The 219,522-nt window shown below is 33.0% G+C and overlaps 1 protein-coding gene across 4 annotated transcripts; it reads left to right on the forward strand.

Annotated features, from left to right (window-relative positions):
* Positions 1-17,939: 17,939 nt before the first annotated feature.
* On the forward strand, positions 17,940-180,867 carry LOC143223151 (potassium voltage-gated channel protein Shaw-like). Of its 4 annotated transcripts, none has more exons than XR_013012686.1 (5): positions 17,940-18,340; positions 96,524-97,119; positions 162,444-163,359; positions 177,239-177,956; positions 179,020-180,867. XR_013012686.1 is itself a non-coding variant. In XM_076450705.1 (4 exons), exons 2-4 carry the CDS (start codon positions 96,580-96,582, stop codon positions 177,550-177,552), a joined length of 1,770 nt encoding a protein of 589 aa, XP_076306820.1. In that variant the 5' UTR covers positions 90,684-90,855; positions 96,524-96,579; the 3' UTR covers positions 177,553-178,870. The 4 variants fall into 4 exon arrangements, 1 of the variants encoding a protein (XP_076306820.1); XR_013012687.1 differs by lacking the exon at positions 17,940-18,340 and adding an exon at positions 73,615-73,721; XR_013012685.1 differs by lacking the exon at positions 17,940-18,340 and adding an exon at positions 90,684-90,855.
* Positions 180,868-219,522: the final 38,655 nt, after the last annotated feature.

The raw sequence follows: 219,522 nt of genomic DNA on the forward strand, positions 1-219,522 counted from the left end.
CATTATTTATCTTTTTCAAGTCATATTACATAGATAATTTTTAACCTTATAATAACTGATTAGGTATGTGGACCTCATTGACGTTTTAACCACATTTTCTTCGAAACTATTTATTGAACAAACGTAACCCAAATGTATCAATACTGCAATTAATATTAACGAATTTGCGGCATTTCTGGGAATTTCAAATGTGTCAGGTGTTGATCAAATATATACAATAAGGAAAAGTGTGATATAAATTCACAAAGGCATAAAACATCATTATACAACAATGATTGACCAATAAAAGAAATATGTTTAGAAACGTTTTGTTTATGTTATCTACAAATGGTACTACTGAGGTCATAAGAAAATGTTACAAAACCTCATTAAAGATACTAGAAATTAGATCATCCACACACTGGCACCACTACAGCTGCCAGAAAACTACGGAAAATGTTTACATTATCTATCACAAAGTTGCCAAGAAAGGAATAAGTTGGAACTTTGATGTAGTATTCACATTAAAAGTGTGTGTAAGGATATAAATAAGAAGGTTGCCGATTTACTAGTGGTTTTGGTTCTAGTTTTAAAGGTTACGAAGCGATCAAAGAAAAACAACTAATTAAGTATCAGATACATTTGTAGGTAGTTGTGTGCACTATTTAGAAGATCATGAGAATACCAACACTAATTTGTACAAAAATCCATGTTTGAAGCTAGAAAGGTAGTTGAAAAATTAGTCAAGAGGAGACAATAGTCACGAGTCAAGAAGAGTCAAGTAGCAGTTGAGTGCCAGCAACAGAAAAAACCCCGAAGCCTATAGAAAAAGTAGAAGAAACTAAGATTACCGTTATGATGGGCTTGCCCAACGTTTCTTGCTTAAGCCATCTGTAAGTAACTTACTGCCATCTTTCCCAGCATCAAATAACATGCAAATAAATCCATTGATTTAGTGATGTTATTGGAAGCATAATTAAAGAACATTTTGTCAGTTATACTAGAGGAGTTTGTTAAATTATTTCAAGATATTTGACAAGTTGATTGTAATAAAATATTTTGACAAGGTATATTAAAAGTGTTTGAGTGTTTTAATCTTAGTCTCAGAGTTAAATTCTTTACTATAAGTGTAAACTTTCTCGAGTTTATGCTTGTGTACTCCATTTGTTACTGCATTACTCAACTAAATGTAAATAAATTGTGGACTAGTAGTAGTAGTCGAAGCTCCAATAGCTAGCCTAACTACCTGCCCGTCACAACTGTACAACTTACTGTTACAGCTTTCTTATGCTTTTTTATTCAAAACCAAAAACATAAAACATAAAATTACTAAATATGATGTAATATGTGAAGTTCATATAGTTTATAGTATATAAATTAATTAGTAATTTGAGATTAATAGGTAAACTTTGCAAGTTAAACAAGAATATTGTGTATGTATGTACATGTGTTTACAAACTTAACATATTCGTCTACCTTGGATTGTAGTGTTTACAAGCTGGAAACTAGACTAGCAAAAGGAATAGAGAACTCCACGTTTCCTTTAGACACATGTTTAATAATTTCCTAAGTTTGGTTTTTGATCACTTTTCTTTGATAAACTCGTTTCTCAGATGCTGGACTTCCTGTTTCTCTGGAGATATTGATCTGTCGATCTTCGTTTTGGAATAGGGCCCAGCTCCTATTCACTTGGCAACTAGAGATTACCACAGCATTCTATGTGACTCCAAATTACAACCAGGTATTTAATAATTCTGGTTTATATTGTAAAGGTTGAAACTGATACTGCCATTTCGCTTGTACAGACTTTGTATCCCCATCACTAGTGGCTCAGCAGCAAGTCTAAAAGCTTATGAGACTGAGACTTAGGTTTCGATACCTGATTTTGGCACGGCACAGATAGTCAGTTGTGTAGCTTTGTGCTTATAAACATACAAATAAACAAAGCATAAATATTAGTTTGATGGTTATTTTCTTTTGGCTAAGATGGCTTGTGTATTTTAACGATTCAACTTTGCAAACATTTTATGCAACCTCAAGTTGTTTTAATCGTCCTTTCAAAATCTCTACATGATATTCATTGTCTCATTAAAAAAAGCCCATGGATATTATCCCACCTTTTTGTTTATATTTCCTTCCTCGTTGAAATAAAAGATACCATAATGGAAGACGAAGCTAATATTTTATCAGTAGTGAGACGACTATAGCCTTGTCAAGCTCAAAATATATTGCTAGAATACTCAAACACTAGACATTTGACAGAAACATTTTGATTGAAAATAACATGTCTTTGAAAAATGGAAATTCATTTGTCAATGTAGTGTTAACTGTTAGGTTCTAAGTGATCACAATCAAATTCTTTTCTTGAAAAGTATTTCAAAATAAGAAAAGAAACAGGTACCATTTGTTTTATATGTATGTATATTAAAATAAATTCCTCATTAGCACGTTTGAATGTTCTAGATTAACTCAATCTTTTGAAAGAAGCAATATCTTTTGTACACTTTCAGGTCATTGCCTAAAATGAAAACTAAGCATAAGAGCATGTGTACCATATAATATGGATGTGAGATTTTCAACTATCACGGGGTTGCCATGACAGAGCTACAACATCATTGGGAAATGAAATGTATGAAGCTTATAGATATGATTCATTAACTGGTAAGTGAAACGCATTTAATAGCTTTAAAAGCACCTGCCACTGGCCTTGACTCTAGGAAATAAATACCACAATATCGATATCTAACACTGATTAAACCTTATCACAAACTTAGCATGACATGAAATAAACTATATAACACTATCCATGGCTTTGTTACGTGTTTCAGTAAATACCTAAAAATAAATGTCAATACTAATATCTAGACAAATTACGACTTTTACAGAAAATGAATACTGATAAAATATTATGTGAAATTTTGAAGGCTTGTCATCGTTTAAGCTTTAATAAGAATCAAACATGCTTCAACAGATATCCACTTACAAGTCTACCAGTGGAACAGCGGTATATCTGGGGTCTATTCCCCACGGTATACACAGCAAACTGCCCAATGCGGTTTTGCTCTAAAACGAGCAAATATAAACAATTAGAATAATGGTTTATCCATAATTTCCTGTAGTACGATATGTTTGTTTTCTTTCCGTTCGGGTTAATGTCACAAAACAATGAACATTTCAGTTATTACAATCAAGTACTTCTTTACCACCATTAGTGAAAATGTTCGATACATCAACTTTGTTTTCTCGGTGTGGTGTACATCAAACAATAATTCTTATCCTAGTTAGTGTAAATCCACATGGTTTTGAATATTACATTACTAAAACACGTATTCTTTATCATCATTAATAATCGATAGTTACATCCATATTTGCTTCTGTGACACATAGAGTATTGAATATAATTATGGAAATGGTAAGATAAAAGTACATAAAAGACAAATGGGATTGCCTCTCCTTTATCATGAATCTTAAAATAGGCTGCACAAGAGAACTGTTTCTGGATAATTTACAGTTTAATTTGTTGTCATTAAATGAATAAAAAAGTGCTAACCACTATATAGCTAATAGTAACAATACATTGTTTTGTTTGTTTTATGAATTTCGCACAAAGCTACACGAGGGCTATCTGCGTTAGCCGTCCCTAATTTAGCAGTGTAAGACTAGAGGAAAGGCAGCTAGTCATCATCACCCACCGCCAACTCTTGGGCTACTCTTTTACCAACGAATAGTGGGACTGACCGTCACATTATACGCCCCCATGGCTAAAAGGGCGAACATGTTTGGTGCGACGGAGATTCGAACACGCGACCCTCAGATTACGAGTCGAACGCCTTAACCCACCTGACCATGTCGGGCCTAGTTACAATACAATTACCCTTTGTCTTGTCTCCCAGGACCGAAGTGCTACTTTAAAAACCGGTAGAAACCAAAAATTTTGGCGAGCAACAATACTCCAGAATAATACTATCTTTATTAGAAGTTGTGTGGGTGACTCTGAAGAGGATGAGTGAAATAGACACTTTTTGTATTAGAGGCATTTAGCAATAGTTTGTTTATTTGTTTTGAATTTCGCGCAAAGCTACTCGAGGGCTATCTGCGCTAGCTCTCCCTAATTTAGCAGTGTAAGACTAGAGGGAAGGCAGCTAATCATCACCACCTACTGCCAACTATTTGAATATTCTTTTACCAACGAATAGTGGGATTTTTTTCTCTTTATAACACTCCACAAGTGAAAGGGCGTGTATGTTTGGTGTGACGGGGATTCGAATCCGGGACCCTCAGATTAAGAATCGAGTGTCTTAACCACCTGGCCATGTCTTTTAGCAATAGAAGCTGTCGAGGTGAACATGACAGACGATGGTCGAGCACAGATTTTGCAGAAGAATATCCAGAAACACAAGTTTGAATGCCGGCTCGAAAACAGTACGATGCACAATACAATGAAATGGTCTCAAAAGACACGTAGTTATTAAAAACGTCTGGGGAAAAGAAGTGATGAAACCTAAAATTGAAAAAAAATTGGTACCAGACAACAAATTGTGGAATGGTAAAGGCTGACCCTGTCCTCGATGGAGGTCCTGCAATAGGCAGTATATTGCTGTTTTAGTTTTTCAATTATTCACTTGTTTTAGTTTGTTGAGACACTGGTAGTACAAAGTTGGAAAACCGAATGGTACTTTTATATAAAATCGATGGCACCCTGAATGCTTATAAGTATATGCACAGTTTGATCCGCCATGTTATTTCTTCAAATATTAGCTCACCAGATTGGAATTCTTCTGCTACCATAATGAAAAAGGCTGATGGAACACTCACGAACATGAATTAACATACACAGTTTACTGTTGTAAACTTTCTGGCTTATGTAAAACCTGATTAGTAAAGCAATTTAACGACTAAATTTTGCATATTCTACAGCTGTTCATTCACAAATTACATGGCAATACCATGAAATAATTGTGTAACACTCTGTATACATGAAAACTATAATATAAAAAAACACTAGTTCATTTTAAATTTATTCACTTTTCTTGTACATCATCTTGTACAGCATTAGTAAATTCTCCATTGTCCTTGTTAGTGACTCCAATATGTGTGTCATTTGTACGTTTCCATAATTATTTCCATTATTGTATATCTAAATCCACTTGTGAAATTCCTTTACTACTTGGTGATTGTGCCCTCTGTATATATATACGTATATTTATGTAGGTGATAAAACATTATGAGTTAATTCATATGCATTATAACAACGCATTATTTTGCCACACATACATTCGTATATATACATATCAATACGTTATATTAATGTTTATTCCTGCAGTACACAATGGGATAACAATGACAAATGTGTGGTAAGTCACGGTAATAAGATTCACTATTATGGTTGACTACAAACACGTCTACCTGCACACAAACTTCGACTATCGTTACATAAGAATAAAATAATCATGTACATAAACCTACAGGAAGGAAGCCTTTCGACTATAATTCATACAACATGATTACTGTTTGTCCTATAATCGGCAATATATAATGTATTCTAATAATCATTTAAAGAAACGGAAATCAAGTACGATAAAAAATATTAAATTCCAACAATGGTTGGAAATATAATTGTCTTTCAGATGTATTACATGTAAATTCTGGTTTAAGTTTCTCGATGTTTCTGCTCGTTGTTGGAACTATATTATTTCAAAGCTGTTTTCATCTACAATTCTTGATCTATTTGTTTGTAAATATTCCAATAATTACCAGGACTATGCTTCCGATCCTCTTCCATGTGCTGCTCAAAACGATGTATGGTTGATCCCTGATAATTTCGTTCACGTCGAAAACAAACTCATCGATAAGCAACATAGGAACGTTGAAATTTATTTCCTGACCTTCGTCTTGAAAAGAGAAATGTATTTTAAATTTACACATTCACACACTCAATGAGTTTTAAGCGTTTGATTTCAAGGTATTTTTAATTTTACTGCTTAAAACATAAAAAAAATTAACCCATAAACGGAAGACTGGCATAGAATTACAGTTTTGAAACATCGTAGCTAACCTTAAAACGACTGTACATCCCATTTAAATGATATTTATATAACATTGTTAAATAGTGATAGATGAAAAACATTTGAAATAACACATTTTGTCACACAACAAAAATGATAATGGTTACTAACAATGTGATAAGCTCTAAAAATGTTTATGAAATTAACCTTGTACTTTACAGACATAAACTGTTACTATTATTGTACAATCCTTTATACATTACTTTATAATAAGTTTCTATTTCTAACTAATCACCAAGATTGTTGATATCAAAGTATACAAAAAGATAAATTTCATTAATTTTATTCTTCATTTATAAACTTGATACATGGATGTTGTTTGTTTAAGTATTCCAAGAAGTCCACACTTATTTTTTCTTCTTAAAAATAACAGAAGTAGCATCAACATACCTAATGTATCTAATAGGTTTGAAATTCTTTGGGCAGTTATTTAGCCATTATTTTTCATGATAACATAAAAAAAATTCCAGAGTAGGTACTGATTTTAAGACAATAGAAATAACACCAGTTCGTTCATAAATATTCCAGTCAAAACATAAATTACATTTTCGTAGTAGCAAAACTTACTAACCTCTTTTAATTTTCAGAATCAATATTGGTATTCAAAGACTCGATGTCAAAAGCTACACAATACTTTTCTTCAAACCATGTATCTTCGGGTTATCACAGACCTTAAAGACATCCCTAATCATATATTCATTCTTTCAAAATATTTTAAAAAAGTGTTCAAAAACCTACAAATTGCATGTGAATATAATCGATTATTTTGGCCAAATGAGACAGTTATTTTTTATGAATTTTTAGTAAACCATATAAAATACAACACTAAAAACATAGCGATGTAATATACTTGTACTTTTTACCGTTAAAATATTATCGTTTCTAACAGCCCCCGAGTGGCTCAACGGTATGTTTGTGGACTTACAACGCTAAAAACCGGGTTTCGATACCCGTGGTGGGCAGAGCACAAATAGCCCATCGTGTAGCTTTGTGCTTAATTCAAAACAACAAGAATGTTTTTAATAGAGACAATTATGTTTTCATCTGACCGTTCTGTTGGTTTATGGTATTAAACTTCAGTTTAGTTTAATGGAACATTCCTATAATTATGTTATTTACATACCCTTCTTAATGTAAGATAATCATGTTCTTCTCTTTATCTGACTTAGATAAGGTTAATTCATTGTTTTGACTTAAATGATAAATCGCTTCAGTTTTTTTCCTTTATTAAATCCAGAAAAACAAATAAGACCACACCTGATACTTTTATTACAATACTACCAATATTTCTTTTATTTTTCCACAAGCAGTATTATCCTTTACTTTTTCTCATAAGCTCATTAAAATATTAAAAAATAAGTATACCTGTTTCTATATTGAAAACTTTTATCAGCTAGATAATACCTTCTTTTCTTTTTCAGTAATTTTCTACTAAGTAAAAATATGTATAACTTCATCATAAATAAATTTTGTTTGTTGTAACAAATTGCTTGAAACTTAGGATAAAATCAGTAAATTATCCAGCTTCAGTTTGAAATATATAATTTTACTTTTTTTTTAGAACGCTAAAATCAGGGGTTCGATTCCCCTCGGTGGGCTCAGCAGATAGCCCGATGTGGCTTTGCTATAAGAAAACACACACAATTAAACACACACGATCAAAACTAGTACATATTCCCTTTCGTCTTGGAAATTTTAAATTTTATTTATTGCTGTTAGGAAAGTTTAAATATATTGTCAATTTCTACTTGAAAACTTAATTTTACAAATTGTAAAAGTCACAACTTCCAACGGTAAATGGTAAATGAAACACTGCATAAATTTACAAATATTTTTTTATGTTGCACCATGAACTTTTTAAATAGTATTATATCATGTTAGACAAATATATTTTCTATTAATAAATATTCTTTAGTCTCAATAAATTATATTTTATACTATTATGTGTTTTGTTTTAATATGATAAACTTAACAGCCATATTAAAAAAATAAGGGTAATGTTCTGCCTGTGCTGCTGTACTCTTTAAACTTAATTAAGCTTATCTGATGCTGTGACTTTCCAATAAATAACATTTAATACGAAAACATTTACGGGAATTAATAGAAAGTCCAAGAAAGCTGTAAAATAGTTTCCCAGATCTGTAGTTTGTTTCTAAATTTTCTAAACTTCCAACTACATTCTATTGTTCTTACATGAAGGGGTTTCATCTAATCACTTTCTCAGGAAACCATACATAAGTTCTCATGCCACATTATTCACTTTACATTAGTATTTAAACTTTTATTACTTTGCAGAATGTGATATGAATTGAGACTTGTAATAATAAATCTTCAGACAAAAAGATAAAAACACCAAAGGAACGATAGACTTGGTTAATTGCATTTTCAAGGAAGGATAGAGCCTTAGCAAATAAAAATCCTATGTTTTGGAATGAGCAGCAAAAATAAAAACAAATCAATGATGTGTTCTTTACAGATAGTTTTCTCTGAGGTGTGCAGAATGTAAACTTGAAATTGTTTTACACTTGTCTTTGCGAATTACGCTAAAATGTTACGAAATGATCAAATGTCCCATTTAAAATATATTAGGTTAATAAATTATTGAAACAGAGTTAGAGTTAATATGTTTTTGAAATTTTTATACAATAGTTTACGAGACACTTGACGTGTGCTCAGGAGTTTAGATAAATCACTTTTGTGTACCATGTGATCACTACGACGCATAGTTTAATGGATATAACTGTCAAAGATTGAGAGAAAGTCTTGCAAGACTAAATAAAATAGCCTCTATGCTAATGGTACAAATCTAAATCCATACCAAGTTTCCGTTTGAGATTTAAATTAACTTACTTAACTTCATATCATAACATCTTTTCATGATGTATGGCCACTTTATCCACCTGTTATCCAGAGATTATCTTGCATCAACTATCCCACATATTCCTGTTGAGGCTATTTCACATCAGTATCGGGTGTGGGCTATATATTACACTCACTGTAAGTTATAATTGTTGGGCTAAAAGCAACTGATTGCTGTTCTGTTGCTTATACACCATCATAAGAGTGGTCATTCTCATCAGTTGAGTTAGAAATCACAAAATTTGTAAGCGTACATTTACAATTTTATAATCTATTTATCTAAACCGTTGAACTAAAAATGAGATGGTGTGGTATGTGCCTTTACCACAACTAGCATTCGGCAAAACTTCTCGAACATCTGACTATTTACGTTAATTTCTTCGTCTGTGTGGATTTCTCCAGGACCTTTGAACCATGTCATAAGATGCCAACCGCTCATCAAAATATCAGCAACGGGCAGTGTCTAAATATAAATCAACAAATAAACTCGGATCCATCTGCTTAAGTAAATAATAATGATTGACGATTAGAGATTAACTTGATCAGTCTTCATAAGAGGACAAACGATGTTTAAAGCTATGCTCTCCAATAGAGAACCTACTACTATTTAACGAAGTTTTATTTTAGTGAGCAGAATTCTTCTAAATATCACAAAGTACGATGATTGTATCACCCTTCGAGGTTACAATACAACTATAGTCAGAAGACCTGCATCCGTATGTTGTTGTAGCGTATGACACTCGATGTTGATCCCAGCTTTTGTATCATATATAGTATCTTCTGTTCAAAGACCCTAAAACCATTAGCTATTTCAAAGCTTGGACACCATACTTATGTGCTTCATAGCAGTAGTAGAGCACAATAATCCGCATTTGCAACTTATACACCATGAGAAGGTTGTACTCCACCTAGCTGCCCGACAGGTAACTATAAAATTTAAATTTAATCTTTTCCAATAACCTGAGAGACGAACCACTCTGAATTTTTAGTATTTCCTCAGATACATAAAGAGAAACTGGAATAAAAAGACAAAAGTCATGTATTATTTAGATTGTTGTATCAATTAGTTCGATAAGAAAAGTATTATTTAATTTGAACTCTTTATTAGAGAAACATTCACGTATATAGAGTCAGAAAGCTGGAGATATACACTAATTTATTTATAACAATAATTAAAAAATAGAGAAAAAACACTTAGTACCATATATCATATAATTATTGCAAGAACTTTTTTATATTGAAATATGTCTCGCGAAAAAATAAAAAACAAAACATCTTTTTATCTGAATTAGTAAAATTAATGTTCGGTAAAAGTAGGTTTTGATTTTGATTTAATTTATTAAATAAATCATTGATAAAACTCTTCGAACAAAATATTCCGAGTGTTTTTGAGAACTACTACGATATCATAAAGAAACCAGCACCTAAACAGAAAAAATTAAAAACTAGTCATTATTGACTTGTCTTTTTGGTGCTCATACTAACAATCAATAAGATATGTGGAAGAAATTAAATGATGTGGTGCGAAATATCTAAGCATACAAACAAATGTACCCAATCAAATTATTGTAAATCAGTTATGACTGCAGATTTTCTAATTGCATTCTTATTAATTAGTTTACAAGAGATTTTAGCTGGAAAGTGTACAAAAGTGAGTGGTTTAATATCCATCTTTTGTTCTACCAGAGTATTTTATTTCAGAAAGCCCTTTCTTCTATTCCATAATTTTTAGTTAAAATGTATCTACGGTAGTCCAACTGTCTGTTTGGAATGCTATTTGTATGTGGTACAGAAACTCAATACTGTGCTATAAAACATTTAAGCTGGCGGAAAAAGGGTGCTTATTAAATTTAAAAGTAAAATAAACCTGACGAAAACCTCGTCTGCAGATGCTTTTGTTGCATTTCTCTAAATTATTCCCTTCTAGATCTCAAAAGAAAGATCTCTGGCTTGTTTGTTTGACTTCACACAAAGTTACGCGATGAGTATTTGAACTAGCAATGCCTACTTTTGAAATGATAGACGAGAGGGAAAGACATCGTTCACCGTTAACTTTTGTGCTACTCTTTTCAAATCGAATATTTAAATTTAAACCTCACTATTATATCGCACCTGGCCCGGCATGGCCAAGTGTGTTAAGGCGTTCAACTCGTAATCCGAGGGTCGCGGGTTCGAATTCCGGTCGCACCATACATGATCGCCCTTTCAGCCGTGGGGCGTTACAATGTGACGGTCAATCCCACTATTCGTTGGTAAAAGAGTAGCCCAAGAGTTGGCGGTGGGTAGTAATGACTAGCTGCCTTCCCTCTGGTCTTACACTGCTAAATTAGGGACGGCCAGCGCAGATAGCCCTCGTGTATCTTTGCGCGAAATTTAAAATCAAAAGAAAAACAAAAACAATAAAACTGTATATTCTTGTGGCTTGTGCAGGCTTTGGTTACTCACACATCTTTCTTACCATCCAAAAAAAGTAGGTGTAGCACCTAGTTTTTTTTCATTTTCAAGAATAGAAAGGTGTTTGAACAATTGGTATTTAATTTGAATGCTTTCTCCTAGCTAGCATCACTAATCATCAGATAGCTGGTTTGATGAGAGCTAATGTACTTCACAACTACAGGTTACAACCAACATGGCATGCAATTAGTCAAATATGTACAACATCTGATAATATTTTGCAAGCTAAAATCCAATATTTTATTATATTTAAATGCACATTTGTGTAGCTTACATTATTATCATAAAATGTTTTCCTCCTGAGTGAAAATTACGTAGTGACAATGCGATTCATTAAAATTCAGAGTTGAAATTATAATTGTTTGACTTTTTGGTTTTATTTCTCGAATTTCACTGTTTTCACAGAGTACTATCTGTGAATTTTCATCATTATTGCATTTAATCAAATAACTTGTATTTTTTCAACCTTTAAATAATACCTTTAGTTTGTGCGTGATATAATGAAGTATCTTACGAGTTGATTGTGGTCGCTACAGTATGTAATTGTTTCACTGTCTTTATAGTACAAATGCTATTCATATGCATAAATACATGTTTTATGCATATAATACTGAAAAAAATAATTTCTTCACAAAGTGCAAACTTACATGATAGAATAACGGTACGGAAACAGTACCTGCTTATTATATGTAAAAATACCATACATTATGGAACAGTCCTTTAATTCGTTGCTCCTAAGTATGACCATGGAACTCGTTATAACAGTTATGAGAGTTAAAACCAAGAACAAGAATAGTTCAGTGTAACATTGGTCTGCTGTCATCAATCTTGCAGAAAAAGTTTTCTTAAGAGGTTTCAAGTATCTAAATAACTGAGATCATTTATACATAGGGTGCGTGCATGTATACATTCTCTGAGAGGCCTTGCTCGTGAAATAGTAACAGTAACAAAATTCCGCACTTTGTCTTGATAGTATTACACAAGAGAGATGTGTACGTATTTTGATTTAATCGCTAACTGAAAATCATGCACTGTTACTAATATTAAATCATATAATACTAACATTGAATGTTGTAGGTATATATGAAATAGAGAGTTAAATCATCGTATTACCACTTAAAACTTTAACACTAACTGTTAATATTGTAATATGAAGCTATAGTCTGATCGTCGGCAATATGGGAATATTGTAATATGAAGCTATAGTCTGATCGTCGGCAATATGGGAATATTGTAATATGAAGCTATAGTCTGATCGTCGGCAATATGGGAATATTGTAATATGAAGCTATAGACTGATCGTCGGCAATATGGGAATATTGTAATATGAAGCTATAGACTGATCGTCGGCAATATGGGAATATTCTGGAAAGATATACTGATTGTCATAGCTTCTTTTCGAAACAAGGGATATCTTTGTTCGATTATTCTTGCCGAAATCAGTGTCATATTGAATATAATGTATTCATAAATACGTTCGTTAAGTCTACATATAAAGACATGTTATTTAAACCATTGTATTTTGAAGCTTCTTAATTATATATATATATATATCTCACGCGCATAAACTCAAGCATAGATCATATACTATGATCGTGTGAATTTTAGAGGTTTTCATGGTTTTGAGACATTGCTGTATAATGACCAGTTAACAAAATTGTGTTTCCAACTTGATGTTTATGTGAGAAAGTCTAGTGAACAGAGCACATTTTACAAGTGAGATATTAATAATAAAGGAACTGTCATGAGCTTTGAATTACGAAGACTATCCACATATTGAGTGTACTAAGACATATGTTTGTCCTTTCTTCATCTAATTATCTTACAAACTTCAATCATTAGAGGCAAAAAGAAACTGCTTGCGCAAAAGAGAATGGAAGAAGAAAGCCCATTTCCTACTCACTTCGGCTAAACAACATTCACACTAGTAAGTTGTTAACACGTACTTTTCTTACTGTAATATATGATCTAAACATCATAAGCAATACGATCTCTACAGGACAAAATCATGACTGATGATTATTTATCAGTACAATGCACTTCTTTTACATGTCTGCAATTTGTCATAGAGACAGTAACACACGTAACACAGCTTATCATTGTATATTTCTGTTATATTTTATTTAATGCTGAACGTAGTGCTATATATAGTGCCTTGTCCTTCCGTCTGTTGGAAATAGTGTTACAAGTCGTGCTAACCTATAGTTCTATTCGAAGCAAAAGCTCACGTTATCCATATCTTTAATATGTTTCAGTGTCTATTGAATGTACTAATTAATGTGTATTAATACTCTCATATTTTTGTACAATTTAACAATTTATTTCACATCTGGTAAAAGTAGTGTTACGTATCTAGTATTCAATTGATCCTTAAATGAATCTGTGAACATATGTAATAATACTCAATGCATTATAGTAACACACCAATTCGTAATGAATACAGAGTTACACGTATCGCATTTAAAGCTGGACGTTTATCTTATATTGTGCAATCATCTCGTCCACCGCTGGTGCAGCAGTAAATCTACACATTTACAATGTTAAAATGAGGGGTTCAATTCTCCTCGGTGGACTCGACAGATAGCCCGAAGTGGCTTTGCTATAAGAAAAACACACACCCAATCATTTTAAGATCATATAGTGGATAAATAATGTTTATATTACAACTGATGTGAGAGTTTCCAATTTACAGCTCCTAAGGTCTTAGTAAAATCTTACTTTAGTGTTTTGATTTTTATGAAATCTGAAACGTGTTAGTGTGTGTATACAACCGGCCTATTATTTGTTAGTCCTTTAAATTTTAAAACATGTGATGCTACTATACCTTAAGTTAAGACTACACTAAACTAAGGCAAATAGGAGTAAAAAAATTTTGCTTGGTTTAGTTTTGAAGTAGATTCCAATTTATCGACTAGCAACCTTTAAAAAACGTGGTTCTTTCTTTAAAAATATTTCTTCCTTCAAACACGCGTATACTCAATTATTAGTTTTTTGTTTTAAGTACAGACCAAGTCTTGTTTTTTTTTTACTTTTTTGAGGCTTGTTATCTCAGTTATTAAATATCTGTTGTTTTTTTTAATATTCTCGAAAAGTTCGTTAGCTTTACCGAATTAAAGGGGAAAAAGAATGAAAATGTCTGGGTTCTAGTATAGTATTCCTACACAAGTGGCTTCGTATCCTTATAAAGATGTTTTATGTACGAAACTTTTTGATATTTTTTTATTTAAAAAAGGCCTATCATACGTAAAAATAATAGTTTAAAGGCCATTATTATTTCTATAGTTTTAATACAGAGAAAACAAAATGTTTATTTGAGCTTTTCTGCAAAATGCATAATAAATATTACAACACTTATGAATTAATCTTTCAATTTAAATTAAAAAAAAATAAAACTATAATTTAAGGGCGTGTATGAGAAAAAATTCACCAAAAATTTAAGATTGCAAAGAAAAAATATTTTTTTTTGTGTGAAAGCAATGAGAGTCTTTATTGGACATGATTTGATTTTACATTTAATTTTTGTACTAAAATCGTACCGTCCGCCTGTGATTCAGCGGTAAGTTTGCGGACATTCAACGCTAGAGTTATGGTTTCGATTCCTCGAGGTGGACGGAGCGCACGTTTCACATTATGTAACTATGTGCTAAAAATGTATATAAAGAAGAAGAAGAAAATGCACCATTGCTAGGAATTCTGGTCAGCTGAACCTTGACAACTGAAACACTATTTCTGTTCATGCTACCATTGGTTACAGCTTGGCTGAACCGTACTCTAGCGTTGTTAGAAATCTGAAACTAAATTTATCAACTGACACTTGTTAAAATTAAGTCAGTTAACTGAAATGTCAAATTAATTTCTAAAGCCCAATTTCAGATATCCTTTTACGAGTGTATATATGGTAAGATATGTTTTATAATCTTGCTAGTCTTAAGCATTCTTCATGAATTCGAATAAATCGATTCTTCATATACTTATGTCAAATAAAATGTTGGCAATTGAAAAAGTTCAGGGAATGACTTAATGTTTACCCCAAAATTTTCACGGTTCACCATCTGAATTTAAATAATGATTTTATTAATGCTGTTTGGTAACTTTTACACATAGCTACCCTAAAGTTATATGTGCTAGCTGTCCTTTTTTATGAAGTGATAGAATAAAGGAAAACGGCCCGGAATGGCCAGGTATTTAAGGCGCTCAGCTCGTAATCTGAAAGTCGCGGGTTCGAATCACCGTCACACAAAACTTGTTTGCCCTTTCAGCCGTGGGCATGTTATAATGTGATGGTCAATTCCATTATTCGTTGCTAAAAGAGTTTCCCAAGAGTTGTCGGCGGGTAATGAGGACTTGTTACCTTCTCTCTAGTCTTACACGGTTATCGCAGATAACCCTCTTGTAGCTTTGCGTGAAATTCAATACAAACAAATTAGAGGAACAAAGGGTTAGACAATAATATTCTCTACCACTTCTTTGAATACTCTTTATCACAGAAGAATGTGCTTTTCTTCACATTGTTACATATCCACGGATCAAGAAGAGAAATGCTCGGCGACGGGTTTTGATCCTGAAGCACACAGATTGCGAATCTAGCGTCCTGATTACCAGGCCGTTTCCAGTTTTATTTATATAACTTTTTAGCAGAAACTTTATTGAGTCAGCTTAGAATACAGAAAATATTACCCGTAGCTTTTTGCAATATATTAATAAACTCGTGCAAACAAAATATGAGAATGTGCTCATGACTAATTAAAACGTGTTGTACTTTTAATAAAAGGTTTAGTTATGTTTAGCTCCAGAGACCATAATGGCTGAATGGTAAGCTTGAAGGCTTATAATAATTTAAAAACTGCTCAAATTGGCCATTGTATAGTCTTGCACTTAAAACTAAATAACTAGATTTACTTCTAACATATAAAATATCAAGTAACATTAAATAAAATCAATATTTTGTTGTTATAATGTCGTTTATTTCTAGTATTAATATACCTTCTATACACCAACATGTATCACAGAAATTAAACAAGTAGAATGTATCCATATCCACTGAATGACATTGCACAATGTTTGAAAACAATGAATTACTAATATTTACTATCAAGGCAAGGAGTTCCTTAATAACAACAATTTTATAACGAATGCAAGATGTTACTGAATTTTCTTTTTGTTTTGTTTCAAGTTAAGCACAAAGCTACACAAATTGCCAAATGTGCTCTGCCCACCACGGGTATCGAAACCCGATTTCTAGGGTTGTAAGTCCCCAGACATGCCGTTATGTCAATATTTTACCATCAAGAACTGATATTTAGGAATAACAAAGATTTAACCACAAAGGACTGATGTTTAGAAATAACAAAGATTTTACCATCAAGGATTGATGATTAGGAATGAGGAAAAATGGGATTTATCAGCGAATGATTGATATTCAGATGTAAGGAAAACTAAACATCTAGGCGTTTTATGAATCACTAACAAACGAAAAGAGTGATTGAAAATACTTTAACGACTTTTATCCTAGTAGACGATAACGGAACAAATATTTGTTTCAAACACAAATGATTTGCACAAACAAAATGTTCATAATGGGAATTACTTCTTTGAATTAGACGTCAGTTTGGATATTAGTACTAAATAGACTTATTGAGCATGGCGAATAAGTTAATTAATAATAGAATTACAATTAAAACAATTTGAAAACAAAATATTTTTTCATGGAAAACCCAAAACAAACAGTCCCATTCTGGTACAGCTGTTATTCTGGGGACTTACAACGCTAAAATCAGGGATTCGATTCCCTTCGGTAGACTCAGCAGATAGCCCGATGTGGCGCTGCTATAAGAAAAATACAAACACACACACAAAACAGACAGTAAAAATATAAAATTTATAAAGGATAAAAATTAATGTTTTCAGAGCAACCATAAGATTCATGATGAAATTAAAATTCCAAGTTACGTTAGAAATTAAGGTTAGTAGAAATGAAGTGAAATTTGTTGCCCTGCAACAAAGACAATATAAGAAATAAATTTGTTTGTTGAATATCGCACAAAGCTATATTAGGGCTATCTGCACTAGCCGTCCTTAATTTACCAGTGTAAGGCTAGAGGGAAGGCAGTTCGTCATCAACACCTACCGCCAACTCTTGGACTACTCTTTTACCAACGATTAGTGGGATTGACTATTACATTATAACGTCCGCATGGCTGAAAGGTTAAGCGCCTAACCAACTGGCCATGCCAAATATAATCGTTATTGGATATAAAAATAGGGTTGTTGAACAATTAGACTATACAATTAATTTTATAAAGATGTGTGATAAATTATCAATAACAAAAATCATTGACGGATACTAATAAAAATTTTCAATACTTTTTTACCCTTAGTGAGTAATTTCAACTGCCCTCTTGATGATAAATAAAACGCCAATATGTCACCCGAGATTTCAGCTGGTAAAGGCATGGACTTTCTCGTTTTAAAACCAGTAATATTACTGGCAACAAATGCCGAAAGAGGGCGCCAAGATAATGCTCCATTTTCGGGAAAGAAAAAAGGTGCTTTTAAACTGGGAAACGGTTGGTACGAGGAGTTTAGTGTATTAAGAGTAATTGGAAATGGTGAATGCTTGCATGTAGTAGAGATGCAAATAATATGATGTTGTAAAAATCCACGTTACAATTGACAAATATGCTTGTTGATTCAACAAAAACTGTTGCATGCCACTGCAGTAGACAGCGAATGAAACGAAAATTAACTTTTTGTTTTATTTGAAATAGTGTTACAAGTGATATGAAAACTATAATAAGTGAGTAACAATTCTAAAGAAGCGTAAGGGAAAGAAAAACAGTAAGCGAGTGACATCTCGTCAGTTCCATATAAATAAATAATAATTTTAAGTTAAGGTAAAAGCCTTATAATACCATTTTTTTCCTACTCTCAATATCTATATGAATTACACCAAGATCACAGTCTAGCTCTCCAGTACTGGCAAGGTGAGTAGATGTTGGTTTGAAAGAATTAATTAGTTGTAAAAAACTGCAATATTTCTATATATTGTAATACTGTAAAATATTCTTGTTTTATTATATTCGAAGTGATCTACGTACATCATTTATAATTCATATGTATTTTTAAAAGTTCATGAAGCTGATAGATTCTGAGTGATTCTTGTCAGATTTGAATATATGCAAGTATTCTTGAAAGAGGCAGATTTATCAGAGTTAAGCTCTCCAGAGAAGTAAAAGTTTAAACGAAATGTATCGCTTCTGAGAGTGAAATTCGAGAAGCACCAGAAAGTACAGAAACAAAATAATAGTTATAAAAAACTTAAGTACTGAACTACTTCTTTTCAAGTCTTAAGAAAATACTTTTAATCTTTTGTTTTACTCCGGGAGCAAACTGCAAGATAAAAATAATGTGAGTCTTCTGTGTAGCAATATGAGTTTTGGAATAAGCGTGTGTATTTTTTATAACAAAGCCACATCGGACTATTTGCTGAGTCCACCGAGAGGAATCGAACCCGTGATTTTAGCGTTGTAAATCCGTGGATTTACTGCTGTACCAGCAGGGGACAAGTGTTGGAATAGATATATATTGAGAAAATGTTCAAAGTTGTAGGTTTGCGAGAAGTTAAAGGAACATGTAACGCATGATTGTTATTTTTTGTAAGATGAAATGGATACGAACATGCCTCGTTTCCAAAGAAGTATAAAGCTATTTGGAGCTGCTCAATTAGAGCTTGAAAATGTGGATTATTGAAGTTATTAGACAAAGATTTTTAAAGCAGTTTTACACATTTGTTTAAAATTAAGCACAAAGCTACACAATAGACTATTTGTGCTTTGCCAAGCACGGGTATCGAAACCCGGATTTTAGCGGTGTGAGTCTGCAGAGATATCGTTGTGCCTCTGGGGTGCATTTGTACGGATAATTTACTTCGTTAAGACCTGACAGTAAATTACTAACCGTTTCTAAACTTGTTTATCATAGTAATTCCTATTACTTGTATTAACTGTAGCAAAGGTGTGCTGTTTAACATGTAAAGGATAGTGTTACTCATTTTATTGAAATCTGCACATTCTACTACACTTTTCTTACATTTATTTACTTATCCATACCTAAAGAAAAAACAATGTTTTGAAGTTTTAAATATTCATAGAAAATGTTTGAAGAAGGAAAAACTCCCCGTGAAATCACAAATTGAAATTACTTGTTTTAAAAATTTCTTATATTTCCCTCTAGCTTCGTGACTGCAACAACAATGGGCTCTATATTTACTCACAGTGTGCGTGTTTGTTTTAGAATAAAGCCCCTTTGGGCTATCATGAATCCACTGCGAGGAATCGAGCACCGTGTTTTAGATTGCAAGTCTATAAGCTTACCGTTGTACCACTGTGGGCTTCTCCTTACAGACTCATGTTTTTAACTCCGAAATTAACCGCACTGTTGTAATTTGATTTGACTTTATGACAGAAATGCTGGTCAGCAGGAAGACAGAGAAGTAGGCTGATAAATTTCAATGTACACGTGTTCAATGGAGTAACTAAGAACAGAGTAAAAAAAGTCAAACAGTATTAAATCTATATTATTCACATTATGTAAAAAATCCCTATCAATCCAGTTGTTACATAAAGTGAGTCAGTTCAAAGGTTATGCCTTTCTTTAAAAAAAAGAAGTCTTAAAAGTGAGAAAAATACAAGCGATAATCAATAATTTGTTTTATCATGCATGTTTTAGGTGTACCTGCATCAGCTAAAAATAAACTTTAAAATATCATAAAAACTTTAAATTATCAACGTTTTCTATAAATAATTTGAAAAATAACCCCAGGCAATCAGATATGTGAGATCGTTTACTGTAACTTGCTATTTTACTGGGAGTGAGGGAAGAGAAATACTCTGAAATAATACAACTCGAAGCCGAGAATATGGCGTGTTGCAGTAGTGGAACATGCGAGTATCCATGGTTACATTTTCACGAAAAACAGTAATAAACAGTTTCTAGATGTCTTGGTCTGCTTTTGTCGCCAGTTAGACCCTGAAATCAACATACAACAGATGCATGTAGAGGGTCTCTAGAACCAGTCCATTTAGTCAGCGCCTGAAAGTGTTGACAAAATTATGGAAATTGTCTGTCAAAAAAGCTAAACGTTGACAGCGTGGTCTTGTATACACAATGTTGCTATGGCAACGACTGTCTTGGTAGGAACTGTATTGAGTAGTAAACCCGGTTAGAACATATTTCTTGTATTAAGTTCCTTTTTTTTTCCTTCTCGGTGTTTATTGTGTCCTTTTTCTCCAAGCTGTATTCCATGTTGAGTAACTAGTCAGATTTAGTTTTGTGTCTACCAGTCACGATCGCACATAAACGTAAGCATTTTAAGGGCGACACAGGGTCAACTAACAACACAATGTATGAGAATTTTCAGCATGTTTTTTTAAAGGGAATTAACAAATATAAATTTTAGCCTCATTAATTACGTAGTTTTCTTCCGATTGGAAAGTTTCAACTTTAAACTATGAAACAAGTAAGTTGCTGCGAAACGTTGTGCTAACGTTATTATAAGTTGCTTACAAGCTACGATTGTTTTGTTATATCAGCTATGGTTTCTTCCACGTGAGAGCCGACAGCAAGAGGGTTCGCTTATTTCTTTCGTATTTCGAATTTTTGCTCAAAGTTACATAAGGACTATCTTTGCACAACCACATATATCTTAAAATAAAGGACTGAAAGAACGGAAGTTGGTCAACAACATCCACATCACCGCCTCCTCTTGGGATGAACTTCTCTTACGTGATTGAGTAATGATATTTGGCCGTCATTCATTCAGCATAGCCATTGCTCCAAAGTAAGGAGTGATTTTTTGTGACAAGGAGACCCGACCTGTATACACTGTTATTAGGATACTCTTGGCCCATTAAGAATTAAAAAATATATTAATTATTCAGAGTGTTGTTATGTAGTTTTAGCAATTGTTTTAGTTTAAAAACTATGACATGTGTAGAACTTTTTCAAATAACCTTTTCACTACAAGTAGCTAACATTTCAGTTATATGTTTATATGCCGAAAACTTATAGCTTTCTAAATGTTCTATACTAATATTTCTTCAGCTATCTATAGTTACTAATCCGATCACTACAAAATAGTGTTCATGTACTATAAGACATTTCTCTCATTCACAAACACAGTTACTTTGTTAATATTAATTTTTCCTGGTTCTATATAACTCAGTTAAATTCCCAGCAAAATGTCTAAATGCAATTTTACGAAGGGTTGATATTTTTCGCGTTCTGTATAGATCTAGCTAGTTCGAACATACCCTGAAAATGGATTATGTTACGGCTGTAACTTAACACTTTAGGTCTTCAACATTATACATAACTTCAGACACACTTATACAACGTTACTTTTATAACGGTTGGTTTTCATCAAGTTCTACGTTTTCAGTGTAGTTTTCAAATACATTCTCTCATTAAACGGATTTATTAAATTATTAAATGAGAGTCAAAGACCCATGTAAAAGAAACAAAATGTCAAAGTAGTTTAAGAAGCTAAATTTTGGCAAGAGACCTTTAACAGTTTCTCAAATAAACAACTCGTCATTCTCGTGTAAATAAACGAAATTACTTTCTGTTCGCTTCAGAGCTAAGTTTAGTTCGATGCATAAAAAATATTAATAAAAGACAAAAATATTTATGGAAGTGAATTCTATATTCACAGATATGTTTGAACTTCAAGCGTTTTCAGACCACGAGAGTATATTTGAGTTTACCATAATGTAGACCTGGTATTTATTTCTAGTTCTTGGATAGTTGTGTCTTAAGTCACAAGGTTAGGTTGCATGTAATATTTGTTTGCTTCAGAAGAACATCCAATCGATGATATTTTAAGGTAGGAAGTGTCATGTACTGATATCAAATTCATATGGAGTAAGACAGAGTGTTGGAATTGATGATTTTGTGTGAGTGATGAGACTATGATGTAACTACTAAGCAGCGTATGAAACTAGAAACATATAGATGAATGGTAATGTATTGAATATCTTTAATTTATTAAATACATAAGAATATCGAAATAAATTTATTGGAGACTGAACTAAAACCGCATGTTTTAATTCTAATCTCTTTATTCAACAACTTCTTTCAACATAGCATCATATTTTGCAGTAACGTTATGTAACTGTGCTAAACGAAGTTCTTTCAATAGCATGACATCAAGAAATTCATGACTTGACATTTTTAATTTCATGAGTATCTTCTTTCTCCTCTTCACTGATCGATCAGCTAATCAACAGCACCCACAGCCAACATTTAGGTATATTCTTGAAAAAACAAACAAACAATAGAATACTTGTATAACACACGCATGACCTCAATGTACAGAACGATACTGGGTTGATGCTAACGTGTTGTAAGCTGCGAAACTTCGGAACCACAGTCCGGCACGCTAACTACTGGGTTAACCTCGCCTCGTAACGTTCCAAGTGTGAGACTTATTTATAACCAAAAGAAATGTGAAACGTTTATTTAGCACATATCAGAGACTACTAGAAATATGAAACGTAGACGTATGTAAAATATAGCAGTCATCGTTAACAGCATGTGTTAAAAACCAACATTGTTTAATACAACATACCAATAACATTTTAACTATATTATGTGCAGTATATTAAACAAGAACATTAGAACGATGTACAGTAGACGCGTTATTTACTTGGTTGGATTTTGCATTCCCTCAGAATAAACTTAATACATCAAAATTGTATTATTTATATAGTCGTACAACTACTGCCAAACTGGGCTGAATTTACAGACGAACTTAATATCGTAATTATTTTGTTTCCTGTACTACGTATTTCTACACAATAAAAAAATCACTCAGTTGGTGAAGATCCATAGAGGTAAAAAGAAATTGGTGAGTAACTCAAACTGAATATCACAGTGTCAACATAATTTCTTTGAAGAAAGTTTTTCCGAAAGATTTTGGTTTGGTTTGTTTTGAATTTTGCGCAAAGCTACACAAAGGCTATCTTCTCTAGCCGTCCCTAATTTAACAGTGTAAGACTAGAGGGAAGGCAGCTAGTCATTACCACCAACATCCAACTCTTGGGCTACTCTTTTACCAACAAATAGTGGGACTGACCGTCACATTATAACGCTTTCACTGCTGAAGGGGCGAGCATGTTTGGTTGACGGGGATTCGAACCCGCAACCCTCAGAATACGAGTTGAGTGCCTTAATCACCTGGACATACCGGGCCATTTTCCAAAAGAGATACTAGGCTTTTCGACTGTTGGTTTTGAATTTCGCGCACAGCTAAACCAGGACTGTCTGCAATAGCCTTCTCTAATTTAACAGTGTAAGACTAGAGAGAAATCAACTAGTCAGCACCACCCACCGCCAACATTTGAGCTTATCTTTTACCAACGAAAAGTGGAATTGAGCGTCACATTATAACGAAAATATTTTGTATTACAGGGATTTGAACCCACGAAACTCAGATGATGAGTCGACACTCTAACCACCTGCCTCAGCCTTTTCGATCTTTTAAAGTGGAATGAGTTACACTTTTTGTTTTGTAATAATATAGTCAAGAGAAAAGAAACAGGTATTTAAAGGTTTTTAGGAAACTGTTTTTGCCCACATCATCACTTTACATGAGGCTTTATTTGTCTGACACAGGTATGTTCCCATGATAGACTGCATTTAAAATTATATGTTTGCATATCTAGAAACTTTCATGTAGCAGGCTTACCTTGATTAGTCGTTATTACTCCTAAGCGTTTGCAAAATATAATAGTAATGCCAAGATATTTCTAATTTTAAGCATTTAAAAATCGGATAATAGAGCCGATAGTTTTCTAAGCTTACTTACAAAGCGCTCGTAAAACAAGATAACTGTGCTCAGAGTTTGGTTTTTCTGAAAACTTGTAGTATAAAATAATTGTGATATGTTTAAATTTTTAATGGCTTAAAACACTATAATTGCACAGAGATCGCTATAGATTTTCTACACATCTATAAATATAAGGTAACAGTGGTGAAAGGTTTATAATTCTAAACCTCAGAAAATAGTGTTCAACATTTGATATTTTTAACACAAAAATTGCTGAGGTACTTATATTCATATTTGCTTGAAGCTAACATCGGTAACACTTATTAATAAACGCTTACAAAACGAGACAACATAATACTGAGAGTGTTTTATTTACAACTGTGTACTAAATAAGAAAATAACGCAGAGTGTTGTAGGTTTTTAATGCTTACAAATATAATAGCTACGTTGAAGGTTTTTCATTTTTAAACACTTTGAGAACAGAGAAACGATTCTGAGAGCTTTCTTTGTTTAAACACTTATAAATCAGGATAATAGCATGATATAATTTTTGTTCCTAAAAGGATAAAAGTACTGCTAAATTTATCTCTAAATAATTACAAAACAGGATAATGCTGCTTATATTTCTAAATTTATTTTCTAAACACTTAAGACAGATGATAAACGTACTCCGAGTTTGATTTTCTGAGTACTTAAGAAATGGATAATACTGTTGAATACTTCCTATCCAGTAATTCAACGCTAATTCTAATGTTTTGCACCCATATAAACCGAGTTTCGATATGTGTGATGGGTGTAGCTTGTAACATAAAATATTTATGTTGAGAGTTTATATTTCGGAACAGTACCGAAGCAATATAACTGTGTTGACTTTCATTTATTGAACATTTGCAAAATAAAATAATTGCCTTGTTTCAGGTATCTGACAGAACGAATTAGGATAGAACTGACAGGAGTTTCCGTGGCTGAATGACACACATAGAAATATCTTCTCAAACTATGTAATGACGTGAGAAAGAAAATATTTCCTTTGCTCTCCTTAATTTGTTGTGTCATAAGCAATACGGATTTTGACGTCTGTTTGATTAGTTTGTAGGAGTGTTTTGGAAGAAATTTCTCTCTACTTAAACCGAACAATTCCCGACAAATTGTACTGGCATTCTCAACTTTAACTAGTTTAAACAAAAAGCTATGAAGAACATACCTTAGGTTTTATAGTAAAGCCTATCTTTTTCATAAACGTTGTCTGTCTTTTACTTGTCTTTATAATGGTTTTACTTGCAGAACGTTTCATTTTAATGCTACGCTGATAAACTTTATATAAAAGTGAGAAAATATTTCAGAAAAGTATAAAGAAAGCCATACAAATAGTGTGACCAGTAATATTACTTTGGGGCAAGATTATGATTTCATTATATTAACAAAGGGCTTAAACAAGTTACCCTTAATTTAAAATATCAGTGGTGAGAAGAATTGACGAGATAATTGTTGGAAGTTAAAATTAATAATCAAACGAACTAGAGTGATTGTAAGTAGTAAGAGTTATTGTAAACGTTAGTGAATAGGTACAGTTTCACAAAACTCAGCAACACCTTTACTTAAAGAACTACATGGGATGTGTTGGAATGTACGTTGGCAACCAAATGATTTAATCCATTCATGGTGAACTTAATTAACTGTATATTTTACTCTTAAAACCACATAGAAACAGCATGTGTGATTGTTTGGGTCTTTTTATAGCAAAGCCACATCGCGCTATCTGCTTAGCCCATGGATGGGAATCGAACCTCTGATTTTAGTGTTGTAAATCCACAGACTTACCGCTGTATTAGCAAGGAGCGAAAGAGCAAGTAATTAAACGTATACTAGTAGCCCCATGGCGTTTCTGAGGACTGATTATGCTCTAAATCAGATCTTTTGTAGCCTTGGTAGAGAGAGCAGCATATATAACTCACTATTTGTAAACGAACAAATAGTTTAACACACCTTTACCAGTGACATATGAGTATTATGACACTGATTTTGTTTTTAAGTCTCTAGAGCTTTGTTTAAACATCACATATTTCGTTCATAAAAATATTTTAAAAGTAGGTTTTGGTGAAGCAATGAGACTATCAATACGTTTAGTCAAAGACATGATAAACGTCCAGGCTAGTTTAAGACATGGTGGTGTCTTAGAAAGTTACTATTAGAGTCATATATTACACGATACGAGTCATTTTAAGCTGTGTTTTTAAACACCTATCTATTTGAGAGACCCTAAGTTAGTTTATACTGCGTTACAGTGTATTTCTACAGAAAAAGACGTTTCACAGGTGTATATTAATTTTAACTTTTATATGTATTAATCACTGTATAAATGTTTTAGTCAAGTTGATCTTTCAGATGATTCAGTACATGTTACATTGGTTTATATAAAATAGTAAGTTCTAAAGCTATCATTTAATTAAGCTATTTTCATTCTTGTCTAATATGGTCTTCAATTACATATCTTCCTTACTATGAAACTGTAGAACTGAATATTTTATTAAGCATTAGTAAAGTACATTATATTCAGTGCTATTCTTTATACTTTGGTGAAATATTATCTATTGATTGTTGTTTTTAAACAATTTTTGTTAAAGACGCATTTCTTTTAGGGTAAAATATGGGCTTATTATATCCATGTAAGCTATTTTAATTCAAAGTATTAACTTCAGTTATGTGAAATAAACTAAACATCATTGACAATTAAACTGGACTGTACGCGGTCAAAACTCGATAGTTTAACCTGAAAAAAAAAATATAATATCTGCCTTTAAACTTTCAGAATATTAAACAATAGAATGAAATATGAAGTATAGCAACAACTATTATAAGGAAATGCAACATTTTTTTTGAAATTTTCTGCTAAAGTAAATATACATACCATCAATGCAATTAGTTCTCTAATTAAAATATTTTTAATTATTAAGAAATTAGCAAAATAGTCCTAAATGTCGGAAGGTTTGTGATAATATTGTTCAAAGACATTTTATTCATTATTTTTAATACTTTAACAATATTTTTCACTCGTCAAAATTGTGTGTAATTATGTGTAAATTATGATTCTCCTTCAAACATACTTTAACTCGTATTGTGTCATCAGGACAGTAAAATAATATTATTTTCTGACTTCACTTGATAATCAAGTGATAATTACACTTGCTCAAGTAAATAAAGATGTTAACACTATAATAACATATTCGGAGAATAAGAATTAAAACAGAAAACTAATGTTTCTAAGTAGCACAAATTTTGTTTATAGTGAAAACAGACTTTCATTCAAGACTGAATTTATATACTTGGAATACTGTAATAATTTTATATATGATTGAATTAAAACATACAATCTTTGGTGTCTTCCGATGACTCGGAGTGACTTGCGGCATATTCTTATCTACATGATGTAACCCCCTTGCCAAGGAAAGCTAAAAAGTGCTTAGGTCACCAGGCATATTGAGGACCTAGGTCTAAGAATAGGTTTAAAGATCGTTGAGCCCAAATCTTGCATCGACTTTTGTTGAAATACTTGTTTTGAAACTGTATTCATACCTCCACTTACAAACTAATAGGACCAAACACGGCATACGTGTTCAGGTACTAAGGACGACTGTCTCCCTGTTTTTTTTTATTTTTGGTACGAACTTCTTTGGAGTAGTTTTAGAAGAATCTGTGGATAATAGAGGAGTTGATCGGAATGTTTATTGAGCATAAGCAGAGGGGCTTAGATATTCGCAGAAGAAGCGCGGACAATTTATGGAATATATTTATGTCTTAAGCTATAACAGAAAATCTAATATTTTCAACTAAATCTTCATAGCAGACTTCTGCTTTAAAATGGAGGATAAAATTCCTATTTGGCCAGTCTCATGATTGTATCTTGGAATTGAAGTATAACACTAATCATCTCACATACTAATAACAATATGAATTTTCAAATGACGCCACGTAGGTAATACAACGTCGAAACAAACGTAATTAAGGATCCGATATATTTAAGGTATTCAAGAGGCGTTGAAGATAATTTAGTTCACTTAAAGGTAGGAGTGTTTATTAAACTGGGTTTGAACTGTTAGATATTTTTTTAGATTAACCTTAAAGATCATACTCGAGTTCATCTAAAAAATCTAGTGAATTCTATAAAATCCCATACGAACATTATTCAACTGTTTTTTTTTCTAGGTTTATTGTGCAGGTTCGTAAAAAAAGTGTTTTTTGTTCAACCAAACGTGGTTTTGATAATATTTACAATAATGCAAATAATGAACCTAGTACATGAAAATAGATGAATTGTTGAAAATTATTGTTTCTTTGGAATTTCACTCAAAGCTATCGAAGGTTATCTTCACTAGCAACTTCTTTGGTGTAAACAAGTAGAAATAGATTAATCATAGAATATTGTCTAGCAAAAAATACCAGAAATAAAACTATTTGTTACTCAGTGGAGTACTTTTTTATACAATATTTTACTTTGGAATGCATATTTTGTAATAATTTTGGAATTTCGTAACACAAAACGTCATTTATAAAATAACAATTCACAAAACATAGAATTAAATGCTTAAGTAAAATTTGCAATTAATTATCTTTTTTACGCATGTATGTTTGCACCAGATTTCGTGATCTAAGCATTTTATCTCTATCCTATTAATATTTTTCTATACTGTACTTACTCGTTAAAACTTATTTCTCTCTAATTTTTCAGACCACATTTAGATCATTTTTATTCATTAAAACAACATTAAATCAAATGGATAGCACTTCAATCACCAATATTTCGCACAAACAATTTTTCAGTTGTGATGCTATTTATAATAATATAAATTTTATCATTCTAATTAATACACCATTTAGTCAGGTTTTTGTATTATTCTACTATTCTCTATCACGTGAATGCTATATACTATCTCTTATTTATTTGTGTTTAATTCTTCATTCATTTTTTTCTTACTTAATGTTTAACTTAAAAATTTCAACACTGACACTTTATTTCTTTTTTATTATACAACCGAACATGTGTGTGAAGTAATTTAAGCACTGTTTAAGTTTTTATTTAATAATTAAACTGCAGTAGAACAAATCTATTAGTTTATGGATTTCATACACGAATTATCAATGCTGTAAGGTTTCTGAATGTATTAGAATGTGATAGCCAGAGTGTTCGACTGCAGAAACCCTTTATCGATTTCTGAAATAGGTTTGCTTAACTGTTGATCCATTGTGTTCGCTTCCCGGTATAGTTTTACAAACAGTGGTTCCAAGGTTTGTTTGAGTTCTAATTATACTGACTAATCACCATGGTTTCCATGACGTGTTAGCGGCTTGCAACGATCTGGTGAACTATAAATGGAAGTGCCTTACTATACAAGAGAGAAAGAAACGGAATTTCAACAGGAAAGAAAGGAAAGCAAAAGCTGAATGTTCAAGAGAGAAAGAAAACAAAAAGTAAGTCAGAAGGAAGTTAAAGAAAGTAGAGAAAATAATACAGACGATACGAGTAAAATTTCAAAATAAAATGTGACCACATATTAAAGTAAGAGACTGTGAATACTTCTTAAGAAATATGAACAATAAAAAAAACATTTATAAAAGTCAAACTGCTAACTAAACATTTAGTGATGCAGATATTAGAAGGAAAAAGAAAATGTTAGTAATAGTTATAAGTCATTCAACCTAACATAGTTTATACAGTAGACGTTTATTTATAATTAATATTATTCTCTGAACGACACTATATACGAAGATGGACTAAATCATAGGAAAATAATCTAGTTAGCATTATCAACTGCCACAAAGGATTTTTCCGGCTTTGAACTCAACAACTCTATTGATTATCTGCTCTATAAGCGACGAACTTTGAATATTCAGATCTGTAGCCTGAAGCATTAACCACTTTGCCACACCCTCCAATAATGAAATACTGAAAGAAAGCAGAGTAAAACCCTTTTTGTGGGAAAAAAGCAGAGCAATGACATTGCAGTTCAACAACACGTTTACGATAGAAAAGCATGTAGACAGCAGAACGCTATATCTCTGGTACAGCTTTGTATCCATCATTAAACAGTGTATTTACAGTGGAGCAATGAGTCCGTGGTCGAACGACACATATATGGTTTCAATGCAAGAGCATTGTCCCCTCCAGAGAAACTGTTACTACTGTAAAATACTGTAAATGCGACAAAACAATTAATCTATGGTAACAACGATGCATTAACAGTAGAATATAATATATACAATATAATATTTTACATACAGCGAAATAATCTTATAGAATAGAACATTTTATGCATATTATTCTTAACAGAGAATTGTATCTAAGATGGATAATTGTAGCTACTTAGAACACTTTATTAACAATAGAGCACTGAATGTAAAACATGTATTTACTTGCTATAGTAATGTGTCTACAACAGAATACCATGTACACGTTAAAACACATCTATGTAAATGTATGTAATTTAAATTGTTATCAACTTTAATGTAATGCTATGTCACTCGACAATAACTACATTAGAACACCAAAGTAAAACACCATATTGACGTTTAACACGACATCTACTTTAACACTGTGAATTCACGATATAAGAGGCATCTAAGTAAAATTGCACGTTGCTGTACAAATGGAACGTTTAAAATCTAATAAAATACTGTAACAAAAGCAAATCATATAAGTTAGCATGCGAAGCAGTTGTAAAATAATCATAAAGCATGGCATGCTTCGATCATTCTGTTTCCAAAAATCGTTGTTTTATCATACTCTTACACACCTTTAAAAGCTCGCAACATTTAATATCTTGATTAAAGAGCTTATGTCTTTCCAGTGAGGTCATATTGTTGTTAATGTGTATCATATAAGACCCCAAGATGCTTAAGGATATAATTTGTTGGAATATTTTGGCACGCCCTAAAAACTGAACAAATAACGATTGGACATAATTATACTAGGAAATAATATACTTATTTAATAATATATTTATAAAACAAGCGGAATATACTTTATCAAAATGCATAAAATTAAACATTGGTTACCATAGTAACATATTGAGCCGAAAATATATTAAGGACTGTGAAATCCAATACAGTTATATTATAGACCGAACGTATTATTTTTTTTTTGTAAGTTATAAAGTGTAGAAGTGTTATCACATTTAATTACGTCAATACAAGATCCAATTAAGATAACGAGTTTTGGTTTAATAACGCCTATATGCGTGAGATTTAAATCTACTTTATTTGGTACCTGATGCAATATTCATTTGTAGTTTCTTGAAAGCTGACTATACCCAAAATCTCCAACGAAACGAGAGAGTACAAAATGTAGGTATATCTGAAAACTACACCAAGAGATACTCCGTTCTTGAAGCGTATAAAGTTTAATTGAATAACAATAACATTGATCTAGACGAGCTGGCGAAAGATCACATTACTTGAAACTGTGATTATCAGTTGTTCATGATATAAGAGCTCATATGTTTTAATCTTATATCTATTACTGTATTTTAATGTCTTTTTTTCCCTAATTTATTTGGTATCAACATAATTAGTCTACTGTGGCCAGTTCGTTGTACATAATTTCAATGTTATTCAGCACGTATCAAAACATGGTTTTTAGTGTGAAAAATTCCGCCGTTGAGTTACTGGGAGTGACTGGGTGCCTCCAGAAATATATGTTTCCTCGTAGAGATTTTAAGATGAAAATACAAGTTTATATGTTGAGATATAAAACATCTCAATCATGGAACTTTCGGACAAACTTATGTTTATATAATATTATCTTTAACACAGATCATCAACTCGTATATTTTCAATTTTTTTCACAGCTGAAGGAGCTTATTGAAGTGTTTTACGTATCAATAAGATAGTCTGTTTCTTGTAGGTATGAAGTTGCTATGGAAACATAAAAGTGCTTTCCTTTAAATCTTTTCAATAACATTTTCTTCCATGGACCGGGAAAAATCACGTCAACGCGGGCAATTTGTGTTTGAAAAAAAAATCTAATTCTGTTTGTATATGAGTGTGTGTTTTAGTAATCTGTCAATTTATAACTGCACACAAGTTGCTGTCTTACATATTTACAGGTTATGGTTACTAAGGGAACGGTGCTTTTTATGTTACGTTCTTGGTCAGTGTGTTGTTGATATATTTGGGAGAATTTAATTGATATAGACACAATTGACACTTTTCTTGTATGTCAGAATGCTGATCTTTAACAAATGTTATAATTCGAAACTTTTGATAAAATTATTAAATCGTGTTTCTTAATCAGAGAAAAACAAATTGTTGACAATTCCAGAACGAAGTGTTTTAACAATAATGAAAATAAGCAAAATATTCTTGTAATAGCATAAAAATTCAAGAAATGAAACAAATTAACTTTTTTTCATACTAAATTCATTGTGTGCAAGGTAAGAAACAAATCACCAAGAAAGACCCACGATATATTATATAAATATTTAGCTCGTGATTGTTTTGTACCAAAACAGAAAAATAATTAAATTACATTTTCTTCTTGGAACTTCAAATGTTTATTTTTTGTTTTCAACTTATTAACAGCAAAGTTTTAGCAGAGGCTTTTCCTCAATATATATTTCCTGCACCTAGTCGTAAACTGACAACGAAACCGTATAAAACACCGTCTTGACGTACTGATGGCACTTTTCTTGTATTTCTGGTGCCTGGTTGAAGAAAATGAAGTTTCTTCGTTGTTGAAGCATACATAAAATATGCTTAGACCTATGAGCCAACAAACGGTAATGAAAAACGTAAATTTTAAGAAATAAATGAAAGGTATATATATGTATGTATGTGTTTGTGGTTAAAACATATCACATGGCTATAAAATCAGAATGCCTTTGCTCACTTATAGACTATTTGTACGGCCGCTAACAAGTATTAATTTATAGTTTATTATTTTCAGATTATTCTTCACATGAATTAAGTTACACGTAGTCTAAATCATATCCATTTTCAAAACTTGAGAGAAAACAACAAGGAAAATATTATTTTCACACTAGAATAAACAAACTGTATTTATATTCAAGCTGCTTATAAACAGAATAAAACATTTATATTCACACAGTACTTAAAAAAAATAAGTTGTAAGTGCTCACTCAGAGAACAAATAGAATATATTACATCATTCTTCACACATACTTCGGTGGAAACAACAAATAGCCAAGTGTGAATTTGCTGTAAGAAAACACAGAGTTCCTACTAGAAAATTGTGTAGACAATGCATGTGCTCACTTTCTGAACGTGAGGAATAAATATATTTTTGTAACTTCTCAGATAAGCATATTAAACTATATTTATATTTGTGTATCGAACAAACATTATAAGCCTTGTTGGTGCTCATTAATCTAATAAAGAGGAAATAAAATAGTTGTAATTATTTTTCAAACATATAGAATAAATAAATTTCTGATGGTTCTCCAAACATAGTTAGTACAAGAATAATTCATATATTTACCTGATAAATAAATACACTAGGTCATATTTATGATCACTACGAAAAAACACAGAATAGTCATTAGCTGCGTTCATGTAAAACACAATAAACCATGTCTATGTCCATACTTCTGATAAAGGAATAAACCACATCTGTATTCATACTCCTGATAAAAGGTTTGTTTTTGAATTTTGCGCAAAGCTACTCGAGTCTATCTGCGCTAGCCCTCCCTAATTTAGGACTGTAAGACTAAAGAGAAGGCAGCTAGTCACCACCACCCGCCGCCAACTCTTGGGCCAGTTTTTACCAACAAATAGTGGGATTGACTGTCATTTTATAACGCCCCCACGACTGGGAAGGCAAGTATGTTTGGTACGAGTGGGATTCGAACCCGCGACCCTCGAATTACGACTCGAACGCCTTAACACGCTTGGCCATGCCGGGCCCCTGATGAAAGAAATAAACCACCTTTATAGTGACATCTCGAACATAGAAAATAAATTAGTTTTGGTCTCTCTCCATATACACAAAACGTACCTATTCATATTTCAAATCAAAGAACCCAACTGCTAATGTTCCATCTCTTAACAAAGTATGCCGATAAAAAAATATATTAATTTGTAGCTTTATTTTGAACTACAAATAAACATACTAATTCGCCTGTATTGACGACAATAAGAAGTTTGGTAATGTTACGTGATTGAAACACTTTTACGTTTATTTTTCCCGTGTATAAACATAATATCTGTGTAACGGCAATAGTTGTTAATAGTAGTATACAACTTTAGGTTCTCGAAAGAATAAACAAAGGAAAATAAAGGAAACGACTGATTTTAAAGCTGTCGGTATCGCTAACGTCCGGTAGTTTGGTATAAAACAGAAAACTACATAACGGGCTATCTGTGCTCTGCCCATTATAAGCCCTCAAACGTTGTGACGAATTATTGGACCAATTGATAAAGTGTTTGATGAAATTAAAACTCGAAAACTTCGAAACGCAGTAATTGTTAATACGTCAGTGTCAAAGTATAGTATACGTTCTTATAGTGTATTCTGTAAAATAAACTGTATCCTGTTTATTAAGATGTTACGTTTGTTGTTTATTCATACGCACAATATAATGTAGTTCTAACGTAAAGTAGTATTCTGTTTAATGTAATTACAGTATGTTACATATATAGAAATGGAAGTGTATTATTTGTATTATTCACTATACAATCTACGTACATAGGGGACGACGTTTCGAAAGTTGCCCTTCTCTTATGTTTAGGTCTTCCTTTAGTCTTCAGCACTGTAAATGGATTGTATATATTTTTACAAGTGTTCCTCTAATACACAGCTGTTGCCTACTTCACAGCTAATGTAATATTAATACCATGACTAAACTGTCTGTCAAAGGACTATATTCTTGTTAATTTATACTAGCGTTTCTCTTCTATAGGTTCGTGTTTTTGTTGTTGTTTTCACTGCACACTTTGAACAACAAAATTTAACCAGCTCCCCTATCGACGTTAGCATTCCACAACAAATTGAAATTGGTTGAAACAATATAGTTGTTTAGCTACTGTAATTTTAAGACCACATTTGTTTCAATTATATCTGTCTTATTATAAACTGTCTTAAAATTGTGATTGTATGGCATTAGAAATCTAGAAATATGATTTCTAAATAGAATTCATTTAATGAAAACTAGCATGTAAAGATATATAAAAGTGAACACAAATCAGAATTATTTTACCTCACGAACATCACGCCTGAAAACGAAAGCTACAAGAGACCTCGAACCATTTACTCAGAATGTCAACAGGGGATTACAGCAAGTGTTCTGCTAAATTACTGGCTACCCAAAAGACGAGAAACAGAAGGCCATCTGTCATGTAGGCGGAAGCCTTGAACTTACTCCTATCCCAAGAGGTTTGACATAAAACGATATACAGGGTATGACACATCTTTGTATACTGTTTTAACTATGTTTTCTAAATGCAATTACTTTAAGATAATATTACAAGGTTAACTGCCTTGTAATATGCATAAACAGATAAGAATACTTTACATTTCAAAATGCAGTTTCTAAAATCTTCACAAGAGTTTATATTCAAAATCTTTTTTTTAAGTTTTCTTAAGTGTTCTAATAATTATGCTTCAAGTAATGATATGGTTGCTTTTCTGATATCCAAAAGAAAAATTAATTGGTTTATTTATCAGGTAAAATATGACTCAATCATTATTCTAAACTTTTCCCAAAATGAGCTCAAAGTTATGATACCAACACCTGTCGGTCCTCTTTCAAGATTCTTCGAGAAGCATATTCTCTGAAAACACAATGTTTTCAGCGGTTTCATTACGGTATTTAGATTTGTTGGTTTTAATATGATCCTTATAATAAGCTCCACCAATTTCTTATACGTTTTCCAGATTGCTTCCAGGAATTGTTTGATATTTTCTAATACTTTTGACAATCGTTTACTGCCTTCTTTTTGTCCAACATATCTGAAGTTTAACTGATATTTGTATATGTTTTTCATCATCATGGATGTTAAATATTTTTCTCGGGAAGAGATGTTTATTTCTATCAAACTACATTTCTTTATGAAGAACAAGAGATAATTTCCTATAATTTCAGCTATGTAATAAAATAAAATACGGTTCATTTCTTTTTTTTTTCTACCATAACGCTCTGTACAAAGCAGCTATCCTTTAAAGAATTTTCCAATAGAAAAATAAAAACAGACGAATAAAGATCATTAATAATGGTAAAAAAATAAACAACTATTTTACTGCTTAATAATAAGTCCCTGTATTACTACAGCAGTTCTACGGCTTGAAGACATATATCATAATGAAGGAGCTAGAAGAAAGGTTCATCAACCAATTCAAGTATATTTCGAAAATAGAAAATAAGAAGAGGTGAATATTCGAAAGCTCTCTAGCTACGGGTTTTTTGGAACCAACTTTAAACTACTGTGTAATATAGTAGCATGTTACTAATGACAACACTAAAATATGGGTACAATACTACTGAATTTTTAACTGAAAGGGAATTATTTGGGTTGATTCATTAGTACTAATGTGAGATAATACGGTTTGGTATATCACTGATAGATTTTTAACGTAAGTAGTATTAGGTGTGTCGAAAGACCTTGGCCAATTTGTGTGAACGTGAAGAAATGGTGAAGTATAAAATTAGGTTTCATTTTAATTTCGTGCTAAGCAAATTAACTGTTATCTGCGCTATCTGACCCTAATTTAACGGTAATTATCTATAGGGAAGGCAACTTGTCAGTACAGTCCCCTGCCAACTCTGGGGCCACTTCTTTACCAACAAATAGTAGGATTGGTGAGCACAATATAACGCCACCACGGCTGAAAGATGGAGAATTTTTGTTGTGATGGAGATTTAAACCTGCGATCAATAGATTGTGAGTAGAACTTCCTAGCTACCAGACTAGTTAGATTTATAATTTAATAAACAACGGTTTAATCCTCTGTATTATACTTAGCATAGTTTTTATAGGACAAAACTGAAGAAAATGAAATTCTGCAGTTAGGTGACTTCACAGATATGTCGGATAAGGGAGTAGCATGAACACTGGTTTCATTTTCCTTTGTTAATGAGACATGTGACGTTGACATAGGGTGTAAATTAGGCTTTTATTCTTACAGCCATTGCTTCTAATATCCTAATTATGTAATTCGATTATTTGATTTACGTAACTGGTGTAAATACATTTTCTTGTTAAGAATTAGGGGTCACCTATGTTTTGTGAAGTTTAAATTTACCATTGCGAAAAAAAACTAAGGCAACCCTATTGTCCTTTGAAATCTTCTTTATATTATTTGTCCCATCTTGAGAAATTTTTATCACCTCGTTTTCACTAGAAAGTCGGTCAGTTCTTGTCTTAGTTCTCTACGTACACTCTGTCCTCTTCCGCTGACTCTGTAAACTTCTATCTCTAATGCGCAAGGTTAAGTTTTGTACATCTTTCTACAGTATAATTTCATCTACCAATGTGTTTTGAGAGAATTTTGTCTACTCGTTGTCTACGCTTTATTGCAAGAGTAATATGTTTGAGTTATCTCATAACTGATTGGAATGTGTGCAACGTTTCTGTAATTACTATTTGTACACGTGTGGAGTGAGGAAATGACCCTGGACAACCAATGTGTTAATTTGAAATAAGTGATGTCTATTGACATATAATGGGATGGTGTTTTGTGGTTCTTCGTCCTCATATCGGTGTACTGATCATCTCTTGTCGATGCTGATCCCCATGTTTGCTTTGAACCAAACAGATATCGATATCCAAAGATACTCATCAAATTGCCGCAGCATGACATGTGTGGCGATATGATAACAACATTCACGTTTGCAATTATTTTTTTTATAAAGAGCATACGATTATATTCCCTCAACTGAATGTATATTTAAAGATTCCTCTTGCCCGAGACATAGAGACATGTATCTTTCTTAATAAAAACTGATATAATCGTTAACAAGAAAATGCACTTTTTGTTTAACATATTTTTGCCATCTTAATATCCTTCACTAGTAATTATAAAAATCATACCACATACTTTTCCTTTACAAATAATAGGTCTCTCCAACCATCATTAATGTTACAGGCAGCACCAAATATTGTTTTCGAAATATTTGGTTTTGTATTGTCCATCTTTCGGGCCGACAAAAATAAATAAATAGTAAGCCCAGTATTTAAAAAGCAACATCACGCTCAATATGCAAATGGCGCCTAAAAGTCTGCAGTTTATTACATTTCGTAGAATAAAACCTGTCTTGCAGCTGCAACACCAAGTATAATACTTGTAAATGTAATCAGCACAGCCTCCATGAAAGATGTGTTGAAATGTTAACTCTAATTACAAGTTTTGTATTCTTCGCCAGTATACTTCCTATACATTTTATTTAGTTTTTTTTTTCATGTTGTGTGCAAAAAATACTCCAGTGAATTGTAAGCTAGAACATTTTGCAGCAGGTGACGCAATTAGCGCTTAAATAAAACATTATATGACATTTGAATAGGTCTTTAAATGTATCGATTGTTATATTGCATTTAGGGTTCACTGAGAAATTAAAGTTCATATAAGAATTTCATGCGGTATTCAAAGAATGTTGTTCCTCAACCAGCCTTGTGAGACTTTTATTACTTATGAACACAAACATTTATAATTTAGTTCAAGCTTCGAAGAAACAGTTATTTGTTTTTTGTTTTTTTTGGAATTTCGCACAAAGCTACTCGAAGGCTATCTGTACTAGCCGTCCCTAATTTAGCAGTGTAAGGCTAAAGGGAAGGCAGCTAGTCATCACCACCCACCGCCAACTCTTGGGCTACTCTTTTACCAGCGAATAGTAAAACTGAGTAAATAGTAACTGAAGTTACTAACTTACCAAGCGTGTTAAGGCGTTCGACTCGTAATCCGAGGGTCGCGGGTTCGAATACCGGTCGTACCAAACATGCCCGCCCTTTCAGCCGTGGGGGCGTCATAATATGACGGTCAATCCCATTAGTCGTTGGTAAAAGAGTAGCCGAAGAGTTGGCGGTTGGTGGTGATCACTAGCTGCCTTCCCTCTAGTCTTACACTGCTAAATTAGGGGCGGCTAGCGCCGATAGCCCTCGAATAGCTTTGCGCAAATTCAAAAAACAAACAAACAAACAAAACAAACATTAGTACATCGAGACCTCATAATTATTCATTTTTATGTTTAGTCTTACCGACGGAAATTTCAAAATTTTAAATTAGAAATACAACAGATATGAAAACCTTTAGTGTATGTGAACAAAGATAAAGTTTTAAGTTTATGATATCCGCTTTACTAACATGTTTGCTAATTATTACTTGTTTCTGTAATATAGCATTGCACTTACATTTTTATTTATCCACCATATTAATATTTAGTAGCCTTTATTATAAGAAACAGTTATCCCTAGTCTTTATATATACATGTACGTTTCTTTCGGCAAGCTGGTAATTGTATCTCCTGAAGACTTCGCTCACAGTTTAGGATAATTTTCATCTTTCATATGTAATAACCTTTAAGGTTTAATAGGAAATTACGCCATATTTCTATATTTATTTGATCTTTAATTCAATTGTAGTATTCGACACATGCATACCTCTCGTTAGCACAAGCGTTTTTATGTGTGCTTCTGAAAAACTTGGAATTATTACAGCCTGCTCCGCAAAGTTGTTGTTACTTACTTTGAGTTATGTAGGCGCCTGTGTCGTCTTCTACCAACACTAACTACATTTGTAAAACTTTTTTCACACCCGCGTATTAAATCATGTGAGAATAATGTTGTTACTTGCACTCTTTGTTGGTTTTTGTTGAGAACCCGAGAAGCATCATATGCCCAGGTTCTCTTCTTTTTGTTTTCAGCATAACTACTAGTAGACTTAGTCAGCAGGTGCTTGTTTAAAAAAACGAAAGCATACATAAGATTGGAACTTCACTAAGACTTCTTGTTAACAAATGAAGACAGTGACAATCATACTAACGATTTGCTTTTCAGTCTTTGAAAGTAAAGACTTTTTACAAACAAACAAACTTATAAGCTTATATCACGCTTTCACCATATTTTAGAAACCAGTTTTTAAAAACAAGAAAAAGAAATTTTACTGTTCTGTAATCATACCTATATTATGAGACAAGAAAGGCTTGCTTCCCTGCCTAGACTTATGCGAGCAATGCGTAGATCCCACTTATGTACGCTCTCAGCTCACTGCACTTATGGATAAGTCTATCACGTCATTCCGTCTTTTAGCACTCAGTTTCACAATGCTCAGCTCTACTTATCTTAGAGCTTCAAAATGTCAAACGTGAGAAAGTACTACAACAGTGAGATTATAATTATTTTAAAGAACATTACCGTATACTTTAATTAACTAAACAGCATAAGATAGTATGCATACGTGTATCTATTTTCTCTTTCTATAAAGAAATAATTCAATATTCTTCCCAGTTTGTTCTCTATGTGCTATCTCTTTTCTTTGTTTTATATACAATTATTCGGAATAAGTTGAACCGGAACAGATCCTTTTAAAAGTTCATCAACATTTCATTAACATAGACATCTAGACTATTTCACTCTTTGACTTATTCGAATTTTCAGTGTTTGGTTGGAAAACGAACTTGCAGGCAGATAAACCATGGTAATTAAACTCTTTTCAGCGAGTTGTTATTTTGTGAAATCAATCACCAGCAGCAGTAAGGTTAAATAACACGCTCATTGATTTTTTCGTTTCGAGCCTATGTTTGAACGTTCTGCTATTGCCGTATGTGTTTTTACGCAGACATAACATATAGATGCAACTAAGTAACTCGCTCATTTACAGGGTCTAGGTTCCTATAGACGTCGAAAAACCCGTAGCTGTTTGATGGAAATTATCCAGACCTAGACTAATCTTGATTTAATCGTGTCACCTAAAGTGTTTTTTTATAATTGCTACAAAATACAGAATCCACGCTGAGAGTGGTTAAATGTTCTATTTTTTACAACTCTACACAAGCTTAGATATATGTCTTATAATGTTTAATGAAACTAAATCAAGTGATTGTTATTATTTTAGGGGAAACCAAGCTACAAAATTAAAAAAATATTTTTGCTACATATTTTAGCATGCAGAATTAATTTTAAGAACACAAAAAAATTAACATTCTGTATGTGTGATAAAGTACTTCATAAAAAAATTGTCCATTTTTGATTTGTTATGATTCGCGTACCAGCACGTTAAGATTCAAGATTTACGATTCGTCGCCATAATAGTGCTGTTTGTACTTTGGGATCACGAGTGCGCTATGAGAGTAACAGTCAAATTCTGTTATTTCATTCCACAAGAGGCCTGGCATGGCCTAGCGCGTTAAGGCGTGCGCTTCGTAATCTGAGGGTCGCGGGTTCGCGCCCGAGTCGCGCCAAACATGCTCGCCCTCCCAGCCGTTGGGGCGTTATAATGTGACGGTCAATCCCACTTTTCGTTGGTAAAAGAGTAGCCGAAGAGTTGGCGGTGGGTGGTGATGACTAGCTGCCTTCCCTCTAGTCTTACACTGATAAATTAGGGACGGCTAGCACAGATAGCCCTCCAGCAGCTTTGTGCGAAATTCCAAAAACAAAAACAAGAATCATTACACAAGATTAACTAATAAACTGCGTTTGGTGCCCCTGATTATCTGCTTTCCTTCTAGTTTTTTATTTGAGAATCATTGACGCGCATGAGCATATAGCTCATGCGTAATTTTGTAACAGTTTCTAAAATAAACGAAACGATATTGTTTTTAGTGTGGAGTTTTGACAACTTTCATGTATATACAACAAAAAAATTGTTTTTGTAAATAAACCTTACAAAAATATCCTCACCTATAAGCCTATTTACGTGCTCAAAGTAATCTGCCCTGAAGAAACATCTTTATTTTTATTGCTAAACTGGAAACTACGTACTTAAAGGTATTTTATATGAAGTTATAAGTTACTTTCCATGGCAAAAACGATGTGTCATGCAAAAGTGTGTTGTTATTGATGTTATTAGGTTCTGAATTATTTACCTACAGATATATTCCATGCTGTTGTAAATGTGCCAACATGCCCAGAGTCATGTATTCTGCAGAAGTATCCTTTTATTTCTCTTCCTCAACTCTGAGCTATGTGCTAATGGAAATATGCTGAACTTCTGTAAATGTGTCAAAATTTTCAGTGCAATAAACACTGCAGAAAATTCTTTATTTTTGTTTTAAAGCTTAAAAACATGTTTCTTTCAGAAATATCTTTTCCTCTTCTAAATATCTTCTTTACCCCAAACAATGTATCGAATAAATGCATATATATTTTTTCCATTGAATTCCATAAGCTAAGAACATTGTGTTTTGTAAAAAAATGTTGTTTTTTTTATTTTTTTTGTCGGGGATCAGCATAACCAAGTGGTTAAGGCACTCGACTCGCAATCTGAGAATCGCAGGTTCAAATTCCCATTACACGAAACATGCTCGCTCTTTCACCCGTGAGATCGTTGTTCTCACTGTTCGTTGATAAAAGAGTAGCCCAAGAGTTGGCGGTGGGTGGTGATGACTAGCTGCCTTCTCTCTAATTTTACACTGCCAAATTAGTGGTGTTTCTTTTAATATTCTTGCTCTATATTTGTTATAAGTCACATTCGTGTGGTTTGTAGACAACCTCTATCTGTAAACTTAGTGTCGAGCCTGATCTAGTGGTCATCGTTACCGAGTTGTGAATCAGAAATTCGCGTTGCCTTACCGCAAAAGCACGCACCGCACCCTCCTTGAGATCATGGATGCATCATCAGAGGGCTAGTTAAATCTCACTATTCTGTGAGTCAAAAGTAGCCCAAGAGTTGACGATGAGAAAGAAGATGACTAGTTGTTTCTCTCTGGGTTTTCAATTTGAGATTATCAATGGTTAAAAAATTCTATATAATTAAACAATTTTCTGCGCTTTTTGAGTCCTGAGGCCATTATTATCGTTTTTGCACCTTAAATGTTCGTCGTCAGGGATTCTGAGGCAACTTTAACTTCAATCATCTTTATAAAACTTTTCAACGTAAAACAATAGATTAAATAAACAATAACATAGGGAAAACAATAAAACTTTCTTTAAAATTTTAATACCTTGGAAATGAACATCTTGTTGAAGTTTATTGCAATATGTTGAAGCCGCAATGGCGAAACGCTGGCTCAAAAAATGTTCTATTATCATCTAGAGAGTTTGAATCCCAGCAGTATTTACTACAAATTATTAATGTACCAATTTAATGGTAACTATTTAATTTAATTTTACCATCTACATGTAAAAAGACATCATAGAAAACATCCCATACCTTAAATTGACATCTAATTACGTTTAGGCATTTCAGTGCAAATAAGATATAACAAAATAGAATTAATTCTCCTTTCCTTTTTAGGTACTTTTCAGGCTCTTCTTATTAACGGTTTTAATCATGGGAGCCACTCTCTTGTAATTAGAAATCATTCATTCCAAATCATGAAGCTTCTACGCTGTAGTACTTTCAGAAATAGCTGCGAACTTAATCGTCCAAACAATGGTGGGATTCTGCTCACTTTATGCTCTTGTAAGGTGTACAATCTTTCATGCAATAAAAAATGAAAACAAATTAGATACGAGCTGTTAATGAAAGAAGTTATTTATTTCCTTGAGCTAGAGCCAGTTTATTGTGAAATATTTATCAATCTACTTATCTTGCAGATTAATCGAGTTAGTGAGCAAATTATTCCAGACCATGCACCCCTGTGGTTGTTGTGTTATTAGTAAAGAGTTAGTTATACAATGAGCTATCTGCACTCTGTCTACCTTAGGGAATCGATGTCGCTTTGGTAAATAATACTTAAGTTTCCTTTCGTCAAATAAAACGAGTAAATATTTATTTCTGTATTTATTGTTTTTTTTTTCACATAAATCATAATGTTTAGAAGAAGCAAGAATGGTGTGTACTCACAAAAGATCATCTTGTCGCTAGGAGGTGTGTAACAGATAATGTTTTGTAATTAGATATTTAGGTTGGTAACCAGATAGTGTGCATTAGATAAATGTGCAGTAGTGGTTTTAGTAGTCAGATAGAATTTAGTCAGAGACTGCTTATTAAATAAGAATGTTCTTGTATTTAGATGACGTATACCAGGCGATATTAATGTAGAGGCCTTTTATCCTTGTAGTTAGAATGTGTGTTTTAGTTTTATAGACAGTCAAGCTATAAGAGAAGGTTTAGTTGTGAAATTTTAGCCAGTTAACATTTCCTGATATTTTTACAAAATAGAAAGTACTCTATGATAGGCAGCAACAGGTCTCTAGTCAAACAGTTGTTAGTACTGTTTCTTCTGACAGGATCGCTTGTAACAAAGTTCACTAATTACCTTGGAGCCGTACTTCATTTACCAAATAGTAGTAAGTGCTAGATATGTAGCCACAAAATGTGCACTGATGTTCAATACTGGTCTTCTAGCCAAGTAGCGAGTGCCCAATAATATTCATTTCATTTGAAGCTTGAGTGGTGTATAGTAATATCCATTACAGATCAGCTTGTTAACAGTAACATATAGTATATTGTCTGTTATTAAACAATTTGTATAAATGTCTTTAGTATGTTTTAATATATAAATAGAGTTAAGTAAAAGTCTTTAATATACTCTTCAAAACAAGAAACGCAAAAGGGATATTTTTTTATTTAAAAGAGAAATATATATAATAACGTTACAAGCTCAGAGTATGTGATGTTACACGTGTCAAGGCACTGATTGTCAGACCAAAATGACAATAAAAGTTGTGCACTTTAAAAACGGAGAAAAACATCAGATTTTTCGCCAAAACACATGCGTGTCCAATAAATTTGTTTGAGAGATCTGCATGTTCTGCAAGTGCAACATGTACAAAATCTCTATAAAAGTGACGGGTTCTCGGTTTCCATGGCTCAGTATTAAGCCACCGACACGCAATACAGTTTCGCCAAGACTGACTGAAGTACAACGCAACAACGCCATTGGCCGCTTAGAAGCAGGCGAATCTCGATCAGATGTTGCCAGAGCTGTAAATGTCCACCCAAGCAACATCACAAGGCTATGGAATCGTCACCAACAACATGGATTAACTCGTCTGGCAGACCTCGTGTGACCAAGCCCGCACAAGATCGCAACATCCGGTTACGTCACCTTCGGGATAGGACCACCACTGCGACGTCTACTGCCTCAACCATACCAGGGCTGCGTAGGAGTTCCGATCAGACCGTACGCAACCGTCTACGAGATTCTTAGGCCCCATGTACAACCCATCATGGTGAACGTCAACGATGTTTTTCAACATGACAACGCCCGTCCTCACACAGCCCGACTCACCACTGTCTTCTTGAGACACCACAACATCAACGTTATTCCCTGGCCCTCCAGATCACCAGATTTAAACCCCATTGAACATCTTTGGGGCAAGTTGGACCGACGTCTGCGACGGAGAACAACCTCAACCGCAGACTCTACCTTAGCTTGCAGCAGCTTTGCAGGCTGAGTGGACAGCCATTCCACAGGATGTGATTCGTCATCTCATCGCTTCCATGGGCAGGAGATGCCAAGCAGTTATTGATGCTCACGGGGGGCATACTCGTTATTGACGTTGAGTGACTTTAAACTTCACCTAGTGAGCGTGGACTTCGCCTTTGCAGATTTTGGATGTTCAGCAGTGAATGTGCAAAGTTTCACACATGTCATACAGAACTACCCGGAATAAACTTGTTAACAATTTGTCTCAAATTTTGCCTTTTGCGTTTCTTTTTTTGAAGAGTATATATCAATACGGTCTATATTATACTGTTTCATATTAACAGAGTTTTGTATAAACGTCTTTTTGTATCTTGATACGTGTAACTAGTGTTACAGTCTTTAGAATTTCTTTATGTACAACAAAGTTTTGTATAGCAGCTATACAGAGTAACTATGACTCTCTTAAGGTAGCCAAATGCCTCGTCATCTAATTAGTGACGCGCATGAATGGATTAACGAGATTTCCACTGTCCCTATCTACTATCTAGCGAAACCACATCCAAGCGAACAGGCTTTTTGCACAACATTCGTTAATGCATTGTTATGTATTAATATAATATTAGTAGTATTTGATACATATTAATAGAAACCATTAAATAAGAGTCTTTAATACGTTATGTATTAATAAGGAGTTTTGTATACGTTCTCATCACGTCGTTATGTATAAATAGATAGTTTTGTAAAATATCTCCTTATACATTGCAATCTGCTGATACGGATTTTTTTATTACAGTCTTTAGTATATTCTTACGCGTAAGTATAGTTTTGTGTAACAGGTTTTGATACATTGTTTTGTTTAAGAGTTTTCGGTATATTGTCATGTCTTGTGTATAATCACATCTTTAATTAAAATTCAGCTAAACGCTTTTTATAAAAGTATTCATTACTTATATAATATAATGCATTGCTGGAACTGTCCATGTTTAAACGTGAACATTATTATACATTATATTTGGAGTTCTGACTCATTTGCTTCTAAAGTCATTCTTATAAACACCATGTGGCCAAAAGTATGTGGATACCTGACCATCGCAACCCCCACGTACTTGTTGAACATTTCATTTCAAAACCATGGAGTTGATCACCCATTTACTGCTATAACAGCCTACACTCTTTTGGGAAGGCTTTCCACTAGATTGAGGAACATGGCCATGGGGATTCGCTCCTATTCTACCACAAAAGCATTAGTGAGGTCGAACACTGATGGCGGGCGAGAAGGCCTGGCTCACAGTCGGCGTTCCAGTTCATCCCAAAGGTGTTCGATGGGGTTCAAGTCAGGGATCTGTGCAGGCCATTTAAGTTCTTCCACACATACCTCGGCAAACCATATCTTTATGGATCTCACTCTGTGCACGGGGGCAGTTATGCTGAAACAAAAAAGACCCCTTCCCAAACTGTTTCCACAAAGTTGGAAGCACACAATTCTCTAGATGTCATTGTAGGCTGTAGCATTAAGATTTCTTTTCACTGAAACTAAAGAGTTTAGCCCAAACCATGAAAAAATAGCCCCATACCATTATTCCACCTCCACAAAACTTTACAGTTGGCGTTGAGCATTCAGGCAAGTAGCGTTCTCCTGGCATTCACCAAACTCAGATTCGACCGTCCGACTGCCAGATAGTGAAGCGTGATTCATTACTCCAGATAACGCGTTTCCACTGTTCCATAGTCCAATGGTAGAGTGCTTTACACTATTCCAGCTGACGATTGGCATTGTGCATGGTGATCTTAGGCTTGAGTGCGGCTGCTCGGCCATGGAAACCCATTTCATGAAGTTCTCGACGAACAGTTCTTGTGCTGACGTTGCTTTCAGAGACAGTTTGAAACTCAGTAATGAGTGTTGCGACTGTGGACAGACGCTTCAACACTTGGCGGTCCCGTTCTGTGACCTTGTGTGGCCTATCGTTTTGTAGATGAGCTGTTATTGCTCCTAGACATTTCCACTTCACAATAACAACACTTATAGTTGATAATGGCAGCTCTAGCAGAGCATAAATTGACGAAACGACTTGTTGGAAAGGTGACATTCTGTGACACTATGACATTGAAAGCTGCTGAGCTCTTCAGTACGACCCATTCTACTGCCAGTGTTTGTCTATGGAGATTGCATGGCAATTTGCTTGATTTTATGCACCTGTTAGCAATGGGTGTGGCTGAAATAGCCAAACCCACTAATTAGATGGGTTGTTCACATACTTTTGGCCATGTAGTGTATCTTTGATTGGAAAAAAAAAAAGTAACTTTATTTTATTTTGTGCTATTCTAATCATTTAGTAAGATATATATAGCTCCATATTGTTTATATTCAAAATTTAAGAACTTTGAATTTAATTACATTTGGAAAAATTATTAATCAATGCTAGTTTTAACTTTCTAGATGTCTAATTTCCTGAAACGTCAGTGTTCCCTATCGGGTTTACTGTTAGGCATTTTTTAGCTTATTTTGAGTCATTTAACACTGTTGGTGTTTGGATCATGTTAAGCACAAAGCTTCATAATGAGCTACCTTTACTGTGTCCACCAAGGGTATCAAAACTTGATTTTAACATTATAATTCTATAACTACTAGAGTACCATATGACAAGATTTTCACAGCTTACTTATGCAAAGACGAGCGGAACATTGTTACGTAGTGTTATCTCAAAATTCAAGCTATCTGTGTCGTAACCAGTTTCTTCTACTGTTAGGAGGATATGCCTAATATATTCACATTTATTCCTTTCTATTTACTTTAATAAAACTTATTTCATATATTTTTCATAAATCATTAGTTTAACTGGCTTTATGGAACTTAATTTATCGAAAGTTTTTAATATTTTTCAAGTAACGAAGCCTTTATGTTTTCAAGGATATTAATTAAATTTTAGACTTTATAGAACTAAACAAGTTTGCCCAACTTTAGGATATTCCCGTATTTGTAATTAGTTGTTTCGTTGTAGCAAAGAAGTACTGAAAAAAAAAACAATGTCAGATGAATACATGAACAACTAACATTCTTTAAAACAACTGAAAAACAACTGAAGTGTTTAAACTATAAGATGTTGCATGAAAAGATAGACACCATCTGTTTATCAACAAGGGGAATAGGAAATTGCTAACTTCGTACCCTCTTTGGTTCTATATAGAAAAATGACTAAATATATTTTCAATACAGAAAGAAAGCTTGCTTGTTCTTGCCTTTCTTGTTAGCGTTAAATACGTTTATCTTATATAAGCAGACTGTGTATGACCTAATTTTAAGTGTTCCAGGTTGTGGATCAGAAGGTCCAAGGTTCGATCCAACGATAGCCGCTGAACACATTGTGCATCTTTTAATTGTGAATATGTTATAAAAGTGATAGTCAATTTCGCTATTCGCTTGTAAGTTGACATCTAGACAGCGGATGTTGCTGACCGATTACTCTCCCTATGATAAGTAGCTCAAAATTCGGGGCAGCGACTCTTGAAAATTGGGATTTCTGACACGGGCGTGTAGTCCATGTGAAACACAGGGATAAAAATTCCAGATGTTAATTACAGTAGACGAGACAGGCAGCTGGACAAAAAGAGGTTAGGTTTAGGTGATTTATGGACTATTCGTGTTGCATTACTAAATAACATATTATGTGATCAAGTTCTGATATATAAATTGTTAACTAATAGAACAAATTTATCGTGAACGTCAAGAAATGGCTCCTAATTGGTGCACAGATGAGCAACGACTCGTAAACGAATTACATTTCTCAACATGCAAATTCCCCATAAACAGAAACAGATGTATTATAATTTTCATTTTCCCAGTTGGAAAAATAATCTACTTGCCGTATTAAGTAAGTCCGAGACATAATTCGTTTATCTTATATTTCATCTTCCTGCGCGTCTGAACAGATTCTAATGAAACTAATAAGAATTTTAGATATATCTTCAAAAGTTTATATGAATACGAGTTGCATAACGTTAATGTAGTAATTACGAGAATAATTCTTATTATAAAAAAAAAAAACAACATCTTCCTAACATTTCCATTGTTATACGTACATTCTGTCCAGGCAACGTATGTGTGTGTGTGTGTGTTTAGAATTAAACACAAAGTTACACGATGGGCTATTTGTGATCTACCCACTACGAGTAACAAAACCCGTTTTCAGCGGTGTGAGTCAACAGACATGCTGCTGTGCTATCGGGGAGCATCCAGGCAGCATTGTCTATGCTCACTACTCACAATACATGATTAAGGACAATATGAATCCTGGATTAGTATTTTATTCCGTTGTGATATGTATATATTTGTTACGTATGACGATTTATTTCGGACGGGTTTCCGATTTATTGTATTACGTACGTTATGTATTAGTATTTCAAATAACCGTAAATTTGAATTTTAATTTAGAACTTTATTAAATGTTAACATGTATCAAGTTTATACTTGCCAACAAGGTTGATACACACAATTTTCTTTCTTAACGCAAATATACTTTAATATACAAACAAAAACAATACCATTTATAGTAACGGGTATTACTGATAGTTATTGTAAATGATGGTTTATATACAACAGTTTTACAAACTTACAGACAACACTAATTCTTACATCTGGTCTAGAACTAAATATTTTATTGATGATCTAGGTCCACGAAGAACAAATTAATTCTGAGGTTATATTGTCACACCTCGCTTAAGCTAACGCCGTCTTTTCTTGGCTGTCCTCACATGCTTACAAGCACATTTCTTACCGAAGAAGAAATTTTTAATGTCCTAGTAGCAAGAATAACGTCCGAAGTTAATTCACTGAATCTGAATGGTTTTTAATGTTCAAAATATATATAAATGCTCCTGTTCAAATTTTATCGTTTTCCTATTAATAGGCATTGTTCACAGTTATTGCTTCAGACGCCTATAGCACACTGACTGTAGCTGACCAATAATATCCTTCTTTTGTTTCTCGGCTGGCTGATTTTATATGAATCACGCGATTTTTTCGAAGTTTCAACAATGTTCTAGATAGTCAATACTATATGCCACATGCCAGAAAGAAAATTACACTGAAATAAACATGGGCACTAAAATAAATGTATGACAGTAAACCTGTTACAATACAAAACTGGGTTGTTAACTTCAATTGGTGAGTAGCTAATAAAATAGTCAGATTCCTAAAAGACATGAAATATACTGAATGCCAGAACGGTTATAAATAACGATTATTTTAAATTGATATGTGTACCACTTTCTTTAATGAACAAAAAAAAATATTTACCTTGGTTAAAGCCGCTAACAATTAGAATTATAAAAATACATACCATCTCATGAAAATAATAAACATTACAAAAAATCTACGAAAATAAACAAACAAATCAAATGTACACATATAACTTTGTTGTATATTCAGAATAGTAGATCATATAAATCGTTGTATTCAAAGTCATGTCCTTACGTATTCCTGATTTTTCGAAATGAAGATATATTATAACGTACCAGAATATTTTTATTTTATATAGTTCCATAAAATGGGTTTGATTTACAGGGAAAAGAAAGAAGAAAACTAAAAAATATACTGTTTTGATTGTTATCTCAGCTGTTAGAGTACAGTAGAAGAGCACAAGTCAGTTCTACACAAAGTTGTCACTTCAGATTGAGTGTAGTTTGTTACTTCTTATTACATCTATTCCAAGCTTTTCTAGTTGGACAAAGTTTGTTTGTTTTCAGTTTTCTACAAACTTACACGAGGGATATCTGCGCTAACCGTCCCTAATTTAGCAGTGAAAGACAAGAGGGAAAGAGTTAGTGATCACCACCCATCGCCAAGAGTTGGCGATAATTGCTAAGAAAGAAATTTTCTGAGCAGCCCCGGTTATCTCTGTTTTTAAGCACCGAGGACAGAGATATTTAAACCGAAATACCTGTGAAGTTTTCCTCCCTTCTTGTTACAAGACTCCACTGACAATGATTGGGGTATGACATCACGGGTCTCTTTATGTATATTCCTAGTGTCCCAGTTTAATCCATATTTATTTATTTTCTTGTACCATCAAGTAAAATATATATTTTCTTTTTTGTATAAATACGTAATTCCTGATGTGAAACATTTTAATAATCTGAATGTATTAACATTTATTTCTTAAAAGAGCTACTACATAACCTCACTCCAAGTGATCAGTTTCCAGAGGTATCACACTATCTACAAAATAAAAAGAAATTTAAAATTCTGTTTTAATACGTGCCATTTCGCCACAATTTTATCAGCTATAGTGGTAACGTTAGTTGCTGATTTACACATTCAAAATTATTCTAATACCGTGTATTCAACTCTTTGTATTTAAATGCAGTATTAAACGTTAGTTGATACGTTTTTATATCCTGAGCGTATAAAGCAAGAAACGTCTTTAATATATTAAATTGCTAAATTGCGAGAATTCGTTTATCAGAATCTCCTCATTCTGAAAACAGATGTCTTAAAAAACAACATTTTATGTACATATTTTACTTGCCTTTGTTGTTTCTGCACTTCTAATGTCTAAAATGGTCTGATTATAAGAGTTATAACATAAAACACCTGCATTGTTTTTTATTTCTTTCGCTTATACATAAGTCTGATATGCTGCAGTATGGTCACACTAACAACATTTTATTGAGTTATATAAGAACTAGTAGCGCATTTTTGTATTATTTCACTGCAAGGAACCTGTAGAAAATAATACAAAACAAAATTACATTCAATTTCCATTTACTTGCGTCAGATGCATTTTTACGCAAACCCAAGAAATAACAAAAGACGCCATGTGATATATTTTTGTTTCAGGAATGCATTCTTCAAGCAACTGAGAATGGGTAAATAAAAAAGGTGTTACAAGTGTTTACATAAGATAATATTTAGGTAATAAAATTTGGTGTATATTTGCACTGACGCTATTCGCACACACTTATGACTGGTGTAGCACAGATTTTTTTATCAATATGTCTGTAAAGAGAATGATCACATAGTCCTGAATTTCAGCCTCTGAGCTATGTTTCAATGGATACAATTTAATGAACAGGTATAACTTTCTTGCCACTGACAGAACCTGTTATTATCTTGTTGATCTATAAGTATTAACTCGTTTGGACTTTCTAACGTATCAACGTAAACACGTTTATCCATTGAATTTATCTCAAAACTAGTCACTTCTCATTATCGTCTATTGGTGACTTCATTCAATTGATAAATTTCTTTGCATAAATAGTTATATAGAGAAAATTCAAACCACCCAGTGAATATAACGTTCTTAGGGTACAAACTTTGCAAATAACTTAGTGTATTTCACACTGTTTGTTTCCTGACTTTCTCGTTAGCCAACTGTAATTTAGTAATGCAAGACTAGAGAGAAGGCAGCCAGTCACTACCACCCACCACTAACTGTTGGGCTACTCTTTTACCAAATAATAGTGGGATTGACCGTCATATTATATCGTCACCACGGCTGAAAGGACAGCCGTTTGGTGTGACAGAGATTCGAACCCGCCATCCTCATATTACAAGTCAAGCCATGCCAGGCTCTCTTTCAAACTTTAATTTTAACTCTACAACAATGTAAAGGAAGTGGCAGTAGTGACTGAATGATTCATTGAAAGTGAAATTTTCTATTTAGTTCACGAAGAAGAAGCTGTTTTAAAAATATTTTTTCTTCAATGTTGAAGTACACAAACATTTTACATATCCTAAAATGTCACAACGTAAAATAAAAGTTACGATCTCGTGTCTTAATTAGATCCAAGAAACTGATTTCAAACAAGTTTATAATCTACGAAAAGTTTTGATGTTCTAATAATATGTATTTTTGTTAAATGCAATCGTGCTAAATTTGAGTACCTAACTGTACATGCTGGAGAAACATGGCCTCAAGAGTGAAAGAAATAGCTAGAATATAATGTTTATGATTACTGTTTACTTTTTAATTATGGTAATCTTAACTATCCTTTAATAGAAAAAATATATACATATACATATATTAATAAACAGATAGATAGATACTTTTAATATTAAAAATATGTTTCCTTTGGATCCATCTCCTTTAGATTTACCTCATAGTCACTTTAAAATATATATAGTCGTGTACGTTGTTCTGTATGTTGGGGTATGCATCTTGAAAATCACTCACTCTGGATTTAGCAAACGTTTACGTTCCCAATAACAACATTATCAAATCTGTAAAAGTACATGTTGCGTTTGTTTTTACGGACAAATAGGTAACTAATTTAGTTACCACATATCGATTGGCTAATACTTAGTTTTAAAACACACACACAAGAATAGAAATGTCAAACTTGTACAAGGTCATCAACTTATTTTATGAACAGTAAGTACAGAGAACAACGGCAGGGACAATTATTTCAGTATAACACGCTGAAAAAATACTTTTCAGGCCACGTTTCAGACCTCTATGTAAGCTACGTCCTATCTAGTTTTGTTTAATTTATACTTGTATTATATTATAACACATGAATGTTTACTAAGTTGTCGGTCTTTTATCCGTTGTACTCTGATAACTGAAGATCACGTGTAGTAACAGCTTAATAGCAGTCGTTTTTCATACATATATCACTGTTATCGTCACGAGAAAACTGTTTACTTGAAGCACTTTTAAACAGCAACATGTAGAAAGACACGCGACCGCTCACAAAAGGTTATCTTTCTTCGTTCGTACATTATCCTATCAGTAACTAAGGAAAGCTACGAATAAAAGCAATCAGAATGCAACTTAGAAAACGTGTGCGTCTTTTTGGAAAGAATTGTTTGTTTGTTTGTTTGTTTTTTAATTTTGCGCAAAGCTACACGAGATTTATATCCACTAACCACCCCTATTTTAGCAGTGAAAAACTAAAGAGAAGGCTCTTAGTCTTCGCCACTCACCGCCGACTTTTACCAACGAAGAGTGGGATTGACCGTCACTTTATAACGTCCCCACGGATGAAAGGGAGATCATGTTTGGTGTAAATGGAATTCGAACCTGCGACTCTCGGATTACGAGTCGAACACCTTAACCACCTGGAGATACCGAGCCCTTTTTGGAATGAGAACTGAAACACCCAATATTGATTTCTTTAAACATAAAAAATGTTCTTCTTGTTGTGCATTGATCATACCTGATACGGAAAATCTTATAATCGATAATGAAAAACTATATTAAAGCTTCATTTTATTAGTGGTAAGTCAATAAAATCCGAAACCTTTAACCAGAAGGATACAGAAACAATAGTACTTATTTAATCTTATTTGTGATCGTCTTTTTGTTAAAGAGTATATTTGAAGTCAAATCGATTGTGATAATAAGTTATACCCTATTGTTTCCTTAATGCTGGAAATACCATTATTAACAATCTTGCAATAAATAGGAACAAAATGAGACGATCGCTTCTGATAGAATGTATCGCAAAAACTGTGATCCCTTTATTAGCAACCTAGATACGAATAAAGAATAGATTGGAGCATCAGCGTTATCAAGTAGAAGAGCACTAAATCATTACATATCAATAGAAAACTCTTTTCCTCATCTTACTAGCATTACACTTGATGACGGCCCTTCTTAACCTCAATTTCAGACAATGTGCAGGTACCAGATGATATCACAGATTATTATAGAACTATTTCATGGTTAAGTGATCTTTCATATTATCGAGTACGGGGTAAATACGGAACATGTTAGAACCGAAATTACGGCTAATGCCTGTTTCAAATGAAAAAGTTCCAACAGATTGTATCACCAGTAGCTTAGAAAGTCACAAAAACTGCATTTCTTACTCATTCGGTATACTTCGTACACTGAATTTTACGACTCATTTAAATTTATTCTTTGAACGCTAGAAACGGTATACTATCCTACAGAACATGTATGTACGACTGCTTAAAAATAACCATTTATTAGTATGCTGCTACTGGAGTTTTTTTGTACATTTATAAGTGAATCTAGAAATTTGAAAATGAACATTAAAAGCGTAGCAACTCACCCATAGTCCGATGCTTTTCACTTGTGGTGTTAAGGCTATAGCAGCCATTCTGAACCTTGTATTCCGAAAGTAAATATTTTAAACTGGACTTTTATATCTACTGTAGAATTTTAATGTTTTAGCATCAATCTTTAACTTGTTATTTAGAAACCGAACAGTATTAACTTTTACTTTCTATTCTAATTACATTTTGAATGTAATTTCTTTGAACTTTAGTTCTTGAGCCACAGCCTGATGGTATTTTGATGTATTTCGAATCAAATGTTTCATTAGATATTGGGTACTTCAGTTAATTACAACACATTTACTCAGCTACTTTCTGCCAGGTGTTTTATCCTGAGGTGCTCAGTCACCAGAATCACTTTAACGATAATTTTTGAGTCTCTTTTGTGCCTAAAAAGTTGTTATTAAATCATTTTGATGTAATTTCTAATAATTTCGAAAGATCGATAAGCAAAGAGAATATACTTATCAAGACCGTGTATTTTCGTCAGAGGGACAGCTGTTTGCCAGTTGTGCTCATTTCATTCCCACCCACGCGTAGAGAGATACTATTCTATTGCATTTTTACTGGTTAATTGGCTAAACTAAATCACAATATGCGCAAAACAAAAAACTTTATAATTTATCGACTAGTTTTGTTTGCTTCAGATATATTGTCATACTGATGGAAATAAACAAAGTCACCGTACTTCTGGCCCGGCATGGCCAGGTGGGTTAAGGACTCTCGACTCGTAATGTGAGGATCGCGGCTTCGAGTCCCCGTCTCACCAAACATACTCGTCCTCTTAGTCGTGGGAGCATTACAATGGATGCAGTCAATCTTACTATTCGTTGGTAAAAGAGTAGCCTAAAAGTTGTTGCTGGGCGGTGATGTCTAGCTGCCTTCCCTTTAGTCTTACATTGATAAATTAGAGACTGCTAACGTAGATAGCCCCTGTGTAGCTTTGCGCGAAATTCAAAACAAATAGACAATCAAACATTGTACTTCTACAAAAGGTGTTAAACGTATTTCTGGTACAATTAAAGTTAAATAAATGATTTGTAAATATGTACTAGGCGAGAAATGTCGGAAATTATGTTTCTTATACCCTTGATTTTAAAATTTTTCGGGATAGAATATCTCCCGACGCTTAGAAGGACTCTGCCATCAACCCGAGCTTCGCTTTACACCTACAGAGGTAACTGCCCACTACAGTGATTGAACCAAATGGCACTTCGGGCTGAAGCTGTCGGTCCTCTGTGAAGACTATTTAAACTGTTAATATTTGATTGTGGCTGTTTATTGAATTTATTTGAGGTGTTTCTTTCTTGAAAGAGAGCTTAAATACTTGAATGAAAATCTGGAATAAGGATAGCTGGAAAGGACAACGTTTCTCGTTTTCTGAATAATCCAAAGTAACAGTGTTGTGATAACAATTAAACCACATCATACAATACTAATTGCTTATGCTGTATCTAGTTAATGTTAAATAGTATACTCTCTATTATATCTTCTGTTGTCATTGTCCATAATTACAATAGCAGCAACGCACAATCACATATGCAGCTTACAATAGTTACAGTTATGTGCATTCTATCTGTAGTCTTCAGTTATGTGCATTCTATCTGTAGTCTTCAGTTATGTGTATTCTATCTGTAGTCTTCTTTTCGTCTTCCTCTAATTTTACGAATTTTTGATTTTCTTTTATTGAGCATCATTTTAGTAGAACGAGTTAAAAACACAAATAAATTTTCAGACATTAGAAAAAAAAATTAAGGCCAGTGAAATAAGAAGTTTGATCTAAGTAACATCTGCGAACTAATCGTTATTTCAGAGACACTGAGTTGATTGTAAAAAATATCTAACAGGTTTTCCGTATCTGCTTCTACGATGGGATTAGTTGGTCATTGAGCCATTCCTAAATGTACGACAAATTGTCAAATGTATCGAAGGAAAGACGTCGATTTTTACCCGTTGTATGCTCGCTTCACACTTTTAGAATTCGATAAACGTAACCATGCGACCTACTTTGTTGAGAAGAGTCCAATTAAGTATTAGGGAAGCAACTGTTTATGTCCCAAGATAACCTTTTGTTAATCGTGAATTTAGATAATTACCGCTCAGGGACGGAAGCTTCAGCTTATACATATAGTATTAGAGTTTATTGTCTGTTGTATGTTCATGTAACTATTTCGCAGGACCTTGACAGATCTTCACCAAAATTGATACGGACGTTCATTAGTTCAAGGGTACACGGATTTTATGAACGTTTTTGCATTATTACCCATTTCTTCGCCCTTAGTTAATTGATCCTTACCAAATTTGACATGAAGGTTCGTTAGGTCCATGAGGAGAAACATAGAAATTGTCACTTCAAAATTTCGTGATTTGCAGTTTTCATGAGCGCTTTTTCTTTACAATTTCATATTAGGGAAGCAACGTTTCATGTCTTAAGATAACCTTTCATTTATTAAGAATTTACATAACTTCGCAAGTTAGAGCAATTATTAGATTCATGATTAATTTCACAAGTCAATTTGTATAACGTAAAGACTACAATTATGGCTACGTTGACGAGTTTGTTATTTTGTAACTAAAGTATGTTCGTACAACAAAAACCACATTTCAAATTTTATTGTATTGCATGTAGTTGCGTAACTACAAGAGACGTATCCACATGCCCTCTGCTAGTACAGCGGTATGTATACAGATTTACAACGCTAAAATCAGGGTCTCGATTCCCTTCGGGGTCTCAGCAGATAGCACGATGTGGGGCCACCCCAATGGCTCAGCAGTATATCTGTGGACATACAACGCTAAAATCCGAGTTTCGATACCTGTGGTGAGCAGAGCACAGATAGCCCATTGTGTAGCTTTGTGCTTAATGCAAAACAACAACAACGTATCCACATAAAGAGTAATTGGGTCCCTTACATTTATTTCTCAATAATTGTAGTTACGATTCAGGCTCTTTGTGACTCACCACTTATCTCGCAATTATGAGGGCTATGAAAATATACTTACGCCACTGCTTGCATGGTAGTGAAATGGATATGGTAAATGGGTTTCATGCTAGTTTGGCTGATAATAAACAGTTTCAAAATGAGCGGTTGAATTTAGACTAAAGATAACTTGGTTTTCCATCTTGTCACTTAACGTTAAATATTTTTAAAGACAAGTTTCTGAACGATGAAAACAATATTGCAACTTAATTAAATATGAGAAGTCAACTTCTAAAGCTCAGAAATATAAATTAAAAATAAAAGTTATTGAAATTATTAAGCAGTGTTTAAAACCTTGTAGATTTCAGTTCAATATCAAACATCATATTGTAAACAACAATGAGTATCCTAAGAAGTATTTCTCAAGTGAGGTAACATGACTGTTTGGATGTTAATTAATTAATTTCTAATGGTTTTGAAAACTTTTTCTGTCAACTTCTTTTATGTTTTCATCACTGTTTATTCTTTTTTTCTGTTATACGGTTTTATTTATAGGACATTCTATCGCCAGATTATCTAATGCGTCATTACATTATATTTTACAGCATGTTCGAATGCTACTGTGTTAATATAGTGATCTGATAATGTTTTGTTGTTCTTTTGTGTTATGGTATTTTAGTGCAATATTAACTCGCTGTTTTTCGATGGCGGATTCTTGCTTTGTTGCAGTACAGTTTATAAAATGACATATTAAAAATGAAACAGATTCTAAGTCATATATTATTCAAACTTACTGCAGAAGGAAACAGGTATTTCTTATTATCTACTCTATTAACGTAAAAAATACCATTGGTTTTTAAAAATATATACTCTTCAAAAAAAGAAACGCAAAAGGCAAAATATGAGACAAATTGTTAACAAGTTTATTCCGGGTAGTTCTGTATGACATGTGTGAAACTTTGCACATTTACTGCTGAACATCCAAAGTCTGCAAAGGCGAAGTCCACGCTCACTAGGTGAAGTTTAACGTCACTCAACATCAATAACGAGTATGCCCCCCGTGAGCATCAATAACTGCTTGGCATCTCCTGCCCATGGAAGCGGTGAGATGACGAATCACATCATGTGGAATGGCTGTCCACTCAGCCTGCAAAGCTGCTGCAAGCTGAGGTAGAGTCTGCGGTTGAGGTTGTTCTCCGTCGCAGACGTCGGTCCAACTTGCCCCAAAGATGTTCAATGGGGTTTAAATCTGGTGATCTGGAGGGCCAGGGAAGAACGTTGATGTTGTGCTGTCTCAAGAAGACAGTGGTGAGTCGGGCTGTGTGAGGACGGGCGTTGTCATGTTGAAAAAACATCGTTGACGTTCACCATGATGGGTTGTACATGGGGCCTAAGAATCTCGTAGACGGTTGCGTACGGTCTGATCGGAACTCCTACGCAGCCCTGGTATGGTTGAGGCAGTAGACGTCGCAGTGGTGGTCCTATCCCGAAGGTGACGTAACCGGATGTTGCGATCTTGTGCGGGCTTGGTCACACGAGGTCTGCCAGACGAGTTGATCCATGTTGTTGGTGACGATTCCATAGCCTTGTGATGTTGCTTGGGTGGACATTTACAGCTCAGGCAACATCTGATCGAGATTCGCCTGCTTCCAAGCGGCCAATGGCATTGTTGCGTTGTGCTTCAGTCAGTCTTGGCGAAACTGTATTGCGTGTCGGTGGCTTAACACTGAGCTATGGAAACCGAGAACCCGTCACTTTTATAGAGATTTTGCACATGTTGCACTTGCAGAACATGCAGATCTCTGAAACAAATTTATTGGACACGCATGCGTTTTGGCGAAAAATCCGATGATTTCCTCCGTTTTCAAAGTGCACAACTTTTATTATCATTTTGGTCTGATAATCAGTGCCTTAACACGTGTAACATCACATACTCTGAGCTTGTAACGTTATTACATATATTTCTCTTTAAAACAACAAAAATATCCCTTTTGCGTTTCTTGTTTTGAAGAGTATATATGCCTATATTTTAGTTTTATGTCAGATCTTTCGACTTAAAGAGGGATTATGTTTCTTTTATCTGCATCATTTATCAAAGCTCAAAAATTGATAGCAAATTGTATAAAAAAGAATTTTGACATAAAACAGTGTCTGTGCTGTTCTTTTTGAAAAACAGAGAAATATTTCGGAAAGTTGGATAATTTACAATCATCAATAAGTGACTAAAGCTGAGAATCAGTTAAATCTATAATAAACAGATAATACTTTTGCTCCATTATTTTGTTTCTTAAATGGATTTTGAAAACGTTTGTTAACTCTTTTTTATAACACGTTGATTTATTCTACACTGTTTGTGGCCTCCAGTGACACAGCGGTATATTTGCGTACTCACATCGATAAAAACCGCGTTTCGATACCCGCAGTGGGTATAGCGCACATAGCCCCTTGTGTAACACTGTGCTTAATACAATGCTTGCTCGTAAGAAAGGAAAACACGTTACTTTGCTCAAGAATATACTTTGATAAGATAAAACAGCAATTTCTAGTGGTTAAAACTGTAGAATAGCCTTCCACAAAACGTTATTTGTCTGATTGTAAATATTATCCTTTAAAGACTACTATTACACCACTATGTTTTATTCGAAACTCAAGACTATTATTATAATTTAGAGTAAATTCCATGCTATTTACTTGGGTATAAATTTGTTCCGGAATTAAGATTATTGTAAAACTTAATCTTTAAATTTTAGCTTGGTCAGACTTTATGTGAAATAATGAAACCTCAATGACAAAAGTTCTTTACGATAATAAGTAATCCTTTGATCCATATTTATATATAGTAAACGTTATTTTACGGAACTGCTGTACGGCAAAACTTCCGGGCAAGGGAAATGGGATGATAATGTTGATATTATGAGTCTTCTTTTATCTGACAGCATCGTACAAAATTAGGTCTGTTTTGACATTTAGTTTCTAAGTCGGCATAGGTAAGTTTTACTGCATAAAGAATTACGCAAAAAATTGTTCGGTTTTGTAACGGACTATTATGAAAGTTAATTTCCACGAACTCACTTTTGACAGGAATATTTAAGCATTATCATTCTTTATCTATAAGTGAGCTTGACAAAAAAAAACGTATCTCAGTACCAAGGAAAAATAAACTCAGTTATAAAATACGTGAGATACAAACTTAATGAAAATGAAGCAAGAATTGAAGAAAACACAAGTATTAAACAAAGAAAATATTTCATGATTGTTATACTCAGGGGGCATCCATATTGAAACATTTTGTGAGTGTTTGAGCTATTCCTGTGTATAAACAGTAAACATGATTATACTATTTCATAATGTTCCAAAGTATATGTCTGTGTATTTCTTTTTTTTTTAAAGCATCGATTTATTCAAACTGCCACTCAAATATAGTTATACCTTTTAACGTCCATAACCATGGTTGTTTGACATTCAACGCACGTAAACAGGGAATATATAAGATCCATTAACGTGAATATTGTTAGATTTACTTTCTAAAACACATAACATGATCCTGAATAAGATTATGTAACCTTGATATTGTTACCTTTAATATCTATAACACGTAAAATGATCATATATAAGATCCTATGAAATGGGTATTGTTACCTTTAATTTCTATAACACATAACATGATCATATATAAGATCCTTTAACCTGGTTATTGTTACCTTTAATGTAATTTTTCTTTATTCCTTTAACATCAGCATCTCCATATTAATGCTGTTTTATTCTATTTTTAAATGGAATAAATAACCAGTATGAGATACAGCAAAGCAACTTTTATTTCCTTAACTTTCAAAGTGTACGTACTTTTTGTTATTTTGTGAGGTTAACCAACATAGCTTTCTGACTGTCGACGTACAATGATATGTCTTGTGTGAATTCCATAAATATATTAAGTCAACAATATCAATATGTTCCTAATAGTTGTGTTAAATACATATTAATAATGTAAGATTCACTTTAATATCAACGTTCAGTTCTTCATCCAACATACTGGTCTCGATTTATATTTATTAAAATATGATTTTTAACTCTAGTTCATGAGTTTATCAAGAATAGTTTTATTAATTAAATTTTAATATATTGCAAATTGTCCTGTGTTCTCTGAAAAATCAAATATAAAAAATGGTCTTAATACGATCCAAAAACGTCAACTATGTTTTATTGAACTTTTGACATGTGAACTTGCCATGCACGAAAGCCATTATCATAGTTCGTTTAATTTTAACTCTCAAAATATAAAAACTGATGATTTTATCCACTGGGGTTGTTCATTTTACCTTTAACTGTATAAACTGTTGCTGCGTCTTGTCTATCAACAAGAACTTCTGTCCTTCTAATTTCAATACAAAGAAAATGGCAGTTTGAGAGATCCATTACCACCACTAATGTTTTCTTCCACTTGTGAAATTTCTAGTGAGACCTATCAAAGTTGGCCTCGATTTCTTCCACTTTCGAAGCATACAGACTCTTTCATGGCAGATTTCAACAACAGGTGTTTATTTAGTTTTCCATTTTGCTATGTTTTGAATTACTATTTGTTATTTTTTCTTCTTTAAGATTTTTTAAAATTAATATTTTCAAAAAGTCATCAACATAAACTCTGGTTTTATCTACAATAACTTTTTAAAATATTCTTTGGGAAAGTACATCCTTACATAACATCTTTAATTTTTGAAGGGTTTGTTAATTAATCTTCGAGAGAGTTCCTCAATGCTGTGCTCTTCTTCGTCTTCTATGAATTTCTTAAATTTCTCTTTAGGAATGTTCGTAAAATATAGATGTTATTTTCCATTTTCAAAATTTATTTTTTAATTAGTCTCTAGGAAAGCCCGTTAATATAAATGCCGTTTTTTTTCTGGAACTCAGTTAATTAGTAGTTTTAAGCTCATCTGTTTGGAAGTAATTTTTATCATTTTAAGAAATATTACCTAGTTTTCGAAAAAAGTTTATTATGCTAGACGTAGTTTTCTCCTTTTAATTTCGAGATATATTAACCAGTTTTGTGTATCTTCTATGCGTTCTTTTCTGGACAATATATTTACATAAAGTAATTTTTCTGGACAAACTTTACAGAAGTATCTATAAACTTACTTTACACATTTAAGTAACAATATTTATATCAATATTTGTTGAAATACACATACGCACTTATATATAAAGAAAACACAATAGTAATGCTAATTTTAATGTGTTAAAAATGTAGCTTAATATAACGAAAATAACGAAGATTTCAAAAAGGTGGACCTTTCTTCTTCCGAAATATATATGCAAAAACGGCTCGTTTGGGTTGAGAAAATATTTTACATAGAAGAGCGAACAACGTTTCGACCTTCTTCGGTCATGGTAAGGTTCACAAAGAAAGAGGTAACTGACCGGAAGCTGACCACATGTTTGAAAGGGGTTGTGTAACTTAGTGTCTGAATGTAGAAGGCGGTGTTAGATGTTTGAATATATAATTTTATTTATTTTATATATTAGTATAGGTATAAAGGCGTTCCTTTATATTGGTTTATTTTGGGTTTAAGTTGTTGTATAAGTAAGGTTTCTTTAATTTTGCGTTTGTTTATGTTTGTTTCTTTATTTAGTATTTGAGTGTTTTCTATGGTTATGTTGTGTTTATTTGACTTGCAGTGTTCGAAAACGTATGAAGGTGACTTTTTATGCTCTTTGAATCTGGTTTCCATTTTTCTACTTGTTTCTCCAATATAGAAGTCGTGTCAGTTATCACATTGTATTTTATAAATAATGTTGGTGTGGTGTTTGTCAGTGTAGTTTTTTACATAGTATAGACCTCAGTTTTGTGTCTGGTTTATGAATAAATTTGGTATTAACTGGAATGTCATATTTTGTTACTAGTTTTTGCCAAATGTTGGTTATTTGTTTGCTGATGTCAGGAATATATGGTATACAGCAGAATATGGTTTCGTGATTTTTTGATTCGTGAGATATACTTACTTTAGTTGGTTGATTTTGCTTTCTGTCTAGGTGTGTGCGTATAATGTTTTCTACGGTTTGTGGAGGAAACTTATTGATGTTGATGAAGTATTGTTTTATTTTGTCTAATTCATCGTTAATTTTATATGGTGAGCATAGTTTTATGGCTGTGTTTATTTGGTTTCTTAGTATGTTGAGTTTTTGTTTTGTTTCATGTGCTGAGTCCCAAGGAATGTATAGTTCAGTATGGGTGATTTTTCTGTGGATTTCTGTTTTGAATTGTGTGTCGGTTCTTGTAACTTTGAGGTTCAGAAATGATATTTGATTGCTTTCTTCCTGTTCACATGTGAAGTTAATGTTGGGATGTATAGAGTTAATATGATTGAAAAAATTAAGTATGTGTTCTGTAGATTTGAATCCCGCAACCGTGTCATCTACATATCTGTACCAGTATAGTGGTGGATATAATGCTGTGTTAATTGCTTGTGTTTCAACTTGTGTCATAAAAATATTGGCTAGAACTGGTGATACTGGGTTGCCCATGCTTAGGCCATTTGTTTGTATATAGTTTTGGTTGTTGAACATGAAGTTTGTCTTTATCGTGGTGAATTCTATGAGGGTTGCTAACTGGTTACTGGGAATGTCTATTGATGGGTTAGGGTCTCGGATATAGAGTTCTAAGGCTATCTTGCAGGCTTAAGTGGTTGGAACTTCTGTAAAGAGGGATATAACATCGAAACTGGCCATTAAGGCTTTATGATTAAGTTGATTTAGATTAGACTTGAAATTAAAAGAGTCTTTGATGAATGAGCTGGCTGATGTTACATATTTGGAGAATGCCCATGCTGTGTATTTACCAAGATTGTAATTAAACGATTCATATGTGGACATTATTTCTTCTTCCGGATCAAACTTTAGATGGTTGTTCTAATTTCGAAAACAGATACGTCGCACAAACAGAAGACGCAAATAAAATTAAGATATAAGCGTTAAACCCAATCCGAATAAGAAAAGTATCTGAAGAACTGATTATTGTATAGCGGATACTACATTTATTCACAATATCTACGCGTGAAATTAAATTCAAAACTATAGGCAGGTAAGATGTTCAAGCTTACAACACCTCACATTTAAATGTATTTTTCACTGTAAATCAATTATAGTTGGTTTTAATATATAAAGATTTAACTAAATAAAAATATAATTAAGTAATAATCTAAGTGTTTACTAAAACTGGAACGTAAGGAGTGATAAATAACGATCATCTCCTGCATAGCAATCATGTAATGTATGGAGTCCATAATTAAACTTTTCTCAATGTTTATATTGAGAGTGAAACCACAGTGGGTGAGCTATCTGCTGTGGCCGCCGCGGGGAAAGAGTCCCGGATGTGTGCGTTGTAAGTCTGTAAACTTATCGCTAACCTACTGGGGGACCATAATTAACCCCAAAATAACTAGTCAGTGCAAGTGCATATATATTTGTGTGTGCGCGTTTAATAATTGTAATTAGAAAAAATATCATAAATATATTGATACTAACACTCATAGTTTCTAGTTTCATCTGAGACTTGGAAATAATTGTTGAATCTGAGATTATATCTTTCTACTATTGTATGGATCCTACTATTGCAGATTAGGTCTTTCCGACACAAGCACTTTCTCTTTATCAGATCTGTTTATCTAATTTTACATGCTTTCTAATCTTACATCGGTGATATTATTTTTCTGGTTCTGTTGTTTAAAATCTTCTTTTATATTTCAGTTTCTGTGTACAGTACTTTAATAACTACTGACAAAAAAACGCAATGTATTGTTGTTTGATTTGTTTTTGCTTTTAATGCAAAGTAACACAATGGACTATCTGCGGTCTATCTATCGCGGATAATCGAATCCTGAATTTTAACATTATAACACAGAAAGCTTACAATATCTTTTTAGAACGTATTGGTTGAAGCATGACACTCCAGTCGTTCGAAAACCAACTGAAATGTCCCCCAGTTGCTCAGCGTTATGTTTGTGGATTTACAACGCTAAAAATCGGGTTTCAATACCCGTGGTGGCACAGATAACCCATTGTGTAGCTTTGTGCTTAATTCAAAACAACAACAACAACGGACTGAAATAGTAAGAACACATATTTGTTTTGTTACTTGAACTCTTAAATGCTAAAAAGGTTTTTCATTTTATTTTCCCTTTTGTTATTTCCATCTTTTGAAGCTCTACTCAAATAAGTGGTTGAGTCTAACAACGCAAAATTCATATTTTTTCTTTGTGTTCATTGCCCTTAAGAATTTGGCCAGCAGTGTATAACGTGTAATAATATTTAACTATGTACTTGTATATAATTCTACGGAGTAGTTTTAAAATTAAGCATTATTATGCAAACTAAATCCTGAGTATATTTCTTTATCGTAATTAACACTTTGTTGTCTAATGAAATTTCATGTATATTACTTTAATATTGTTTCTTGAGGCAGCAGTCACCAAATAATATTCAACAGTCTTATCCTGTGAAAATGTGCAATTAGAAATTACTGTGATTATCACAAGTTCTGGTATAAATGTCACTGATCCCCCCCGAAAAAAAAAAAAAAAAAAAAATAGAAGTGGTTAAATGCGGAATGAACAAGATACATTGTGTAGGTAGATGACAATATACGAGAAACATTATTATTCTATTATTCTTACAGGCACGCCTACCTTAACGTATGCCATCATATCCCCATGATCTGTATTAACCACACATAGCAGTAAAATGAAAATACAAAAACCAGTAACAACTAAGATTCGAATGGAATGACACCACGCCTACCTACAACTCTCCACGAAATTACCAAACTGACCAAGCATGAAATACGTGCATCGTTAAGGAAGTAGGATATATACCTACTAAAATGTATCTTCGACGCAGTTATGAATAAAAAAAATACCCAGTTTTAATAATTTTGTAATAATTAACACGTTTTTGTATATCCTATAGCGTTGTAAAAATAAACATCACATGACACAACAATTTATTCAAACGGTTTGATTTATACGAAGAGTTAAGTTTAAATGGAAAATGCAGTTGTTGACAATCTACTGAAGTTTTGCTCTTCCGTTATGAAATCCTTACTTTGTTTATTAAACTTTTATAACTTGGTAAATTTTGCATCCAGGTGTCACTATTTTTGGTGAATTACTTCATCTTCTGGAATCCTATTCAACAGCAAAAGCGTAGAAAATCCTTAAAATCTCATTAAACAAATTTTACAATACTATGATATTTTACGTAGCCGTGTGTCAGTCAATGTTTAACAAGACTGGTGCAATTGGATGTTAGTTTATTATTCTATCACAAAAGTAATGCTGAATAAAAAAGTTGGTACACTTTCTCGCGCTTCTGATAAGGTTTGTAATGTGAGCTTTAAGGCTTTGATCGTAATTCTTTTAAGGGATATGTGAAAGAAAAATTTATAAAATAAGTTTCATTCTGTTCCCATTAATTGTTCTCTAGTTATAATCGATGCTATGTGGGCTTTCAAAAAATTGTTTCCACATCAGGATATTGAAAATGGCATCTCAGTTGTGTACCAAGTTTGTTCTTCCTTCCATTGTAACATACTTTATTAGGCCTTTCCGAAATAATCAGGATTAGGATGTTAAAAACTACATTTTCATTTACGTACCTAGTTTGTTTTTCCTTCCTTGCCTGTTCTATAATTTTTTCATTATAAATGAGACCAAGAACTTTTCAACCAAAGCGCATAAAGATTATAATTTCGCTTATCTTGAAGGTTTGATGGTGTTTATATATCTTAATATCTAGGTATAATCTTTCAATCAAAATGTATTACATGTTACAACGTAGAAAGAAAGTCGATTTACTATCCATAATGTAAGTTCTCTAAATTGTCCATCTCTTAGTAATCTTACGTCCAGAAGTAAAAAAGTCAACTTAAAACAAGTACCAAGGTTGGTCGTTTTTGTCTTATTGTTCTGAAGTTATCACTGAAATGCAAAGTCCCTAAAATTTTAACCTCAAACTAATTTATGTCAGGACGTAATAAAACCGATTGAAACCTCGTACACGTACCAAATGTGGTCCTCGCACACTTATCTGTTCTGCAGTTATAACCATATAACGTGTGGAATAAAAAAATCATTGCTTCGTATCACAAAAAAAAAGAAGGTGTTATAAGAAGTTACGTATGAATTTGAATTTACTTAATCTTTGGTTATGTGTTTTGCACTCAAGGACACAAAGAAACACACAAAGAATAACGATCACCCTACACTCTCACAACTCATAACGTCTAAGTTTATGACGGGAACAGAAAAACTATTTGACAAACTAAGAAAAATATATCTTTAATATTTCATAGACACGGGAAATAGAATAATATAACTGACGTTAAGCTCTTATAGAAAGGAGATGTAAACTGTTTGTTGTTATACAAAAGTTAAAGACACCAACTGAAATAAGCAAAATTTATTTTTCAATTGAGCAACAATGAGTTAATTAATTTTGTACAATTAGTCTATTGAAGATAACATAGATGCAACCTTATAAACGTTTTGTATGCATTATAACTTTTATTAGAATGCAGTTCTATACTTCAGAATAGTTAGTTATAATTTTAATCTCAATAAAACTAACTCAATTGTAGTATTTATGAATTTAATTTCTTGCTAATAACTTTCTTTTAATTATCTAGATAATCATTGTAACCAAAGTTTAAGTTTTTCTTTCAATAAAGTATCTTAATATTTCTATATTCGTCTATGTACTTCAGTTTGTATTAGTAAGTCTTTATTATGATTATCCACTTTCTAATTGTATTTTATCCTCAAATGTATAAAAACAAACACCAAAATAATTATATTATATATATATATATATATATCTTATGTATTTCGAAATATTTACAGAAGACAAAAAAAAACAGTTGTGAAAAGTAAATATTTGATTTTTATTTTATCTGTCAAAAATAAATACGAAATTTCTTTTACACTCTTAAATCAATATTGGCATTTCCTTACGACGCTCTTACATTCTTCCTTTTTTCCTTACTGGAAGGAGGACGACGACTAAAAAATAAGTAATTGACTATGCTTGAAAATTTTATATCATAATAAACCTGACTTTCGTTCTCCCAGTTTCAATATTTCTGTTAAGAAAACATGGGAACATTTTCATAAAAGATGAGAAAATACTCTACTTTAGTTGAGCTTTATGATTGTTGCCTTGAGCCAAACAAACAAGGTTCAAAACTGCATAGCTTTCGATGTTTAATTATATCTAATGAAGTATGTATGGAATTAAACTAAATCAAGTGGGCTGTGTTTACCTTCTTCTGAATTATAGCTCACTTCTTCAAGGGTAAAATATTCATATTTCTTATATAAAAAAGAAAACTATATAAGTATAGTAATAAGTGAGCTAGTATTTGCTCGCTCACATTTTTTAAAAAAAATTAAGGAGAACTTTTGTTTAATGTTATCTGACATGTATATATTATGTGTATACCATATCTATATTTTGTGTATATCATATCTATATTATGTGTATATCAGGTCTATATTACGTATATATTATGTGTATATTACGTATATATTATGTGTTTCGATTTAATGTTCGTCAGGAACAAATCTTTATATCTCTCATTCGTTAGCATCGGACAACGATCGCATTAGGTCCAAAACTAAGTTCTATGTATATCGTCCATTAAGATCAGTGTTGAGTAATGTCTACTGTCTATCAGTTTCAGAACTAAGTTATATTTACATCGTTTGTCAATATCACACTTGAGTTTATCGTTTATCCCTTTCAGAACTAAGTTATATGTGTATCATCTGTCAAGATCGAAGATGAATAACATTTATAGTACGTACAATTGTATTGCGCTTTTCTCTTCATAGGAAAAATAAATATGTTTTAAAACTTCCAACAAATGTTTAGAAGTAATTAACTTTTGAGTATTTTAATAGACAAAGTAATCCGAGAATGTTGTTCGTAGTTAAAGCTCTGCACTGTGTTTAAAGAGATATGAGTAAATGTTCAATAATAAGAATTAAACGTATTTACTCCATGTTCGTACATCGAAACCATAGTGTTTCCATAAAAAACAAGAAACCTGTTACATAACTTGTCAAAAACCTTCCTGAGTAAACCAAAAACTTTGTTACTTAGAACAATTATCAATTAAATAAAGACTCCAAAAGCTTAAACGTGTACAAAACTAATAACATGATAAATAGCATACATGTATTTATTCTAACACTTTTACTTATAAAGTACACTGAAGAAAAGAGGTGATTATAATAATAACATCATTCTCACAACTAGAGCTATTAACCCTTAAACAACGGGAATGTTGTAGGTAGCAGCATCAATTGATGATGGCTGCTGTTTAAGGGTTAATAGACACTAAACGGGAGCTTTTCTTAATTAACTCAACATTGTGATATTCCTATACTACAGTCCTATAATACTCTCACTGCAGACCTGTGCACGAGCTCTAAGATGAAATGCATACTGTGAACGTGACTCATTTGTCACTACTTTAGTTAGATTTAGATAGACTTCTTAACCCAGTAGCAAATATACCCCAATAACGCTATTCCCTTGTGTGGACTGCGTCACAGGCTACTAGATTATTACTGTTAAAGTCGAAATAAGGCAACCCTAGCGCTTGACAGCAACCATAAATAGTAAGCTCAACCGAAATTATCGTTTATGAGGATTCGTGACTAATACACTTCGTAGCAAACGCAGTTTCTACATTAAGTGGAAAGTTACTGATGTCTCCATATTCTGAGACACACGAAAAACTAATGGTTTCATTCACGTGAGAATAGACAGTTATACAGACGTATTAAATATAGACAGGAAATAAAATCACCAAGAGGTTAACTCGCAAATAACCACCTTCTTTTCACCACCTGCTATTCACTATTAATAGGGTACACGTATTGTATCGTATTGAATAATTTTGTATTTTTGCCCGTTACAACATTTTTGGTAAAGAACTGGCTGAAGGAATGGAGGAAATAAATAATTGTCTATGTGAAATACGAAGGGGACTCAACAAATAATTATTGAATTAGTTGAATAAGAATAATATTTTCTTTAAATTTTTAATGACTCATACGTTATTAAGGATCCTATAGTAACTAAACTTATTGACTCAGAAACAATTTGGTTCGCAAATAGTTTAACTTTATCCAAAGCAGTAATTCATGAGCCAAACAAATTAAAACACATAATTAATTTTTACTTCTAATTTGTACTTCATAAAAATATATGGAATTAGATATATTTTTACGTTCATTTGTTTTTAATTTTTATTTATAATGTTTACAATTATACCAATTAGTTAAAGAATTTTGAAAACATGTTGTTACCTTCATAATTAACTCTAGGAAAGAAGCAGTAAGTTTTCAAATTTACATTCCTAAAATACTGTGTTCGATTCCTCAAGTGAAGTGGGTGAAAATAGCCCATATTTTAGTTCTACATCAAGAAAATACAGCACAAATCTTCACGAGAAAGTTAAAAATATCTATATTTAGGCTTCTTGTCCGAAAACGTAATTTAAAATTATTTTAGCAAAATACTATATTTTAATCCCACTCTCGTGTTTTGGATATGAACTTCTTAGGACTATTTTTATAGAGTTAATCTTAAGTTGGAAATGAACAACTTTGGTATTTTCAGCTGACCTAATGTTTAGTTCTAGAGTGATTAGTTTTAATTTTGTTCTAACGTACTTGTTTTAGTAATTAGTGGCGTTACTTAACTATATCTAACAATTTTGCATTCATTCAAAATTTATAGATTAACCTGACATTAGTTGCTTTTTATCGTCCGTATATTTTTTCAAACTTAAAATAAAGTAAATCGAACTTTGTTTATTTTACACTTAAACAACGCTGAAAAGGTATGTATTTTCAGTTTTTACTTTTATTCTATTTATTCTCTACCAAACTAAGATTAGACGTGTAAAGTGAGCGCTAAAGATTTCTTTGTTTGTTTCATGTTCTCTTCATGAAAACTCAAACTGATATAATAGTATTTATACAAAACTTTGTAGCTGTGATTTTAAAACATACACGCTAAGAAATTTCTATGATAAAAGAATTTTACAAGGCTTGAATTATTTGGAGTTTCTAAAACTTCACAGGTAACTTAGACTATGTCCCTTTCGCTTAAACGTTACTACGCTAACATCAAACAATTCTCTCGAGTTCTGGTTTCAAATATTACACATATGCACCAGTAGATGATGAAATGCCAACAGTATACAACGCAGCTAGAGTAATGACTGTAGGTTTATTTTATGTAAATTGGTCGCTTGACATACATTATACCAGGCTAAACCCAATATTATTTGAGCAGTCATAGAAAAATAACATAAATAGTTACAGCAAAGTTTTCAAAATCGATATTGTATTTTCAGGACGAAATGGATTATGATAGAGCAAACTGAAAGACTGAATAGTTGTTCTCAGCGTAAAAGTTTATAATAATTTATTCTAGGCTTATGTCCTTAGTATTCTAATTTAGATGTATTGTACTGTTTTATAGAAACGTTTTGGCATGACGTAGTGATAAAGTCTGACGTCTAGGAATTTTTGAAGTTTCTAGATTTTATGCTACAGTACTTAATAAAAATTACAAAAATGTTAAACATCAGTGAGTTACAGAATCAGTTGATTAGTTAGTAAGTCAGTTCAGTACTGTTGATCTTTTGATTTTGTTCCATAGTAGATCTCAGAGGAAATATGTAAATAACCGGCTTTAAAGCTTTATTTCTTAGTTAGGTCTTTGCTTGTTGATTATTAGTTGATGAAACCGCGTAAACTGTAAAACATTTAGTTCAAGAAATGAAATATTTTTTTATTATCATTGAGTGTACTATATTTTTATTTATTTTTTCCAACTAATAAAAATAACCCAATGAACAATAGAAACCGTTACAACACTGGACTATTATGAGTAGAAGGATTAATTTAATCGAATATTAAAATAGAATTAAAAAAGAACTTCAAATTCCAGGTGACAACACATGTTCGAAGTGGGATAGAAAATTAGCTGGAAATGGTGAAACATTGGAATAAAGAGCAAGAAATAAAAATAAATGGAAAATTAAAAGACGGTCAAGAGGTAAGAGTCAAAAGTTAAGAGATGAATTAGAAGGAAGAGACATAAAATTTAGAAAAGAATTATAACAAGAAACTTGAAGAGGTACCAATACAAAACGACATACATAAAGTAGAGATATATTATGATATCAAGTTCGAAAAATACGAAAGGAGAATAATAAAGTTGAAACATAAGTATAAAATAACACTAAGACGAAAATAAAACATATGGAACTTAAATTGTAAATGCAAGAGGCAAACCAACCACAGCTCTGTCTGTGTGTGTTCAATAATTGTAACTTAATACATCATATACAGTATGAGGTATTGAACAGGATAATCAGTGTTTACCTTTCACCACTACTGTTGTGCCACCTACGACTGCAGGAGTTTTCTGGACTACAGCAGCTACACCACAACCAAAGCTAGTTCAAAAACATTACCCACTTTAATGAAAACGTACTATAGTGAAGTTTACCAGGATGAGCTACAAAAGTTCCCACAGTAAATGAATAGAAGGGTGAACAAGAAACCTTTCATTTTACAGTATGCTTAAAAGTACCAGCCTTAACAACATCAAATATTTTAACAGCTGAGAACCGTTACAATTATCAGGCATCAATGCATCAAAAAGAAATTACCAAAGCATACTTTAGGAGCAGTGTAAGAAAGAAAGACGAGACCTTAGCTGAACTTTTGGAAAATGTGAAAAGACTTGCCTAGTTATCGTATCCAGATACTCCACTTGAAATCATGGATTCTTTGGCACCTGGCCAAACAGTAGCTGCCATATTAAATGAGAACATACGAACTGATATAAAGTAAAGTTAATGGAGATCTTTAAAGAAAGATGTGTAGTTCTAAATAAAGCTTTAATTAATTAAATTTTCATATAAACAACTCAAAAGCAACCCAAAATCGTGCGATTAATTTATTTGGAAACATCAACATCCTTTGATACAAGGCTAGATGAAATTAAACGATCTATTAGACAACTACTTGCTCAAGAAGAACTAAAGAATAATAAAAATATTAGAACTTAAACTGTTAGTTGAAAGGACATATTGTCAGACACTGTAGAGAAACCCAGTAGGAAATAAGAGAATTTTCCCAAAGAATGTCAGAAAAAGATAGATGTTATAAGTATAGATAACATTGACATTACACCTAGCAGAGGAATGAACAGGTGACAATAAACTACAAAAACCATATCTTAACAATGGGTTTCATAGCCAAACCAGGTTTCAGGAACAACTAGGACAGACATCTAAAACTATAAATTTGTTAGACTTAAGGTGCAAATTTCAGCTGAGATTACTCCAGCTGCTCCAATTTAGATACGAAATTCATTATTTAAAGTAATCAAACCATGAGTTCATTGATAAATTGATGAGAAGCCTTGCAGCATGTTGATCAGCACTGGTTCTTCAGCTACAATTTCGTTCCACTTTGATAACGAAAAATAAGAAATTGCCTACAGAGATGAAAAAAGGTAAAAAGCAGTAAGTAAGTGTAAATAAAGTTTCAGCCAAAAAAGCTGGAATTCATCCTCACTGTGTGAAACTTCGCTTCTTCTACTACGTGATAAGTGAGTAATGGAGATAAATAAAGAGTACGTATTGGGAATAGACTTCATGCAGAAACATACATGAAACTTGTTTCAAACACTTTTATGATCTATAACCAAGAAATAGCTGTGCAGTAAGTGATTATTACAGTACCAGAAGTGGGAAGCTAACGACAAAAAATTGTTACTAAAACACCAAGAACATAAATATTATTATCGAGACTGATTAGGAAAAAACTTTACATCTAGTGACTTAAGACATAGTATAACAGATCATTCCAGTTTATCATGAGGGACTGTTGTTTGGAAATACTCTTGTAGATTTGAAAAATAAAGAATCCATTACTTTGGTTATGGATACAAAAGAAACCAAGAAATACAGATCAAAGTTAAACAAGATTTGAAGTTGAAACATGCATATATATCAAAGAACACCAGCAATAGTCATCTTTGATACAAAATGTAACAAGTCTGATGCCAAGTATTTATATAGAGTTTATCATTTCATTTAGGTGTGCTATACGATGATAACTGTAGAGGTTTCATAGCTGTTCTGTTATACATTACACGAGTAGGTCATAGAATATTAAGGTACTTTTTCTAGTGGATCTTGTGTTGTAGGATAGTAAAATAAAATAAATTATAAGGCTAATACTAGATACGCAATTCTATTACAATACATAGTCACACATCTCTCATTTGCAAAACGAGTTGAGAATCCCAATGACATAGAAGCCATGGAAGAATAAGAATTAATAGATTGTTGTCTATGTTGTTGTTTTTTAATTAAGCGCAAAGCTACACAATGGGCTATTTGTGCTTTGCCCACCGCGGGTATGAAACCCGGTTTTTAGCGTTGTAAGTCCGCAGACATACCGCGGAGCCACTTGGGGGCAGAATTAATAGAACCAAGTACTAATCTGTAAAGAAGAAGGATGGATCAGTATTGTTGTGTGTGAGCTATCAGAAGGTCAATGAAGTCACAAAGAAGGTTGCTCACCTATTACTCAAGATAGACCCAAATATAGATGTTTTATCCTAGTTAAAGTGATTTTAGATGTTACATCTGAATAATGGATATTAACACAAACTATTACGATAATATTTGTGTGTATACTGTTTTCAAAAATTTTAATTTAAAGGTTTTTCAGTTGTTTGCTAGAAGGAGTTTTTAGATTATGTAGTGATGATGATGTACCTAGAAAATTTCATGAATTTGACGTGACGTTTCCCATTTTCTAAAAACTTGGGAAAACACTATAATTTAGTTAGAGGTTGAGTTGATTAGCAAGTTATGTATTTAATAAGTCAGATAATGAGTTGAGTGCCTTAACAACTTGGCCACGCCAGGCCCTACACTTAATAAAAATGCACCAAACATGTTCGCTCTTTCAGCTGGAGGCGTTATAATGTGATGGTCAATCCTACTCTTCGTTGGTAAAAAAGTAGCCCAAGAGTTGGTTGGTAGTGATGACTAGGTAGCTGCCTTCTATCTAGTCTTAAACTGCAAGATTAGAGAAGACTAGCGCAGATAGCTCTCGTGTAGCTTGCGTGAAATTTAAAACAGAAAAAAAAAACAAAAGTTTTAGCTCAACTTCTAACAATAAAGTTCTTCTTTCCATTTGACATTAGTTTGCATCCTATGCTATGAACGTCCTTCTATGACTGTTTATTGACATATAAACATACAAATAATTTACAGCACCTTATTTTTGGCATACACTGGAATGTAATGTTACGAGTATTATAATTTCTATATACAAAAAGAAATTATCATCTGAAGTTAACTTAATTTTCAAACTGAAAATGAAAAACTTCCATTTTCTTCCGACAGCTAAAATAATTATTATCAATTCATTGAATTACATCTTTACCAGAGATAGATGCTATGTAATTAGTAACCTCGCTTTAAGAACCTAAATACTTCAAAAGTTTATTGTATATAAGGAAAGACAGAGGCAGTAGAACAGATATTCTTGTGTTACGCTTATGTTACATTTATTTTTACATTACCATTCGGTACCACTTATCATTTTTAATATTTTACAGTTATATTTTAAAAAAAGTATAATACTATACATGTAGTCCATGCACTTTATTTTTAATTTAACGTATTATTTGTTGAAACTTAAGAGTGAAAACCTTCCCTACGTTATAATGTTTTAAAACTTGCGGTTTATCTCAAGTAAAAAATAATAATATTAATTTTCTTATTCATACAAATCATTATAAATAGAATATTGTTGTAAGTTATGATTTCCTTTTAAAAAGTTCAATGGTTTCAGAGTACATGATAGATTCAAAACATGTGTATTAAATCTAGTTTATTTAAGAATACTTGTTTGTTTTTAGTTAAGTACAAAGATACATAAAGGGCTATCTGTGCTCTGCCCACATACATACTACTGTATAACTAGATAACTTAAGGATACTAAGGTGTTAGTTATAAAAATAATGTTATTTAAGCATCAGCCTATTATAATTCTCTGTCAAAGGATTAAATTATTTAGATATAAACCTTTCATCCATTTGTACAATTTAAAGGGATTTTTTTTATAATGGCTATGTATATATATAAAATGAACATCTTAAGACGATTCTAACAATCTGAATGACTAAATATTTTTCATCATTACTTAAGCATTAAGAAATCAGACACACACACAAAATGTTCTATGAATTCCTGATGATAAATAAAGGGTAACAGTTCCACCTGTCGTGAGTTCAGCACAGCCTGTTTAATACATGCGTATTTCTAGGCTCATCGAACTCATCAGTGAAGCTAGAGTGTAGAGGTTGAAAACACACAGCCACACCCATACACACTGTGTGTGTTGAGTGAAATAGATCATGGTCTATTGCTGTTCCATCTCTACGGATGAGAAAAAAAATGCTTTATTGCACAACTATAATGGAAAGCTGCCCAACTCTCTCTCTTTTTTTTAATATACAGACAGATAGAAAAAGCTTATAAATAGTCATGAAAGTACGTGAATGTAAAACTAATATTCATATAATGTGTTACCATAGTGGTAGTATATTAACAAAACAACAGTTTTTACTTAAATATTTCAAAATACAAATAAATATTATGAAATCGTTGCTAATATCATGTTTTTTGTTCGTTTTGGTTTAAATTTATTGTGATTCTCTAAAAAACGACAATATTATTTCAATATAACTTATACTTGCGGTAATTTTTTAAATCTTGTCCATTCAACTCTACAGTCTTTGAAACTCTACATGAGTGCTTAATAATTCTCGTTTTATTCTAAGAAAGCAGTGTTAATTCTCAGTTACACTTTACAATATGGAAAACAGAAAATTACGAAGCAGTAGAGCAATGTTAATGAACTGTAATGTTGTTTGGAATTAAGCATAAAGCTACACGCTGGGCTATCTGTGATCTGCCCACCACGAGTATCGAAACCCAATTTTGGGGAATGGGAGTTTATAGACATACCGCTGTGCCATTGGAGGGATTGTGGATAGGGGTTCACACTGTGAATTTGAAGGTATACAAGTTAAATCCTCTTGCTACAAAAATGAACTGCGGACTTTAATGGTGCGGCTGCGCTATAAGAGTTACAGTCAAATCCTACATTTGGATCTGACAAGAACAGTCCAAATGTTGGTGATGGTTGCTTTTGACTGACTTCCTTCCCTCTAGTTTATAAATTCAAAATTAAGAACAGTCCAAATGTTGGTGATGGTTGCTATTTGCAAATAGCCCTAATATAACTTCGTAAAAAAAATTACGAAAGAAACAAACACGAAAAGCCGGTATAATGTATTTTGTTTCAAGAACAAATACTGGTCGTGTTTAATATGTAAACCCAAATTTGCTGTATTTTCCCATCAATAAAAAGAAAGCGAACGAAATACTGAAAGTAATAAAGTTTCATAATGTGGACTGTCAGCAACACTACTAAACGTTATAATAATTTCCCCACTGAAAGACTGTTAACGTATTCCCAGTAATGCCATTATGATGTTTTGGAAATAGATCTAGAGCTATGACGCTTTGATAAATATTCGATAGAATCAACTTTTTTTATATAAATCACGATACTATTGGCAATATGCTGAATATATACATAAGATTGTTAAGCATTTAAGTAAAGTGTAAGTTTATTTTAATTGTTCTTTTAAAACTATGTTTATTTTGAAATATATATGTAAAAACGACTCGTTTGGGTTGAGAAAATATTTTACGTAGAGGAGCGAACAACATTTCGGCCTTCTTCGGTCATCGTCAGGTTCACAAAAAAAAAAGAGGTAACTGACCGGTCAGTCCGCTCCTCTACGTAAAATATTTTCTCAACCCAAACGAGCCGTTTTTACATATATATTTCTCTACAAGTGGGTTTTTTCAACATCACTGATTATGTTTATTTTGACCTAAATTTTACGTAAATGTTCTGCTGATAACAGCTTTTGCAATGGCTTGTATACATATATATATACTCTTCAAAAAAATAAACGCAAAAGGAAAAATATAAGACAAATTGTTAACAAGTTTATTCCGGATAGTTCTGTATGACATGTGTGAAACTTTGCACATTCACTGCTGAACATCCAAAGTCCGCAAAGGCGAAGTCCACGCTCACTAGTTGAAGTTTAACACCACTCAACGTCAATAACGAGTATGCCCCCCGTGAGCATCAATAACTGCTTGGCATCTCCTGCCCATGGAAACGATGAGATGACGAATCACATCCTGTGGAATGGCTGTCCACTCAGCCTGCAAAGCTGCTACAAGCTGAGGTAGAGTCTGCGGTTGAGGTTGTCGCCGTCGCAAACGTCGGTCCAACTCGTTTTAAAGATGTTCGATGGGGTTTGAATCTGGTGATCTGGAGGGCCAGGGAAGAACGTTGATGTTGTGGTGTCTCAAGAAGACAGTGGTGAGTCGGGCTGTGTAAGGACGGGCGTTGTCATGTTGAAAAACGTCGTTGACGTTCACCATGATGGGTTGCACATGGGGCCTAAAAAATCTCGTAGACGGTTGCGTACGGTCTGATCGGAAATCCTACGCAACCCTGGTACGGTTGAGGCAGTAGACGTCATAGTGGTGGTCCTATTCCGAAGGTGACGTACCCGGATGTAGCGATCTTGTGCGGGCGTGGTCACACGAGGTCTGCCAGATCGTGGACGGTCACGAGTTGATCCATGTTGTTGGTGACGATTCCATAGCCTTGTGATGTTGCTTGGGTGGACATTCACAGCTCTGGCAACATCTGATCGAGATTCGTTTGCTTTCAATCGACCAATGGCGTTGTTGCGTTGTGCTTCAGTCAGTCTTGGCGTAACTGTATTGCGTGTCGGTGGCTTAACACTGAGCTATGGAAACCGAGAACCCGTCACTTTTATAGGGATTTTGCACATGTTGCACTTGCAGAACATGCAGATCTCTCAAACAAATTTATTGGACACGCAAGCGTTTTGGCGAAAAATCCGTTGTTTTTCTCCGTTTTCAAAGTGCACAACTTTTATTGTCATTTTGGTCTGACAATCAGTGCCTTAACACGTGTAAAATCACATACTCTGAGCTTGTAACGTTATTATATTTCTCTTTAAAATAACAAAAATATCTCTTTTGCGTTTCTTGTTTTGAAGAGTATATATATATAACGTATATATAGCTTGAAATATATATAATTACGTTGAACCTCATAAATACTAACCCTTACATGCTTAAAAAATTGGATGTGGTTTTGAAGTATGGCGCCATTTCTCTTTTAACACACTTGTCCTCTTGAAATAAGACTCTTTGTGTAAACAAACGGATGTTTAATCAACGAAATGAAACTCTACGAGACTGTAATTAACTAATATTTTAACGGGCTTTGAAAGTTTCTTTGGCAATATTACTATCTTATGTGAGGTTAAGTTTTGTGCTCAGCGCGAAATTTCTTGTCTTCAAGTTTATAAATTCTTATAACTGTGTTTTGTTGTTTTTTATACAGTCTGTATTTAACACCACCAGCTCAGTGAATTTTCACTCCATTTGTTTTTCTGTGCGGCGGCTTAAATTTGTTAATACTTATTCTTTCAAATCAGTGTAGAACAATTTCATGTATCTGACGGTCGAGCTTATAAAATCGATATGAGTTGAAAAATAACTTTAATGAAAACTCGTCAAAGATGCTTATATCACACTTCGACGTTATGACAAACATTATAAAATTAATTTATAATGAATTGGGAACTTTTATACGCCTGTGTTATATAAACTGTTTTAAGAAAAATTTTAACACCGTAAGTTATTCAACGTAACAAATTACTGTAGCGTCACTGACAGCTCGTATTTTATGTTGTGAAACCACCATACGATTAAAAACAAATCATATCAGGATTTAATTGCACTCTTTTCTGCCACTATGTACCTTTTCTAGTAGTAAATCCTGTTGTAATTGATGTAAACAAATAAAATACGTATTGTTTCCCATTATAAAAGAAGTTTGTTGAGTATTCCCTGGATAGTTCATGTAACAAACGTATTTGGCATTTTACATTTGGCCTTGGTGTATCTTACCTCCTTTTACCCAAATACAAATGGTTGAACTATCCGTCTCCTTTCCGTATTATGTATAACTGTTAAGTTAAGAGATGTTGCTTATACATGTGAAAAATATGTTTGTAGTGTCCCTGTATATAACAAAGAGCTTAGCTGTTTTTTTTATTCTCGGTTTTCGTGATTCCATTTGATGAAGCAGAGACCAAGCCATCCTGAACTGTTTATTTATTTAGTAATTTTAGATTTTGCATATATATATATATATTTGACGCTAGTTTTTAAAACTTTTTGTACGTATTGTTTCAAATTCTCATATCTTTACTGCAATCTGAATTTTCAGTACTTTGTAATATATTGTGTCGGAACTACAAATAACATTCATGAATACTTACTTATTCATAGCAGAGTTCTAAGATATTTGTAACTATTCCAACTCAGATTTCGTCGATAGCATAAACTAGTATAACATTACCGAAGGTGTACGCAAAATAGTGTTTTGTGAACAAATTGTGATAAAGACTGACAAACACTTGTGTTTATTTAACATAACAATAAACTTCAAAACATAATCCATAAAACTGAAATTAAAATTTCAACACAGTAAAATAATATTGAATTTCAAGTGAAAAAATGTTTGTCTCGATGTTCCTTTTTTATTGTTGTTTTTACTTCACTTTTGTCATCAAAACCACACGTTAAGATTTAAATATAAAACCTGAATTTATTGTAATAAAAAAGTAAACGAATTAACAATAGCTTTCAATGGGATTTCTTCATATAAAAGATTTGTAACGGTATATTCAAGTTTAATGTTGACCAATGTTAAGTAATTTCTATTCTTACCAAAATTAAATTAAGTTAAATTCGGTTCATTGTGTGGGTGAGAAACACATGATAGTAAGTAGAATGCCCATTGCAAAATAAATTTGATTGAATTTATTATGTATGCGATACAGTGTTTGGTTTGTTTAAATACTTTGGGAAGATAAGTTGTGGGTAAATAGTTGATCTCGAAACATAAAAGCAATAAGAACATTAGATAATTTATTTATATATAAATGCCTAAAGACTTCCATTAACCTTAATTTTCCGAGAATAGTTGGACACATTTAATGTGGTTTAGGTGATTAGCAATAGAAAATTCTGAAAGCTTGGTTTCGTTTGTTAGAAATATGATTTGATGAGTTGTTTTAAGCAAAGTCCAGATTCATTTCAGTGAAACATTCTTGTGTCTTAGCGACTAGTAACTACATGGGTTTGTCATATGAGTGACTAACGTGGAATACGCACAGATTTCAATAAGTTTTACATAATTCCTCATTTGACAAACATTTGTTCCAGGCATGGTATCGGATTTAGTGGATTTCTTACAGGTAAATTCGTTGTTCAGCTTAGGAAAACAAACATGAACGTGTTTGCTGTTAACATCCCGAATCCCTAGGCTCTGTAAAGAGATTAACAGACCAGCTGTATCAACGTTTCCTGAATTCCCAGAGCAGCTTGAGTGTGGTGCCTCTCTTTATCGTGACTCTTTACCCAAACACGGGCATCTCCCGGAGGTAATGCCAGCGTTATTCAGTATCTCGGATTAATCTTCGAATCGTGTTTCGACAGTTAACTCTGAAAATATACCCCTTTCATTGATGACTTGAAGGGAAGTAAGTAATAAGGTCCAATAATTTGTGTTATATAACTGGAAATTTAGGAGTAAAATTTCTGGTATTTATTTGGCTAGCATAGGTACGAAGTGCCTATGATCCAGCGTGGTTTGAAATTTTTCGTAGTAATTTTTTAAAATTTATTTATCTAATTTTACTCTTTCATCTATAAGTCATCAAACATGCTTGCCTTTTCAGCCGTGAGGCCATTATAAAGCTACGAGTAAAAGAATGACCAAAGAGTTGGCGGTGGATGCTGATGACAAGCTCTATTTTTCTACTCTTTCTCTATTAAATTAAGACCGTCTAGCGTAGACAGCCTTCGTGTAACTTTGCGCGAAATTCAAAACAAAACAAACATCTACATGTTTACATGTTATAACTGTTTCATTTCTCTGTACGCGAGTAATTTCTTATTTTATTACCTGATGCGGGTTCCTTTATTATTTCCGTGTAAAATATTGTTTCCTGAAAGAAACAAACTGATAAAATTAGTTTTCCATTATGTTCAACATGAAGGGCAGGACAAAGCACGTTTTATTAGACAGCTAAATGTAAGAAGAAAAACAATGAAAACGTTGTTTAATTTGCTATTTTATATGTGTTACATTGTATATTTTATTATCTACTAAATCTCTCTCTTTACGATTGAAAATAATTACCATTCCACGGTCAGTGTTCCTAGGAGAATTTCTCACAAAATAACACTCAGTAAACCAACCACAAATAGTAATTTTCCATGACTAAGAAGTAATTCTATTGGTTTAGCTTAATGACTTTCTTTCATCTTGAATTATAGTTTTGTTTAACATAATGAACCTATAGAAAAGTATGGAGTGCTTTGACATAAATTTCGAAGGCTTCGTTTGATTTGATTTGAATTTCCTAATTTAGTAGTGTAAGACTAGATGGAAGGCAGCTAGTCATTACCACCCACCGCCAACTCTTGGGCTAATCTTTTACCAAAGAATAGTGAAATTGACCGTAACATTATAACGCCAACACGGCTAAAAGGGCTACCATGTCTGGTGTGACGGTGATTCGAACCCGCGCCCCTTGGACTACGAGTTGAGTACCTTAATGAGCTGACCATACCGAGCCTCCAAAGGTCGTTTTAAATTTTGTTTAAAATAAAGAGAATTTTGCTTAATACTTTCAAGCCTTGAATTACGTGTATAAATAAAACTTAAGAAAAAGTTTTTAAAATAGTTTTGTAATTTTATATTGCTTAGAAGTTTATTAGTGTTTAAGATAAAGCTCTCTCTTCGAATCGTAAAATTAGTTTACAAGCTACAATTCATAATATCACTGAAATACAATGTATAGTCTAAAATCATGGTACTAAACAAGAATTGACATTAGTTGTATATTTTAAAACAGTGAAATTATGTGGCGTTCATTGCATGATTAATGAATCTGTTCAGTTTGCCTCCGGACTTACATCGCTAGAAAGCGTGTTCGATATGTGTGGTGGGCAGAACACGGGTAGCCCATTGTGTAGCTATATAACTTAACTTCAAACAACTTAACTGTTCAGTTCTGAGCCTCGTAAATTGTGGTTATTATTTATTTTCTTCCTTCGAAGAAATTACTGTTAAAGTAGCATCCAAAAGCTCAATCTCTTCTTATAGGTAACTTATAAAAGCTATACGAAGTGTTTAATTTTTCACATGGTGTTCGGTAAATCACAAAATACTGTAGTTTATTGTGCTTCATGTCGTGTGTAATGGGCTTCAGTTAATTTAACTTACAAGCATGTATGAAGATAAAAATATGAAGCAATTGACAAACATTTTATGTTAAAAATTAAACACGTTAAAATTCGTAATTAGTGATTGAAGAAATGTGTATAAAATCCACTGCTTAGTCCACCAGGGGCTGAATTGTATCAGAAAACCTACATTTGGGTTTTGTGAAATAGGTAAATACTATAGTTTCAGGAATAATGTATTTAAGATCTAAAGGGTTATTTGAGTGTTCTGTTAGTTTAAACGTGAGAGTTTCTTGTGGGTCTTGTATATAACTCTTCGTAACTTTGTGTTTATCTTCTAACCTTCGTCGTTATAATCCGTGTTTAAATTAACACTTTCGTGTGAACATACCAGTAATATTGATCTCCCACGAGAAACTAGATCAAAAATTTGCTTTATCCCAGTTTTTAAACACATTTTAGGATCATTACGTACTCTCTCTGTACAGAGCACTTATATGGTTTGTAACAGTGTTCGAACACGAATACAATAAATACTATTCTTCATAAAGCAAAACTTGTTTGTGACTATATACCAACGTTGCCGTGAAACTCATGCAGATTTAGCATATGGTCATCAGAGGGTGATATACCCTTAATGTGGCAAACAGTAATGTTAATAACGGACTGCGTTTTTAGGATGGCGTGATAAATAGCCGAAAAAATATGTTCAATATTCAACATAGGTATGTACTGTCACGTTCGTTTAGGTAGCAGATATACAAGCGACTTTAGGAATCCCCATACCCAAACATCAAGTAAGGACCACAGCAACAGGTAAAAATATAAAATACTGAATAGCTTCTTTCAGTTATCTGTCACATCATCCCAAGGATTCAGGTTACTATTTGTATGAAAGGTCATCACGTCCGACATGCAGCTGTGTTAAAAGATAGCTTCAGCTGTCTGTAATATTATTCCACGGATGCAATCCGTCATTGACATGGTAGATGATCACTTACAGCAGCGTACAGTCATATTAGTTATTGGACAGCTTCTACCAGCTGCCTATCACGTTATCACGAGGAGGCAGACCCTCATTGGCATAGAATATTATCACGTATAAAAGCAGATGGTCATCAAACATACTGTTGTTGTGAACAGCTTCGTAATTACGATAACGAAAACCTTTTCATGTTAAATATTGAAGGGTTTCTATAAGCTGTCTATCACGTTATTCCAGACATGGAGCAGTCCGTCATTGAAATGGAAAATAACCACATACAGCAACATTATAGGCATGTTAAGTATTGGACGCAGTCCCAGAAATGCAATCCGTCGTTGAGATGGCCATATATTAAGCTGTCAAGTTACGATTTTCGGTAACCATGGATTTCTGTTATCTATGGTCACAATAGTATATCTACCATATGAAGATTTTCATTAATGCTCGAAGATACAGGAAATTATTGTTGGAAGTTAATTACTAAATTATGATAACATATTATTACTTCTTGTTTACTGAAGATAAGGAATAAACACTTTGTGTTAATTACTACATTTTGATTATATCTTGTTAATTGTTAGTTATTAAAAAGTGCTGACGATAATAGATAAGTAAACAGATAACACCGTACCTGTCTAAAACACGCGTCATCCTAAATTGTCGAAACAAATGTTTTCATACTTATGATCACAAAAATATAACAGTTCCTGACAGTAATGACCTACGTCAAAACGTGTGAACTTAGTTTTATCTTAATACCAAACCAAAATTTAATATTGTTTAAGTTTTAACTAATATTTTACGCGAACCAGTTAATTAAAAGAGCATCAAAGCAATTTGGCTTATCCGTTTACGTATGTGGCCTTACACATAGTTTGTGTATACATTACTGTGAAAGAGTGCTAGGATAAAGCTTACGTGTGTGGTCTTACAGACACTGTCTATATACAGTACTGTAAAAAAGTGTTAAGACAAAGTTAAAAATTAGTTTTCAGGCTACTTTCACAGAACAGTAGAAGGTAAATCACAGGTGAAATATCAACATTTTATTAATCTTCATATTTAGTACAACAGGAACTCAGTGGAAGTGCTTGAGTTTAGCATACAATTAATATTTTTTGTGTTCCCCTTTTGCTTTTATAACTGCAGATAGTCTTTTAGGCATTGTTGTAACATATTTAATTAAAATGTTCTTTAGAATTGTAATTTAAATGTCCATAATACACTTCTGTAAGGTTTCTTTGGAAGTAACTTTTGATTTGTCAAGTTTTTGATCTACCAAATCCCAGATCTACTCAACTAGGTTGAGATCGGGGCTCTGTGGTAAAAATTGCATCATTTGAATGGCACCAGCAGCTTTTTTCTTTGCTAAGTAATTTCTGCACACGTTGAATGAGTGTTTTGGGTCATTATCTTATTGGTATTGGAATTATTTACCAATAATACGCAAACAACTGGGCGTACCATGACGGAACAGTATCTGGTTGTAATTTCGCTAGTCCATTATTCTATATATGATACTTTGAAAATTCTTGCTGTCGTCTAAGCAAAAGAACACCCGCAAACCATCACACTGCCTCTCCAATTCTTTATGGTAGGTGCAATGTATTGAAATAAGCATCTTTCACCTTTTTTCCGCAAAACATACAACCTACGCTATGAACCAGATATTTCAAACTTGGAATCAGCCGCTCATAGCACCCTTTCCAAAATCATTAACAGTCCAGTTTTTGTAGTTTTTAGCAAAATTCAATATTGACAATATTTTTTTAACTGACACACAACCATATATTCTGTTCTCGTTGAGTCTTCTTGATACTGTAGATCTGAATACTTTTCTGTTATTTGGTACATGGTTATTTATCTCATGCTGGAGATCAGTGACAGTCTTCCTTCTGAACCGAATGCTAAATAAACAAAGATGTCTTTGAGTTTAGGTGTTCTGTCTCTTTTTTTTCTATTTTTAAATTTATCTATCTAGGTCCCACGATCTAGATGAACTTGAAACTGTTTGGGGGAGTTATTAAACTCTGAAGAAATTTTTAGGACAGTCCAACTAGCAACACATAAATATTTTATGCGAACTTTCTGCTTTACTAACAATTTTCTACGCCCTCTGGGCCGTGGCACGACAACAAAACTTAATACATGGTGCTAAACACTGTTTGTTTTTTTTTAAATCAAGGTTTATTTGTGGAGTGCTATTGAATTTATTTCTTCTAGCGTATACCAATACCATATTCTAGCTCTTTGCTAGCATGGGGTACCATAACAGTTATTCCAGACCCTAAGTTTGATCAGTATGTTCATTCAAGCAGAACCCTTATGACATGTCCTGCGTAGAAGCATATGGTAATTCTAAAGAATTATAAGTATTCTCACACCTACTCATTCAGTTGTCAACATGGATCAGTGAAACATTACCATACTGTTGAAATTTACATTCTGTAGTGGCATGGAAGAATAGCTCCATCAAATAGAAAGAACGAGAAAATATTACATTGCTCTAACAATTTTGCACAGTACTTCATATAGTACATTTTATTTAAATTTACTCGCCGCAAAAGAAAGAGTACTTTCACGTTTAAACAGCAATGAAAATTTTTCTATTGATTTTCACTCAGTACCAACTATGAGTTGCTTATTTCCAAATTTGAGCCATGTTGATTCAGAAATAAGTCTGAAGGGTTAAAACGCCAAACATGTGGTTTCTATATCCTCTAGAGGGTAGGACAGAGACAGCCCATTATGCATCTTTGTGCTTAATAACAAACAAGTAAAAAAATTAAATTTAAAAGATGTTAAAAAGGTATAGATCTCAAACTAAATTTGAAACAATCTGTAGTGAGATATTATTTTATAAACAATAAAAAAACAACATTTGCAATATTTAACGTGTCTATAAAAGTGACAGAAATTCAAGTAAAAAAGCAAATAAAGATGGGGACTCAAAAACGATCTTGTTCGTCAACACTCAAGTGTTATCAAAGTTTTAAAGATGTATAGCTACTTTTTAACTGTTTTATCTAGGTTTCATATGAAAGATCACAACGTCTTCTTCAGTTGTTCCACAGTTTCGTAGGCCCGGCATGGCCAGGTGGTTAAGGCGCTTGACTCGTAATCTGAGGGTCGCGGGTTCGAGTCATCGTCACCACAAATTATGATCACCCTTTCAACTGTGGAGGCTTTGTATTGTGTCGGTTAATTCCATTATTCGTTGGTAAAGAGTAGCCCAAGAGCTGGCAATGGGTGGTGATGACTAGCTGCCTTCCCTCTAGTCTTACAGTTCTAACTGCTAAATTAGAGACGGCTAACGCAGATAGCCCTCATGTAGCTTTGCGAGAAATTCAAAAACAAGCATAATTTCGTTTTCGGCTTTACCAATTATTTTGAACATACTACTAAACAGCTACTGAACTTTAACTTGGAATGAAGATAACTGGATTTTATTTAAACGTTCATCCTCTAACAACTTTTTGTTTGAATACGCTTCAGGCTACAATAACAACATAAAATGTTCGTTTATTTTCAATCGAATATACGCACATAAGGTCGAAAAATACATTTCCACAATTCTCGGAAACGGTGTCAAAAGTAGGCTTTGTTGCGTGTCAAACTATATTTCCAGGGTATCGCTTAAACACCCCAAATGTGTGCTTGTACAATATCTATTTTTATGAATCAATCAAAAATATAATTTTCTAGCTGCTTGGTAAGGAATAAATTGAAATATCGTATCATTCATAGACGCGTTAATACCATTAGTTAACAAATTTAAAACATCAACAAGAAATTTCCCCAACAAGTATCTGATTATAGTTATAGATGACAAGAACAGTTTGCATAATTAAATGAGTCATTGTGAATTTGTTATTACATACAGGGTTCCTCCCTTTTCTAAAATAATAAAGTTGTTATTATGCCTTTATTATATTATAGTGCATAAAGTTGTATTACCTATATGGAAATTATGGACATCATATAATATGTAAAATACATTCACGATACAGAAAGCATATTAAAGTAAACATATATTCTTTGAGATTTATTTCTATAATAAATATACCGGTCCACACTAAATTACTTTACCAATGTAATAAGTACAGACACAGTATAGTGTTACTATACAGCACGCATACAAATAATGTGCGATACACCTATAGTTCTAAGGGTTTCTAAAATACTTGACATAAATCTATCTACAGTACTATTGTTCGAGTTATTGTACTTAAACTGTGCTAGGTATATATAAACATGGATGATAAAACTAAGGTCAATAGCTTGGTCATTTTATGCGATGTTTTTCAACGAACTGGTTCTCTCAATGATAAACTTCATAGCTAAATGATGCTTCCATCTATCTGGTTTGGAGTGTGTGCTTTCCTATAGAACTCGTTACGACGTCATCAAACTTGTGATGTTTTACTGGTTGTCTCTACAATAAATTCCAACCATTACTCCTTGGCATTGGTGGTACAGGTGGCGCTGCTAGTTAGCACCTGAACTACTGGAAGATCGATAGCACTATTACACAGGTTAGGGTTGGCTGGTGATGATAGTGCACGCGCGACAACCTGATTCTCATATAGCTCGTGCACTTGACAGTACCACTATTATAGTGAAAACTAGAGAACTTTATACTTTTGTACCAGGTAGATGTTGAGCCTGATCGTAATAGCGTCAAAGTTAATTTCTTTGAAGATGAGAACCAGATATGGGTGAGTGATTCTTCAACTGCTGCTGTCAGTTATAAAGAAACTTTATTCTGTTTCATTGTGTCATCAGCTCTCGCTCAGCTTGGGAAACTAAACAACTATATATCAAAATCAAAACTAAATATCTAATAATCGAAAGCAAGTTGATTGATGAAAATCTGTCTAGAAGTAGAATGACTAAATTCAGTTATTATTATTTCTTCATCAAAGTTAACATTTTAGAACTTCACACCGCAACTGATTGTTACAAAATTTAAAGTCTTGATATATCTATTTCATTATTTCTTAGTCATGTTTTGAGCCGCATTGTTTAATAAACCGTCAAAAAGTTTTATTGCTAATTGGTTGTAGAGAAATTAGGTACTTCTTAAACAACTGACTCATTCAACATTCTAATGTTTGGATAAACCAAACGTTGATCAAAATTTATTTTAAATTCCGGTATCTGGATTAACTTCTGCTTAAAAAAAGTGTGAATGTGTGTACACAGTTTAAAGAATGGTTCAGCTTGATAAATATTTTTTTATTCTGGTTTTTGTATCATTTTCTTTCAGCAAGACATCCTGCATAATTACAACTTCAGTAATGCGTGTACTATCAATGCATTATTATGTCCAGTCTTTCACAGAACAAAACTGCAACAATCAAGCATTTTTCATGCCAACTTCTAGGGCTAGTTCAATACTTTATATGAAAATGTTGTTTAACATAGCATTTGCTACGTATTTAAAAGTATCTGCACTATACAAGCACAACTAAACATTAATAAATAAATTTATTGTTCCGAAAATTGTATAATATTGAAGTCTAAGTTCAAGGAATATCCAGTTCAATCTAGACTTTGATTAAAGTGTGCTATTGGGAATAGTAACCAATGACACGTTTTCTTAACTATACGTATCCAGTGTACTTGTTTTCTCATAGTGACTACAAAGCACGTTCGCACCAACAATATGTTTAACATTTAAATCTTAACTTGAATAGTTATGGACCAGGAAATAATGGAATAAAATGAAAATAATGCTTGTCTCTAAAAATAGTATTTCGGTTATATTTCCGCAAGCGAATGTTTAGATTATACTCTTTGGGTCAGACGTGGCATACTATCCACGATGACCAGACAATAATTCTGAAAGTTCATAGTTCACCAAATGACGCAAAAAGGTGCTTTGTACAGTGATGTCATTGAACGTGAATTCCCATTCTTGGGTCAAAGATTTGTTTGTTTGTTTGTTTTGGAATTTCGCACAAAGCTACTCGAGGGCTATCTGTGCTAGCCGTCCCAAATTTTGTAGTGTAGGATTAGAGGGAAGGCAGCTGGTCATCACCACCCACCGCCAACTCTTGGGCTACTCTTACTACATGTTTAGCGCGACGCGGGCGCGAACCCGCGACCCTCGAATTACGAGTCGCGTGCCTTACGCGCTTGGCCATGCCGGGCCCATGGGTCAAAGAAGTGTAATCCAATTATTGGCGGTTGGTGCTGTACCATGAATTGTCTACACAAAGCCGTAGGCTAGTTCTTTCTATTAATAAAAGGACCCGCCCAGCATGATCAGGTGGTTAGGACGCTTGACTTGTAACCACAGAGTTGCGGGTTCGACTCCCAGTTCCACCAAATCAATTTCGCGCAAAGCTACATGAGGCTATATGTACTAGCCGTCCCTAATCCGGGAGTCTAAGACTAGAGAGAAGGCAGCTAGTCATCACCATCCACCGCCCACTCTTTTACCAACATTAACACGCCCATACGGCTGAAAGGGCGAGCAGGGTCGGTATGATGGCAATTCGAGCCTGCGACCATCAGCCTACGACCCGAACGCCTTAAACACCAGGACATGCCGATTACTTATAAAAATGTGAGCAACCTATTTATCGGATAAAATATTGAATTAATCTACAATTAAACTAAATTTTGACACTGTTTGTTTACCTACATTTTTTTTCTAAAATTAAATATTTCACCTTGCATAAAATTAAACAGATTTCTAAAAAAACAGTTTAAATAATTACACAATATATTTGTTATTTTCTCACATTAAAAATGAAATTGAAACAAGTTGAAAATAGAACTGGTACAAAATAAAAAAAATTAATCAGTAAATGATTTTGGTTTTCTTTATATACACATATATGGTACAATTGAAATCACCTAACATATTTCAGATAACAAATAAGTTTACTAAACTAATATTACTAAATCTTTTAAAATTTTACCTCTAAACTTTTCACTTTTCAGAATTACTTTATTTAATCCAAAAACTGCATAGGAAGATAATAAATTTTAGGTTTAATAATAATTTAGTAAATGTGCTTTGAAACAGCCAATAATTATTTCAATTCATTTATTAGAAATTTATCAATAAATACGGTTAGAGATATTGATCGTGACACCTATGACTTTAGAATTTTAAATGAGAATGAAATATTTTTACATGATATATAAACCGCATATAAAAGAATAAAAACAGCTTCTGTTCACGCATCACATTTTATAGCTATACTTAGGAAATGTCCATGAACAACCTGATGAGAGTATTATCTGTTGGTTGACACGTATTAATGTACCAGTTAGATTACTTATTTTTAAAACGTTTTATGATAAAAATATAGAGGTATTATTAATTTTAATATTTAAATTTCATATGAAAAATTTACGAAAAAGACTTGGTATTCGTATGGTAGCCTTACAGTGGAATAGCGGTTGGTTTACAGACGTACAACTCTAAAATTCGAGGTTCAGTTTCCCACGGTGTTCAGTGCACAGACATTTGATTGTGAAATTTTTGTGCTGAAATGAACAGCATCCGTATAAATGCTAATTATCCTGCCATTGTCCTCATTTATATATTTACTTTTGATTATAGTTTATGGAACACGTTTTAAATCTGATTTCTTTAACTGATGATCTGATTACCTTAAATACTAAACCATAAAGTAGTGAAAGTCACTCAGTAAAAATCTTTAAAAAGTAAATTTGGATGCATTTAAATAATAAATCAGTCCTATTGTAAATAGTAAAAATAACCCTTAAGCGTATATTAATTGACTTTATTACATTTGTCTAATATTATCAGTGTACTTGAGCAATTTTTTCCCCTTTTATGCACGTGCTCGTCTATAGACGTGCCAGTAAAAATATCTTCATATGTCCACTATGGATACTTGGTAGCCACGAATACTTGCTAGTGGAATACTCAAAATGATTTTCTTCCCTGGCAAACCAAGATGCTTTTGTTGACACTCTTTACAGTGTACTTGTTTTGGTATACAACATATGTATATTTCAGAGCCTTTATGGGCGTAACAAGGCCTTTGTAACATTTATGCTTGATTTTAGTATTGTTTGGTCCAGTTTGGTTGCTTAATTGCTACCACACAAGACACGCTATGACAGCTTAGAGAGTCTAAGATGAAATTAAAGCATATGAATGATATTTAGTAATAACAGCTATTCCAGCTTTATAAATTCAAATGGTCTTTTTATTTTAGGCCATCTGGTCCTTTAACACTTTTCACACTCGTTTATCTGTTCTTTGTAAAGAAAGAGGAGATGTTTTTACAATCACACTTATATATAGTCATACGAAATTATGAAAAGTTTCGTTGAGTAACGTGTCTGATCTCTTTTACCTGTAAACTCATATACTATGAAAAATAATGATTAACCTTCATAATACTCATAATGCATAATAATTTTACCTCTGGTAAAGCTTCAACATTTCGATGTCAATAGCATTTAACCTTTCAAAACATCCAAGTAATAGCAACATATAAAAAATTAAATATATATATATATATCTTAGTTACAGTCATGCTAGAAACAAGAAATCCAGGACGCAAACAATAAAATCATACTAGTAGAAATAACTGCACACTTACGTTACAATTATAGCAATGCCAACTCAACCAGTATTCTTTATTAACATCTTAATAGTACAACACTAATTTTACTTGACGTTGCCTTAAAATTTCTTTAAACAACCGTATTTATTTTTGGAGCTAATTAATACGATCACATTTTAAACTTCTAGAAAACAATCATTAATATAACTTTTATACATTTGGAATACTAAGAATATATTACTGTTCACACATAGGAAATAAGATTACAGGGAAATCATAATGCCAGAAACTCCAATGACAATACTAGAATATGTTTGCATACGTTGAAACTGGAGCACCCCATTGACATTAACTCAATTAGAGCACTTACAAATTCGCAAACTGTGACATTCTTAAATAAGTTTGTAACGATCTCCAAAATGCCGAGGACGCTTCGACTGACACTTTTGCGGCATCTTTAAATGAAAGAACATAAATGTAAAGAACGAATATTAACCAACTAAAATAAGATTTTAGAATACTGGTAACAACAGGACAGTTCAAGTTCAATACAAAGTTTCAATAAAAGTGAACGAGTAACACTACAACAACACGTCGATAATTCTCCCAAAATAGACTTACCACAGTATTTGCTGAAAATAGCAGTTCATTGTTATAATGCGTTTGCAAGATTGTTAAAACCAGGAAGCTTCAATAATACTTTTTGAATTGTGTTAATAGGATATACATAAACCAAATTGCTACATTAGTTACACAAGCAGAAAACACAAATATATTCAGAAATCCAGTATTCTTCGGCAACATGGTAATACTCGTAAATTTAAACCATTTAGATCACGCTATTAAGATAAGTTTACAAGAAGTTGTGTAATATAATAGCAGTAGCATTACATTGCTGCTGAAATGGATTTTTAGATTTTTATGAAATTACATTATTACGTTGTTGAAATAAGTTTTCACAACTCTTCAGATCTCAAGAGCAATCTTGTAGAAAAAAAATCACAGACCTCGTAATATATATGCACCAACTGTAAAATCGGAATTCTTTTAGTGCTTAAACAGATTTAGAATACGACACGTAAACGTAATGTTTGTACGTTTATTACCAGAATATGGATAGAAAAGTATTATAAAACTAGGTTGCTTCGAATACATATTTTTGTATAACTTCACCATACTAATCGTAAGGCCCAGAAAATGTTGAACAAATTTAATTGTAAGGTTTGGAAATGTGAGATTACAATCAGGACAGTTAAATATTTTTATTGCATAATATATACATGTATATAAACGGACTTTCAAACATATAGAAGACTTAGAGCAATATTTACTTACTAGTAAGTTCCTACTGCAACTTTTATAGTATTGTTGAAATGGGCTTACAATAATTTCCATATAGACAATACTCTTCAACTATACTTCTAGTATATGTTTTACGTAATACTCTTTAGAGACAAAACATTTTGTTAACACTACTAGGTTAGATACTATAATAATTTTAGAACTAGAAAGATTTTACTATATTGATGGATTTATGTGTTTTAAAATACACGTTAATTCTGAACTCTTTAGTAGGTAAACAACTTTGTAAAATTGTTGTTTTAGTTTATTAAAATCGTTTTTTATGAAACTGTTAAAAACAGCTTATATTTTAAAATATGACAGTTTGAATTTAAATTTCCGAACTACTGTATATTAAAATCTGTATACGAGCTACTGACTTTTTTTTTAAGTATCATGTACGAACTCTAATATTTTACCATGAAATGTACAATTACAGTTTGTTTGTATACTTTCATATTTTTCCTAATCGTTTTTTTTTTAGAAATTCTGGGTGAAGACATGTTGCACACCACCAGAGGAGGATTGCAATAAAGGACCATGTATCATTCACAGTCGTATAACAGAGGTGCCATTGATCTGGACAATCGGGTTATTCTGAACATTGGGGGAATTCGATTTGAAACCTACAAGGCCACATTAAAAAAGATTCCAGCTACACGACTGTCCAGACTTACAGAGGCTTTGGCCAACTATGACCCAATCCTTAATGAATATTTCTTCGACCGCCATCCAGGCGTTTTCGCTCAGATTCTTAATTATTATCGAACGGGCAAGCTTCACTATCCCACCAACGTCTGTGGTCCCCTTTTTGAGCAAGAATTAGAATTCTGGGGATTAGACGCTAACCAGGTGGAGCCATGTTGCTGGATGACTTATACTGCCCACAGAGACACCCAAGCCACATTAGCCATCCTAGAAACTCTGGATATTGACTCAGAAAAACCCAGTGAGGAAGAACTCGCCAGAAAGTTTGGTCATGAAGATGAATATTTTGCCGGGAAGCTATCTTGCTGGCAGAAGCTTAAACCTAAGATCTGGTTGTTGTTTGATGAACCTTATTCGTCCATGGCAGCAAAGGTAATAATTGTACTTACTTTCCTTAAAATAAGTTGTGTTGCCAGTTCAAGTTGAAATAAAAAGAGAAAAATGTAAACTCTGATAAAGTTAGGGAAAGAAAAATTTTCATCTAATTTGAATATTTATGATTTTTGCTACCTTTTAATTCTATAATTCAATATAAAACTTACAGGTCTAAAAATATATTAATATGATGTACATCTATTGGATAAGAATAGTAACTGACTTTTTTGCATTTCAATAAACATATTACCAATTCAATAATTTGTATGAGTTTATGCATCCAATGTAATTAGACGTATAATCCATTAAAACAAATAAATTCCTGTAAATGTTATTATTTTGATCTGAATTAACACTTCAAACACGTGTAATTTACAGTCAAAATGCAGCTTCTACAAACTTCCTGGTATGAAACAAAATTGAAAACTACTTTTCCTGGTGTTGTCATAACTTTACTTCTTAATGGTGGTGAGAGTTGATAAAACTGAGCACTTCATATTTTAACTTGTTTCGTTGTCTGATATCAGTTCGAAAACTTCTTAAAGTATTTTACAAAAGTAGATGTTGCGAAAGCATGAGTGCTAATCGTAGCTAGGCATCTCCAAACAGTTTTGTCATTAAATTATATAGTATGAAAGCCTATTTTAGAAAAGAACGTTATGCATATGCAGTGTTCTAAGGAACCTAACTAGTAATTACAGAAAAATTAACTAAATCTCTTGAACGACATTTTCAAATAACACTCTCTTGAAATGTATCAGTGTGATAGGCATGGGTTTTTGCAAGTTAATATACTCTAATTATATTCCTACATTACAGAAATGTAGCATCACGAAAGGTCCAAAACGGACTATTATGCTATGAAAATCCTCATTTTATGCCATTTTGTAATATTGTAAAAGAAAATTGTCGTCTTTTTTGTATTTTTGTATATTGATTGCGCCATGTTTAAGCAATGTACAATAATATATGCATCACTTTATAATATTTTATTTTATTTTAAATGCGTATTGGTAATATTTCATGTTGTTTTATGTAATTTAGTTCTAGTAATAATTTTAATGTATATTTTAATGATGATAAGTTACAAAAACCCAACTCTCTTATTTTGTAGAAATGTTTCATTGTTTTATTATATACAGTCGGATGTTAAACTTTCTCGCCAATTATCAGTTAAAGGCTTTTACTTGTACTTTTTTATAGTATTAATACATACTGTGTTATTGTTGCTGGGCTTAAAATTTTTCTATAGTAGGTGTCTGTGACTTGTTGGCGATAAATTCAAAGGTAAACGAACAGCACACTTTCCACTTGTTTTCAAAATAATATACAGATATATATTTGAAATTTTTAAAACTATGTACAACAAATTTTAACACCATAATGATAATAGGCATATCATAAACGCTATATATAGTTATTCCTTTCTTGTCAAAAATCCACTTAGGCTTATTCAGTTTCTTTAAAATTTCAGTTGACAAACAGAACTTCCTTTTTTTCTTTCTATTGCATTAGCAATCAGTGTATAATTTACTTACATCATTACTGAGTTACTGCAGTCGTATGCTTCTGTTTCAATAATCGTCTGTTCCTCGTACTTCAAATATTGTCTGTTCCTTTTATCTTAGTGCACTCAGGCTGGTTCAAATACTTTAGAACTTGTTTTGACGGAATAAACTATATTTGTTGTTTCTTTTGAAACTGTTAGATTCCCTCTAACATAGGAAACGTTAGGCCTATGTTAACCATTAGGCCATTCACTTCTACGGTAATTAATTTCACGCTAAACTTTTCCTTGACCGTAGCTTTGCTCTCTTCTGCTATTGTATTTGTCTACCTGTTGTTTCCTGCATATTTCATATTCTTTATATGTTTATTTCTAAATTTTCTGCTCACTATATTCATTCTTGATATCAAGGAGTTACAAGCACAACTTCCAATAATCGTCTGCTTTCAACTTTCTTATAATAGAAACAAAACTAAACAATAGTAAAATATTAATTCATAAAATAAACTAATTATTAATTTTACATTAAACAGTCCTTTATATCATGACATACACAGAATTATACAAATGTATTTGACATCTCAGAAACTGACATTTTCTGAACTTTACAAGAAATCTGTCATCGATTTCCCGTATATATTAGTCTTACACTAAAGTATTTGAAAATTAGTACACGAACAATCTATTGAGCTTTTCTTAACACAAATCTCTGTGGCATTGTATCTTTGTATTTTCCTGAAGTCGCTGGTGAAATTTTATTTCATTTTTCTTGAAGACGTGTTCAGAGGCTTTGTTTAGTAGAGTTAGTACTTTTTTAAGCATGAAATCCTAAGAGTTCCCAATTTATTCTCTGGAGTTTGAAGCAGCTGTTATTTGCTAGAAATATTCTTAGCTTTCTATTTTATTAAATAATCTGGGAATTTCTGGCAAGTGTTTGAAGTCGTTATATTCCACATATATTTAGTTTGATCAATCATACTCTCCAGGGACACAACGATGTGTCAGCGGACTTCCAACGCTAGAAACCGTGTTTCGATACCTGTGGTGGGCAAAACACAGATAGCCCATTGTGTAGCTTTGTGCTTAACTACAAACAAACTGACCAATCACTTTCCTTCCAGAGGAAGGATGAGCTAAATATACTATTCATGATATTCAGTGACGTTACCCATTTTGTAGAAATCCAAAACCATTCGCATACGTGGAGTCCATTACCATCACAGATCCTCCAGCACGTTTAATTATTGGCTCAAGGTGCTCCTTCTGCAACTTCATATTGGCTCTTTGGCGACCATACACACGCGCGTTTGGAACCCAAAACTGTTCCAAATACCAGAATACATGTTCTTTCGCAGGCGTTAGTCTCTCTGTTATATTCTATATTTATAGTAGTGGGCCTTTCTTTTTCTCACTCTCCCTTGAAGGCCACATTGCTGAAGAGTTCTTGAAGCTGTGCTACTTGAAGACAATTTATACGTGCGTGACTTGATAATGTCATCATAAAGGTTTTTCGCAATGTTTCTTCGGTTTTACAGTGAATTGATTTTTAGATATTTAACGCCTCTTTCAGTGAGCTTTATTATCCGTCTGTCCTCTAACTTAGCTGATATTATAAAACAGGGTTTTCTTGTACTTGTCCAATGTCACTTCGCAGTACTTGGTGAACAGATGTGGCATTTAACAATTTCTATCAAACTCTAACGACTATCATGTAAAGCTGTTAAAACTTCTATGTTCTGGTATTGCAACGGTAAAATCACACTCTACTCGCTGAATTGGGCGATATTTTTGAGGGGAAAAGAATATTATCCTTATATGCTTACATCTACAAAAATCAGAATGAGAAAATATTAAATGATTGCCTGTACTTTCTGTAAAAATGTAGCCAATGATAGTACTGTATTTAGGTTGAACATTTTGAACTATTAGAAAATGTACTTCACCACTTAACCATTTGTAACTATGTATACTGCTTTTCTCTTAAAATTTCTCAGCGGTAAGTCTGTGGAATTATTCCCTAAAAACCGAATTTCGAGATTGTGTAGCTTTGAACTTAGCTACAAACAAACAAACTTATACGCTGCATGTGAATTTTTTGTGTTTTTTTTAAGTTAAGTACAAAGCTACACAATAAATTATTTGTAATCTGCTCATCACGTGTATCGAAACACAGTTTCTAGCTTTGTAAGTCCGCAGACATACCACTGGGAGGCAGCATATGAAAGTCATAGATAAAGTGAAAAATCAGAAAATCGACTTCTCTTGCAAGCTGTTTTTTTCCAACATTTACAAAAAAATTTACTTTATATACAGAAAAACTCCAAACCACGAGAAAAATGAGGTGTTCTATATATATGGTTCTTATAATTACAATACATTAGTATATTATTTTAAAAGCTACGTCTATCAATCTTTCAACTAGTTAATGAAATGATAAAAAATCAGAAAAATGGAATCTGAATAACATCGCAGGTAAAGTAGAGAAACATTCAAATAAATATAGAGATATATTAAAACATCCCGAAGTTCTGATATAATTTGAAGAAAAGAGAAGAAAAACCTATATTAGAAACTAGGTTAAAGAAAACAAAGGTTTTAACACATTAAATAAATAATTATAGATCTGTCATACTCTGTTACGGTCACTGTCTTGTTTTTGCGCAATCTTACGTCCTAGTGTCTGATGTACTGTAAATAATTAATTTAATATATGTTGATTGACACGTGTTCCTATGAATGATTCGAGGCTTTACTTTTCCATAGGATATAAAATATCAGTGTTATGTAATATGTCGGTGAACTTACGTTACTAACCACTGGGTTGCGATACCCGTAGTGGAGACATCACAGATAGCTTTTTTGTGAAACTTCGTGCTTAATAACAATAAGCAAAACTTTTTTTTTCATTTTATTGTCATCCAGCAGTCATTATATAACTGTGGTATCACCGTAATTTTCTAAGAAAAATCGTTGCGGACAAAAAATAATAAACAGGAAAGAAAAAATATTCTTTGGGTTTAGAAAATAATAGATGATTGTGTTGCTTGTTGTGTGTATTTTCACTTTGTAATTGATAATTTTGTTTCAGAGTATATATATATATATATATAATAGCTTCTTTATTTGTTTTTTTGAATTTCGCGCAAAGCTACTCAAGGGCTATCTGCGTTAGCCGTCCCTAATTTAGCACTGTAAGACTAGAGGGAAGGCAGCTAGTCATCACCACCCACCGCCAACTCTTGGGCTACTCTTTTACCAACTAATAGTGGGATTGACCGTCACATTATAACGCCTCCACGGCTGAAAGGGCGATCATGTTTGGTGCGACGGGGATTCGAACCCGCGACTCTCAGATTACGAGTCGAAGGCCTTAACCCATCTGACCATCCTGGGCCCATTCAAACGGTTCCTTTACCATTCCTAGCATTGCATAATGTGCAAATTATTTTATACAAGTTTTGGAGAAAAACATATCGTTAAATGACAAGAAAGCTATGTGGGAGTCGCTACTGAGCTTGTAAGTAGGAACCAAACAAGATAAACGTGGATGTAGACATATAATTTTATCGGCTAATATTCACACAGAAACTAAGCTGTTTCGACTTTACATGGAAAATAAAATCACTAAATTACTGACTTCCCCACTTTGTCTACCAAAACCTTGATGTTTGAATAAAATATCAGCTTTCATCACTGAACATTTTCTTTAGTTAATTTTAGAATACTACTTTTATGACTATTTTATGATTAGAAATTCTGGTTCTATGTGTTTCATAGCGAGGAAGTCAATAATGTCGAAACGTTTTGCTCCACATAGAGCCTAGACAGTAGTGAATTACTGATCGCTGATAATAATTTAAAATTAGATAATACTGTACATTGGCGGTCTAGTAATATCTTACACTTACAAATATTTTAAATACCTTCAAGTTAATAATTAACCTAACATTATATATTGTCACGTAAACATTAACACTTTGTGTGTGGTTAACGATAGTTTGTTCTTTGGATTACTTACAAAAATAAACGAGAGATATCTTCGCTAATCTTTCCTAATGTTGGAGTGATAAATTAGATTAGAGAGTGCATGTGTGCTTTTTTATAGCAAAGCTACATCAGGCTATTTACTATGTCCATCGAAGGGACATTTTAGCGTTGAAAATCAAAAGCCTTACCGTTGCTTTACCTGAAGGCCATAGGGACAACAGCTAGTCAGTACTGCTCACTAACATCACCAACTCTTGGACTATTTTCGTCATGCCGAATTATGAGATTTGTCAGTTACGCCCCAAACAGTGAAACCCGTTTTTGTTTTTTTTTTACTTTATTTATACAGTAAATTTTCGAGCATTAAAGCAAAGCCACATCGGATTATCTACTGTGTCCACCGTAAAGACTCGAACCCTAGATTTTAAAATTGTAAATCAGTAGAGTTACCGTAGTCCCTCCGGCGGACATTTTCGAACGTAACAAAAGAGTGTTGAAATACATTGAACATATTTCAGTACATATTAAATGGCAACTTGCATAATGTGCCTCTACTTACATATGTATAAGTTTATACACGTGTACAAGCATTGCAGTGCATAAGCTATGAATAAAGAATTTCATTTGAGCAGTTCTTTTCTTTTCTTTTTTGCAGCTGTATCCTAATTAAACTTGATCTCATGAGCAATATTAAACTTACAATGAGTGCTAGGGATCATCATATTCGAAAGCTTAGCTGTTGCAGTACAACCAAATTTCATCATTAGTTTACATTCAGCAAGTCGCCCTTACTGCACGCTCTTCTCTATCATTCTACGCGTAAATTGCACTTTCACGTGATGAGCCATTTTCTTAAAAGCATATCACGTGATAAAGGGCGTTAACTGTTTCTATAATAAACTTAAAATGGTCTACGCCGCCTTTTATTTGTAATGTTGACGTGGGTGTTGAGTCTGTGGTCGGAAAAATCAAAACAAAAATAAGCAGTATAAAAGTTTATAGAATAAAATTACTAGTAATTAAAGACACTTGCATCTGTACGAAATTATCTTAACCTATTATAAGTTACATATTTGACAGTGCACTTTATAATGATGTCAAAATGCCAATCATTTCATTCATTCTATTCTATCCAACGAACTGCTTAAGAATTTACCATACCTTTTTATACAGAAGTCAATTATGAAAACAGGTTTGTTTGTTTTTAATGCACCTAGCATCTTATACAGCTTTTCATTACTCCAGTTAATCAGACTTTTCCTTATAATAATCAGTAAACGTCACAGTGGGACTTTATATTCTATTTCCATCGATAAGAAAATAGCTGTGAGTGTGAGCAGCATAAAGAAATTGCTACCGAAGAGGTTATCGAAAAATATTGACGTATTACGAAGACTTTCTTCTCCTTAATATTAATATTGTACAAAAACTTTAAATACTTGATTGGGTCAATTCCATACACCCTCACACACGTATGAAAATATTAAGCAAATACACCTCCTTTGTTTCAAGTAGCTAGAAGAGCTTTGGATTTTTGTTTTGTCGTAAAAATTGGTTTGGTTTATTTTGAATTTAGCGCAAAGCTGCACGGAGTTATTTGCACTAGCCATCCTTAATTTAGGAATCTAAGACGAGAGGAAAGCAGCTAGTCATCACTACCCACCTCCAACTCTTGGGTTACTCTTTTACCAATGAATAGGGAGTCTGACCGTCACATTATAACGCCCCCACGGCTGAAAGGGCGAGCATGATTGGTGTAATGTCGTAAAAGGCACCAGAGTTGCAATTCGCTGTTAAAGGGAATAAGATAAAAGTCCATTGTGTAGCTTTGTGGTTATCTACAAACAAACATACTGATATTATTCCAACCGTACATTTTCATTTCTCTCTATTAACATTTTCTAATGTTAAGCTGTTATCATATACGCAGGTACCAAAAAATTTAAGCTTAAAGATTATGCAAAATGGTTCATAAAATTACTTTTATCAAAAATATATTCTGTTCTATAAAGTTAAAAACTAACAACATCTCACAGTAACTGAACTTTTAAAGTTTTTTCGCCAAAATGTAAAACAGTTGTAACCTTGTATGTTAAAAAATAACAAGCGGCTTATTAAGCAATAGTTTTTAAATGAAGCAGAAAATTATGTAATTTGATCTGAACTGCTTTACATTTTAATTAACTTTACACATTTATATACAATGAAGTGAAATATATTTGTTACCATGTTTTTTCCCTTTTTTGTCGAAAATTCTTTTGTTGCGATTACGCGAATAATTACTTCGTACTACAGAAATTAGTCGATATTTCTGTACGTATTTCTAGAGAATAAACATTCTAAATAAGATGATTAACTAAAACTAGTATTTCTTTAGTTCTCTCCTTTGATGTGAAATTCTGAAAGCCTGTATTAATTTACCCGCAAGCTCCGAAGGTGTGACTATTTTAGTATTAACATGATTACTTTATGACAAAGCGTAAAGAAAGTTTCACTTTAGTATTGGAACAAAGTAATTGGTGTGTTAATTAAATAGTTTTATTTTTAACTTCCATTTAGATCTTTACTTAGAAAGTACAACAAGTGTTTATAGATAACGTAACAATAGTCACAATAACCTTATGACTATTCGAATTTTCCTAACGACATTCAGTTTTAATAAAGCCAAAGGACAGATATCCATACAAGTTCAAAATAACGTCTATGGGATTTTGAATCCATTTTACTTCACGATATAGTAACCTAAATTTAATAATGTAAATAATGTTATGACATTTCTTCGAATTCATTATTCGATACAAGTATTAGGGTGAAAAACAATTCATTAAAAAAAAGGTACAGAAGGCTGGCGACAAAACTTGAAACGAAAAAGAACCAAACAAGATAGGGATGAAAGTGGACATGCCACTTGATCCAGTTAATGATCACATAGCACACTAAGGTGTCATGAAGGCTCAGCATGGCCAAGCGTGTTAAGGCGTGCGACTCGTAATCTGAGGGTCGCGGGTTTGCATCTCCGTCGCGCCAAACATGCTTGCCCTTTCAGCCGTGGGGGCGTTATTACGTTACCGCCAATCCCACTATTCGTTGGCAAAAAAGAGTAGCCCAAGAGTTGGCGGTGGGTGGTGATGACTAGCTGCCTTCCCTCTAGTCTTACACTACTAAATTAGAGACGGCTAGAGCAGATAGCCCTCGAGTAGCTTTGTGCGAAATTCAAAAAACAAACAAACAGTGTCATGAAAATAACATCCCTACATTATTAGCTTCCCCACTTTGTCTATCGAAAGTTTGGTGTTTGAATAGAACCTCGACTTATATCATTACTCCTTTTCTGTAGTTAATTTTAGAATACTAATTTTGTAACTGTTTTACGATAGAGTAACACTTTAATGACTGGGTATTTTTGTTCTATTTGGTTTGCAGTGAGGAAGTCAGTAATGTATGGTTTTTATTATCCGTATAAAGTCGAGAAGGCTTAGTCTGCTATGAGATTATAAGCCGGATCAAGTGATATGTCCACTTCCATCCCTATCTTGTTTGATTCCTATTTTCTAGCGCAGTAGCCAGCCCTGCGTAGCTTTCTTATTCAGCGACTTTTTTCTTCTTTAAAACTTGTTTGTTTATTTTTTGTATAAGATGGGATACGTTGGTTATAGAGTGTATTCTGAAGATATCTAAATTTTGCATAGAGAACTGTTTTGCTTTAGCAATTAAAGTTACTGTTAAAACTGGACACACACTAGGGCTGATTGACAAAAATGATGACAAAAGGAATGAACAAAGCTGAGTTTTCGCTCATCGTCGCCTTTTGACTTAGGAACAGATAAAAAGCGGAATATATACCGAAGATAAAGCGACTCTGCGAGGTAGTTCTTCATGCATAGGTTTTGATGAACTGTAGAGAAAAAACTCTGTATGACATTTGTATTGGTTTGATACGGATTTTGTGCCATCCTTGCAGAGCGAGTGCTCATTAAATCTTCAATTATACAGCGGACGAACTGTTTAATGTCTCTGGTGAGAAACAACAGAGTTTTTTAACATATGTACATAAAGTTCTACGCAAAGTTTTCCCTCATATTTTTGTGAACCGGTAAAAGGTTTGATGTGGCTGAAAAAGAGCAATTGGAAAATTACTATAATTAAAACAGTCGACAGATATGGATTACAGAATTGAATAGATTGAAACAGTTTTTAATCAGGTTTAACATGAACGTCTTTGTAATATGGATGTTTGGTACAGCCAAGCCTATCTTGTAAACTCATTAGACCTGACGAAAGATGCAAGATCTTAATTAATCTTTATTATATAGAACTTTTATAAACGTCAAAATATCTAACAACCAAAAGCTCGTTATTAAAACATACATTCTTTTAATTAAATTTAGATAAAAAATATCAAGCGTAAACATTACTCGTGATTACATATTATAACAAAAATACCACAAACAGTTAACAGATAGTATTTTAACATCTCTTGTAACGCTATTTTCAAAAAATTGATGAAGATCGTTCTGTCAATAACAAACTTAGTAAAGAAAAACGAATCAATGCAGAAGAGTAGACTTCGCTGACAAATTTGAACACAATAGCATTACAATACTTTATTCCTCCAGTGGCACAGCGGTAAGTCTGTGGACTTACACCGCTAAAAACAGGGTTTCGATACCAGTGTTGAGCAGAGCGCAAATACCCCTTTGTGTAGCTTAGTGAGTAATAATGAAATAACAACAAAATTATAAGCAACTAGTCAGTTGCCACAGTTTTTGTAACTTAGATTAAACAAACTTAGAGCAAAATACCTCATAAAATAATATCTTCAGTGATTAATCTAAAAAAGGAATGAACTTATAAAATAACATCTTAACTGTTTTATTTAAGTTGATGTTTCGTAAACACAAAATGCTCTCTTGATTCATAAAAGCTCCTACAATAACACAGGTGGCCCGGCATGGCTAGGTGGGTTAAGGCGTGCGACTCGTAATATGAGGATCGCGGGTTCGCATCCACGGCGCACCAAACATGCTCGCCTTTTCAGCTGTGAGAGAGTTATCATGTGACGGTCAATCCCACTATTCGTTGGTAAAAGAGTAGCCCAAGAGATGGCGGTGGGTTGTGATGACTAGCTGCCTTCTGTCTAGTCTTACACTACTAAATTAGTGGTGTTTCTTTTAATATTCTCGCTATATATTTGCTAAATTAGGAACGGCAGATAGCCCTCGAGTAGCTTTGCGCGAAATTCAACAAAACAAACAAACAATAACGCAGGTTTGTATTTAACGTTTCCTTTCGTTATCTTAAAGAATAAGTGGTATAGAACTCAAAAGAAAGACAAAGAAGGGATCTGAAGAAAAATCGTCATTGGAGCTTAATATTCAATCATTTATGAAACTCAGTAAAACGTACGTTCCACGCGGTTTCATCTAAGCACTGTCACAGAAGTGTACAATATGGAACTTAGTTACCAAATAAAAGTAGAATATGATTTCGCCGTCTTGATTTGGAGTATTAACAATTCAAAATTGAACGTGAACCATACATCTGCTTAGCAAAGTACATTAGGTTATGTAAATATACAGCGGTGCTATTCTTCAAAAGAACAACATTTACAGAAGTTAGCTCTTCTTTTTGAGTCCCGTAATAATTTCTGTCACGAAAATTTCATAAACTTTCACCTCTGGGACAACGGTAAGTCTACGGATTTCCATCGCTACCATCAGGAGTTCGATTCCCCTCAGTGGATACAGCAGCAAGCACGATATGGCTTTGCTCTAAGAAAACATACTTACTGAAGTTCTTGTGTTTTTTTCTTCGTCTCTTATATTTTTAATGTTGTGTTCAGTTTCGAACATTTTTGAAGAACAACGATGTTATAAATGTATTTCAGGTTGGTGTTTGTGTTAAAGACAGTTTTTGAACGTGTAAACTGCTGAGCTGAAAGAAATGATTTTGATAGCTAGAACGCATCGCAGGTTAAAGTTCCACTTAGTAATCTTACTTACAAGAGGTTAAGTAAACGTTAAACACCACTATGATACAGAAGTTGAGTACGTTATTTTAAAACGATTCTCTAGCCTCTCATGTCGTTACAATCCGTATCACCACATTCCGTAATACTTTAACAGACGATCGCGAATTTTTCAAAATAGCCTTGCAGCGAAGTTGAAAATGTTCCGCTAAAAGGCTTTCATATCTAAAACATACCTCTCTTACTTACTCTTTTTTAAAATAACATATCTAGTTCAGAGAGACGACAGTTTGGTTGCACAGAAATTCATAGGCGCTACTTCTGACTGAGTTGATATGTCGTAGAAACAGTATCTGAACACGTGATTTGTATTGGTTTTCCAGAAAAGCTCCTTCTTAATTTTGTTATATAGTATTTTCTGGGGCACATGGACAGCTTTTGCTATTGCCTTCTGTATTTGTAGGTTTTTACATGTTATGAGCTGCATCACTTGAGTACAGTTTGTGGCAGGTCTCTTTCTGAGTGGTCCTATTGTCCCAAATTAATGAATATTACATTGTTTTACATTGCCATCTAGCAAAATAAATATTTTCTTTTTGAAGATTCTAAATCTCCGACATGAACACATCTTTATGATATGGTGGTATGGTACTTTGCACTAAAAAGGGCTACATTTGTAATGGCATTACATTCCCTACGTAATAATGCCAAACAATCTGAAAATAAAGTTCCGATACATTCCGTTCCACCACGACTTTACACTACCTGTAGCTGTAACGTGACTTGTTAATTTTTATCTTGAAAAATATTGTAACATAAAATACTTAACTTCGTCTATTTTTGTAGGTTTTGCAAACAAAAATGCATCACACATAAATTAATTAACACTAAGACAGTTCGTTATATTTACTGTAGAGACATACATTAAATCCGGCCCGGCATAGCCAGGTGGAGGGTCGTAGACTCGAATCCCCTTCACTTCAAACATGCTCGCCCTTTCAGCTGTGGGGGCATTATAATTTGACGGTCAATCCCCTTATTCGTTGGTAAGAGAGTAGCCCAAGAGTTGGAGATAAGTGGTGATGACTAGCTGCTTTTCCTCGAGTCTTATACTGCTAAATCAGAGACAGCTAGCGCAGATAAGCCTCGTGTAGCTTTGAGCAAAATTCAAAACAAATTAAATCAAACACACACTAAATCCAACTACAATAGAAAAATTGATGGGGATTGGAGGTGGCTTTCACTTTCTTACCGTTAGGTGTGTGCATGTGTGTTTCCTTACAGCAAAGCCACATCGGGCTATCTTGTGAGTCCACCGAGAGAAATCGAACATCTGATTTTATCGTTCTAAATCCGTAGGCTTACCACTATACCAGACGAGAATCCGTTAGGAGGTATCAAAAATCATAAGTCATGGAGCTTCTACTTCCAGGCGCAATAAACATATAAACTTTTAACTTTGTATGAGTGTTAAAACCATAAAAGTTTCTCTTGAAATGTTAATGTTTGTATTATCAGTATGCTAAGCTGAAATATAATTAATTTAAAAAAAAACGCATCTCTTCAACTGCAGAGGGATTGCACTAAATAACCCAAAACTTTATTCATGTTAAAATATTAATGATGTAATAACTGTAAGGAAGTCGTGTGTTTGTTGGGCTTATTTTTCTTTGGTTATTGAAGTCCCTTGCAAACTTCTCAAGGGTTTTTGGTGCTAACTGTTACTTACTTATATGTGATAGACTAGAGAGAAGGCAGCTAGTAGACACCACCTACCGCCAATTCTACCGTAATATTTACCAAAAAAAAAAAAAAGTATATTTATCGTTATAATTTCATTTCCCCTGTTTGAAAGCGGTAATTCTTTGGACTTACAATGCTAAAATCAGTGGTTCGATTCCCCTCGGTGGATACAGCAGATGGCCTGATTTAGCTTTGCTGTAACAAAATAAACACCTACACAATTTGATAATATAACACCCTTAAGGGTCAAAGGACGAGCATATTCTGTATGGAGCTTCGAACTCGCGATCCAAGGATTACGTGTCGAACGCCCTAATCAACAGGCCACGTTTGTTGGAATATTGGAGTTTGTTATCATCAAACAGCATCACAGCATAAATCTAATAAAACGTAAAGGCTTATCCTCGTGAGACGCTGTTGATTTGATGTACGACAAATGTAATTTGTTAACCATCACTACTTCCCCCTTAGTTACCATGTACAGAATGTACATAAAAAACAAAATATCTTACCATAGAACATGTACCACGATTTTTAACATTAAATCTTGATGAATTATTAACATTTAGGTATAAATTAAGATAAAAGTAATAGAAAACAATTTCAGAAACACAACGTCTCCAAATGCTTTGTCTTAATGTGCTATATTAACTTACCAAGTCTATACGTTTGGAAAACTAATTTTACGTGTATATTATTTATGGTTTCTTCCTCTTTTTGTTCGTTTTTAATTGTTTGCAGAATACTGGTATAGTTCTAAAGAGGCTTTTTTGGTTAGTATAGTTTTTCGAGCGTCTCATGGATATATAATATCATTATTTTTACGTATGTTGTATGTGGTTATTGTATAGAAACAAGTTCAACATTACAGATACTTTTCAATTTTACATGGAACCACCTTTAATGAAATTACTGAAATACTTGGCAATATTCAGCATGGTAAAAACAGATAGATGTGGCTCACCAGAAGTGAAACATGTATAAGTTTCTTATATGTGATAACTATTGTGGACGTTCTAGCTAGAACTATATTTTGTTTACATGGATACGTTTGTTTAAAATTAACCAAGGTAATTTTCTATGGTTTTAATTTTGTAGTTCTAATGCAAATTCTAAGGTTAAATGTTCTTGCTAATTAGAAATATGAGACTAAGTGCTAAAGTAATTAAAACATCAAGACATGTGCATGTTGAAGAGTCCAGCAACAGAGCCGAAGGATCACAAAATATAAAAAATTCATTTATTATCTTCTAAAAAGAGCATTCTAGATTTGTAATTAAGCTACAAAAAGGGCTATCTTCCCACCACGGGGGATCGAAAGCTGGTTTCTAGCAGAATAAGTACGTAGGCATACCACTGTTTCACTGGGGGGGAGCGTAATATTAAAATAAACACACTGCTTATTTTTAATAAGATTTTCTTCTGGTTTCTAACACTGCTGTAATAAGATTTTGTGATTAAAAATTTAATATTATTTACCATAACACTGAGTAAATGTGTTTGTTTGTTTGTTGTTAAATACAAAGCTTACTAGGGGATACTTATGAGGCTCATCACTGAGCCACTGGGTATATTTGTGGATGGACAAAAAAACAACATATACCTAGTTTAAATACGTTTATTGAAACACTTATTCGTAGCTTTTGAAACCACATATGTTTGGTTTGGTTTGTTTAGAATTTCGCTCAAAGCTACACGAGGACTATCTGCACTAGCCGTCCCTAATTTAGCAGTGTAAGGCTAGATGGAAGGCTGCTAGTCATTATTTAATTTTTTTTAAAGATAGACCTAAGTCTCTTTTTTTCACAAAATAAATAAATGTGTGAAGTACAAAGATTTTTTCCGTTGGTGTACTCTGTCTCTTACTGAAATATAGCAAAGGTGAACGAATTTCTTATAAATGGTTTTTATTGGTACCATCTTATGGTCAGTGAAGGATTTAACAAACTTCCATAAGTATACTATAGTTATTATATTATTGTTTACATGATTCATGCTCTGAATGTCAATTTCAATTGAAGAAATCATCTTTCCTTTAGTTAAATTGTAGACGTAAGTTCTGTATTCAATTCAAATAAAGTATTTTTCGGTTTAGGGGTTTTGTGATGATTTACTGAAATACGAGTTTCATTGGGAGCGACAAGGCTCAACAACGCTTTCGAAACAAATCCTCGAGTATAAAAGAACATTTCAGAACCATGATGGACACATAACTTAGATATTGTACTACACGTTGGTTTTAAACGGTAATGCCAGAGGCTCCTAAGAGATTCAAGCATATCCATCCCTAATTTAAAACCAGATGGAGAGGGTAGTAATTCTATAGCATTTGAAGTCCATCACAAAGCTACATAGACTGTTACAACTATAAAGGGAAAAAATGTTTAAGATAATTAAAAAATAATTGGATTCAACGGATCTTTGTATTGATGAAAGTATAAAGAATTGTTTGTTTGTTTCTGAATTTTGCACAAAGATACACGAGGGCTATCTGCGCCAGCCGTCCCTAATGTAGTAGTGTAAGACTAGGGAGAAGGCAGCTAGTCAATACCACCCACCGCCAACTCTTGGGCTACTCTTTTACCAAAGAATAGTGGGATTGACCGTCACATAATAACGCCCTCACGGCTTAAAGGGCTAGCATGTTTGGTGTGATGTTGATTCGAACCCGTGATCCTCAGATTACGAGTCGAACGCCTTAACCCACCTGGCCATGCAGGGCCAAACGTTCGTTAAAACTTAGTTTGAACTTAAAGAAAGTTATATATTTTTTTTAGTATTTTATTTTATTGTTGTTGTTAACACCAAACAACTTTATATTGCCCTTCATGCTCTGAAAAGTAGATTGAGCTTTCTCACATAACTTGAAAATACATGACCAATAATAATGCCTTGAGCAAGGCGCTTCCATCTTAGCAGTTTGGTTGTAACATTGCTAATTTTAAATCTTTGTCTTTATATCAAAGAGACAATATTCCATTATCAAATTTTTTTCACACATTATTCTTTAGATTTTACATAACTTACTTAACATAATTATTTAAAGTTAATAATATTTATTAGTTAGTTAACTATCACCACTAGATTCCATCTACGAACATAGGGCAGCAATCGCTTGCGGATTCTTCACAAATGTTTAAAGTGAGTAGGCTCTTAGCCCACTGCACCGAGCCTTCCCTAATTTAGCAGTGTAAGACTAGAGGGAAGGCAGCTAGTCATCACCACCCACCGCCAACTCTTGGGCTACTCTTTTATCAATGAATAATAGGATTGACCGTCACATTATAACGCCCCCACGGCTGGGAGGGCGAGCATGTTTGACGCGACGCGGGCGGGAACCCGCGACCCTCGAATTACGAGTCGCACGCCTTACGCGCTAGGCCATGCCAGGACCAATAATATTTATTATATCATTTAAATTGAACAGATAATACAAAGTATGGTTCGATTAATTTTAAAAAAATATATTAATTTTTTCTTAACTTTTTGCTAAAGCTATTTGGTTGGACACTTGTTTTTGAATTTCGCACAAAGTACACGAAGGCTAGTAGTTAAAAATTCGTTGAAAAACGGAAAAACATATTCCAGTGTAATATTATTTAAAGCCAAATTGTGATAAATTGTTTAATTAATAACAGCAGAAGATAATTACTTGTTTGTTTTTTAATCTCGCGAAAAGCTACACGAGAGTTATCTGCACTAGCCATCCCTAATTTCGCATCGTAAGATTAAGTAGGAGAAAGGCTATCCACCCCCAACTCTTGTGCTGCTCTTTTACCAACGAATAGTAGGACTGACCATATATAATAACGTTCCTACGGTTAAAAGGGCGAGTATGTTTAGTGGGAGAGGGATCTAAGCTCGTGACTCTTTGATAGTGATTCAAGTGCCCTAGCCACATGACTATGCGGTGCTAAATATTTGTTTAGTAACGTTTGCTTTGTAATAAAAGTAATTTTAAGAGACACAAAAAATTAAAACAAGGTCTTCTCAATAATGTAAATAACTTAACATCTGAAACGTCTGATATCTTACGTGCTATTATACGTTATGCCAGACATTGATTAAAGTGGTATCTAGTAAATGTACGGTGTTAAGTATTTTTTTAACTGAAAAATTCATACTCATCACTAGTGCTTATGTTTGGTTGTACTTCATGAGGTATTAACCTTAGGTTCTATGAAATGAGATTTCTAGCCAACTGTCAGAAATTAGAGTACGTTAAAAATATTTTGAATATACAAAGGAGAAAGTCACATAACAATTACAACCCAAATATTGTCGCGGTGAAACGTATTACTTACGAACTACATTTTGATATTGTTTGTCGCTTTTAAAAAGGCCAGGTAAGAAGACTTTTCGAGAAACAAAAAGGATTCTTACACTCGGAGCACAAAGATATATTCCAGTCGGAAATATCCCCCACTTGGGTAAAAATAAGTTTCAGACTTATAGTGCTAAAATCCTGGATTTAATTCCTAAAGGTTGAGAAAGTGCAATCCCTTCCCCAGTGGTACAGCGGATCCAGGTTTCGATAATCATGGTGGGTAGAGCACTGGCATCTCATTGTGTAGCTTAATTACAAACAAGCAAACAGACAGAGTGTTGGTAGTTGTTTAACTGTGCGCTAAAACAAACACAAGCAAACGAACTTTGATTTAGAATTTGCAAGATGGTATTATCCCTTCTACTTCGAGGCATCGGGAAAAAAATGAAAATGCATGAACACAAGGTTAGCGGTAAAGAATTTTTCGTTTTCCAGCAACAGTACACATCGTAATCAAGAATGACTTATGTTTATAAAGGTTAAGTCAATCAAGCATACATAGGTTTCTTTCACGACGTATTCGTTCAACCGTCGCAGCCCTCAAGCGGCTGTAGAATAAAATGACAATTCATGGTATTCCATACGAAAACAAGGCGGTAAAGTCACAGAATACACCAACTGTAGCATTCTGTAAAATCACGGAATACATCAACTGTGGCATTCTGTACCGAAACGGTTGTAAGAAAACTGTTATCCTGATATACTCTATGAGTTATTGAAAGCAAATATTTTGAAAATATTGGCCTAACAGCTACACATTTCACAATAATTGGTTTGCTTGCTTTAGTGCAAGCCATACAATGAAGTATTTCTGCTTCGGCTACAGCGGAAATTGAGCCTCGATCTTAAGCAGTGTGAATCCCTGATCTTGCAGCTGTTTTATATGAGTCATCAGATACAGTATGAAAAGATGTTGCAACCTGGACTGTAATGATGTGTTGAAACCTCAAAATCGTTTTAATCTAATGTATTAAGCTTCTGTATTATGTGCCATACATACACTTTATCCAGAAAATTACTCAAAAGAGAATTACTTACTTATTTGACAAAACATGAGTAATTAAATTATAAGGACCTTGTTTACAAGTTTCAAGATTACGTGGAATATCTTGACAAAATTATTCACTTTATTTACGATAATAAACCAGATAATCTACACCAAAGCAGACACAAGAGGGTAAAAAATGAGTCGTTTTCATTGGTAACTTACTTAACTGTCTCCCAGTTTATTAATTAGCCACTCATCTAGATAAATATATATTGAAGAATTATTTTCTTTGTTTTGTTGTTTTTACTTCCTTGTACACTGCTTAATCAATCCTATCCACAGGCATGCTTTTATACCGGGAGTAACTGAAACTTTATAAGAACAATGTTCGAGGTCCTATCCTGTCTTTGGAACAATTTCGATTCAACTATCAACTCAGCTCAGCCCGATGTTTCTGGTTGCATATTATTGTTCAGAACTGCAGCCCTTCTATTCCAGTGACATTAGGCTATACATCTTGACAAACATCCTACAGACCCTCCATTATATGTGAGCATCTGTCTCCAAGAACAAGTTTAAGTATACCAAGAGCAGAAGAGGCAAGCTGAATTAGGATATTTAATAGATAAGTGGTCAAATCTATGATTACAGTGTCTTCGATCATGTTTCTTCTGAGAACTGTTCCTGATTTCTGAGAGTGATTAAACTTGAAGACTGTTAACATTTGACTTGTGAGCTTTGTTTATTGTTTTGTTAAAAACACCAAAAGATTTACTGGCTTCATCGCAATGGATTTTTTAGGATTTATCTTCTCTAAACAAAGTCTTTATATTACGGATGAGGCCATAAATATTTTTTTTCATGAAGATTTTTTGTAAATAAGCCTGCAACGATAAGTCAGTAGGTGGTGATAGAACATTATCAAATCATCGGAAGTTTGCCATAAACCAAATACGTAAGGTGCTAGACGTGTCACGCGTGGCGCCAGGGTTCTTAGATGTGGCGACAATACCTACACTGTATTATAATATACAAATCATACGCATAATGTGTGACTAATCATTTTAGCCTGTTTCTCCTTCTTGAAATTTTTATAACATTTTCAATTACAATTACTCGCACTCAAAATCGCCTAAACTTAATTGCAAAGTATCTTAACAGTTATAATTGATATATAAACATTTAAAACATAGCAAACAAATACTGAAGAAACTTTTTGAACAATATAAAATAATAAAATATTTTAAAGAATAAACAATTTTTGAAATAATTATATTAAGCAGCTACAAAGCAGTAGTATTTCAAGTACCAAAATATTTAGTGTTGAAACTTTTAAAAGTGAAAATAGCTTAAATAACATTTTCTTACTAATTTATATGTTCATATGTTTCAGTATTTTTCGACAAAACATTTCTGTGTCTTTTTATTTATACATATTTGAACACAAAGTCAAACATTTCAAAATATATGTAGCTAGAAGCATGAATATAAACAACAGTAAATGTGTAAATTATAATGATATGAATATATTGTAAGAAATATTTGCATATTTTCATTGCTTTAGAGCCAGATCCAAAATCAATAGCGTAAAGATATCTTTCTTTTTTGTTGTTAAGGTAATATTATTCATGATATTCTTGTAAAATGTCACAGAGTAATATTATGAGATATATCGTGGGTTTATCTTTCTGAAGTCAAAAATAAATTTAAAAAGGCAGACTTTTTCATGTTTACGTGTATGAAATTCTGTAATAATTGAAATTAAAATATCCTATATTTGTTCACCTAAAAAGTTTTGGAAAAACTCAGCAATTGTTTGAGAAGCTAGTAGACCTTAAACTTTACCACACTTCTGTGATAATGTAAAGCGAATAGCCATCACAAACTATCTTTCTCACTGCATTATTATCTGTTTATGTTGGGATAAAAGAGATTTTTATCTTTATGATAAAACATAGCATACGATAGCAAATAGAATGATAGTTAAAAATAGAAGGACAACAATGAAAACACCCAATATCACCAAATGAAATGTCGTTATTGTTAAAGTTTACCTGAGTCTGTACCAAAGTATAGCGTACTTTGAATTTTATAAGTCAGTAATTTATGTAAGTAAATGCATACAATGTTAGATAGGAGTTTACATTTCCTTGACTTTGTTGGTATAAATTGCAGAGCTGTAAAGTAAGACTATTTCGTTTATTACTTTACGTTATAGCAGTAAAAAATAAGATTCCGTCTACATTGCGTGCTTGTATGCCCAGACTGTCTCCTTTATAGTAAAATGTGTGTTAATAATTTTAATACAGTATCTCCTAAAATAAATAAAAACGTTAAAAAAAAGAATAAATACTCCAACAGGTCCAGCACGGCTAGATTGCCAGAACGATCGACTTGCAATTTGAAGGTCGCGAGTCTAATCCCCATTATACTAAATACGTTAACCCTGTCAGCCATGGAGACGTTATAATGTAACGGTCAATCCCACTATTCTTTGGTAAAAAAAGTAGCTCAAGAGGTAGCTTTAGGTGGTGATAACTAGCTGCCTGTCCTCTAGTCTTACACTGCTAAATTAGTGAAGGCTAGCGCAGATAGCTCTCGTGTAGCTTTTCACAAAAATAAAAAAAAACAAATTCCACCAAAGTTTCTCTTATATTTTACACCGCTGCCCTTAACAAATAAATTGTTCCGTCTTGAGTTTTATCTTATTATTTGGGCCCGGCATGGCCAAACGTGTTAAGGCGTGCGACTCGTAATCAGATGTTTAGCAAAAAATAAACTGAACACCAAAATGAGAAGGAAACAATTAGACAGAGATGTAATAAAAAGTATCTTTTCTTGACTATCTGACTGGATTGTCGTTTATTTGACTGCTGGGGTAAAAATGCTTTCCAAAAACTTCTACTCAGGACAAGGATAGCCTAAACCGTGCAACTCATATAAAAATATCCTGGTGCGATATCTCACGGTCCATGAAATGCTTAATCAAAGACTGTTCCAACTGACATATTCAGAGGAGAGAACTCTCTAACCCATCCAATTTGTCCAAATATTTATGTCAGCTCTTGAGATAAAGTTGCTTCGCCTCAGAAAGTAGACAAATACACAGAATCAAAATGGTACAGACTTCTACAGTATGGCCGCTGATGAACGTTGCCTTTACCTAAGCAAAACCATAGATCATGTTTGTAACGTTTGAAATCTAGTTAAGAAAAAGGTATAACCACGTACGGAAAATCTTTATAAAATTTTAGAAGATTACGTCAGTGAATTTCCCTACAGATATACTCTAAACTAATTATGGAAGTGTGTAACTATCGGTTATTTTAACTTTTATATATGTAACACTTTTATATGCATTCAGTATCAGATATCACACACAATATACATAACATAATTTTCCTCTTACTTCTGATCGCTTAGTATTGGGAATAAAATATGCTACATGCTCGTGAATAGTCCACCTTCATTAAGTTAATGGAACCAGTTGTTTGTTATTCTTGTTACTTTTCAACTATGCTAAACTTAGTGTACTATATCGCATACTGTCGCAAATATGTTTGCAATAGTTCAGAGAATGGAACTGGTTTTCTACTTTTCAATTCACTTTTCTCTGTTATCGTGTATTTTAAAACGAATATTATTCACATTAGTTCATGTACGATGGTGGAACACTTGGAAATTTCTACACCAGACTGAGAAAGCTTGATAACCACGTATTGTTCAATCTTTTATACATACATATATACGGGGTGTATTTAGTAATAAGCGTGTACTAAATTGATTTAGTTGAAAAGACCCTTAAACTGTAAAAATAATTGGTTCAGTAATTCATAGCTTTAGCGCGAGCAATCTTCTTCTACTTTAATAAGACCAACTACCCTCAAAACATGACAACGTTATGAAAAACTTCGAAAAAGAGATGAACTAATGAACACTTCTATATATCATTGAATCATCCAAGATAAGCACGTCTGTAAAATGGATGAGCTGTCCTCATTTTGAAGTAAGGTAAATCTTCACCTTACACTATAACATGTTCCGAAAATAGGGTTGCGCTTTCACTGTGGAAATATTCACCATAGTAAACATGAATATGGTTTTGTATGCTAAAGTGTATATTTGTTAGAAGCAGTGGAAAAAAAAAACATTGATTGTCTACTATATAGTTGATGATGAACAACATATACAATGTTATAAAATATATGAAGTATTTTTCTATATATGTATATTCGAGTTTTTTTACCTTGTTTGGTTTTGCTCCATCGTCTTCTTTAATAAACAAATGGCTTGACATGTATAAGGAGAATCAGTTAGAGATCACTTTCTCGAAGAAATAAGATAAAAATAAAATTTGACAACTTGAAATAAGAAATTATTTCAAATATTTATATCGTAAGGCGCGCGAATCGTAATCCGAGGGTCGCGGGTTCGCGCCCGCGTCGCGCCAAACATGTTCGCCCTCCCAGTCGTGGGGGCGTTATAATGTTACAGCCAATTCCACTTTTCGTTGGTAAAAGAGTAGCCCAAGAGTTGGCGGTGGGTGGTGAGGACTAGCTGCCTTCCCTCTAGTCTTACACTGCTAAATTAGGGACGGCTAACACAGATAGCCCTCGAGTAGCTTTGTGCGAAATTCCAAAACAAACAAACAATGTTACACTTGACGAATATATATATATGCATATTATATGTACGCACATTCACTGATATTTCTTTATATTTATGTCTCGTTAAAAATTTATCATTACACCACTTTCATTTTTTAAAATATCTGTAATCATCAGTTCCTGTTTATTAACACAGACGGAAAGGAGATGCTTTGTCGCAACTTCCTGCTCTATACGAGCATTACAGTCATCGTTAAAGTGTGTCGTCATTTCCTGCGAAAGAACGTGAGAGGGTATGTCGCTACCGTTTCTTGGGTTAGGTAAGCGCTACTGCTAACATAAATCCTGAACGTCACTTACTCATTTCACTATAGTTCTGAGGGTCTGATGAAAGAAATAAGCGATGATGAAAATCAACGAACGACAGAAAGCTTAGGACCATTTCTAGAGAAAACAATATTCGTATCACGCGAGCCACGAAAGAACTCATAACTGGAAAATCTAACATTATGCCATCAGTGATAGAGACATAAATGTCGTGTGGTCATGAAATACATTTATCAGAGAAGACTTCTCATAGGCGTTCTTATCAGTTCTACATTTAGATATACGGCAAGGGAGAGGTTATCATAATTGGCTTTCCTCTTAACGGAGGCGTTTATAGGTAGTGCAGAAAATATTAGTTGCTGCAAGTGTAGAAGTTTGACATTGCATAGGCTCGTAAAGTCATAAGTCATTAAGATTTCCTAATGAGACAGAGTGTAGTTTTAGACTAACCTTTCTACATCCATATGTGAATGATAAAAATATCATTTCATATGGATAGCCTTATCAAGACTAAATTCGGTTTTGTTTATATTCGTTGATTTTATCACAGTCAATATGTTCAAATTATAGTGGTCATTCTAAAATTAATATTCAGGCAAAATAAACGTAAAAGCTAAATCTACACAGATATCATCACAAGTAAATTTTAATGAATCTAAAGACAAAATAAGCGTACACTGATCATTAGAATTTATTTTACTCATAAGATAGACATTGATGGATTTTAATAATTGCCGATTCTGGTAAAAGTCAGTGCAAGATATATTAACCTAAAGTGTATTGGATATTATTCAACCTTCATAGAACAAATGTACAACAGTATTCACAACATTAGCGGATCTTTGGCACTATTTTACTCTCACAATCGATAGATCACAATTGTCTCATATGTTAAAGTTCAAAAATCATCTTTATATATATAGCAGTTCTTAACTACTGACAAAACTGAATAAAGAATAAAAGTCAGCCTTTACTTTATTAAACACATAAAGCAGCAGAAATTATTAATTTATTAAACTCTATCAACTTAAGGTGGCCATACTTTGTAAACCATATTCCGGAATACTTGTATAATGAATTTCTACCTGTACTCACAATAAATCCAAATGTAGCCAGTGCTGGAGAGACTTGATATGCAAATGCCCGTTGTATTTTTCTCATGAATTTATAAGTTTTAGAATTTTGTCATAGAAAAAACAAAACAAGATATTTTATGATATATTTAATGTTGTAGCCATGGCGGCTGCACAAGTGTTATCACTTGGCAATACTATACTCTAGATAATAATAACTAGACAAATGTTACTTTCTGAAGTGTATCTGCTACATACTAAATAAGAAATGAAATGTAAGGATGTTTCAGGATCTTTTTTTTTTATAACCGAGGAAGTTTTCGAGGATATTTTCCCCGAAGGACAACATTCCTTTACTAGAGACTGCCGCCGGAAACCGAGAAAATGTGGTTATCCTTTATTAACTATGTTTCAGAACAGTAAGTAAAACCCAATTATCTGTAGTCTGACGTTCCATAAACTGGAAAGCCAGTAGTTAAAATGAAGTTAAGTATCTTTGAATGTAGGATGTTTTCGCTGTAGCATCTTTACACTTCGATCATTAAAAAAAAGACTTTGCTAAAAGTTCTCGCCGAAAATAATATAGTGTTAAAATACACTACATGCCAAACCTCAAATTACAGACTTCTCTATATAACGTTCTATACCAATTGAGGTCCACATATTGTATGATTTGTTTGTTTTGAATATTTCTCGCAAAGCTACAAGAGAGTTATTTGTGCTAGTCGTCTCTTATTTAACAGTGTAAGACTATAGGGATGACATCTAGTCATCACCACCCACCATTAATTCTTGGACTACTCTTTTACCAATCATAGTGGGATTAATGGTCATATTACAATTCCCTCCACGGCTTAAAATGGTGGCGGGCTTGAATCACCGTCGCACCAAACATGATTGCCCTTCCAGCCGTGAGGACGTTATTATTTATAGTCAATCCCAGTATTCTTTGGTAAAAGAGTAGCCAAAGAGATGACGGTGTGTAATGATGATTAACTGCCTTCACTCTAGTCTTACCCTGCTAAATTATGGACAGCTAGCGGAGATAGCCTTCGAGTAGCTTTATGTGAAATTCAAAAAACAAACAAACTCTTTTGACTCACTCGTCCCGCAACTGCAGGGGCTGCGGTAGCATACTACGCCACTGAGCATATTATTAGAAATTTTACAAAAAAGAAAGTCATTGGTCTACAAGGTATTTGATGCATACATATTTTATACGACATTTTAAAAAGCCTATGGGATGTGGAAGGTACTTCAAGGGCTGAAAAGTCCAGAAGTCACAAATCTTTGAAGTAAATAACTGACATAAGCCACAGTTCCCTTCATTATGTAACGAATAAAAATTCCAATCAATGCATTACGTAATGAATCATTTTCATTAAGTGAAGACTGAAATCATAGTCTGCTCCGTTAAGCAACAACAAAAAAAGCCACAACCTTCTTCTCGGATTAATAAACGATAGTGTGTGTGTGCATTTTCTTACAACAAAACCATTTCGAGCTATCTGCTACGTCCACCAAGGTGAATCGAAACCCTGATTTTAGCGTTGTAAATTTGTAAACTTATCGCTATCCCAGCGAGAGACAATAAATGATAGAAATAGCAGACTGACCCAAACACGTATACAGGCTAGAGCATGGGGCTCCCAGACCGGGATATGTGGACACTTAGGTGGTATAATTCCAAATCCCATCTACATATAAAAGATACTTGTGAAAACAGCATTTACGATAATTACAGTAAATAATGTACTTTTAAGAAGAAAGAAATAGTTTAAAATAGCCCTGGTAAAAGTATATTATTCAGTTTTTATGAATTAATTGTCTAGAGTCGTATGACTAATATTAGGGGAACAGTGAATCGCGAACATCTCTCAAATTCTCTAAATAGCAATATAGCAAGCTATATCTGTCAGAGGTGGATCCCCTCTCGTAACAGTAATGACGCAGCTATAGTACAAATATTGCATATTGTCGAGTGTGACACATTATACAATATCACATGATACGATACCATCTTGATAAAGATAACTCTAGGTACCTTGTTTTGTTTGTTTGTTTTTTGGAATTTCGCACAAAGCTACTCGAGGGCTATCTGTGCTAGCCGTCCCTAATTTAGCAGTGTAAGACTAGAGGGAAGGCAGCTAGTCATCACTACCCACCGCCAACTCTTGGGCTCCTCTTTTACCAACGAATAGTGGGATTCACCGTCACATTATAACGCCCCTACGGCTGGGAGGGCGAGCATATTTGGCGCGACGCGGGCGCGAACCCGCGACCCTCGGATTATGAGTCGCACTCCTTACGCGCTTGGCCATGCCAGGCCTCTCTAGGTACCAAAAATGTTGCATTATTTTATTGTTTATATATATATATATAAACCTATAACAAGAAGTTCCTGAAACGTTCTACACACTCTATTACATTCAAACGGTTTGTTTTATTTATTTTTTCGAATTTCGCGCAAAGCTTCACGAGAGCTATCTGCGTTAGGCGTTCCTAATTTAGCAGTGTAACACTAGAGAGAAGGCAGCTAGTCATCACCACCCACCGCCAACACTTGGGCTACTCTTTTACCAAAGAATAGTGGGATTGACCGTCACATTATAACGCCTCCACGGCTGAAAGGGCGATCATGTCATGTTGGTACGACGGGGATTCGAACCCGCGACTTTCAGATTACTAGTCGAACACCTTAACCTAACTGACCATCCTGGACCCATTCAAACGGTTCCTTTACCATTCCTAGCATTGCATAATGTGCAAATTAGTTTATACAAGTATAAGAGGAAAACATATCGTTAAATGACAAGAAAGCTATGTGAGTCTCGCTACTGAGCTTGTAAGTAGGAACCAAACAAGATAAACGTGGATGTAGACATATAACTTTATCGGCTAATATTCACACAGAAACTAAGCTGTTTCGACTTTACATGGAAAATAAAATCACTAAATTACTGACTTCCCCACTTTGTCTGCCAAAACCTTGATGTTTGAATAAAATATCAGCTTTCATCACTGAACACTTTTTTTAGTTAATTTTAGAATACTACTTTTATGACTATTTTATGATTAGAAATTCTGGTTTTATGTGTTTCATACCGAGGAAGCCAATAATGTAGAAACTTTTTTCTTCATATAGAGCTTGGACAGTTTAGTTTGTTATAAGATCATTAGTTGGATCAAGATTTCTGTTCACTTCTATCCCTATCTTATTTGGTTAGCTCTTTTTTTTTTTCTAGCTCAGTAGTCAGTCTTACATAGCTTTTCTATTTAAAAATATATTTTTCCCTAAAACTTGTTTTTCACTTTTTTATATATATAAGATGGACTACGATAGTTACTGGGTTAAAGATTGTATTCTAAAGCTTTATAAATTTTGCATAAAAAACTGTTTTGCTTTATCAAATAATAATAAATTATAGTTACTGCTAAAACTAGGTAGGTTCTTGGCTTGTTGAAAAAAGTAATGATGAACGAAAATTAATCTCAGTTTTGGTTGTTCGCTGCTTTTAGAAATTTGTTCGCTCTGAATAGCTGAAAAGCGGCATACGCCAGATATAGAGCGACAATGCAAGGTAGCTTTTCATATCTAGCTTCTGATGGTCTCTAGAGAAGGAATTCCAGATAACATTTGTATTGCTTTAATACGGACGTCCATGCCATCTCTACGTAATAAAATTTCCGGGTTGTTTTTTCACATAAATATGAAATACTTTAACAATAGATACATATAGGCTTAATATTATAATAATACTGTTCTTCTTTGTTTTTTGATGTTTTGTGTACTTTAGCATAGTATGAGTTTCGTATATCTGTTATTTTTGTAATAAACATCTTTTAACACCTTTATATAAAACTTTGGTAGTAACTTTCAATATACATTTATGCCAATCATTGCTTTATCTTATCCTTTATGTGCGTAAAATAGTCTTTTTATAAATAGTAGGGCCCGGCATGGCCAAGCGTGTTAAGGCATGCGACTCGTAATCTGAGGGTCGCGGGTTCGAATCCCTGTCGCGCCAAACATGCTCGCCCTTTCAGCCGTAGAGCCGTTATAATGTGACGGTCAATCCCACTTTTCGTTGGTAAAAGAGTAGCCCAAGCGTTGGCGGTGGGTGGTGATGACTAGCTGCCTTCCCTCTAGTCTTACACTGCTAAATTAGGGACGGCCAGCGCAGATAGCCCTCGTATAGCTTTGTGCGAAGTTCAAAAAAAATTATAAATGGTAAACTTAACTAAAGCTTTGCGTAGAGCTCAGTGTAATTTGAATTAAAACAATAACTCCTGAAGTAGTGTTTTATTATTTTTCTGTCAACTTAGTATACACCATTGATACTTAGTGCAAATATAATTTCTCGTACACACCCACACACTGATGTTCACCTATCATACATACAATAGAAATTATTGATCTAAAATTGTTCTTGTTATCATTTAATGGGAAAACTGGCTATGGTTGCTGGCTTTTATGCGCCATTTTGTGGTTCTTTGGGAGTGTGTAAATTACAATTTCTTTGTATGTTGGAAAGAGGGGAATTTCCCGCATGATCGTAACTTGTGAACTTCGTTCACCAGCTACTTTCATTGTGATGTAGCCCGTTGTGATGTTCAAGTCATAGACAGGTGCAGAAGAACGACAGAAACGGACCTGCGGGTGCCATATAACGTTTTATTATTTGCTTTCATTAGCCACTTGGGGAGGGAGAGGGTTCACTTTTCACATTTCTGTGGCTTCTTGTATAACAATAGGATGCTTAATGCTTCTTTAGTGAGATATCCTGAACCATACCTACGTTTTGTTATACTGAATCGCACCACCTAAAACTACAGTGAATTTATCTATAGAAACCTTCGAGCTGTCAGTATTTGTTACAAAAGGAAAAACGTTTAGTTAAATGGCTTCGTGTCATAGTATAACTGTCGTGGTCTTATTCGACTGTCGTAAATCACAGCATCTTAGATATTTACCTATGAACTTTATATTTTGCCACCAGTAGTTCGTATATTTTGCTTTGTTCTTCGCTGAGAAATGCTGTATTAAAACAACAATAAAATCTCCACACCTTGGTTGATGCTCACTTTGGTTTGTTCTTTATTGAGTACCGTTACGTGACCAACTTTACTTATTTACAAACTACAGAAAGGTTCACTCATATCTTATCTAATGTTGTTCTCTTTGTTTGTTTTCAAGTGGTACTCGAATTTATATAACTTGACAAAAGGTGTCAACAAGAGTTCTTTTCTCCACTTACTTAAGTTATCTTAAGTTAATCTCGATTTGAACTTAAACGCGAAATTCAAAAATACGTTATTATTCACAATGATAGACTTTTATTTACTTGGATTTGGGTCAAAACCATAACATGAAATTTAAACGCAAAATTCAGGAACACATTATGTACGCATTGATCGAATTTTACATACTAGAAGTAGGAGCAAAAAAAAAAAAAAAAAACATAACTTGACACCAAACAACAAACAGCATCAGTATTTGGAGAAGTTTAAAATAAAAATGATCGGTAAACAACATTAAGCTTATCAGTTACTAACAGCACTAAACTGGTATTCTGAAGAGAATATTGATGTCAAGCACTGAGCGTGTGTGTGTTTTTTATAGCCAAGCCACATCGGGCTATCTGCTGAGTCCATCGAACCCCTGATTTTAGCGTTGTAAATCCGTAGACTTACCGCTATACTAGAGGGAGATGTGAAGCACTGACAAAAAAGTATTAGAGTTCATTTGTAAATAAATCAAATCTTTAGTTATTATTTTTTTATTTTTAAATTCGCGTAAAGCTACTCAAGGGCTATCTGCTCTAGCCGTCTCTAATTTAGTAGTGTAACACTAGAGGGAAGGCAGCTAGTCATCACCACCCACCGCCAACTCTTGGGCTACTCTTTTACCAACGAATAGTGGGATTGACCGTAACATTATAACGCCCCCACGACTGAAAAGGCGAGCATGTTTAGCGCGACGGGGATGCGAACCCGCGACCCTCAGATTACGAGTCGCACGCCTTAACACGCTTGGCCATGCCGGGCCTATTTAGTAAATGAAGCGAATCATGTTCATGATGTGTCTATAAAGTTCATGAAAGTTAAGGGATCTCTAGAATCTAGTAATTTCGGACAGTGTATAGAAACCAGGGAAAAATATAAATACATCTAAGTAAAACAGTCACATAATAATCAGTTATTGATTAATGAGTAAATGAGTGTCAGAAGTAAGAGTTATCGCGTCTATTCAACTATTTTTTAAAAATTAGTCAGTGTGTTTAGCCGAGAAATTACATAAGTAAGTTAGGCCTGAAAATAAATATAGCCAATAGCAATTAATTAACTCCTCATAGTTACATGGACTGGACATTATTTTTATTAATAATACAACAGATCCCTCCCAATTATGAGCATTACAAATGTATGTCAGAAATAAATACATAACAACAATTGTAGTCTTTAATATATGGGGCCTGGCATAGACCTAGCGCGTTAAGGCGTGCGCTTCGTAATCTGAAGGTCGCGTGTTCGCACCCGAGTCGCGCCAAACATGCTCGCCCTCCCAGCCCCGGGGTGGCGTTATAATGTTAAGGTCAATCCCACTTTTCGTTGGTAAAAGAGTAGCCCAAGAGTTGGGGGTGGGTGGTGATGACTAGCTGCCTTCACTTTAGTCTTACATTGCTAAATTAGGGACGGCTAGCACAGATAGCCCTCGAGTAGCTTTGTGCGAATTTCCAAAACAAACAAATTTTAATATATATATAAAAAGTGTTCAGACTAATTTTTTGTGACCTTAACAAATGGCAAAACACTTTTAAATAAACTAAACTAAAACCTATATATATATAAATATACAAGTAAATGAAGAAGTGAAAAATATGTCATAGGAAACCTATAACTTCGGTAGATTCTAATACGAAATGTCGGTTTATCATCGTATGATTTTTCAATTGAATCAGCTATCTATATTCTTTTCTCTCCATGTACTTCTTTGTATTGATGGAAAAGATGCAAATAAATAGGAAAAAAACCCTCTCTTCCACCTACTGGGTAGAATGGGAAAAAAAAACTAGTTTCTTTAATTAAACGACTTAAAATTTGCTTTATGTCTATTGCAATACAACATAAGTATTTAACAAATCGTTAAATGAGAAATTATCAAAGAAATACGAATATTTAAATTAACTGGTGTTAATGAAACGAGTGCAAATTTTTTTTATCTTAGGAACATAATTACATATTTTGGCGCAGTTTTTTCTTTTTTATTTTTCAGTTACTGCGAATAATTGTTTTTGATTGAACTGATACATTTGAAAAAGAAAGAAGAAAATAGCCTAATGGATTTTTCTTAGTTATTTTGATTAAAACAACCAAGTTCTTGCCAATAAAAACATGCTAATGATTAGTTAGAATAAATATAAAAATAAAAAAACAAAACAAGAAAAAAAGAACTTTTCGCAAGAGCGATCAATATACATCTTATTGGTGCCATTCGGACTCCATTCGAAGTTAAAAATAAACATTTTTACTAGATCGCTTTTAATCTTTATATGAAGTGTATCTGGAGATTACATTGCATAAAAAGAAAGGAGCAGTCGAATTACGTCTACGCTTTGAAATCTTCTGTTATCAAAGGGTTTAATTTACTATAGAACCAATGGGCAGAAACAGACGATGCACATGAATAGTCGTTACCTTATTCTGTGGTTTTGAAACAAAATAGTGGCGTTTTCCACCAAAGTAAGCTTTTCACGCTCACTACCTACCAAGAATGAAGGAATACTGTTTGGAAACAAAGCGGTTTTAAAACTCTAATGTAATGAATGAATGGAAACCTTGGCGTAACAATATACATGTACAATTATTATAATTCACTACTCAAATAGAAAAATGAAGGTATCGTTAAATCAAGCCAAAGGACTGTAAGACACTAGAAATTTAAAACAAAAGAGGATTGGAAATATATATAATAAAAATAAGTTCATTTTGCATTCATAATACCGTGGAACTTTATTGAATTTGTAAAATATTCAGTGATTTATAAGTCTAGCTTTATCATGCTATTTAATTGTAGACGGCTACACGGAGACTAATAAAACTCAATGTTACCCTTACTTTTATTTAATTCAAGGGTTATAACGGTTTAAAAGAAATATTTTAAATGAATACATTTTTTATGAAATACGTTCTATATAAAAATTTTAAAGACTATACAGTTACATCACGATACATATATTTCCTGACCTCACCTTTTCCGAATTTTTTGCGTATTTTTAAATTTACTTCTCATGACGTACCCGTAAAATAAAAACTTATAGCCACAAAGATAATAATTTGCTCCCCTCCTCGCTGATTTAGTTGTAACTATAGGAGCTTATAACGCACAAAATCAGGTCTGGATACCGATGGTGAGCAGAGAACAAATACCCCTATTTTGTAGCTTTGTGCTAGCAGTAAAAAAACAAAGATAATGATTTCCTCATACAGTTCAAAGTAATTTTTAACATGTTACTTTCATCACAAATAATGGTTTAACAGAGAAGATGTTACTGATTAAGATCAAACACGATGAAATTGTAAATATCAATTATATATCGTACGTAATTGTTCCATCTTTATCCAAAGAAGATTCTGTGTGTGTGTGTATTCTTATAGCAGAGCCACATCAGTCTATCTGCTGAATCCACCGAGGGGAATTGAGCCCCTGGTTTTATCGTTGTAAATCCATAGGCTTACCGCTGTACAAGCAGGTGATACAGGGTCTTGTAACAATTTAGCATACGTATTTTTTTAATCTCAGTATCAGGTCTTCCCAGTTACTTCACCACTGTACATTATTCGTTTTTTGTTTTAAGTTTATTCTAACTATGGTTGCTTTAATTATGCTTTATCATGATGTTTCTGATAAAATAAGAATTTATCTTGAGTCCATATTCCAAGAAACTGAACAATGAGCTTTATACAAAATGAGTAATTCAAGTGAAAAAATACCATTCAGGAGAAAAAGGTAAATATCTTGTCCAGCTTGTCTTCTGCCCATGGTTTGTACAAGGCAGTAGATATATTTTATTTTGTTCTAAAGGTCTGAAAAGACGTACCAGAAATGAGATTCTTTCGTGACCTGATCTCTTCAAATACACAGAGTGGACAACAGAGGTGATTGGCCCTATTAGATGGCTTAATCGATAAATGGACGCTTAAAATATCAGGCTCAACTACATAAAAACATTGCATATACATTTAACGAAAGTGCATTTGTCCTTTTCTGATATCGACCATTACAAGTTCCTTCCTTAGTAAGAATCATCTAATTTGCTTTTGTACAAGGAATTTTATAGAGGATTCACATCACCTAAGATAAAAAAGAATTAGAAAGCGGCAAACACTCATTTACCTAATAAAAACCTCTATATAGCTTTAGTTTCTCTTTTAACATACGTTATTTATGGAATCATTTCTTGATCGAAGGAACACTCTGAATGAAAATAAAATTTGTTAAATTCAGTTGTTGTTGTTTTTTCTTTGCATTTTAGCACATTATCATCAATTGGTTTAGGCATTTCATTTGATTAAAACTCCCAAAAGCGCTATAACAATTGCTGTAAGTTTGCACAAAACCTGAGATATATGTGTAAAATATTATGAATGTTTTTATTACCTAGTTACTAACATGTAGATTTATTCATTACTAAACACAAGTAAATACTTTGATACATAGGTATAGATTCAGTAAATTATCAAAGAGATTCGGGGTAAACATTTACGATCAGATTACCAAACAAAGGGAAATAAAAACGAGTAGGGAAAGTAAGGTAAGACGGTCCCCTTCAATAAAACGGTTACCAATGTAATAATCCAGTATAAATTATGTGTAACTGTTGCACACGTGACTAGGTTCCTAAAAGCACTGTGGTACAGTGACAAATAAATTATTGAAGTAATACGACTTAAGTTTTTCCCTTTTGAACACATTTTATCTGAGACAAACACTTTGCATTTATATTAGTTACAAAGTAGATATTTCAAGGAATTTCACTTTGTTAATCTCAAACAATGTTAATGATGGATATTTCAAGCCACAATGTACGCCATATGTCATTGCTCTTGAAGGTTAGTACGTATTTTCTTTAGGTATTGTTCTAGATAATGGAAAACTTTCTCATAGTAGTGCTTTTTGGATCTCCTTTCAGCACTATTCAAGTGATGGCTTCAGTAGTTTAATTGCAATTACTAAATCTAGCGTTTATTTTAAATTGGAGGTTTTATCTGTTAATGGGGGCCATTTTACTACGTTTTGGGGGTTCGTTTTATATAAACTTATAGATAACGTGTACTCCCCACATGGAGTGTATTTTTCAGTATCAAAAAATCTCTGTGTCCAGTATTTTCCTTACTAAAAATAACATATATGATAAATCAAAGTTCATTTTAAAAGCTTTGACTTTTTCGAGACAAATCCTTTACAATTTACGAAAACTAAAAATCACATTAAAAGTGAAAATTGTCTTACTCCATTTCCCCTGTGTGTAGAAACGATATCCGCAAAACACTAAATTGTTGTAAAGTAATTGTTCTAATCAGCTATTTCATTGTTTCTTCTAAAAGATATTCTACTTATAGTGTTATAAAATGTATTATATCTACTTCCATATAATATGAATGTTTCTTCTATATTAATAATTCTTTTAAAACAAAGATGTTAGATTAAAAGAGTGAACTTAGAATATATATAAATTATTATAAAATTCTTATTAGTCATTGTTTTTAGCACAAAATATGTAATGTATTTATATTAGTATCAGTATTCAAATGTAAATATACGCATCCCGTGATTTTTAGAATAAATATACACACTTTATTACCAAGTGTTTCACGACATCACAGCTCCACCTATTTACCAGCCAATCTTCAATAAATTTACGTAGAGTGTAAGAATTATGAATATTTTCAACTGTCACAGATATTCAGTCGTTGTAAAAAATATCAACAACTCTTTAAATTGAGATGTTTACCGAGTCCGACATTACTGTTTTGATTTAGAGAAGTTTCAAATCACTTAGTAATAACCGTATTTCCTGTTCGTAATATTTCGAACAAAACGTTCATATATATTATATCTCTTTACCTATCTGAAATTATTAAATCCTCAATCTAGGTGAACCTTCATACCAGTTGTGAAGGGAAACTGCCTATCTGCTATAAAATTCGCTCAACCCCTAATGGCACAGCGTGGTAGGCAGAAAACAGAGAGCACATTGTGTAGCTTTGTGCTTAATTCCAAACAAACAACAGCTATAAAAATCATTTCCAAACACTTTAATTAGAATTCAAGATCAAAGGCAGTCTATCCGCAGTGTGCAGGTTAAGTTTGTTTGTTTGTTTTGGAATTTCGCACAAAGCTACTCGAGGGCTATCTGTGCTAGCCGTCCCTAATTTAGCAGTGTAAGACTAGAGGGAAGGCAGCTAGTCATCACCATCCACCGCCAACTCTTGGGCTACTCTTTTACCAAAGAATAGTGGGATTGCCCGTCACTTATAACGCCCCCACAGCTGAAAGGGCGAGCATGTTTGGCATGACCGGGATGCGAATCCGAGACCCTCAGATTACGAGTCGCACGCCTTAACACGCTTGGCCATGCCGGGCCGTGCAGGTTAAGAGATGAAACGTTCAGAATCTATTTTGGTCACTCTGTAGCTGTAGTATCAGTCTAACTGAACTATTTTGGTATGGTGTGATAAATAAAACTCAAATTATATACATTTGGAAGTACTTTATAAGACGGGTTGTGAGCTACTGAAGTTTGTATCAACAATTCATAGATCGTGTCACTAACAGATTCCAGTTTACAATTAACAATAAATATTAGCCCACATATACACTTACTCAAAGTATATGAGAATGCTTTAAATGAAAATTAAATAAACTGAATATTCTGAAAACTACTAAATTTCTAAGTCTAAGTTCAAGGAAGGTCTATCTCAATTTACACTTGGATCAAAGTGTGTTATTAGGTTATATTAGTTTCGGAAAATTCCACTTCTCATCAGTAACCCTGAACACAAGTTAACCACAGAGAGATAAGCTGGATCTGTATCGTAACGAACTGCATTAAATATATTGTTGGTAAGAACGTGCTTTTGTGAATACAGAGTATGTTCACACCAACAGTATGTTTCGCTTTAAACGAATATTATTATAATTTCAATAACAATTTCATGGACGATCCTACCTCATTAGTTTGGAGTTTTAGTCACTTAATTTATAAAATGTCTTTAATGCTGTGTCTTATTTCATCGTTAGTTCTTGCCATAATTCTGGACTGAGCACTCCTTACTTTTACATTGCACTCACGCATAACAAAATCTTTTGTGACTGGCATTCAGCGGATTTTCGTGCTCCTGTGCTTGAGTTTCAGGCCATCTAGTGGTAAACTCTGTATACTTAACAATACAACCAGAACAGGTGAGCTCTCGGACACAAATTTCATACACACACTCACATACATATATTTCTACTATTCTACCTTTGGATCTTCTAACATTATGTGTCATAATCACTATATCAGTTACTAGCAGTTTTTATACTAACTGTGTATGTTATACTATCATAACATATCCGTCTGCACAACAGTTATTATCCATCTAAACTCTCTTTTATAGAAGTACTTCATACGCTGTCATTATATTACAACATTTATTACATTCAGTTTTATTTATGGAAAAAATATCCTTAGCTGTAACAAACGTCCATCCACACTTCATTACCTTTACTTTACTGATACATTTACAAATCTATCATTATATCTACACTTCTACGTCATTATCTTTTCTCTATTGGAAAGTTGCTTCCGGTAAGCTTAGGTTATAACGCCTGTATTTAGAGTTCGATTCCAAAGTTAAGCTCAGTACAGGAAAGCCCATTGTCTGTTGTCTAACAAATTAGCTAATAAAATCCTACCATGCTTTATGAACTCTAGATATACTCTCCTCTACTAACACATTTCTCTAACTGTAAACCTATATCTAGTGAAATTGTCTTTACACTTTTTTACTGATACATTTCTCTAGCTTTAATCGTATCTTCATCTACATTATATTCGCTCTCTTCTAATACTAACAAGCTGTGTTCATGTTTATCCTGGCCAGGTGGTTAAGGCATTCGACTCGTAATCCGAGGGTCTCGGATTCGTCACACAAGCATGCTCGCCCTTTTAGACGTGGGGACGTAAAAAAGTAGCTCAAGAATTGGTGGTGGGTGGTGATGACCAGCTGCCTTCCCTCTAGTCTTACACTACTAAATTAGGGACGGTTAGCACAGATAGCCCTCGTGTAGCTTTGCACGAAATTCAAAACAAACCAAACCGAATCATGTTCTTCTATCATGTTGTTTCCCTGTGAATTATATTTCATGTAATGAAATCGACAACTTTAACCAGTCTCATTCAATTTTGTCTTCATCAAACCTTTCTTTTTAAATGAAACCCAAGCTTCTCCTACAAAAAACATGAACCGCTCTTTCCCCAGACTTATAAAAACTTTAAATATTAAAGCACTTTGTTTGCACCTTATTAAAATTAGTGAACATTTATACATCGAGAATTAATTGCTTAGATCCATAGACGTCTAATATTGCTATCTCTATGATTTAACGGAAAAGTTTGAAACCACTAGTCCCGAAGTACTTAAGATTAGAAAAATAAATCATTACTTACCCATTAAATAATTCTAAGAGCTTTCGTTCGACAAAACCGTTTTCTAGTATCATTAATTCAATGAAGAAAGAACTGATAAACGAGATATATCTTTACGTTTGGAACACGTAACTACAAATACCTATAAACCAAAAAAACATAATAGAACTTCAGTTTAAAAACCTATCAATATTACTAGCGACAACACTTTTTTAGTTCTATGAATAATAAGGCATCTCACTGAATTAAATTTATCATCAGTGATATAAACAGGATATTTATTCTTTAATACAGACATTTCTAGGAAACCAAAAACACAGCTAATGTACCGTAAGGTCTTCCTAACCTGCTTAAGTTTTCTGTTAAATTGACTCTCCGAGAATTGTTATAAAGCTCATTTTTCTGATTACTAATTGGTCATTTTAGACTACGAACAAAGAAGTGTACTTAGAAAACTTCATTAAAGCCATTTAAAAAAAATCATATCATTCCTCCATTTAAACCGCTTAAATAACTTCATCTCATTGGATGAAATATTGGATTAAATATACTATTTAATCAGTCATTAAAATTATTGTGAGACTTTAAACCTAGAAACGTAGTTTTATAATCAAATGAGAAGCCAAGTGTCGCACAAAATTTATACTTAACAAATTTATCGTCCCTGAAGTTAACAACCAGTAATTTTTATTTAAAAAATTAAATAAAACTAAAACCTAAACAAAAAATTTAAAACGATCAAACGCAGAAGAAATTTATTCTTTCCAATTAACGATCTACCGTAAAAACCGATAAAAATACCTGACAGGGAAAATAACTTCGAAATATCTGTGTACACAAGCGCGTTAAATCCCAGGCGTCCAGTCAGAGTTAACGCAAACAATGTTAAGAAAATTACAATTATGCCTTGAGTAACACAGTATAATACCTCTCTAACGCTTTGTTTTCTTTTGTAAAAAAAAACAACAACAACACGTTTAATATTTAGTTTTAAAACAAATAATGAAAAAGCATCAAAATATTTAAGTATTACAAACTTTTTAGTAGTATTTCTTAAAATTAAAGTTTAGAAAATACTTTAAGTGTATTCTATCTATTAATCATTAACATTAATTGTTCTAACTTGTGATAATTTAAATATTTCTGATAACAAGGTCCTTTTGAACAATACCCATTAAACGATGTATTCAGAACATATTTCCTTATTTGACGCGCTGATGTTTCCTCCATTCAATATACTATTTCATTGGGCATTTTATTTCCTAAACAGAAACTCTTTCTTTGTAATACTGTATCCTTTAGGGACGATCTCTTACAGATTTAGTTATATAAAAACATATTCCGATAGTTTTACTTCACTTCAAATTTACTTATACGTTAGGAGAGTCTTCCTGGTGGTTCACCGGTAAACCTAAAATGTTGTAACGTTAGAAAGCTGGCTTTGATATCCATGGAGGGCACAATATAGATAGCTCATTATGTAACTTTAGCTTAACAACAATCAAACTAACTAAACAAAATGTGTTTAGTGCTATTGTCAAGCCTTTCACGTGGAAGATACTTGTACCAACAAAATCATATACAGGACCAGTAAAATAGTCTACAAGAAAAGTTATATTATAAATACAAGAAGATAAAATCCAATGACATTCTTAAACATTCCAAAAATTATTATATTCCTGCCAATTAATTACAGCCGCTACAATCCTTCAATAAAGCTATTTGTCGTACCTGCAAATGTATTAAAACCAATCTCACTTTTCACGATAAAGACAATCATTTACTTTTACAATTTAAAATATTTTCCTGATACTACACTGGACAATCTCAAAATAACCCTACATAACAATTAATGAAGAATATTTTTTCAATTAAGCACAAAGCTACACAGTAGGCTATCCGTGCTCTGCCCACCAGAGGTATCGAAAGCCGGTTTTTAGCGATATGAGTCCACAGACATATAATATACAATAATCTTTAATGAGCACTTTAAAAGTTCTCTCATTGCCAAACAGATTAGTGAACCAAATCATTCGTCATAAAAATAACGAAACTGGATTTAAAATGTTGGCCTGGCATGGCCAAGTGCGTAAGGCGTGCGACTCGTAATCCGAGGATCGCGGGTTCGCGCCCGCGTCGCGCCAAACATGCTCGCCCTTTCAGCCGTGGGGGCGTTATAATGTTACGGTCAATCACACTATTCGTTGGTAAAGAGTAGCCCAAGAGTTGGCGGTGGGTGGTGATGACTAGCTGCCTTCCCTCTAGTCTTACACTGCTAAATTAGGGACGGCTAGCACAGATAGCTCTCGAGTAGCTTTGTGCGAAATTAAAAAAACAAACAAACAAAACATTTAAAATGCTAATATAAGAAAGAAACAAACGTATTGCATTCGAGAAAGATATATACTGCTAAGATGTTAAGAAATTTAACAACTTTATTTTATCGGTTATTTAGAATATTACTGGGTTTCTTTGTATAAATTAATAATATTGTATAGAAGTATTTCTAATCCTGACATCATTATAATGTAGTCATTATTTCACAATCTTCTACGTAGTTTTACCTAAAACATTATTAATAATATTGTATAGAAGGACTCCTAATCCTTAAATTATTATAATGTAATCATTATTTCACAACCTTATACGTTATTTTATCTGAAACATTACTGATAATATTGTATACAAACCATCCTAATTCTTAAATCATGTCCAATGCCAGTAGAAAGAATTAAAAGTGTTTACTGTGTAGTATTCACAACCAAATACAAAATGAAACAAACTTGCAAATGAGAACAAACAATTCATACAATATTGAATTTTTTTGGAATTTTAAGAAATTTTCAAATATGTTTTTCCACATGTTCGACTTCGTAATTCACAAAGGCCAAGCATTTCGTCCCTCACATAAAGATCTGACGTTACATATCGAACCCAAAATATCAACTGTGCAGTGTCACTAACATCTATTGACTCATCTTGTGCTAAAGAAAAATACAAACAGGCTTTTAGTTGTTCAAGCAACTGATTTTCTATGTTTTTCACTAATTCTGGCATTCTGCGGACAATTGTTCTTTGACTTAATTGCAAATTATTTACCTATTTGAAGAATATCATCTTTTATTTTTGAATCCTAATTCTACAACAAAGTTTTAATGACCACAAACAATATTTCTTTTGGAGTTGAGCATCAGAAAATGATTTATTTTTTAGAACTGGAATCCAAGCTAACTCATAGCTACCTAACGTAACTAGTTCTATCGATGATAAAACTCTTTTTAGGCGTCTCATTTGTTCATGAAGTTGTGTTTTCAGATGATTAATTTTATTAGTACGATTTTTGCTATCAACTGAAAATTTTACATCAAATTCAATGTGAAAATTGTTAAAGTGTTGCTTAAGGTTGTATACATTATTATTCCTAAAATCTTTGTTGCACACTGGTTTATCATTTACTTCAATCACTGCAAATTTCAACTCCCAACTTTCAGTAAATTCTCGTTTCACGTTTTTCCAGTCACGCGCCATTTTCTTTTCGGCAGTAATGCCAGTATCAATTACATTATCTTTATTTTCTCAGTGTTCGCCATCATCTGGATGCTTTTGTTTTCGAATTATCCACTTATTCATATTATGGGATTAAAAACAAAATATATTTAAACACTTGAAAGTTGCACAATAAAAATATGTTTACAAGCGCATGCAAAACAACGCACACTCAATAACAAACATTTAAACCAGACTGACGTTACAAAATGGGCGGAGTCTGTGGCAGTGATGAAGCGACCGACATTAGCGATGATGTGAGGCAGTGCAGTTGCTGATTACCAAATTTGCGATAAAAATAAATGATAGAAAAAGTTGATTCCTAAACTCGAGCTGGCCACAGTCGTCCTATTCACTGGGTACATGTGGCCATTGACCATGAAGTTGCCCACACCTGGTCTAGCATTTCAAAATTAGAGTTAGCACCTAGCCCTTGTGTGTTTTTGTGTGAATATTCGAAACTACAGGCTTATTTCATAATACTCCTGCTACAGTTATGGTTTAATAATTTAATTGATTGACTTTTATGAACACATATGGATTCATAGTAATGTCGATAAAAGCAAAAATGAGTACTTCCATTATGCCTTCCTTCCGGTCAATTGTATTTGAATAATTATGATAGTTTTTCATGTATCGCCGAAAACTCGAAAACTTTCGAATATTAATGTTTTGTCTTAAGAATTGGACAATGGGTGATAATATTTTACAGGTTTCAAGCTCTATCTGCGTTTATTTAACATAATATAGCCTGCTAGCTGTACTAATCCAAACCTAACTTAAATAGTGGTCTGGCATAGTCTGGTAGTTAGGGCGTTCGACTTACAACAATATCCGTATTTCGGATCCAATTCACATAACTTAACATACTCGCCTTGTTAGTATTGGGGGCGTTATAAGTGTAATAGTCAATCCCATTATTCTATTAGAGTAGCCCAAGATTTGGCGGTAGATGCTGCTTTTCTTCTAGTCTACCACTACTTAATCAGCTCGAATAAGCTACCCTTCAAGGATTTTTTTAACACTAGTTATTCATGGTATATTTAAACGCGTGAACTAAGGATTTATTCTAAACTTAATCATCAAAATTGTAGTTACACACGTGAACTCGGGTATTTGTTATAGCTCATTTCTAATCACATCAGTCAAAAATGTACATACGCATCAGTAGAAAGATATTTTATAACCTTAGTAACCCAGTCTGTATTCATACACTTTAATTCAATGATTTAATACAGGCTTGGGTACCAAACTTTTTTAAAAACGTGCACCTAAGGACCTGTTCTAACCTTAATTATCCAAGCTGTTATTACACACCCGTATTTAATGATCTTTGTCGATCCATCTACGTCCCACCTAAATTAAGCCCATTGTTCTGTAAGTAAACAGGCTCAAAGTAGTAATTTAGTCTAAGCTTGATATTTCAATGTTGTTTTTTATGTATGCTACATTATGATTATGTTCTACCTATGGTAATATGATTTGTATTTACGAATAAGGATGCCAACTTTTTAAATTCATACTATACAACATTTATTTTTTTTATGAAAATATAACAGCACAACAATTTCACCCCTCTGCGGCAACAAAAGACTAATTTCCATCTTCTACTACAGTCGTCTTGTGATGTTTGAAAGTGTTCTTTAGAAAATGCATACATGCATGTGCAATCAGGTTTCACAAGGCCTACTTTGTGTTGTTTGCTAACACATTCTATTTCTTCAAACAACGTGGGGTTTCTATTGTTTTAAAGTGATTATCATGGCACACCTCAGGAACCGCAAAAAATATTGATTGTGATAATGTCCGTTACATTTTATAGTTGTAGTCTAATACGTTATTTGTTTGTTTTTACATTTTGAATGGTTTATATTACCTTCCCTTTCAATAACTAATTCACTACAAAAGGAATTGAAGCAAGAAGGCTCAGTTAATTTAGTTTGCATTGAAAAACTTTTCAGACTTAGTTCAGTTACGTGAAGCTAGAGCCAGGGACATGTACTCAAGTGCAAAGTTGTTGCTTGGCAACCACTGAAGCTTTTCATAAACAATCGTCCTAGGCACCGAAACGTATTTTGAAGGAGGCAGGTGACAGATTACATAACTTGATAGAAAGATCGATGGTTCTAGTGCTTTTGAAATGAAATCCATGCTACTGAAATGACACACGGCGTCCTATACCGAAAAGTTCTTTAGGTATATATATATACAGACATACAAACTCCTAGAGAAAAATGTGTTAAGGTTCCAAGTCGTCCTAGGTATAATCCTTCGCGTATCCCTCGGAGACGTTATGAAATCAAACTGCTCTTATGATCAAGGAGGGTTAATAATAAAACACAAGCTTAATATTACGACATAAAGAGAAAGTAAGAAGACTAATATTGGTTTGCAAATTAAACTGAAGTGCTTTAAAAAAGTAGAACATTTAAATGTATCATTTTGTTTAAATTCGTTATAACATAAACATGACTACGAGAAGTCAGATCCTATATACATTTTAGTAGCTATATCACTGTTTATTGGCTGATATTTCTGGTTTAGTAAATAACATTGCCTTCCTATTTATTAGTTATTATCAACGGTTTACTAGCTATAAATAATGGACTTCAAAATGTAATTGGTTAAGATTACATGTCTCCACATAACTACTCGTTGGTGAAAGAGTAGCCCAAGAGTTGGCGGTGTGTGGTGATGTCTAGCTGCCTTTCCTCTAGTGTTACACTGCTAAATTAGGGTCGGCTAGCACAGATCGCTCTCGTGTGGCTTTACGCCAAATTCAAAAAATAAACAAAAAACAAACAAACATATTATAACGACCCCACGGCTGAAAAGGCAAGCATGTTTGGTGAGACAGGGATTCGACTGATATTTGTGTACAAACATTTGTTTGAATTATTTTGGGTTTACTTCCTGACGAGTTGAAAAATATGGCTATATCTCAGGTATTCGACCATACGACATCATTAGCACGTGAGAGCGTAAAGGATTCTCTAATTGTTTGATTGTTTCTTATATTTGTATATCTTCCAGTTTCTTCGTGTATTTCAGCTATTACAGATATTTTCAGTTGGTAGGGAATAAGTGTATTTTATTACGCAAAACGACTCTGAAGGAAAAATTCGGAGAGAAAAAATAGATTATTTAAATTGTAGTTGTAATATTTCTTTGTACGTTGGCGATTGCGTGCGGGTCTAACACATACACAGTGACCTATTTTGCATGAGGAACGACATAAGGCATAGAATACATCACATTAATAACTATACGAAATTACATGTACTCAGTCAATAAAACTTTACCTCATGAAAAAAACCAAGCCCTGTAAAAATATGTGTCGATTGCACACAGTTTTCAATTGGAATTCATCGAATGAATTCCATTGTTTAGTGAATGTGAGCTTGAGTATTGACTCAATTTAACAGATAGATATAATTTTTTATCTATCTTTTCTGTTTATATGGATATCAGTTGCACGTGTTATAAGCTTAAAACCATAGTAAAATCAAATAATATTTTAAGGGTGAATAATAATGCATTTTGACGTTTTACGTTCTTTAACACTCATTTGTGACGTAAACTGTACAAATACATAATTTAACCTGATGTCTCAGATGAATTTATATTCATTCAGTACCAGTTTAAAGCATTTTACAAAATAAAATATTCAAGGGTAAGTGAGGAATGATAGGTATACGGGAAAAAGTGTTTATAAAGCAAAAAATAAATAAGATGTGAATCACATAGAATTCTGCTTCTGACATAATTTAATAATTAGCAAGGTCTGCGCTGTTTATCCAAAAAGTGCTAAGAATCTAAATCTGTGAAAAGAGTGACTTAAACAAATATAATATATGTAAGTGCATGCAAAAATCATAACCCATTTGGAGCATAATATGCTAGGCACTATAAATTTGTATTACCTATGCGAGTCCTTTTTAGTTCACCATAGGGTAACATAAATCAACTTAACTATGTGTGAATATTATTACAGCATTGTGCCTAATTTATTGTTCATTTATTATATAGCGAACCATCTGTTAAGTGACTGATTGCAGATTTATTTTCTTTTTGCCAAATATAAAGTGGAAAATGTTGGATGTGACGTAGGAGCTTAATGTAATTTCTGATTCGCTTTACTATTTGGTGTGGACTGCACTATCGCTTATTCAATGTTTAACAGCACAGTCCGGATTTTAAAGCCAAAGGCATCCGGTTAGGTTGCTGTTAATGGTGATGTGTATATGATATTTGTTGGATTTTTGAGTCATTTGTAGCACATTAAATGATAATCTAAATTAATTTAGGTGTATTAACAATACTATGGCTTTACACCTGATATATTGTTCAACATTATACAGCAGATGGACTGTTTAATGATGTACATTATATACACAGTATTTTTATTCAACTCCTTTTTAACAGCATCTTTGGTTGCTTCAAGCAAACTTCAGAGTGCACTACATTTAAAACCTATATAAGCACACTGTTTTGATTAATGTAATGAAAAAATTATACTCATCTAATTTGTTTAAATAAAAGAGTGTTTCTAATTAAAAGAAGATTACGTGAAATCCAGAGCTGATGATAGAATATGGTAATTTTCCAAACACACTAAGTCATATTTAGTCTGAATCTATAGTAACTGACAATCATTCCTAATGTACACCTAGTACAGTAAGAAACATTTAATTGTTCATGTCAATAACTCACGTATGTGTCAATTAAGTGACATTTAACACTGCTTAATTTAAAACTCCATTTTAGAAGTACAATAATAATTGGCGTACGACAGTCTTGGACCGTTAAAGGTAAACTGAGCGACAACCTCGGCGACACGAAATTCGTCGACAATATTACCAGTTGACAGACAATATTATCACTTACCGACAGATTTGTTGACATACCAATATTTCTAATGTAACAATAGTATTGCTGATAGTAGACTAGGTGAGTGCTTATGGCTATCGAAGTAAAATAATTAGTTCAATTGTTTGGCAATAATATAGCTATCTCAAGAGCTTGGGATATAATTTTGTTGCGTTGATATAATAAAGTGTTTCATCAGTATCAAATCATTGTATTTTGTATTTATCGATCCAAAATGCAACAAATTATTCATGTACGTTGTAAACCTGTTATATGTACATGTAAACACGTATACATTCCCCTAAGTAACTGTAAATATAATAACTAATCCATCTCATGACACAATTGTCGAAAAGTTTATTTTTCTGCTAGTTGTATTTTGACAACTTGTCCAGTCTTTTAACATAATTTACTGTCGCCGATTAGCTATCGCTCAGTTGCTACCGAACTGTTTTGGACATCAACATGTAATCCGTTAACCCTTCCTAGTATGATTATTCAAATCTAAAAAAAATAAAACGATATGTATATATAAAATAAATAAACAAATAATGTACACGTGAATTACAATAAAAATTATCACTCACCTTTTATATTATTCAATTATCAATGGTATTTTATATACATTGAATTTTTAAATGGTGTATTTAATTGTAGTAAAAATTGAACCCATTCACGAATAAAAAAATAGGAAAATAGTATCCTATTAAAAAAGTAAACACAAGGTTAAATTCTGGTAAAAAAAACCTGTGATATTTACGGGAATGGGAGACAATATATATCAACATCGACAATTGAACAAAACAAACAAACAAAAAGGTTTGATTTTTAAAAACAATAATAATCAGTCTCGCGGGATTTCACAAAGAGTTGTTGTAGTGTCTTTTTCAATTACTATAAAAATTGCTAATATTATACAGTAATTACAGCAGTTGATATATATATATATTTACGTACCTAACAGAGAAAGTATGGAGTCCAACTTGAATAATGAATAAAGATTCTTAGACTCATGATGGGAAGGCTTCAATACGAAGCTTCGACATTATCCAGAGCTGCGGGTATGAATTGTATCCGTTAAAACCTGAATACAATCTTCTAACCTTAATAATTCCTAATCTTGGGCGAAAATATGAAACGATGTATCTCAATTTATTTTTATAGTTATTGTAGTTTCATAGCATATTATGATATCTAATACATCATTGCATAGCTTTGCCACTTATATTCTATCCACGTTTTTGTCATACACGTTTCAGCCATCTTTGAACAGGAACAAATAAAGATAATAAATTATACTTGAGATAATGTAAAAGAATTCTAACTTCAAAATAACATTTATGGGGTCAAAATTCACATAGAAATGTAAAAATAAGAGCTTAATAGTTCAATATATCATGTAAACATTTTTTTATCTCATGTGTTTTAAAAAGTTTAGCTACTATATTCTATATTTGAGTGATATTACTTATAAGGCTATATGATGTTATATACAACCTGTGAGTTCATTTGTATTTTTATAGCCTTTATTTATTTTTTAAATTCCGGTTGCCACTAGTTGGTTCTGTACAGTTATGAAAAAGTAATGTATGGCAGTTATACCTTTCCATACTATAAACCAATATTAGTATATATGTGTGGGTGTGTTTTCTCATAGCAAAGCCACATTGGGCTCTCTGGTGAATCCACCGAGGGGCATCGAATCCCTGATATCAATGTTGTAAATCTGAAGACTTACCATTGTTCCAGTGGGATACCCGATATTAGTAGCTTGTGTTTAATATTGTACACACCTAGCTCGTATATTTATGTCTTTCCTTGCATTTTAAACTCTGATTAGAACAACGTGTATAGTGATGTACACTATAGTAGTAACTTGTGTTTAACATTGTACACATATACTTATATCTTTCCTTGCATTTTAAACTCTGATTAGTACAATGTGTATAATTGTATAAACAGTTAGCTTATATATATATCTTTCCTTGCACTTTAAAATCTGATTATTACCAAACATTTATGAATGGTTATATAATCAACTATTTCATGGTTTTATGACTTTTATTTACACAAATTCAGCGTGGTCCAACAGGCCACATTATGACTCACGAGTCAGTATAGCCAGACCTCGCGCACAGTATGAATTACATTTTAAATTTCAATTTTATACATGAGAAATTTTATTCATAGACAAAGTTTAACACGTGTCTTATCGCATTATGCATTGTTTTAAAGTACCATGGTATGAAATACATAAACGCGATTGATGTGTTTTATTATATTTGGAATAGAACAGCTTAGCTATTTTGATCCACCAGTGCTCCATCAGTGTTAAATAATATAAAAAGTTATAACTACAGAGTATGTCAGTTAATTGAATTTAAGTTATATATTGTTATATACTGAAATAATATTATCAATAAACAAAAGTGGGCAGTGATGTTAGATTGTATTAATAATGATGTTAGACAATATGATTTTGCTAAGAGAAACATTATGATGTCACATGACCTTAGGTAACTTGGTTTAGTATTATCAATAAACCGTAGATGAAGTTATGTCACATCATATACACATTTATGATAATAAGAAAATAAAAAAGTAAAAGTGGTTACTGCCGGTTAGTGGGCATTTCTTTAATCAGTGGTTCGAAATTAGGGACAGTGCAACACTGCTTGAAGTGTACACTGTCAAACGTGCTGTGTCAGAACTCTACAATTTGAGGGAAGAGGGCTTGTTGTTTGGCGGTTGCTAAACGCATCTAGATTATAAAATCAAATAGATGCTTAAAAGTTGAATCAGTAAGCTTAACAGAGAAGAGAAAAAAACGTTATGTTACAATATTAGATAACAGTCTTGAGATAAAAGAAAATGTCATGTGATATTGGATAATTTAGTGTTTTAAACAGTCAAGAACTGTAAAAAAAAAGATGGCATGTGATGTTTGATAATTTGGTGTTATCAACAGTAAAAGGACAGGAAGGTGTTAGACAATTTAACTTAATGTTATCCATAGTTAAGAGACAGTAGTATTGTGAAGTTAAGCTGTTTAATATTATATCCTCTAGTTTGGTGTCTTCAGCAAAAAAAGAAAAACAAATTATTTCCTATAATGGTAAATAATTATTAATATTTAAATGGTGACAAAGGGCTCACATTTTATTCAACTTGTGTTATCCTCAATAATAATGAAAAATAGTGATGTCAAACGGTGTTAAAATACTTAATGTCGTGTTATGAAAAGCCAAAGCAGGGAAGCAGTGACGTAACAGGCTTCTCAGTTGCTAAACCTACAAAGAGTGGCAATAAATTCGTACAAACGCCTTGTTTCCTTGACTTCCATCAAATACTGTGACGAAGGTATACGGCCCGGAATATTTAGTTGTCTGCTTTATTCAATGAGATTATATTACATTTAATATTAATGACATGTTGTAAGGGAGAAATGGGGATCAGGTTACCTAAAATACCTTATTAAAGTTCCAATTAAGAGTGTGTAAGTTATTGCCTTGGGATATTCCTAGTTTTAGTAATTTGAAGAAAATATGATCATCGGTACTTCTACAAGTTCTATGCCCTAAGGATTTCCTAGATACTCAAATTATAATAATTACCTGCTAAATATTAAACCTGAAAACTGATAGAGATTTGTTATCTAAATAATTAATGTAAATTATATTCAAACAATTACATAAGCAGCTTTTCTAGCATATTCATCATTTGCAAACTAAATAAGTTTTGTGGACATGCAAGTAACTTTCAACGAACTATTAATGTTTATGATTTAATCACTTTTAGAGCTTTTATTGATTTGCTAATCTAAATATTTGAAATTTTTCAAACTAACGTTGATTTGCATAAACATCCTAATTTGAAACAACTATGAATAATTATTATTTAAACAATGAACCAAGAATGGCCCAAGGCTTACCATGGCTCGTTAAAAATCAAAGGCTAAAGTCACCATTTGTTGTTTAACATGCTCTACACTTTCAGCTGTGGAGACGTTATAAATGTGACAGTCGATTCCACTGTCCAGTTAAGTGTAATAGCACAAGTAAAAGTTGCTGCTGACTGACTGATCCGCTTCCAACAACCAAATGACTGTTCATGTATAGAATAAAATGGTGTTGAAGTTAAAATTACCAAATCTTGAAACACTTACTGAAAATAAAATTATAGACAAACAAGAAGCAGTATATGTTCGTATTGATTATGATAATGTATTTTTTAAATATTTATATTCTGATTCTGAACGTACATTATTTGTTTTCAAAATTTTTTAGAGAACAAGCTTGAAGATCCCTACTGAAATAAGAGTTAAAAATTAAAGTAATTTTAAATTGCGAAAATATTAAAATTTTTATCTATCTATTTCCTAAGAGCCACTTAAATATGCGATTTGTTGGAGAAAACACAATAAATAAATTGTAAAATGAAGACGCAAAAGTCAAACAGTTGAAAGAAAGCAAACACAAATTTGTATTTACGTTAATAAAACAACCAAGCATAAAGGAATACAGTCTAACGATTTAAAACGGTTCATTATAGAGTAATTTGTAATTTGACTGTACATACACTCACTTTTCTTAAAATTCTCGAAGTTGTGGAAATAAAACACTGTTTGTTTTTCATTTTTGCTACCACCTCCTTTATCGAAATTTTCCTGCTACAAAACGTTAAAATCTTTCCTAGATTTAGATAAAGTTTTAAAAAGCTTTTCTATATAGTTAAAATTGTATTAAAGCACAGCATTTAACTTAGCTAATTTAACAACACAGGTGCACAAATTAATGTCTCAAAAGCGTTACAGAGTGATGTGTTCGATCACTTCACATTCTAAACTGTTTGGTCTGTTAGGTATTATAACTTATTGATGTATTATGATACGTGCAGTACGTATTAAGTATTCAATTAGCCGAAAATTTGAACTTAGAAGTTTATTGAATGTCAATATGTATCAAATTAATGACATTTGCGAACAAGATTTATACAAACAATTTTCTTACTTAACATAAATATATTCTAATATACAAACAACAATACAATTTATAATAACGGTTACTACAAATTGTTATTACACGAATATGGTTTATATGCAAGAGTTTTACAAACTATACTAAGTCTTCTATCTGGTCTAGAACTGAAAACTATATCGACGGTCCAGGTCCACAACGAACAAATTAATTTTGTGTTGATACACTGATATATTTCATTTGATAGGAATGTTAGCTAGATCTATTCTTCGCACGTGAGTTTTTTACCGACAACTATATTTAATGTGCCCTCCTATAAATACGAACACCGAAGTTAATTCACTGAAGTGTGTAATGTGCGAAATCTGTAAACGTTCCTGGTCAAATATCTGTAGTTTTACGATTACTAAGCGTTTGTCACAATTAAAACTTCCTAGGATTATAGTATACTGACTGTTGAGACAAAACAATATCCTAAAACCGTTTTTTGGCTCGTCGGTTTATAAACTTTAGGCAAAATTCTCGAAAGTTCAGTTGACTCAACAATATTCGAAAATATGCTAGTACTTTCGAAAAACGCATACTGTTGATTCTTACTCTCGAGAATTTTCTATAAATTTAAAGAACAGGCGGGACTTGTCCAATACACATCCAATAATATACGTCACATGCATCAAACTGAAATACACGTAGATATTAATATAGATGTAAAGCAGTAAATCTGTTACAGGTCTCAAATTTAAGATTTATTTCAGAAGTGTTAAGTTTGACACAATGAAAGCCAGAAAAAACGTTAGAAGTTCCCTCAAACAAATGTATGAGTTAGAAACTGTACATTATACTAGTTTTCTTCAATGGGCACTCGTTTTACCTGAGTACCTTTTACTGCATAGCCTCTAAAACTATAAACGTTCTCTAGAGAGGCAAACAAGAACAGCAATATTGTAGTTTCGATAACTTTATTATATATATATATATACTGAGTTTTTACCAAGCTTTAATCAAGCGTTAGAAACATGTTCAAAAATTTTGAATGCTGGAACAACACAGGTACCCATTTAAATCTACTTCATTTACAGCCAAAGCCCCAAGTTGAATATGTAATAAATAATAAAATCACAGATTAAATATTATTTCAATGAAACCCACTACATGTTAAATACCGAATCAAATATCAAATATACACCGCGTTTTTAGCAATGTTCAAAAATTAAGCTCAGGAGGAACGCAAATCATTATCATCACTGGTATTTTTGGGAACTTTTAACCTCTATATCTCTGATACAACTCTCCAATTTCTAAGCACTTAAGGCCCTCCGCTATTACAGCGGTATGTCTACGGATTTACAACGTTAAGATTAGGGGTTCGATTCCCCTCGATGGGCTCAGCAGATAGCCCAATGTGGCTTTGCTATACGAAAACACACACTAAGCACTTAAGTAGTTTGAATAGTTGTTGTTCTGGAAGTAATAATTCTTACACCTGCAAACGTCCTCCTGCTGTATATTACAGCTGTCATTCGCAAGTTCATACTTTTATTTATGAAACGAACTTAATCATAGACTTTCTTTCACTTTTTTTTTTCATATCACAATTTCGTCAAATATTAAAACTTATTTCATCCACCGTTAGGACACGCATTCTGTTCAGGTCATTCAGAAAGTTTACGTTAAGTTTTAATAGAGGACAACTTCATCCAGTCCCAAACTTTAAGACATATTTGTAATTATGAGTGGATGAGGAAAGAAATCTGAAATTTCCCATGAGAATGTTCTGTCTTAAGGTTTCACGGGAAAGCAGATTTTTTCCTTTTTTCACATTCCATCTAATGCCTCTGGTGGAAGCTCCCAGGTGGCTCAGTGGTACATCTGTTAGCGTGGAACGCAAAATGTCAAGTTTCGATACTCGTGGTGAGGAGAACACGGACTGCTGATTAACAGCAAACAAACGGAAGCCTCTGATAGAAATATTGAGAAATCTTCAATTTTATAGTTGGTACAAAAAGAGCACTGGGCAGTGATGGATTTTCATGTATTGTCTAACTCTTGTCAAGTCACTTTGGATTATCACCGTTTCACCGATTTGATTCTTGAAAAAATAAACAAATAGAAAATATGAATTAACAATTACTTTTGAAAATTAAAAATAGGACAAAACTTATAATCAGGCTATTAGCTTTAAAACTAACCGAAGTAATCTGAACAATTGGATTTGTGGTACTTCTCATGCTCTACAAGGAAAAGTACTCGATGACAATATAGTATAAAGAAACACATTACGTAATGTAAGTAGTACTCAGTATGTGCAAGGTGTCCAAATATCTTGACTTGTACGAATTTGAGAGACAAAGAAGATCATATGTCTTAGAAATTTCAAAAATAGGATGAGTAATTTCGATGTTTCTATTTCAGTAGGTTAAATAGTTTGCTGAAAATTATTCCGACCCGGCATGGCTAGATGGTTAGGGCGCCCGACTCGTAATCCGAAATACTTGGTATTTGTCTGAGCCAAGAAGTGAGTATGTACCGAGAAATATAGCATTTATTCTGATTGAGAATGATTCTGATAGAACAATGATCACTAAACCCACACTCACCCCACCTTCATAAATAGGCGTCCTTATATTATGTTTAATTCAAACAATGTAGGCATTGAACTCTTAAAGAACATAAACATATTTATCTATAGATTGGTAGAGGAACTAGTTTTGTTTGTTTTGAATTTGGCGCAAAGCTACACGAGGGCTATCTGCGCTAGCCGGCTCTAATTTAGCAGTGTAAGACTAGAAGGAAGGCAGCTAGTCATCACCACCCACCGCCAACTCTTGGGCTACTCTTTTACCAAAGAATAGTGAGATTGACCGTCACATTATAACGCCCCCACGACTGGGAGGGCGAGTATGTTTGGTGTGACGGGGATTCGAACCCGCGGATTACGAATCGAGTGCCTGAGCCACCTGGCCATGACGGACCAACTAGTTTCGCCTACACCTAAGGATTAATGACAGAGTATATGTTTAGCACTATAATTACATATATTTACACGCATTGAAAATTTACGTTTCACAAGAAAAAAGTGAAGAAAAAGAAAAGATTTACTGTTTACTTACTTACTACATGCTACTATTTATCCCTTGTTTTCCAAAGTAATATTGAAGAATGCTTTACATTTCCTAATACCTGTCACAACCTATTTTATTGTTGTCATTTTACATTAGAATATCTCTCATAGCAATTATTCTATGTTACTACAATATACGCAGTGCCCAAAGCTCCATACTTAGCGTAACTATAAGTAAATAAATACCCACTTCAGAAGGAATGTCGTAAACTGTTGACCATTTTTAAAAAGTATTATACATGTTGGCATTCGTTCTTAATAAAACTCTAGGTCTATATTACGCTGCATACGGTGCAGAGTACAAGCAAAATGCATAAACGAGTTAGCTCAAAACGGCGCTCATAAATCACATGACAGGGTTTCTCATTTACGACCGTATGCTTAGTGTCTCTGCTTTCTTCACGTCTCGTGACTAATCGTTTAGACACCTCGTTGTAAAAATCAGAATCAATAGAATTTAGTGATGTTGGATGATGCTAGACAACCCAACGTTGTCGCTAAGGTACGTTGTCTAATGTCACGTGGCTTCAAATCAAGAGCTACTAAGTAAATGTTGTTTAAGCTAACACATGTATCTTAATTTCGTGAGTTGATATAACACTTTAGTGTAACTTTGTACGGATCAGTTGAGATTTTGCCAAGTTGTTTTTGGATCGTCAAAAGCCACTTGGGAAAACAGTTACTTGAAGAAAAAAAGATTTATCAGTGGTTTCTACAGAGCCGTCAACAGAATGATATATGACAGCAGGGTCTTTCTTCACATTTATTTCGTCTTTCTGTGAAACAAAAAAAAACATTCCTGCAATGTGCATAGCTTGTGTTTGTCGGGAAAATAGATAAACACTGACACAACTATTCAGAAATAAAATTACTTGTGATTATCTTTTGCATTCTTCCATGAGAATAAGTTTTGTACTTATAAATAAAGAGGTAATTTAATATTCTAACGCATTCTACAAGGTTATATTTCCATAACTAGTTTAATTTCCTCTGTTTCTGTCCAAGAATTTCCGTAATGAATAAAAAGCGTTATCAATTTGTCGGTCGAAAATTAACATTTATAATTTGGATTCCCGTGAGACATTACAGCGAACCAAAACTACTTCCTTGAATTATCCATTTCAAAGGTGAACTACTGTGCACCGAGTGAACTCGCCATGCGCTGAACTGTTAGTGAATGTTTTCTCGAAGGAACTTGTATCATAATAGAAAATATATTTTATAAAGCTTCAAAATGATGAACTCGTGATTTTGTTTGCCAAAACCGAAGGGTAAAGAAAAGTGGTTAGTTTATTTACAACAATTTCTTAGATTCTCTCTGATACTTAAACAGAACATTAAACAGTACATCATCACTATATTCAATATTTTTATTAGCATGTCACTCGGAATCAGAATATACACACAAACCCACTATTTATCATCGCACTCAAGGACATTGTGATTATCAACATGTGCAAAACAAACACTCAATCATCATCTGATACTAGCTGTCTATCTGAGTACTATGTTACTCTTACTTTAGCTGTTGTATTTATCCCAAGTTTTTTCAGCAAAGCTTATTCAGCTATGTTTTACGCCTACGTTGAATGTTAGTTAAAGTTAAATTCCAACTTTTCGCCCGATCATTTAACTGAAGCAATAGTTTATTCCACTTAGTCCTTTAACTCGTGTAGTATTTGACGTTTTAATTGCTGCAATGATCTGATCAGTGGAAGGTTTTTTCGTCCTTTAACTATCGCAGTCGTAAATATAATTTTATATTTAGGTATTTTACAGCTATATATTACATCGTTAATTCTAATTAGCCATCTAGTTAAAAAGAGCTGAAATCACATATTCCCTCTACCTTGCTGTATACTTTCTGAAATTGTTTATCTTGCTTAGTTAACTAGTTACAGCAGCCTTTCCTTCCACTGAAATAAGTTCCACTGAAAGTTTCATTTAGCCTTCTAGCTACTGCAAGTTATCTTACAAAACTCTGTAACAAATTGTACTTATCTAGTCTACTTATTTTTTTTTTCTGCAATGTATTTAGAAATTTACCTTCTGTGTTCTTAGAATCAGTTATCTAGTTGGCTATTTCAATTAGTTCTTTAACTTTGGCTTTCAACTACCACAGGCACGGCCCGCCATGACCCGGTGGTTAAGGCATTAGACTCGTAATCTGAGGGTCGCGGGTTCTAATATCCGTCACACCAAACAAGCTCGCCCTTTCAGCCGTGGGGGCGTTATAATGTGACCTTCAGTCTCACTATTCATTGGTAAAAGAGTAGTCTTACACTGCTAAATTAGGTACGGCTAGCGCAGATAGCCAGCCCTGGTGTAGGATTACGTGAAATTCAAAACAAGACAAACCAATCCAAACCATAGGCATCTGTTTGATTTGGCTCATTGTCATATAATAAGATGATCTTGCTATTCACTTATCTACTGTAATAACATGTTCGTCTGATATGGATATGCTCTACCTATTCATAAAAACTACCATAACATCCCCGACTTATTCTTTAATCTACTGATGTAATATGTAATATTTAGTCCTTCATCTAATGTAAAAATCTGATTCTCTGTGATTTTATCTGATCTTTTAGTGTTTTAGCCTAAAATATTTAGCTAATATATATATATACGTGTCCCTTAGCCTTTTAACTACTTTAGTAATCTACTTAACTAAACCTTTGTCTATTTGCTATATTCTATTCATTTTAACCTTTCAGTTACTGTAATAATCTCTTTCACTTAGTTTTTTAACTTTTACAAATTTCTGTGCCTAATTGCTCGTTAGTCACTGAAATAATTTGCTCCAATTAACCCTTTAGTTTCTGAAAATATATTTTTCTTTAACATTTTACCTACTGTTATAATATCTTCCACTTAGTATCTAGTGTCTAATTCGTTTCCTTTTTTTCAATTACTTGTTTTCATAACTTGTTCTATTTATCTCTAAGTTAGGTAATACAGTAATCTGTTACCTACCGCCATTAATTTATATTTCTCTCCATAATCTCTCACTCTTATTTTTAACTGATACATTTATATATTATATTCATCCTTGTCATTTTTAATACACTATATTTTTTTTATTTATTTCTAGATCTCCTGCTTTAATCTGTTACATCCATTCCTTTAATTTTGGTACAGTAAGTTCACCTTTTTCTCGCCCCTTCCTTTAATGATACAGCTGTATGTTTAAAAGTCGCACCGCTAAAACTGGGTTTCGATACCCGTGGTGGGAAAAGCACAGATAGCCCATTGTGTAGCTTTGTGCTTACTTCCAAGCAAACAAGTACTTTATTTCCTATTTTAAGCTCTAGCTCAATGTTATTTTATTTATATCACTTTAAACAGTGCTTATTTATCCATTGTCATTTGTTTGTTAAGATAATGGTTCTTTACGTAGACATTAACTAAAGAAAATAATCTATTCCAAGTCGACTTTTTCTTAACGCTTTGTTTAGCTTTATAAAGGTCTTTATGTTTAATCATAATCCGTTCTACGCTATTTTGTAGTTGTTAAGGTAATCCTTTCCAATCAGACTTTTATGCTTGTACGAATTTCTTGCAATAATATCTAACTTGGTTTCATACCTGCTGCTTTAATCTCTGTCAGGTGGGTTTTATCTTTCTCTATATATTGTACCCTTGCACTAGTTAAAATAATATTTCATTTTACTTCTGTGTGTGTTTACTAAGTACGCAGCCTTATTATCTATGAATAATAACAATTTTAGTGCATTTATCAAAAGTAGGATTAATTTTCAAAATATTTTGTTTTGTCTTTTGTTGTTGTTATTTCATATAACTTCGGTACAAAATCATATGTCATCTTCCTTATCAAAAGCTATGATAACACACTACAGTCGTGATGAAAGTGAAAGTTTGACGTCTTTTTTTAATACTTGATTTTTATGATACACATAAAAAAATAACCTTTTATATATTTATTCATAATATATATCACTTAACCCTCGAGTTACTTACTTGTTAACATACCGTTAACTATCACTAGGCCCGGCATGGCCTAGCGCGTCGTAATCTGAGGGTCGCGGGTTCGCGCCCGAGTCGCGCCAAACATGCTCGCCCTCCCAGCCGTGGGGGCGTTATAATGTGACGGTCAATCCCACTATTCGTTGGTAAAAGAGTAGCCCAAGAGTTGGCGGTGGGTGGTGATGACTATCTGCCTTTAGTCTTACACTGCTAAATTAGGGATGGCTAGCATAGATAGCCCTCGAGTAGCTTTGTGCGACATTCCAAAACCAACAAACAAACTATAACTAAAATAAACAAATTGCATCATTTAAGTAATTTTATATCTCCTACAACACTCAGTGAAAAGAAGTAATGAAAATATTTGGGTAAAATTACTCACTTTCTGTAATAATTTTTTACTTGTTTGTACTTAAGATAAAGCTACCCAATGGGCTGTCTGTGCTCTGCTCACCACGAGTATCAAAACTTGATTTGTAACAGTACAAGTCTATAGATATACCGCTGTGCCACTGGGAAGTTCTATAATAAATACATAGTGGATTCCAAAAGTAGGTAGTAGGATTAACTGAAATATTTATTGTACTTTTGTTTAAATTTCTTTCTGTGTTAGTAGAGACCCTGTAGCAAACAAAGTCATGGCCCTTCAACCTCGTGCATAGTGAAACGAATTGTATATAGTTTAGAAGAATATAATTTCAAAAGCTGATGGAGCCTCATCAATTATTCTAATTAAACTTCGTGAGATATATCTGGTTCACACTGCCTTTATTTTAAGGCCAATAGTTCTGTTCACCAGCTGTATAAACATTTTTCACATGTGCAAGGTGATCATCGTATTATTTTTATTATAGCAATAGTTTTGTATTTTTATTAAAATGTATCATCGTACAAAATTTCACATATAAAACACACGACTACTACAAAAAATCCTCACTCCTAGAGTACGCATGCAGAAGAAAGATATACAGACTGGTGGTAGAATGTCTTTTAGAGTCCCGAGACATTAATTTTCTTCTGGAAATAGCAGTCGTTAATTTACTATTGACAGACCAGAAAGAAAGCAGCTAGTCACCATCACCAACCGCAGATTTTTGGGTTATTATTTTGCCAAAAAACAGCTTGAATGACTGTAACATTATAAAGACCACATGATTGAAAAAACGGGCATGTTCGGAAACACAGAGAATAACACGTAAATCGAGTGCCATAACCATCAGGTTACACTCACTAGGTTTCAATAGTTCTTAAGTTTATGTTATTTTATACACTCTAAATTTTACAATCTAACTGAGACCGTTATATAATTTTTCTGCACTAATGTTTGATATCCAACGAAATAACATTTTTTTCAGAAATATTTCGTGGTATATTCTGGCAAGATAACTTCTGAAAGATTAAAATGGACAATTTTCTTCTCAAAACAATTGAGTATTAAACATTTAATGATGAACTAGAGTTTTTTTTAGGAATATACATATTAAAGGAAAATTTAATACAAATATGTTTGGAAAAAAACAAATTTTGTTGACGGTATAAAAGAAGGAAAGAAGCCATAGTTCGTTAATTCAAATTTAGATCGTTGATGATGTTCGGCACGAAAAGAACTTAGGTTTTGTGAAATCCATCAGTCTCAAAGTTATCATTATAAGAACTACTTTGACACCTTGTTGATTGGAGATCCGCTACGTCCTGCAAAAGTGAAATCCAAATGGAGCTATTTGCTGAGAGTATAGGTAATAATGTCTATCCTATATTGATTCTATCCTAAGTCTTAACTAGATCAGTTTATTGAGGGTAGAGAAAATTATCTAAGCATATCACAAAATGAAATTTAATTCATCACCAGAGCACTGTTTATATAGAACTAAAAAATCTGTGGTGTTTTTTTTTAAGTATGTTTGTTATACACTAACTAATACTTTCAGTATGGGCATCAAGGCCGGTGCAAACGAGAGGGGAACTAGGGGCTCGACTCCCCTCAAGGTGTTTTCTCTATTAACGTAATTATATATTTATTTTAGATTAGGCCCTATTACTGCTCTTCCCCCACCAACCCACCCATCCACACAATAACACACTTAAGAAATCTGGTGCTAGGAGAGGGGATATTTTTAATTCATTATTTTTATAAATCTCTCATACAGTTGTTTATGTCAAAACACTGCTTATGTGATACATGCATATATATTATAAGAACAATTATGTAATGATGGTCTTATCTACAGTGGACCGGAGATTTATCTATCTATTTAAATAATGTTCAGTGTGATTAACTGCTGTTGTCTTAATGTGTAATGAAAGAAATAATAATAATACGAAATTGGAATAATGATAGTGAACATCCATGTTTTGCTTTATCCAAGTTACGTTGTGTAAAAATATCGAATTTTTGCAGATTGTTAGATGCGTCAAACTAAAAGTGTGAAATAGTTTTATATAAACGAAAATTACTTAAGCCTAATTGGAATGACGTTTTACATCTGGGGTTTATATGTTTTCTTATGAGAGTATTAAATAATAGAATTAAAGTTTGTGAAAGATCAATGCAAGAAATAAAAGACAAACTTGGATATATAACAAACGTAGAAATAATTAAAGCAACATCGTAATAAATCTATAACTCTTCAAGTATTGGTAAAAGATGAAGGATACAGTCAGTAACACACGGATCAAATGTTGAATATGAAATAAACCTAAATGAATGAATAAATATTAGCAAAGAATTAAAACATAAAATACTTGGAACGTGCAAATGCACCTACTTGAACTGACACGAAATTAACGGCATTAGGAAAGATCAAGTGTAATATCACAATTCTAGTCTAATAAGTTTAACGATGTCATGTAATCTTTAAAGTGGACAGTTCTGAAAACAAAAATAAGTGCTGAAAATTGAAAATTAACTGTCTACATTAACCAAGGATATATATTTGATATAGCATCATAATGAAAGACATAGAACAGCTTGCAATGTGGTTATGAACAAAATTATGTCTCCCAGTGGCACAGCAGTATGTCTGCAAACTTACAAAGCTAGATTCCATGTTTCGATACCCATGGTGGCCAGAACACAGATAGCTCATTCTTTAATATTAAGTCTCACTTGTGATAGGGAAACTAAATCTCATGTATGCTTTATTCAGGAAAGTGCAAATATGATACAGATGATAAAATATCACAATAGGCTTTCCATCATTTTCTTACAACATAGTAAGCCTATTCTTAAATTAACTAATTTCAGATATTATCTATTTAGGACAGTATTCGCCGATATGTTGAAAATATTGTCCTCCAATATTTTCTCATAGAAAACTATATTTATTGAAAAAGGTTCGGGCGCACCAGTTTTGTCAAAACTTCAAAGAACTTATAATCAATGACAACAGTACCGGCGTAGTCGCACAGTACAATATCATAAGGATAGGAAATAGGTTTTTGGTGAACCCTTTTTTTTATCACACACGTCCTATCTGCGGTAGCCGCCCCGAAATTTGAATCAATAGACTACAGGGAAGATAGCTAGTCAATAGCAGCCTTGAACAACCTTTGATCTGCGCTAGTCGAATAGTAGGAATTGTCTGTCACTTTTACAACGTCCCCACGGTGTATAAGTTCTAAACGCCATTTGTTTTCTTATGGTAATGAGACGCTAATAATAGGTTATCAGATCCACAGGTCAGCAAGTTAATACCACCAAGCCCACTTCGGCTCTTTTAGTGAAATGACTGTAGGATTTTAAGGGCTTAGTATACAGCATTTCTTGAATTGAAATATCCACTGGTAGAAAGGTAGAATTTGTACGTCCAAAAGACAATAATGGTTAATTTTAGTCAGTCATCGACCTCACTAAAACATGAGCAAAATGAAGTTTGAAAAGCATATAGGCATATATAAGGATAATTTTTAAGCATTAATATGTTATTATTATTGTACCCATTGTAGTTTATGACAAACCTATTTCTTGAGCGAAACTTTTTTTTACTTTTTACTTGTTGCTCCAAACGAATCCTTGTCAGCTTTGTCTTGCATATTCTAAGTTTTTATTACGTTTCTACTCCATTGATACAAAAAACTGCTCAGAATCGGGAACATCTTTTAAGGATTCTATTGCCTGGAACCAACACTAGGGCACTTGTAAGAAAGTGGGCGTCCATCTTCTCTTAACAATTGTCTTTTTAACCAAAGAGAAAAGTGATTATTTTTCTCAGAGCACAGCCGAAAATCAACTGCACAAGTGTGCACACTGATATTTCATATCACCAATTTTATACTGTTGAGAAGGAGTAGAAACAAGAGAAATAAAATGTTATGAACATTCAAATCTTTCTCATTCTTATGAGTCTTAAAGTGACTCTGGAGAAATGTTATTCGTCTGGGAGAAGAGCTTTTGAAGATATAATCATTTTAAATATTGGCTTTTCTTTATAACCACTCAGAAGTAAAAATAATAATACAGTAATAGATGGGATTGTAACAGATTACATTAAAGATATTTCTGTGCAGATAAAATCTCTAGTAACGAAAAGTTTAAATTGTAATGTAGAACAAATAGTGAGCAAGCTTAGGTTGTCTTCTGGGAATACAAAATACAGGTACTTTTATAGCAAGACCTCTGTGGAGATAAGAGGATGAACTTTAAGAAAACAAAGAATAATACTGTCGTCTAAAACGTTTAGAACAAAGTTAATTGGAATAATACGTGTATATCTACGAAAAAAATGAAGCTTAATATTAAAAAGTGTAAAAGGTATAAAAGAGGATGCTAAAGAACTAGTGTCCTTGTTCAGGGTTGAATATTCATTGACATTAATGAGTTCTATTCCATCAGAAGCTCATAATTTGCTGATCTGGGCTAAAATTTGGAAATTATCAATAAAAATATGGTTTTAATTATATACATAAATAGAGAAGCTCGAGGGTTTAAACATTCTTAGTTAATGTTGCTTAAAAACTCACACATTTTTAGTTTTAAGCGTGGTTTGAATCCAGAAGGAAGAACTAAAAACTATCTGTAGTTTCATTTGTAATATAAGTTAAATAATAAAACTAAAGTATGTTTGGTTTAAATAAAGTTTGGTTCCTTGTCATCACATTTAGTTTGCTCTAAATAGGAAGTGGTCAGTTTATGTGCAGTTTCATGTGTATATAAATACGTTAAACGTTTTATAACACAGAGTTTTCGTGATTTCCTCCATGATCAGAGATTAGTAAAGATAATTCGACAAACTGAACTTTTAGGAAAGTAAACGTTGTGGAAATGTCTATTTTCTGGTGTGTACGCGATACATATTATAGTTTAGAACCAATGCTAAATAGATCGGGTGTGACCTAGCAGTTATCGTTTCGTACTCGCAAAAAACGCTTTCTCACTTTATGGCCATGGATGAGCCATAATATATATAGTGACCGTAAACTCCTACAGTTCGATTAGACGAGAGCAGCCAAACAAGATAGAAAGCGGGTGCTTTTACTAGTTGACGTCCTTCTGGTCTACATAAATAAGAGGTACTATACTCAGGTAGCCCTTTGCGCAACTCGAAAATTCTGAAACAACAACAAACGGTAGAGAGGAAACACCACCGTACATCTGCCCGATATGGTGCAGAAAAAGACCATTTGGATCCAGAGGTTTCAATGTTAATCTTTATCTCTCATGAATTTTAACATTTTTTACATTTTGTAAACAGTCAAGTACACGAACTAGCTGAGACTTAAATCCACTTATCTATTTGACTGAATTTGCTAATAAAAATAGTTAAACATTTAACCAAATAATTGTCACATTAGTTGGTACACAACAGTTGTACATAGCATTTGTGCTGGTGTTGACTCCACGTCAAACGTTGATAAAAGCCATGAATATGTGATCTCAACTACAGAGGTTGTTTGACAAAATGGGTGGTATGGTTCGAATCCATTCACCAAAAGTGTCTCTCCCTTCAACCGTAAGGGCTTTATAATGTGAAGTCAAACCTGCTATTTGTTGGTTAAGAATACCAATAGTTTATGGTGGGTGGTGTTAATTACCCTCCTTTCTTCTAATCTATCATTTTAAATTAGCAGATAGCTCTAGCTACCTATTATCTCATGACTATTTTCAATATATTTTAAAGAGTTGTTTTAACGAGTGAGAAAAAACTGCTGATGTTAGTTATCATTCACTATCTCCCATTATCTTTATCTTTCTAAACTTACTTGTCTCTACAGTGCCTTAAACATTTAACAAACAAGCTTGACAGTACGTTGGATTAAAAACTTCGATTCCCAATTTGCCCTTGAAGAAGAAAGGTTCACCTATCGAGAGCACTCAGGTTATGGGGTTTTTATTCATTACAAACTTGGAACATACTTGTTTATTTTTAATATTAATAACCTTGATAGAAAGTAAAACAATAATGTCAACTTAAATAAGTTATTTCATAGGCCCAGTAATAGGAATGCCTAAATGTTCTGAAAGAACTCTGTTTATATATTTTACAGTCTTAAATCCGTTTTGATATATATATTTCTCGATATTGATAAATGATTTTGATTCCAGGGCTTTTCCTACAAAGCGCCACCTAAGTAAATAAATTATTATAATTTTTCATTTCAGGTGATAGCCGTGATGTCTGTGTTCTTTATTTGCGTGTCCATCTTGTCCTTTTGTCTGAAGACCCACCCGAACATGCGAGTTCCGGTTATTGTAAACAAGACAGTGAACTTCCCGCCCAATCTAACAGTTTGGACACTAGATAAAACCAAGACTGATCCCCACGAGGCCTTTTTCTACATTGAGAGTGTGTGTAACTTATGGTTCTCGTTTGAAATAACAGTTCGCTTTATTGTAGCTCCCAGCAAGCTAGACTTCATTCGTGCACCGATAAACGTTATCGACTTTATTGCAACCATGTCGTTTTACTCAGATATGCTCCTCCAGAAGCTAGCCTCCGACTTAGAAAACGCCGACATTCTGGACTTCTTCAGTATTATTCGAATTCTTCGTCTATTTAAACTCACACGTCACTCCCGTGGCTTAAAAATTTTAGTTCACACGTTTCAAGCCAGTGCGAAAGAGCTATTTCTGTTGGTGTTCTTCCTCATTCTTGGCATTGTCATCTTCGCCAGTCTAGTTTATTATGCGGAAAGATTACAGATCAACCCTGTCAACGATTTCACTAGCATTCCAGAAGGGTTGTGGTGGGCAATTGTTACCATGACAACAGTTGGATATGGAGACATGGTTCCTCGAACATATGCAGGAATGTTAGTGGGTGCACTCTGTGCATTAGCCGGTGTGTTGACAATTGCCCTTCCGGTTCCGGTTATCGTTTCGAATTTTACTATGTTCTACTCTCACACACAAGCACGAGAGAAGCTGCCCAAACAGCGCCAAAGAGTGCTTCCCGTGGAACAGCCACGGATGCGGCCAAGAATGGCTCCTCAGCAGGGACCTGGTATCCACCACCGGAGGATGAATGCTATTAAACATCACCATCCAGCCGCACTGAAGGACTACCAGAGTAAACCAGGTGAGTGTGATGGTTTAGGTATTAATCTTTGTCAACATGCATATGTAGAAAGGCTTGAGAAGTCTAATATTTCAAATCTCTCCTTTTAGTGTAATAGACTAAAATATAATCTATTATTTCTTTTGAAATAACAGTATACATGAATTATTGCATTAAAATATCTGACACAATTTCGTACTTCTTATATGTTAAAACAAAGTTTACCATAAATGCTTTCGCCTCAGTAGCTAAAGTTTTCAAATGACAGTTATGTACGCTACGTCTAACAAGTAACAGGTAATGTCTTGCATATATCTTATAAATTATTAAAGCCCCGAAGTATACATTTATCTTCTACAAGTTACCAATATCTATATCTAATTGATGTAGAATTTTACACTCTGAATAGATCCCTTGACAAATAGCTCCTTACACTCGTTATGTTGCTTGTCTCTAATTGTCTTTAATTCTAAAATTTAGAGAAAAATATTATATTGTAACTTAACATTTGTTACTGTATTTTTACTACATCAATTAACATTTTGAAATTCCCTTTATTTTCTTCTGCATTCTACAGGGTTGCCCATAAGTCCCTACCCTTCCATATATCTCATGTATCCAGTGTATCTGTGTGCTGTCCCTCATTCTCGTTGCATTATATTATGCGACGCCATGTTCAGTGAGACATTTTCCTCAACATAGCAGGGGTTATTGTTCGAAATGCTGCGGTAACAGCTGCCTTCAACTCATCATTAGTATTATAACGTTGTTTAGACACAATGTCTAATATGTATTCCCAAAGAGAGTTATCACATGTTGTCAAGTCCGGACTTCTTGCGGGACATTTCATGGGTGCCGGGGATGTTACAGATTCACGACCTATCCATTTTTCTGGAAATGTGTCATTAAGATAATCTCGCAAAGTGAGGGCAAAATGAGCCGGAGCTCCATCTTGTTGAAACCAAACCTCCTCTCTGATTCCAAGTTCATCGAGTTTCGGTATAAACCATTGTAGTAACATGTTTAGATATGAGGTATGGTTTACTGGCCCGTCAAAGAAGTATGATCCAGTAACATGACGCGCATTAAGTGCTGCCCACATCATAACATTCGGAGTGTTGTATTCAATTTTTTCATAATAATGAGGATTCTCCTTTGCCCAGAAGTAAACATTTCGTGCTCGACTCGAACAGTAAATTGCGCACTAGTCTGTAAACATCACCTTTTCTCGAGAAAGGATCGTATCGAATATTCGCAGTAACTCATCACACACCAGTTTCCTATTTCCTCTATCAGCATCACTGAGTTCATTCACAAATGTGGGTCGCCATGCTGTAACTCCCATGCCCTTTTTCATAAAGGTCTGCATGGTTCCTCGCGGGATACCAAGTTTAGCTGATCTTTTCTTGTGTCGACTTTAATGGTGAGTTAATTACTAACTCTTCCACACCAGCACATGACTCTCTACGTTTAACTAGTCTTCCTGAACGAGGTGCATCCTTAATATTGCCAGTTTCAAACAATTTGCTCTCCAAGTTTGACATCGTTTCTCGTGTTGGTGGATCCTTATTGAATCTTTCTCTCAATTTGCCAGTTATTATATCCAGGGTGTCGCCATTATTCTTGCGCTCATGTACCAACGTACTTGTCACAATATGCTCTTCAAGTGTAAGTGGGCTTACATTGGCCATATTTATCTGAAAAAAAGAAACAAATTTATAATACATGCGTAATTGTATATAACATAATAACATATCGATGGATAAGGACTTACAGGTCACCCTGTATTTGTCACAACCATTTCATGGTCAAACTTTCATAACTCTACGCTGTTTTCCAAATTATTATTCCCCCCAGTGGCTCAGCGGTATGTCTGCGGACTTACAACGCTAAAAACCGGGTTTCGATACCCGTAGTGGGCAGAGCACAGATAGCCCATTGTGTGGCTTTGTGCTTAATTCAAAACAACAAAAACAATTAACATTTTGGCCCGGCATGGCCAAGCGTGTTAAGGCGTTCGATTCGCAATCAGAGGGTCGCGGGTTCGAATCCCCGTTGTACCAAACATGCTCGCTCTCCCAGCCGTTGGGGCATTATAATGTGACGGGAAATCCCACTATTCATTGGTAAAATAGTAGCCCAAGAGTTGGCGGTTGGTGGTGATGACTAGTTGCCTTACCTCTAGTCTTACACTGCTAAATTAGGGACGGCTAACGCAGATAGCCCTCGAGTAGCTTTGCGCGAAACTCAAAAATAAAACAAACCAAATTATTATTTATTGTGTGCCATGTGATGTTGTGTCTTCTTTTATTTCAAGATCAACTTTGCATTTTCATGGTTGTTGTTTTATTTCTTTAGCTCTTTGATATATTTCAATTACTGTACTACTTGTCTCTCTCTTGAACAAGGTCACATGTTAATTTCGTAATATTTTATTTTATTATTAACGAATTGATTTCATCATTTATATTCCAAGATTAATTCTTCCGTCTTTTTGCACGTTTCCATTTATTATGTTTTTATTTGCATTTTCTCGACACATCCTGTCCACTGATGTTTAATAAATGTTCATTTGTTTTAATGCGTTCTCGTTCTCTTTTCGCATCATTTTTAAAAATTATTAAAACATTTTTCAAACTATGTTCTGGAATCTATACTTAAGGTTAGACGTTAATTATTGGTACATATCACCGTTCTCGGAACGTTAGAAATATTAGACAGCGCCGTTATCTGTTTCAACAGATTGATGGTTAATATGTTTAATTATCACTCGTATGTTTCTCTTCACTTTCTGATTCCAAATTATTTCAAGTGGTTCCTGCTTGACACAAACCAAATTTTACATCGTTCCCATCTTAGAACATATATATATAATTTCTTAATTACTGGGTATAATTTCCTCAAAACGCATACCGTGAAAAATCATGATTTATCTCATAAGTAATGTTAGTCATCAGTTTTAGAATTCTTAAGTTAATGAATGTTTTTATAGGAAGTATTTAATGTTTCATTTCTTACCGAGAGGTTATGTCCTCAGTGAAGCAAAATATGTTGTTAAATAAATTTTAACTATCACATAATAGCACTGATGCAACGCATAAAAATGTATTTTGCACTAATGAAACATTAATCAACTAATCCATACACAGTGTAAAACTCTTATATTTATAACTCTCTAATATTTGGTTTGTTTTGAATTTCGCACAAAGGTACACGAGAGCTATCTGCATTAGCTGTCCCTACTTTAGCAGTGTAAGACTAGAGGGAAGGCAGCTAGTCATCACCACCCACCGCCAACTCTTAGGCTACTTTTTTACCACAGAATAGTGGGATTGACCATCACATAATCGCGCCCCACGGTTGAAAGGGCGAGCGTATTTGGTGTGACGGGGATTCGAACCCGCGAATTACGATTCAAGTGCCTTAACCACTTAACCACATGCCGGGGCCTCAAATATTTTTAACATTACAGTTTAATATCTTATTCTATCTATTTTTGACGCTTGTCTCTCAACTCTTAGCCTTTTAAAGAGTTTCTTAAGGCTCAAGTTGCTATTTTTTTGAATTTTATAAAATCAGAGTGTCCTATTATTGTTCTCTTCTGAAATTAACTACTTTGCTTTGAACCTAAACGTCGAAACCAAAAAAGGTCCTTCCTGTCGTGTTAACGTCTTCCTTAACAATGCAATCAACTATTTTTTTTTAAAATATTAACTTTTTTACATCAATATTTATTTAAGTAGGAAAAGCAACTGCCATAAACCAAGTTAAGTCTTAGGTTTGCATGTTGGTATGTCGTTAGAGATATTAGTAAGAATGCAGACTTGTTGGTCATTCGTAATAAGATATTTCGCAGTAATCAAATTATTGGCTTATAAGCACATTTATAAAAGTTAGTTGTCAAATCCGAATAGAAACATAGTCTTGATAAATGACCCAGTTAAGTTGCGAAAACATAGAAAAGAAGGTTAAAATGAGTAAAACACAGCTAAAATTAACTGTTTTATTTAATCTCAGAGAAAACAAGCATATTTAGAAAAGAAGCTAACAGGTAAAAAACATTTTTCAGATAACTTCTGTTACCTATCTGCATAATATCCATTTTTAACTTTCACCGTCTGATAAATTTTCGCTTCTAGTAGTGCCATCTGTTAAGCGCTTAATAAAATTATTTCTATCTTTTTTTTTTTTCACAATATTTTGCACTGGAAAATTCACACGTAAAATTAGCTAATTGCAATCATTAGCATTATTTACTATAATAATTGATGTTCTGTTGTAGAATGCTTAAAATTAGATTTTGTTGCACTTTTCTCCTGTTAGAAAAGCATTGAGTAATGCTTGCTGTTATGTTCGTGGCTAGTCAACAATCATAATATTAAAATATTGTGTTTTGTGAGGGTACTTCAAAAAATAAAATAAAATACTACAAAATCTTAGAGACTTCATAAATGTGTATATTTCAACAATAAATTATACTTTGTTAATTCAATATTGTTCTTATCTGGTTATAAATAAAGTTTTATTCTTCTTAAATGATCTTGAAAATGCAAAAATAAACAGGTTTGGTTTTTTTTAATTTCGCGCAAAGCTACTCGAGGTCTATCTGCGTTAGCCTTCCCTAATTTAGCAGTGTAAGGCTAGAGGGAAGGCAGCTAGTCATCACCACCCACCGCCAACTCTTGAGCTACTCTTTTACCAATGAATAGTAGGATTGACCGTCACAGTATAGCGCTCCCACGGCTGAAAGGGCAAGCATGTTTGGCGCGACGGGGATGCGAACCCGCGACCCTCAGATTACGAGTCGCTTAACATGCTTGGCCATGCCGGGCCACAAAAATAAACACTTAAATAAAATAGGTGATTCACTAAAATAAATAATGATACGTAAAGATAAAATAAATTATTTGAAGTTATGGTTTCACCAGAGTCTTTCCGTAATAGTTATATTTCCTGTCACACCAAGCATGCTCGTTCTTGTTGGTAAAAGAGTAGCTCAAGAGTTGACGGTGGGTGGTGATGACTAGCTGCATTCTCTCTTATTTTACACTGCTAAATTAGGGACTGCTAGTGCAGATAACCCTCGTGTAGCTTTGCGCGAAACTGAAAAACAAACAAACACAATAAAACGTGTTCAGTCACCCACAACGGCATATAATATAGCGCTTTCTAAATTTGTTTATATGAACTTATTTTCAAATATACTCATATACCACAGAGAGCATCCAAAACAACATAGCAATTAAATACCCAGTCAGCGTTTTAAATAGCACAACAACCAAAGCACCGTAGAAAGTACGTGAAACAACACAGTTACTAAAGGACCTAGACCGCATCCAAAACAACACAGCAATCAAAGCACCGTGAACAGCATCCAAAACAACACAAAAACCGAAGCACTTAGACGGAATCCAAAAAACAACACAACAACCAAATCACTCTAAATGGCACAATATAAAATACAAAAACCAAAGCATCCTGGCAATCAACACATTCACAGCGAGATTTTCAAAGACTTTTAATTCAGGTCAAAAGTAGGCTTAGCTCTAATCGCCTTCTCGCGATCCACATGGGGTCACAACCCACAATTGGGGTACCGCCGATATAAGATGAAAATATACCACATCATTGCCTAATATACAAACTTACCATTAGAAAGTGAAGTGAAAGTGTTGAACCTATTTTTCACCAAATATTTTGCAATTGTTCATACATTCGTTTTGTTCACCAGTTTGTACTCCTCAGTGTGGGAATACATAAAGTACAGTAAAATATTCAGGTCATTAGACCTAAAAATATTTCATTTACAAAACTAGGGTGTGTTGTTTTAACAGAATATATACAATCTTCACGTGGGACTCGTACAATACATAGATTTCTGTGTGAAGAAATAATTGTGGAAAAACATAGTGGTATCATTGTTTAGATACAAAATGAGTAAGAATAAAAACCATTCTGTTTCAATCATAATTACTTTCATAATAGAACTATACACGTATTTTAGTTTCAAAAAACAGTCTTATCCTGATAGTGACCTATTAAACTGCTCTTAAATGTTTTTTCTATGTAATTTTCATTCTCTGAACATCCACGTTTCGTTATAAGTGTTCTATAAAGGGGAAAGTAAGGACGTCATTTGGAATGTCTCGCCTTTTGCCAAGCATAATATGCTATCACTCCAAAATTGGTCTCGTTTAGTTATAAATTAGTTTTCTTTGGTGCTTTGGTTGTTGTGTTGTTTTAGATGCTGTCTGGGTCCTTTCTGTTGCTTTTTGCCTTTTCAAGATCACTTACAAAGTGCAAAAGATAAATACTTAAATAAACTATTATGCTAAACAAGTAATAGGTGAAGATTGGATAAATTATCTGAAGTTAAGATTTGACAACAAATATAAATATATTGCAGTGGGAGTGAACTCATGCCGTCAAAACATAATGATTTTATTTTTGTCAAGATAAATCTAATGAAATGAGATAATATGCTGCAAAGTGTGCTTTCACAATTTTCGATACGTCTGCACCTAACAAATCCTGGTAACGTCATATATATGGAATGCGTTTATCGTTATTTTATTGTTTGGGTGTGTTGTTATATATACAACACCATTTTACTAAATAGCAAAAGTAATATTATCTTAGTTTCGCTTAGAAAATATCTATTTGTTAATTTTTCCTTCTCACGAAAAATGAATTTTAGTGAAAATAGTGAAAACCAAATAAACTGCAAGGCATTTGCTGCACACATATTACATCAAAATCAGTGATGACGAGAAACCCACTTATTGAGAAATTTATATGCAAAGACACACGAGACGCAACTGAACAAATTACTACTACAAATGAAAAAGCCAACACCATTTCACAAACACTTTATTCCTACCTACGTAAAACCGACTCACGCACACCGCAAATATACGGCATCCCCAAACCTCATAAACCAGATTGTCCATTACGACCAATAATGTCCACATATGAATCGTTTAATTACAACCTTGGTAAATACATAGCATGGGCATTCTCCAAATATGTAACATCAGCCAGCTCATTTATCAAAGACTCTTTTAATTTCAAGTCTAATCTAAATCAACTTAATCATAAAGCCTTAATGGCCAGTTTCGATGTTATATCCCTCTTTACAGAAGTTCCAACCACTGAAGCCTGCAAGATAGCCTTAGAACTCTATATCCGAGACCCTAACCCAACTATAGAAATTCCCAGTAACCAGTTAGCAACCCTCATAGAATTCACCACGATAAAGACAAACTTCATGTTCAACAACCAAAACTATATACAAACAAACGGCCAAAGCATGGGCAACCCAGTATCACCAGTTCTAGCCAATATTTTTATGACACAAGTTGAAACACAAGCAATTAACACAGCATTACATCCACCACTATACTGGTATAGATATGTAGATGACACGGTTGCGGGATTCAAATCTACAGAACACATATTTAATTTTTTCAATCACATTAACTCTATACATCCCAACATCAACTTCACATGTGAACAGGAAGAAAACAATCAAATATCATTTCTTAACCTCAAAATTACAAGAACTGATACACAATTTCAAACAGAAATCCACCGAAAAATCACCCATACTGGACTATACATTCCTTGGGACTCAGCACATGAAACAACACAAAAACTCAACATACTAAGAAACCAAATAAACACAGCCATAAAACTATGCTCACCAGATAAAATTAACGATGAATTAGACAAAATAAAACAATACTTCACCAACATCAATAAGTTTCCTCCACAAACCGTAGAAAACATTATACGCACACACCTAGACAGAAAGCAAAATCAACCAACTAAAGTAAATACAGCTCACGAATCAAAAACCACGAAACCATATACTGCTGTATACCATATATTCCCGACATCAGCAAACAAATAACCAACATTTGGCAAAATTAGTAACAAAATATGACATTCCAATTAATACCAAATTTTTCAAAACCCGGCACAAAACTGAGGTCTATACTATGTAAAAACTACACTGACAAACACCACACCAACATTATTTATAAAATACAATGTGATAACTGACACGACTTCTATATTGGAGAAACAAGTAGAAAAATGGAAACCAGATTCAAAGAACATAAAAAGTCACCTTCACACGTTTTCGAACACTGCAAGTCAAATAAACACAACATAACCATAAAAAACACTCAAATATTAAATAAAGAAACAAACATAAACAAACGTAAAATTAAAGAAGCCTTACTTATACAACAACTTAAACCCAAAATAAACCAATATAAAGGAACGCCTTTATACCTATATTAATATAATAAATTATATATTCAAACATCTAATACCGCCCTCTACATTTCGACACACAGTTACACAACCCCTTTCAAACATGTGGTCAGCTTCCGGTCAGTTACCTCTTTCTTTGTGAACCTGACGATGACCGAAGAAGGTCGAAACGTTGTTCGCTCTTCTATGTAAAGTGTTTTCTCAGCCCAAACGAGCCGTTTTTTGCATATAAATTACATCAAAATAATATTTCATAACCCTTTACTCCATCTTTAAATACAGTTTCGTTTCTGAAAAAAATAAACCTATATAATTTATATACTTGTAGTAACACTGTGGCGATCGACTGGCCACCACATGTTTTTATTTTGTCTAACGGGTGGGAAAGGGAATACAAGGTCTTTCTCAACTGTAGTTGGACGGTAGGCTGAATCATGTAATATATAGTATGTTAGTAGGTCACGATGCCATCCACTATACACAAAATTATCAACACATTGCTTTAAATCGCCATTAACATGTTATTTTATCAGTTTTTAAGATATTTACGCTGTCGATCCCGATTCTATATTAAGTTAAACAATCCCAATGTGAAATATTTATATATAGTTCTTTCACAGGGTCACTTAAATATCCCTACCAATTTTGGTGCAATGAAACTTCCAAATTTCTCTTGAAACCCTATATGGGAACCTCTTATGAAGTTTTTGAAAGTTGAACGTTGATACGTATTTCAAATCCCTACCCCCACCCCAATTACATGTCATGTCAAGTAATATGTAATTCCGAGAATCCATTTTTCGGAAATCCGGGATCCCACGATGAATAAAAGACTGATCCTTGTTTAGAAGTTTAATTTAAAGAAGTTTTAATTTTTACCTTGGATGGCTCTTTACATGTTGGTATCAATTTAAGAATAAATCACTTTAATCAAACCTAAGAGTTCCAAAATCGAATTAGCCCATTTTTTTCGCGCCATCTTACAAATGTTTTTATTGATAGTTGTTTTTCAAATATTTTGGGAATGGCTCAAAAATCCAGTGATCTAGATATATAAACAGATACGATAGCAAAACTACCATAAGTCAGATAACCATAATACTTATAACTGTTTTGTAACCAAAAACGTAACATCATTTCTTGATGTATTGTTAATTACACATTTAAAATACCTTATATTATATATTCCATCTGTAGATTGCTCACAATGTACCTACAATCAAACAGTGAATGAACAAGTCGAATATATCAAAACGAAATCCAAAAGCCACTAATACCGAATCATTATGATATGATACCAGCCACCAAATATAGAATTTATGGGACACTAAGAATGCTCTCTTGGTAAATAAAAAATTCACGCACCTATTTAGTATTATGGTTAATTATTAATCCGCCATAATTTAGTCAGAAGGCCAGTTTCGGTGTACCACCATATTATAAGTAACTCATATTATTTATTAGCATACACTGTGGCAGTAAATGGCGAAATGATCAATATGTCTATCAGAACACCTGCCATCATTTGGTTTGTCACTATGTCATCTAGAACGTTGTCCACAACATAACATCATTCACCATCAGTAGACCACCCAAAATATCATCACTAAGTCATTCCCATTACCTAATAACATACTGTAATGAAGTTGATAAAAACTACCGTCTTTAACTGAATAAATTAGTATCTGATGATATCTGCTACTATAAACTGGGTCATTCATTTCTAAGATTGCACACCGATAACTCAGCGGTAAGCCTAAAGGCTTATAACTCTAAAATTCGGGTCTAAATACCCACAGCGACTAATTCACTGTGTAGTTTTGCGCTAAATAACAAACAAACAATTTCTAAAATTAACCACAATCATAAGGTGAGTAACTCAGTAATTCATTTATATCAAATGAAGTCAATAAGTTACAATAATTATCACCATATATTACCTAAGTTATAAACCCTGCCACTAAATGCTGAGTAAATCACATTAATTATTACAATAATTATTAATTAATTTTAAATTATACAATGTCTGCCACAATGAAGTAATCAGTATGTCGTAATTACCCTAATATTATGTGTCAGTAAGTCATATGATTTACTTGTATTTATTCTGTCACTCATAATTACTGTAATATTATACTTCAGTAAGTCATAACATCTACTTTTATGTAACACGTCATTCATAATTGGGCCCGGCATGGCCAAGTGCTTAGGGGGATTGACTCTCAATTTAAGAGTCACATGTTCAATTTCCCCATCACACCAAACTATGCTCGCCCTTTCAGCCATGGCGGCGTCATAATGTTTCACCACTCGTATAATTCGTTGGTAAAAGAGTAGCCCAAGAGTTGGCGGTGAGTGGTGATGACTAGCTTCCTTCCCTCTTGTCTTACACTGATAAATGAGGGATGTCTAGCACAGATAGTCCTCGTATAACCTTGCGTGAAATTCAAAACTTACTTACTCACACTCTTAATTATTGTATGTATAGAATTGGCAACTTATATTTAACAATTATCGTCATAAAATGGAACACCTAATGTTCTACCATCTAAGGAATTGTTACATCACACATGCGTATAACTAGACAGTACATAACAATACATTTTACCAGTATGTCAGCTTGGAACTACCAACCTCTAACAAAACGTAGCGTTAAATACACTGCTGGCCAATATCTTAAGGCCAATAAACATAAAGAAAAATATGCATTTTGCGTTGTTAGGCTTAACCACTTAATGAGTAGAGCTTTGAAAGATGAAAATAAGAAAAGGGAAAATAAAAATAAAAACTTTTTAGCATTTAATAGGGAAAATGTAAACACTATGAAATTAGCCTAAATACCAGCTGGTCAAAAGTTTAAGACCATACTGAAACGAAGCGTTAAACGGTAAACACGTAACAAAATTTAGTCATTTGTGTTCAAGCATTAGCGTTGTAAACATCTCCCACTGATATTTCCTGTGTTACATGGGGTGAAAACATGGCAAAGGCTAGAAAGTCGACAGAGTTTGAACATGGCAGAATTGTCGAGCTGCAAAAGCAAGGTCTTTATCAACGTACCATCGCTGGTGAGATTGGGCGTAGTAAAACTGGTGTTGCAAATGTTTTAAAAGATCCTGAGGGATACGGAACGAGAATTTCAAATGGTCGGCCCAAGAAAATTTCTCTGGCGTTGAGTAGAAGGATTCGACTGATTGTCCGGCAAGAAACCAGCCGATCGTCGGACCAGGTTAAGGCCCTTACGGACGCAGGATGCAGCTCAAGAACAATAAGACAGCATCTACGAGAGAAAGGCTTTAAAAACCGTAAACGTCTTTAAATTCCACGCCTCGTTCCACACCACGAAACAGCTCGGTTAAACTTTGTTGAGAAACACCAAACATGGAACATAGAAAAGTGGAAGAAGGGTTTGTTCTCTGATGAGAAAAACTTTAACCTGGATGGTCCAGATGGCCTCCAACGTTACTGGCACGATAAGGATATCCCACCAGAGACATTTTCTACACGACACAGTGGAGGAGTTCCATCATGATCTGGGGTGCTTTCTCTTCCATGGAACAATGGAGCTTCAGGTTATACAGGGGCGTCAAACAGTAGCTGGCTATATTGGCATGTTAGAGAGAGCATCCTTATTGACTGAAGGCCCTCGCTTGTGTGGACATGACTGAATCTTTCAGCAGGACAACGCTGCAATTAACAATGCCCGCAGGTCAAAAGAATTTTTCATGGCGAATGACGTGATTCTTTTGGACCATCTTGCGTGTTCGCCCGAACTGAACCCCATTGAAAATGTTTGGGGGTGGATGGTAAGGGAAGTCTACAGAAATGGACGTCAGTTCCAAACAGTGCATGATCTTCGTGAAGCAACCTTCACCACTTGGAATAACATTCCAGCCAGCCTTCTGCAAATGCTCATAACTGACCATGTCAAAGTGAATGTTTGAAGTTATTCGCAATGACGGCCGTGCAACGCACTACTGAGACCTTTTGTTGGGCATTTCCTACCCTGTTTTGGACTTTTTTTGGTATGATCTTAAACTTTTGACCAGCTAGTATTTAGGTTAATTTCACAATGTTTACATTTTGCCTATTAAATGCTAAAAAAATTTAAGTTTTAGTTTCCCTTTTCCTATTTTCATCTTTCGAAGCTCTACTCAAATAAGTGGTTGAGTCTGACAACGCAAGCAGTGTATACTTCTGAATATATTTATAGTTTACTATGGTAATGTTTAATACTTGTACGTATAGAACTGATCCTAATTTTGAGCTGTTGACCACAAGAAAATCAAGCAGTCAGTAGCACCCTATCACCCATGTTTTAACATCACTCTCATAACACACTCTCAGCTTAAAGAAGAAGGGAGGGAATCGCATGGATTCGAACCGAGGTCGCCAACTCCGAAATCATACATTTACCACTAGGATAACCTGTGCCACGTAACTCTTCCTAAACTTCAACAGAAAAGAGTCTTGTTTTATGGTAATTATAATAACAAAGAAAAACATTATCGGTTAGTCTAATGCTTGAAAATCCACCTCTAAGGGTGTAAAAAAGGTCGTTTCATGACAATTAGTATTATACGAAACCCATTATCAGTCAATTTAATGCTTGACAAGTCCACTTCTAAGGGTGTTAAAAGACTTACAACCCTATATATGTACAGGACTGTACGTGATACAGCGTGATTAACTGATAACATTTAGGAACTATATTAAGCAGTCTTATTTTTATCACTGATGCTAAAGATTACACTAAAATCATCTAATGAAGAAAACTAAAAGTGGTGACTTACATTCTCTGACGTTAGCAATATAAATACCACATTTATTCGTCAGAGGGAAACGCCGTTGACATTAAAGGTACTCATGTATTAGACACCAGAAAAGCTATTACCCATACACTTTCATTATGCTCTGATGGCGAAGGTAATTTGAAAGGCATACAACAGTATTTCACTATAGCGATATAATGCTTTACACAGCGACGTGATCTTTTTTTTTTTTTTTTTACAATGGCAAATGTAAGTTTTGATTTTATATTAAGATGCGTTTTTGTGTCTTGAACAGTTTAAACCGTGATGTAGCTGGCGAAAGTTTTATTAACGCAGTTCATGACACAAATAGTTTCAGCACACAAAGCAATTCACTCCATTGATCATTTAGAGTTCAAGTAGTATTTATAACTGAAACACCTTGAGGTAAAAAAAAATTCGCATAACTTTAAATTTGTGACGGACAAATATGGAAACTGTCTACAGTCTAACTTAGCTGTTAAAGATTGCAATAAATAAATTAAGAAAAATATGTAGACTAACGCGAGTTTTATCACAGCTATTAGATAATCTGGTTAACAATAGTTTTCCAACTTTCGACATTCAAAATTCAAACATCAATGCTTAAATATATTTTATTATGTATTAAATTAAACAATATAGTGTTGTAAGATATCAAGATGCGTTGTAAATAAAGACATTAGTTGAACTCCGTTGCACAGCGTACTCCATCTCATAACACTCCTCTTCCCGACACAGTGAACATCGTTACATGATATATATTACAAAATATACCAAAACCTGATGAATTAGATGTCGCTGATTTTCTTCTTTCTATTGCCTATTAGGTAGTGTCAATGGAATGAGTGCTGTTCTCAAGGTTTCGTCAGCTAGTGCTGGTATCCCAACGGTTATCCCAATGACAACCACAACCACTACCCCAAGCCCAGCACTTAGTACAAGTATCAACATCACCACTTCCCCTAAAGCTGGTACGGGAAGTGATCTCCAGGTAACAGCAATAATGATGGAAACGTCTAGTGCACCTACGACGACAACTTCTAAGATCTCACCTTCCTCCACAGAATCGAACTCTATTTATATGCACTCCAAGCCTCCGTCGCGCCGAACTTCCGGTGCAGCAACTTTAATGGAAGTTTGATAGTTTCAATTTTAGCTATAAGATGGCGCTAGCATATCAACAGTATGATTTTGTACAAAAATTAGTTCTCAGTTAACAGTTTTTCACTAAATATTTACAAATATAATCTTTCATTTTTACAAAGTGCTTAAGAAACGTCTATTATATTTCGTTATTGTGAAGATGCTATTTACGAAAAACTTTAAACTGAATCGTTAACTTACCTTTTCAGAAACCGAAAGATTTTACTAAATATTTCTTGAACGACTTATTTCATAATAGGAAGATGAACATAGATATAAATGTGTCACATTAGATTTTGGTGAGTATAATGCAACGAGAATACAGATTTATTTAATTGTTGTTGTTCCAGAGTAATAACTTTCGATGAGAAACACCTGAAGAAGTTCTTCCTACAAGAACAGGTAAGTACGAAACGAAACAGAATGGAAAATACAGAACAGGTCAGATGCCAAAGATTTATGATATTGGAGAAACTACGTTATAAACACAAGAAATTTGCTTATAATATTTATATCTCCATTTTTCACGTTATTTGCAATCAAAAATTAAACCTATTTCTTGCACTAGCCAAAGTTAATGAAACTGCGATAGTAATTAATTAGTTAAATTCAAAAAGATTCTGTAGTTTGACCTAAATATTAGAATATAATGTGCTACAGCAAAAACCCGATCCTAATTAGCATTGTAGCCTCAATTAAACATCAAACTGATCCCTGTAATCCGATATGAAATATCACTGCAGCCTCAATTAAACGTTAAACCAACCTTAATAACCTGATTCTAATTAACATTGTTCTTTTTTTCAAAGCCAACTTTAAAATCCACTTAAATAACCTTGTCAGTACCAGTAATATGACATTAACACCATGGCAAAAGTAAAATTAAGTAGGATTAGACTCCAGAAATAAAATATATACATAGAGAGGGGTATATATATTTACATATATATATCACGACAATAATGTAAAATAATCAAACCCTAGATACACCGTAAGCAGTCTTAACGAACTATTGAACAATAACTACTACGTTCGAAAATTTCCGATAGTTTAAATATGCTGACAACTAGATGCTGAAATATAATATTAAGTAAACGACAAATTAAGACTTAAAATTTTAAACACTACTTTAAAATTAAAACGTCTTTTAATAGGTTTCACCGCCATCTTGAATACATTAAAATAAAACCTATGTCTTTCGTGATTCGTAACGCTGAACTACAGCTGATGACACTACTTAGAAATCTTGACATCAGATTAAAATAACATAATGAAAGTAATGAATGATATTTACACAAATATTAATTTTAATTTCTGAAACAAGTTTAGAGTATAAAGACTCTCAGATGAGAACTACTTTAAACTAATATATTTGTGACAAATGATGTTCTGAAAATTTTTGAAAAGTAAATATATATATATTCATATATGATTAGTAATCTAAAACTGTCTTTTATTATTCCAGGTTATCAGTAGGACCAATAGCTTTGTGAACCAAAGAACCGTGGCCCGATCATGGCCAGTGATTAACGTCCCAGACTATGGATCTTCGGGTCACGTGTTCGCGTATCAATATCAAAAGTAAAAAAAAAAGTGCGCCTCACACTTTAAGCTGTCAGTGTGTAATAGAATGACGACCAAATCGAACTATTTGGTCAGGCAAGAGTAGCCTAGGAGTTGGCGGTGGGTGCTATTGACTAAGTGTCTTACCTATAGTCTATCAGTTCAAAACTAGGAATGACTATGGCTGATAGTGCTTGAGTAGCGAATGTGCGAAAAGAAACAAAAAAACTCAAGACTCACAATGTTCATTATCTTAAGAACAGCACTATAAATTTTGAGAAGAACATATTGAGCAGCATTAACTGTAGCTTCCGCTGTTGAAAGAAGTTCCCTCTTGTTCCATCCACTAAAAAATTTGTTTTAATTTTTCAAAGGAAATCTTTGTCCATTTACTAAATAGAAAAAGTATTCTACAATCCACATATACAAACAGTCGATAGTAATATTTATGAATCATTTGCGTAAAAATATCCCACTAGTTTGCATTCCAAATTACGAAACACTTACTTGTAAACTGACCAATTCGTATTTAGGTTTTGTGATAAGTAATTAGAATCAAATTCACAGCTTAACTGGATACGAACTGAGCGTACTTAATGTCAAGTGAAAAAGGTACAAAAACTGCTGCTACTGTTTTGATGTTTTCACGATTTAAACTTCAAACACTGTTTCTGTAAGTTAAAAATGCCAAATCTGAAAATCTTCATATATATGTATATATATGACCTGTATAGCCTATAAATGTCCATATCTTTGCACTGCTCTTTGTAATTCTTTTAACCAGTAAGAATAAAAGTTACGTCACTGGCACGGTGCTGCGCATGCCTATATTTAATATTTTATTCTACGTCATATCGAAAGGGAAAATGATCATTTGGCGTTATTTTAGCAAATTGATATTCATTAGGCATAAAACACAACCAGAATGACTGTTTATTAAGTTCATTAGCAAAAATTACATTTCAGATTACTTTTTCAGATTTCATTGTCGAATTAGGAAAATACAAAACAGTTTTTGCTCTTCATGCAGGATAGGCTTATACAAATTTTTCATTGTCTTTATCAGGGTAAGATGTTAGTGTTTCATTTCCCCCACAGGAAAATATCTTATTTCATATTGATAAAAAGTAAAGCGCCATCATGTAAAAGTAATTTTTCCTAAGTTACCATTCCTTGTGAAATGTCCGTAACAAAGTGTGAGTCTAAACATAAAACGAGGTAAAGAACCAGCGACACAATGCGAGTTTTGTGGTGAAACAGATAAAACTTATAGCTTGTATGTTTGCGAAATAATTATTTACGTACGGCTCTTTTGGAGCATGTGCTATCACGTTTAACATATTCCAAGCATTAAAAGATGAAGTATATATACATATCATTTTGGATTTTTTTTTCCAAAATGTTGTATTTCTTTATAATGTTCCAAACTACTCGATTTTCACGTCCTTTTCTCTTACTTTTGTTTACATTTATTATAAATGAATAATAGTTTTTTACCCACCTTGCCTTAATTGTTAATGGTCAGAGAAAAATGTCTCTTGTTTGCATTGCTTTGTCGAAGCTATTGTACGAATGGCTATGTGTGATACAGAATAAATAGTTTCTTCTTACAGATACTAAAAGAGTAGAAACATAAACATTTTGGAAAAATACTTTCTCGTTTTCAACATTTCTTGAATTACAAGGTTTAAATTGAAAACTCTTTCTCTCTGCTCTCGGATCTCGCAGGTATTTATAATAATAGCTTATATTGGACTTGACTTTTCTTTGATAAAATTTCAAATTACTGAAAGCTATTTACACACTTGCACCTAACATTTATGATTAAACTCACGCTTGACTTTGACTTCAAGTGTGCTTTTCTTCGCTTTCATCTTAACTAATCCATCACGGATTTCAAGTGAGAGTGTAACATTTACAAATATCACTGGAAAAAACAAAACAAAACTGAATAACTTTGGGAAGAGATAATTAAGCGTTTCACCAAAAGTTATGGGATTAAAAAAAGAACATATTTCAAAAGTCAACATTTCAACCTAGATCCAAGAGACAGAACTTTTACTATTTGGAAATTCATTATTGTCAACCTTCAATATCAGATTTAGAATTTTGGCATTTTGTTGTTTTATTCAACCAGTTCTAAAAATAATTAATGAATGAAGAACTTTTATTAAATAGTTTTCTATACTTTATTAGGCTTAAAAACACAGAGAGTGTAAAAGAAAGATGTTTTATCAGTTGTACTTCAACTAATTCACGTATTCCGTTAGAAAGCATATTGAAACAATCTTTCTTACAATAATCTTACTATTCTACTGTATTCAAAAGAAGTTTTATCTTGGACCGGCAGCATCGATAAAACAGAGACAAAAATCAGCTGATAAAATAGCAGATGGGATTTTAGAAAGTATTCGCTGAAGCCAAAGATATAGAAAATGCTGTTTATAACGTTCTTACCTTTACCAGGAAGTACCTTATTCACATTTTCTTCTTTCTTATCGTGTTATTAATTTAACTAATTTGTATAAGTCTTTACATAAGCACTTATATTCCAAAGAACGTGAGCACTTTAAGAAAGTAGACTTCCTTCAAAACGCAATTGGCGTTAAAATCTGTACTGCTATCCTGAAGATGTTTCTTGGGTTGTGGTAATTTATAGATTTTGCAGTATCGTGAGTTCAAATAGGCATTAAGTTACTCCTGGGCTGTTTACGTAGGTATGTGTTTATAGTAAAGCCACATCGGGCTATCTGCTATGTCCATTTAAGGAAATCAACACCTGATTTTAAGGTTAGGTTGCTCATGAGTATCTCTTAAGAGCTTTCTGTATTGTTCCAAAAATTATTCAAAGACCTTGTAGGCTATTAATGAGCTAGATTTGCTACCAAGATGATTGCTCGTTAGCACTAGAATCCTCTCGTATTTCATTTATTATCTGTAAACACGATGGAATCCTATAGACACTCAGTAAATAGAAAAATCTTCCCTCAATTCAGCATGAGCTACAACCCTGTTTCAATACTCAACCTCATAGATTTCTGTTAATCAATTAGTATTTAATGAGATGTTACTAAATATAATAACATCAGACTTCAAGATAGAATTATAATCTGTCTGTCTAGGTATTTTTCTTTATTTATTATTTCTCTGAGTATGAAAAATGCTTCACAAACTATCGGATTCAAGATACTCTCATGGAATACAAATTTATTAATGCAGATTTATGCATCCTAGTCGTGAATGTTAATTGGTGTTTGAGTTTCACTTAATTTTAGTTAAGAGCACTTTAAGTTATTCATAGGTTACTTCTTAATTAATGTTATTTTAACAAAATAAATGAAAATACTTATTTCTGATTTATATTTAGGCTTAAAATCAACAAAAGGAAGGTTTTCAAATAGCAGAGATATTTCTATATAATTGTGATGATAGCAACAATGATGTCTCATTCATCTATATGACAGAGTAAATGTGTCTAGCAAGAGAAAGTTAATGCTTACTGTCCCCACTTGTTAAATTAAATCATACCCACTTATGTCACTGAATTATGAATTATTAAAAGTATAACATTTACTGGTGACAGATAGAGCTCATATACGCTCCCAGTTATTGGGTTTAGATCTTCTAGTTTGAATAATGTAAAAGTAAATATACAAAAATACTCAAATCTGGTTTAAAATACCTTGAAAATTTATTGTATTACTTGAAAAAAAAAAGGTTCAGTGTAGATTTCAAAATATGACTATATCAAGAACCAAAGCAAGAGAACTCCATATAAATTCCAGTTCTACAGTGTCTGTTCTGTCTAGAATTCCAAGAAATGCATTTTATTTGAACAATTTTACTGAAATAGATTTAAAAACTGTATAGCAAAATACCTAATTCAAACTAACCTCCATGTTCCGAGGCATATCTGTAATAATCCGTGTGCCAAACACATTTGAGCCATCCTACATCATCCAAAGTAATCAGCTTTTACTTCACCAACCAGATTATTCCAAGACAATCATACAAAACGCTTTGAGAAATCTAAGCTTATCCGTTTATTAGTAATAAGCTCTGTGTAAACAACCTAAACGTCACACTAATTTTCTTTAAATTAATATACATAGTCCAAAGGAATTAACAACACATTTGCTTGCTATATTTACCTGTAAAGGTGATTGGTTATTACTTTTTACTGCATGGCAATAATTGCTCTTATAGATTAAAAACTGGGCTTTCAGAGAATGCTCGTCTTCTAAACATTCCGAGAAAGGTTTAACTACCAAATTCAATCTGTGTCTCTATTTATCTACCAATTTTCTACCCCTGTCAACAGCTTAGTCATCTAATATTTAATATAAACTACAACGAGCATTTAAACACATTATTTTAAAGTCACAATTTCAATAGTTACAATACCATGTAAAGACTAAATATATTTTTTCTTATTTTTCGTTTGCAGATTTATATCATAAAGTAACTAAGATTTTGATCAATGGCAAAACTTGGCCAAATGATGTATTTGTCTAAAAGTAGAAGAAAAAAAGTCACTTACAAAAATATTTCCTGCATTTCGAAACTAAAATTTAAAACATAAATATTATCAGAGAAGAAAGCTTAAACAAAATGGAAGAAATCCCAACAACGGTACATTTACGAACTTACAATGTTAAAATCTGGGGTTCCATCTCCCTCCGTGATGAACAAGGCAGGTGGCTCAATGTGGCTTCGTTATAAAACACATTAACTAAAATCTTATAACGTAACCACACGTTGCAGACCACGTTTCAACCACTCAATTTGTGCCCTTGCATTTGAATAAACTATTTGAAAAGATCTATTAGTCGGAGTAATTATCTTGTTCATTAGCTCATTAGTTGAGAGTAATTGAAACAACGTAATAAAGTGATTAAGGTAATTTTTCTCGCTTACTTAATTTCCGTGTACATCAAATAGTCATTGCTTATAGAAGAGTAAATATGCAAACATAATGAAGTACGTGAAATTATCATATTCACATTCTGGAATACTTGAGAGTTGTTTGATTATCATCAAACAAAATCAGAATAGGAAGAGCTCTTTATTATATGCGCTTAATCAACTAAGTTGTATAGTATATTTAGTTGGTACTGAAAGAAATATACAGATGAGCAAACCTATTTTAAACTGCCAGGTGATGATAGCACTATTACTTTCGGCTCTCAGTGACAAAGCAGTACGTATGTGAACTTACAACTTGAATTTGGATACTTGTAGAGAGCAGAGCACGGATAGCCTTTTGTGCAGATTTGTGCTTACCTACAAACAAACAAGCTTTAAACTTTCACACTAACTTTCATCACGTGCGTCACTGTTACTCAGAGACATTTTCAGGAGTACTTAAATTAATGAAACTATTTATCAGAAAAGATTGTTGATAATTATTTTATACTGCATAGCAAGATATATTTATAAAGAATAAAACTGGGCTCTCCGTGAACGATCACATACTACTTGCAGCTACCATGTGTATTGGACCAATTGGCACACAAACTTATCAAAGGGTTATTCTAGAAAAGATCAAAAGGATACAGTCTGTAGAACTATCACATTAATCAAGAGGATACAGTCTACAGTATTATTATATTCATCAATAAGATACAGTCTCTAAAACTATCATATTCATCAATAAGATACAGTCTGTAAACATATCATATTAATCAATAAGATACAGTCTGTAAGACTATGATATTTATCTTCTTGACTCAATTTTATTAATGTACGAGGTATGTTCAAAAAATACGCGGACTGACGTCATAAAACAAAATGTACTTTATTTAGAAGTTACAGGTCTGGGACCCCTTCAAAGTACTCTCCTCCCCAACGCACACACTTATCCCAACGGTGTTTTCACTTGTTGAAACAGTCCTGGTACGCTTCTTTTGTAATGTCCTCCAGCTCCTTCGTCGCATTTGCCTTAATCTCGGGAATCGTCTCAAATCTTCTTCCTTTCAAAGGTCTTTTGACTTTGGGGAACAAGAAAAAATCGCAAGGAGCAAGGTCAGGTGAGTAGGAGGGTGGGGAAGAACAGTGATCGAGTGTTTGGCCAAAAACTCACGAGTTCTGAGGGCTGAATTTCGCAGCAACGCGGTGCATCTTCAATTTTTCGGTCAAAATCTCGTAACAAGATCCAACTGATATCCCACACTCTTCAGCAAGCTCCCTGACAGTCAGACGTCGATTTGCCCGCACCAGGGTGTTGATTTTGTCGACGTGTTGGTTGTCAGTTGACGTGGAAGGACGTCCAGGACGCTCATGATCTTCAGTGGACTGTCGACCATTCTTAAAACGTTCATGCCACTTGAAACATGCCGTACGCTTCATAGCAACATCACCGTAAGCCGTGTTAAGCATATCAAAAGTTTCAGTCGTAGAGTTTCCAAGTTTAACACAAAATTTCACAGCAAGTCGTTGCTCCTTCAGGTCATTCATTCTGAAATCCGCCAAACGAAAAAATCGCACTTCACTTAAAACCGCGTAGCTAATACACAAATAAAGATATCTGCAATCGGGAAATGGCGTCGTAATCAGCTGATCTGTGCAAACCTAGCGACACCAAGCGGATTCTTCTGTAACCAACTGGAGCCGCGCAATTCAAACAGTCCGCGTATTTTTTGAACCGCCCTCGTATACTTCCAACTTATGATCACTACAGAAAAATAATAAAAGGGAGAAAAAAATAAACCCGACTCTTATGTGTACTATATACTCAGTCATTTACAGATAGAAATCATTAAAATAATAAAAACTATATTTGCAAGTAGTTCTATCCGTTGTTGTGAAAACTAATTGATAGTGAAACCAACAGTATTTAAACTCAAGTTTGGGCACTAAATATGTCATTTAATAACTATGTTTGTGGCAGGAATCAAATTGTCACTTAGATAATTATTTTTTTTTGTTTATATCCTTGCAATGAAACACAAAACTGCACAATAGGCTATTTATGCTGTTTTATAGCGTAATAAATCCACAGATTTACCACTGGTGGCGAGCTGAACGTTTGAAATAAGGTGAATTATAACTTAACAGGGTAGTTAATAGATGGCGCGAGCAGCAACATGTATAAACGTTTATCAAGAAAATGAAATATTTACGACAGTAAGTAAATAAAAATAAAAATTTAGGTGTAATATCTAAGCACAAAAAACCTTGTATATTACAATTACTCCATACCTGAGTAGGAAATCTACTTATTCACATTAAACATCTAACCTTATAATATGACTAAGACAATAATATTTGAAAAGAAAAAGTGATTGAGGCGAAGTTTGAATTATTGAATGGTTTCACAATGAAATACTTTTTTTGCGGCTATCCTATTTAAAACTTCATCAGAACAGTTTCATACACAGTATGGGATTGAGAAACTCTTCAGTGAGTTACCTAATTCACATCATCCAGCTTATAATACTGGAGTTATCTATGGATTTCGTGTTTTGATTATTTCCGTATATCAGTTTTATAATGCACTCCTATGGTTTGTATATTGGACTGTAATACTCAGGTTTCTTGGTCTGCGTCCCGTTACTACAAAAAATTGCCTGCGACATTTTGGGTCATTGCAAGAGTGACGGTCAAATCTAACTATATCATCTAACAAGAATGTTCCCAAAGTTGGAGGTGAATGTTTACCAAACGTCTTTCTTCTAGTCTGTCCCTACAAAAGTTAAAGACGTATAGTGCAGATTGTGTTCGAGTTGCTTTTCACAAAATCAAAAAATAAACAGATGTCTCGCGTTTGAGTCTTCTAGTCGGAAGACTGCGTGTTGAGGGTTGTTTGCAACATATTGTTTTTGTCCTTGAGAATGACACTTTATCTCAATTGTTTTAGTTGACTTAGATGAACAATACGTCGCTAAAAGTTAACCTGCGTTTGACTGGCACCCAGCCCAAGAAGAGCGTGCTTCCGTTGTCGTGTCACCACTTCACAATATGAATTTAACCCTAACGCACGTTAGCTTTTAAAAACAAAACTATTTGTTTTCCACATAAAATAAACAAATAAATATACATGCTTGATTGCACTAAAATGTAATCCTCAAGTACTAGAAAAAACACTCGATATATATATTTTATGTGTATATATATATAAATAAAGTCAAAGTATTTCTACAGGAAGAAATTATAGGCAAAAATTCAACATTGTACAACAATGACCAAAATATCAAAAGTGAAAATAAGTTCTTAAAAGCAATGTTAGAAATAAATTTTCAAACTATTCAAGTAAAATTAAAGATTATAACGTTTAGCTAAAATGAATACAAATATAATTTATGAAAACAAATCAATAGATCATTATTTCAGTAACAAATACAAAAAAGATAAGACAATTAAAAGGGTTAGTTTGAATTTTTCTTTAATTTCATTTTAAAAAAGTCGGATTAATTTTTAAAGCAAAATTTGATCAATTCAAAGTCTGAAAGATTATAATTCTAAAAACCGAGTTCTGATCCCCTTGATGGAACAGTTTGATTGATCTTTTGAAATTAATCATAAAACTGGGTGACGGCGGGCATGCAAAGCTAAACCTTTTTGTAACTTTGTGATTAATAATAAACACAAACAAACGAAGTTACAAAGCACATTGCAAATTTTGATTTACGTATAAAACAATTTTTTGCACAAATTCTAATAACTGAAATTAATAAAATTAAAATATTTAATGAATAAATATACTGATATTCCTAATTTTAAGAAAGTAGGCTAATAATAATCTACTGTCCATAAAAATTGAATAGAAATGTTGAATATGCATGTTCAAATTATTTTTTGTATATAATTCCAAAAATTACATTAAGCACCAATTGTGTTTACACGTATTACTAATTCAATAAAAACTCTTACTAAATCTTTGTAAAATATAGTCAATAAAATTCTAGATTTTGTATTTAATAAAATATTATCACTGTTAAAATTGTTCTGATTACCGTTTCTGGATTATTGAAAGCAATACACCAACCTTAGAATGCTTAAATATTTGAAACTCTCTTGAATCAGCTGTGCCTTTTTTAAATATGGTTTTATTATTTTATATACTAAAATAGATTTGAAAGTTATAATAAAAGTTTTTAATAACTTGACTGACCAATTTTAGATCCCAGTATTGTTATTTCTGACTGCAAGTTCACTAGAAATATATTTATTGTTTGTATATTTAAGAGCCAAAAATATCATTAACAGTGAGGGCACCCAACTGATGAAATAATATATTCTAATCTTTATAAGTAAGAAATTAACAAAAGTATATTTAATTATTTATTCTCATTACGAAGTTGATTTGTAGTTTCACCGTAAGTAGTTAAAGTGCTCCGATCGAAAATAATGTTAAGTATTTATAATGGCATTTGGTATATCTGTGGAAGTCAATTTTCTTCAAATGTGTATAATTTGTATCTTTACTACTGTGAAAATACTTTTTGAAACAGCAATACCTATTTCACATGCTTTCACTTGCAGATATATCAGTGATTTAATTTGTATTAATAATTCCAATTTTGGCCCTGTAGGATCTACCTCACTGAATGTACATTATATCAAAGTAACAATTCCAATGATAGTGCACATTATTTAGATGTAAATATTGTTCTATAGAAGACAGAATATAATTAGCTATTCTGGGTAAATGATAGTAGGTTTTGGGATGTTGTGGTTTATGACACCCAAATTCTAATTCTGGATATAATTTCCCTTACTAGTTCTCTTGTTTTTATTTTAAGTTTTTAGAAAATGTCTCATAAACAGAATATCTTCCACGTTTTTGGGAGCTATTACCGCATACATGTTTTATTACAAATTACAACATTTAAAGGAAAATAGAAAAATGTAATTTTTAATTATCTTTTTTTGTCTGTTTCTTACTGGCAAGATAACGAATTACTTCGTTGTGGTAGATTTTATTTGAATTTGTTTCTTCCTAAACATTATAATTTTGAATTCTGCTGTGATGAATAGTTTGTGAACCGGGCTTTGCTTTTTAATTTTTTATCATTTTATACATTGCTGAATTTTTACTTTTATATTATCGATGCAAATAACATTTACTATTTTCATTTATATGTATACAATAAGTATTGAGCAGATTTAGTGTTTTTTTTTAAGATTTAATTTTGCAGCTTTGGTTTTAGAACCATCAAGAATATTTGTCTAATATAAATACATTTCGGCTTGTACATTGAGAACAAGTAGGTTTTTATTAAGTACATTCCATGTCAAGAAGATACATAGGTTCCGGTGCTGAAATCCGGTTTCAATGGCAGTGGCAGACGAGAATGGTAACTTATATATTAGTGTGGGGGGGTGAGTAAAAACATCATTGTACGTAATACTGAAGTAACGTCACGAAATATGTTTTCACCTAAACTGTCCTTGTCCTCTGTCTTCTGCGTTTCTAATCAAGATATCATATAAATAAATAAACTCATAATATTTTTTTATTTTCTTAATATTAGAGCAGGCTTGATCAATTTAAATACGAATTTTAAAAGAAGTAATGAAATTCAGCAGATTTTCCGATTACAGATTAAAGCTGAATTACAAAGATGAGCTCACAATGGTATAAATAAAGTAAATGAGAAGTACTATAAAAAAACCTTACGTGCTGTACAGATTGGGAGTAGCATTGTGAAAAAGAAAAATACAATTACTAATGTTTTTTTTATTAAAATTTCAAAAAATACATTATATAATATAGTGTGACACTGTCGTTAAATTCCTATAGAATAAGAACGTTATTCATCACATTAAATAAATGACACATTGAATGGCAGTACTTCTTATTTTTCGTTAAAACTGAGAAAAGCACTATCTTTGAGATGATCAAATTTTGTTTCCTTCATTGATTAAATAAACTCAAATATCTTTGCTTGATTATCATGAAAGTGAAACGGTTTAAACTATTTCAGTTAAATGGCATTTATGAATTGGTGTTATATGTTATTTAACATTAAATTTCTTTTCAAATTATATATATATACAGTTGTATTTGTTTTCCTCTAAACTTACTGTGACACTTATTCTCCGAAATTATTATTCTAAACTGTTATATGTGAAGATTTATAACGAAAATTACTTGTGTCATGGGTTATTAAATGAAAACTTTCATATCTAATTAATATATTGTCTGATTATCTTAATATATTATCATTCTGAGAGGCGTAATAGATACCCTTTGATTTTTATATAATTAAGTTACTTTCAATGTGTGACATAAGTGTTCATTATCTAACAGATTGTGGCGACAATACAACCAAATAACGAATTTTGTCTTCATTTGAAGAAAAAAAGGCATCACATTTTAGGAAAAACTTTTAAAGCACCCTAAAAGAAAACATAGAAGGCAGTAAACATGTTCGCTGTAGCAAAATTTTGATTTTAAATAATTTTCCAAACATAGGGCGCTTTAACGGATCAATTGAGGGAGTTTCTATTTTTTGTTAAATGTTGTAATACAGTGAAAATATTTAATTCCCTATGGTCTATATGGATTACCACTATTTGGAGATAGTGTATTTTTTGTTTTTTTACATAAGAGCAGTAGTCGTACCTAACAACTATCGTAAGAGTTGCTTTAAAATAATCTGGAACTGTTTCTGTTAAAAAATCTTTGATCCAAATTTGAATTTTTTTTTTTTTTTTGAAATTCAGACAAATTAAATGAGTAACGTTCATGGTAATATTATAATGTAACATATGAGCGCTTCAAAATTCTTTCGTGGGATGCAAACATACTTGTTCCTTTATTTATTTTATATTGAAAGCAAAAATTTGAAGCTAATGATCAAATAATTTTAAAACAAATTTTTCGAGTAGTTAAGAAGTTCAAAGAAGTATGACATGCTATAAGACAATTGTGTTCATAATGATAAGATTAGCGTTAACTCCTATAACTTGACAAATTAGTCCTTGAATTTAAAATTAAATTGATCAACATCGCGTTCTAAAGAAAAAAAAACTCGAGAAAATTCAGATCAATAGTTATCTTTTGCCATCTGTCGTTGAGTAGTGTAAATATTCAAAACTTCACCAATAAAATGAATTTTAAGTGCAGTACAATAACAAAATTAACTGTAATTATTGTCTTATTTCTTGCTTCAAAAGCGAAGTGCATACAGCTGACTTTGTGAGTGATTTTACAATTTCTTTTAATTGTTTCTAAACCAAAATCTACACGAAAGGCTTACAAGAAAACAAAGTTAATTAACTCTAAATTAATCATTGTTGTCACTTATACCAGATAAAGTAAACTAAACACAACTTACAAACTATAATGTTGCTTTGTTTGATTTATTTATTCACAAGGATAAAAATTTTGTTTGAATGTAGTTACTGTAGTGAATAAAAAACTTAAAATAGTGATGCTAAATTACTTTTTAAACTTTATTCAGAAGGTAGTTAGGATATTTTGAAAATGTTTTATGTGGTTCATTCGAGCTGCGTCGTAAAGCTTACACGACTTTTTGATTTAAAAGAAGCCAGGCCTGCTTCTAATCTTTCTGTTTTCTGCCAGTTACATATTTTGAAATTATTGCAGAATATTTATGTTCTTAAACACTACCGTTAATTTCATGAAATACCGTAATTATCAATTTTTCTCAATTCTTTAAAAAAATAAAATGCTCCAATTTCTAAACCGTTGTTTGTTTTGGCCTACATTGAAAAGCGCAGGTTGAATAAAAACCTAATAAGCTTGTAGCGAGGATTACAAAAAATGTCAATTTAGTTTCGTAATTTTATGAAAAAAGTATTTCATTATGTATACATTTGTTTCCAAGGTGACTATGATTTTTGTTGTCATGGTGACGAGTGACGTCGCAGTCAAGAACTACCAATGAGTGTTAAAGGAGAGCAAAACAGTATCAGTCTATGTGTGTGTTTGTATGCGTGGCATAATTACGATTGGAAACAATGAACTAAACTATGATATTTTGTTGGAATTATTTACAGAGATCGATGTTAATGCCCGAAAACAAATGAAACCACGTGACAAGTCTTATTTTTATTTATTTGTTTCTAACTGGAGAAGTCGTTCTGTGAAAGCAGTAAGTTGGTCTTCAATATCAGGAAGACTAGCGCAAATCTTCAATAATACGTTTGCCTGTAATTTCAGAGTTATTTTATTATAGCGTACTAACAATAAAAGCCTCCACAAATAAGTTATATTTTAACAAAGCTTCTCCGTATCTGGTGAAAGAAGCAGGACAGTCTATTAGTCTTATATTCTCTTTCTCGTCAGTAGTCATCCATCTGTTGTATCTGTAAAACAGTTTCTTCAAGCTATCTGCTTCTATATACAATATATATATTAATATATGTTTTCATCTGTTGAAACGGGTATCCTATATATTGTACTGAATACGATAAAAAACGAGAACAGATAGATTATATTGTAAAATGGCTTCAGAACAGATATTTGCATGTAGAAGTATTTAAAATGCGAAGTTACATGAGCAGATAGTCACCACATTTTACTACGTAATTATCAGATTTTTGACAGAAGATATACCGAACTACAGTTATCATCGTTGAAGAGTAGTTCCTGTGTATCATATAAGTTTTTATTTCAAAAGATTTGGTTTGGTTTGTTTGGAATTAAGCACAAAGCTACACAACGGGCTATCTGTGCTCTACCTAACACGGGTATCGAAACCCGATTTTTAGCGGTGTGAGCCCGCAAGCCTTCCGCTGTGCCTCTGAATAAACTTCTACGAATTCCTTTTAAATGATTTCTTTAAACAGTGTTACATACCCAATAAACTATCCCTTTTTGTTGTTGTTTCCTTGTGATAGCAGTATCAAGGTATCTACGGGACGCTAGTTCTAATTTTCAGTCTTTTTTTTTTATAGTTGGCCTACTATTATCACCCTCCCTTCTTAATCTAACGAGCCCCTCTCCTGTTTCAGCTTACAATAATTTTTTATTGTTGATAGTTTCTTTCATGAAAGTACACTGCTTATGTTTCATAAGCAGTCATCAGTCAGTATCATGTTTATTTCTTTAATATTTAAATTACAAAATAAAAGGTATATGAATTTCAGTGAATTTATTATTTAACGTGTAACATTTCTCCTAAGATGCACATTTAAAATGAAATAAAAATAATAAGGTTTGGGCTGAGAAACTGGAAAGAAAAACACCTGGTACGATTTGTGGTGAAATGGTAACACCACTAGTTTCATTTGTAGAGATATAACATTTTTTTCGTTATTATGAACCATTTGGTGTGAAAATATTCAACAATAGTACATGTCTAAGAAATAAAAAAAAGAACCAAATTCAATTATTCTAAAGATACCGGCGTAATGCAGTCGAAACACTAAATCATTATTAATCAAATATTCTGTTTGCATCATGCAGCTAAGAAAGAAATGAGTCACCATAACATCCTAACCCTCTGTAAACCACCCTGCGTTTACGCACACAGTTTAGACCCATGAAATACTAATAAAAAATCTGTGATCTGAGAATATGTGGGAAAATACTTTATTAAAAAGTTACGGCTCTTGTGCTGTTTTGAATGTTTTAATTTTTTTTAAATTATTTCCTAATAAAATGTTACTGTAACCACTTTACAAACTGTGCTCTATCATAATTCAAAACGTAAACATTGTAGACGTGTTTTCTTTCTTTGCGCTGTCCTATCCATAGTCTATCATGTAATCTCATGATATACATCAGACTAATTTACAGAAGGTGAGTAACACTGCCTGACTCGTTTGTTTGTAAAACCCTAACTCATACTTTACCCGACAAATGCTTGCTGTTTACCTGTAGTTTCCTTGGTAATATAATTCATTCAGTTCGATTATTAATCTTTACCTTATTAATTTTGTGTTATATTTCGTGCGAAAAAAAATCACGAAAAAAGGAAAGTTGTTGAGACGTAATCTGTTTTCGATATTTATTGTTCGATTTATTACAGTCACAAATATGTATACCTGAACTTCGTTCGTAATTATGTTGTCATCGATGGTATAAAGTGAAGAACCACAATAAAGGTGTTTTAGATTTTATAAGGAGTAGGATATATTTTTATCATTATTGGTCAAAGTTAAATATGAAGTTTGGTTTATTTTGAATTTCGCGCAAAGTTACACGAGGACTATCTGGCTAGCTGTCCCTAGTTTAACAGTGTAAGACTAGAGGGAGGGCAGCTAATCATCACCACCCATTGCCAACACTTGGACTACTTTTTTACCATCGAATAGCGGGATTGATCAAACATTATAACGCCCCCACGGCTGTAAAGGCGATCATATTTGGGGTGACGGGAAATCGAACGAGCGAACCTAAGATTACGAGTCGAGTGCCCTAACCACCTGTTCATACTGGGCCGGTATATCTGAAGATTCACAAAAAAATTGGTTTTCGATACTCATATCGAACGCAGCACAGATAACCCAATAGGTAACAAAGCAAACAAAGTATCACTAATAAACTGGTGGTTGCCTGCTTTACCATATAAAACATGCTGGTGAGTACAGAGTTTTAAAACGACAGTGTATACGTTAAATTAAAATGTCGTCTAGGCAATAACTGTGAATACGAAATTATTCAACAATAAAATCGTTTAATTTCTAGTAGAGAATGACTACTTGATGATAAGGTACAAGTGGATGATTTGATTTTAATTTCATTATTCAAGATTAGAGAAATAGCCTTTCACTGCACAGGTAGCATTACAACATCCCATTGCTCTGCATGTCGTTTTTTTTTTTGCTATTTGTCTGAAGACAAAGCTTCTGTTCTCGAGAGTGAATAATGTTTTTATTACTTATTTCATACAACAAAACTTCAGATTGATATAACTGACTTTATTAGGCTTACATTCACTACTTTTGAAACTTCAGTTTTATTTTCTTACTGTTAAGGACATAAGGACCTAGAATTACATTAGGACCACTTACAATTCTTAGAACGTCATTATGCCTGAAAGGTAAATAGATTCCAGACCACAATGATTTTACCAAGAAGTTTCGTTTCAATTTCGAAAGAGAAGCCGATGTTTCGAACAAGAAAGTTACTTCATATCTAAAAATAGTTTTGTATGGCTATCATATTCAATATTTGGTGGTTTCAATCAATTTTATAAGAGAAAAATATGACGGATTTTTTTAAACACCAGGAGATATCACAGACAAAAAATGTATAACACACTCACCTTTTATAACAGTGAATATGTGTTTTTTTACGCTTAAATTAGATATACAACTACTGAATAGCACCTGTGACTGGAAACTGTTAGATAACTTTACAAGACTAGAAACGCAAATGGCGAACGAATATTGCACTGAGTACCATCAACCTGGCTAAGAAGCCTCAGTCTGATCACCTCATTTGAAACGTGAGAAGAAACACATGATTCATAATATTAGGAAATTCTTTAAATAATATGTGTAAAGATGCCTCTTTTATGTCTAATGTAAAGTCAACTGAAACAAAAGTTCCGTCATTGCTTCACATTAAAGTTCATAATAAGTACAAAATTAATAGTAAACAAAATAACATTTGAGTTTTTGTTCAAATTTAAAGTTAACGATGAATAGCCGAACATATATCCTTCGATTAAATATAATACTTATAGTGTTAGACCAACTCGAAGGTTAAATAAAAAGTAAACTTAAAAAAGAAAAGTAAGATTATTTTACATCATATCTCAAGCTAACAGAATAGTTATATTGTATCATCAGATATAAACTTGATAACAAACTGAAGAAATACATAATGTATCTAATTTAAATTAACAGTAATCAAAAGAAATCTGTCTTTACACCAAGTATCAGTTAAAGCAGTTGAAAGTTGAGTACAGTATTTGTAACATAGACTAGGGTGAGAATAAATAGCTGTTTTTGCATCAATAGAGAACTAACAATAAGCAGTGAGCTTTATACTTGTAGTAAAGGTACAGTTCAAGCATAGAAAAACGTCGTGTTCTTGCGGCAAAGCTAAAGTAAATACCAAACAGACTATATCTGTTATTACAGGAGGCGCAAAGTACTAAAGGATCAGAATAACAAAACAAAGGCGAGTTCAATCCTCGCAGCGGACAAGAATTAACAATAGATAAACTAGAAGTTCTTGTAGTAAAGGTGTTAACAATACAAAGACTGGATCTGTACTTGTAGTCAAGTAGCAACCAATTCACACAATAGTACTGTCCTAGCACCAGAGATATAATTAAATAATGGAAAAGCGAACTGCGTTTGATTGCACAGGTACAACTTACAATAAGCAAACCAATTTTATCTTTGATAAAAAGCATGGTTAGCTATGAATTGTGTCGTTGTAGCAGTGACTTGGTTAACAATAAAGAAACGAGCTCTTCCATTGTTGCAGATATTAAAATGAGTTAATAAATTCTGCATAGAAGAATATTAACAACGTGCAATTTAGATGTCTAACGTAATTTGTTACAAAAATAACCATTGGTTGCCCTTACGTTGTACATAGCCCCTCCATATGCTATATAATATACAATTTTCGCACAACATTTCTTTGATTGTAAAGAAAATAAAAATACTCATTCAATTCTATTATTAAGGTCGAACCAAAACAACATTATTCTGTCAATGAAGCTCTCAGTTTTTGCTCAAGAACCACGACTTGACGATGTAAGTATCCACACAACCTTATAACTAATGTTCTCGTGTTGTTTTGTACTATATTCTGAGTCTGAAGTTCCTGAAGGAGAATACCATGGGGAAATAGGTTTTCGTTTAGACCGATTAACGAACTTTGAGGCTGATAGCGGACGGTTGTGCTACAGCTGTTAGAGATTGAGAATCGATTCGGTCTTACAGCAGGTCTAGATACAAATGTCTCCGTAAAGATAAGCGCTTCTTGTCTATATTGATCCAGGTCTGGAATTTGGATTAAACATAAGCATGAATGAAAAAGAGTTCCAAACGGAATTTCATAGACAAAAATAAAGTGAAAATATAAAAATGAAAATATATAAGAACATAACCTCTGGGACTTGATTAGTCCAAAATCAAAACACTTATTACTCTTACCTAGAACAATAAAATGATATAGATTTTTTTAAATATTGAGATACATCTTAAGGAGGTCCGACATGGTCAGGTGGATAAGTCACTTGACTCGTAATCCGAGGGTGGGGGTTCGAATCCCCGTCACAACAAACATGCTCCCCTTTCAGCCGTGAGGGCGTTATAAAGTGATGATCAATCCCACTATTCGTTGGTGAAAGAGTAGCTCAAAAGTTGACGGTGGTTGGTGATGACTAGTTGCCTTTCCTCTAGTCTTACACTCCTAAACTAGGGACGGCTGAACAGTTAGACTTCGTGTAGCTTTGCGCGAAATAAAAAACAACCAAACAATATATTTATTGGCATTTCTAATGATCTTGGCCATCGTTCAAATGAGCTTCATGGTCATTTGTTAGGCTGAAGATAGTCTTCTAAACTTTAAATTAGATTCATGAAATCAATGAAAGTCAATCACCTAACCATTTTGCAGTCCTGAATTCCATAATGAGTATCAGAAAGCTCTCTGATCCGCAGTGGCCACATTCTGCAATAGTGGTCATTATGAGACGCAATTGCCTATCTGTAACTTTTTTCAACCTGTCTGATGTACGTACATGTTCTGTATCATGTAGCGTTGTTATGACTTTCACAGACCTGGATATATTACAGTCTCCTTGTCTGAGTGTTTGTCGGGCCTTCAACATTTAAACAGCTCTGACAGTAAATGTTTTTGTCTAAAGCTGTCGCTACTACAATACTGCTAAACGTGGTTTCAGTTAATGAAATGGTAATATTTCCAATCAGTTTCAGGTATAATTTTTCAGATAACTACAAATGTCTGCTTCTTTAATCGTTTTTATACAATGCATCTCAGTTTTTTTATTGATATTATTATGTATCGGTTCTGTGATTATGTTACTTCCATCAGTTTATCCAAATTACAAACCAATACATCTTAAGGGTATTTTCAGTATCGCTGGCTTTTTTTATTGTTGTTTCTCTTTTATACACATAATAATGACTTCAAATATTGCCTCCAGTTAAGTAATATCTGTGCTAGAAACTTAACAAACATTTACAATAAACACTTATAATGTAACCAATTTCATTTATTACAATCTGTCAAACCTTTAGATTTTTCAGCTATCAGTTTAAATTAGGAAAAAATTAAACCAGAAACTTAAAGAAAGTACAATCAAGAGCTATAACGTAACCAAACACATTTACAATGATGTGATGTTTCTACTGTTTAGTAAAATACTAAAGTAATTAACATGGACTTTTAAAAAGTCGGCTTGAACTTCAGTAACGTTCATATTTTAAACCTAAATACAAATCACAATTCACGCTCATAAGGAACACTTATTAAGATATCCCAGATTTTCACATCTGCTACAGTACAAAGTTGATTTTGAAGATCATTAGGCTTATCAGTTCACAGAGTTCGATACGTAGACACTTATTTATTTATAGACCTTGAGAACAAAAGAAGATGTCTAATTATAAATATATATATATAATCACTTGCACTGTTTGCACATTTACAAACACACTAAACTTAGTTTCATGCTGTGCATCCTTTCTACTTTGAGACAGTATTAGTTTTAAAAACAATATTTTTACAGTAATATTCAACTCATGTTTTTAATTTCGCAAATCTAATAACTGGAATTAAGTTAATAGGTAACTGTCTACTGATAAGTCAATGTAGTTGGGGGGTAGGTAACTGTCTACTGATAAGTCAATGTAGTTGGGGGGTAGGTAACTGTCTACTGATAAGTCGATGTAGTTGGGGGGTAGGTAACTGTCTACTGATAAGTCGATGTTCATACTACAAGAAATATTTTCTTACCTTTCTCTCTTTGTTTTTAAACTATTTCAGATATTTGTGGAATTACTTTTTTATAGTTTGGTTGTTCTCTAAATTCATGTTTAAATAGTCGTAAATAACATATAGACACATGTACATTGAAACATATAGTCAGGTAACATTCCACAGTATAGAAGAAATATGAGTGTTTCAGAACAACCTATTTTCGTAGTAATGGTTTTAATGAGGTTTAGATGGTGGTTCGGTATCAGACGGATGACGTAGGACTGAATCGTAAAGTTATATTAAAGTTTAATAAAGAAAAACCGTTAGAGTCAATATAAACGTGACAGAACACCGATGGAATCAATAAATAATATCGATACAAATCTTCGTCGACAGTTGAATCTTAAAACTGTGTGTCAAAACTGTTAAAAAAAAAGAGTTACATCTGTTATAAAAAGCTGTTAGAGTGGGAATGAAATCATATATTGACACTTCACAAATATCTGTGTTTAAAAGCATGAGAACAGAAGTTAAACACTGTCATTACGAATATGAAGCGAAATATTAAAAGAATGCATTTCAAAAGCCTCTAGGTAAAAGCAACAAACAAGAGGTAAATTTCTCTGAGAAAAGAGATGTTTTTTTTTGTTTCTTGATACAATAGGGAAAAGTATATAAAATTATTACAGTTTGTATCAATGATGATCAACGTAATCAAATCATTCCTTTCGTTTATTGGTTGGTATTACCCTCGGTTGACTTAATAAAAACATTAAATATTTGACATAAAACGAAAAAAAATATTCTACTTATTGTTTAATCATTATTTATCTCGAAGTATACTTCAGAAATTTATAAAATACCATACCCGACATCAGAAGTAAGAATTCAAATCAGATATTGACTTATATGCCTATATTAACTTAAATTTATATAAACCTACGTTACACATTTAGCGCCATCTCAACAATGAACATAATTTCTCCAACCTCAATCCAAGAGCTTACAAAACAATTTCCAGTATTTGATTTCTCCCACACCAAGATCAAAATATTAACTTAATTTTTTTTCTCGATTTATATCGATTCTATAATATTTAATTACCTAATTCAGCAAATTAGGCTTTATCCAGCCTATACCGTAAAATGCTATCGCTGACTCATTTCCTTTACATTTGCCTACTGTATCTTCATGTTACTTATTTCGGATTTCAGGTTCCTAAATGTTTGGCTAAACTAGACTATGGAAAATCTTGTGTCTTTTAATCTATCTATTCGAATGTTGAATAATTTGTATAAATAGACCAAAAATAATTTAAGTCAGGTCCACCTTTTCACACTGATGTCTTCATAAAAGTTTATTTATTTCTTAATAATCTTTGTGTGAAGATACATAATAGCTATATGTCCATAACCATCTTTAATGTTGGATTAATAGATAAAAAATAAAGCTAGCTAATAGCCCAGCATCAGCTTTTCAGCTACTTTAATCAAATAGCGAGATATGCTCGCTCTTTAAGCCGTGGGGGCATTCTAATGTGATGGTCAGTCCTACTATTCGTTGGCAAAAGAGTAGCCCAAGAGTTGGCGGTGGATGGTGATGACTAGCAGCCTTCCTTCTAGTCTTACACTGCTAAATTAGGGACGGCTAGTGCAAATAGCCCTCGTGTAGATTTGTGCGAAATTCAAAACAAACCAGACTCTTTTGTAATGCACCTATGACAACAGAACGTAAACTTGGAATACGAATGTTCACAACAGGCAACGCTAACCTTTGGACCACGCTCAATTCCTGAAGTAAAAAAAAATTGAATATAAACTCATTGTTTTAAGAGAGTGAAATTCCATGAATAAACACATTATTGTATTTTTCAAATTACCGACTTGTTTCAGTTCTGTTCACCAATAGAGCTCACATATTTCATAATATTGAATAATTTTATAATCTTGCTCGTTGCAACAACCATTGTAAAGAGCTTACAAAATGTGTCAAATCTCTCATTCTTCTCAGCAAGCACCCCAGTGGCTCAGCGCTATGTCTACGGACTTACAAGCCTAAAATCCGGGTTTCGATACCCGTGGTGGGCAGAGCACAGATAGTTCATGGTGTAGTTTTGTGCTTAATTCAAAAACAACAACAACAACTTCGCAGCGGGAATTAATGGCATTATTGAAATTAGTAGTGGTACTTTTGTTTGCCCTTTTCTGTGACTCATGCATTAGTAGAGACTTTCTAAAAAAATAAATTCATGGACCTATAAGTAATCTGATGCAATAGTTTGAAAAACGTTTTTTAGAAGCTATTAAAGCACCCTACATCTAATAGCCAAGCTAGGTTAACCTCCAATTGTGAAGGAGTTAAGCATATGTTAGCATTAAAACAAACTCTTAAGGCAGGGATACAAATAACAGTTGAAGACAAGCAGTAAGAATAAAGATATTGTCTTAAGCAAGCTCGGAATATAGCCTAATTGTTTTAGCTTGTCGAACTTAGTATCAGAAGCTTTAAGCTCTTGGACTGTGATGTGGCACTGAAGACGCTTCAAAAACTTATATGGAGTGGGGGTGGGGCAATATAACTATGACAGTCAATTTGCTTGGTTACATTTAATGTGGTTAAATGTGACTACAACAGGCAGAGAGTGCTGTGGGCTGGACACTTACCCTCCTTCTGGTCAGCAGCTCTAAATTAGTTATAACTAATTTCCACTTGAACCTAGCCACTTATTCCGTGCGTCGAATAATATGGTTCCATTGAACCATGTAAATACCAATAAAAGTATGATTTCAGAATAAAGCTCATAAAGAAACTTAAATCTAAAAAGAGAAAAAAAGAGGCTGTGAACTGACATAAATTTATGAAACGAGCACTAAGAATCACCACAAACACTCCAGTCAAGAACTTCAAGTAAACAAAAATCCTCGCTAAAAATTCCGAACAAACACGTAAAAAGTAATATAGACGAGCAAAGTCTTAGACGAGTAATGTTAATGTAAACACTTTAGTTTAAAGAAGGACGCTGGTTTCTCACCGATTAACCTTTAAACTTTCATCTCCCATAGCTAAAAGGCTAATGACAACACGCTATATCTTAAACAAGAATCTTATGTTTAATTTTGAATACAAATTTCTTAAAATTTGTGAAATAACTTCTATTCAAAGTCTTAGACGAGTAATGTTAATGTAAACACTTTAGTTTAAAGAAGGACGCTGGTTTCTCACCGATTAACCTTTAAACTTTCATCTCCCATAGCTAAAAGGCTCAATGACAACACGCTATATCTTAAACAAGAATCTTATGTTTAATTTTTGAATACTATTGGCTCTTAATTTCTTAAAATTTGTGAAATAACTTCTATTCAACAACATTCGATAGACATTTTGAGTCTAACACGTCATTGGGAAACTTTGCATATTATAGTGAAGTATGCATCTCTTGTTCTTCGCTTACATATATCATATTACATCTACAAAATCCAAGGTTTGATATCTCGTAGTGAACATAGCATATACTCCAATGTGGTTTTGCTCTAGAAGCAAACAAACGTATGCAAATTTGGGTATGTCTCTTTTTAAAGTAAGTAGTAATTCAGCAAAGAAAATTTGTTAGTTAAGGCAAGAAAAGCATTATTTTTCCGAAAGTCTATGATCGTTGTATTTGAGTCTTTATTACCCTTCAATTCTATAGAAATCTACTGCCTCTACTAACAAAAATAAATCAGTAGAACCATATGGATGACGTAATGATGTGGTAACAATAACTTACATCCTTTAACAAAACATATAAACGTTAAACTTCAATGCAGTTAAATTAATTTTAACAGAAAAAAATGAAGAATTGTTTCCATAATGTATATAATCTTAATTTAATTAATATATATATATGCATATATTATTTTCAGTTGTGTATTTGATTTTTCGTATTTAATTAATAAAAAGTTGCTAAAATCAGCATGGAAGTTCTGGTTCTTTTATCGGAATACTAAACTTTAAACTAAATATTAAACTAAACTAAATAATAGAAGCTAAAATCACCATGGAAGTTCTGGTTCTTTTATCGGAATACCATAACTTTTCTTACAATTTATAGCATACGAATAATGCATCAGTAAAGAAAAATATGATTTTTCAGGAAACTAGGCTTCTGTAACCACTAAACCATAAGGTCACGGAAAATGGTTTTGAGACAGTGAATTGAGCCAAAGCTGCTTCTTCACTGATTTCTCCGTTAGTTTATCGGATTTATTTTCTTCTAAGCTTAAGAGTGTACGGTATAAATAAATTCAGAAGTGTTAGGTCAGGATTTTGTGCGTATGACAAATTCGAAAAAGTCTTCATTATTGCTTATATGAGTAATTATTATGTATCATGATTTAACATAGATTATGTCTTCTTTCTGTAAAACGCTGGTTACTGGCATGTGTCCAATATCAAGCTGGGCATGTACGGACATGATTTACCATGGTTTAATCTTTCCCTTTGTTTTGTCATGTTATAAACAGTAAGTATTATTACCATGATTTAAGCCTTATTTAAGTGAATAGCTAGATACTGGCATCTATCCAACTTTAAGCTTGGAAAGATGAACGAAGGGTTTTCAATCGTTCAATCGGTCGTGTGGATTTCGAAGCAGACGATGCGAGTTCGAATCCATGCTCTATCACAAAATAGTCCAAGTACTTTACGTTGCGGGTGTGTAATAAGAGCAATAGTTAATTCCTTAACACGGATGGTAGGTGTTGTTCATTGGCTGCCTTCTCCATGGTTATTACTTCAAAATTATGAATTATGGCAGGCAGTCCAGGCAAAGTTGTTGTAATTAAGTAAAAAAAAAAATATTCAAAGTTCTTAAAATCATTTTTCGTTAAGCTAAAGCCTTTTAACAATGTATCAAATTGTCTAAGGATTTACAACGCTAAAGTCAGAGGTTCGATTCCTCTCGGTGGACTCAGCAGATAGTCTGATGTGGCTTTGCTAAAAGAAAACACACATCTGTATATACACACAAACATGTATCAAATTAAATTTACAAAGTGCTCATAATTAGTTCACACAAATATTTTCAGCCTACGAATAATTTTCCTGCACTTCATGTTTTTTACCATTGACAGAATACTACTTACTGGAAATAATTAGTTAAAAATATGAAACACCATCAAGAGTATTTCATTTTTCACTTCCTTGTATTATGAGTACGTCATTTTGATCGCGTAAAGCCATTTAATTCATATTAGTTTTAGAGCTAATTTCGTAAGGACGTAGTGGACAGTATCAAATCGTTAAACGATAACAAAGATAACGTAAAGAGAAACAGGCTGAAGAGAATAAAACTACAAATCCAAAACATCAGCCACAACAGACACTTTTGACAAGCTACAAGATCCAAGAAAACCAGATTGTCACCATCGTGCTGACAGTGCACTTATTGGTTTATGGACACATAAGAGAAGTATATCTTTGGCTTGGATTGGACAGCCAAGCGGAAAGATGGGTGATATGACTATCGAATACAAAACGAACTATAAGGCTTAGCGATTGAAAATCTTCTGCTACCTTTCATTTTTTGTTCTTAGTTCGCTAGTTTTATTGCTATTTTCACTTTTTGTTTGTTCTTCTGATGGAGGCCTTTTTCTGTATGATCTACACGTACATTTTGTTTTGTCAATTTTTACTTATTTGATCATTTCTCTTTGATAAATATATTTTATTATCATCATGCTTCCATTTATTTTGCAGTTTTTTTCTCATCACATTTTTTTCTTTCAACATTCAACGTATCATGTATTTATCATTGTTGATATTGTCATGCTTGTTACTTTCTAAAAAAATACTGTATTCGTTGCTACCTAACACTTGGCAGTTCCTGAACGACACTAACTAAAACTACGGAATAAAAGTTTCAAATACTTTTGCTAAGAATATTTAACAATACTAGAGGAATATATTGTTTCGTTTTAAACATTAACTATTATACAACACAGATTAAAATCGATAGTTGACACACCTTATTTAAAACAAGAATTGGGTAAGAAATTAATTGAAAGAATCTGTTGGTCGATGCTTCAAGCGGATTATAACCAGAAATTGTTTAATAAGTTACCTAAATAATACTCGTAATTATGTTTATAAATTAACAGATAAGTCGAAATTACACAACAATTTAAAGTTTATCTTGGCCTATTGATTTATTACTATAAATCTATGATTTAATAAACTATACCTAACAATACGAAGCTAAGCCTAGCAAACTAACTGAACCTATTCTTTATATTGATAGCTAAATGGTCACCCAGCTAATTGAATTTGCTGTTGTTTACTTATACTAACAAGTAGGTAACCTTATTAGCCATATGTGAGTAACATTACATAACTATAGGGCTGGTAATAATTTAAATCAGGTCGTTTTTATTGATCTAGCACGTGTTTATAAATACGTATCAGGCGCACCTTGTTCGTTGTATTTCATGAAGTAAAATCCATTAATTGTATTATTCAAAGTAACAAAGTAACTAACTGATAGGGATCCAGTCATTGTCATTCGTGTTAAATAAATCTTGTTCGTGTTTTTGCCAGAACAATTGGCGCCTCTGTCGTTTGTTTTGGACAAGTTTATCACTTCATTGCCCAGTCACATTTTGCTGTTATTTGATTTTTTATACAGAGATTCCTATGATTACAGATGAAGTTATGTAATTTCTGGATAATTATCACAAAGGTAATAATTAATTTAATTATTATGCATAAAACGTTATGTCTCCGATACCTTGCTACACCCAGCATATTTTATTATATAATACGTTGTTGTATATAGGAAATTTCCTTACATGTTCCGTTACATCTTATAAAGTTGTTGTTGTTGTTTTGAATTAAGCACAAAGCTACACAATGGGCTATCTGTGCTCTGCCCACCACGGGTATCGAAACCCAGTTTTTAGCGTTGTAAGTCCGCAGACATACCGCTGAGCCACTGGGGGGCGTCTTATAAAGAGTATACCACCTAGGACAATGTAAGTTGTAAACAATACCTCCTCGTACATAGCACACCGTACACAAATATTTTTCTTTTTTGTGAACAATATACCTTGTATGATGACTCTTTGTCGTACAAAGAAAAAATCGTAACAATATCATACGTAGGTGTACCCAATACATCTTATAACAATGTGACACCTTGTTGTGTTCATTACCCCATGAAAAATATGATTCCTCGTTGTTCACAAAGCACGTTATAACATGACACTTTAAAATATTTACATCCCAACTTACAACGCTAAAATCCGGGTTTTGATACCTGTGGTGGGCAGAGCACAGATCGCCCCTTGTATAGCTTTGTGCTTAATTCAGAACAACAAGGACATCAAGAAATCAAAATAAATAAATAATAAAGAAATAGTCAGTTTATGAATCGAATGTTTCAAATAACGTACTCGGATAGGCAGACTCAAATAATATCCCAACATTGGAAATGTAAAAAGGACTAGCAAATCTAACCAGATTACTAATGCATTAAGTCACACATTATGCAAAAGGAAAAGAATAAGGAAAGACGAGATAGTTAAAACAGTAAAAGAAAAGAAGGGATCTGAGGAAACGGGTGCAGAAGTGAATGAAATTTTCCTCAGGAATAACGATAAAATCTGTTTTCTTAAACTTTTTAAATATAATAAAAATTTAAAACCAGTTTTAAAAGAAAATATCTTCTAAATTAGGAATCAATATATTTAAGCCCATAATATTAATTAAAACATTACAAGCTATGAAATAATTGTAAAATGACCCTGAAATTATAATTTTAAAGGTAGACAAAGACGGTAAAATAATCGTACTGCAAATGAAACAATATAAATGACTAACAAATTAACATTTAAATCTAGTTTCAAAATGAAAAACGTAATAATAAAAACAATTTAAGTCTATGTCATTGAAAACTTCGTAATTTATAATTAAGGTATAATTAATTTTTTTCAAACTAAAAAACAAAAAGTATCAGTCAAAATTTATGTAATTGTTTAAGAGTTAGTAATGGACGCACTTTCTATTTTTATAACACTCCCAAAAATATAGTTAGTTTGATGTTTAAAGGGATTTTAAATCTATTTTAGTTATAATAACCAATTATTAAAGTATCTTGTATTTTTAATAGAGTATTGTAAAATGAGCTGAAAAACACAGTAGAAAATACGTCTCAATTAAAATAATATTCTAATTAGCTAAGATCATACACAGGTGGTGAACATTTTTTATCTAGTTATCATCTTACAACACGACGCCAAAGCACGAAGCAGTTAATTTAGCATTTGAATTAATATAAATATATAATCTCAGAAAAAACTTCGCCTAATTCAGTAGGAATACTGAACAAATATTTATCAATGGCTTTCCAAACATTCTTTTATTTCCAAAGTGAAATACTTACACGAATAAAGGGATTAAATATCGGAAGTTCATTATTTTCAAGACTTTGTAAATTTTGTATGATTAACCCAGAAAAATAGTTGCAGAAATAAATTTGTGTCAACATTCATACTGGTTTCGATACACCAGTGACCTGTTCTGCGTATAAGAATCAGACATTAACTGTAAATCATGTGAATATTATCTACCAAAATACGGCATTCACATGTGAAAAACAAAATAAAAATGAAATTCTTGGTTTTTTTAGAAATTAAACATAAACATAAATGAGATAAGTTTCGACACTAATGTGTGTATTGTATCAAAACTTGAATTATATAAAATGGGAACATGTCACTCAATACAACAGAAAAATGGGGCTCTTGCGTGTACAATACGTCTTTCAAATTATGTAACAAAGACAACATAAATGCATATAGTTTTCTCCATTTTTTGAACATTAACTGTCATTTTCCAAAACTTTAAATTCAAAATAAGTATTAAACAAACAAAGAAAAGGATTTTCAAAACAATACCTTCAAAATTGTACATGATAACGTATTACTAAGAAAGAAAATTCTATGAAAGTAAATAATCCAATAGGAGTTTTACCAACATGATTTTAAAATTTGAAAAGATTTAAAATCACAAATATAAAATTAACAACAAAGTTTTATTCATGCTAAAATCAAGCTAAAAATAAGCAGTTATTAAATATATATTATATAGATAGATCCTTAAGGTATTGGAAATTATTTATAAATATTATTGCAGAAAATGTAATTGTTTTTACAAAGGTGAAATCATATACAAGTTAAATAGTAGAATTATGAAACATACTGTGTTATCCTCGGATATATTGTGAACACTACACATTACAACACCAGTTTCAAAATAAGATTTTTAAATTGTACATGACGAAAGTGAAGTTGATAAGAAAAGAGACTTAAAAATAAATGTACCTCTCTCCTTACTGTCTAAGCAGTAAGCCTGAAGACTTATAACGTTAAAATGTATGTAAACACGACACACATAGGCCATTGTGTATCTTGGTTCGTAATAAGAAACAAATAAACGAATAAAAAAGAAATTAAAATGATGAATTAACTGAAATGCTGGCTTTAATTTATACTTAGATTTTAAAACTCTGTGTATGTGGGATAAGGTATATATGACGCTAGCCACATGCTGGTTTTAATTTATATTTAGTTTTAAAACTCTGCGTATTTGGGGTAAGATACACAGAAAACTCGTAAAAATGAAATTTTACTGTACAAAATACACCTTATAAGAGCTGATACCTCATTGTATAAAGAAAAACTACTTAGAGTATATTTTGCTGTATATTTTGCTCACGTCACACGTTGTAACACTTTCATAATTCGTCGTACGTAATATACATTTTAACGATATGACGTGTCATCGTAATCACCATGACTTTTACAATATGATACCACATCACACACAATATACTTTGTCATGCACAGCCCACTCTGTAATAATATCATACCTCGTCGTACACAGAAACATTAGTAACAAAACGATACACTGTTGTACACAGTACACAGTATAAAAGTAAGATGCATCATCGTACATAACATATTATTGTCTAAGAATATTATAACTTGTTTGGCACAGGAACCTTGTAATTAAATGATATTTCGTAATACACAGAAACACTCATAACACAATGATACCATAATATACATACAACACTACTTATAAGAATGTGATACATCGTTGTATACAACACAATTTTATAACAATATAAATTATCGTCGTGCACAAACAATTCCTAAAAGCAAATAAGATAAAACATGAGATAAATATACCATTCCAAGAAACGCTTTAAAATGTAGGTACGAATAACTAGTTCCAAAAAATAAATTATACAAATTTGTATAGTATAGATATCAATATATATAGCAAGAAATGTTTTTTAAACATTACCGAATTTTTAATGAGTACAAGAAAAAACTTCAGATAAATGATTTTTATTCTATCCAAATTTTTGATTTACATCTTTTTTTTTTCAAGTTTCTGTGAACATCACACAAACCGTAAGCCGAAATGTCGAGTGAAACGAAAAAAAAAATTATGAACTTGCTTATCCTTTTCATTGGCAATGGTTTCTATCCTTCAATCAGCAATGAAAACTTTAAAAATAATAAAAAGTACTATCAATTTTTCCAAGCAAACGGATCGAATAAATACAAACGGTTTGTGGTTTCTTTTGTATTTCGCGCAAAGCTACACTAGGGCTATCTGTGCTAGCCGTCTCTAATTTATCAGTGTAACACCAGAGGGAAGGCAACTGGTCATCACCACCCACCACCAACTCTTGGGTTACTCTCTTACCAACGAATAGTGGGATTGACCGTAACATTATAATGCCCCCTGAAAGGGCAAGTATACTTGGTGCGAGTGGAATTCGAACCCTCGACGCTCGGTTTACGAGTACAAGACCTTAACCACCTGGCCATGCTGGGCCGAATACAAACCGAAAATAAAAGTTTAAAAGACAATTTTAGAATTTTTCATATTATCTTATTTACACATCAAATTAAAACTTTTTTTCTGTAATTTTCAAATACTTAACAAATATGATGAGTCAATACTTTTTATTAATAATATGATTAATATTCCGAAGATAATATTATAACAAGATATTGCCGTTTCTAAAAACTTTTTACCAATTCACAACACATTTGTACATAACTCCTTCATATTTTTCCCAGAAAACCCAAAATCATATGTTTATTCATTTCAACTTCATTTTTGTAGTTAAATATGTACATGAAAAGCCAATAATAAAGTGTAAAGTTTTCGAGTTCTGTAGTACACTGACGACAATATTTTGCCAAATATGTATGTGTGTGTGTATACATACACTGTCAGGAATTAATCTGTAGAAAAATAGGCTAATTGTTATTAAGGAAAATATTTCTTGAAACAAAAATATGAATAACAATTCTTTGATTGTCTGTTTTTTTTTATTTCGCGCAAATCTACATGAGTGTCACCTGCGTTACCCGTGCCTAATTTAACAGACTAGGGATAAAGCAGCGAATCATCACCATCACCAACCGCCAATTCTTGGATTACTCTTCTACCAATGAAAGGTGGGATCGATTGTACCGTAATAAAGCTCCCACGGCTGAAAGGAAGAGCATGTTTGTTGTGAGGGGCCTGCGACCCTCAGATTATGAGTTGAATGCTCTAACCATCCGGCCATGTGTGGCCTATAAATCATAATAACAAATTCTTCTGTAATGACATAGAGGTAATAAGAGTTAATTGTATTTGTGAGAAAGATGTGCTTAGTTTACACTGCTCTTTGAAACTGTTTTTCAATCGTTGGTTTACCACAGTTATTAGCAAATGCTCTAAGTTCCATAGTGATACCCTTTTGCGAGCAGCAAGTACCGTACATAAATATTCTTACAGACATCCACTTTACGTTAACTACAGTTTCTAATGTTGTGTTTAAGAAAATAAAGGCAAAACCTTCACTAGATCCTCATCAAAACCATCACAGCTATGCAAAGGAACAATATCCATTTTCTTCTATAATTTTCTCTTGAAGACGGCCATTGATTTCAAATCGTAACTGAAAGCTTTTGAAAATATTGCTTGTGAGCTTCATTCAGTTTCACATTTTTGTCCATTGTCTTGATTACAGAACCAAGAGATGAGTCTGGTTTCATCACAATGTTACTTGCTCAGAGAAATATTATTTTCATAGCCACAATCTCCATGTTACGAAAGAGGGTTGAGCTTCTTATTGGCTTGTTGTGTGGTTTCAAAGTCAGTTACAGTTTTAAATAATCTTCCGTGTGACGTTTTTGTCGTTTCCGTTGAGAATATTAAAGATTCCTTTTTTTCTAAATATATGATCTTTGGCCACACATTGTTTGACAATCTTGCTCTATAAATATTTCTCCTTGGGGATGGACGTAACAATACTCTCCGGCTACAAGTCTGTCGGTGGCGGAGTTGAATTGCCTAATGGTCGGAGATTCGCCATGAAATGTGTATATACACATTATATGTATATATAATAAAAACGTTGCTCACAGCACGAAGTTCGCGCCTGCGATAACTTACATAAACATATAGCTTTTATAAAGTGCGCTGATCTTAAAAAGAAAATGTGTTCATTATAACAACTTGAATACGCAGGAATTGGTTCAACATTATAATAACTACTAGAGAAGCCTGAAATCATAGATCGTGTACTATACAAATAAAGGGTTTTATTTCGTATCAGATTTGTTCATATCGCACAACAGTCATGCAAAAATATTTTTACAGAGTACCAAGTTTCTTTTTCAAAACAGTTTTCGCACATCTTAGTTGCTCAAATATAAAGTGATTAAATTCAAATTTAAATAGAAAAAAAACATTCTAAAAAGATATTGATAAACTATTCTAAAAAAGGGATATCATTATTTAATCAATTTTCTATATACTATAGGAAAACATCTCTTTCTTTTTTCTACATTTTCGCTCAAAACTAGACAAGGGTTAGATGCTCATATTCAATCATAATTTTCAGTAGGTATTCTGGAAAGAAAACACCTAGTCAAGAGCCTTTGTCACCAGTACTGAAGCCACTTTTGTTTGATAGAATAATAAGTTTAGTCGCTAGTCGTAGCACACTCATAGCCCCAAATATCGGAAAACAACCTTCCTCTAGTCTTACACTACTGAATTAGGGACGATTAGCGCAGATAGTCTTCGTGTAGCTTTGCACGATATTCCAAAAAACAAACAATATATTTATTGCTATTTCCAGTGATCTTGACCATCGTTCAAATGAGCTTCTTGGTCACCTGTTAGGCTAAAGATAGTCTTCTAAACTTTAAATTAGATTCATGAAATCAATGAAAGTCAGTCACCTAACCATTTTGCAGTCCTGAATTTCATAATGATTATGGATAGAAGCTCTCTGATCCGCAGTGGCTACATTCTGCAGTTAATGGTCATTATGAGACGCAATTGCCTATCTGTAACTTTTTTCAGCCTGTCTGATGTACGTTCATGTTTTGTATCACATAGCGTTGTTATGACTTTCACAGACCTGGATATATTACAGTCTCCTTGTCTGAGTGTTTGTCGGGCCTTCAACATTTAAACAGCTCTGACAGTAAATGTTTTTGTCTAAAGCTGTCGCTACTACAAGAAAGAAAGAACTATAGAGAAACAGCGAATAAAATTAAAGTAAATCAATAAATGATCGAATTTAAGGTGAAATGTGGTTATTTTGTTCAGAGGAAAGATAGCCCGTATAAAATGCACCGAAACAACACTGCTAAACGTGGTTTCAGTTAATGAAATGGTAATATTTTCCATCAGTTTTAGTATATTTTTAGGTATAATTTTCCAGATAACTGCAAATGTCTGCTTCTTTAATTGGTTTTATACAATGCGTCTCAATTTTCTATTGATATTATTATGTATCGGTTCTATGATTATGTTACTTCCGTCAGTTTATTCAAATTACTTAAAGTCATGTGAATATGACGAATTGTGTACATGCTAACAATATAAAAGTGTAAAAAAATTAGAATTGTCGTCGTTTTCTCCCAAGAATAGAAAACCAGATACTTCCCTATGTTAAGAAGAATACTGAAGTGAATCGCGTAGTTTAACAAACAATAGTGTTATCCAACAAGAAGTTACTAGATATCGGTTATATTTGTTTTCTGCTACCTTTTATTCAAAATTGTGGCTGGTATTCTTTCTTAAGCATACTGTCTGCAGTTGCCAAAAGCTCATGACTTTTAACAGATTTCTGGCTGTTATACATATATTTGCAAATATAGGTCTTTTATGAAGGCTACACGTCTCGTGTGAACTGACCTTTAACAGCAGCCTCATGTCATATCGATTTTCTACGCAAACAGATGTTTCTCTTGCATACAAATAGAGTCCTAACATTAGTTTGTTATGGTTTCATAAGCATTAGCTTAAGTACGTGTAGCAATGTTTGTACATGAATACTCTGTGTGCGTGTATGGGCATTCATTGCTCGTTTTTTTAACTTTATGTTGAGTCAGATGTTATAAACCTTAAAGTATATAGGATAAGCTGGTAGCTTATTAACATTTCAGTAATGTCTATTTCACATTCTCTGTTAAATATATAAACATGGAATTCATTTCACGGTAAACAGCTGGCAGAAGCACGTGAGGAGCCATGACTGGAATTATTTTTGGAAAGATCGTTAGAGAAAGAAGACGTAGAGCTGATAAATTATTGTTTTATATTTACAATAAGATGTAAATTGTTCGCAGGGTTTGCGAAATAAGGTCTGTTGATATCAGTATCTTAATTTCATTTCTAGTTACAAAAAATTGGTTTTTAAACTACACCTTATCAACTAAAATCGGAATTTAATTAACACACTCGTCTATATCTGATATAAGTAAAGGTCTTGACGTATATTTGCTGCATTATCACTTCTTTCAGTCGAGCATTATTCATGATGGTCGTAACTATATATCCTGTAAACTTTTGGTGTGAGCTCAGACTTGGCTCACAAACAAGCTAAAAAATGAAGAGCTTTTCAGAAATTACTTAATAACAAATCTAGACATTAAATTATTTGCTTAACTTTGCATCAAATATTCTGGAATAACGCAACCAAAAATTCTAGACATTAGAATATATGTTAGCTTTGCATCAAATCTTATCTTAAAAGAGAAAACAAATGCATATTCCATACTATTTTCTCACTTTATGTTTCAAACGACACGTATGAGTAATGTTTATGTAAAACAGTAGTTCGTAAAATAGACTTTCACACTAATAGTTATTACGATGATGAAAAACGAATTGTTTACCGGTCAACATTATTTAACATGAAATTTCCCTAAGCAATAAGAGATAGAACCTTAGGTAACATTTCTCTTATGTGTTTACTGGCAATAACATGGTGAAGATATGACTGTTTGAACTTGACACTCTAGGGTTTGGGATTCACAGACTTGGTACTTTTTTATCATTAAATTCTTTCCCAGTTTTTATCACATCACTAAGTTCCTGGTGTTCACTGAGTTTCTTATGGTTTCTCCTGGAAGTTTTCCCTTTTTTTAGGTTTATAAACTAACTTATTTTCGTCTATGTTTATCATTGCCTTTTGTCCAATAGCAACAAGAAACCCATAACTTCAAGACAGACAAAATTGTTACCGGAAATTCTCTAGCTATATATGTTTACTTCAGCTTTATTGCTATCTAACATTATAGTTCAGCCGAATACAACATAAGGTGCACTTTATTGATTTTAGAAACACCTTAGTACATAAAACGGTAGGAACTTGGAACCTTTTCCCAGTTATTTTTGCAGTGAACCAAGTGATATTTTTTTATTGTAATGACTAACAGTGACTGACGTGTTTGTAAATATTTGACAAGTTCCAGTAGTGAAAAACACAGTTTTCGGGATAAAAAAAAACAAAGACAAGTTTGTTTGTTTTTTTAATTTTGCGCAAAGCTACGCGATGGCTGACTGCGCTAGCCGTCCCTAATTTAGCAGGGTAAGACTACAGGGAAGGCAGTTAGTCATCATCACCTACCGCCAACTCTTGGGCTACTCTTTTACCAACGAATAGTGAGACTAGCTGTAACTTTATAACGTCCCCAAAGCTGAAAGGGCAAGCATGTTCGATCTGACCTGGCCATGCCGGGCCTACAAAGACAAGTACTCCAGAAGTTAATTTACGATATATTGTGGATAAATTTTACGTTTAAAAACTATTAAGCGAGTGAAATATTTTGTGTCAGGTTTTCTATTCTTGCAATCAGCCAAATAGCTATTTCTAAGCATGTAACTTTTGACATTCCACAACATGATATATTTTTCTCAAATTGACAAAGTTTCATGAATTCTAATATTCTAATTTTTTGTTTTAATATCTTGTTTTATTTGTCTTAAATTAGCTTAAAATTGTCTTGTCAATATATTTTATTACTGGATCATTTGACTATTTGTTTTACCAGTTAATTTAAAAACTGAGTTTGGTTTGAGCTTCGTTAAAGTTACTTGAGGATTATATACGATATTCTTTCTTAACTTATCATTCAAAATCTAGAGGGAAGGAAGTTACTCATTATCACTCACTGGGAACACTTAGGATACATTTTTCCCAACGAATAGTGGGACTGTCCATCACATTATAATGACATCACGGCTGAAAGGGAGAGCATGTTTGGTGAAACGAGGATTTGAGCCTGCCACCTTTGGACTTCTAGTAAGGTGATCCTTGGTCATGCTAAGCCAGTGAATAGAGTAAAATAATTTAGAATAAAATATATCATTGTAGTCAACTGTGCAAGTAAACTTAGATAGAGGGCACTAATCAACTGACCTTGCTAAGTCTCTAAAACAGTAATTTAACATCTTAAATCTTAAATCAGTTTGTTATTCAGTACTTACTTGTTATACAGCACTCAGAAAATATGAAGCTGTTTTATTTAAATGAAAATTAAAACATAGTACTGTAAGAAGTAGAGCATTTGTATTATTTGATTCACATACTAACACTGACTGACGTGCTTGTAAATATTTGATAAGTTCCAGTAGTGAAAAACACAATTTTCGGGATAAAAAAAAACAAACAAAGACAACTTTGTTTGTTTTTGCTGTACTGAGAACACAGAAATTAAGTCCGCTAATTGTAGGTTTAAAATTTACTTTTATTTGTAATAATAAAAGAAACGCGTTGTTTTAATTTGAATAAGCAGATAATATATTTCATTAGTTACCATAATGTTTGGCAACTCTCCCACCCTCATTACCCGTTATAGAACTGCCTATTACAGTTTATATTAATCATTATCTTTTTGTTATAGTGGTGCGTGTGGTTTAAGGCTGAGACTAAGAAACACTTTTTCAATTATTTTAAGATTTTTGTGTTTTCAAGGAATCGCCTGGTTTTCATTTATTAGTATTAAAGAGTTAGTTTTTAAAAAAACTGTTTTCTTTATACTTTCACAAATGAAGACGTAATAGTAGAATGCTCGTATTATCATTACCCCCTAGTGGCTCAATGGTATGTCTGCGAACTTATAACGTTAAAAACCGGGTTTCGATACCCGTCGTGGGCAGAGCACAGATAGCCAATTGCGTAGCTTTGTGCTTAATTCAAAACAACAACAACGTATTATGATTAGTAGTGAGTTGTTTTTTACAATTTGATTTAACGAGGGCAGAACTTGTATTATGTGTATAACTGTGTACATAACCAAACCTTTTGTGTTGTACTAAAAACTTTACAATCTTCTTCTCATTTTCAACCTAATTGAGTACCACAAGGAATAAAATGTGCCCATTGGTCCCTCTTATGATTTGAATCATATGTAAATGTTGTTTTTCGTTTTCAAAATAATTTTTATTTCATCTAACTTTCATATCCATTACTATTGAAGTGACCAATTTTACTTAATTATCAAGCATTTTAGATTATCAACATCTAAAACTGCATTTGTTCAACAAAACTAAGATTTCTGTGAATAAGTTATCCATGCTAGCGCCTAATAAAGAAATATATTTATGTAATCTGGTGTGCAGAAGCCAATTCGAAAGAAGGCGAGAAACAGTTTCTCACATCTAGCTTGTACGTTAGTGAAACTAATGAATTAGATATAATGCAAATAAATCACGATAAATACAGTGTGTAAGTCACCTATACTAATTTCTAACTTGTTTTGTGTTTTATTATGATATTTTAATAGAGAATACTTGTATTATTTTAATTTCTTAACTAATAACCTTAAGAGGTTGCCTGGTTTATCCAAGATTATTTCCTACACTCTAACAAGATGTACCATACACTTTACACCCTTTTTTTGTTTTTTAAGATTCTCTTTGTCGTTGGTTGTATCAGGCTTAGTTTTCGTTTAGGCTTACGTTTCAGGATAATTTCCTATACTGAACAATGTGATAGGTTGCACTAATATATAAAGTATCGTTCCTACTTTTGGCTCATATTATTATAAGGTTTCTACTCGGTCTTAAAAACAATGAGAAGAAATTATTGTCAGACTTTTTTCCTTCTGCTATCAATACTTTCTGCTAAGGAAACTTCCAGCCATTTATAATCTATTCATTTTACTTCACTTTTAGCAAGTCATTCTCAGTCAAATTTTTGTTTACTACCTCGTGCTTTGAAACAAATGATTTCTATATCAGAAACTATTAATGTTCATAAGCCTACTAACAGAAATATACAGAGGTGATTAATTAATACTTTCTTGTTTGTATCAATTTTTTCCGAAACTAGTTTATTACTAAAACTGCTGAAACATGTCTTTAATGTCATTCTTTAATAAAACAGCAAATTCACCATTTCTTGCATTCTCGAGATTTCCCTCATGATAGTTTTCCACCCAAAGGTTTTACGAGAGAATAATCATAGTTTGAAAGCGCATTATTCTGAGTTCACATATTATATCAACTTTAAGAGATAATCACACTGTTTTTGTTTGCAAAACGTAGTTAAAACCTTAATTATAATATTCTTTCAATGGTTCTTCAGTCTATTGTCTAAATCGTATTGACTGACTTAAATTCAATGCAAGTTAGCAGAGCTGATAATGTTTTTCTTGAAGGTCTAAAAGCTGGCAGAGTTATATGATATTTCCAGTTTTTTGCTCTGTCCATAATCCATATGCTAACTTTATTTATGTTTAGGCTGGTTCAAGATGTATACACTTACAGGATTTTACGTAGGGATCTTTAGGCGCATCACTCATTACGGGGCTTTTACAATGTGAGTGGTTATATTTTGAAAACCTTCTTGATAAAATTATTATATTCTTCTTTACGTTAGCTATTCCACTACACTATATATATTAATTATAAAGCTTAGTTAAACTAACGAGTTTGTGAGTTCAACTTAATTCTATCGACTAAGCCGAAAGAAAAGGGTTGTTGATTTCAAGTTTATTCTTTTTAACCTGACTTTTATAACAATTTTATTGAATGTTTTTGGTGTGTCCCTGAAAACACTCTTAATAGTGGTCACTTTCCTTGCAAAAACCAGTGTCCATCTTTTAATATGCTCTCTTTACTTCTCTAACCACGTCTGCATTTAACACATTAATTCTTCTCCGTTATTTCTTTTGTCACTAAATCTTGATATGTTCTTATTACTGCTGTTCATTCATCCAGATTTTTTGTATACTAATGTAATCAACATGGCAAAAATATTTGTTTCTTATTCATTCTTTGCAAAAAAAAGAAAACAAACGAAAAAACGAAAAACAACTTATTCATTATAGGATAGTTAGATATTTATCCTTTATACCGTCCTGAATAACAAATTAAAATGGATTTCTCCAAGGCTAAGGAATTCAAGTATTTAGTTGTGGTTCTATAAAGTGGTGTTCGTGCAAAACTCATTTGTTTCTTTAGTAGCTGATAATAATAATAAGCTTTCAGGAGCGTCTCATTTGTTAGCATAACACATTTTAATTCATTCTAAATTAGACAATAAGAGTGGTCATTATGACTAGATTTTCTTGTGTACTCTGTACTTCAAAACCAACATTATACTATCTTTACGAGTGATATTTTATACCATAAATGGACTATAAGTGTGGTCAGTATGACTGGTTTAGACTGGTATCTATCTTTCAAAGCCAACATTATACTTATATTTAGGCTGTTATTTTATACCATAACCTACTTCACACATATTAGCAAATTCAGCCAGTCACTTATAGTATTTCAGAGCCTAGTATGATAATAAATCAGTATGACTAACTAAAAAGTATCTCAAGTCTTTTTCTCATGAACTTTTGTTGTAAGTTGTTGCACAGGAAACTAATCTTTTCTTCGATGAACTAACTCTTGGGCTTACTATGTTGTTGGCTGCTTCATATATATATCTATTCTTTAGTATTTATGTTCCTGAAAAACAGTCGTTGTTCCATTTTAAGTTATCATTATTCTTGTCTACTTTATTAACTTCTTATAAAGTGTTGAGGGCATACCTAAAAGTAGTAGTTATTAAGACTTTCCTTCTACTTGATCACTTGAAAAAAACTTTCTTTTTATACCAGGTTTTGGGATCTTCTCTTCTTAACTTTAAATGAAATTGTTCTTTTGGAATGCATCACAAGTCAATCTTCCTCACGATGACATATACTGCCTTTTAGTGGCACAGCAGTATGT

The sequence above is a fragment of the Tachypleus tridentatus genome, chromosome 8, assembly GCF_004210375.1.
Source record: "Tachypleus tridentatus isolate NWPU-2018 chromosome 8, ASM421037v1, whole genome shotgun sequence".
In the NCBI taxonomy this organism is placed as follows: Eukaryota; Metazoa; Arthropoda; class Merostomata; order Xiphosura; family Limulidae; genus Tachypleus; species Tachypleus tridentatus.

Excerpts from the sequence above, each read along its gene's own strand:
- LOC143223151 (XM_076450705.1), top strand. The coding sequence starts at position 96,580 with ATGTATCATTCACAGTCGTATAACAGAGGTGCCATTGATCTGGACAAT. Across the intron at positions 97,120-162,443 it reads ATTCGTCCATGGCAGCAAAG|GTGATAGCCGTGATGTCTGT; the intron begins GTAATAATTGTA and ends TTTTCATTTCAG. Across the intron at positions 163,360-177,238 it reads GGACTACCAGAGTAAACCAG|GTAGTGTCAATGGAATGAGT; the intron begins GTGAGTGTGATG and ends ATTGCCTATTAG.